A 283,514-nucleotide genomic window follows, 5' to 3' on the forward strand; every position below is an offset into this window, starting at 1 on the left:
AAATAACATTTTCTTGACTTGTTCAACATTCATTCATTTATTCAACATCTTTTTTCTTGAATTCTTCAACATTCATTCATTCATTCATTTTCTACCGCTTATCCTCACAAGGGTCGTGGGGGTGCTGGAGCCTATCCCAGCTGTCTTGGGGCGAGAGGCGGGGTCCACCCTGGACTGGTGGCCAGCCAATCCCAGGGCACATATAGACAAACAACCATTCACACTCACATTCATACCTATGGACAATTTGGAGTGGCTAATTAACCTAGCATGTTTTTGGAATGTGGGAGGAAACCGGAGTACCCGGAGAAAACCCACGCATGCACGGGGAGAACATGCAAACTCCACACAGAGATGGCAGAGAGTGGAATTGAAGCCTGGTCTCCTAGCTGTGAGGTCTGCGCGCTAACCACTTGTCCGCCGTGCAGCCCTTCTTCAACATTATGCGACTAAAATAATGTGATTTTTCCAAATAATATTACAACATTCTTGTAAAAATGTAGTTCATTCATTCATTCATTTTCTACCGCTTTTCCTCACGAGGGTCGCGGGGGGTGCTGGAGCCTATCCCATGTCTTCGGGCGTAAGGCGGGGTACACCCTAGACTGGTAGCCAGCCAATCACAGGGCACATATAGACAAACAACCATTCACACTCACATTCATACCTATGGACAATTTGGAGTCGCCAATTAACCTAGCATGTTTTTGGAATGTGGGAGGAAACCGGAGTACCCGAGGGTGGGATTGAACCCTGGTCTCCTAGCTGTGAGGTCTGCGCGCTAACCACCGTGCCGCCCTAAAAATGTAGTTCTGTATTTCAATTCTAAATTTAGATTGGGACAATATAAACAACAATCACCTGCCACTAATGGCCCCCGGGCCGCACTTTGGACATCCCTGGTTATGCAGCACTGCCCCTTGACAAGATAGAATAGAATTGTTGGTGAAATGCGAGGGCTGGATCACGTGCGGTACTTGTACCTGAGTGCACCTGTAGGTTCAAAGCAGACCCGGTCTCTGTCTGATCCGCCTCAGCAACATCAAATAGACGGGGCACCTGTCCGCCGTGACTGTGATCTCATATCCATGAATCCTCCATCATTAGTGTGTGCCAAGCCACCTGGCTGGTTCTTGTTGTCTGCGTATCATCTATTACCCCCCCCCCCCCCCCCCCCAAAAAAAAAAAAAAAAAAATCCCAATCCCTTCCTCCTGCATGAGCACGCCGGAAAACAAACAGACGCTCATTAGCATGTGTGACCCGTTGGTGGTAAACAGGCTTATTTCCACATGAGTGCTGCGCGAGAATGGATTCCAAGCGGGACAGTCGAGGTAGGTGGGCCCGCCGGCTTCCTTCATGGGGACTTTCAGGGGGGGACTTAACAAATGCAAGTAGACAGCCTCTTCATTCTCCAGCTAAAGCGGGTCATGTTGGTACAGTGAGCACTTGTTCCAGCGTGACTCACGGTATTTGGACTCTTGGGTGGCCACCGTATTCACGGCAATTTTTGTGTGCATTTTGGGTACCCCTCCAGCCCCAATGATTGTTGCATGGTCCTGTGTGCCGTCTGCCAGTGCTGAGGTCATGTACGCCGTTCCAATAATGCCTCTGTCAAGTGAAGAAAGAGGTCGCTAATTGCAGGGACAATCACAACGGTCAGGGAGAGGCCTCGCGCTTACGCTATCTGCACGGCTCATCACACGCTCCGCAGCTTTCCTACCCCACTCCTGCTACTGTACATCTCTGATCAAAACACCTGCGGTGTCTCCTCTAGGTGGCAGCGTTTCAGTGCTCAGTCTCAGACGACAGATTGAAAACCCTAAGGAGGCGCTCCAGGTGACTTCCCCACTGCATGCTTTATAATTCTCATTGAATTTTGGCAAAACAATATTCCTGAGAATTCACAGAAACCTCAGCATGCCTCACTCGACATCAGTTTAGAATCATTAACGCCACATTTTGCTTTTTCTTTGGCGTTTTGTGCAAAACAGTCAGACTCCCACATCGCTTCTTATCAAAAGTCATTTTACATTTTACCATTTTGTATATCACATTGACATTCAGCACATATGTCCCCATGTTATCGTAAATGCACCCAGTCAGGTTGTTAGCATGCTAGCTGTTAGCATGCAAAAACTGGGCCGAAGGTTTAAATATTTCTGTAGGAATTTTTGTAATGATAGTTTACTATGTTTTCATTTCTCTTAGACTTTTGTAAAAATACAAATAAATGATAAACAAAATTACAAACATAACATTATAAACAGTGGGCTTTTTATATTTAGCGCTATCTTGCTAGGAGCTAGCATGCTAACTGATATCATGGTGGTATTTTAGTCCATATCCTCATATTTGATTGTTTACGTTCATATTACATTATGCAAAAATCACAATATTACTTTTGTAACTTTTTTGATACTCGGCCCTCTCTTGCTACAAGCAAGCTTTAGCATTTTAGCATTTTGCATGTCACATTGATATTTAGCCAAGCAGTCAAATCAGACTCCCACATCGCTTCTTATCAAAAATCAACATACATTTCACCATTTTGCATATCACATTGATATTTAGCATATGTCCCCATGTTATCATAAATGCACCCAGTCAGGTTGTTAGCATGCTAGCTGTTAGCATGCAAAAGCTGGCCTGGAGGTTTAAATATTTCTGTAGGAATTTTTGTAATGATGGTTTACTATGTTTTCATTTCTCTGACACTTTTGTAAAAATACAAATAAATGATAAATAAAATTACAAACATAACATAACATGATAAACAGTGGCTTTTTATATTTAGCGCTATCTTGCTAGGAGCTAGCATGCTAACTGATATCATGGTGGTATTTTAGTCTATATCCTCATATTTGATTGTTTACGTTCATATTACATTATGCAAAAATCACAATATTACTTTTGTTACTTTTTTGATACTCAGCCCTCTCTTGCTACAAGCAAGCTTTAGCATTTTAGCATTTTGCATGTCACATTGATATTTAGCACTTTAGCAGCCATTGAAGCTATCGAAGCACGACATGATCCCATGTTATCACAATGCACCCAAGCATGTTGCTAGCATGCTAGCATGCTAGCTGTTAGCGTTTTCAATTAAAGATTGTTTAAAAAGGTCCAAGCCCAAACACCGTCAAGTCTCAAGGTCTCAAACAACTGGTAGCAGGCCCGTTGCAAATGTCAGCAGTATAGTAGCTTACTGTGCTTTAACTAGTAAGAACTAATAAAAATAAAATGTAAAAAACAAAATTAATTTTACATATTTTTCTTTTTCTTTGGAGTTTTGTGCAAAGCATTGCTTAACTTTTCTTTAAATGATGCACATTTTTTTATTTTTTGTGGCTTTTTCAGGAGAATGTGACCTCATCTGAGGTCACAAAAGACCCCACAACAACACCCAATGAACTGCAGGCCTCATTTGCCTCAATTAAAGTCCGTGTCAGTGACTGATCTTAGAGTCATGGACAAAGACACTGGGCAAAAACGGCCTGCATGGCAGAGTTCCAAGACCCAAACCCCGGCTGAACAAAAAAGAACATCAAGGCTCATCTCAATTTTGTCAGAAAACATCTTGATGATTCCCAACACTTTTGGGAAAATACTGTAATACTGTAAAAGTAACAAGGAGGACATCATGCCAACATCCATCCAATCTACAAGGCCTACATTCGACCCCTCGTGGAGTATGCATCACCCATTTGGAGTGGAGCTGGCAATACTGCTCTCAGTATTCTATGCAGACTTCAGCGGAAGGCCTTGCGTCTTCTGAACATTGAAGACCCAATCAATGCTGGTATTTACCCCTTGGAGCTTAGAAGAGATGTTGCTACTCTCTGCACATTTTACAGACATTTCTTCTTCAAGCCATCGTTGGAAATTGGTTCGATCATCCCCCCGGTGTTTGCTAGTTTGAGGACAACAAGATCCTCCTCTACTGCACATCCATACTGTGTGACTATCTCCAGGTCTCGCACACATCTTCACCAATCCTCTTACGTACCAAGGGCATGCCGTCTATGGAACTCGCTGCCAGCTCACACCTTTCCCACCTTACCAAATATGGATTTATTCAAGAAAAATATTAATCAGCATTTAGTTGCTATTTTGACTTAAAATAATCAGTATTATTTCGGTCCTTAAATGGAAATTAACTTTAGCTTAGTGGACCGCTTTTCATCAATTCTCTGATGGCAACACCAGGTCCCATAGTTATTGTAAAAAAAAACAAAACACAAAAAAAAAAAAACAGTAAAATACGGAGGTGGCAGTGTGGTGGTCTGCGGCTATCTTGCTGTTTTTCAGGATCTGGAAGACTTGCTGTGATAAATGGAACCAAAAATTCTGCCGAGTCAAAAGTCTGAGTCTGCTTGTCAAAGTCCTGACCCGACTCCTATTGAGATTCTGTAGCATCTTCATGCTAATAATGCCAGTTATCAGAAACGTTTGATTGCGCTTGTTGACGCTAAGGGTGGCACAAGCAGTTATTTACTATACTATACAGTTACTATACTATACTATACAGTTTACTACACAGTTATTTATTATTGGTTTGATGATCTCAAACATTTAAGTGTGATAAACATGCTAAAAAGTAAGAAAACAGGAAGTGTGAATGACCACAATAGCGTTGCTACTGCAGCTCACACTAATGAGTTGATATTCCTTGAGGGCATATTTTTGTTGCCAGCAGTTCAGACATGAATGAATGTTGAGATATTTTGAAAGGACAATAAATGAAAACGTTTGAGGCGCTGTACATACACCGACATGTTTTCTGGATCCGTGTGGACCCGGAGAGCATGGGAAGTACCTCTCTCCCACAAACGTCACCCATGTTGTTGACATGTGCAAAAATACCAGAATGTTTGTTTTGTATTGCTCAGTATCCTGCATTCGTAAGATTCCCGCCCTTTGAAAATCCTCCATATTTGTTATTGCGGTTTATGTAACCCTCATTTTACGACCTTTATTTAATGCCTCCAATTTGACTGCAAGAGCGGCATGTTGTTTTTTTTTTGGGAGTTGCAAAACAAGTCTGCTCCTGGATCAGCGCCCTGGATTTCCATCACACCGCTCGTAGACCAGAGAGCAAAGACCAAACGAGAGGGGAGATGTCTCACTCCCCTGCTTTTTGGGTGACTGTCGGCATTTTTGAGGCTGTCTGTTATTTAGCATATATGCTATTCAGCTGAACGCGGGTTTGCATTTTGTGGACTTCCAGCCTTTGTGATGTGACTGCGGTCACTATGGTAACAGCCCCATGTGCCATCATAACAAAATGCTAAATATCACATAAAAACACACAAAATCAAAATCAAATTACAAACCGCATTCTTAATATACTACAATAATATGGGGAATTTATATGTTTAATGAAAGAAAGTTTTTTCTCTTTACATTGTGTATTTTGTTGTAACTTTCTTCTTTTTTTAAAGAATTGAATTAATTTCTAAATAAAAACATCAGTGCACTTTGGACACTCCTGACATGCAGCAGTGGCCAACTTTGATCCAGAGATGACGTAATGTAACATATTGCTTGTTTAATATTGTTATTACAAGCATATTTTCAAAAGAAATACATTTAATTCGCAATGGTTGGGCTGAACTCAAGCGGGAAGAGGAGAGCGACGAGGTACGCGCGAAGGATGGAGTGAGGTTTCTTCGCGTACGGAGACGATCTTCACGAGCGGCGTTGTGTTTACAGGCAGACTGCAGACGGAGAGACGGAGACAGTGCGCCTACCTGTGCTGTGTATTCATCTCGTCTGGCTCCGCTAACGCAGTCTTGCTCGTCTGGGCAGTTAGATATCTCTCAGGGGGTGTTCAATCCTGCCGGGAGGCTTTTAATTTTAAAGATATTTAGCCTCCCGTTAGCGGTGGCGATGAATTGCAGCCACAACAACAACGCGGTGAGTCCGTGCATGATGAGGGGCTGAGGAGGAGGAGAAGAGGGAGGCTGCGGTTTGAAAACCACACTCTGAATATTTTTCACACAAACTCGGCTTCTTTTTCTTTTTTTGTATGCCACCAGTCAAGATTTAGGATTATTTTTCTCGCCGTTGTCGGCCTAAACCCATTCTGAGGCTCTTAAGGAGGATCGTCCACAGCAGCGTGGACGCTATGCGTTCCCCCCTCAGATATGGAGCGTGAAGATGCGGATTACAGAGGAATCCCCACCGATCGTTTAGCCGAATTGGTTCCACCGCCTCCATCTACACCGGCTCTTTTTCCCCAGAGCTGAAGAGGGGGGTGTGGGCACTTTTATCCCAGATTGGGTGTCAAAGCGCTGATTTTCCGAGCGCGGTTCCGGCGGCACTCGTGAGCGAGCTAACAGCGCTAGCTTGTTAGTGCTAACCATTAGCCCCATTAGCCGGCTAACGGCTAAAAGGCGCTGGCTCAAGCTTTAAAGGCTTTTTTTTTTTACTCCAACAAAGGAAAAACCCGAGTGGGTCTGCACGGACCATCACCCGTTCATTCACAGGTGTTGGGAGGATTTCACTTCCCCAGGAATGCGGGCTCGAATGGAAGGAAGGAGCCGCTTGACCTTGTTTTGGGGTCTGATGCTGGCTGTGTCGTCCTGCCTCCGGCCCGCCGCCGCAGAGAGTAAGTCAAGCTGCTGCTGCTCCACATGGGCAGACCTCCTTTTCATTTCACGTCCTTATTTTTGGAAAATTCCTCCTAAATACAAGCCCAACATGGGATAAAGGGGGATTTTGTGCATGACTAAACAGTAAAGTGGCTGCACCACATGACGAGAACAATGCTTTCGGCTATTGTGCTTTTATTCTGAGCAATCACATAATAATAACAGTATGTCGTATGTGTATATTTTGGAACTCTGTGATGCTTTTGCGGTCTCGTTTATGTAAGTCACAGGTACGGATCATTTAATAGTGCATATACTGTGTCTGATCAATGTGAAGATCATAACACTTACAGAAACATCCAATCGGCTTGCACTGAAGTCATGCAGTTCAGCCCACAGCCAATAGGGGGCGTATTTGTACGATATGGTGCAGGGCCCATCAACCACGGGACCCGATTAGGCCTCAGAAGTCATGGAAAAAACCCCACCTTTTGTTAACCGCATTTAAGCTTGTTAGCTGTCATTCAAGTGTCAAACAAGTTCAGCGGGGTAAATATGTCAAAATGGTTTAAATTTGGTGACAAAGGCGAGTGAAGGCAAAGATACACCTCATGCATCTCTTAACATTTTTAGTGGACGTGCAAATGTAAAAGGAAGTCATCCACTATTCCGTTCACAGACATTAGAGAGAGTATTTGTGTGACGCTACCGTTGGACGTTCAGTGTAAAAGTGTAAAAAGAAGTGAACCGCTGTTAAAGGTGACAATTCAGTATGAATTTTGTTCTTTATCCTGCCTTGTTATTCCTTGTTTAGGCTTCTTTTGGAACAAATGTCACATTTAAAAGGCCAAAGACAAAGCAAAACATGGCGTTAGCGCCTTCCGGCTAGCGATGATGCCCGACCAGGTGTCGCCCGTTAAATTTGAGGCCTGTAGCTCATGCCGATGTTTTGGGCGCAAACTCTCATGTAGATCTTCTATCACGTGGCTATAAAAGTTTTTCAAAGCGACTTGTCGGTGAGTCAACGGAGGAAGACGGTCAGGCTGCGTGGATTCAAACCACTTTTTTGTTGATTCTGACTCAGTGTGGTGAAAGGGGGGACCTGCAAGACGAGGAAAAAATGTGTAAGGTGTCAGTAATGGAGGGGAGGGGGGGGTGTAGAAAAGAAAAGGTAACAAATTGAGTCAACATGGCCTTGGCTTGCAATCTTTTATTGCTGCATTGAATGTGAATAGGATGCTGTATACCATAAATGATGTACACATAAATCAAACGTTACCGGATGTACCTGTTCCAGTAACCCTGCCATATTAGTATGTAATATTCAAATCAGCAGCATACTGACACATATTGACACAGCCGTGAACTAATGAAATGTTAGTGGAAGTTTGTAGAACATACCAGTAGTTGAAGCCACGGTCGCCATTATTTACTGTAATTAGCAGAGTTAGCAGCAGCAGTTGACAAAATAAGTCATGTCTGTAGATTGTTACAGTTTCTAAATGACACACCACTTTTGTAGTTATGTAAATATTGTTGTGTATTTCGTCAATTAGTGTCAGAAGTCCCACAGTAGTTTATTGGAAGCTGCTTGTCCAAAAATCGAGCTGGAAGTTTGACAGGCTTTAATACTAAAGAGCTGACTTTGTCCCTTTTTCTATTGTGTGCATATTTTGAAATAGTTTATAGGTGTTTTTTTTGATGTTGTGTAGTTTGATTGGTAAAAAACAATCCTGGGTTTACAGTGGTACCCTGGTTAATACTCGCCCCTGTGAGAGAGTTTTTTTTAAATTTTGCTAAAGTTTTGCCTGGTTTGCGTTGGTCTTTATTGCTCTCTGGTTCTACCATATCTTACTTATTGTGTGGAAATATGGGCTAATAACTATAAAAGCAATCTTCACTGGCTAAATGTACTGCAAAAAAGGCCAGTAAGGATAATTCATAATGCCGCCTACAGAGAACATACTAACTCCTTATTTGTAAAATGACAAATACTTCAACTTGTTGATATAGTTCATCTTCAAACAGCTAAAATAATGCATAAGGCTAAAAATAAGCAATGAGCTAAAAATGTCATCCAATACTTCTCTACAAGAGAGGAGAAATATGATCTCAGGGAAGAAGTACATTTGAAACACTTCTATGCTAGGACTACGTTATGCTAGCCATAGCATTTCAGTATGTGGAATCAAACTATGGAATGGATTGAGTAAGGAAATCAAACAATGCACAACGATGAGCCAATTCAAGAAACAATACAAGCAGTTGATGTTTGCTAAATCCAAGGATGAAGAGTCTTGAACCAGTCATGATGTGCTATATATATCACTATATTGACACGCACTATGGTACACATTATGGCATTGGATGCTCATATCACCCAGTACTTTGGTACGAGGTACATTATTAAAAAAAAACAAACAAAAAAAACCTTAAACTGTATTACGGAAAGCAGGAAGTGAACAAATGTAAGCGTTAGTGATTGTAAAAGTACCAGATGGAGGGGTAGGATTTAATAAGCTTTGCTTCTTCCTACTCCTTTTGGACATGTGGAACTGGGAACTGATTATGGGATGCACTCAATTGGAATCTGATGCATGTTCAAATGAAATTAAACCATTTCCATAAAGTAGCATCCGATTTTGCTTACGTTGCCATCTTGCCATGCATGCCTGTGAGCGTGCAATGCATTGTGGGCATTGTTAGGACAACAGAGTTTGTATCAGACTTGTAGTTACGTACACAATGTAACAAACACCCGAGCCGCACAAAAGAGAAAGGTGATGGACAGTACCGAGACAAGGGTGCAAGACCTCCGAATTTTCCGTCTTAAAGAGAAGAGCGTTGTCATTTCAGAGGTATGTAAATGTGACCTTGTGGCTCCGTCATCATACACGCCTACTCCGGTTCCCGCGTAACAGTCTATCAAACTGTGACATTCTGCCTTTCTCTTTACATCCACGAGACTAATTTCTGGTTCCAACAGAAAAACATTCAAACCGACTGTAGCATGTTGACGGCATCCGCAGTCAAACTTAGCACACGTCACCACACATAATTATTGTCTATAAAATATGTTTTCTGTTAACATTTTTGGATGTCTGGACAGGATTCATTGGATTTATTTATTATTTCCATGGGAAAATTTGCTTTGGTTAGAGTCCGTTTTGGTTTGAGTCCAATCTTCTGCAACCGATTGACGTTAACTAAGGCACCACTTTATGTTTGGTCTTTTCCTGACTGATGATTTGATGTTACTGGAATATCCTAATCTTATTGAGTAGCCCTGATATAAAGTGTCATTGCATCCTGTAAAAAGTCATTGTTGTAAATACACACACAATTTCATGTTGACAGAGTACAGGAACTTTGAAAGCCCAATAAAAATCGTTACCTTTGGTGTCGGCCACCGTCACGCTCGTGAATTAGCTTGGGAAGCACTTTGAGCACCTTCTGTTTTGCTTCTAACGTGCACACCTTAGCATGACAGGATTAGCGCTGTTGGAATATTTAGCATTTTCTTTGGCTTTTATTGCATGACACTGCATTGTCTGGTCTAGACGTGACTACTAAGGGACCGGTGTGTCTTCAGAATTTTACCCGGTACCTGTGATGGACGTTTAAGTGGGATGGTGAGGTCACATAGTCGGTCAGCTGATAAGACTGAAGAGGCGATGGAGTATTTGTCAGATTGTGTCCAGGTAGATGCTTCATAGACACGCAAGGAGGTTCTGCATGTTTTGCTGTTCCATGTTACCATCCATACTGTGAACCGGGCCTCTCTCAGTGACACGCTGGGGAGGGGCGGTCTGGTGGGGTTGAACCGGGGTCTGCGGGGTTTAAAATAGAACAAGCCAAAGTACATTCGCATGCAAACAGACCGAGTTCTGTTGATGGGAAAAGAGTGAGGAGCCTGTGAGACGTAGCGTTCCGGCCTCCGCTGTTAGCCCCAGCGGTCACAGGACAAACGGGGAGCGCTCCAGCAAAGGTTCCCCCTGTCGCTATCTTTCATTAATGACCTGCTCCCATCTAAAGCGTCCTTGTGTGGTTGAGCTCTTTAACGTTCCTGCTGTATTCCTTGGGGCCGTGAGGGGAATCTTGTCACTGTAGCTTGACCGGGTCCAGACTTGCTGTTGCCGCACATCCAGCTGATTACTGTTTAACCGTCCAGAAGTCTGCTCACACATTACTCCTGACCCTTGCCTGTCATTTGGAAAGGTATTTACCAGCGTGTTCCCTCTCTTGGCTGCTCTGACGGCAGCAGGACAAGCGTGAGGAGCAAAGACACTCACTGGATTGTTTTGTCAGAGACGAGAGCCTTTTGCATCCTTCTGGTCTTTACAGGCTTTCAAGTGGATTTCCTCTTGATGGCCTGTGGACAGTCGGAGCGTCCAGACCAGCTGGGAGAAGGTTATCAGGAGTAAATATGTGATGTGGCGGCCTGTCAAAGTTGACAAGATCAGCTTGTGTACGCAGCTGTTTAAAATGTGTTAGCACGGGGCGGGGACGAGAGGAGGTGCGATTAAGCTGTGACACCTGCCGTCATCGCTGCCTTTTCACTCTGGGGGCGTACTCGCACGAATCGTGGGGGTGCAGACCGCCAGTATGTAATGGAATTTAAAATCGATAGGGCTTAAAAACTGACAGAATTGACAGAAAATAATTGAGAATCACGGCACTGGGCCAGCCTTAACGTGCTTGGGCCCACTTCATGCTTAAAGTCCTGCACCTATGCACCTGCTCAGGTCTGGAACACTTCCCCTACGTTGGTACAAGTAGACTAGGTGGGCGAGGGCACGCACGGTTGCATAGATTGCGAATGCGATTGCTCCTCGCAAGGTGTTAAAGATTTCAGTTCAAATGACTCAAAATATAATCCAATAGTCAAAACCCACAGCTTGCTTATCACCCATAATATCTGGACTATGGAGTGCACCGACCTAGAAGCCCCACCCACTCAATTTAAATAGAAAAAAAATTGTATATGTATTCGCCAGTGTCCATGTTGTAACGTAAGATATTTAGTACACAGAAGGATGGGACACCGATCGTTTTGATGAAATGCTTTTGTCGGAACAGCGTGTTGTAAAATGGCTTACACAGTGCTGAAGAGCCAAGTTAAACAGTAGCCTCTTCCTCCTCCAGGCAGCTAAAACCACTCAGATTGTCTTGACAAGCATCCCGATTGAACAACTTCATCATTTCTTCGTCACACACTTTGTCAGCCTCTCTCTCGCTCCTTTGTTGTCGCTCTTCATTGTCTCCATTTGACTGGAGCTAATTCATTCAGTCCAGCCTTTGGAAACCCATTGGTGATAGTGGATGGTTGCCGGTCCGAGTAGTCCAAATATAAGATGTACAGTAAACCTCGGATATATCGGATTCAATTGTTCCCACTGGTTTTGTCCGATATAAGCGAAATCCGTTATATGCGTATACCGGAAAATGTCCGTTTTACGCATATATCGGATTTATATCCGGTATATGCGTAAATGGGATTTTATCCATTATAAAAAGGCACTTCCTTGACTATGTTTCCAATGTACCTGGACGCGCAGGCAACGCTGCAAACGCTGCAAATGACGTCGTATAGCGGCCTGTCACGATTCGGCGAATCGGAGCGCCACGATGCGGCCATCCGATATATGCCAGGGAAATTTCATGGAAATGCATTGGAACGGGACTGGAGATTTTGTCCGAAATAGGCGAAATCCGTTATAAAAAATCCGATATATGCAATGAATTTTTATTGGAAATGCATTACAGAAAAATTGGTTCTTTTTTATCTGTCCGTTGTGAGCGAATTTCCGATATATCCAAGTCCGCTATATCCGAGGTTTACTGTACAAACTTATGACTCATGACGCATTGCATAAGATTTCAAAGACTGCGTTCTAAGCATCGTGGGAACTGTATTGTTTAGCCATAAATTAGCCGCATCACTGCACCAAAAGCAGGATTCAAAGCATGGCAAAAAAGTAGCGGCTTATACACAAGAAGTTACGCTACGTTTGTTTATGTAATAAAGACACACCATTTAATGCGCAAGATTGATGCTTTTGAAAATAAGTAAGGACAACTTCTACGTTTCACCGTGGAAATAATCTGAATGACTCGTAATAAGACCGGAAATAATCCACAAAGGGAATCATGCCCAAGTCTAGCACACCACAAATGGCTTAAGCACGCATTTTGCCTCGTCGTTGTGCCGCAGTTAGCCGCGGCAATGCGTGTCATTGATATGTCATGCCTGAAAAAGTCGAAAAGTAGTTTACGAACTATTTGTGCACTCACTTTTACGCACTCACTATCAGACCGAAAAGGGTGCGCATTGGCACGAAATGCCACCCTCCTGCACTTATTTACACCAAAGACAAGTCCTGTTAAGTCGAGTGTACACATTTTGCCCGTAGGGTATACATTGTCACTACCACTTCCTGCTTTCGGAAAAATACTTGTGGGTAGTAGGCATGGGACGATAATGAATAAAAAACATTATTTACGCAATAAACGAAAATAGACTGGATAATTTGTCATGAGCATGCTTGTTGGTTTTCCTCAGGAAGAACAACCGTATGAACGGAGTGAGCCCTTTTGTCAGCCATATAGTCTTTGTCTCAGTGTGTGTAGGCGGGGCCGCTTCTACAATTCTATATGACTGCAATTTTCCTGACTTTGTGGATTATTATTCTTATTATTATTTCGAGTTATTTCGTCTCTAGATGGCGGAGGTGTTCATTCGCTACTCATGCTAGTGAAAGTTGCCCCAGGTGGGTTTGACACTTGTATTATTATTGAGTGTTTGTATGTAGTTCATCATTGCCATGAGTCCCGGTATTACAGGCATTCAATACTCCGGCTACATTGCGAGTGTTCTGGCCCCCCTCTTTCAATTGCAGGCAAAGTGTGCCAAATATAATCACAGATCAGAGCGCTCACACCGGCCAAACGCGCCAGATTTTACGGTGGTGTGAAGTGGGCCCGAGCACGGTACGAGCTTGAGCGTCCCCTCAGTTTGATCTGAAATTGTTGAGCATCCCCCGCCCCTTCCCAAGCGCAATGGGATTCAGTTCCCATGAAAGACGGCCCATGCCGGCGCCACAGCGAGGCCACAGAGGGCGAAGCTCGGGGGCGGCGCTGACGTAACCGTGCGTCTGTCATACACGTCGGCGTGTCTGGATTGTTTGAACAGGTATGCTCATTGCTGAGGGTTGTTGACTGTGAGCACTGACAAGTAGATTAGAGACATAACTGCCATACCAGCACACTGCCGGCCTTAAATCACACCCAAGGCTTTTTTAGAAGACACTCTTCTGTCCTTCTCCGCGGAGAAGACCCAAACTCTCAGTGGCGTATGTTTGGAGGAGAGGGAAAAAAAGGACTTCCCGCTCTTCAAACCTCGTCGTCCGTGAGAAGCCAGTTGGTCCCAATTAAAGAGCAAACACAAACAAAGAGCATACACATTAAGAGCATTTTAGCAGGGCACCGGCCCGCTGTGACTCACCATGCCTGGCGTCAGCAAGCTTTGACGTTGAAGTCACTCGCGAGGTTGAAAGAGGTCATTTTGTCTGCGTCGTTTATTTAGTGCGACAAAACATGCTTTTGTGCTTTCAACTATAGGACGCCGTAGAACCACTTAAATGGAGCTAGATTTCCCAAAGATTGGACGGGAAGCTGAGAGGCCTCGGCCACGTTGAAAGGCATTTTGGAACTTTCACAGCCAGTGAAGGGCACACTCGCATTGGGCCACCTGCGCTGGGCTTGGGTTACCAAGTGTGGTAGCCTTACCTGGCCCCGGCACCGAAGGGGTGGGCATGGTGTGGGTGGCCTCAAATGCAAAATGAATGACAACAACCACCTAGCATGGTGGAACAGCTGTAGACGTTGTTGTATGGCCTGAATAAGGGCGGTGCAAACCAATTTGGTTTGCCATGGTACGGTCTCTTTTCCACCGTAGTGTGAATGCACATTTACTTTAAATATTGTATCGCAATGTCAAACGGTTTAAGATGCCACTGACACGCCATGATACATGATGAGTTAATCCGTAAATACTAAGGGTGTCGTTAGACAGCCGACTAGCGAGACAAGACGATGCACGAGATTGGGTCCACGAGAACAAGATTTAACATTTATTCGAAGAAAAGTACAATGAAAAAATATGACTGGGATAGCAAACTTTTATTTAACTGAGTCACAAAACATTGCAGGTGCATTTTGAAATATTTATTGCCCCACAAATTGATGTTAAATGATATTATTATCAACATTTATTGAGTAATAGTAGTGTATAACGTGTCATATATTGTCTCGCAGGCAATTGTATTGTCTCTCAAACATATGCAGCATTTCTGGACTTGCTGGCTTTTCAATGAGCAGCATTTCTTGTGTGAGCGGTGTAGCAAAATAATACTCTGAAGTTCGCATTGTTAGAACTTCAATGCAGACTTCAGCTCATTTGCATAGTCACTTCCTTGATGCGATAGACCATTGGACAATTTTGCCGGAAGGTCAGCTACTCTAAACATTTCTACAAAATCCTCGTTAGAATGTCGTTAGAATGTCGTATTCTCGTGTTAAACCATGCCAAAGTTTCAGATAATGAGCTTTGCACATTTGGAAGTGAGCCCTGAAAGAAGTTTGGGATGGGTCAAAACGCTCGCTTTCAAAAGGCGTGGTAAAACTACCCCTTTGTGATGTCACAGAGAGGCGGACTTCCTGATATGAGCGTGGCTGTAAGCCATATCAATTTTCCGCCCTCCCCCAAACGCTGCTTTCGCTGTTTAATTGCTAGCAATGGCTCAAAAAGGAAAGTCACACTTGTTTACAATTCCGAAAGACGCCACCATCGGGCACAAGTGGTTGGAGTTCCTGATTCGCTACCCGCAAAAGAAATGCATTTGAATCTTTCAACGGCATTTCACACTGGACTGTTTAGTGAACATGGGCCAGTATGCAGCTGGACTAGCTGACAAACCTATCTGACCAACGTTACTTGATCGTGTGGAAGAGTCAGAAGGGCAAGCAGTGGTTATTTTGTAACTGTGGTTATTTTGTAAGTCATGGAGCAAAAGCGTTTGTCTGTGTAGCATTATAGAGTGTGCATACAGGAAGCGGTGGTTGCTAATAGCCTTTCCCACCCCAATTAGTGGCTTTACCCGAGTTTTTTTACATAGTGGTAGTCCATCAAAACACCTTCCACGTTACTGATGTTGTGTAAAACCTAACGCTAATATGCTAAAGCTACTCACCATTGAGAGACGCCTTGAAGTAAAATCATTTCTTGAGAAACTTCGGACTGTCCAGTCTCTACTTCCGGATCGGAAGCTGCTCTACAGGAGTCCACAACTCATTCCAAAGGGCGCAAAATGAGCATAATAGATCCCCTTCCAGGATGGAAATGTTGGCAAATGAAAAGTGACATCATACTTTTCATCTGTGACAATAGCAAGCGTTGGGTCGGGCTGTAAATGGTTATCAAAGCTCGCCATCTGAATATCGGATGGATCTTTTCCAACGGAGTCATTTGTGAAACCGTGTCGAGAAGATTGGGAATAGGTTCTCGCTGCCAGAAGGAAGGTTCAGCGTGTTCTTTTTTTCGACGGAGAAGAAAACCGTGTTCCCGCCTCCAGACGGAAAGAGAAACATTTCATGTTCCTGAAGAAAATCCAGCACATTAGAAGAAGAGCATATCATGTTGTCTTGGAACTCTCTCTCATCTTGTAAAATCTGCCATATTTACTTTCAACTGTTTATAATGTTTAAACAATTAATATTAACTTGAAATCTGCTCTGCATTATATTTTATAATGGTTTTCAACTATTTAGCATGCATTGCAGCATTCCTTTCATAAGGGTTGATCGGTTATGGGATGCAGGGGCTAGCCAGCCACATGGTCAAAACGTATTTTAGCGTTTCAGCCTCTCATCCACGTGGAAATGACCTTCCGGGTAAGCTAAAACGGGTTTCATAGTGGGAACATCTGGAAAAGCCCGGCTCCTTGTTCCCGTATAGACGTGAATTTGCTGTTTTTTTTTAAATGATGATGTGTCACTGTCACGTGACCGAAACCGAGCTTTGGCGACAAAATATATGAAACTTTGGAGCGCGATGCCGTCATGTTTTCTTTTCTTATACTCTGAAAATGGCTCGTAGAAGTAATTCAACATTGTCGTAAGTCTAGACGAGTCTTGGACCGGATGCAACGACAGTAAAACCTTGTACGCAAACCTCATTATACCAAAAATTCAGTATGGAGAAATTTCCGTCCCATTTCAAGAAAAAACTTTAAAAATACGAGAAATCCAAAATGCTGCCCCAAAACCGCAGCCGTCTTTCGCAGAATTCATTTGGTAGCATAAGATGAAGGCGTTGTTGTTTGTTGTGCCCTCCCATTGGCTGTCTCGGTTATCTACCGGGATCCTCAGTGATGCCACTCATCGGAGTGTTGTTCTAGAAGAGCGTACCGAGTTTTTGTGTTGTGAATTTTGAGTATTTTCTTTTTTTTTTAACATTTGTGTCCATGTAAATGATTATGTTGTCATGAAAGAACATATTTATCTGTTAAGTTAAGTTGTGGAATTGGATGATTCATTGTGGTTTTTTTCAAAGCCGAAAATGGATGCACTACTTGGCAGAAACCAGGAGAGGCGCTGATTTCGTCCCAACGACTTTATGGTCTTTAGCGAGACATAGCGTGACTTACTGTGCGATTCCCTGAGTCTTCCAGCTAGCGGCCAAGAATGCACACGACAACACTTTCAGCTTTGCTGATCGAATGCACACAATTGTTCAATAACAATTGGAGAGCTGCATGAACTCCAGAGCGGGACAGAGAACCTGCAAGCCGGCCGCTGTGACTTTCTTCATGACTCACCGGCTGGTGTTTTTCGCAGCCGCTACGGCCTCCGCGTTGCTGTGGGTGCCGCCAGCGCGTTGTTCATGGTGTGGCATAGGGGCGGGTGTAGAAGTCAGAAACGCTGCGTCTATCATCACACCACAGCAAACGGATGAGGGCGGCGCTGGTGATTCAAAGCCTCAGAGCGAGCGCATGTCCGTACTGTACAGGATCACCAGAGGATGAAAGAAACACTGTTTGATGCCTGCGTCACCTGTTTGATTTCAAAGTCCAGACTTGTCTTCTCTGCTCCGAGATTAACAATTGCATTCCTCTTTTGTGGCTGCTTTTGCTTCTCTCTAGCTAAGCCAGGCGTGCTCATTAAGTCGATCGCGATCTACCGGTCGATCGCGGAGGTGGTACTGGTCGATCGCTGGTCGATCGCAGCGTGACATTAAAAAAATATCATCCCAGCATCAATGCCGTCACTTGATTGACATACAGGGCAGCCATTCAGATGACAACTGAATGTTGCCCTTCGGGCGACCAATCAAATCAAACAACGTCTCTAAGTGCAGCAGAACTTACGATGTCAGCCTATCATCCATCCCCGTTACTTGATTGACATACAGGACAACCAGTCAGATGACAACTGAATTTTGACCTTTAGGTCACCGCTCATGCGTAAACAACGATGCAAAGTGCTAAGCTAGTCGGCGAATTGCGAGATTTTAAAGCCCTCGCTAAAGTTTATGGTCACTAAAATGAGTGAAGGAGCTGGACCAAGTAAAAAGGCAAAAAACATATCACTTCCATACGGATATGGAATATTATACGGATATTATGATACGGATATTATCCATGACTGATAAACATTTGGAAGTGTGCTTGAGGCTGGCTATCAGCAGCTACTGTCCGGACTATGCATCCCTGGCTGGTTCAATTCAGTGCAAGTCATCAAAGTAAACTCAGGTAATTACAAAAAATGTTAATAGTTAATTATGTGTGTTTTGCAATATTGGCTCATTTGGTTATGTAAGGTACATCAACATACATTGTACGTACAAATAATCCTCAATACATTTGAAAATAAATAGATGTTTTGCATTTTTGTAGTGGGTAGATCATTTTGACTCGGTCATTTTAAAAGTAGCTCGCATGCTGAAAAAGTGTGAGCACCCCTGAGCTAAGCCTATCAGGGACGGTGGCACAATGCTGGATTGACTCGGATCCAAGACAACGCTGTACAAGGGATGACGACCAATCTTTTAAACGATAGTTATTAGAGGACTTCATGGAGGACCATTACTTTAAAATTAGCATCATTTTATTTCTTCATATTTCAATCATATTTGGGCTGCACGGCGGTCGAGTGGTTAGCGTGCAGACCTCACAGCTAGGAGACCCGAGTTTAATTCCACCCTTTGCATGTTCTCCCTGTGCGTGCGTGTGTGGGTTTTAAATGGGGTTTTGAATGGGAATGTGGGTTTTCTCCGGGTATAAAAATCACATTATTTTAGTCGCATAATGTTGAAGAAGGGCTGCACGGCGGTCAAGTGGTTAGCGTGCAGACCTCACAGCTAGGAGACCAGGGTTCAATTCCACTCTCTGCCATCTCTGTGTGGAGTTTGCATGTTCTCCCCGTGCATGCGTGGGTTTTCTCCGGGTACTCCGGTTTCCTCCCACATTCCAAAAACATGCTAGGTTAATTAGCCACTCCAAATTGTCCATAGGTATGAATGTGAGTGTGAATGGTTGTTTGTCTATATGTGTCCTGTGATTGGCTGGCCACCAGTCCAGGGTGTACCCCGCCTGTCGCCCCACAGCTGGGATAGGCTCCAGCATCTCCCGTGACCCTTGTGAGGGTAAGCGGTAGAAAATGAATGAATGAATGATTTGGTTGAGCTGGTTTCATAATTATACCTCTTGAGTGTTAAGTTGGTGTGTGATGAAGAACACGAACACATTCCAAAAACATGCTAGGTTAATTGACTCCAAATTGTCCATAGGTATGAATGTGAGTGTGAATGGTTGTTTGTCTATACGTGCCCTGGGATTGGCTGGCCACCAGTCCAGGGTGTACCCCGCCTCTGGCCCGAAGACAGCTGGGATAGGCTCCAGCACACCCCGCGACCCTCGTGAGGATAAGCGGTAGAAAATGAATAAATGAATGAATCATATTTCATAGCTGCTCGCCACTTGTTTGATGGCATCAAAGTCAGGACAAACACAGGGAGGCGTTTTTTCAATATCATGGCCCCCATTTATGGAAGAGTCTGTCAGAGGACCTCAGGGCTGCAGAGAATCTGTAGGTCTTCATCTTTGATCCGGTTTATATTGATCCACCCATCCATCCATTTTCTGTGCCGCTTATTCTCACTATTCCACTGTCGTTCTGCTCAATACAACACTGGCTTTGAAGCAGGAGTTCAGAACATAGTTCAGAACAAGATAAACTCTCCCATGTCAATAAAGCGAGTGCAAACGCTCATCTTTGCTTCATATGCGCCAAATTCATGTATTAGCATGATGTCATGAGCAAAACACAACTAACCCTTTGAAGAATAAGGACATTGTGAAATGCTTTGGTGAATCATTTTTTTTGTACAGCGGCTTATTTGATCTCCTACGCAGTATTTGGCTTCACGCACGCATGGCCTTTCTTTAATGTGGTCACTCCTTGTTGACAGCTTAACAAGTCGGGCACAGTAAATCAACAGGCAGCGTGACTGGAGGTGGACATAATGGGAACAATGACCCCCCCCCCCCCCAGGCATGGCTTTAAAAAAAATTCCAAATAAATAAATGGCGCTGCAATTGAGCTTGACCCCAAGCTCGTGTTTGTTTTGTCGCACCGTGCAAACATATTCTGTCAACACTTGCGCAGGAGTGTGCTGTCAATATTTGGAGAATGTATTGGATAAACCTGCTGTTTATAAATAGTCCTTCACTTCAGGAATGAGCTTCATTGTTTTTGCTTGAAATAAACTCATTTATTTTGTAGCGCCGATACTATGTATTGTGGTACAATGTCGGGAAATTGTAATCCAATGTCCTTGCTAGATTCCATTGATTTGGTCAATTTTCACGTGTTTTCAAGTAACCTGCGTCACTGTTTGCTAGAGGTGTCACAAGAGTCCCGTTGGCACCAGGCCGGGGGCCATGGTAAATAAATGAATCGCACAATAAATTCAAATGCGGTAGTTAATATTATTTATTGCCATGTGCATCTGTTTTCTGCCATAGAACAACGGCATGGATGGAGTGAGCCCTTTTGCTAATCATGCGGTTTTGTCTCATGGGTGGAGGCAGGTCCGCTAGCATACACACAGCGTGCAGGAGAGTGTAACGTAACAGAAATGTACATGCATAGATTGCAGTATATTATACACATATATATAATTTTTTCATTGTGTCAGAGTGTCTCCTTCTGTTTCCATCCACTGAACACCTGACACAACCTGCATGTGCACGCAACCAAAACGCTCATAAACATGTGCACAGTTTGCACATGTCCCAAAGCTTTATTGTCTTTTGTAGCCAAGACATACAATGGAATTTGCCGCAGCAGCCCCGTTGAGCCTAGGTATTTTTTTTTTTATCGGTGGGGCATGACCATGAGTCAGATCTCGACATACGACATGTGCGGGGTGCACGTATTGCGCTCGACACACGCAGGAGTCTACAAATGCGACGTTGGAATATTTTTTTTGCCCAACCCCGATGCCAACAAAACGTAGAAAGTACCCATGTTGGCCGATAACGTAAATGTACGTAGAGTTGTTTTGATGGCCGGTCTACACTTCTAAAATGTGCACATCACGCCTGCGCCCTCCGTGTGCTTGTGGTGTTGTTTTTGCATGTAGACCAGCAAAGAATGGAAATATATGAAAGGATCATTTGGAAGCGGTAGGATCAATATAATCATATGCACAAATGGAGGCAAACCAAGTCTACAAGCTGGTGTTGATTGTCCCTACGTCTCTAGCTGGTTTTCTATTTTGGTTATGTTGACAACCTCTTGTGTTGATGCAAGTCGGAGAGGCACCAACCTAAATGACGTAATTATTTCCTCGTGTCCGCTAGGATCACCACTTTGTGACCGCTGTGTGAAACGCTGTGTGTCGCGGAGCCAAATCATAAAAAAGACTTTAATGTCATCACTTCTTGACACTTACACGTGATAAATGTCAGATTTTGTGAATGAATTCAGTAGAAAGACTGTAAAGTAATCCAAGAAGTCAAAAGCTGCGGTATGTAACTGTTGCTAGTTTGTTTCATAAAAGAGCAAGATGTAGAGCTGCTCTATAGGGAAACATATCCTTAAGTGACTTGTGTTGTGCTCTGGCACTTTAGAAAAAAAAAAGAACTGGACTGCCTGGAGGTGGGGGCGCCACCGTAACATAATGGTAGGGGAAACGCAGCATTGGGTTACCTTGAACGCTGCATTACTCCACTTGTAGCTATTGGCAGTTGTTTTCCTTATTTACTGGTGTGTTCAGGTCCCCTTTCCACCCTCGTGCTTTTGATTTACCTCATTCTCTGTGGGTGTGTTTTTTGCGGAGACTTATGTGTTTACGGATATTACGTTCATATCTGATTTTTATCCACATTCAGTATGTTCAGTAAGTTTGCAGCCTCTGATATATTTCATATCATGATATCCAATTTGTATCTACATTTAAGTAAGGCCGGAGTGTTATATCGGATTTTGTCAAGTTTATTCTAAATTATTTCAATTATTTGTACAAATTACATCGTACATTGTTCATATTTGATGCCATCTATTTATTCTCCACATTATAATTTATAATTTATAATTTATAATTTATAATTTATAATTTATAATTTATAATTTATAATTTATAATTTATAATTTATAATTTATAATTTATAATTTATAATTTATAATTTATAATTTATAATTTATAATTTAGGGCGGCACGGTGGTCTAGGGGTTAGCGCGCAGACCTCACAGCTAGGAGACCAGGGTTCAATCCCACCCTCGGGCATCTTTGTGTGGAGTTTGCATGTTCTCCCCGTGCATGCGTGGGTTTTCTCCGGGTACTCCGGTTTCCTCCCACATTCCAAAAACATGCTAGGTTAATTGGCGACTCCAAATTGTCCATAGGTATGAATGTGAGTGTGAGTGGTTGTTTGTCTATATGTGCCCTGGGATTGGCTGGCGACCAGTCTAGGGTGTACCCCGCCTTACGCCCGAAGACAGCTGGGATAGGCTCCAGCACCCCCGCGACCCTCGTGAGGAAAAGCGGTAGAAAATGAATGAATGAATGAATTTATAATTTATTATTTATAATTTATTATTTATTATTTATTATTTATTATTTATTATTTATTATTTATTATTTATTATTTATTATTTATTATTTATTATTTATTATTTATTATTTATTATTTCGTTGGCAATTTCACTGCTGTGTTATTGTGCAATGACAATAATGAAAGTCTATCTATCTAATGCTGCCGTGACCCAAAAACCTTGTTTTTTTCCCTCCCCACCTGCAGTTTGCGGTCCCAGCATCGACATCGGAAACGACATCAGCGAATTCCGGAGTTTGGAGAACTGTACAGTGGTGGAGGGCTACTTGCAGATTCTCCTCATCGGCGACAAGAACAACAACCAGGAAGTCTTCCGCTCGCTCAGCTTCCCCAAGCTCACCATGATCACCGACTACCTGCTCCTCTTCCGAGTGTCCGGCCTGGACAGCCTGAGCACGCTGTTCCCCAACCTCACGGTGATCCGCGGCCGCAACCTCTTCTACAACTACGCCCTGGTCATCTTCGAGATGACCAGCCTGAAGGACATCGGCCTGTACAACCTGCGGAACATCACCCGGGGCGCCATCCGTATCGAGAAGAACCCTGAGCTGTGCTACCTGGACTCCATCGACTGGTCGCTCATCATGGACGCCGAGTTCAACAACTTCATCACCGGAAACAAGCAGTCCAAGGAGTGCAGCGACGTGTGCCCGGGCATCATGCAGAACAACCCACAGTGCAGGAAGACCATGTTCAACAACAACTACAACTACCGCTGCTGGAACTCCAACCACTGCCAGAAAGGTAAGACCTTTATCGTAGAACTTGAGGCTAACGTCCGCACACCACGTCCCGATCGTGGTCCTCATTTCCTCCAAAAGTGGCCATAACTCCCCGCTTTATAGGCGCCTTGCTGCTGTTGTTTTGTTGCGCTGTTGTTCTCACCTGCACGGAACGCGGCAAGGAAAGCAGTAAATGGACCTTCATGTGAACACGCCCTTTCATTTACTTTTTATGGACGCCGCTTTTTCATTTTTAGATGACTCCTTTGTTGCTATATCGGTGGATGTGTTCTGTCGACTGACTCTCTGTGTGTGTGTGTGTGTGTTTGTGTGTGTGTTTGTGTGTGGGTCTGGCTCAAGCGTTTCCCCGGCGACCGGTGCCTCGCTGCGGACTCAGCATGTTGATGTTTTCGGTCTTGTGACAACATGGAACCGTCGCAGGAAAAGGCTGGGGTTTTGCTTAGGGTCCAGACACGTCCGAAGCAAGTCTGTGGGTTGGCGTTAAGACTGCCGGGGGCGGGGGGGGGGGGGGGTGCTGTTGGATGTGTGAGGTGTTGGATGGTTGATCTGCTACGGCAGGAAGCCTCATGAGAAGCTGATTTTTTCCAACTTTTTTCATCGGAACAATCCAAGGCTGATGAGATGGTTTTGATATTTTGGATTTTCGTGAACCTACCATAGATATGCTAATAAGTTATATGTATAAGTTATATTATGAGTTCAAAGATGTGCAGGTACTAGCTGCTCTATCAGAGTCCACAAGTCAATACAATGGTCATAAAATGAGCATGATCGGTCCCATTTAAAGTATGCTGCTTTTTAGAGCGTGTGTGCGGTCGTCTGGATTTGACAAGATTACAAAAAATGTCTCTAATCAGAGATAATTCAGTCAATTGTTGAAACCTACCCGGCAGTGTCGGCAGGATGTGAAATGTCCCCGTAGACGGCACATTTCTATGCTCCTTTCTGGACTGTACTTGATTAACATGCCGCTCACATGGACGTGCAGGTTAATAGTCCAGATGCATTATATGGCTCTAAATTGGCCCACTTTGCATAACGACTGCTTTTATTGTTCGTACTCCAAGTGCATTTTCCTGGCGGCGTACTTGACCACCTCGATCCTCACACTTGCTGGAGGGCTTAGTCCGAATGTCATTTCCACAAGCTGTCTTTTGTCAAAGTGTACATCACGTGCCAGGGCTCTACATTAAAACCAAAAACGACTTGCCCATGGGGAATCCTTAAGGTGAGAACTACTTGCCCCAACTTGCCCCATGTAAAATGAAAAGACTGCCATAATGATATCATCTCATTTTTAGTAAGCAGTGATATTTGTATGGGTGGCACGGCGGTCTCGTGGTTAGCGCGCAGACCTCACAGCTAGGAGACCAGGGTTCAATCCCCACCCTCGGCCATCTCTGTGTGGAGTTTGCATGTTCTCCCCGTGCATGCGTGGGTTTTCTCCGGGTACTCCGGTTTCCTCCCACATTCCAAAAACATGCTAGGTTAATTGGCCACTCCAAATTGTCCATAGGTATGAATGTGAGTGTGAATGGTTGTTTGTCTATATGTGCCCTGTGATTGGCTGGCGACCAGTCCAGGGTGTACCCCGCCTCTCGCCCGAAGACAGCTGGGATGGGCTCCAGCGCCCCCGCGACCCTCGTGAGGAAAAGCGGTAGAAAATGAATGAATGAATGAATGATATTTATATGTTGTGAACCACAATCAAACATTATTGAATAGACACATTTGTGTACTAGTAAAGTGTTTTCATCCAGAAAAAAATGCTCAATGGTCAAACAATAATTTGTGAAGCAAAGGTGATAAAAATCCACAGAGAAATGTAAGCGCTAGATTTTGTAGCTTGTGCAAAATCAGCACTTGGTATTGGATCTAATCGCTGGTGCTTCAAGCCATTTTTGTTTTTTAAGTAGAGCCCTGAGTGTCACTATCTAGTACAGAGGTAGGGAACCTATGGCTCGGGAGCCAGGTAGGGCTCTTTTGATGACTGTATCTGGCTCTCAAGCATTTCTTACCACAATAAAAATGCATTTTTGCTAACATTTTAAAGTAAACCATCACAGAAATGACTGTTAAAAATAATATTCAAAATCAACAACTTTCTTATGCATTTTAATTCGTCCATCTATATTCTGCTGCAATACGGCCAACTATATCTATCTTTCCTGATGATATTTTCCAGGTCAAACACCAAAACTTGATTATTATAATGCGGTAGTCTACCTCGGTCATTGAGATGTCAACATGTAAATATAAACTTTCCTCCTTTAGTCAAATAGCTAAAGCTGCAGAACCAAGCCTTCTGGTGAAGATGGCCAAAAGAATGAAATACGTGTACTGAATACGGTTCAAAACTATGCAGCAGCAAAAGTTGCATTAATGGCAGCAAGTATTAGATTTATTATTGGACACTGCGCTGCTCACGAAAGTATGCTGACCACACCCCATTGGCGTGGGGTAGTGTGCCTGGTCTACGTAATTAGAGCCCATTATATCTAAAACTGTTGGTCTTACATAAAAATGCACACATTTTATTGCATTCAAAATGTATATGGCTCTCACAGATACACATTTTAAAATATCTGGTCCTCATGGCTCTCTTAGCCAAAAAGGTTCCCGACCCCTGATCTAGTGTCACCACTGTTGTAATCTAGCACGGCCTTAATCCTCTTGGGAATAAAGAATACGGCACAGGTCGTTACTGGGATCCTTTTCCACTTCCATGATGACATCACTGGTGGAGCTGGTGGATGTTAAGACACCTTGTCATACATTCCGTCACCTACACGGCTTCCTCTGTCATTTCGGAGGTGTTTTTGGCCTCCTTATCGTGTTGGAAAAGTGCCCTGCGGCCCAGTTTATCCTTCAGAAGGTCAGAAGTACATGCTGGATTTCATTTTTCCCATCAGTGAACCGCAGCTCCTCCAGTGCCGGCAGCACTCGTATAGCCCTGGACCGTGTCGCGACCAGCATTATGGTATGCCTGACTGTTGGCAAGACGCGTGTTAACTTGTGTTGCTAGTTCCTCCCACAATGACCTGGACCACTTTGATATTTCTATATATAATATATATATAATATATATAATATCAGGACTTTTTGTCACTTTATTCTTGTCAATTTTTTATTTCTGCTGTTGTTTTTGTGTACTTTTCTATATTTAGACGTTATTCTCGTCACATAACTACACAACCGCACAGCCCTAGTGGACGCTTTGCCGCGTTACACCGCTCCACACCTGTTGCCTTGCGTGCAAACCTGCAGCCGGTCAAGCCGACGGCGCGTTCCGTCCAGCAGGCAGCCGTAGTCTCCAGGCCGCCATTTATCAAAACCCGACTCGAGTGAGCTCAGATGAGCCACTTTGAGGCATGACTGTGTTTTTGTGAGTCAGTCGCTGTGAAGTCAGCCAAACGTAGAGGAAGTGGAGCGGGACCCCGTGAAGACGCTGTCTGCCAGGCTCCAGAGGGAGTCTGTTAGCCCGGCAAATGGGCCATTGGTTGCAGCTTTAAAGAAGAAGTAGAAGAAGAAAGGGGGGGGGGGGGTGGAAACACACTTGATTTGATCACAAGCAGCACGAGCGCCGCCGCTCCCGCCAGCCGAGACGCCATTGTTGTGCCATTTATTAGGCGCCTAATAGGAGGCGGGTGAAGTCAGGAGAGAGTCATTGAGTTGTCCGCCGGCTGCCAAAGATCAGAGGCTACCTGCATGAGTGCCGTGTCTAATTGGACGCCATGAAAGCCTCGTTTGTCCGGACATGTCATTGTCTTTTTTTTTTTTTTATGGCGGCCATACTTCAAACGCAGCCAGCTCCTTGTGGATGGGCGCAATGGAGGGCCGTGTGACGGTGATAGCGAGTTGGCCCGTATCGAGCTTGGGTAATCTTATCTGAGATCTATTGTTTGAATGCGCCGCCGTCAGTTTCCAGACCAGGTCGTCCATTCATCAGCGCAATAAAAAGCCAGGACGGAAAAGAACAATTGGCATTTTGATTGAGTTCCAACATAAAGGATGTACTCATTCATAAAGCCGAGACAGAAGGATCTTCAAAGTCTGTTTGCTCTTCTGGGAAAGTCACTTTTTGTAATATTTGCGGTCAGGGCGGCATTCTTCTGTGTTTACGTCCCCTATTTGTCTTTTGCTGTTTTTCTCACGTTATCAACTCGCAGGTTCTCCTCTCATGACGGGGTCGTGTCCGCGCATGCGGGGGTAAACACGGCGTTTTCAACCTCACACGCTGGGAAAAAAAAATGTAGGGAGGTGTTTTTCCGGTGCTTTGTATCTCAGGAGGAGATGAAAGCACATCATTAAAGTACAAAGGAAGTCTTCTGGGATTTACTGGAAGGAATTTTTTGTATTTTTAACCTCTGCCCACAGGGAATACACATAAAACCAGAAGGATGGGGTTGTTGCTCAGCCTGCCATTAGCTTAATTTACCGTCTTTTGCATGTCAGGGTTGCTTGTTTAATTTGCTAGTGTTTTTCTTTACTACTGTCCTTATTTGTAGCCTGCACAACTGGATGAAATGATGCTTGACATCATTGGTTTTTATTGACGTCGAGGCTTCTGCTGTAGTTGTCTGAATGTAGCCTTGGTGCGAGAACACACCGTTTTATATGTCTGTAGCTTTAATGCTAAATAGCCGTGTTTCTCCACGCTAGTCTCCGACAAGAGAGTGTGCACTTACCCACTCCTTCCACGTAAAAGAGGCCATATATCGGATACAACAGCAAAGCGGTAAGGATCGAGACAAGCACCACTAGCATAGCTACGTGAGCTAAAGCGCTAACATTACACTCGTGCTTTAACAGCACCCTAATGCTAGGTTAGCCTGTTTGCGGAATTAAAAAAAACGTCAAACTACAATATACACGAATTGAGGGGGGGGCTGATATCGTGAGAGTGAAGCAAACAAGTGAGGGGATGATATACAGTAAACCTCGGATATATCGGAAATTCGCTCACAACGGACAGATAAAAAAGAACCGATTTTTCTGTAATGCATTTCCAATAAAAATTCATTGCATATATCGGATTTTTTATAACGGATTTCGCCTATTTCGGACAAAATCTCCAGTCCCGTTCCAATGCATTTCCATGAAATTTCCCTGGCATATATCGGATGGCCGCATCGTTATGCTAATCTTGTTGATGTCACTGGCTATTGTCTTTCTCCTGGCTCCAGATTTAGGACAAATATAAAAGTGAGTGACGTCAATAATACTAGCACAGCAGTGAATGAGATCTTAACCTCACTATTGGAAATAACGTAGGCCTGACGGGCGTAACAGGGCCTAGCTTAATTAACAATTTGTTATGCTCAGAGTCCAATAAAGTTCAATTCTCATTACCTTACGTCTCTTTTCATTGCCCAGTCCAGGTTCCACATTGGAAACATAGTCAAGGAAGTGCCTTTTTATAACGGATAAAATTCGATTAACGCATATATCGGATTTATATCCGGTATATGCAAAAACGGACATTTTCCGGTATACGCATATAACGGATTTCGCTTATATCGGACAAAACCAGTGGGAACAATTGAATCCGATATATCCGAGGTTTACTGTAGTATCTTTCTTAGGTTTGATGCTTAGGTTTGACCCATTCATGTCATCAAAGAGTCACTTTTGCACATTAGGGGACCTTTTAAGTGGCCTCAAAAGAGCCGTGCTTTTTAGAAGTGGCTTGCTTGGGTGGAGCTAAACACCGCCGACTGTCGATTGGCCAACAGAGAAGAGTTTTCTTTTAAAACAACCCCAAACAAAAACAAATGCCTTTTAAAGAAATACGGTGTGCAGCAGCGTCGGAAACATTGCCGGCAGTAAGTCGGACCTTTTTCCAGGCAGGTTTGGACTCCGCCAGGGCTGCCCTTTGTCACCGATTCCGTTCATGACTTTTATGTACAGAATGTCTCGGTGCAGCCAGGGTACTGATGGGATCCGGTTTGGTGGATGCGAATATCCGAATGTGAAGCGTCTGGGATGAGAATCTGCACCTTCCCAGTCTGAGTCTGTGTCGTGTCCGAGTCGCCTGGAAACGGAATTCTCCGATCCTGCCCCAAGTAGAGGAATTTAAGTACATCGGTGTCTTATTCACGAGTGAGTGAAGGATGGAACGCGAGATGGATTGGTGGTGCGTCTGGATCGGTGTTGACAAAAGCCAAAGCTCTAAATTTATCGGTCGAGTTTCTTTCTTCTAAGTTTCTAAATGAGATTTTCCCAAATTTCCTTTGTCGGGTGGCTTCTTGACCAGAATTCCACAAATTTTCTAAATGGTAAATATGCAGGGTTCCACTGTATTTATGTTTCTGACTTTGCTGCTGCCGTCCCACCTACACCCGTGTAATGGAAATGTAAGCCTGATCAGGGCCGGCCTGATTACTGTACTGAACTGTGCCCCTCGGTGGAAACGTGGTTTTAGAGACCAAAAGGGTTTGCGGTATGCTAGTAATGAACTTCTTTTCCTATACATGAAGAACATAACATACTGAAGAACCACACAGGACCTGGATTCACCCGTTGTATCACGCTCTGGCTCCATGCTACATGTCACCACCCATCAATGTTTACATTACAGCGGAAAGAGGACATGAAAACAGATTTCCAGTATATTTTCCCCCCCACAACTTCAAAATCTCGATCCCAAGCCATTGCAGACCACGTTTATTTGGTGTAAGGTCACGTGGAGACTGTCTGACTTGTACTGTCCAGCGCTTACGGCTTAAGGAAGCCCAGCGAGTACCAGTTCCTGCTGATGTCTGTCTAATCTCTGCTATGATTAGCTCTGTGCCACCATGTTCAGTACACACACACACACACACACACACACACTTGCTGATGCTTGATACACCTTGTAAGGCAGGGGTGCTCACACTTTTTCAGCATGCGAGCTACTTTTAAAATGACCGAGTCAAAATGATCTACCCACTACAAAAATACAAAACATCTATTTATTTTCAAATGTATTGAGGATTATTTGTACGTACAATGTATGTTGATGTACCTTACATAACCAAATGAGCCGATATTGCAAAACACACATAATTAACTATTAACATTTTTTGTAATTACCTGAGTTTACTTTGATGACTTGCACTGAATTGAACCAGCCAGGGATGCATAGTCCGGACAGTAGCTGCTGATAGCCAGCCTCAAGCACACTTCCAAATGTTTATCAGTCATGGATAATATCCGTATCACAATATCCGTATAATATTCCATATCCGTATGGAAGTGATATGTTTTTGCCTTTTTACTTGGTCCAGTTTTTGCCTTTTTACTTGGTCCAGCTCCTTCACTCATTTTAGTGACCATAAACTTTAGCGAGGGCTTAAAATCTAACGCAATTCGCCGACTAGCTTAGCACTTTGCATCGTTGTTTACGCATGAGCGGTGACCTAAAGGTTAAAATTCAGTTGTCATCTGACTGGTTGTCCTGTATGTCAATCAAGTAACGGGGATGGATGATAGGCTGACATCGTAAGTTCTGCTGCACTTAGAGACGTTGTTTGATTTGATTGGTCGCCCGAAGGGCAACATTCAGTTGTCATCTGAATGGCTGCCCTGTATGTCAATCAAGTGATGGCATTGATGCTGGGATGATATTTTTTTAATGTCACGCCGCGATCGACCAGCGATCGACCAGTACCACCTCCGTGATCGACCGGTAGCTCGCGATCGACTTAATGAGCACCCCTGTTGTAAGGAGACAAGAGTACAGACCACAGATGCTGTTTGCAATAATGACTGACCTCACCACTAATTTATGTTTTTGTTAATGAGGGCAATATACAGTAAATACAGCACATATGACACCATGTAATTCATATATTTTTGTCTGTCCAAGTATAAAATCATTTCTGTTTTTATTTCTGCATTTTCTGCCGCTAAATACATTTTTTTCTTTGTCAGCAAACATAAAAAAAAAAGCCTTTGGTATTGTCCCAGTATTTTAAGTCCACATCCCCGCGACCTGTTCACAGAGGCTGATTGGGCTGGTAATTACAGGGTCGGCTGTGTAAAGCAGGGACATTCATGGCTACTTTAATTGAACAGTCACACCCATCTGTGGAATGCCTGAAAGAGAACATTACTGGTTTGGTTGTGGTGACGGGCCCACTGTAATTATGTGGCCTTTGATTGGGATCTACGAACACCGTCTGATTGTGATGAGCTCTGACTGGGTCGAGTGTCTTGTCTGAGGTATGGTTAGTTTGTTTTCCTACCAGGGTCCGTTTCCTTCTCTGTTCGCTCCGCTGTGGTCACACACAACGTAAAATGAAAATGTTGAAAATGTAGAGCCGGGCCTAAATATGTTTTGCCTGTGGTCTCTACTTAGACACAAGTTTTAAGTTATTTTTGTGTAATGCTGCCTGATATAAAATAATGAAAGGTCCCGCATTCTACTGTTTTTCACCAATTTTAGATCCCAAATGCTGGAATTTTTACTACGTGAGCCCAATCGGGAACACGCCTTTTTGTGTGTCTGTAGCTTTAATGCTAATGAGCTACGTTTGTCCACGCCTGTGTGACACCACGAAGCACAATTGTGCGCTGCAGCTAACGAGCGACGCTGAGGACACCGAGTGGAGGTAGGATTGCAAGGTTTACAGTGTCTCCCTGTGTGTAAATATCCCATGTTACAACATGGACACTTGCGGCTTATAGACAAGTAAGTTTATTTATATATCCCTTAATCACAAAAGAGCCTCAAAGGGCTTAAAAGTGCGACCCACAGTATACACGTACGTGTGTACTAGGCTTGGGCAATATCATTGATATACGTAGATCCAATATAGATATTGTTAACTTGCTGTGGGTGTGTTTGTTGCACCGTGAGCAAGTATGTTGTTCTGCTTGATTCCCCCCTGTACTTTATACATAGACGGCCCCTCCGCCGAATTTTTTTAACCCAGTGTGGCCAACGAGTCGCAAAGTCTCCCCACCCCGGGCATTTTTTTTGCGACATCATGGAAAGCCGTAACTTTAAAAACGACATTTTGGAATCTCTTATGTCAAAAGCGGAGCAAACAAGTGAGGGGGAGAGATAGATTTTTCTCGCGTTTGGTGCTCAAATAGGCTCTCGTGACACACATTACTGTTCTTGGGTTGTTGCAAGAATCGATATGTCGATTCCATGTCGATATCATCACACAAAATATACATCGATACCTGCTTTGCTTTCCATACTTTCCATATTCCATATAATTTTGAGTGTAAAATAGTTGACTGTTATTCCTTCCAAGCACAGTATTGTTTGTTTTTATGTACTGGGAGGCTATAGGCCACTGCTAATGTATTTACTCTTGGCAGCTACTACTGCAATTTATACTCTGATTGGAAGCACAGTACTCCTAAGTACTTGACGTTTTGAAACAGCGTTCAGTAAAGTAGTGGGTTCTGTTCTTTTTTATTTTTGAGAATCTCGTAAATTCCTAGGTATTTATGGACTGCTGATATTGTGGTATTGTGACAACCCTATGCTGGACTGAACACCATTCAAAAGTGAAGTTTTTGTAAAAGAGGACCTTTGTTTTTTTTCACATGTTTTTGGATGCTTGACTTCCCTCCAAGTTTGTCATGTAGCATTGAGACTCCTTTATCGTAGCGAGCGAGGTTGACTGGATCCACTCCACGCAGGCCTTGGAGTCTAGTTGTGATAAGTCACACATGAGCGTGATTTTTAAGGCTGCCAGAGAAGCCCGCCACAGTCAACCAGCCGTCCCGCTGCTGTGAGGAGAATGGGAATCTTATGCTCCGGCTCCTCCGTACCTTTCCATTAAATTCCAAGCATATTTCAGTCGCCTTTAGCATGTAAACACACACAAAGTATGTGCTCCAGTGGGTTAGAAATCCGTATAACACGGGTTCATGGTGAGAAACGCCATTATTAGTGGCTTGGAACTTTGTCGTTTTTGTGCGGCCTTGAACACTTGCCGGACGCTTGTATGCGCAATGTATTGCAATTCTTGTCATTTTGACTATGCAAACAACAGATTGGGCGGGTCAGTAGATCAGCGTTCAGTTGCACACAGCCTGCTTTGTTGTTTGGGCATCTTTTGTTTGCTGCATCCTGATTCCGTGATAAAGATCCAGCAACACCCGAAGCCAACCGAGATCCCGGTATCTCTCCGCATCTTAAAACACAAAAGACTCACAGGTACCCGGAAAAGGATCGTGTGGTCGCTCCTCAAAAAACCTAACACGCCCTTTTTATTGTCCGGCCTCCCTATCAGCTCCAGGGAACAACACTTTTTTTTTTATTTGTCATGTCCCTTTTTTCCAGGGTAGTCAGTTGGGGGATGCCAGGAATGTCTTTTGTCTCCTGTTATCCAGTCGTGTCAGCTGATCTGACAAATGTGTTTTCCCAAACAAGTTCCACAAGGTGAACTGCTGGCTCTGTTTAGACCAGCCTAAATTGAATAGTTTAGCTTTGTTGCCTCCGATGCTTTGGCTACAAGGAATTAAGAGGGAAGATTTTGCCAACAAGCAGTGTCGCGACGCCAACGGGGACGCCTTCCGTCACCCTTTCATGGGGTGATTTCAAGGAGCCAATACTGGATTGGCATGGGCAGATCTCATCCGCTATCGGGTTCCGATACCGGCGTAATTCACGTTTCAGAAAGTGTGCCGACTGGTGGAGATTACTGACAATGGGCCACGTCTGTGTTTTCCTGTTGTCAGCAAACGTTGCACAGAGAGCACAGTAATCTTCGTGTTTCGCGGCTTCACTTGATCACGTTCTTTCAAAAATACGTGAATGAATAAAGCGTACTCTTTTATGGTTAAATGTGGCCTATTATGTCAACAAATAGGATGTTTTTTTGCCTAAATGAAGCATTTTCAAACATAAAAATGACTAAATTAACTAAAATACAAATACTAGGTATTCAAAAGACCCATTCAAAGACATCAGGGCTCGACAATAACGATGTACCGATGGCCCGGGGCAAGTTAATAATAATAATAATACATTTGATTTGTATAGCGCTTTTCAAAATACTCAAAGACACAGACGAATGGAGTTGAATAAAGCAAGTAAACAGAGTAGAAGACACCAAAATACAACATTAATTTGTTAATACACAGTTAAAACATGAGTAAAAGCGGGGCGGGGCACAGCAGTCAGATGTTAAAAGCAAGTTAAATCCAATCAGTGATATTCCCATCGGGCAAGTGTACTTTAGCATGCCATACTGCCAAGAGTTTTTTTAAAGCGGTTCTTGTTGGGTGTTGGTAAAACACGGACTGCGTAATTCCGCTGGTAATTTGTAAACCAATCCTTGCAAATCTTGAAAAGGACCAATCAGAATCGTTTATTTAGACCGCGGCCCATAGTCCGCAGTCTGCGTTTTTCCCACACCCGTTCTTGTTGGCGATCAACCAATCAGCGATGGTTTGACTAGGAAAACATCCATCATGGCGTCCCTGCCAACATGGTCTAATTCTTCAACAACTTGTGAAGGAAACCAGCAAAAAGTGATGAAGCAGTGCCTCCTAAACAAGTATTTTATTAGCGGTTAGCAAATCAAACGATGGCACAGGTGAGTGAATCACATTGCTGTGACAATTTGAAGTGGTCACAATGAAACACCACCCATTAGATCCAATACCAAGTGCTGATTTTGCACAAGATACAAAATCTAGCGCTTCCATTTCTCTGTGGATTTTTCTCACCTTTGCTTCGCAAATTATTGTTTGACCATTGAGCATTTTTTTCTGGATTAAAAACACTTTACTAGTACACACTTTTATTTCTCAAGGCAAAGTGCCTAGAAGTCTCTTGACAATCCAGATTTCCATGCAACGTCATGATCTATGGAGGAAAACAACCACAAGAAATGATCATCATTTCATCTTTATTTCAGATTCTCATGTGATGCCACAAAAATGACATGATATCATTATGGCAGTCTTTTCATTTTACATGGGGCAAGTTGGGGCAAGTAGTTCTCACCTTAAGGATTCCCCGTGGGCAAGTCGTTTTTGGTTTTTAATGTAGAGCCCTGTTAAATGTGGCCTATTATGTCAACAAATAGGATGTTTTTTTGCCTAAATGAAGCATTTTCAAACATAAAAATGACTAAATGAACTAAAATACAAATACTAGGTATTGTGCTGATATGTAATATTCTACATTGGTCACTAGTAACGTTACTGTAGTGTTCGCTTTGAATGATCTCACAACAGGCACAACAAACCCCAACACGGGCTACTGTTGCGGCCGTCACCCATGCCAAGCCAATTCTCAAAATCCGAACCCTTGACGTCACTTCCTGTTCGTTCCCACTCAGCTCCCGTAACAATGGAACACATCTATAGCAGGTACGAGTCTTATTTATGTCTGCAATGCCTTATTTGCTCTTTTTATGTCTACTATATTGGATAATACCAGAGTTAATGTGATTTTATGGGTGTTATTTCATGTTTATTTAATGTTAAAAAGCATACTTACAAGATCATAAACAGGTCTTTCATGCACTATGACAATATTTGATTTACAAATAGGGACTCCTACTTTGGCTCTAGGCCGCAGTCAACCAATTATTGGCCCAAAAGGAGGAATTACTATATCATGAATATCCACACATACACTGGAGTCTAACGCTTCCACAGGCTAGCGGACATCCGTCTGTGCACATCGCTTCGAGAGTGCAATAATGGAGAGAGTGAGCCCTCATCTCATTCAACTTCTTTGTGGAGGCGGGACTGCTAGCGATTGGATACAGAGAGTTAGCAGTTAGCATCACGAGACTGCATTCGCTCACGGTTTGGCACTATTTGGGTTTCAAACACAACCAGCAAGGTGCGTGCATGAACGCCGACCACAGACGCGGACAGTTTTCTCAACTGGAAAAAAAAAGTACCGCATACCGGTGCACGGACAAAACCTGTGTTTCTGTTATGTACATGAATGTATTGTCGAGTGAGCATGTCTCCATGTTGACTTTGTGGATTATTTAAGTTCATCTATCGGCCTCTCTTGCCAGGTTTTGGAGACCTGCAATTAGATTTCACACAGGTTTAGCCAGCTAAACATGACAAGGCCTCGGATTTCAATGGATTTTATATTGTAAAATTAGGAGCAAAAACCCTCACAGATCCTTTTATGTGAGGCTTCGGTGGATGCACACAAAACCCGGACGCACGCGTCTTTATTGTACCTTCATACCTCCACATTGGAACCACACATACATTTAAAGAAGTCATCACTTTATCCTCGTGGGACCACCATGCAGCCACTGAAGGCTTTTCATCCACCGTCTCCGTCTGGAAAAATCCCAGTCCAGCCGACGCGTCCGAATCCCCTCGCCGAGAGAGCTTGTCCATCACGTGGAAGTGTAATCTCAAGTCTCTGAGAGCGCTTCACATCTGTTTCCCTTTGACTGTAATTATCCAGAGGAAGCCTCAGACAACAGATCTCCTGTGGGAGGCCTCTCCACGCTGTGGGCGACCTAAAGGAGGCGGGTGTGGTGGGGGAGTTTTTTCCCCCCCTCCTCCTTGATAGTCTCGTCAACAACAGTGCAAATGCGAATCGACGCATTCTTCCTTTGTCTCATAGCGTCGCTATTCCTACTCGTACTTACTCTCCAAACCTTGGCAAAGTGGTGACTTATCCAAACGAGTCGTACTTGGACACGCTGTTTCATTCCAAGGTGATACCACCACCTACACCACCATCGTTGGCAGGCAAAGGCGCCAGTCCGTTGTACGCTGAATCTTTCTCAGAGTTCTCAGACTAGAGCCGTGACGATTGAACATTATATTTTACATATTTATTTAAAAAAGAGGGCTGCACGGTGGACGAGTGGTTAGCATGTAGGCCACACAGTCAGGAGATCGGGAAGACCTGGGGTCGATTCTGCACTTGGGCATCTGTGTGTGGAGTTTGCATGTTCTCTTTGTGCGTTTCATTGGCCACTCCAAATTGTCCATAGGTATGAATGTGAGTGTGAATGGTTGTTTGTCTATATGCGCCCTGTGATTGGCTGGCCACCAGTCCAGGGTGTACCCCGCCTCTCGCCCAAACACAGCTGGGATAGGCTATTTTTCTATAAGTTTGTTTACATTTCAAAAAGGCTTTGACTTTTGTCTAAATTCAGTTTATGGAAAAAATATCGAGATATATATTTATATATCGTATATCGATACTCTACCCAACTTCAGTATATCTGGATATTTGGTCCACATCACCCAGCCCTGTTTCCCAAACCGTTCCGCAAGCCGGATGAAATAGCAGGACGGAGCGGATTTCCTGTCGGTGACTGATTTAAACGATAGAATCCCAAATAAATAATTGGAGACGGTGGTGCAGAAAAGAAGCATTTTAGGCCCCAAATGAGGAAGACATTCAAGCCTATGATGACCGCCTCCAGTGTGTACCAACTCCCAGTGGAGGCTGAAGAAAAAAGCGTCCCCGAACCCGACACCCGAAACCAACCTTGACTTGGCTTTAAGCCACAGGCGGGGTTCAACTCTTCCCTAATTGAGAGCGGAGCTCGGCCATCTGATGCTTGTCAAGACAATTTGGGGAAAGCTTTGCTCTCTGTGAGATCACCGTAGTTTCAAATAAACTCCCAGTTGTCCCAGCGAGGTATCTGATTGGTTCCATTAGTACCAGTTTACATGAATATGTTCCATTGTCTTCAATGTGAAGCGCTGTGTAAATATTTGATGGAGGACTCCACAGCGTCTGTAAATTCGGCGGCGATGCTTTGTTGGAATCGGGCCGTCGGCGCTTGATGGATTCTGGCAGGCCAAACACAAACACGCATTCCACTCGACAGAGTGCTCGGGTCTTTGTTGTCGTCTTTGTTGCTCAGAGCACTTTGCTGCCGCTGTCTCATGGATGTGACCGGCTCACCCGGACAGCCAGATGTGTCGTCGCCAACGTGATGTCGACTCGACTCGCCGACGAGAAGCGCCGGGTCGCGCGGGGCCGCAAAATGCACTTTTAAATGGACATCCGGGCGCTAATGATGCCAGTCGGGGGCCGCAGTTAGACGACCCACTGCTGGCGGTCCGATTCACCGAGCGGCCTTGACACTGACAAACTGTCTGCCCCAAACAGAGCCAGCTTTGTGCGCGACTGGAAACAGTAATATTGGGCATATTGTGTTTTCTGTCCATCACCAACTTGTTGCTGTGTTTATGGAGACCCTGCCGGTGCTGTTTATTTTCCCAAATTTGCCTGATTACTGGAACTTGCCAGGAAGAAAGGGGAATGTGTGGAGATGTCCCAAACTGACCTCAAGGATTTTGTGTTTGGAGCCGTTTTATTCGCTCTACTCCGTTTGGTCCCTCGCTACGGCTGGGATAGAACGCCACTGTGTGAGAAAAGTCAAATTGCCGGTATTTAGAGTACCAGGGAATGACCACATGTAAGGTCAACAAAGAGCTTGGCAATTACCAGCCCATATAATTTGTCATAAAAGCCCGGCCACGAAAGCAGGGATTAGCATACCGTATGTATGCTACATTCATCATCCAAAACTCCGAGAGCCAGTGCGTCGGAAAACAGTGTTCCTGTGGCTTTTTGACAACGTTTGGAAAAGCCTTTATTGAAGTCGTGATAGGACAAGCTCATTCATGCAGGTATCCCATCACGCATCATGCACTTTCTAAAAAGTAATGCATTAACCTGCGTAACCAATTCGCTTAATTATGTTGAAATGTTTAGTGGCGTAAATGCATGGACGGCATGGACGGCAGGCGACGGGACTGTGTAGCGTCCTCACAGATTCCGACGCCCTTTTAGAACTTTGTTGCCTGACCCGAACGCACCAACAGCAGCAACACACATGTACAGTGAATCCATTTTGCGGCTTCACTCTATCAAAAATATATGAAGTCATGCTGTTTTTGGTGCTTAAATACAGCCTAGTGTTGGTCAAATCGTAGGCATCTTTAGGCAGTTGTAGTTTTTGCCTACATGAAGCATTTTCAAGCATAACGATGGCTAAATGAACTACAATATAAATTTACAGCGCGTACAACGCGTTGTAGGAGGTTCATGATATGTAGTACTCCACACTGGTCACCAGGGGTCAGTAATCACTGTACTGTTTGGTGAAACATGCAAGCGCCAGACTTGATCGATCGCCACAACAACAGACTTTTATTGCAGGTTTGAATTATCAGGCACAGTAATTCCTAATTTTCCTAACTTCTGTTGCGGCCACAGCCCATGCCAAGCTAAAACTCCTCGACTACACTCGATTGTCCGTTCCCCACTCAGACCCCCCCCCAAATTCATCACTGGAACACATACATAGCAACATGCACGGGTCTTATTTATGTCATAAATGGCTTATTCACTCTTATGTCTGCTATATTGGGTGACTATAGGGGTGTTATGACATGTCTCGAGGACTCTAATAATGTTTAAAACCTGATTTTGAAAGTGGTAAGAAAGGTTTTCTACGCTCCAGCTAGAGAAATAGTTGGCATGAATTAAATTGCATCTAACGTTAGCACTGTAGCTTACATAGCAATGCTATCCATTATGTTGGACAAACTCCGAGTTCGAGTGTAAAAAGTGGCACTTTTTGGAGCCAAGCACAGCTCATTAGCATGAAAGCTACACACACACCAAACGACGTGCTCCCAGCAGGGCTTACTAAAAGCACTTTTGAAAATTACATTCCGGCATCAAGGGTAGGTTTTGGACAAAACACTTCCAATTAGGGATGCATGCACCGGTGCCGACCGACGTTCACGGCAGGAAGCGGACGTAAAAACGATGTGGCTGTCTGTTTTCCAAGTAACGTCTGGTAAACGATGCTACCGGGTCTGACGCTCTTTTGAAACGTTCTTGCCCACCTTAACACGTCAACGGCGGTGCTCAATTCCAACACGATATACTCAACGCACTCCGAGGTGGCCGAGGTGTATTCACAAACACTGGAAATCTGAACACTCATCACCAACATTACATCACGGCATGCTTCTGCTCCGTGTATGCACTTTAAAGTACTTTTGTTTGTTGTGGTTTTATTTTATATTGGTGGTATATTGGAAGCGTGATGGTTTTTTTTTTCCGTCATCGTGAAATGTTTGCAGAGCATTTGGTGAAATATCCCACGTGATTGAAGGAGCGCTTGACTTTCCATCACCAACTCCTGGCATTGGGTTGTTTTTGTAGCTCCGTGTGCACAGTGGCCATTTTGTCAGCGCTGTCCTCCGTACTTTAACTCTTTTAGGTTCGTCAAGCTCTCTTGAACGCTTTCTGAACCGAGGGGGCGGGGCAGAGGAAATACACAACGCTTGTTAGTTATTTCGGTGTTTCAGACGCAGGAAATGATGCTTTGGCTGATTCAGCACCGGCGTCATGACACAGTCGATCCAGCAGAGCGTGCTCCAACTTGATTGTTTACAACGAAGATACGTAGATACGAGATCAGGGGTGCTCATTAAGTCGATCGCGATCTACCGGTCGATCGCGGAGGTGGTACTGGTCGATCGCTGGTCGATCACGGCGTGACATTAAAAAAATATCATCCCAGCATCAATGCCGTCACTTGATTGATATACAGGGCAGCCATTCAGATGACAACTGAATGTTGCCCTTCGGGCGACCAATCAAATCAAACAACGTCTCTAAGTGCAGCAGAACTTACGATGTCAGCCTATCATCCATCCCCGTTACTTGATTGACATACAGGACAACCAATCAGATGACAACTGAATTTTGACCTTTAGGTCACCGCTCATGCGTAAACAATGATGCAAAGTGCTAAGCTAGTCGCCGAATTGCGTCAGATTTTAAGCCCTCGCTAAAGTTTATGGTCACTAAAATGAGTGAAGGAGCTGGACCAAGTAAAAAGGCAAAAACATATCACTTCCATACGGAATGGGAGGTGGACTTTTTTTTCACAATGTCTTTTTCGAAGTGCGTTTGCCTCATATGCCATTCTACCATCGCAGTACCAAAGAAGGGAAATGGGGAGTAATGTGGAGGTAATTACAAAAAATGTTAACTGTTAATTATGTGTGTTTTGCAATATTGGCTCATTTGGTTATGTAAGGTACATCAACATACATTGTACGTACAAATAATCCTCAATACATTTGAAAATAAATAGATGTTTTGCATTTTTGTAGTGGGTAGATCATTTTGACTCGGTCATTTTAAAAGTAGCTCGCATGCTGAAAAAGTGTGAGCACCCCGTACTAGATAGATACGAGATACTGTCGAGACAAGCTGAGATGTTGCGATTTATTTCTAAAATACATCCACGCTTCCCTCCAGGATGATGGCAGACCCTGCAGCAGCCAAGTATTTCATTGTAAACCAACGTGTAATTAATACTTAACGGCTGTTAATGGAAGCTGAGGATATCAAAAACAGTACCTCTGTTGCAATTTTTAGCCGTAATAGTCTGGAGGTCGAAGGAGGGGGGCTGCTAATTGCAAAGCCAAGTCATACAGGAAGTTTAAGGATCCCCCAGGGCCTGTTGCTGCCAATGTTTGTCACCTGGGCAACGCAGTAAAGGGAACCACAACATTCCCGGTATTGACCACAGCCATTCCCATGTAACCGTCTCATCAGGGTGGGTTTGTTCAGGTTGGAATTCGAGCAACGCTAATCTAAAACAGTATTTCCTGGTGTCTTTCCCCCCCCCCCTAACATGAATAAAAGCATCGGTTGCATAACGAAGGGCTTGCTGAGCCTTAATGGTTCCTAAAAATAACTTGGTGTTGTGGCTCGAACCTGCACGTCTCTAAGACTGGCGTCCTTTGAACTTCTGGTTTGGACCGACCCGGATCGTCATCGGCCAAGACATCTGCGTCTTTGTTGTGGTCGCCTCGTCCCTCGCTGCTGACCGAGCGCACGGCCGCCACGGCCAAACCTTAGCGGACCGAAAGCGAGGATTAACAATTAGGTGCACTTTTTTTTTGCGACCAGGACACGGACCACCATCAACGAGGACCATGAATGATGTTGTGTTTATGTTTGTAACTTGCCGAAGGGGCAGGGGACAATAGAATGATTTGGATGCAACGGAGCGGAAACATTCCCACTGTTTTGGCCGGAGACTGGTGTGAATTTCCCAGAATACTTTCCTGCCGGGCTGGTATTTGTCAGTCCCTGGAAGCCGTCTAGCGGCTTTTTGACCCACAACATCCACGGAGTACGCCATGCGGATACGCTCTTTTCATACACGGGGAAAATAATCAATGGATTTTTATTTTTACGCTTTAAGAACTTTCTTAGTGAACTTCTGTTGCAATGCCATGATTGGCTTGATGGAAATACAGCGGTCTGACAGAACTGATGTAGTTTAAACTACAGACCGAATCAATAGCGCCTCTGCTGGTTTAGTCAAGTAGTGCACTCCATTTGACCTCAGTTGCTTGAAGAAGTAATTAGCAACTAATCGTCCTTGGTCGTCCCACACTTTGTTGTGGAATTAACTCATTTTCCGAAAGCCTTCCCTTTCGGTATCGGACATTTTTGATGATTTGAACTGATTTTTCAAGGTACTCGTGGTATCCTTGGGCTATAAATAGAAATAAGGCTTTTTGTGAAAAGACCATTTACAATTTGACTCAAATTTAGCCGTATATATTTAGCCTAAATGTCTAAACAATGATGTCAAACAATGATGCCACAACATAAACAACACAAAAAATGGTTGTTTTACATGAAAATAATTAATTTTTAGAAATATAACACCATGAACTATTTACTGGTGCGTTAAAATTCAGTTTCATCCTTCAGTTGATCGTAAATGGTGGGTTTACGTAAGTGTAACACACGTGCGACCAGCCGAGTTATGCAACTAACAGTTTAAAGCGCATGCAGAGGTAGATAAAACTGACTTCTCAGGGCTGTCTTGCAGAGACAATTAAAAAAAAATCATCAGGTTACGATTGTTCAAGCCCATTTCTTTTGCTCTGGCGCTAATTCGAGGCCCCCTCGGTTATTTACTGTTGTAGATTTATTTATGGTATTCATAGCTACCCTTTTATATATAGCAAACGGTTCCGTACCAGTTTTACATCAAGTCCAAACCAGGTCTTGCACCCCTCGAGCATCTCGCACGACTAGTCTACTCCACTTGGCGGCAGTCGTGCACATCGTCTCTGCTTTACGAGACGTTTTTACCTTGGTCTTGCACATCTCCACATGCTTCCCCCACGCTGGCACCCGCGGGTGGCCCAGCCCCCCCTGCTGGCGGTCCTATTAACAGGAAGGAAGCCGTGTCCAATTGCTTCGCACCCCCTACTTCCTTATCACCGTCTTCTTCTGTCCCACGGCGCAGCGGCTCTGCAACAAGTTAGCACAAAAGATGCTATTCATTATGTTGCAGACATCCATCTGAATGATTACGTATTGCACAAGTACCCATCACACCAGGGCGCCGCCCTTTCCCGACAAAGGAGCCTGGTGGATTTCACCTAACTTCCAAACACCACCTCCTTGTTCTCCACCCCAGATGTTTTTCTAGCACCTTTTCGGCACATTTGCTTACAGTAGGGGTCAAGCGGGTTGTCAAAGATGGTGTGAGGGTGGTTGTGGGTGGGGGCGGGGGCGGTGGGGAGTCGCAGTGCAGAGGAGGAACATTGTGTGCCCTGAGAGACGCACCATAACAGACCCACTCAATCGCTGGTGGGACCACACAGTGCGGAAGCTTCCGATTGGTGTTGGGGGAGGTCACCTCACGGTCACTGCATCATGATGATGATGATGATGATGATGATGACGTACTGTCGTCATACGGGAAAGACAGCAGGTCCATCTCCTGCTTTGTGGATGAAGAAAGGGATGTTGCTTGAGTTTTTTTTGGCCTCTAAAATAATTGAAAACATGCCATCATTAAGTAATTGGTTCCAGACCTGACTGGCAGCTCGCTAGTGAGCTAGCGAGCTAACCAGTTAGCCTGCAATCTATTTCTTCTAAACTTAAGACGCCATTAATGTACCACTTCCACACAGAATAGGAGAACCTTTTTTCACAATATCATGTCGGTCGTGCCTTGGCCGACTTCATGACCTTATGTTGTGTGTCGATATTTAGTGTCATTACTGCCACCTAGTGGCGCATGGCAAGAACACTACCCATCACTTGCATTTTCATATGCTTTGGATATTCATTGATATTCCGTATTGCTGGGGATGACTGTACTGTATTTCCACAATGTATTGCTTCAGTACCAGGCAGTGTCACTCGGTGGTATCCCATAATTATGGCTCCACCTGTGGTATCTGTAAAGCTGACACTGCAGAGGTTAAAGGGAAAGGGTCTCTCGCATAATACATTGTTGAGTAATTCATATATTAAGGTATAGTTTAATTGAATAAGACATTTATTACAGAGCTGCCTTCTAAATGAACATGCATCAGAACCAGGATGGTTTGTTGTTAGTGAAAGTGAAAGAAAGGGTGACGGTCTTTTATGATTGAAAGGGGCTTCGGCACGTTCTAAAAATATCGTTCAAAAGACAACCTGAATAAAAACCAGCAAAATTGTCAAATCAACAGTTATTGAACAAGAAAAAGTTGATGTATTAAAAATAAATAAATTTACTTTAAGGAGGAAAAAGTGCAAATTTTATGAGAAAAATGTAATAATGAGGAAAAATAATGTTGAAAGTAAAATCTGTTCTTTTATGAAGTCATAAAATTATGAGAAATAACCCAATGCCAAAATAAATAAAATTATAATTTTTGGAAAATACATTTTGGGAAATGTATAATATTATGCTAATAAGGTGTAAATGTGGAAATATTATATTAAGTCATAATATTACAAAAAGAAAGCAGAAATATTTGGAAAAAAATTCATTTGAGAAAAAAGTCAAAGGATTAAAGTCAAAATATTGAGAAAAAAGTAGCAGTTTTACAACCATAAACTTGTAATACTATGAGAAAACATAATGTCATTTTTGTAGAATATATTTTAAATATGAAAGAAAAATGTGTATTTTTTTTAAAGTCGTAATACAAAAACAAAAATTCCAAATTCTTACTTTTGTATTTGTTTTAAATGAATGTTGTTTTGAGTGACGGGTGGTCTAGCACCTTTGTTATGCACTGTAAATCATTTGAATTCAACTAATGACCAAATAATTATAACTCCTTTGACGTGCACATGCGTCATTGCCAATTATGCAAATTGAACAATGACGTAATCTGCCCCCAACGGTAGCCAAAACTATTTTTTTAGATGTAAAAATGATGGATCGGAATTGGTGTAAGGCAGCAATATGAATCTTTGTTGTTTTCCGGGGATCTAAAGACCAACCTCACTGCTTACTTAATTAAAAGAATCTTAGTCCAAGTCCCTGACATGAGCAGGCTGGGCCCCCAAAAGCTGAGCTGAGCTCTGATGGCGAAATATTCTGGGGAAAAAGAAAGCCAGCTGTGCACGCGGCGTGTGTTGTATCAATCAGCATCGCTTAGACGCCACATCATCATCATCATCATCATCATCATCATCATCTCCCATGACTTTAAACACGCTGGTGGCTGACATCATCTGCATTACGCATTTTTGTCCATTATTTTGGGTTTTGCTCTCAAAGGGGACACTCGGATGTGATTTGCCATGCGGCATACAATACTGGACTGTACTGGACTGTACTGTCGCTTCTTCCTGGGAGGGCCGCACCGTGCCCCCCTCCGCTGCAACAGATTGAGCTATTTGTGCTCTCAGCGGGGATGCTTGTCGTTCTATGGATCCGTGCCGATCTCAGGAAGTGCAGGAAGTGAAGCGCTCGCTCGGCAATGCAGACTCCCACCTTTGTTTTCCTCGTTGGTTAGGATTGTGCCGAAAAGGACTTTTCATTTGGTTTTGCGAAGGAAGTTCCGAACACGCGCGCCATTCCTTCTGACCGATATTACATGTGCACAAGCGTGGAACGATACTCACCCTTTCCCTTTCTTCTCACCGCCAGAGTGCCCGGAGAGGTGCGGGAGGCGAGCGTGCACGGCGAACGGCGAGTGCTGCCACCCTCAGTGCCTGGGCAGCTGCACCGCCCCCGGCAGCGACACGGCCTGCGCCGCGTGCGTGCACTACTACCACCAGGGGCGCTGCGTCGCCGACTGCCCCCCCGGCACCTACAAGTTTGAGGGCTGGCGATGCATCAGCGCCGAGCTCTGCTCCAAAGTCCACCTGCCCGACTACGACAGCTTCATCATCCACGAGGGCGAGTGCATGTCCGAGTGTCCCTCCGGGTACACGCGCACCTCGCCCGACAGGTGAGCCTGAAACGCCTTTGACGAGGGCGGAACCTCTAAAGTAGAACACGGTTCATTCACAGTTCAACGCCATCTTAAAAGCTACAGGCGATGTTTAAGTCACAGTTTTACATTTGTAACTGTCATAAACATGTCGTAAACACAAGCTGACTAATGTATGTATGTAATACTACATCTAACAAATACTACATCTAACTACATCATGAGAAACCAAAACCTGTCCTGAATATTCAATTCAATTTTTCGACGTGGAAGTCCATTAATCCCTCATTTATCACGCTTACTTGGTTCCATACCCAAGCGTGATAAGTGAATTTCCACATAATATTAAAATATTAAGTATTATTAATGAGAAATGTAATGTTTTTGTAATTAGAGCACAGACGTCTTAAATATGTTTTCCTCTCTAGACATGAAGTAGTCGACTTTACACAAAACTAGACATATGTACATATGTACTACAGGAAGTGACGTAGTAGGTTCAGAGTCGAGTTACGGCCGCAATAGTAGCTGTTAGTAGTGTTAGGGATTAGCGTGTCTGCTCTAAGATCCTTCAAACCGGCAATAAAAACCTGTTGTTTTGACGGTCAAGTCTGGTGCTTGTGTGTCTCGGCCAATGTTACGGTAACTGACCAGCAAGTGACCAATGTAGAATGCCACACGTCATCACCATGAATGAATGTGTCTTCTGAATGCCTCGTATTTGAATTATTCTGTCGTATATAGTTTATTTTGCCATTTTAATATTTGAAAAATGTATAATTTGCGGCACAAAGTGTGTTCAATTTGCTTAAATACACATTCAACCACAAGACGGCATCCGAGATTTATTCGATTTCTTTCCCAAATTCAACTTTTTCAAGCAGAAAAATGTCAAAATGTGTACAAGGTTTTAAGAGGCCACATTCAAATTGTGAATGTAGTACAGTACAGTGGTCACTAGGTGTCAGTAATGTCAATGGAGGGCCGGGAGAGACACGCAAGCATCAAACTTAATGGCTTTTATTGCAGGTTTGAATGATCTCACAACAGGCACTGTCATATAATATTAATAATCCTAATAATTACACAAGCTACTGTTAACCCATGCTAAGCTAAAACTCATCTCTGGACCCCCCATGTCACTTTCCGTCGTACACACACAAACATGAACTTAATTTATGCCTTCGATGGCTTATCTTCTCTTATGATGTCTACTTTATTGGGTGATACGAATGAAAACATGACTATAGGGGTGCTTCCAGAGGGCTCTAATAATGTTAAAAAACATATCGACAAGGTTTTCTGTGCTCTAAGTGCGAAAATATTCAATTTATAAAGAATCATATTTCGTCGAAATTCACTTATCACTGCGATGAATGAGGAATTACTGTACATCAGTTTTTTTCATTTGCATATTGACTTTGCTAACTTCTGTGTTGTACGTGTATGGGATATTGCAATATATGGACGCCCTCTCCTGTTTGCTGTTTCCAAGTCGTGAAACCTTCCCGTGCCTCCTTGGCTTCAAATAATCAGGAAGTCGAGCAACAAATATGTGATAGCGGGGACGGTACGTTTAGTCTCTCCTCCCTGTGTCTCGTCTCCAGCATGTCCTGCACGGCCTGCGACGGTCTGTGCGATAAAGTGTGCGAGGAGAAGGTCATCGACTCCATGCACGCCGCTCAGTCCCTGAAAGGCTGCACGGTTATCAAAGGCAACCTGCATATCAACATCCGCAGAGGCCGTGAGTATGCGGCGGCGCCGCAATGCACGCCAGACACTTACTCAATGACACGCCCCGTAGTAAAAACCATGCAGCATGCTTTTTTGAGAAGGGGTGCAGCGTGGGTAGGTGCAGCACAGGGACGCCATGCATGGGCAGACTGCACAGCCCAGTCGAAGAGGGAGCCTGGCTGTCACATATATACTCACGCTCTAAACACGGGAGACCAAAACACTTTTACAATCCACAGTGATGTCACTCGGGGCTCGTCTAGACCAGAGCCGTGGAAAGTCTGAGAACTGTGTCATTTCCTGCACCTGTGCAACAGTCAAACGCCATGAATGTGCAAAAATAGAAAGTCGGCATGAAGGGTTAACGTGGAAAGGATGTGAAGCCGTGTCGTGTCTGCCGTGTCGCCTTCAGATAACATGGTGGCGGAGCTGGAGAGTTTCACAGGCTTGATCCAGAGGGTGACGGGCTACGTGAGGATCAGACACTCGCACACCCTCAGCTCGCTCGCCTTCCTCCGCAGCCTCCGATACATCGACGGCGAAGAACTCTTGGAGGAGTAAGACCCCTTAATCCTCTGCTTTTTCAGATGCACAACAGGGGGTCCCCTGGGATTTTCTTAACCGTTTTTACATTTCAAAATAAAGCTAATTGTGGTCATTGTGTGTGCATGTAATTAGCTATGTATGTATATATTTACTGGAGCTATTTAGTGGTATATACAGTCATACTTTGAGATCATTTATTTGATGTAAATTGCATTATATATTACATTTGTTATTATTATTATACAATATATTACCTAACATGGTTTTCAAGTTAATATTTGAGGTGTGGGCTGAGGCGGACGAGTGGTTAGACCTCACAGCGAGGAGACCAGGGTTCAATTCCACCCTCGGCCATCTCTGTGTGGAGTTTGCATGTTCTCCCCGTGCATGCGTGGGTTTTCTCCGGGTACTCCGGTTTCCTCCCACATTCCAAAAACATGCTAGGTTAATTAGCCACTCCAAATTGTCCATAGGTATGAATGTGAGTGTGAATGGTTGTTTGTTTATATGTGCCCTGGGATTGGCTGACCACCAGTCCAGGGTGTACCCCGCCTCTCGCCCAAAGACAGCTGGGATAGGCTCCAGCACCCCCGCGATCCTCGTGAGAATAAGCGGTAGAAAATGAATGAATGAATGAATGATTTGGTTGAGCTGGTTTCATAATTATACCTTTTGAGTGTTAAGTTGGTGTGTGATGAGTTTAGTGTTCTTTGTAAGAACACTAACACATTCCCAAAAACATGCTAGGTTAATTGGCCACTCCAAATTGTCCATAGGTATGAATGTGAGTGTGAATGGTTGTTTGTCTATATGTGCCCTGGGATTGGCTGGCTACCAGTCCAGGGTGGACCCCGCCTCTCACCCCAAGACAGCTGGGATAGGCTCCAGCACCCCCGCGACCCTCGTGAGAATAAGCGGTAGAAAATGAATGAATGATTCGGTTGAGCTGGTTTCATAATTATACCTTTTGAGTGTTAATTTGGTGTGTGATGAGTTTAGTGTTCTTTGTAAGAACACTAACACATTCCAAAAACATGCTAGGTTAATTAGCCACTCCAAATTGTCCATAGGTATGAATGTGAGTGTGAATGGTTGTTTGTCTATATGTGCCCTGGGATTGGCTGGCTACCAGTCCAGGGTGGACCCCGCCTCTCACCCCAAGACAGCTGGGATAGGCTCCAGCACCCCCGCGACCCTCGTGAAAATAAGCGGTAGAAAATGAATGAATGAATGAATGAATGATTTGGTTGAGCTGGTTTCATAATTATACCTTTTGAGTGTTAAGTTGGTGTGTGATGAGTTTAGTGTTCTTTGTAAGAACACTAACACATTCCCAAAAACATGCTAGGTTAATTGGCCACTCCAAATTGTCCATAGGTATGAATGTGAGTGTGAATGGTTGTTTGTCTATATGTGCCCTGGGATTGGCTAGCCACCAGTCCAGGGTGGACCCCGCCTCTCACCCCAAGACAGCTGGGATAGGCTCCAGCACCCCCGCGACCCTCGTGAAAATAAGCGGTAGAAAATGAATGAATGAATGATTTGGTTGAGCTGGTTTCATAATTATATCTTTTGAGTGTTAAGTTGGTGTGTGATGAGTTTAGTGTTCTTTGTAAGAACACTAACACATTCCAAAAACATGCTAGGTTAATTAGCCACTCCAAATTGTCCATAGGTATGAATGTGAGTGTGAATGGTTGTTTGTCTATATGTGCCCTGGGATTGGCTGGCTACCAGTCCAGGGTGGACCCCGCCTCTCACCCCAAGACAGCTGGGATAGGCTCCAGCACCCCCGCGACCCTCGTGAAAATAAGCGGTAGAAAATGAATGAATGAATGAATGAATGATTTGGTTGAGCTGGTTTCATAATTATACCTTTTGAGTGTTAAGTTGGTGTGTGATGAGTTTAGTGTTCTTTGTAAGAACACTAACACATTCCCAAAAACATGCTAGGTTAATTGGCCACTCCAAATTGTCCATAGGTATGAATGTGAGTGTGAATGGTTGTTTGTCTATATGTGCCCTGGGATTGGCTAGCCACCAGTCCAGGGTGGACCCCGCCTCTCACCCCAAGACAGCTGGGATAGGCTCCAGCACCCCCGCGACCCTCGTGAAAATAAGCGGTAGAAAATGAATGAATGAATGATTTGGTTGAGCTGGTTTCATAATTATATCTTTTGAGTGTTAAGTTGGTGTGTGATGAGTTTAGTGTTCTTTGTAAGAACACTAACACATTCCAAAAACATGCTAGGTTAATTGGCCACTCCAAATTGTCCATAGGTATGAATGTGAGTGTGAATGGTTGTTTGTCTATATGTGCCCTGTGATTGGCTGGCCACCAGTCCAGGGTGGACCTCGCCTCTCGCCCAAAGACAGCTGGGATAGGCTCCAGCACCCCCGCGATCCTCGTGAGAATAAGCGGTAGAAAATGAATGAATGAATGAATGATTTGGTTGAGCTGGTTTCATAATTATACCTTTTGAGTGTTAAGTTGGTGTGTGATGAGTTTAGTGTTCTTTGTAAGAACACTAACACATTCCAAAAACATGCTAGGTTAATTAGCCACTCCAAATTGTCCATAGGTATGAATGTGAGTGTGAATGGTTGTTTGTCTATATGTGCCCTGGGATTGGCTGGCCACCAGTCCAGGGTGGACCCCGCCTCTCGCCCAAAGACAGCTGGGATAGGCTCCAGCACCCCCGCGATCCTCGTGAGAATAAGCGGTAGAAAATGAATGAATGAATGAATGATTTGGTTGAGCTGGTTTCATAATTATACCTTTTGAGTGTTAAGTTGGTGTGTGATGAGTTTAGTGTTCTTTGTAAGAACACTAACACATTCCAAAAACATGCTAGGTTAATTAGCCACTCCAAATTGTCCATAGGTATGAATGTGAGTGTGAATGGTTGTTTGTCTATATGTGCCCTGGGATTGGCTGGCCACCAGTCCAGGGTGTACCCCGCCTCTCGCCCCCAACACAGCTGGGATAGGCTCCAGCACCCCCGCGACCCTCGTGAGAATAAGCGGTAGAAAATGAATGAATGATTCGGTTGAGCTGGTTTCATAATTATACCTTTTGAGTGTTAAGTTGGTGTGTGATGAGTTTAGTGTTCTTTGTAAGAACACTAACACATTCCAAAAACATGCTAGGTTAATTGGCCACTCCAAATTGTCCATAGGTATGAATGTGAGTGTGAATGGTTGTTTGTCTATATGTGCCCTGGGATTGGCTGGCTACCAGTCCAGGGTGGACCCCGCCTCTCACCCCAAGACAGCTGGGATAGGCTCCAGCACCCCCGCGACCCTCGTGAGGATAAGCGGTAGAAAATGAATGAATGAATTTAAGGTGTGTCGGGACTGGCCCCCACTATGGGTTCCATGTAGCGGCAACCCTGCACAAGTAGAGTGGAACCTCTAAAAGGAATGTGAGCGTACTTTTGGCCCCAAAGTCGTGCCTGGCATTACCTGATCCCTGCTCATTATGTCTTTAGTGATGACAACCACGACCAAAGAACCGGGCAGATGATTTCTATTTCCATTGTTGGGAAATGTACAAAATTCGTTTTGCTCAAAAATGGTTAAAAAGTGGAATGTTAATTGGAAAAAGTAACCATAACGGCTAAAAGTAAATAAATAATTCATCAAGCTATCTAACAGTGGAGGAAAACAAAGTGTTTCTCCTCGAGTTCACAGGAATCTCGCCGTCCCCTGAACTCCACATTGCAGTCATTCCTGGATGTCTGGCTGGTACCCAGCGTACCATAAAAACACCACATCGCCCTTAGCGCTCCTCCTCGTCCTTCCTCCCGTCCTCACCCCCGTCCTCACCCCCGTCCTCACCCTTCTCTCAGGGTCGTGCAAGGATTGCATTCTTGTTGGACTGAGGTCCATTACCAATCAAGGCCCCCATTTAAAGGATCGAGATGATTCATGGAGTCATCTTTTTTCCTGATATTCCTTTGTGACTGATCTAATGCGACCAAGATGGAAGCTCCTCGCATATGCTCTCTATTACTTCTAGCTCAATTAGCATGGTATCCCCGGATAGAAGTGGCCCTTGCGACCGTGACTCACTCCCCCCTCTCTCCCCTTCTCTTCCCTGGCAGCATGTACGCCTTCTACGCCTTGGACAACCAGCAGCTCCAGTATCTCTGGGACTGGAAGCAGCACAACCTCACCATCAGGACCGGGAAGCTGTTCTTCCAGGCCAACCCCAAGCTGTGCATGTCCGAGATCCAGAAGATGTGGGAGAAGACGGGAATCCGGGGGCAGTTTGACCCGAGAGATTACCGCAACAACGGCGACAGAGCCAGCTGTACGGTTTAAAACGATTGCTTCATTTGTCGCTTCGTTGATTTGACTTTGCAGCCGCTGGAGATGCAGTAGCTGGCTTCTACGCGGCACGTCTATACGGCCATTTTAAAGTTCTAATATTCAACTTTTGACATTTTTTAAACCAATATTGAAACCAGGTAAGTCTCCGAGGTCCCACAGCAGTATATCGGAAGTGTGTTGTGCAAAATCGAATCTAAAAGTCGGGGTTTCACAAGCTCTTTTGAGATTTAAACATGACGCGAGACCAGGAAGAGGGTTCACTCCATGCATTTGTTCCATAGAACAACAGCATGAACGGAGTGAGTTTTGGGGCTGTTTTCAATCAGGTTTACCCCTGAAATGATATTTTCCATCTCCGTCTTTGAACAATTTGTGGATGTTGAGCGGTAGTAAATATTTGGGAGAGTAACTTTCATGTCCTTAGAATTAATTGTCCTTCTCCCGGCAGGCGAAAACACCATCCTGCAGTTCAAGTCCAACCTCACCAGCAGCACCAGGATCAAGCTGACCTGGCAGCGGTACCGCCCTCGAGACTACAGGGACCTCATCAGTTTTATCGTCTACTACAAAGAGGCGTAGGTTCCCACTGGGCGCCCGGGCGTCGCTACGCATGCGCGCCTCGCCGTTATTGGCGCTAACCCCGTGTTTCTCCCCAGGCCGTACCAGAACATCACAGAGTTTGAGGGCCAGGACGGCTGCGGCTCCAACAGCTGGAACTTGGTGGACGTGGAGCTGCACCAGGACAGGGATTCGGACCCCGGCGTGCTGCTGTCCGGCCTGAAGCCGTGGACGCAGTACGCCGTGTTCGTCAAGGCCATCACGCTCATGGTGGATGACAAGCAGATGCCCAGCGCCAAGAGCAAGGTGGCGTACATCCGCACCAGCCCTTCAGGTAAACATGCAAGGCCACGGAACATAAGAGCCGAGGCGGGTTTCCACATTCCAGCATTATTATTATTATTATTATTATTATTATTATTATTAGATTTATATGATTATTATTTGATTATTTTTTATTATATCTCCATAACGCCTCTGTTGTTTACCAACTTGCCAACATCCTGTCAGCACTGTTTTTCTGGGTTTAGGGACTAGTGACCCCCCCCCCCCCCCCCTCCACACACACACACACACACACACACACACACAATGATCTTGCTGCCCCCCCCCACCCCCCTCATTTATACTTAAATAAGAAAACCAAACCAAACAAAGAAACATTTGCAGTAATTTCACAAGAATAAAGTCAAAATATGAAGAGACAAGGGTTTCAATCTAATTTGAATAAAAGTTGTAGTTTAAAAGTGTTTTGTCATATTTTGAAAAACAAAACAAAAAAATCTGTAATTTTTGGAAAATTAGGTTGGGGGTAAAAATGTATATTATGGGAATAAAAGCATAAAATTACAACAATAACAATGTCTTGAATTATTTGTCAAAATGCGTTTAAAAACAAGCAGAAATGAAAAAAAATGAACATTTTATGAGAGTACAGTCAAAATATTACACAAATAAAGTTGTATTCTCTTTTGTCATATTGTTTTATTTAAAAAAAAGACATAAAATCAGAAACAAAACAAAAAATGAAGTTGTCAGTTTCAAGAAGTGATTTCAAGAGATCAAAATATTAAGATGAAAAAATTGCAATCAAATGAGAAAAAAGGGAAAAGATCTTAATATTATATCTATTATCGCTATGCGGGCCTTGCTGGAAAAAGTTTGGACACCCCCCCCCCCCCTGTCGCTGACAATGGAGTGTTATGAGCCAAGAAGCATCCATCAGGTGTTTCCATATTCAACTTGACTTCTCCAAAATAGGACCGTTATGTAGGACCGTTATGTAGGACCCTTATGTAGGACCGTTATGTAGGACCGTTATGTAGGACCATTAGGCCTCGGTGAAGGTCTATGCTCCTCTGGACTCCTTTAGTTGGAATAGACGAGCGTTAACGGGATTGTAAGCGAAGACCTGCTGGACTGGGAACCAACGTAGTCTAATGTGTGTCTCCCAGCGCCCTCCATGCCTCAGGACGTGCGAGCCTACTCCAACTCCTCCACCCAGCTGGTGGTGCGCTGGATGCCCCCCGTCTCCCACAACGGCAACCAGACCTACTACCTGGTCCGCTGGCAGCAGCAGGCGGAAGACCGAGAGCTTTACCAGCACAACTACTGCTCTAAAGGTATTGGATGGCAACACGCACGCTAACGCTTGACACCTGAACAACACTCCCCTCGCCCTCCGCAGAGCTGAAGATCCCAGTGAGGATCGCAGCCATCGGGGTGGGAGACCAGGAAGAAGACACAAAACCCACAAAGTCGGACACCGACGGCGCCGATAAAGGCCCCTGCTGCCCCTGCCCCATGTCGGTGCAAGACCTGGAGGCCAAGGATGCCGACGCCTCTTACCGAAAAGTCTTTGAGAACTTCCTGCACAACTCCATCTTCACGCCCAGGTGAGCTTTGTATTCATTTAGTGGGCATTTCAACACGCAACACACACACACACATCAGCTGCTGTGAGGTTCCGCATATCCTAACTGGTTGGCCCGGAGTCCAGTCCCCTCTTGGGTAAAACGGGTCTCCTTCCTGTGGGCAACTGGAGCCAAGTGGAGTATCTACCCAGATTAGGGATCCATGTTAAAAGCGGCCATCTTGCCTTTTTATTAACTCCTATAATCAGGTCCTATAAAGCTGGCTTTGCAGCTAGCGCAGGGGTGGGCAAACTACGGCCCGGGGCCCACATCCGGCCCGCCAAGTGTTTGAATACGGCTCGCCCGTTCTTTCCAAAGTATTTCATTTAAAGTCAACATACAAGCTGGCATCATGGCTTAAGCCAACATTTTCATGGTTTTATCAATTTCGTTATTTGATGCGATCTGTTTATATTATATTATTATTATTATTATATATTATTGTAAATGTATAACCCACTATACATCAAATAAATGATCTCAAAGTGCACATATAGCAGATTGCATAACACTTTTACAGATACAATAATTTCGTTATTTGATGCGGTCTGTTGTTTACTAAGTGCTCCTGAAAAAAGGGACACAGGCACATAATAATAATAATAATAATAATAATAATAATAATAATAACAAATATAATAATATAAAATAATAATAACAAATAATTTAAAATAATACTAAATTTATTCTTCTTATTATAAATGTATAATGCACTTCACATAATAATAATAATAATAATAAAAATAATAATATAAAATAATAATAAATAATATCAAATAATAATACATTTATTCTTCTTATTGTAAATTTATAACGCACTTTACATCAAATAAATTATCTTAAAGTGCACACATAGCAGATTGCATAACACTTTTACAGATACAATAATTTAGTTATTTGATGCGGTCTGTTATTTACAAAGTGCTCCTGAAAAAAGGGACACAAGCATATAATAATAATACAAATCATAATAATAACAAATAATAATAATATAAATAATAATACATTTATGATTATAAATTTAAGTGCTCCTGAAAAAAAGGACACAGGCGCATAATAATAATAATAATAATAATATAATAATACATTTATTCTTCTTATTATAAATTTATAACACCCTTTACATCACATAAATGATCTCAAAGTGCACATATAGCAGATTGCATGACACAGATTTAATAATTTCGTTATTTGATATGGTCTGTTATTTACAAAGTGCTCCTGAAAAAAGGGACACAAGCATATAATAATAATAATACAAATAATAATAACAAATAATAATAATATAAATAATAATACATTTATTATTATGAATTTATAACGCACTTTACATCAAATAAATGATCTCAAAGTGTCCATAAAGCAGATTGCATGACACTTTTACAGATACAATAATTCCAGGCGGACTGTTACGTGTAAAATATCGAGTCTGGCCCCCCCGTCAATTTTGTTAAATCAATGCGGCCCACCAGTCAAAAAGTTTGCCCACCCCTGAGCTAGCGGCACAACACCGGGCATCCTTCTAAGCACCCACGAGTGTGACCAACCACGTTGGAGTGGGCGTGCCTGGAGGCGGGCCATGGGTGGAATACATTAAAACAAACATTTTTTTTGGGGGAAGCACAAAATCCAAAGAAATACAGCCGAATAGGTGCAGATTCTGGAAGAACTAGAAAGCTTTCATGTGCAGCTGCTCAATCGGAGTCCAGAACTCAATACAAAGGGCCAAATAAAAAATCAGCATAGTAGATCAATTTTAAGAGCGTTTGGCAACAGGAAGGTAGTTTAGTGGGAAAATGGCTTTCAAGGCAAACGTGTTTTACATTTGTTGTTCAAAGTTCACTTTCCACAAAATCACTGGATCTGCTCAGTAATTCTATTTACAATATGCTCGCTAGTTGTACACCCCCCCCCCCCCCCCCCCAAGGCTGGAAGGGAGTCCAGAAAGCAATGAAAACAAGCAGATGACTCACACACACACACACACACACACACACACACTGAAAATCTTGAGTGAGCTTTCCAGCAGCCCTGACATCAACATGGATCCAAGAAAGCGAACAACAAAGCAAAAAGATGCCCCCCCCCCCTGAAAATAACCAGCAACAGACCCGAGACGGTCACATGACACACTTCTTCCCTCTCTTTCCTCCAGATCTGGAATAACCAAGAATAAAAGCAACTTTATTTCCCCCAACATCTTTCTAAATGCTTTGCACTCGTCCTTTTCTTTCAGGCCACCAGACCGTCGGCGGCGAGATCTGTTCAGCATCGCCAACGCCACCCACTCGCGGCGCCACCGACCACACGCCAACAGCAACAGTAGCACGACCCCTCCCCTGCAGGCCGCAGTCAACGTCAGCGTGGCCGACACGGAGCCGGTGGAGCGCGAGTTCGAGTTCATGGAGCAGGCGGTGACGGAGCGCGAGCTGCAGATCTTCGGCCTGCAGCCGTTCACCGTTTACCGCATCGACGTTCACGCCTGCAACAGCCAGGTGCAGCGCTGCAGCGCTGCCGAGTTTGTCTTTTCCAGGACAAAGCCCGCAGGTTGTTGGAACTGAGAACCTCACGTTTACTTCTTCAGCTCCACGCAGCTACCGTGGTCCTGATGCTCTCTCGCTCTCTTCATGGTTCTTCAGAAAAGGCGGATGACATTCCCGGCCCGGTCACCTGGGAGGGGCACGAGGACTTTGTGTTCCTGCGCTGGCCGGAACCGTCTCACCCCAACGGCCTCACCCTCATGTACGAGATCAAGTTCAAACTGGGTGCAGAGGTACGCATATTTCTCCATGACGTTCAACTCCAAAGCTAAAGTACACTGGAACCCAGAACACCGGCATGACTCCACCATGTACTTATCTTGTAAACAACTAGCATGCGCTGCACTATTTCCTCCCTTTTTAAAGCCTCCCAGTGACAACAAAGATGATGACGACCATAGCACCAGATATCACTAGCTGTGACACAGGAAAGCAGTACACACGTCTCTCTCCTGCTTCTCAGTAAAATGGAAAAATAGAAAGCGGAAGAAGCATTCTAATTGTGCATGTAGTATTCTATGCATCGGCCACAAGGTGTCAGTATTTGTTCAGTGGGACAAGCAACAGACATTATCGCCAGGACAGGCACAATCACAACAAAATAATTACACAACAAGCTCTAACTCTACCTCTGACATCACTTCCTGTCTTCCACGCGTCCGTCCGCCTGTCACTAAATTCCCCTAGGAAACATATTTACTGGCAGGAGTTTTATTTACATCTTAAATGGCTTATTTAGTCTTATTATGTCTACTGCATTGTAATATCAGTGTAAAGCCATTTAAAGCCGCCATTAAAATACATTGACGAGACGATAGCCACCACAGGAAGTACGCCATCCAGAAAAAAAACAAGGAATAATGCTAATAAGTCTTATGTTCTCTGATTGTATTCTACAATATTGGGTAATACTAATTATTACTAATAATTATTTCCTGTGGGGCGGCACGGCGGTCTGGTGGTTAGTGTGCAGACCTCACAGCTAGGAGACCAAGGTTCGGTCCCCGCCCTCGGCCATCTCTGTGTGGAGTTTGCATGTTCTCCCCGTGCATGCGTGGGTTTTCTCCGGGTACTCCGGTTTCCTCCCACATTCCAAAAACATGCTAGGTTAATTAGCCACTCCAAATTGTCCATAGGTATGAATGTGAGTGTGAATGGTTGTTTGTCTATATGTGCCCTGGGATTGGCTGGCGACCAGTCCAGGGTGTACCCCGCCTCTCGCCCGAAGAAAGCTGGGATAGGCTCCAGCACCCTCGTGAGGAAAAAGCGGTAGAAAATGAATGAATGAATGAATGAATGAATGATTTCCTGTCTTAGAGGGCTATTTCGAAGATCGTAACCCTAACAAGTGTATCAATGTGTGTGTCTTTGCGTGTGCCAGACTGAGAAGCACGAGTGCGTTTCGGGTCAAATGTACCAGGCCCAGCGGGGCGTCCGTCTGTCCAACCTGAGTCCAGGAAACTACTCGGTCAGGGTGCGAGCTACGTCGCTGGCTGGTAACGGATCGTGGACACAGCCAGTGAGCCTCTACGTGGCGGAACGTAAGACACACACACACACGCACACACACACACACATATTGTTTTTGCTGTGTGTTCACCAAGTATAAGCCGCGATGCCACTAATGATAATGTTTGCACACAACAGGATATGAAAATGTCCTCTACGCTGTCATATTCGCCCCCATCGCCATCATCCTGCTTATCTGCGTGGTGGTTGGAGCTCTCTTTGCGTTGAACAGGAAAAGGTGCGTTGTTGAATTTGGAACCGCTATTGCTGCATACATGAAATGAATCTTTTTCAGTACATTGGCGATGTGCTCGCTATCTACTGACCCTTTTTTTTTTTTTTTTTGCTAGGAACAGCGATCGGCTTGGAAACGGTGTCCTGTACGCTTCCGTCAACCCCGAATACTTCAGTGCGGCTGAAAGTGAGCATATTGGACGTTTGCGTACCTTTTTGTTCTTGTGCGACCCGGCCTGGTCCAGCCAGCCTCGCGTTTCCGCCTGATTGACAGATTGACAGTTGAGAACGCTAGCTGTCAACTCATTGTCCAGCGCGGCTCTTAAGGTGTCCGGGAATGAGCTTTACCAACCAGCCAAACTTTACTATAACAAGTACCCGGTTGGGGACGGGGTGGGCAATAGTGGCCTGAGGCTCAGAGCTAACCTTTGTTATATTCATACGCACAAAAGGAGTAACTTACTCCATCTTATTGATTGGAATTGACAATATTAGCACCCTTTCCAAAGTTGTATGGAGGTAGCCGTAATTGACATGCTAATCTTTCCAGCCTTGGGAACCTCACTCCATTCACTTGTCTTTTGTTGTTGATATATTTGATAAGCAAACTAGTTGGTCCTGAATGAAGTGATTCCCAAAATGGCAAAATGAGTTTATGGAGGCCATGTTTGGTTCATCGTTCTCGTCCTTCTGCGCAGTGTACGTGCCGGACGAGTGGGAGGTGGCGCGGGAGAAGATCTCTCTGAGCCGCGAGCTTGGCCAAGGCTCCTTCGGCATGGTCTACGAGGGCCTGGCCAAGGGGGTGGTCAAAGACGAACCAGAGACCCGCGTGGCCATCAAGACGGTCAACGAGTCCGCCAGCATGAGGGAGCGCATCGAGTTCCTCAACGAGGCCTCCGTCATGAAGGAGTTCAACTGTCACCATGTGGTATGTTCACGCACACAACGAATGGAATGAAACCTGGATACACTTTAGAGTAGTCTGTGTGTGGCTTGTACAGCAGTTTGGATTTCCCAGCCAGTTAAAGTGAGTCAACGTACGGCCGTTATAATGGAAATAGTACACCTCACAGGGAAAGTGTCAACTTTAGCTTCCTTGGCCAGGCACTTGTGATCCTAGTGGTGTGTACGAAAACCACCATGTGGCCCAGTTTCACAATAGAGGGCCTCATGCTCTGCTTTAGAAGGTCACAGTGCACAGTGGAATTCATCTTTCCCCTCGGTGAACCGCAGCTCCCTCAATGCCAGAAGCACTCGTGCAAACCACAGTCACACGCCTGAAGTGTAGGCAAGACAAGAATAAAGTCAAGATATGAAGAGAAAAGGGTTTCAATCTAATTTGAAAAAAAGTTGTAGTTTAAAAGTGTTTTGTCATATTTTGAGAAACAAATAAAATACAAAAAAACAACAAAAAAAAATCAGTAATTTTTGGAAAGTTAGGTTGGGGGATATATTTATTATATATTATATATTTATTGTATTATATTGAATTATCATATTTACTATATTTATATATATTTATGTACTATATTTATTATAATTAGTATATATTATTATATTATATAAATTATATTATATTTATATAAATATATGTATTAATAAAAGCATAAAATTACAACAAGAAAGTTGAATTTGTCAAAAGCAGAAATGAAAAAAATTGAAAATTTTATGAGAATACAGTCAAAATATTACACAAATAAAGTTGTATTCTCATTTGTCATATTTTTTTTATTTAGAAAAAAAAGACAATATCAGAAACAAAACAAAAAATGAAGTTGTCAGTTACAAGAGGAAAGTGATTTCAAGCGATGAAGATGAAAGAGGAAAGATGAAAAAAATTGAAATCAAATGAGAAAAAAGGGAAAAGATCTTATTATTATGGCTATTATTGCGATGTGGGCCTCGCTGGAAAAAGTTTGGACACCCCTCCCCCACCCCCTCGTCGCTGACGATGGAGTGTTATGAGCCAAGAAGCATCCATCAAGTGTTTGACTTCTCCAAAATAGGACCGTTATGTAGGACCCTTATGTAGGACCCTTATGTAGGACCCTTATGTAGGACCCTTATGTAGGACCGTTATGTAGGACCGTTAGGCCTCGGTGAAGGTCTATGCTCCTCTGGACTCCTTTAGTTGGAATAGACGAGCGTTAAAAGGATTGCAAGCAAAGACCTGCTGGACTGGGAACCAACGTAGTCTAATGTCTGTCAAGACACAATGATCTTGCCACACACTCCTTTGGAACCTCCCAGTAGACATCTCACCCCTCTAAAACTTTTGACATTAGTGTCCCATGTGTGCAGTTTTTTTCCTATAGTGCCGTCGTATATTTAATAATACTGTATATCAAAGATGTTTCATTGTGTGCTTCATGTTATGGAAGTGTGTGGGGGTACGGGGTACAGGGTACGGGGTACAGGGTACAGGGTACAGGGTACGGTACATGACTTCCTGTCAGATTTCTCACAGTTTGGGAACCACAGCTCTGAATTCTATCAAAGTACTGTCCCTTGAGAAGATGTACTGGATTCCACATTGTGAACATTCGTGTTGCATTTTTGTGATTGGTGCAGGTTCGTCTTTTGGGGGTGGTGTCCCAGGGCCAGCCCACTCTCGTCATCATGGAGCTGATGACGCAAGGGGACCTCAAGAGCTACTTGCGCTCCCTGCGGCCTAAAGAGGTAAGCAATGACACCAAAATAAAAGCATCTTCGTTCTTGAGTTGCATGTCCTTAGCTTGTGCCCGTGTCGCTAATGTCGTGGTCGGTCAGGGTGCTGTCGTGATTTATGGACGCTTCAACTTCCTGCCTCCCACCCATGTTGTGTTTGTGCAGCAACAGTGGTCCAGTTTGTCGCTCCCGCCCCTGAAGAAAATGCTCCAGATGGCGGGCCAGATTGCGGACGGCATGGCGTACCTCAACGCCAACAAGTTCGTGCACAGAGACCTGGCGGCCCGCAACTGCATGGTGGCGGAGGACTTCACCGTGAAGATAGGAGGTGAGGCGCGCCGACGAGCGGGAGGCGTGGCCGCGTCAACATGTTTATGTGCGCCTGCCGACGGCTGACCTCTCGTCTCGCCGGGGGCAATATCCGAGGAATGTCTGGAAGGAATTTCATGATGTCCTCCGCCGCTCAAGGTTGAAGCGATAAGAAGTTGACGGTCAAAGTCGTGGTGACCTCACGCGGCTCATTAGACAAACAACCATTCACACTCACATTCATACCTGTGGACAATTTGGAGTGGCCAATTAACCTAGCATGTTTTTGGAATGTGTTAGTGTTCTTACAAAGAACACTAAACTCACCACACACCAACTTAACACTCAAGAGGTATAATTATGAAACCAGCTCAACCAAATCATTCATTCATTCATTTTCTACCGCTTTTCCTCACGAGGGTCGTGGGGGGGTGCTGGAGCCTATCCTAGCTGTCTTGGGGCGAGAGGCGGGGTCCACCCTGGACTGGTGGCCAGCCAATCACATATAGACAAACAACCATTCACACTCACATTCATACCTATGGACAATTTGGAGTGGCTAATTAACCTAGCATGTTTTTGGATTGTGTTAGTGTTTTTACAAAGAACACTAAACTCACCACACACCAACTTAACACTCAAGAGGTATAATTATGAAACCAGCTCAACCAAATCATTCATTCATTCATTTTCTACCGCTTTTCCTCACGAGGGTCGTGGGGGGGGGGGTGCTGGAGCCTATCCCAGCTGTCTTGGGGCGAGAGGCGGGGTACACCCTGGACTGGTGGCCAGCCAATCCCAGGGCACATATAGACAAACAACCATTCACACTCACATTCATACCTATGGACAATTTGGAGTGGCTAATTAACCTAGCATGTTTTTGGAATGTGTTAGTGTTCTTACAAAGAACACTAAACTCACCACACACCAACTTAACACTCAAAAGGTATAATTATGAAACCAGCTCAACCAAATCATTCATTCATTCATTTTCTACCGCTTTTCCTCACGAGGGTCGGGGGTGCTGGAGCCTATCCCAGCTGTCTTGGGGCGAGAGAGGCGGGGTACACCCTGGACTGGTGGCCAGCCAATCACAGGGCACATATAGACAAACAACCATTCACACTCACATTCATACCTATGGACAATTTGGAGTGGCTAATTAACCTAGCATGTTTTTGGAATGTGGGAGGAAACCGGAGTACCCGGAGACAACATGCAAACGCCACACAGAGATGACCAAGCGGATAATCCGACGCAGGCTTTCCTGATCTCCTGACTGTGCGGCCTACACGCTAACCACTCTTCCACCGTGCGACCTTATCACGGAAAATCATACATTAAAAATAATGGAACTGTATCGTCCATGAACGCTTGACATTACGAGTAAATATCCCAACATTCCGAGATGCAAGCTATTGATTGGACAGCAGTGCTGGAGGTTTGATTGCGCAATGCAAGGCTCTTCCGATAATCCGATGTCATAATTTGTGCAGGATCTCGCCCTTCATTTTCATGTGGAAAAGTCCCCACGTTTCTTACCCGATTGACGCTTGTTAACGTTTGTGTGTTTTGTTTTGTTTTTCCGTAGACTTCGGCATGACCCGAGACATCTACGAGACCGACTACTACCGCAAAGGTGGCAAGGGTTTGCTTCCCGTCCGATGGATGTCACCCGAGTCTCTGAAGGACGGCGTGTTCACCACCAACTCGGACGTCTGGTGAGATGCTTTTTCACCCCACCCTGCGTCGGCTCTCGACAGAGCTGACGTGTAACCAGGCGTCCGTCTCGCCGTCTGCAGGTCGTTCGGGGTGGTCCTGTGGGAGATCGCCACGCTGGCCGAGCAGCCCTACCAGGGGCTCTCCAACGAGCAGGTGCTCCGCTTTGTTATGGAGGGGGGCTTGCTGGAGAAACCGCAGAACTGTCCCGACATGCTGTAAGTTGTCACGCCTCCTCTTTTGGTTTTCACTACCGGGCTCATAAAGGAATTCTGTGTCCGCACACGGGAAAGCTGCCTGTGTGAAAGGGAATAGCAGAAAGCCAGACAACGTTGTGAAGTTGTGTTGAAAGCCGTAGTTTTTGTCCGACAAGCAACTTATTAGCAGTTGATGTTTGCTAAATAAAGGATGAAGAGTCTTGAACCAGTCATGATGTGCTACAGTAAACCTCGGATATATCGGATTCAATTGTTCCCACTGGTTTAGTCCGATATAAGCGAAATCCGTTATATGCGTATACCGGAAAATGTCCGTTTTACGCATATATGGGATTTATATCCGGTATATGCGTAAATGGGATTTTATCCGTTATAAAAAGGCACTTCCTTGACTATGTTTCCAATGTACCTGGACGCGCAGGCAACGCTGCAAACGCTGCAAACGACGTCGTATAGCGGCCTGTCACGATTCGGCGAATCGGAGCGCCACGATGCGGCCATCCGATATATGCCAGGGAAATTTAATGGAAATGCATTGGAACGGGACTGGAGATTTTGTCCGAAATAGGCGAAATCCGTTATAAAAAATCCGATATATGCAATGAATTTTTATTGGAAATGCATTACAGAAAAATTGGTTCTTTTTTATCTGTCCGTTGTGAGCGAATTTCCGATATATCCGAGTCCGATATATCCGAGTTTTACTGTACATATATCACTATATTGACACTTACTATGCTACCCATTATGGCATTGGATGCTCATATCACCGAGTACTTCCGTACGGGACTAATTTAATTTAATTTAATTTAATTTAATTTAATTTAATTTAATTTAATTTAATTTAATTTAATTTAATTTAATTTAATTTAATTTAATTTAATTTAATTTAATTTAATTTAATTTAATTTAATTTAATTTAATTTAATTTAATTTAATTTAATTTAATTTAATTTAATTTAATTTAATTTAAACAAAACTTAAACTATATTAGGAAAGCAGGAAGTGAACAAATGTAACCGTTGGTGATTGTAAAAGTACCAGATGGAGGGGTAGGATTTAATAAGCTTTGCTTCTTCCTACTCCTTTTGGACATGTGGAACTGGGAACTGATTATGGGATGCACTCAATTGGAATCTGATGCATGTTCAAATGAAATTAAACCATTACCATTACCATCATGTGATTGGAGGATACCATGTTGCTGCCTATATAGCGCTTTGCCAGGTTCTGTGTAAAAGGCACAGGCCAATAAACGGCGCTTACGACTTGTGTGCGCCGCAGGTTCGAGCTGATGCGGATGTGCTGGCAGTACAACCCCAAGATGCGTCCGTCCTTCGTGGAGATCATCAGCAGCATCAAGGACGAGCTGGAGCCGAGCTTCTCCGAGGTCAGTTTCTTCTACAGCGCCGACAACAAGCCGGCCGACGCCCCGCCGCCTCACACGGACAACATGGACGACGTCCCCTTGGACACACCCTCCTCCGCGCCGCCGCAGCAGGCGCCCGGCACCCTGCCGACGCCCCCCTCCCCGAGCTCGCAGGCGCCACCGGGGCCCTCACTAGCCCCCGGCTCGCCCTCCTCCGCGCCCTGCACATCGACGGCCGTCGTGGACAAGGAGCCCGCCGGACATCAGGCGGCCAATGGCCTCACGGGGGCGGTCCTAGCCTCGACCGGGCCACCCAATGGGACGGGCTCCGTCGTCACAATGCAACAAACTCTGGACGAACTGCCGCCATACGCGCACATGAACGGGGGGCGTAAAAACGAGCGCGCCATGCCCCTCCCTCAGTCATCTGCCTGCTGATTGGACGTCACCAGACTGCCGAACCTCCTCCAGGAGAGTTTTTCCTGTTTTTAAGCCGGGTGTGGCTTCCCGGCGAGGAGCAAAGACTCATGGGAAGGAAAAACCAGTCAAGTGGTCCGTGTTCTTTCTGCTGTAACCTCCACAACTTTTCATTTCTACCAGCCGGCTGTCGAGACGCAACACTGCCCCCTGCTGCCCAGTCGGAAAGGAGGGACGTCGCCTCGCAACTTATTTGACAATAAACGCTTTGGTACTTTTTTTTTTTACGTGTTCAAAAACAAACAACGAAACAGGAGACGAGGCCTTTATCCGAGACCATTGTGGGCGGGCATTACGGCGCAAACGGATGCATATCTACGGAAAACTAGCACTTGAAGCAAAGCAGAGGGAGGGAAATCTTTCATTTTTCTACACCCAAAACGGCACTTTGGAATATTCTTGGCTGCGCTCTCCATTTTTATTCACTGCTACTTTCTACATTTAAACAAAAAAAAAAAACATTGAAAAAAGAACTTTATCTGAGCCACAATTCGTCACAAAGTGCTGTTTTATTTTTTAGTGGTTGAGTCGCCAAATGGAGCAGAAAAAAAAGGACTGAAGAGGGCCGAGCAGCTGAGTGTCATTGTTGGAATATTATTATTGTTTTGTTTTTTTTTTGTTTTTTTTTAAGATCAGTCATTAGACATTTACAACATCTCCGCACGAGCAAGAGCATTTACGCTAAGTTTGTCACTTTTTCTACTTTTTTATACGGTTGGAGATCTTGTACAGAAAAAGAAAAAAGCTGCTATTCCTTATTATTATTATTATTTCTCTTGTGGTTGTAATATAGATTATCTATCTATACAAATATATATAAATGAATATATATGTGTATATACAGTATATATACATATATATGTATATATATATAGAAAAGAAGAGACCTTCAGGTTGAATCCACAAGCGTTTTCACTGCAGTCTGTTTTTTTTTTAATTGTTATTTTTCATGCTGATTATTGTTGCCTGAGCTGGATTCAAAGAGGTACGACTTGCCTGTTTTTGTTGTTTGGAAACCCCCAACGTCACCATCTAGAGGTCAAAAGCCAGATGCCCCCCCCCCCCCTTCTCCCAATTAAGTCTCAGGTCAAAAGCGAAAAGTCGCGTTTATTTATTACCTTTATTTTGCTTTGCGCAACCGTCGGATTGTTAATTGCCGTCTAAATTATTCATGTTAAATATATCTTTGCTCAATTTGACAAGATTTGTCGATGATGATGATGATAACGCTCAGCTTTAATCCCTCGATTTCTTAAATCGCTCAAACACTGCGCCGTTTATTTGCCAATATACGCCAAAAACGGATCACTGCGATGCTTTTTTCCGCGAGTGACTGCGCTAGCCGCTTGCCTCGCTTTCCCCATTCTGTTCAAATGCCGTGATCATTTCTTACCAGTGACTTTAATGGTACTTTTTGTAGCGCTAAAAACACACTACATTTTTCAGCTATCATCACTAAATTAGCCGGTTGGCTAACGCCATGAAAGTGGTTAAGCCGAGAATAGCAGCGCAGCGAAAAACACTATTTTTTTGTATAGAGTACGGTAAATGTATGCTAATCATGCCCGCTAACTGACTTGGTGGTATTTTGCCACAAATGCGAGCCGCAGCTATATAGCTGAGTTAAGAATTTACTAATTAATTTATTAAAATTTCTACCCCGTCACCCGGAGATGTAAGACGTTTACTGAAGAAATGCTTTCATATTTTGCCTGGAAAAAAACGCCACATTTGGACTTAGCAGCCCAGTTGTTATTTGGTTATTTATGTTCAGTATTTTTTTTTGTGAAGTGTAAATCACTGTACAAAATATACCCTGATGAGTTTTTTTTTTTTTATATTTTTTGGTGCATTTCTAATGTTTTTTTTTTGCTACTTTGGCAAAAGGGAAGGTTTCAGTTGTCGGTTTGTTTTTTTGTTTGACCATCCATCTACCTCACTGTTTGTTTTCTTTTATTTATTTCTGTAATGATGCGTACTGGATTTGAAAAACAAGCATCATGGTTGAATGTGGAGCTGTCGAGGGCCAACATCAAACCAAAACCATCCTGCTCTTGAGCACAGAAACATGGGGCTAGTTTTTTATTCATGATTATCAACACTTTTTTCTATCTTTTTTGTCAAAATGTTGACGTGGGAATGTTTTTCTGATTCTTTACTCTCGGTGGCGCTGCTGTTGGAAATGAGGGACGATTACGCCTGACAACATCGCCAATTTCGCACAATTTCTCGCCTTCACCCGCTCTGTGACAGTTGCCAAATTTCCAATTACTACAAAGAAAAATGAGAAAAATAACGACTTTTTTGTAACACTTTTATTCTTGTAAGGTTATGTTTCTTCGGTTCAGGTTTTTCTTGTAACTTTTGGAAGACATTATTTTCATAACAACACGACTGTTTCCTTCCTTCTCGAAAAAGTAACTTTCAGACTTTCTTGCAAATTGAAGACATTATTTTCAGAACAACAAGACTTTTCCGGGAACATTACAACTTCCTTCTTTTGGTAGTTCAACTGTTTCTCGTAACTTTGTGATTTTTTTTGGTTGTATCAGTAAGACTTTTTCTTTCATATCAACTTGCCGTTATGACTTTCCTATAATATTTTGACTTTATTGTTGTGGTATTTAGGCCTTTTCTACTCATAATATTGCAATTTATTTCCCATATTTCCACTTTATCCTCACAAACTTTATAAACATTTTTTCATAACATTTCTATTTAATTCCCATAAAAATATGACTATATTCACCCAAAAAAAATCTGCTTTTTTCTACTCAATATTTTGACATTATTTTTGTAAAAATGCAACATTATTCCTGTAACATCTTGACATTTTCTTGCAATATTTCAACTTTATTCCTGATTGATTACCATGTTTTTCGTATAATACTTTAACTTTTCCCATAATTTTCAGTGCGGTCCTAATACAATTTTGCACATATTGACATATCAACATAAGGGGAGAAAAAAGAGTATCAGATTCTTTTATTTTTTAATAATGCAATCTATCTCAGATATGATTTTTTGCTGCCCATGTTTCTGTTGCTTGTCCCAAAGGAAAACATTACTTGGTACATTACGGTGAGCATCTGGAGGCACATTCATACATGGCTGTAACCCCCCCCCCCCCCCCAGCTCTTTTCCATACTTGTGTGTATTTTGGTCACCGTATCTGTTGGTCGTGTCTGAGGTGTTACGTTCATGTTCTGCCAGGTAGAAGGAGGTTTGTGCACCATCGGACGACATCTGCTTTCACTTGAAGGCAAAGCTGGCTAATGATGTGCTCTGGTTGCCATGGTAACACCTCCGGGAGCTGAGGGAATAGGCATGTTTTTGTTTTTTTTTTTCTTTTTCCACTTCCTTCCTACTCACAGGTTTGGAAAGCGAATACTCCTTTTCTGCCATTATTGGACTTGTTGCCATGGTGATAACCAGGTGACCCCCCCCACACCCCACCCCATCCATCCTGTTTCAGGAGCAAAGAGGTCCAGATTGTTCTTTGGTTCCTCTTCCCTGTAGAATAGAGATAAGGGATCAGGATGGGTTTGTTTTGAGTGTTTATGATCTGATTTACCCCCCGGGAAGGCTTGTTAAGAGTGGACAAAATGAAAAAAAATGTTTTTTAATCATTTTGTTGCTTCAATGGCCAATTTATCAGCAAACTTTTCACGTCTGTACATTTTTTCATAACCTTCCATTTTTTTTTCTTTTGAGTGTTTCTTTGAAATGACGAGTTTAGAATGAGGTTTCATTTTGGTTTCCTTTTTGTACATGCTGGGTATTTTTTCAATATATTCTGAATACTGGAGGGAAAATGTTTAGCTGAAGGAAAAGGAGAATGTTTGTTTCTCTGATTCTTTTTTTTCTACGTGAGATTTAAGATAAATAAAAATGTATGCAAATCACTGCTTGCTTTCTGGTGTTATTCTGCTGCAGATTTAATAGTACATATACATTAAATCTTATACACTATATACAAAAATACATTATACATAATTGACAGTACTATGAATGTAAGTAACTAATCTACAGTACAAATGCAAATGGCAATATTTGAATGGTAGCAGTCAACAAGAGCGTTTGTTAGTGTCTATTGCGCATGCGTAGTCGGCGTATGCACTGTTGTTTTAAAAAAGTGTAATTTAATTAAAAATTTATAAAATTGGCAGATTTTATCGACTCAGGTTTGAGCCAACAAAATCATCCGGAATACCTTTCGAGTCGAGCTTCCGCCCAGATCACTTTTTGAGCGGAAGTGACGTCACGCGTTGTGTGTACGACAGTTGCTTTTGACCGAGCGGTGGCGTTAGCTCTTTAGCTTAGCTTGATGTTCATACTCGTCTCTGAATATTTTCATCCTCGTCATGTTGGTTTGTGTAATTAAAGTGTGCCGGTCCTTCACGGTTAAACTTTAAGGTAAGGTCCTTTTTTAAAAAAAAAAAAATCTGCTGTTCTTGCTTAGGTTTGTTATTTTGGCATGGCTGCCGGCGCTTAGCTACCTAGCCAGCTAGCTGCGCTGGGAAGCTAATGCTAGTCAGCCTATGCTAACGCTACTAGCCTGTTGACAGTTTTTGTCTTCAGTCTGTAACTTTCTTCATCGTATGTTTGTATCACAGTAGCCCCGAATTGTGCTGTTTGTGGTCAAATTTATTATTGGTGTAATTTGTAGTCACGTATAGCCCCTGTAATGTTTATTAAAGTGAAAATTAGGATATGGCACCTGGAGTCGCATTCTCTCTCAATGTTGTTTTCTTCAGAGAGACAATGATGGCGTAGAGGCAAGGAAGGAAGGAAGGAAGGAGAGGACCCGTCAAGTCTCCACAGTGAAGGAGAGGAAAAGGTGTCCTTTAAGATGGCCACAGAACTCCATGAGACCATAGTCATGGCCAAGCAGGAGCGCCACAAAAATCTCTTTCTCAACTACAGGAATCTGAACAATTTCCCTGTCGAGCTGCTCAAAGATGAAGGCCTGCAGTTTCTGGAGAGGCTGTACATGAAAAGGAACTTGCTCACTACCTTGGTAAGCATTAAACACGCCACTAAGCAACCACAAGTCATTGAAGATGCGCTTCAATTCTTGTGAGGTTTGTTTTTGTGTTTGTGTGTCCAGCCTGACAACCTTGCACAGAAGTTACCGAATCTAATCGAACTGTGAGTATTCACAGTAGTATTACAATATTAGTTTAGTTAGCATTACTTTTTAGGGTTTAACCTTTATTTATTCTTTTGAGGTATTTGCACTCCAACAACATAGTGATTATTCCGGAAGGTGAGCCCCCCTCAATGTTCCTATTATGGCCATTGCATGGTCAATAGAATTTGAAAATCATTCATGTGCAGCTTACATACGCTACCAGTCAAAAGTTTGGAGACACTTTCTCATTCAATTGTATTAGAATGTGTCTCCAAACCTTTGGCTTTTGCCACTTAATCAATTTCATGGTGTGCGTGTGTGTTTTGGTTTGTCCCTCAGCCATTGGAAACCTAGCTCGGCTGCAGTCACTGGACCTGAGCAACAACGCCCTCCAGGTGCTGTGCCCAGAGGTGGGCCGACTGAGGTCACTACGCCACCTGAGGCTGTCCAACAACCAGCTCAAGTGTCTCCCACCAGGTAAAACGCTCCTTGTTGTCATTGCATACAAGCTAAGGCGTAGCCACGGCCGTTATTGGGCTTTAATTATGACGCCGTTTTTTTTTTTGTTTTTTGTCAAGTCTGCTCCACAATTTGACTCCCTTCCTAAAACGACAGCAACATTCCAACATTCTAAATGAATATAGGGGGTTATTTGCAGGTGCAGTAATCTCTCGGCCCAGCAGAGGGCAGCATTGTTTCTTTAGACTTGGGCCACTTTTACAGTCAACCACGCTAACAATACCACATCTATTACAAGCAAAGAAACTTATGAAATATGTTGAAAATATGCATATTGTTCAATTTATTTTTACCTCACCTAACTAATAAACTGTACAGAAGCCATACTATAGTCATTTATACTATAGTCATGTATATATCCACACTGTGTCATAGTCATAGCCAGTTATACTTTGTACATATATCTTCATTATTATATTATATATATTATATATATATATATATTTATATAATAATAATAATAAAATATTATTAAAATAATATATATATATAATTATATATATTAACATAATATATATAATATATTATATTTCTTCATTTATTTGCTAATAAGGTATTTATAAATCTGCACTGGATGCTAACTGCATTTTGTTGCCCTGTACCAGTGACACGAGCAATAACAGGAAAGTTTAATCTAATCTAATTCCAAGATCTAATCTAATTCCAGTGTATTTTATTGTTATTTTATTCACCAGGCACTTTATTAGGTACTATTTTGATTGATCCACAGAGGTGTTCATTCATTTAACTCAACATTAACATGTATTAGAGAGTCGGAATAAGAAAGGTCTTAATATTATGCAAACTACAACCACAATAATAAATGAAAAGGCAGTTTTTTTTAAATTCAAATAAAGCCTTTTATCAGATTTAATTGGATCCTGTAAGTACCTCATAAAGAGGCCAGAATATGGGTTCATGCTTTGCTACCAGTCTGGGAGTCCCAACTGGTTTGGTTGGGGGACCCAAATTGTGGAATTGTTTTCAACGGAAATATCTTACACTTAAATGGATTGTTTGCAACGTGTGAAGCGCAGCGGCGACGGCGGCGGAACGCGGTCTTCTCTTGACGGCTCGCCGTTCTCCGGCAGATATTTGCAGCTTTGTGTCAAATGGACGGCGGGTTGAATCCCGAATGACCGCTCCAGACAACTGCCGCTTTTTAAGTCCTGCCTTCCACCCCCGCAGAGATCGGAGACCTGCATGAACTGGAGACTTTGGACGTGTCCATGAACCAGCTCCTGTCCCTCCCCGACCGGCTGCACCGCTGCCTCTCTCTGCAGAACCTGAGCGCCGACCACAACCTGCTGAGCCACGTCCCCCGCCACCTCTGCTGGCTGCACCGCCTCAACCAGCTCTCCATGGCGGCCAACCGCCTCACCTTCCTGCCGCTCGGTCGGTGTCGGTTCCGCTCAAGCCTGTCACGTCTTTGCTTGCATGGAATTATTATTATTATTATTATTATCCAAATCCAAAGTGAGTCACTCTTGTTGTGTTTGTAGATCTGGGCCGATCACGGGAACTGCAGTTTGTATTTGTGGACAACAATTTGGACCTGACAGGCCTCCCGTCCTACTTGTACAACAAGGTCATCGGCTGCAGCGGGTAACGCCACTTCCTCGCTGCTCCTTCCGCTGAATAAGCAAAGTGCAAAGTGCCAAAGAAAAAGCAAAAACCTCTCCTCTGCGGGGTTAAATCCTGCTACGCAAAAGCTACTTGAAGGCATTGGGTCTTTTCACTTAGTAAATATGCTTTTAAGTATGGGATAACTGCAGCATATGAATAAAATGCTTAGTAATGATAATAAAATAATAATAAATAATTTATAAATAATAATAGAATATCAATAACAGTTCATTTGATTTGATTGAACATAATCCATCTGTACACCAGTCCTTTGGCGCCCTCTAGCGACCACGCGGCCTTACATGCTCTAAATTAGCTGCAGCCATCCAATTCATGTGCGTGTTATGCTTATGTATGACATATTTGGTCTTTTTAAATGTGTGACACATGGTCACAGGTGCGGCGTGTTGCCGCAGGTCCAAGCCGGCGAACCGGGCGACTTCCTGGGTGAGGCTCTGAGCCAGGCTCTGGTCGGGCTGCCCGCTGAGGTCAAGGTGGTCGCCTCGGAGGCGGACAGCGTAGTTCCTCTGGAGGAGCTCGCCATGAGAACGCTACACCGCCTCTACCACCACCACCACCATCATCATCATCAGCAGCAGCATCACCACCACCGACATCACACAGGTGACGTCCTGTTTACGTCTGCACCATATGGTCGAAAAACGTAAAGATGACTTATTCCCACCCGCCTCCCCCAAGATGTCAACCTCCTGCCTCCCATCGCTCTCCCAAAGAGTCTTCTGGACCTGCTGCAGTTTCCTCTGGGTCACTGTCACCGCTGCAGCCAAGCCATGTTCACCATCATTTACCCCAAACTCTTCCCGCTGCGGCACACCGCCCTGGCAGGCGTGCACCGCAGGTTTGATACGCTTTCTTTGTATTCCAACATCATATATATATATTTATATTTCTGTATGTATATACGTATATGTGTATAGTATTCAGATCAGTCCTTTGGCAGCCACTGACACATTTCATTTCACACGTCAGCTCTCTCCCTGTGCTTGTTTGTCTTGTCATTTATCGGGTTTTTTTTCCAAACGTGTTGCTGTGTCTGTGTGTGTGTGTGTGTCTGTGTGTGTGTGTGTGTGTGTGTCTAGGGCCACCGTCAGTTTCGTAGCCTACTGCTGCTCCAATCGCTGCCTTCGGACGTTTAACCTACAAGGATGACATCACTGCTTCGGTTGGGCTCCTCCCACTCCTGAGCCCCCGCCGACGAGCACGGGGGCGGCGACAGCCTCGACGACAGCGGACCGTGACGGTGTCCCTGCGTGCGTACGAACTCCCGAAGTGAACTTTGCACTCGGCTGTGCTGGTTGAAACGACGAACTGTCTGCGTTGCAGCTCTCGTAGAAGCAGACGTGAAGTAACCTATCCCGCCCCCGGCCCCCCTGGCCCCCGCCCCCGACTCACCTGAGAGCACTTTAACATGTTTGTTATTCCAGCCAGGACTTGATGTTGAAAGAATGTAGTTGACATCTTGGTCGCCGCCACACACACACACACACACACACACACACAAGGAGATTAATGCCAGTGAATTTAACAAAGCCGCAACCATAAACAAATGCTTTGTCCGTTTTTAAATACAAGCTTTTGTTTTACTTACACCCAAAGCCACGTGCGATGGTGTCACCTTTTGTCTACTCTTGTGTTCCTTGGACAGTAAACACTCGCTGACCTTTCACCCCCGCCCGGTGCGCTTTGGTTGTCTGGATTTGCAACTTGTTACTGTTTCCATGGAAACCTCACATCAGCAACGCATTACTCATGACTTTGTACTCGCCCGGTCACAAGTCTTTAGTGGGAAGTGCCCCCCCCCCCCACCAAACCATCCAGGGTCTTGGATCGCCCAGCATGATGATGCTAGTTAGACTCAGAGTATGTTGGCACTTTAGCATCATATGGCTAGCTACGCTACGATAAGATAACTTGGCATCACCGCTCCGTTTCTTATTTATTCCCTGTTATGTTTTTGAGCTGAATGTAGTCATGGAAGGTCATCACAAGATAAATACATAAATATATTGAGATAAATCCCAATAATTCCCCAATATTTCAGTTTTTTAAATACACAGTCTGATGTAATCATGGTCCATTTTTGGGTTTCTCCTGTTGAGTACAGATTACACGTTTGCCCTTTGGTGCAGGTTTTTGTTCCGAGTGTGTGTGTGTGTGTGTGTGTGTGTGTGTGTGTGTTAATACATCATGCAACAGCTGAGTAATTTCCTGCCTGTGGGTAGTAAGCAAGCAGGCAGGGCCCTGGCTTGGTAGTTGGGGGGGGCGGGGGGTCTGCAAGCTGTGAAATGTCAAGTCTTCACAGCACATCATCAACATTTAACCTGCTTGTCTTTTCTTTATTATTTATAGTAGCACATTCACCTTTGAACTTTGGCCCGATTTCCTTGCCAAAGTGTTGTGTGTCTTGTCTCGGCTTTTTTTGTTTTTGTTTTGTAATTTAATTTGAAAGGAGGCGGTGATGAAAAGGAAGGAGAAGATGAGCAGTCCGAACGTGTGAAGTGACAAGTGATGTGAGAAAGCGGCACAGGCGACAGCAGTAGGAAGAGGATGATTGACAGGTCTCTGCATCTCATCCTTCACACGAACCACGTGACATAGTCACAGTCGACATTTACCCCCTCCCACAAACTGCTGGTTTGGAAAAAAAGTAAGTTTTAACAAGTTTCAATGAAAGAAGATGGATTTCGTGGTTTTAAGGTTTTAACTAACCTTAAGGTCGCTAGCTTGACTTTTTTTGCCACAACATTCCGAATCTTTAATTTTAATTTCTTTAATTTTAAAAATGTTAAATATCCATCGATCAAGTCCATTCCTGAGCTGCCCAGGTTTTTACTGCGTGTTGTGTGTTGATGTAAACCGCTACGCTACGTCAGAGGGCGCGGCCATTTTGTCATTAACATCAAGCATAAAATAATGCCGGGCGGAAACTGTGTAACTGGACCATCAAAATAAAAGACGGTACCACAACCAAATGGCCGTTTGTTGTCTCTTAGGATTAAGGGTAGATGCAAATTGCTCCGAATTTTTTTTACAATAAATCACTTACGTTACATAACTTCCGACCCATATGACGTATCATTTTGTCTAAACTCATCTTTATACAATCGGCTTTAACAGCGACTTGATTCGTCAAAATAATTTCTTTAGAGATGATACATGACACTACGTGTCAGTTTTCAACACTGTCCCATACTACTAATATCAACTTAAACTGTACATTTCGAATCGAATTACTTTCTTGCTTTTGCTTGAGTAGATATTACTTTGATATCAAAATCTCAGAATAAATACTCGAACACATCTTTAATTTGAAAAGTAACATCTACGGTTTTCCATAGAATTGGTGTTATTTGTCGGTTTCAGCAGTATACTGTTGAAAAGTCACATAAGTGTCATATAACAGTACGTGAGTGACATACAAACACAACTCACGGTCGCTTTTGTTTTGTAGAACCTTAACCGGAAGCGTGGCGCCAGTACATCCGCTCTCTCCCGCGAGCGGAGGGAGGGCTCTACCTCCTTATCGCCGTCATTCGGGTGGAAGCGAGCGAGCGAGCGACGGAGCGTGCGGCGTGCGGACATCTCGAAGCGGAATCACGGCAGGTTGAAAGCAAGAGAAGAAGCAAGTCGAGCTTTACCAGGTTGGTCGGCTCATCTTTTTTTTTTTTTTTTTAATCAACTTTCTTTCACTTCCTGCTTGTTTGTTTGTTGCACGAGGCAACAACACAAATCCCAACCTCGCCCAGCGAATAAACAAGTACACAAGAGTATTGATTTATATCGGATGGTTCACTTTCAGGGTATTGACGAAATAACCCGTCATGGGGGGTGGGGGGGGGGTCATTTGATATGTGACCCAGTATTCGTAAATTAGATTTATCCTCCGTGTTACGAGTGAATTTTGACCTTTAAAGGACTCAAGCTCAATGGACACGTCACAGTTTGGAAACAAAACAAAAAAAAACAACAGGAAAATTACATTTTTTTGTGTGTTTGCCGTCGCTGTTCCCTTGACCTTTCACCCGGACCTCAGTTTTGTGCAAAACCCTGAAAGCAAAGTGGTGAACGGCACCTCTTGTATTACCATTACAATATTACCATTACTATTACTACAAGTGCTAGTATATTAATATACTATAATACAGAATAATACCAGCAGTGAGTAACAGGCATGGCTACAGTGGGCTCAGTGAGACTTTCAGCACCGAGGACAGCTCCAGTGCTGGTGCTGAAACCTTTTTGAACATCTTTGTTTCTCATCTTTGTTTCTCTTTTTTAGTCAAATAAAGTTAGGCAGAGTGCGTCACCTTCACAAAAAATATTATTAGCAGCTCTCGGCACCGTACACTATTGTAAATAACACACATATTGTTCAGTAATATGTCAAAACGCAGAACTATTGTCTTTGTTAAGGCACTGTTTTTGCTGTTTAGATAAACATAATGTCTCATTTCAAGGACATTTGCTGTATTGTTGGTGTTTCTAACACTTGTTTTCTAATGTCAGCAAGGACAAAGAGCTCAGGCCGTCCCCTTAAGTAGATCAGCACGTGTGTATTAAATTGCTATCCCGGTAAGAACCGCAAACGACCGCAAAGCAGCGAGTGTCTAACCCGACCGCAGAGCGTTTTTGCGGTGTAGCGTTTTAACCGACACCATTAAGCTGTCACACAAGTGTAAAAAGCGGTCTTAGCCACCATAAAACAACAAGTAAACACTCGGCCTTTGCTTTTAATGACGCATAACCGCGGCGTAGAGCGCCTTTCTCATCACTCACAATCGACAGGCAAGTGTAAAAAGAAGTTAGCCACCCGTCACACCTTCCGGGGCTGCTTGTTCTGATGTTGCTGTTATATAAGACGTAAAAAACAAAAGGATAACGTGCTTATGTAATGATTCACATCGTGCGTGACCACATTGTTTACGGCATTGTAAGCTAGCTTATATTAGCTAGCTCATATTAACTCATTTCCTCGTGTTTACTGCACAGCAAAGGGGAAGAAATATGTGTGCACGTTTCACATAAGGGTTGGATTTTTTTCAGATTTTGCTGTTGTAAAATGTCTGAAACATACAGGCAGCATTTTGGCATGTTTAAGCGTCATGCAAGTGTAAAAAGAAGCCAATCTCCGCTCAAATTAACTCATTCAATCCCACCCCACCCGTTAGATGATTTGGGCTGATCTTTCAAGACACGCAGAATATTGGAACCCACCAAAGGAAACATTAGACTCCCGTCTTTCATCAGGAAAAAAAATCTTCTTTCTACCTTTTTCCGTTCTTTAGTAATCAGCAGTCCAACATAGGGAAGTTTCAGGAAAATATCAGTTCCCGACTAATAAGGGAACTAATATTACAAGCATAGCTTTCATTCATACTAATACCAAGATGATATTAGTATGGCTTAAAATTGCTCAGAATAGCCACGTATACATGGACACAAATATTCCAATTACATTCGCTTTATTTGTCAAACGGAAAGAACTGAACCTTTGTATACACCTCATTCCCAAAGAAAAGTGTCAATCCCAATGAATACCGCATTTAACGGACTGTAATTCGCACTTTTTTATATAGGTTGGCTGTTCCTGTGACTTATACTCCAGAGCGACTTATAAATGAAAAAAGTGTTTATGTTCCATAAACACTGGACACCTTTTGTGTTCATGTTTATTTTTAGTGTAGCTGAATTAGCATTGTGTTAGCATATCTTACACCTATTCAGCCTGTTCTCTATTCTTTTATTATTCTTACAACTTGCCTTCCAAGAGGACCTAATGTCTGTTTTAGTTAAGTCGTTTGGAAATTAATTACCCGCAAAAAATGCCACTTATACTCCAGTGCGACTTATGTATGTTTTTTTTATACCTAATGATGCATTTTTGGTCTTGTGTGACTTATACTCCAGTGCGACTTATGTATGTTTTTTTATACCTAATGATGCATTTTTGGCCTTGTGCGACTTATAGTCCAGAAAATACAGTATTTATATAAAACATGTCCCGAGTTAAATGATAAAATATTAGCCAGATTGAATTGTATCTTTTCCTGTTTTAATGAATCCCGGGTGCGTTATGAGATATGACGTAACACGCAACTCGAGATGTTCTTCAGTTTTAAAAATGGAGGCCAGCAATCGGCACTGGACTGATAAGCAAAGTTTGTTTTTGATCCAAACTCAATTTCAAAACTGATCGAACGAATGACACTCGCAATTGGGAGTTATTCCAACAAGTGGAAAAAAAAAAACTCTGGGAAGTCGGTATCACGTGATGTTGATGTTTACGTTTTTCTGGGCATGCCCTATTGACTATTGTGTTGGATTATAGCGGCGCATGTAGACAGGAGATTGGAATATTCCTTTCCATGGTATAGCAGCCCATGTGAATATAGCTTGTGCTGCCGTAGCTGATTGTTTCCGACGCTGTTAAGCTAATGTGGTACCCGATGCTTTACGTGCCGTAATGAGCCCAAAGCTGGTCGTTGATGCAAGATCACCTGTTTTGATTGATTTTTATTCATCTTCACCCTGAAGCGTGCATTCAGTCCTTACATTACATTACAAACTTTTCCATTGGCACCACAGCAGTTTTCCACACAATTCCGTGTACAGCGGTCCAAACTTCCGGGTGGTGGTCAGCACATGGTCACCACCGGTGCTTTATGGGAATTATCCAGCCACACCCACGGAGCATACATTCACATATTTGGCTCTTAGACATGGATACTATTGTTTTTGGAAAAGTCATTCGGAAAGATTAAATTCGGAAAGAGGAAAAAGTCCTCATGTAAACGTGGCTAATGAGTGAATGCTGATAGCGGCGTTAAAAAGAAGCTAACTGCCGCTTACACGAGGACGTAAATGTGACCTAAAGAAAAGGGAGCGCATGTATGGCAAAAAGAAGGGAAAGTGGTGTGTGTGTTATGTAAGTTGTGTGTGTATAAATATATAAATATAAATATATATATATATATATCTCCATATACCCACACAGTATATGTGTGTGTAGGCTTGTGGATTAATCCAGCGGGTTTTATCCTCAGTGAATGGGACAGCGGGGCTTTGCAGTGATTATCCCTGCAGGCCTCAGATGATTGCTTTGAATCTGCTGCACTTCCCACTCTGTCGTGTCTCCTCGTCCCACGTGGGCTCTTTCACAGAGACGCTCAAAATGTCCAACAACACTGAAGTCATGAAATAAGATTTTTTTTTATTTTTTTATTCTACGCATCCTCCAACGTGCCTCCATTTTTGAACTATCACAGAAAAATGACATTTTTATCTTAGCTCCTTGCAGAAATCCACTTTCGTTTATTTTGTTCTCTCAGTGGGCGACTCGTCTCCGTCTCCACAGGCGCCATATTGAAATTCAGCCAGTCCTTCAACCACATTATGAATACTAAATACTTGTAATAAGTACATAATTGATATTTCAAAGGTTGATCATGATGTATGATTCATCCAAAGATGGCCGACATCCAACCCAAATACGGTAATGGTAATGGTAATGGTAATGGTAATGGTAATGGTAATGGTTTCATTTCATTTGAACATGCATCAGATTCCAATTGAGTGCATCCCATAATCAGTTCCCAGTTCCACATGTCCAAAAGGAGTAGGAAGAAGCAAAGCTTATTAAATCCTACCCCTCCATCTGGTACTTTTACAATCACTAACTGTTACATTTGTTCACTTCCTGCTTTCCATGATATAGTTTGTTTTTTTTATTATTATTTTTTTAATTATTATAAAAATGCATTATAAATTATTATAAAAAATCTAAATTTTTAAAAATAAAAAAAATATATTTTTTATTAATTAATTTTTTTTTATTTTGAGCTAATTGCTTGTTTTTAGCCTAATGCATTATTTTAGCTGTTTGAAGATGAACTATATCAGCAAGTTGAAGTATTTGTGATTTTACAAATAAGGAATTAGTATGTTCTCTGTAGGCGGCATTATGAATTATCCTTACTGGCCTTTTTTGCAGTACATTTAGCCAGTGAAGATTGCTTTTATATTTATTAGCCCATATTTCCATATATCCCATATCACATATATTGTTGGCGAAATATGTATGGCTAAATTAACATCAAAGTCATTGTTATACTTGAATTTTATGCTGTTATGCTAACAGTGATAAATGAGGGATGATTGGACAAAGAAAGAGCCAAAAGGGGCTGTAAAAACGGCACCAAAAAGCACCCAAACGTGCCAACGCACCACATGGAGTATTGGCCGTGTTACTTTGTGTTACGTTGTGTTACATTGTGTTACGTTGTGTTACGTTGTGTTACGTTGTGTTTCTTGGCAGCCAGGCGTGAAGCGGCCAAGGCGGAGTCTGAATACTTTGAGCCTCCAGGCTCCCATGATGCTCTGTGGCCCGCTTCCATCCTGGCGCATGTTTCTTGTTTATAGGTCAGCGTGCACGCGGGCGCTACGTACGCAGCATCTGTGTGGAAGCGTGCATTTAGCTTGTAGCGCTGCGAGCTAGGCTAAGCTAAGCTAAGTCACAGTTAGGATAGTTTGACCAAAAAGACGAGAAGGGGCTGCTTGCCGGTGGGGGTCCTGACGGAGACAAAGCAGTCAGGATGAAGTGAAGATCAGCTTATCTCATTTGGAGCCACAGCTTTACTACCTCTTTGTGACCTCCAACAAACCAGGAAGTAGTCTTTTCTTCTTCCTGCTTCTTCTTCCTTCTTCCGATGACACCATGATGGGATGTCACGGATGAGCCCTGCAGGCTGACTAAGCGAGGATACGATTGGTTAGCATGGTTAGCTTGTGAGCTAGCGGCCATCTGGAATCCCTGCTACATAAGAGCTGTGTTGTAAACACTGAATAAAAGGAGTGTAAAGGCGACTATAGGGGTGCTAGTTCATGTCTACAGCGCTCTAATAATGTTCTAAATGGGATTTTCAAAGTCATAAACATTCATAAACATTTACATTTATTCATATAGAATTTTATATCAGGGAAGTTCTTTTGTCGCTAACGGGTGTGGAGCCAATGAACCGCTGTAATTAACCGATATTCTTCATGTAACGAACACAGAAGGATGAACAACACAGTGTCTAGCTCCTTTCTTCAACGTCACCATTGATTATGCGGTCCTGTGGTGGTGAGTTCAAGTGCCCTGGGAATTTTCAGCGTCTGGTTCAGGCTGTCAGACATCAACCAATGCCAGACCTCAATGCAGGCTCGGTCCCGGTGGAGATGAGGTCCACGTAGGAGATGAGGTCCACGTTGGAGATGAGGTCCACGTTGGAGATGAGGTCCACGTTGGAGATGAGGTCCACGTTGGAGATGAGGTCCACGTTGGAGATGAGGTCCACGTTGGAGATGAGGTCCACGTAGGAGATGAGGTCCACGTAGGAGATGAGGTCCACGTAGGAGATGAGGTCCACGTAGGAGATGAGGTCCACGTTGGAGATGAGGTCCACGTAGGAGATGAGGTCCACGTAGGAGATGAGGTCCACGTAGGAGATGAGGTCCACGTAGGAGATGAGGTCCACGTAGGAGATGAGGTCCACGTAGGAGATGAGGTCCACGTTGGAGATGAGGTCCACGTAGGAGATGAGGTCCACGTAGGAGATGAGGTCCACGTATGAGATGAGGTCCACGTAGGAGATGAGGTCCACGTAGGAGATGAGGTCCACGTAGGAGATGAGGTCCACGTTGGAGATGAGGTCCACGTTGGAGATGAGGTCCACGTTGGAGATGAGGTCCACGTAGGAGATGAGGTCCACGTAGGAGATGAGGTCCACGTAGGAGATGAGGTCCACGTAGGAGATGAGGTCCACGTTGGAGATGAGGTCCACGTAGGAGATGAGGTCCACGTAGGAGATGAGGTCCACGTAGGAGATGAGGTCCACGTAGGAGATGAGGTCCACGTAGGAGATGAGGTCCACGTTGGAGATGAGGTCCACGTAGGAGATGAGGTCCACGTTGGAGATGAGGTCCACGTATGAGATGAGGTCCACGTTGGAGATGAGGTCCACGTTGGAGATGAGGTCCACGTATGAGATGAGGTCCACGTAGGAGATGAGGTCCACGTTGGAGATGAGGTCCACGTAGGAGATGAGGTCCACGTAGGAGATGAGGTCCACGTTGGAGATGAGGTCCACGTTGGAGATGAGGTCCACGTAGGAGATGAGGTCCACGTAGGAGATGAGGTCCACGTAGGAGATCAGGTCCACGTATGAGATGAGGTCCACGTATGAGATGAGGTCCACGTAGGAGATGAGGTCCACGTATGAGATGAGGTCCACGTAGGAGATGAGGTCCACGTTGGCGTATATCGCTGCAGGAAAGGAGGGGGGGGGGGGGTCCAGGCGGCCCCCAGAAAGGAAATGGAGTTGTAGAGGAGAGAGTGAGTAAATCCTCTTTCCCCTCTGACTTTAATCTGTCACGGCCTGAGCTGCTGTCCGTCAAATGGGCGGGGCGGGGGGGGGGGGGGGGTGTAATGGCGCTCGGGCCTTGACTTGCAATTGATGATGATGATGGATGAGGTGAATGGATGAAGGTCCGTCTGCTTGCTTCTTTCTTGTCTTACATTGGCTCAAAAAAGTGGGAGTCCACTAGACTGGGGGTGGGGGGGGGGGCGCTATCGGGGAACACCTCCCTGTCAATCACATGACTAAGTCCCGCCCTCAAGCTTGAAGTCCACCCTGAGAAATAGTTTTAGTTTAATTTGAGTTTGTGATTGGCTTAAAAAAACATGAAATATACCTCATATTCATTCATTCATATTCATTCATTCATATTCATTCATTCAAAATTATTTACATTATTTGTACAAATTAATGTTTACTCTATCTCTATCTCTTTCTATCTCTCTCATCTCTATATATCTCTATATATCTCTATATATCTCTATATATCTCTCTATCTCTATCTCTCTCTGTCTCTATCGCTATCTCTATCTCTATTGCTATCTCTATATATCTCTATCTATCTATCTCTATCTCTATTTATCTCTATCTATATATATATAAATCTCAATATATCTATATATCTATCTATCTCTATATATCTCTATCTATATAGCTCTATATATCTCGATCTCTATATATCTCTAATATCTCTATCTCTATATATCTCTATCTCTATATATCTCTAAATATCTCTATCTCTAAATATCTCTATACATCTCTATCTCTATATATCTCTATATCTCTATCTCTATATATCTCTATCTCTATATATCTCTAAATATCTCTATCTCTAAATATCTCTATACATCTCTATCTCTATATATCTCTATATCTCTATCTCTATATATCTCTATCTCTATATATCTCTATCTATATCTATCTCTATATCTATCTCTATATATCTCTATCTCTATATATCTCTATCTCTATATATCTCTATCTATCGCTATCTATCTCTACATATCTCTATCTCTCTATCTATATAGCTCTATATATCTCTATCTCTAGCTCTATATATCTCTCTCTATATATCTCTATCTCTAGCTCTATATATCTCTATCTCTATATATATCTATCTCTAAATATCTCTATACATCTCTATCTCTATATATCTATATATATCTCTATCTATATCTCTATCGCTATATATCTCTATCTCTATATATCTCTATATATCTCTTTTTCTCGATCTATCTCTATATATCTCTATGTCTCTAGAAATGTCACCATTTGAAGTACCATAATTTGTTTATTAGTTTTAAAAAGACGATATGTTGTTGACATCAAATTGTGTTCTAAGGATTGATTGTAATCAATGCCAAAGAAAAAGTGCAAATAGATCCATTAAATAAGTTTTTCCACCATGTATCTGCCTGGCCTCTTGTTGCTGGGCAGATTTCATAGGGCTCCGTCATCGCTGCCCCAAGCCACACCCACTAGGCTTGCTCAGTGCTAAGGAAGTTTATTCATACGGAACCGCTGCTCTGTATTAAATATGAAGCGCTGACAAGACGCGTGTCTTGAAGGAACGTAGGACAGGAAATGGGACAAAGACGCCTCGGCGGATGTTGGTCCGAGCAGGAAGCGGCTCGGCTGCAGTAAGATGAGCATCCCATCAATAAAGATGGCAGATGGAAGTTTGGCTTTTATGAAACGAGCACCGATAGCAGCTTTATGTAACGCTCGTTACGCTTCATCTCGTTACGCTAATCCTCCTGCTAGCTTATTGTGACGGCCAAATGCAAAATGCCAACATCAATATTTGAAAGCGGAACGGCGAGGGGGGGGGGCTCACAAAAGTAGCTTTCCGAGCTGGCGTTTATGAATTATTACGAGGCTGGGAGGAGGAGGATCAGGCAGGGTTGGAGATACTTCATCACACACGACTACAATACGTTTATGACATCATACCTTTAGATCATTCATATTCATGACATCTCATATGACATGGACTCATTCAACCTCAGCCATTTTGGCATCGAGCGGCCATTTTACACCATTTGGACTATTTCTTTCTACCTTTCTCCCTTCTTTAGTAATCATGAAAGTTAATCATAATCATCAAGCGTACTTATTTGTTGATATGATGCACCCGGAGCGGGGCTGCACGGTGGTCGAGTGGTTAGCTTGTAGACCTCACAGCTAGGCGACCCGGATTCAATTCCACCCTCGGCCATCTCTGTGCGGAGTTTGCATGTTCTCCCCGTGCATGTGTGGGTTTTCTCCGGGTACTCCGGTTTCCTCCCACATTCCAAAAACATGCTAGGTTAATTAGCCACTCCAAATTGTCCATAGGTATGAATGTGAGTGTGAATGGTTGTTTGTCTATATGTGTCCTGTGATTGGCTGGCCACCAGTCCAGGGTGGGCCCCGCCTCTCTCGCCCCAAGACAGCTGGGATAGGCTCCAGCACCCCCGCGACCCTCGTGAGAATAAGCGGTAGAAAATGAATGAATGAATGATTCGATTGAGCTGGTTTCATAATTATACCTTTTGAGTGTTAAGTTGGTGTGTGATGAGTTTAGTGTTCTTTGTAAGAACACTAACACATTCCAAAAACATGCTAGGTTAATTAGCGACTCCAAATTGTCCATAGGTATGAATGTGAGTGTGAATGGTTGTTTGTCTATATGTGCCCTGTGATTGGCTGGCCACCAGTCCAGGGTGGACCCCGCCTCTCGGCTGGGATAGGCTCCAGCACCCCCGCGACCCTGGTGAGGATAAGCGGTAGAAAATGAATGAATGCACCGTCTCCTTTCTACACTGTTCTCCTTGTACTGTGAGGCGTTCAGGTGCACTCGTAATTGGGAGTTAATTGTTTTTCATTTGCTACACTTTGGGAACCTCGGCTTGACAGCTTTACAGATGCCATGTACCCCCCCCCCCCCCCCAACACAGAATGTAAACGACATATTCTGAGCCTCCTCTGTCTCTCTCTCTCTCTCTCGGTGCAGTCATTCCAGTTGAGGTGAAAGGTCAACACCCATCATGGCGGACGACGCGGACATGCGCAACGAGCTGGCCGACCTGCAGACTCGTGCGGACGAGATAGCCGATGAGGTAAACGCGACGTGCTAACGCCAAATGTCACGCTTAGGACAATTTGTCTCCTGACATTTTAAGACGTCTTCTTCCTCCAGACTAGCGGACCATGTGACCCCCCCCCCCAACCCCCCCTCCCCCCTCCTCCCGCCATCCATCACTTCTTAAGTTTTTCTTTTTTAGGAGAACTTAGTTCTTCTAACGAGCTAAGAGGAAGCAGATCATTTGGTGCTGCAGCAGAATAATGGAGGATCTCTAATGGCCTCGTTAAATATTCATGCTGCATAATGCAGATGGGGGGGGGCAGATGGAGGGATGAATGCTTGTATTGATGGATGAACGCGTGAATGGGAATAAGGCTGGATGGATGAAAAGATGGTCATAAGGAGGATGGATGGATGGATGGATGAAAAGATGGTCATAAGGAGGATGGATGGATGGATGGATGAAAAGATGGTCATAAGGAGGATGGATGGATGGATGAATGAAAAGATGGTCATAAGGAGGATGGATGGATGGATGGATGAAAAGATGGTCATAAGGAGGATGGATAGATGGATGAAAAGATGGTCATAAGGAGGATGGATGGATGGATGGATGAAAAGATGGTCATAAGGAGGATGGATGGATGGATGGATGGATGGATGGATGAAAAGATGGTCATAAGGAGGATGGATGGATGGATGAAAAGATGGTCATAAGGAGGATGGATGGATGGATGGATGAAAAGATGGTCATAAGGAGGATGGATGGATGGATGGATGAAAAGATGGTCATAAGGAGGATGGATGGATGGATGGATGAATGAAAAGATGGTCATAAGGAGGATGGATGGATGGATGGATGAAAAGATGGTCATAAGGAGGATGGATGGATGGATGAAAAGATGGTCATAAGGAGGATGGATGGATGAAAAGATGGTCATAAGGAGGATGGATGGATGGATGAAAAGATGGTCATAAGGAGGATGGATGGATGAAAAGATGGTCATAAGGAGGATGGATGGATGGATGAAAAGATGGTCATAAGGAGGATGGATGGATGGATGGATGAAATATAGCCTAAAGAGGATGAATAAACGTGTCTGAAGATGGATGGATAAATGAACAGATGCCTACTTTGATGATCACTGATGGATGAATGGATGGATGGATGATCATTGCATGGATGGATGGATGGATGGATGGATGATCATTGCATGGATGAATGGATGGATGAATGGATGATCATTGCATGGAAGAAAAGATGGATGAATGAATGGATGTTCATTGCATGGAAGAAGAGATGGATGTATGGATGGATGAATGAATGGATGATCATTACATGGAAGAAAAGATGGATGGATGGATGAATGGATGATCATTGCATGGAAGAAAAGATGGATGGATGGATGAATGGATGGATGAATGGATGATCATTGCATGGAAGAAAAGATGGATGAATGGATGGATGAATGGATGATCACTGCATGGAAGAAAAGATGGATGAATGGATGGATGAATGGATGATCATTGCATGGACGAAAAGATGGATGGATGAATGGATGAGCATTGCATGGATGAATGGATGGATAGATGAATGGATGGATGGATGGATGATCATGCATGGAAGAAAAGATGGATGAATGGATGATCATTGCATGGATGAATGGATGGATGAATGAATGGATGGATGAATGGATGATCATTGCATGGATGAATGGATGGATGAATGAATGGATGGATGGATGGATGATCATTGCATGGATGAATGGATGGATGAATGAATGGATGGATGAATGGATGATCATTGCATGGAAGAAAAAGTGGATGAATGGATGATGATTGCATGGAAGAAAAGATGGATGAAGGGATGGATGAAGAAGTCAAGTAAAGACGCATGGATGGTTGACTGGATTGATGGATGAAGGGATGGATGAGTGGATGACTATCGTATGAAAGGATGGAAAAAGCAACGGATGAATGGAAAGAAGGGTAGATGGCGAGTGAACGAACGAACGGATGGATGAGCGGATGGATTGATAGACAGCCGTATTAATGAATGGGTGACATTGATGGACAGAGCGATTGACGGATGAATGAATGGAAAGATGGAAGTACGAATGGCTCGGTAGATGAATGGATGAATGGATAAAAGATGGATGAATGGCTGACTGATGAAGTGGTGAAATCCTGGATGGATGGATGGATGCTGCTTGTTGGATACTTGATGGACGGACAGAGGTAAATACGGTCTGTATGAAATGACGAGCGTATGGGCGTGGTCCACGGATGAACGAGTGAACGCATGCCAGTCCAGTGTGGATGGAGAACAGGAAGATGGAGGACAGGATGTTCTAACTGTCCTCTGGTCTTCTCTCCACAGTCGCTGGAGAGCACTCGCCGCATGATAGCTCTCGTGGAGGAGGTGAGTGATATCTTTATATATATACACATGACCTTTGACCCCGCCGTCATCCTCAAGTCCAAAGCCTCGGCCTCATTCCCGTAGACAAGCTTTGATAGCGACGTATGAAACCTCCCGTGGCAGGCTGCGCCGTGCTTCAAATGAAGCGCCCCACCTCCACTCAGCCTTCCACTGTGAAGTCATTCTTCCTAAGCTTCCACTTTTAGACTAAAGTGTCCTGGTTGTGTCTGCCACTGTTTGGGCTGCCTCACATCATCACGCTGGGGGGGCGTGACGAGGGGGGGGGCAACTTTTTGACAAAGTGAGCTCCTCTCCAGGGACAGGAGGGATAAATATAACCCAGCAATAACCCACACAGCGTGCATAATGGACGCTTTTCATAACACGCTGGAATATCAACACCAGCTGCCTTCATATGAAGCGCATCTGCTCACAGCTCAGCGGCTTCACCAGATTTCACTTCAACCATATTTCTATTATCATCTACATTTTTATGCTATGTTTTCAAAACTGTTAGTTGGTTCCTTCATATGAGTTCATCTTCTTATTTTCTTCTTAACATTACTTAGTAAGGGGCTGCACGGTAGTCAAGTGGTTAGACCTCACAGCTAGGAGACCAGGGTTCAATTCCACCCTCGGCCATCTCGTGGGTGGGTTTTCTCCGGGTACTCCGGTTTCCTCCCACATTCCAAAAACATGCTAGGTTAATTAGCCACTCCAAATTGTCCATAGGTATGAATGTGAGTGTGAATGGTTGTTTGTCTATATGTGCCCTGGGATTGGCTGGCCACCAGTCCAGGGTGGACCCCGCCTCTCTCGCCCCAAGACAGCTGGGATAGGCTCCAGCACCCCCGCGACCCTCGTGAGAATAAGCGGTAGAAAATGAATGAATGAATGATTCGGTTGAGCTGGTTTCATAATTATACCTTTTGAGTGTTAAGCTGGTGTGTGATGAGTTTAGTGTTCTTTGTAAGAACACTAACACATTCCAAAAACATGCTAGGTTAATTAGCCACTCCAAATTGTCCATAGGTATGAATGTGAGTGTGAATGGTTGTTTGTCTATATGTGCCCTGGGATTGGCTGGCCACCAGTCCAGGGTGGACCCCGCCTCTCTCGCCCCAAGACAGCTGGGATAGGCTCCAGCACCCCCGCGACCCTCCTGGGAATAAGCGGTAGAAAATGAATGAATGATTCGATTGAGCTGGTTTCATAATTATACCTTTTGAGTGTTAAGCTGGTGTGTGATGAGTTTAGTGTTCTTTGTAAGAACACTAACACATTCCAAAAACATGCTAGGTTAATTAGCGACTCCAAATTGTCCATAGGTATGAATGTGAGTGTGAATGGTTGTTTGTCTATATGTGCCCTGGGATTGGCTGGCCACCAGTCCAGGGTGGACCCCGCCTCTCTCGCCCCAAGATAGCTGGGATAGGCTCCAGCACCCCAGCGACCCTCGTGAGAATAAGCGGTAGAAAATGAATGAATGAATGATTCGATTGAGCTGGTTTCATAATTATACCTTTTGAGTGTTAAGTTGGTGTGTGATGAGTTTAGTGTTCATTGTAAGAACACTAACACATTCCAAAAACATGCTAGGTTAATTAGCCACTCCAAATTGTCCATAGGTATGAATGTGAGTGTGAATGGTTGTTTGTCTATATGTGTCCTGTGATTGGCTGGCCACCAGTCCAGGGTGGACCCCGCCTCTCTCGCCCCAAGACAGCTGGGATAGGCTCCAGCACCCCCGCGACCCTCGTGAGAATAAGCGGTAGAAAATGAATGAATGAATGATTCGGTTGAGCTGGTTTCATAATTATACCTTTTGAGTGTTAAGCTGGTGTGTGATGAGTTTAGTGTTCTTTGTAAGAACACTAACACATTCCAAAAACATGCTAGGTTAATTAGCGATTCCAAATTGTCCATAGGTATGAATGTGAGTGTGAATGGTTGTTTGTCTATATGTGTCCTGTGATTGGCTGGCCACCAGTCCAGGGTGGACCCCGCCTCTCTCGCCTGAAGACGGCTGGGATAGGCTCCAGCACCCCAATAAATGAATTACTTAGTAAGCTAGCTTGTTAGCTGGACTATGCTGACTATACTATGGTTATGTTTCAGGTTGGATATTAAAAAAATGTGTTATTGTTTTCATTACCTCTAGAAATCCCAAAAGTACGAGACATTATGTTTTGATAGCAGTTAGTTAATTAGTTCATGACTTCATTAGTTGGTAAACAGCAGAGGTGGGAGCAAGTCGTTGTTCCAGTCAATTCATGTTCAAGTCAAGTCAAGTCAAGTCAATTCAAAGTCATAGGCTTTAAAAAAAATAATAATAATAATAATTCCAAGAGTTAAATACTTTGAACATTTCACTCAAGTCATTCACCGGAAATCCCAAGTATTCCCAAGTCATGAGACTAACGTCCGAGTCGAGTCCCGAGTCAATCCCAAGTTGAGTTGCAAGCCTTGGATTATGTTGTTTAGTCCCAAATTATCAAAATTATGACTAGAGTCGGAATTTTATGACTCCGCTCCACATCTGGAGTTAACAGGAATGATGATTGAGGATTATGACCTCCTCCTAGCTTGACATCTGTTGGTCGGTTAGTAAACAGGAATACGGATCATTGTTGTTATCTCCCGCAAGCACAACAAAAGGTTAACACAATCATTAAGTGGTTAGCTAGTAGCTTTAGCCACTATTGTATTTACCTGTACCAGGGTCAGACGTGATGTTTTGTTGGCCGTTATTTAGCTAGTTAGCTTAGCTAGCGGAAGCTAGCGTTTTGGGTAAGTTGGTTAAGTTAGCATGTTAGCAGCATTGTTGTCATTAGCAATCACCGTTTGTACCGTTTGTGGTACTTGTACCGAGATTGGTCGTTAGTTCAGAGGACTCATTGTGTGAGCAGATACGTTATGATCAGCGTTTGGTGGTCGAGTGGACTTTTATTTGGGCGTGTCATGGCGGTCACATGTCGCCTTGGCTGGACGATGGCGTCCACCGTGAGATGGTTTTCATGGTTAGAAATCGATTTTCCGTGTATTAGTGCACAACTGCTACGAGCGTCCACGATTGGCGTCCAAGTGCACTCCGCTTCCCGTTCCCGTTCCTGTTCCTGCAGGCACGTGCCGGTGCAGGTGTCGTAAAGGCTTAGGGATCGGGGTCAAGATTACGCTAATTGAATAAGCACACGGCAGGCGGGGGGGGGGGGGGGGGGGGGGCAGGGCAGGGAGAACGCCGCTCGCCCTGCCTCGCCTCGCATCATCTGATAACGCGAACGCCATCAAAGACACGTTGAAATTGGAAGTCATTTAAAATTCATGAAGTTCCTTTGTAGAGCAACACGGGAAGCTAATCTCATCCGGCGAAATATGAAATATCATACATATCATATTGTTCATTATGAGACCATCTTATTACCCTGGGACATTACCATAAGGGACTGTGTCTATGACTCCGTCTATGACGTCGTCTATGACTCCGTCTATGACTCCGTCTATGACTCTGTTGACAGCCATAAAACCGCGGGCGACGCGTGGCTGTCACTTTGAGGTCAGCGTCCTTGCCTCATGCTAATGTGACCCCGAATTAATTCTTCTTGAACGTGCCCCCCCACGACCTTTCCTATATACACTCTATATGTATATTTACATATACGTATACCAAGGCGGGGCAGGAAGTCTGAGGGCGTTTCTCCTCGTTTGCAACCTCATAAAGGCCTGCTAAGTTACGAGCGCGGAGGAGATGGAAATGACAAAGGGAGAATAGGAGTTTATAGAAATATACGCAAGCTGTCATATTAGTAGTAGTAGTAGTAGTAGTAGTAGTAGTAGTAGTAGTAGTAGAAATAGCCCTTTATTCTTGTCACTTATACAGGAGTACAAGCGAAATTGTGCAATCATCCGTCCATACATATACATATACATATACATATACATATACACATACACATACACATACACATACACATACACATACACATACACATACACATACACATACACATACACATACACATACACATACACATACACATACACATACACATACACATACACATACACATACACATACATATACATATACATATACATATACATATAAATATACATATAAATATACACCATACGTATATACCTGGACGAGGGGAGTGGCGTACTTTAATAAATATATCTTAATTATATTCATTTCATAATACAACTTAGAATTATTATAACAAGTATATTATATTTTATTTTATTTTTAATAAAAAGGTATTTCTTAATTTAGTTATAAATTTATATATATGAACATTATTTTTATTATAACAAATAAACAATGTTACAATAACTAATATTTATAAATATAGCATTATTATGCAATTATATTATATATTATAAAAATATATATTAATATATTAAAAATATAAAATGTATTATATATTATGTTGTTATTGATATTTTAAATATTTACTTTAATGGTAAATATTTGATTGGGTGGATATTTTTTGTTTTTAATTTTTGTTTTGTTTTTAAAGCAGCTTTTGTCAAAATTCCATGGAAATTTTTGATTATTTTTGTGTGCCGTATTTAAGAAAAAATATGTCATACTTATACAAATAACAAATATAGGACAGATTGAAAAATATTCCCTCTGAGAGTAAGGGATAAGATGGAAAAATATACATAAACATACATATAAAGTTTTTTTTTTTTTAAATAAAAATATCACAAAAATCTAATACTTTTTTTTTTAATCCAAGATTACATTTTTTAACTTCAAAAAGAAACAATAAAAGAATGTAAAAAAATGTACAGTATATCCAGTATATCATATAAATACCCATTTATTCCTACTCATCTAAATAGCGCATTGTGTTACTTGTGTGTGTGTGTGTGTGTGTGTGTTACTTGTGTGTGTAACTCGTGTGTGTCATGGAGACTTGATGTCACCACAGTGTTTGATGCCAGTTGGCCCACTCAGACACATCCTGTCCTGGAGCTTTGGAGCCATAAAGTGATTCCTTGTGGATAAACAAGCATGTTGTCAGCGCCGGTCGGTAATCGCTACACCGTGACATCGTGCCCTGATTCCGTACCATACCATGATACCACCATACCATACCACCATACCATTATACCACACCACCATATCATACCACCATACCACCATACCATACCACCATACCACGATATCACACCATGACTCATCCACATTTCCGGTGAAAGCGATCCTTAGCCTCTGGCAGCGTGACAGAGCAGACAGTATCAGTGACACGACCGCCCGGGTCTTGCGGTTCTGGTCTCTGTGCGCCGCCCGGAGAAGGTCAAATCCCGCTGGCGTCCAAAATAGCTGATGCATGAAGCCGTGGCCCCTGGACTTGGATATCTGTGGGAGAGCTCATGGAGAGCCAGAAGCTGTTGTTGGCTTAATGAAGTGTGTCTTTGTGTGGTAGCCGTGAAGACGCACACGCTAATAATGCTACTCACACAAGACTGATGCTTCATCAACAAATACTGGATCTGGACCACTGAAGATCACATCTTCTGGCAGCGTTGTCAATAAAGTTATTGTAAGAATACGGAGGGAATATTAAAGCTACATCTTATGGAATTCATACACTTTGATCCATCCATTCATATTCTGGTCAAAGTCCAGACAAGGGTCATAGGTCATGGGTCATGCCCATAAAATTCACTCATCTATCAAGTTCTGCCTTTCCAGAACGTATATCCCAGAAGATTTAGCCAAAGATTTTCTCCTGAACATTTCTTTCAGAAAAGCTCTATCCAGATGTTTCAGACCAGAAGGCTTAGTCAACAAGGTTCTGTCCAGACAGGTTACTCAGAAGGTCAGTCCGTAGTCCTTAGTACGTAAGGTTTAATCCTGAAGATTCACGCTAGATGTTCAATTCAGTTCCCAGTCAACAAGGTTTGGCTGGAAGGTCAATTTCAGGCGCTTTACTCCTCAGGACTTGGACAGGACTCCAAAATATTCCGTTTGGATCCATTTCCATTCAGATTATTTAGTCCACAAAGGTTCGATCTTGAGCGTTCTGTCCATAAGGTTTCGTCTTTAAGGTTTTAGCCAATCCAGATGGTTTAGTCTGAAGTCCAGACGGTTTCATCCAGGTCCCATCAAGCAAATTCAGTCCATTGGTTTCAGGTTAACTGGTTCAGACCAGAGGATCATGTCCTAAAAAGTTCCTTCTAGAACCTTTAGTCCAGAATGTTTATGAAGGTTTCCTCTGGAAAGTTCAATCCAAAATGTTTACTGTGCAGGGTTCAGTCTTGAATGCTCAGTTCAGATAGTTCAGTCCAAAACGGCTCCGTCCAGAAGGTTTAGTCCAGAAGGTTTAGTCCAGAAGGTTTAGTCCAGACGGTTTAGTCCAGACGGTTTAGTCCAGAAGGTTTAGTCCAGAAGGTTTAGTCCAGAAGGTTTAGTCCAGACGGTTTAGTCCAGACGGTTTAGTCCAGACGGTTTTCATTCAGGTCCAATCGAGCCAAAGTCAGTCCAAATCCTACAGTCCTTTGGTTTCAGGTTAACTGGTTCAGACTAGAGGATCATGTCCTAAAAAGTTCCTTCTAGAACGTTTAGATGGTTCCAACCAGATCATTGAATCCAGAAAGATTGAGTGTAGAGGCTTCTTGGAGGTTTGACCAGTCCTCATGGTTGAGTCTGAAGGTCCAAGGTCCAAGGTCCAATCAGTTCAGTCCAGGTGGTTAGGTCCAGAAAGCTTAGTGCAAAAGGTTTCAATCTGGTCCAATCGAGCATATTCAGTCCAAATCCTACAGTCCATTGGTTTCAAGTTAACTGGTTCAGACCAGAGGATCATGTCCTAAAAAGTTCCTTCTAGAACGTTTAAATGGTTCTAACCAGATGATTTCATCCAGAAAAATTGAGTGTAGAGGCTTCTTGGATGTTTGACCAGTCCTCATGGGTGAGTCTGAAGGTTCTGATCCAATCAGTTCAGTCCAGGTGGTTAGGTCCAGAAAGCTTAGTCCAAAAGGTTTCAATCTGGTACAATCAAGCAAATCCAGTCCAAATCCTACAGTCTGTTGGTTTCAAGTTAACTGCTTCAGACCAGAGGATCATGTCCTAAAAAGTTCCTTCTAGAACGTTTAGATGGTTCCAACCAGATCGTTGAATCCAGAAAGATTGAGTTTAGAGGCTTCTTGGAGGTTTGACCAGTCCTCATGGTTGAGTCTGAAGGTCCAAGGTCCAATCAGTTCAGTCCAGGTGGTTACGTCCAGAAAGCTTAGTGCAAAAGGTTTCATCCCGGTCCAATCGAGCAAATTCAGTCCAAATCCTACAGTCCATTGGTTTCAAGTTAACTGGTTCAGACCAGAGGATCATGTCCTAAAAAGTTCCTTCTAGAACGTTTAGATGGTTCCAACCAGATCATTTCATCCAGAAAGAGTGAGGCTTCATGGAGGTTTGACCAGTCCTCATCCTGGTTTCATCCTGGTCCAATCCAGCAATGGTTTAGTCCAAGTGCTTCAAGTTAACTGGTCCTCATGTCTGGACGTTCATGTAACATCTTTCTCATCACGGCTTCTCCTCCCATATCTAAATGTAACTTTTCCCATCTTGTTGACCTTCTTCTTCCTTCTCTTTTTTCCCCTTCTTCTTCTTCTGGTCTTTTCCTCTCTGCGGCCTCCCAGAGTAAAGATGCCGGCATCAGGACTCTGGTCATGTTGGATGAGCAGGGAGGTGAGTTACCAATGGACACCTTCTGTCGTTTGCTTCTCCTGCTGCATTCAAGTAGTCAGCTTCATGCCCAAAAATGTTCTTCTCAAGGATTTATGGTTCTTTGAGGAGTTTAGACCATCCGGCTCATCCGGTCATCATGACAATTTAGTAGGACTTTGTACAAAAAGTAAGTAGCATCATTTTGACTTCCGTGAAGAACGTTATGGAACTTTGACCTCGTGGCTAAGTGTGTACTGGTGAAGCCGGATCGGATCAGAGCTGAAACCCTTGAAACTGAAAGACGACCAGAAACGGTTCCATTACGATGGCTTCAATGAAAGATGGCTTCCATTAAAAAGAGCAGAGCGCTCCTCTTAGGTAGAGGATCTTTGACTAGCATTTTTGTAGAATGTTCTTAAAAACTGCAACACGTTCCTGTCATGTAGGGGATCTTTGACTAGATTTTTTGTGGTAGCCCATTAAAAAGAGCAGAGCTCTCCTGTCATATCGAAGGTCTTTGATTAGCATGACAAGCACGCCTGTCCTATAGAGGATCTTTGACTAGTATTTTTGCAGTAGGTGATCAAAAACATAGGGGATCTTTGACTAGATCTTTTTGTGGTAGCCCATTAAAAGGAGCAGAGCGCTCCTGTTAGGTAGAGGATCTTTGACTAGCATTTTTGTTGAATGTTCTTAAAAACAGCAACACGTTCCTGTCATGTAGGGGATCTTTGACTAGATCTTTTTGTGAGAAATGAGAAAATCCATAGCCAACTTTTTGGTTAAGACTTAAGACCCGTTTGTCAAAATCCAACATTTTGGGACCAAATTGTAGCTTTTATTGGCCACATTTGCGGAGTGTGTCGTGGTTACGTTTAAAAGATTTAGCAAGATTTAGCATTTTAGCATGGGCGCCGTCCAAATACGAACATTTTGTAGTGCTTGAACTTTTTGTACAGTTCCTTACTAAATGTCTGTGGCTAGGCTGATGCAACTAGCATTCATTGCCCTTTGCTTAGCTTAGCTTAGCTTAGCTTAGCGCACAATCGTAATAATTCCTGAAACCGTGGCGACGACGTTAGCATGAATTCATGCGTCCCGTCCAATGCAAAAGTATTGGGTCACTCCTAGCTTGTGTTGTATTTCATGACACAGTTGGCAGGGTTATACGACAAACAGGAAGTAGCCTGCTGACAGGGTCATGACGACATTGCTAACGCAACACGTATGATAATGACCTTTGCCCCCGTGTGCTGCGCTAATGGCATACACACTTCATCATCGTCTTCCTCGCTTTTACCTCCCGATGTTTTGCCTCGTCTTCCATTGCTTGGAGAATCGTAACAATTCCAAGCTCTCGTCTTTATTCCATCGGTCGTCTCTTTAACCGCCCCCCCCCCCCAACCCCTCCCCCCACCAGTCCTTCTGCCGCCGTGGCATCAAGTGTGAGCGTTTGATGCTAAAAGTCGTTTTGGAATCTAGGTCAACCCCTCGTTATCACGACACGTCTAATACATCAAGTACAAGAATACATAAGTCATAGCTGGCCAAGCATGTGCTGATCTTTGACCATTACTTTGGGATGATCCTTAGTGCTCTTGTCACATCTAGGATCTTTGGCTAGAGCTTTAGCATTAGCTAAAGCTAACGTGCTTGTCATATAAGCATTTATTTCCGTAGCTCTTTAAAAATACTTATAGAAGATCCTTGAACATGGTCCTTTACCTTCTTACAGTGAGGATCTTTGCCTTGCATGTTTGCAGTATGTTTGCAGTATTTTTGTCTGGTTTTTTTTACTGTTTTTGCAGTAGCTCCCTAAAGACATTAGAGTACTCCTGTCGTATAGAGGATCTTTGACTGGTCTTTTTGGAGTACTTCTTTAGAATACCAAGGTCTTTGATTAGCATGACAAGTGTGCCTGTCCTATTGAGGATCTTTGACTAGTATTTTTGAATAGTATTTTTGGGTTTTTTTTCATGTAGGGGATCTTTGACTGGATTTTTTTGTGGTAGCTCATTAAAAAGAGCAGAGCGCTCCTGTTAGGTAGAGAATGTTTGAAAACCAAAACACAGTGCTTTTGTTAGGTAGATGATCTTTGACTAGATTTTTTTTTGTCATAGCCCATTAAAAAGAGCAGAGTGCTCCTGTCATATCGAAGGTCTTTGATTAGCATGACAAGCATGCCTGTCCTATAAAGGATCTTTGACTAGTATTTTTGCAGTAGGTGATCAAAAACAGCAGAGTGTTCCTGTCATATAGGGGATCTTTGACTAGATCTTTTTTTGTAGTAGCCCATTAAAAAGAGCAGAGCACTCCTGTTAGGTAGAGGATCTTTGACTAGCATTTTTGAAGAATATTCTTAAAAACAGCAACACGTCCCTGTCATGTAGGGGATCTTTGACTAGATTTTTTGTTGTAGCCCATTAAAAAGAGCAGAGCGCTCCTGTTAGGTAGAGGATCTTTGACTAGCATTTTTGTAGAATGTTCTTAAAAACAGCAACACGTTCCTGTCATGTAGGGGATCTTTGACTAGATTTTCTGTGGTAGCCCATTAAAAAGAGCAGAGCGCTCCTGTTAGGTAGAGGATCTTTGACTAGCATTTTTGAAGAATATTCTTAAAAACAGCAACATGTTCCTGTCATGTAGGGGATCTTTGACTAGATCTTTTTGTGGTAGCCCATTAAAAAGAGCAGAGCGCTCCTATTAGTTAGAGGATCTTTGACTAGCATTTTTGAAGAATATTCTTAAAAACAGCAACACGTCCCTGTCATGTAGGGGATCTTTGACTAGATTTTTTGTGGTAGCCCATTAAAAAGAGCAGAGTGCTCCTGTCATATCGAAGGTCTTTGATTAGCATGACAAGCATGCCTGTCCTATAAAGGATCTTTGACTAGTATTTTTGCAGTAGGTGATCAAAAACAGCAGAGTGTTCCTGTCATATAGGGGATCTTTGACTAGATCTTTTTTTGTAGTAGCCCATTAAAAAGAGCAGAGCACTCCTGTTAGGTAGAGGATCTTTGACTAGCATTTTTGAAGAATATTCTTAAAAACAGCAACACGTCCCTGTCATGTAGGGGATCTTTGACTAGATTTTTTGTTGTAGCCCATTAAAAAGAGCAGAGCGCTCCTGTTAGGTAGAGGATCTTTGACTAGCATTTTTGTAGAATGTTCTTAAAAACAGCAACACGTTCCTGTCATGTAGGGGATCTTTGACTAGATTTTCTGTGGTAGCCCATTAAAAAGAGCAGAGCGCTCCTGTTAGGTAGAGGATCTTTGACTAGCATTTTTGAAGAATATTCTTAAAAACAGCAACATGTTCCTGTCATGTAGGGGATCTTTGACTAGATCTTTTTGTGGTAGCCCATTAAAAAGAGCAGAGCGCTCCTATTAGTTAGAGGATCTTTGACTAGCATTTTTGAAGAATATTCTTAAAAACAGCAACACGTCCCTGTCATGTAGGGGATCTTTGACTAGATTTTTTGTGGTAGCCCATTAAAAAGAGCAGAGCGCTCCTGTCATATTGAAGGTCTTTGATTAGCATGACAAGCATGCCTGTCCTATAGAGGATCTTTGACTAGTATTTTTGCAGTAGGTGATCAAAAACAGCAGAGCGTTCCTGTCATGTAGGGGATCTTTGACTAGATTTTTTGTTGTAGCCCATTAAAAAGAGCAGAGCGCTCCTGTTAGGTAGAGGATCTTTGACTAGCATTTTTGTAGAATGTTCTTAAAAACAGCAACACGTCCCTGTCATGTAGGGGATCTTTGACTAGATTTTCTGTGGTAGCCCATTAAAAAGAGCAGAGCGCTCCTGTTAGGTAGAGGATCTTTGACTAGCATTTTTGAAGAATATTCTTAAAAACAGCAACATGTTCCTGTCATGTAGGGGATCTTTGACTAGATCTTTTTGTGGTAGCCCATTAAAAAGAGCAGAGCGCTCCTATTAGTTAGAGGATCTTTGATAGCATTTTTGAAGAATGTTCTTAAAAACAGCAACACGTCCCTGTCATGTAGGGGATCTTTGACTAGATTTTTTGTGGTAGCCCATTAAAAAGAGCAGAGCGCTCCTGTCATATCGAAGGTCTTTGATTAGCATGACAAGCACGCCTGTCCTATAAAGGACCTTTGACTAGTATTTTTGCAGTAGGTGATCAAAAACAGCAGAGCGTTCCTGTCATGTAGGGGATCTTTGGCTTGATTTTTTTTTGTGGTAGCCCATTAAAAAGAGCAGAGCGCTCCTGTTAGGTAGGGGATCTTTGACTAGATCTTTTTGTGGTAGCCCATTAAAAAGATCAGAGCGCTCTTGTTAGGTAGAGGATCTTTGACTAGCATTTTTATAGAATGTTCTTAAAAACAGCAACATGTCCCTGTCATGTAAGGGATCTTTGACTAGATCTTTTTGTGGTAACCCATTAAAAAGAGCAGAGCACTCCAGTTAGGTAGGGGATCTTTAACTAGATCTTTTTGTGGTAGCCCATTAAAAAGATCAAAGCGCTCTTGTTAGGTAGAGGATCTTTGACTAGCATTTTTGTAGAATGTTCTTAAAAACAGCAACACGTTCCTGTCATGTAGGAGATCTTTGACTAGATCTTTTTGTGGTAGCCCATTAAAAAGAGCAGAGCACTCCTGTCACGTAGAGGATCTTTGACTTTCAGATAGTCAAATATCAAATATGAGCGTACTCCTTTCATATCAAAGGTTTCCTAACGGAGGTGTAGCATCCGTGATGGTGTGCTAGCAGCTAAGGATGTCCTGCATGTCCCATATGAGTGGATGTAAAGTACCAGGATGGTGAATGATGAATGGCCCTCTGCCCCCCCCCCCCCCCCCCCAACGGCTGCATTAAAGCTGCCATAGTACATGACGTACGGGACATGTGGCTTTATGGGCTGAGAGCTCCATCTGCTTTCAGTGGTTCTTTTTTTTTCTCACCTTTGCAGCTCAGATGGGAACATTTTGCTCATCTTTAAGTGTTCGGTGGCATCGCAGGAAAAAAAAAAACCCGTAAAGAAAACATAAGAACACTTTAAATGCTGAATTAGAGAGAAGTTGAACTCACTGTGACCATTTAAGGAGGACAGAACGTTTCTTTGCACTAATGGACTTTGCTGCTATCACCATTAGAGGCTGAGTGAAGATCTGACCTTGGATGGTTTTAATGGCCATGTACTCCTTAGTACATCCGTGTATTGCTTCCTTGCCATCCCGTCATGTGTTCTATTTGTCTGATGTTAGGATCCTTGTCATGCTTTTAAGTGTAAATACACATGGTGGATCTCACAGCACGTGACTAAGGAACCAGGAGGCACCGAGCATCCTTTGGTCGCCGGGGGCGTCGTCCACAAATGCAAATAATTCAACATGATTTGAAATGTTAATTCATAAAGTACTGCACATTAGCGTCCGCATTACCGCATCAGCTAGCTGGAACCGACTGTGTTTAGCTGAGTGTTAGCGGTGTGGAGAGCCGCCGACAGCAGCTCCTGTGGGAAGGTTGACTGAATATACAGTATGTGATATTCCCATAAACCAAAGGGTTGGACTTATGTGTGCGTCGGTCAGGCTTCTAGTGCAATGGGATGTAAACAAAGCTAGCGCTATTGTGGGCGTGTACATCTGTGTAGGGCAGATTGATGTTAGACAGGCTGTCAATCAATCAGGTGATAAACGTCGTCGTGTTGAGAGACTGACGTCCGTCTCTCTTAATGCCACGCCATCCACCCAAATTACTAGCACAACAATGCTAATACGAGTACAAAGGTGACTATAGGGGTGTTGCACAAGAAAGGCCATTACATGAAACGTTGTAACATGAAACGTTGTAACATGAAATGTGGTAACATGAAATGTTATAATGCCAAGCATTGGGACACTAAGCGTTATTTTAACATGAAGCGTTGTAACATGAGAGGCCGTTACATGAAATGTTGTAACATGAAATGTTGTAACATGAAATGTTGTAACATGAAATGTTATAATGCGAAGCGTTGTGACACTAAGCGTTATTTTAACATGAAGCATCGTAACAAGAAAGGCCGTTACATGAAATGTTGTAACATGAAATGTTATAATGCCAAGCGTTGGGACACTAAGCGTTATTTTATCATGAAGCGTTGTAACATGAGAGGCCGTTACATGAAATGTTCTAATGCCAAGCGTTGTGACACTAAGCGTTATTTTAAAATTAAGCGTCGTAACATGAGAGGCCGTTACATGAAATGTTGTAACATGAAATGTTGTAACATGAAATGTGGTAACATGAAATGTTATAATGCCAAGCATTGGGACACTAAGCGTTATTTTAACATGAAGCGTTGTAACATGAGAGGCCGTTACATGAAATGTTGTAACATGAAATGTTGTAACATGAAATGTTCTAATGCCAAGCGTTGGGACACTAAGCGTTATTTTAACATGAAGCGTCGTAACATGAGAGGCCGTTACATGAAACGTTGTAACATGAAACGTTGTAAAATGAAATGTGGTAACATGAAATGTTATAATGCCAAGCGTTGGGACACTAAGCGTTATTTTAACATGAAGCGTCGTAACATGAGAGGCCGTTACATGAAATGTTGTAACATGAAATGTTGTAACATGAAATGTTATAATGCGAAGCGTTGTGACACTAAGCGTTATTTTAACATGAAGCATCGTAACAAGAAAGGCCGTTACATGAAATGTTGTAACATGAAATGTTATAATGCCAAGCGTTGGGACACTAAGCGTTATTTTATCATGAAGCGTCGTAACATGAGAGGCCGTTACATGAAATGTTATAATGCCAAGCGTTGTGACACTAAGCGTTATTTTAACATGAAGCGTCGTAACATGAGAGGCCGTTACATGAAATGTTGTAACATGAAATGTTGTAACATGAAATGTTGTAACATGAAATGTTATAATGCCAAGCTTTGTGACACTAAGCGTTATTTTAACATGAAGCGTCGTAACAAGAAAGGCCATTACATGAAACGTTGTAACATGAAATGTTGTAACATGAAATGTGATAATGCCAAGCGTTGTGACACTAAGTGTTATTTTAACATGAAGCATCGTAACATGAAAGGCCGTTACATGAAATGTTGTAACATGAAATGTTACAATGCCAAGCGTTGTGACACTAAGCGTTATTTCAACATGAAGCGTTGTAACATGAAAGGGCGCTACATGAAATGTTGTAACATGAAATGTTCTAATGGAAGCGTTGTGACACTAAGCGTTATTTTAACATGAAGCGTCGTAACATGAGAGGCCGTTACATGAAATGTTGTAACATGAAATGTTATAATGCCAAGCGTTGTGACACTAAGCGTTATTTCAACATGAAGCGTCATAACATGAAAGGGCGCTACATGAAATGTTGTAAAATGAAATGTTGTAACATGAAATGTTGTAACATGAAATGTTGTAACATGAAATGTTATAATGCGAAGCATTGTGACACTAAGCGTTATTTTAATATGAAGTGTCATAACATGAGAGGCCGTTACATGAAATGTTGTAACATGAAATGTTGTAACATGAAATGTTGTAACATGAAATGTTCTAATGCGAAGCGTTGTGACACTAAGCGTTATTTTAACATGAAGCGTTGTAACATGAGAGGCCGTTACATGAAATGTTATAATGCAAAGCGTTGTTACACAAAGCGTTATTTTAACATGAAGCGTCGTAACATGAGAGGCCGTTACATGAAATGTTGTAACATGAAATGTTCTAATGCGAAGTGTTGTGACACTAAGCGTTACTTTAACATGACGCGCCGTAACATGAAAGGCCGTTACATGAAGCGTCGTAACATGAAAGGTAACACAAACCGTTGTAACATGAAGTGTTAAGACATGAAACATCACAACGTGAAATGCCGTAAGATGAAATATGTAAAGCTGTAGCACAAAACGTAACACAAATGGTTGCAACGTGAAGCGGTGTAACGTGGAATGTTGTCGCAATAAAGGCCATAACATGAAACAGTATAATGTCAAAGGTACAAAGGTGACTATAGGGGTGTTACTCAATGTCTACAGGGCTCTTTTAATGTTAATAAGGGAAGGTTGTAGAAGTTTAGAAGTTCATGAACAGGTTTTCTACAAAAATTATTCCATATAAATATTCCATGAATGCTACTTTGCGGAAATTGCTATTTTGGAATAAATCTTAAAGGAGGCTTCAACTTGACCCGAGGTTGTTTAAATCCCGTAAGTGTGAAGTGGACCCCCTCGGTGGAAGGATGTCCACACGAGGAGCAACTTCTGGTGATGCCAGAACTTAACTGCTGACCGCAGATGCGTCTTTGGCCGGTTACCCAATTCCCAATGCTCCGTCCTGGTACAATAGCACCTTCAGGCCACTCTTGATGCCGAGTCTGCATTCCTTTAGCACCCAAAGGAGGCTCAGGTAGATGCTTGGTCGGCCATTAGGGCACCCGGTTTCAGTCCGCATCCCGACTGAGTAGAAAGCGGGGTTCCCTGAGGAGTCGGCGCTTCAGCTTCGCCTCCCGCTCATCCTCCAAGTGCCAAGCGGAGCGCCGCGAAGACTCAATGACTATGCTCTCATCTCCTCACCAGAGCAACTCGATCGCGTGGAGGAGGGCATGAACAAGGTCAACGCAGACCTGAAGGAGGCCGAGAAAGATTTAAAAGATATAGGACAGTGCTGTGGGCTCATATGTCCGTGTATTAAAAAGTAGGTACCGGCCAGGAGCCGCGAGCTCTTGCCTGTCCAGTGATGGTGGTGGTGGTGATGGTGGTGATGGTGGTGATGGTGGTGATGGTGATGGTGGTGATGTCTCATGTCTCTCTCTTGTCACAGTCTCTTTTTCTCTTTTGTCTCCTCTCCTTTTGTCGTCCCTCTCTGCCACCCACGACCTCCGACCCCCTCTCCCCCCGATCTCTTCTTCTTTTCTCATGTGCTGTCGTTCTTTTGCTGGAAAAATGTCAATGTGTTGGTAATCAGAGCAACTGGAGCGCATCGAGGAGGGGATGGACCAAATCAATAAGGACATGAAGGATGCAGAAAAGAATTTGAACAATCTAGGACAGTTCTGTGGTCTATGTTCATGTCCGTGTAACAAGTAGGTGCTGCATGTGTTTCCCCGCCTGCTTCTGGCCTGCTTCTGGCCTGTAGCGCATGGTGCACTGTGCTGTGAGACGCCCGGCCCGTTGCCACGACAACAAGTGCAGCATGCATGACTCTGTGTGTGTGTGTGTGTGTGTAATGCAACAGGGACAACTCTGATACTTTTCAACCTGAGCCGACAAAAACCACCAGGGTCGCTCCGTCTGGTTTTCACTTTCTAAAAATACAAAGAAGCAAAAAAACAACAAAAAACAGCAGAAAGGGGCAAGATGACAACGTTGTAAGTAGAGTTTTAGTGTAACTTGAACCTTCTACCTACAACACCTAAAGTCAGACACTTATTGTCATGTGACATGAAACATAAAACGTTGGAACATGAAACGTCGTAACATGAAATGTTGTAACATGAAGTGTTGCAACATGAAATGTGGTAACATGAAACATTATAATGCCAAGCGTTGTGACACTAAGCATTATTTTAACATGAAGCGCCGTAACATCAAACGTCGTAACATGAAATGTTGTAACATGAAGTGTTGCAACATGAAATGTGGTAACATGAAATATTATAATGCCAAGCGTTGTGACACTAAGCATTATTTTAACATGAAGCGCCGTAACATGAAACGTCGTAACATGAAACGTTGTAAAATGAAATGTTGTAACATGAAATGTTATAATGCCAAGCATTGTGACACTAAGCATTATTTTTACATGAAAGGCCGTTACATGAAACGTCATAACATGAAATGTTGTAACATGAAATATTATAAAGCCAAGCGTTGTTACACTAATCATTATTTTAACATGAAAGGCCGTTACATGAAACGTCATGTTGTAAAATGAAATGTTGTAACATGAAACGTTGTAAAATGAATTGTTATAATGCCAAGCGTTGTGACACTAAGTGTTATTTTAACATGAAAGGCCATTACATGAAACATCGTAACATTAAATGTTGTAAAATGAAACGTTGTAAAATGAAATTTTGTAACATGAAATGCGATAATGCCAAGTGTTGTGACACTAAGCGTTATTTTGACATGAGACGTCGTAACATGAAAGGCCGTTACATGAAGCATCGTAACTTGAAAGGTAACACAAACATGTAGCATTGTAGCATGAAGTGTTAAAACATGAAACATCACAACATGAAATGCCGTAAGATGAAATATGTAAAGCTGTAGCACAAAACGTAACACAAATGGTTGCAACATGAAGCGGTGTAACATGGAATGTTGTAGCAATAAAGGCCATAACATGAAACAGCATAATGCCATAACATGAAACATTGTAACATAAAATGTTTAAACATGAAAGGCCATAACAGGAAGTGTCATGACATGAAACATCATACACAAAGCGTTGTAACGTCAAATGTTGCAACATGAAAGGCCAAAACATGAAATAGTGTAATGTCACAACATTTAATGTTGTAACACAAAATGTTGTAACATGAAACACATGGAACGTAACTCGAAACATGAAAGACCGTAACAGGAAATGTCGTAACATGAAACATGTTGCAACATGAAACAATGTAATGTGACAACAGTTCCCGCTGTAACGTGAAATGTTGTAACCCAAAATGTTGTAACACGAAACAAGAACAAGAACATGTAACAAGAAGCTGTGTAACATGAAAGGTAACACAATGTGAAGTGTTGTAACACGAAGGCGGTACCAGGAAATGTCATAACATGAAATATCTCACAGGAAGCGTTGTAACGTGAAATGCCATAAGAGGAAACGTTGTAACACAGAAGGCCAGGCCAAAGTAAGTTAGCAAGACCTCCCATTTAGCACTTTTCATGTTTCATTTTAATAAATGTCCCCAAAAAAGTCCAAAGCGAAGCGACTAGACGCTGGCGGCTAGAACAGGGGTGGGCAAACTTTTTGACTTGCGGGCCGCATTGATATAACAAAATTTCCGGGGGGGGGGGGGGGGGGGAGACTATATATTTTAAACGTAACAGTCCATCTGGTATTATTGTATCTGTAAAATTGTCATGCAATCTGCTATTATTATTTATTATTTTATATTTATATTTAAATATTTTAAAAATAATAAAATATTATAATAATTAAAATAAAATAAAAATAATAATTATTATATTATTATTATGTAAAATATGCAAATATAACAATATTATTATATATAATTAATATAATAATTTGCATTAATATAATAAATATAATAATCATAATAGTTATAATAATATAATAATTATTATTTAAATTTTTATTATTATTATGTGCTTGTGTCTCTTTTTTCAGGAGCACTTTGTAAACAACAGACCATGTCAAAAAACGAAATTGATACAACCATCAAAAGGTTGGCTCAGGCCATGATGCCAGGTTGTATGTTGTACTTGGCGGGCCGGATGTGGCCCCCGGGCCGTAGTTTGCCCACCCCTGGGCTAGACGCTAGCAGTCCAGGATAGTGTAAAACAAAAACAAAAAGTCATTCCCTCCCAAAAAAGACTCGCTCTTGTGAAATATTAAAGGCGGGCAAATTAAGGCCAGGGTGAAAAATGTTGGAATTGTTCCTTCTCCACTAACTTGATGTGAAAGCCTGCGTGAATGAATGAATGAATGAATGAATGAATGCATGAATGAATGAATGAATGCATGCATGAATAACACCACAAACTAGAAACGCCACAACGCCTCTCATTTTGCCTTCATGGCTGCTTTCCTCCTCACACGCCCTTCATTGTTCATTGGATGAGAGGTTCTTTTCCCGCAGGTAGCGGCGTCGGCACGGACCACGGCGCCCTTCACCCCCCGCCCCCAAGACTAACCCTACACCCCCACAAGCCAACCCCACTCAACCCCTGAAAGGCACCCAGACTAGTTTTAGTGGCTTTGTGAAACATGGAACCTCCTCTGGCTGATTCTTCGCTCCATTTTTAAACATGACCACCGCTCCGATGATGATGGATATATTTTTTTTTACTTTAGAGGTTCCACTGTTCCACACTTAGCACCAGAACTACAGTAAACCTCGGATATATCGGATTCAATTGTTCCCACTGGTTTTGTCCGATATAAGCCAAATCCGTTATATGCGTATACCGGAAAATGTCCGTTTTAATCCCATTTACGCATATACCGGATATAAATCCGATATATGCGTAAATGGGATTTTATCCCTTATAAAAAGGCACTTCCTTGACTATGTTTCCAATGTACCTGGACGCGCAGGCAACGCTGCAAACGCTGCAAATGACGTCGTATAGCGGCCTGTCACGATTCGGCGAATCGGAGCGCCACGATGCGGCCATCCGATATATGCCAGGGAAATTTCATGGAAATGCATTGGAACGGGACTGGAGATTTTGTCCGAAATAGGCGAAATCCGTTATAAAAAATCCGATATATGCAATGAATTTTTATTGGAAATGCATTACAGAAAAATCGGTTCTTTTTTTATCTGTCCGTTGTGAGCGAATTTCCGATATATCCGAGTCCGATATATCCGAGGTTTACTGTACCATAATCCAGCAGGTTATTCCCGCCCCCTCGGGACTGTCCTTTGACAATAAAAGTCCATCCTGCCTGAGTTCTGACATGATGACAGCCAATGGCCGCCCAGTCGGCTACGCTACACAAGGCAAGGGTGGATGACAGGACGCAACATTAGGTACACCCACCTGGTGCTGAATCAGACACGCCGTCCCGCCGTCCCTTCGTCCCTTCGTCTTTTTATTATGCTAGTTTTGCCCTTTCAGTGATCTATTCAACCACTGACTAGCACGTCTCATTTTAGCATTAGCTCGACTTTTGGAAAAAGATATTTACCTAATTTTTTTCCCCAAAAGAAATTTTAATGTAATACTTTTTTAATGCAAGGAAAAAACTCTTGAAATATAAAAACGTGTGGATTTTTCAACTGGAAGGAAATAAAATACTCCAAAATCTTGGAGAGTAATTTGGATTCTCAGTATTTTTTTGCAATATAAAAATTACAAACAATATTTTGTTATTTATTTGGTAGCATTTTCACAATACTTTCACAATAAAATACTTTAATAAATATATTTATAATAAATACTTTATAATATTATATATACATATATTATTACTTTTATATATTATTATATTATATATAATATATTATATATATTATTCCTATATTATAAATATTTACATATTTTTAAATATATTTTTTATCATACTTTTAAATACAAATAAAATGTATGCTAGTTTAATAGTATTGTTATTGTCATCATCCACTGAAAATATTCATCTGCACATCTTAAAATTTCACATTTTCTGATTTTCTTTCTTCATTATCCATTTTTTAAAATAAATTTTAATAAATTACATTTTTTGTGTAAGGATTTTTTTTTTTTTTTTTTACATGGGTCCACATTTTTCTGAAGTCGTTCATACAGAAATTCGACATCCGCTGCTGTTCTGCTCCAGTCCTGTAGTTGGCGATAATGCGCATTGCAGTCGACGTCATGTGTTATGTCACTGCACTTTTATCTGAATTTGCACCAAAATATACTCAAGTCTTCTGACCGGAAAGTCCATTTTTTTGTGTTTTTATTATTCGGGGAGCTGATTACGCTACACGAGAGGGTGAAAGTGTACCTAATGAAGTGTCCAAGTGCTCCCTATTGCAACCTTGGCATCATGGCGACTAAAAGCAGCTTAATTGGGGTTGTTTTTAAGCACCAGCAGAACGTTCTGGCTTGTGCGGAGCATCCCGTGAGCGTCGTTCTTTTACATTTTTTTTCAACCAAAATCAGCTCACCGGCTTCTCCGCACGACGACGCCACCAATGGAAGTGTGTGTGTGATGTGTGTGTGTGATGTGTGTGTGTGTGTGCATCCACATGAAATGAAGGGCCCGTTGTCATCATCACTCATACACCATCTTATTATTTTCTTCTTTTCTGACTCTAACAATGTGGCTTCTCTTTTTATAGACACAGCTTGTTTTTTCCTCCCCCCCCCTCCCCCGTCGTCTTATATGTGCGTCTTTTGTCCGTGTCTCCCCCTTGTTGTGTCTCTTGTCAAATTGATCCGCACGTTTGGATCAATTATTGGGTGGTAATTGCACGTGTGCGATTGTGTCGCTGCCTGTCAGTGTAGGCCGTGCTGCTGACGTCTTATATGCATTTTGGACGGCTGCATAAGAGTCCTGTACATACGTGGACGCGCACGCCTCCTGTGCAAGCATGTGCTTTGTTTTAATACGACACACACGCCACTGACGGTGCATGTGTGTATGGTAGGATTAAGGGCGGGGGCCAGGCCTGGGGTGGCAACCAGGATGGAGTGGTGAACAGCCAGCCCGGCGCTCGAGTGGTGGACGAGCGCGAGCAGATGGCCATCAGCGGGGGCTTCATCCGCAGGTGAGAGTGTGTGTGTGTGTGTGTGTGTGTTGTTAACATGCTATTGTTAATCACTATTCACATTAATGCCATTTAGGTTCCATACCGACAAAACATAATTAACATTAAAATGAGTAATCATGAGGGATGATTACTATCGGTACCGATAATTATCGGCGTGATATCAGCATAAAAATCGGTTGATGTTGATATCAGATTTTTTACCCGATCATGAAAAGCGATATTCAAAACAACGTTACATATATCGGTATTAGCTGATATTGATATTGGAAATTAATAGTTGGACAATATCGACATATTGGCCAATTTGGGACATTTTTATCATTATTTTATTTATTTTATTATTTTTAAATTATTTATTATTATATTTTATTATTATATATTTATTATATATTTTTTTACATTTTGAACAACAATCCTGATGAAATAAAACCCCAATTAATTTGAAATACATTTTTTTTTAATTTATTGAATGTATTTTCATCTAGAAATGTACCTATTTTTAAAAGCAATATAGAGAATATATTAATCATCACAACATTATTTCCTCACAAACACTATCGTTATGATTATTTTTAAAATGAAAACATTAAAAATATTAAGACTTGATTATGCCAATCAGTCCAGGGTGTACCCTCCTCTCGCCCGAAGTCAGCTGGTATAGGTTCCAGCACTCCCCTCGACCCTTGTGAGGAAAAGCGGTAGAAAATGAATGAATGAATGAATGAATAGTTGGACAATATCCACATATCGGCCAATGTGGGACATTCCTAGTAATTATATAATTTTTTTTTTTACATTTTAAACAACAATCCTAATGAAATAAAACCCCAAATAATTTGAAATAATTAAAAAAAATGTATTTAATGTATTTTCATCTAGAAATGTACCTATTTTTTAAAGCAATATAGAGAATATATTCATCATCAGAACATTATTTCCTCACAAACGCTATCGTTATGATTATTTTTAAAATGAAAACATTACAAATATTAAGACTTGATTATGCCAACCAGTCCAGGGTGTACCCTCCTCTCGCCCGAAGTCAGCTGGGATAGGTTCCAGCATACCCCACCACCTCAATGAGGATACGCGGTACAGAAGATGGATGGATTTGTGTATGCTTATGCGTGTGTGTGTTCCAGGGTAACAAACGACGCCCGTGAGAACGAGATGGACGAGAACCTGGAGCAGGTGGGCGGCATCATTGGCAACCTGCGTCACATGGCCCTGGACATGGGCCAGGAGATCGACACCCAGAACCGCCAGATCGACCGGATCATGGAGAAGGTAAACAACAACACACACACACACACACACTTTTTATCCAAGCACAAGAGAGGCTTGGATGGCAATAGAAATAGTCTGTTCCAGGGTCAAACGCTGTCCATTATCAGACTGCAATAACAGTTTAACCTTCTTTACAGTCATACACATGTAAAAATAAGATACCAAAGATCCTCTATTTATGAAAGGAGTGCTCTGTTGTTCCTGAAAGACCTGCTACAAAGAGACTATCCAAAGATCATCTATACGTCAGAGGCACTCTGCTGTTTTTAAGCACCTACAACAAAAGTACAATCTCGGTAGTCAAAGATCCTCTATATGACATGAGAGCTCTGCTGTAAAAACGCTAGTTGATGTTTTATATATGACAGGAGCGTTTTTAACGACAGACTACAAAAACAGTCGTCAAAGATGCTCTGTATATGACAGGAGTGCTCTGCTGTTTTTAAAGACCTGTTGCAAAAAGGCTATTCAAAGATCCTCAATTTGACAGAGGCACTCTGTCTTTTAGGCCCGAGTATAAGTACAGTAGCCAAAGATCCTCTATGTGACATGAGAGACATTGAATATGTTTCATACATGACAGGGACGTTCTGCTGTTTTTAAGGACCGACTACAAAAACAGTCATCAAAGATCCTGTGTATATGACAGGAGAGCGCTGCTGTTTTTAAGGTCGTAGTGTAAATAGAGGTCAGAGATCCTCTATATGACAGAGGCACTATGTTGATTTTAAGTACTTAGAATAAAAAACAGTATTCAAAGATCCTCTATAAGACTGCTGTTTTTAAGTATCAACTGCAAAAACAGTCGTCAAAGATCCTCTATATCTGACAGGAGAGCTGTGCTGCTTTTAAGGAAATACTGCAAAACAGAGGCACTCTGCTGTTTGAAAGGACCTAGTATAAAAAGTAGTCAAAGATCCTCTATATGACAGAAGCATACTGCTGTTTTTAAGGATCAACTGCAAAAAGAGTCATCAAAGATCCTCTATATCTGACAGGAGAGCTGTGCTGTTTTTAAGGAAATACTGCAAAACAGAGGCACTTTGCTGTTTGAAAGGACCTAGTATAAAGAGTAGTCAAATATCCTCTATTTGACAGAAGCATACTGCTGTTTTTAAGGATCAACTGCAAAAAGAGTCGTCAAAGATCCTCTACATCTGACAGGAGAGCTCTGTTGTTTTAAGGACCTAGTATAAAAAGTAGTCAGAGATCCTCTATATCTGACAGGAGAGCTGTGCTGTTTTTAAGGAAATACTGCAAAACAGAGGCACGCTGCTGTTTGAAAGGACCTAGTATAAAGAGTAGTCAAAGATCCTCTATATGACAGAGGCACTGTTTTTACAGACCTGTTATAATAACAGTAGTCAAAGATCCTGTATATGACAGGAGCGCTAAGCTGCAAAAACAATAGCCAAAGATCTTTTCTATGTGACAGGAGCGTTGTGCGGTTTTTAAGGACCTACCACTCTGTTCCCTCTCCAGGCGGACTCCAACAAGACCAGGATCGACGAGGCCAACCAGCGTGCTACAAAGATGTTGGGCAGTGGCTAAACGGCATCAAAAAGTACCCCCCCCCCCCCCCGTTCCCCATCCCCTCTCCCTCACACAAATGGCCCCAGTCCACCTCCAAACCAAAAACCACAAGACACAAACACAAGAGAGAAACACAACCCAGTGTACCCGTGCCCTTGCGCTTGTTTTGTTGGCCCGCAGGCGCCCGAAAAAAAACCATGCTTTTATTGTGTAGGAGTCTGCACATATCATCATCACGTCAGCCCTCATCGTTGTGGTCGTCGTGTGTGTTGTTGTGAAATGATAGTTGTGTACATAGACACGTTTAGATTCCCCATTCTTTTGTGTGTTTTTTTTTTAATGTAACATAAAATGAATGATGCTTGTAGCCACCACTGTACCAGTGTAGTCTTCATAGAAATATGATGATCAAATGGAGGCCATGCCAGAGATTGTATATAAACTTCTTGTCCTCAGGGAGCCAAAAGCGACTGTTCCAAATCCAAAGTCTTGTGCATTTCACCGTAAAACGCGAGTTTGTCTCGACGAGAGACATAATAGCTTCAATCTGACGTTTTTATCGATGAGAAAAGATGTTTTTTTTCCCCACCTCCTCACATCACAGAAGTCATGCACGTCATCGGTCATTTATCAACATGGCCGCCACACGCTAAACACTGCACGTGTACAGTAGGTCACGAGCCTCTTTCCCCGCCCCCTGTCCGCAATAGTGCCACTCGTTTTTTTTTTTGTTTTTTTTTGTCTCTCATGTCCATTCCAGACTGTAACACATTTACCCTGGAAAATGCCAATAAAACCTTCAGAACTGTCGAAAAACACGTTAAATTATTTGTTTTTATTATTTATTACTGTAGTGGTTGAATCTCAGGACTCGGATATATATGTATACAGTTAGCTTGAATGCTAATCTTAGCATTAATGAACACAGGAGTTCACCGCGCTCTCACAGCTCTCATAATGGAATTAAAACATTACTCTTATGCATTCGCGCACCGAATTAACTTGTGGAAACAAGGATGAAACGTGGGGAAGGACAGAATCTGGAGGAAGGCACATCTGCCGAGTGTGTAAACAGAGTCGGAGAAGTCATAACAATAACTTTGCACTGACGTCACAGCACACTATTACGGTGCGTTCACTGATGGCCGAAGGCAGTGGGACAAAACATGGCCGAATCCAAACATTATCAGTGTCGCACAAACGACACAAAACATGTCCAATGATGGACTTTGTAACAAATAAGGTGAATAAAGTTTAAAAATGGACATGGGTTGAATAATAAATCATTTGGAGGTGACGAAGAACATTTTAAAAACTCAAATGTCTAATTTGCTCGTCCTCCACACTAACTGTGAACCCAATTAATGCCAGAAATGACATTCCAATCCGATTAAGTTAATTAAGACTTCAATTTAATGACATTTTTCTTTAAATTGAAGAAAGTGCATTAATTTACCCAACGGGAAGGTGAAAGGTGAAGGAACTTAACTTTTAATCATCCTAAGCACTCATTTCTAAGTCATATTCTTCAAAGATTTCAAGAGATGCAATCCTGGAGGAATGAAAAGAAAGGGATGTGCAGCGGCAGCGGCAGCGGCAGCAGGGCATTAAACTAATGGGCGTCTAGGATGGTGGCATAGAGCTTAGAGAGGATTAGTGTAGTACGTCACTAAGAACCCTAACACACACACACACACACATGAATCACACATAACGAATCTGCTAATCCGCTGCACCTCCATTTTGTGTTTTTTTATTGCGCACATATATGTTCATAAATAAGCACAATTAAACCTGATTGTGTTGTAATCGAGGCGACAATGGGAACAGAACACATGGCAGGCGCTACAGTATTTCCAAAACACCCTTTGCCGTCATTTCTATAAACCAAGGGCTCCCCCTAGTGACAAAAAAAAAGAGTGACACATTGGGGGTGACACGAAGAAGTTAAAAGAGACATGGAAAACAATTCATAATAAAACAATAACGTTATTCAGGTTAAAGCATTAGAAATGTGTTTGTTTAATGATAAATATTACTGTTTGGGTCAAACTTCCATGGAGATATCAATGCAATGAAATTAGCCTATCGCAACACGGCTTTTCCCACTTCGTCTATTTCCGTCGATCACGTGGCGCGACGTCGCCTCCACTTCGTGTCTGTCCGTCCAGTCCTTTAGCGTCCACGCTAACAGTTAGCACCCTCCTATCATCTCGCTATGCTCCGCGCTGTGTTCCGGTTCTCGGCTACAGGAGCCCGGACGTTGGCGCTGTCCCGACCAGGACACGCAGGTAGGTGTGCTGTCTTTACACCCGCAGAGGAAACAAGTAGCGTTGACTGTGAACAAATGAATGGAAATAGCACATAAAGGGCGAGTTAGCTGGTTAGCTTAGCTTCCTACTACCTGTCTGCATGCGAACGCTAGCTGAGGGTGACATTGGCGTCTCTGTCCAATAGTCGCCATTTAATAATGCTTAAAATTAAGATTGAACTTTACCCTCGCCTTGCGTTCAGTATTTAAATGAAGAAAAAGCGCGAAAAGGTAATTGATTGAAGGTGTCACGACCTTGTGTTGACCCTCCTTGTGTAGTTGGAGAGAGTCACCAGCCGCAGATGAAACGCAGCCCGGCTTTAAACGTATATTATATAATACTCATACATTATATTGAAATACCCGACATTTAAAGCGTTATATATTTAATTTTAGACACTATATTTGGTTTATAATGTGTATTAGTGCTTTTTTTAAATTATTAGTCGTCATATAGTGACGTTAATATTGTTTTGTTATTGTTGTGGGAAACCACACTGCATCATCCGGAGAGCTGTTTCGAATATTTTCTACCAGCTCAGAGGCCATAAAAATGTTATAAATGTGCCACACAATGATGCGGAAACACACAAATAAAATAAATCAATGTTTTACAGCTCCGTTAGCTTCCAGATGTTATTCCCATGGAAAAGTGGAGACGGATGAGGAGTTTGATGCCCGCTGGGTCACCTACTTCAACAAACCTGACATTGACGCCTGGGAGCTGAGGAAAGGTTGTTGTTGTTATTATTATTATTGTTGTTGTTATTATTAGTAGTACTATTACTATTATTATTATTATTATTAGTACTATTATTATTATTATACAATATTATTATATATATTATATATTATCTATATATTTATATTATATTATTATATATGTTATTATTATTAATATTAATACAGTCATCTACCCATTTGCGGTAACACTTGTCCTCATTAGAGTCACGGATACGGTGGCCAGTAAGTAAACGGTTCAAAGACAGAAATGATCCACAACTAAAAAGACGCTGCTTTATGTCTTTGTTAACACTTCATATTGTACATAGCTAATGTTAGCATAGCCTAAGTGTTTTGTTTTGTGAACTTGTGTGTGTTTCTGGCATTTGTACTCGTTCACCTTGCAGCCTTTATGTGATGTCAGCGTTTATAACTCGTTGCATTGCTTTCATGGTGTTTAGTTGTGGATCGTTTCTGTGTTAGGCCGCCATACACAAGTCAGCGGGAGCCTATCCCAGCTGACTTTGGGTGAGAGGTGAGGTTACACCGTGGACCGGGCACATATAACGTAGACAACAGGCCTTCTTCGTTCTCCCATCTACTCCAAGACACGAGCCGGTAACGGAATGCATCAGTCAGCCTATTTTGAAGTGTTCCTTGTGGTTGTTTACTTCTCCATCTAAAGGCATGAACACCCTGATTTGCTACGACCTCGTACCCGAGGCCAAGATCTTGGACTCTGCACTGAGGGCGTGCAGGAGACTCAATGACTTGGCCAGTGCCATTCGCATCCTGGAGGCTGTCAAAGTGAGTGTGCCGCTGAGAAGTTGTGATTCCATGCGTGTGTGCCGCTGGATGTCGGGACCTCAGGAAATGGTTGATGGGACGTTTAGCTTGGGAAGTACACAATTTCAAGATGTGTTGTTAGGTAGGTATTGCGCCGATCATGAAGGAAACGCTTAATTCCGTTGTGTTGCAGGACAAAGCCGGCCCCCACAAAGACATTTACCCGTACCTGATCCAGGAGCTGAAGCCCACGCTGTCAGAGCTGGGCATCTCCACACCGGAGGAACTCGGCATGGACAAGCTGTAAGATGTTAAGGTGCGCGACCAAACTTATTGTTGTGATAAGCATACAGTGAGCTCGCACTTGAGGATAATTATTTTGTTTGTGTGTTTCTTCTTAGGTGGACTCCTTAGCTCTCCTGATTTGTCTCCTGTCAAAAATGTCCATAGTGTTGATTGATCCAATACTGTCCTGTTATGTACAAAGTGGCGGACCTCAAATAAAGAAATTCTGTAAGCAGCTTGTCTGTGTGTTTTTATAAGGTAAATAACACTAAATAACACTGTCAAATATTGATTGAATTATTTAACTATACACAAGTAATTCAAATTTCCTTTAGCTTGATCAATCGATAATGGCATCACGTTTATTGACGATTTTTTAAACTGCCGCTGGAGGGCGACAAATCAAAGTGCCAAAATGCGTTACAATTATCTGGTCTCTAAAAGTCAAGCGTTAATGCGACTATATTTGACTTTGTATAGGAAATACAGCACGACAAGCGCATAAAAAATCAGATAAACTGGTTTTATTTTTGGAATAGGTTCAAGAGACAATGGGCATTTTTTTAATAACCATGTCATAGCACGCTTTAGTTAGTAAGCGTATTCAATTATTTGTATAATGTAATGTATTTAACCTATGCATCAATTTAATTAACCACCGTAACATTACAAAAACATCCACACGTCCCTCTCCGGTGTTATTTTGAAACCGGAAGTAGAACCAAACCTCGTCATCCGCTCCTAGCATACAAAGCTAACAAGTCAATACGCGGCCATCACCGGTGTGCCAAACAAACTGAAAGTAATCATGGCAGACTTCTGGCGTACGTTGTGACAACTCGACGAGATGATGAACGACATCTCCGAGGAACCGGAAAAGGACAGCTTGCTGGAAGCTACGGCGAGTCCGCAGAATTTGACGGTAAACGGGGGCGAGGCTCGTCCGGCTAGCTAGACGGCTAAGCTAGACGGCTAGCTAGCTTGTAGTGAACACCCCTGACTGTCGCTAGCTAGTTAGCAGCCATTAGAGTTTGACAGTAGTTTACGTTGAAACGACACGCATAAATATTGACGATATGTGCACATTTGTGACGGCGGTGGGTGTTGTTACATTGGTCAGCGCACATTAGCGACTAATCAGTGGCTTAAAACGGAGCTAACGGATAGAAAACAAGATGACAACTACCGCATTTCCTTAATTAGTGGCCGGTGGCACCGAAATACGTTTTGTTGAGGGTGGAGTCATTTTGAACGGTTGCCACTAATTGAGAAAATATGCTCGTCAATGGATTTTGTGATGCATGGGACTGAATGAAATGCATGACATTATGGTGTTTACTATGTATGACAGATAGCACATGATTGTCGGACACATGTCTTTGACTTAAAGGGGCCCGGCAGCGGCACAAGACCCAAAACCGGAGATGGAGTCATCAGGCCTTTGGAGAAAAGAGGACCTTACATCATGTCCAGAGCCCCAGCCATCCACCTCAAGCTGCGTAAGTGTTCAAATCCACGCCTGCCACATTAGGTTGGTCTTTTTTTGGCTTTCTAATCCTTACGGTTGTCTGTTGTTCTTTGCGACAAATGTGTTTAGGTCATTCATGTGACTTCTCAGACCCCTGTTTCCACAATACCCAACCAGCTTGTCAAAATGTCCGATCCATTTGTGATACTCTTCGTCATCTCTCACTCTGTTGTCACCACTTGCAGCAGGATCTTGAACGCCGTCTTCTCCGCTCTTAGTCTATTTCCTTCCCCGCATTCTCCCGTGACAGTCGCCATTTCCGCGTATTTTGACCACCCGTACTTGTCGCAATTTTGCCTCCTCTGTGCTTCAAGACACTTTTCATCTTGGAGTGTTTTGGTCTCCTTACCGTGTTGGAAAACTGCCTTCAGAAAGTCACATATGTGTTGGAATTCACGTTTCCCTTCAGTGAAGCACTGCTCTCCCAAGTGCAGGCAGCACTCGTGCGGCCCCACACTATGACAGCAAGACGCAATTATCTTGCTACCGACAGTCATGGCTGTGTTTTGACTCGTTTTAAGTGAATAGTAAAGCTATGCAAGCTTTACACTGACTACTCTAAGGCAGGGGTGCTCACACTTTTTCAGCATGCGAGCTACTTTTAAAATGACCGAGTCAAAATGATCTACCCACTACAAAAATGCAAAACATCTATTTATTTTCAAATGTATTGAGGATTATTTGTACGTACAATGTATGTTGATGTACCTTACATAACCAAATGAGCCAATATTGCAAAACACACATAATTAACTATTAACATTTTTTGTAATTACATCCACATTACTCCACATTTCCCTTCTTTGGTACTGCGATGGTAGAATGGCATATGAGGCAAACGCACTTCGAAAAAGACATTGTGAAAAAAAAGTCCACCTCCCATTCCGTATGGAAGTGATATGTTTTTGCCTTTTTACTTGGTCCAGCTCCTTCACTCATTTTAGTGACCATAAACTTTAGCGAGGGCTTCAAATCTGACGCAATTCGCCGACTAGCTTAGCACTTTGCATCGCTGTTTACGCATGAGCGGTGACCTAAAGGTCAAAATTCAGTTGTCATCTGACTGGTTGTCCTGTATGTCAATCAAGTAACGGGGATGGATGATAGGCTGACATCGTAAGTTCTGCTGCACTTAGAGACGTTGTTTGATTTGATTGGTCGCCCGAAGGGCAACATTCAGTTGTCATCTGAATGGCTGCCCTGTATGTCAATCAAGTGACGGCATTGATGCTGGGATGATATTTTTTTAATGTCACGCCGCGATCGACCAGCGATCGACCAGTACCACCTCCGCGATCGACTTAATGAGCACCCCTGCTCTAAGGTATATCCATGTTTACTTTCTACAGCATTGTCCCTTCACAGGATATACTGTCATCTCTATTGTCCGTCTTCATGGCTGTGGTTGCTCTTCTCCCTTAGAAAAGCACAGGGAGTTAGCCAGGAAGGCTCTGAAGAAGAAAGCTCTGGCACCGGGACCTCCTGTCATGCACCAGCCCAGACAAGGAGCCAAGAGGTAACAAGAGGCTACAACCGCCTGTCAATCTGTGTCACAACACGGAGAAATTCAATCTGCCATCTCTCCTTTGATCAGGAAAGTCAAGTATAACAAGGGCTACACGGCCTTGAGTCAGCATGCGGAGGAAACTTTGATTGCACTGGATTCGGACAGGTCAGGACACACTTAATCCCTCATAAAAAAAAAAACACAATAAGCCTTTAATAAGAACATCTTGTTTGTTTCCTGCTATAAATCTTTCACCGGAAGTGCATTTGACTGTGCCTCTTCATTCAATATCCTTGAAGGGACCGTATGAAATAATACGCAATACTGCGGTTTGATTATCGCCCCTTTGCTATATTCTGTTATATTATTACTATATAATTTTATATTCGCTGTTTTCAGAAATTACTTGAATTCAGTACAGTAGTCTCCTGGCTCCTAGGCAACAGTGATTCATTCATTCATTTTCTACCGCTTATCCTCACGAGGGTCGCGGGGGGTGCTGTTGCTGTTGTGGGGCGAGAGGCGGGGTACACCCTGAACTGGACTGGACTGGTGGCCAGCCAATCACAGGGCACATATAGACACAACGACAACAAACAACAACCATTCACACTCACATTCATACCTATGGATATAATTTGGAGTGGCCAGTTAACCTAGCATGTTTTTGGAATGTGTTAGTGTTCTTACAAAGAACACTAAACTCATCACACACCAACTTAACACTCAAAAGGTATAATTATGAAACCAGCTCAACCGAATCCTTCATTTATTGATTCATTTTCTACCGCTTATCCTCACGAGGGTCGTGGTGGTGCTGGAGCCTACCATAGCTGTCTTGGGGCGAGAGGCGGGGTACACCCTGGACTGGTGCCCAGTCAATCACAGGGCACATGTAGAGACAAACAACCATTCGCACTCACTGTGGGAGGAAACCGGAGTACCGCACAGAGATGGCAGAGAGTGGAATCGAACTTGGGGTCTCCTAGCTGTGTGGCCTGCGCGCTAACCACTCGTCCACCGTGCAGCCTCAAAATGCATTAATTGTCCAATTTAATAGTGTTACGTTGGTAACATGGCAATTTATTTGGTGGCGGTCTTGGTTTGTAAGCCTATGCCTTCGGACTTGACTCGACCCGTCTTGTCTTGACTTGACTTGAACTTGCAAAACCCTGACTTTCTCCCATATTAAGCTTTCAAACATGCAAATTCATGATTTTGCGGGCTAACGATCTTGACTAAAAAATACATTTTGTTGGTTGCCGTGGTAGAATCCAGCCAAGCTTACTTTGGCCTCCACATAGAGATGGCTGAGGGTGGGCTTGAACCCTAGCTGTGAGGTCTGCGCGCTAACCACTGGTTCGCCGCGCAGCCCCGGCAGCAGTGATGTTTATCCTTAATACATCACCCGACCTTGCACTCGATGTAGCCAGTCATGGATGCAAAGAGAAAAAAGGTTCTCCTCTCATTTCGTGTGGAAGTGGTACGTTTTTTTTTTTTTTTAAGAATAAATAAATTGGAGGTCAACTAGTTGATTTTCATAAAAGGTGAGGGAGTGATGTAGCGAGGGACGACTGTATTGTTGTCTGTTTTAGTATCACTTCGTCATGCCTTTTCTAATACTGTACGCTACTGAATAAGTAATACAAGAATGTGCGATTCAGTGCCAATTGCATTGATATCGGCTCACGCTGAAGACTGCAACATCGGCTTTGTATCGTGACGAACCAGTTTGTACGTGGGAATGTCGTCTCCCCTCGGCAGCTGGATGCGGTCCCTTTTTAAGGAAATCAAATATTCTTCCGTGTGAGTTTTGCCACGTTCAGCAGATGATTAAACCTGTTGAGTCTGCACGCACGATTCCACTCCACAACAACGCAGACTAAACCGGTCTTTCCTGTCGTTGCAGCGATGAAGAAATTGATTTCGAGCAGTGCTCCTCCGGCTACTCCTCGGCCGAGGTGAGTCACTGACTATTACAATGTTTTCACATGTAGTAGCAACTTTCCATAGTAGTAGTTCCAAGTCGCTTTCCATAAAGACACCACGCTCTTGGAGTTTAGGAAAATCATGTATGGTGATTCGGGTATTTATGGTAATAATGCTGTAATAAATAGTCAATCCTGAGTGACAATCTGGATGAAGTTGGCAGTGGTGAAGCAGGAAGTAGTAGCTGTGAGCGGCACTGTAGTTGATGGTAGCCGTACTAACACACGTACTAGCGTACTAGTACTAACACGTACTAGCTGACCCATGACTTGGCAAGAGGACAGCGAATCTAAGCAAACGTGCCCTGCAGGTCCACCCTGACTTAAGCAAGCAGCTGCTTCAGGATGGCTACCGTCTGGACGAGATCCCCGACGACGAGGACCTGGACCTGATCCCGCCCAAAGCCATGGGCTCCTCCATGTGCTGCTGCGCCGAGGGCCCGTCCTGCTGCACGCAGTGACACTCTTTGGACTTTGGAAAGCAGGTTTGGTATCAGGACGCCGGCACACGCTGCCTTTATACCGTTTCATCCGGCAACACCGTCTGCTTCCTGCTCCTGGGAACGCCAGAACCCACTCCTCTTTTTCTTCTTCTTGTTCCTCTGCATGAAGAAGAGTGGCATGACAGCACAGATGGACGACGACAAGGAAAAAAAAGCCTTATCCACTGTGACTCCAAAGCTATTTTTCTATGTTCATGTTTGTTTTTATACGTCAGACGCTAACTATGCTAGCACTGTAGGGGGACAAGAGTCATCATTTTGACTCGCTTGTTCCCCTTGGACGCCCCCACGGCGAGCCCATAATGCTCTGTGGCGGTCCACCAATGATGACATTCCCTGACTGCTGTTCCTGCTGTTCCAGCGACATGCCGCCTGTTCCAACAGTTCAGCCGCTTCAAGTATTTAAGTAGGACTCAGAAATGCACTTATGATGTTTGGGCTTCACGGAGACCTTTTTTTTACTGGCTATGGAATATTTGACTCCATGGTCACCCACACTCATTGGGACAGGAGTGTTAGGGCCACGCTGAACAGACAAAACGCTAACGCTACACAACCTTCCCGTGTCTACCGGCTCAGTGTCGGACATTACGGCGCCGTTCTCCAAACGTTACCACGTTTTCACTTTATTCTCATAAGTAACGTCATTCTTCAGATGTTTATAGCAATTGTTGTTGGGGATTTTATGGCTATTATTCCCAAAGTATTAGGACTTCATCGGACGTTATTGGAGCAGCTGTAACGTTGGTGCGACTGTAGCCAGCAGGAAGTACGCAGTCTACGCTAATGTGCCAGTTGATCTCAACTGTATTACCTCCGTGTTTTTTGTCTTCAAAATAATGTAACTTTTTCTGAAGGGATTTGGATGACATTTTCAGGAATGATTGGAAATGGGATATGGAAGAAGTGATTACATTTTGGGGGTGATCCGGATGACCGTCTGGATCCGGGATTCTTTTGACATTGCGAATTAGGACCATTTTCAGCATTTGTGCATATAACTGGGATTATTATCTTAGTGTGCGTCACAATATGGGGGGGGGGCTGTGGCGCTTGGCGGAGGTCTGTGTTCTCAGAGTGTTGTTTAGGTCTAGTTTAGTCTAGGTCTAAGATGGCCTCTTTTCTATTGGGTAAAATATTCCATTTATTCATATTCAATTCTGCTTGGCGGACGTTCACCTATCACGGTCGGGTCTTGACCCAAATGATACAAATGTTTCTGTATTAATAGACATTATTCTCAACATATTTCTATTCATTCTAACAATTTGACTTTAATTTCCAAAATATGAGGACTTCAGACAGTACGATGTTTGTATCGTTATTGTATCATTATCCTCACGCTCAGACTCTATGATTTGATTCTCATATTCCAGAACATGACGTTATTTTTCTTCATACTTGTACTTGACCTCTACGCTTTGAAATGTTTTCTCCTCAGCGAGGCCCTAATACTCGTCTGTATTGATCCACCAGAAGGAGACGGGGGTCTAAGGTTAAACGTGACTCGAGAAACACAACGCTACTTGAAGTAGAGGCACATAAGTGCGTCAAGTTTCAAAAGAAACACTACAGATCTCAGTCAAAACCTGCTCTATGTGGTAAATTACATTTGCAAGTGAATAGTTGTCTGCGGTGAAATATTTCAACACCTCAATTGGACTCCATGGCAAAACCCTCCAGCGTTTTCATATCACGCCAGAAAAGAAGCCATGTTGCGTCAAGAATGTGACCGTCGATGCTGTAGTAGTTATTTATTTGTAACCTTAAGATATTGAAAGAATCTGTTTATACTTTTTGTTTGTTTCCCCACACAATCAACTCTTGAATATACTGAATCTTTACTTTCTTTTCCAAACATTCCCATTCCCACATTAAGCTCCAGTCTGGGTTAAAACTGTATCAATGAATTACTATTACTGACTCTCTGAGGACGTTTACGTTTGTGGAATATAGAAACACATGAAAATGTATTTGTTTTCCAATAATGAGTGGTTTTGACGCTCAAATGAATACTTACTTTCAGACCGCACTAATATTTGTCCTCTTGCGGCGTAAACCACCCCATTGTCGGTGGGGGAGAAAATGACCTTTAATGCTTGAAAGTGTGTGTGCGTGCGTGCGTGCAAGGGAGGTAATTGACTATCAATGCAGGATTTTTTTTTTTTTGAAAATGCTAAAAGTGCACTCATTTTAAAACTCCGCAATGTGTGTTGTGTTGCACTTTCAGCACACCGGTGGTCAGTAGCAAGTACACGCACGTCAACCTGTGCTATGCAACTGCTGGACAATCCACTCATCCGTTACTGAGCATTATAATAAAGACAATATTTTATGATGGTTCACACTTTTAAGTTTATTTGTTTACATTAGTAAATAGTTATACTGTGTGTTTCCTCCCCAAACAAATTTGCAGTGGATCCTAATAACAGCATAAGAGTGCCGCTCTTGTATAGAGGATCTTTGACAGAACAAACTTTATTTTACAGAATGAGATCAATACATAGCCATGCACTGACATTAAATACAAAATAACAGTTAAGGCCTCTGCTCAGGATTTATTCATCCGGTATGTTTTTCCATACCACCACCAGGGGGCAGTGCAGAACTGTGGCGAGCTTCTCTGTGCAATTATTCACATGATTACAAATCTGAATTAGCACTGTTTGCTTTTCTAACGATATCTAAGGAGTGTCGTTTGGTGTACTTTAATTTAATTAATTTAACACTTATTTGACGAACAAGCGTTGTAATTAGCAAAACAAACTGTACCACATGGGTAAAATAATTTCCGAGTGTCTTTGAACCCAGCTGGCCACCTTGCCCGTCTGCCCCGTTAACGTCGCACCTCCATTCTTGAGTATGTGGCGACAAACGGCGATGAAATAAGCGAGGATCGGAATGGTGGGACTTGTTGCCGAGGACTGGGGCGGGTCTCGGGCTTGCTAGCACGCCGTGTGGGGGGTGTCAGTTGGAAAGGGAGGAAGCGACGCTTGCAATTGGAGTTACCGAAAAACTACTACCAAGTCGAAAAATAAGACTTTTGAGGAAAAATCCGTCCGTGGGGTGAGCCTGGGTGAAAAACCGACGAGGGAAATAACGGTTTAAAAATCTAAGAAGGGCTTGTCGTGCCTGGCTTTGAAAGCCTCCCTCCCCCCCTTCCGCCTCCCCCGGACGTGCGCGTCCACGCCTGGAGGCGTGCGCGCGCGTGTGTTTACAAGTGAGTTTTGAACGAGTGCCAGCAGCGAGGCAACAAGGAGGCATGGTGGACAACTCAGGCACTAGTAAGGCACAAATGGTGAGTACTCGTTCCTACCTTCCGTCTCCCCACCTACTTTCCTTTAAAATGCGTTTAAAACAAACTCAACGCGGATTTAAAAAAAAAAAACATTTTTTTCGTAATCTTTCGACGGAATTATAGCGCGCACGACCTCAGTGTGTGTATGATAAAAGAAAGGAGGTGGGGGGGAAAGTCGCTGAAAGCTAATTTAAACGTTACTTGTGCCTTATGACCTTGTAGAGCGTTATTAAAATCGTTTAAAATCATATATCCACACATGTCGAAGACGGCGTTTGAACCATTTTGACAGTTTTGACGCTCGTTCCTTGGGGTCTAATTAGCTCTATCTCCCACCATAAGCTACATTAGCCGGCACATCCGTAACTATTGGGACTACAGTTGAGTCTTTAGCAAGGCTGCGAGTGAAATATTAACTCCAGTCACCGATTTTTGATGCGGAGAGAGCACTCGATTGCAACGCGTACGTTCAGCAGCCTTTCTGCAATGATTGCCCATTAAAATGTGCACCAAATTCGGTAAAAAAAAAAAAAAAAAAGAAATCAGGTTACACGAGTTGGCGAATACTTGTGTAGCTAGTTTCCCCCTGACACATCCTCTTTTTGTGTGTGTGCACTTTAGCAAAACACTACAGCTCAGTGAGTACATTTCGGGAAAATACTCGCATTTTGAATGCGCTTTTGCTCCTTGTGGATTAAAGCACTGTGATCCAGTTAGTTTTATTCATGAGTTCTCATTTTAGAGGGATGTAACTTAGACTTCATTGCCTTGATTGACGAGCTGGTATGTAGTTCAACTTTCCACGGCTGATGTCATGTTCTTCTTTTCTGGCAAACTAGCAAACAATGAATCAACAGCGCCTCTGCTGGTCGCGACCGTGCAGTGCACTGCATTTTGCCTCAAAATGCAGTTAAAACGCCCGGCAACATTAGAACGCCGCCATGTAGCCTCTGTAAAAGTCAGTTCGAAAACGCGAATTGTTCCAGAAAATGAAACTTTGCTAAATAAAACTTTAAAAAAATGTGAGAATGAACTGACAACGTGTGAAAAATGACCTTTTGCTTGCAGCGCCGTGAATAAACTCAAGTGTATGAATGGGATTAATGTTGCACAAATGCCAAAACGAGGCCAGTGCCGCTCATGTGCTTCAGTTTATCCCCATGAATAAGCTATTTGATAACATGTTCATGCCCCCCCCCCCACCCCCCCGCAGCCCAGCATGTCTCAGGAGCCCGGTGTAGCCTTTCCACAGAGTACCTCTACGGGGGGGATGAAGCTGGAGGCGGTGATGGAGCAGCTCCAGCGGCAGCAGCAGGCCCGACTGGAAATGGAGCGCAAGGAGAGGAAGCTGCGTGAGGCCCACATCATGTACGCTCAGCAGGTGGCCGCCCAGCAGGCCATCCTGGCGGCCGCCCGGGCTTCCGGGGCCAACTTCATGGGCAAGGGCCTGGTCGGTGCGGTGCCCGGCGGCGGGCTACCTCCTCGCATGTCCAATCAGAGCAGCGTGGACTCTGAGAAGGAGGACGACGAGGACAGGGGTCGCGATTCCGCCGACGAGGAGGACGACAACGAGATGATGGACGGCGACGAGCGCAGCGACGAGGAAGAAGGCGGCGCAAGCGGCCTGGAGTTCCTCCGCAAGCAGACGCTGGCGTTGCAGCAGAGCGCTGCCCGCATCCAGCAGGCCCGCCCCTATGGCAGCTTCGCCGCGTCGGCCCCCCAGAGGGCGGCGTCCCCGCCCATCAGAGTCAAGCAGGAACCCGACGAGGGCCTGTCACCTGCGGGCGCTCACCCTGCTACCTCCCCAAATGGGCAGGCTGACTGGAGCTTTGACGACCACTTCAGACAGGTCAGTTTCCTTTCCGTGACATCACTTCCTGTCTGTATGCCTTTCACACTAAAGTCCACACCTGAATGAGGTTTCTTTTAAAAGCATTTTAAATATTCTTAGCGCTCACACGTTCAGTGCAGAAGGACGCTAACCACTGTGCAATAACACTAAACTAAAATAAACCAAAAGTACTCATTCTTTGACGTCATGCCTTCTGTTGCCAACAGGGCGATCAGCTTTGGCGTTAATAATCTCGTTGTTGTCGCCTTGAAAATCTATTCAAAAGTTTTGCCCAAATTTTGCTTAGGTTTTTCTACAACTTTGCTACGTCTCGCATCGTTTCAGAACTCAATTCATGAATGATCGCTGTTTTGTGGTTTACTATGGCCCGTTACGAGTCCAACAATATTGAAAGCCAAGTCGTATGTAGTATTCCGGTCAGTGATGACACGCGTTACATGACATTACATTACCTTCACACCGCATCGAGTCGGCCATAGATTGAACATTTCTCCCATTCTGTGTGGAAGTGGTAGCTTTTTGGTTTCCAATTTATTTTTAGTTACCAATTAACGGCGATCAGCGAGGTATAACTGTAGTCTGTTTGCCCCGTACTGTATCATTCTGCAAAATGGCGTACCCAAGCAAACGCGCCCTATGCGTTGCTGTGCATTTAAATAAAAAAAAAAAAAACAATGACTGTCAAATAACCCGCCATGGGGCCAAAGAAAGTTGCTAGTGCCAGCAATTGCATCAAAAAAGGTGAGAAATTATGAAAACCAAGGTTCCACTGTACACAAGTAATATAACTTTTCTTTGTTTTGGGAAAAAACTTCCCAATTGGGAATGTTCTTTCACCACGTGTGTATGAAGTTATGTCTTTTTCTTTTTTTTTTTCAACGCACCGAGGTAACACATGGCTGCCAATTAAAACATGTTCTAGCGAACTCGGGCGTTTTGTTTGATTTCACACTTCAGTTCGATTCCCCCCCCCCACTCTTAGCATGAGGAAGGGGTGGGGTGTCATCTCACACACTAATGGCATGTTTGCACGTTCTCTATTAGTCGTGCTGGGAGGTGCAGCTCTGCAGAAGTTGCAGTGACGTGAGCGCCGCCGCCGCTGACGGGCTGACGTCACGTGACGTTCAATTGTTGGGCCTTTTTTTTTTTTCTTTTTTTTTTCGGGTTGCTCATCACAGCGGAGGCACTTCCCAAAGTGTGTGTAGCTTTGACCCACAATTGGCTTTTGTGGGGGGAAAAAGCTGCTTAAGTGAGTGCTGGCAGTGGGCCAGGCTTGTGTGTGTGTGTGTGTGTGTGTGTGTGTGTGTGTGTGCGTGTGTGCGTGTGCGTGTCTCCCTCTCGGCGCTTGGCTCGAGCTCAGGTTTGGCTGGGATCCTGGTAGTCAAGTCAGCAGACGGGGCCCGCTGTGGGCGGTTGGCCCGGGTCAACGTGAGGATTTTGGGTGGGAAGGTAGCACAGTAGCTGCTCGTTCCGCTCCGAGCGCTACTCCTTTTCCGACTCTGACCCCCCCACCGCCCCCCAACCCCCAGTAGAGTTTGGGCTGTGTGCCAAGTGCACTTTCCCTTCAAGATAAATATTGCCTCAGCACAATGTTACAGAACGCTGGCTGGAATGCTAACTTGGATGAGGGCCGAGCTCCATGTGGTGCAGCGTGGTGGCGGTAGTAGTAGTATTAGCAGCAGCAGTAGTAGTAGTAGTAGTAGTAGTGTTGCAGGACTCGCTCACACAAGTATACGAGGAGTTGTATCCGAGTCTCGTGTCTGGCTTGTATTATTCTACGCTATATTTAAAGGCCAAGTCTTTGGGACGCTGCTGCCAAAGGCTAAATTTGGCATCAAGGACACGCGGCGATGACGTTGCCGAGCAGTCCTGGTCGTGTTACCTCTGCCAAGTGGGGTACATTTCTTTCAGTCACAGTTTGTTGTGTAGCAGCGTTATGCAACAGCTCGCTTCCAAAAAAAAAAAAAAAAAAAAAATCTTGCAGAGGAACTGTGCACGGGTCAAAGGTGAACATCAATGTTAGAACACGATTCTCCGAGAAATGTGCGTCGGGTTTATTCACACAATGCTCCCCAGAAAATATTGTCATGTCATTGATGCTTTTAGATGGGTACTTAGCAGGGGTGCAACGATACACTAAAGTCGGTTCGATACTTTATCGATACAAATAATAAATCACCTTCACGCAAATGCAGATAACAAAGGAGGAAGAGGAATATTTCAACATTTTCCTTCATTATTGTCATCATAGCCCGCCTCAGATTTTGGCTCAGGTCTAAATAAATGTTAACATTTTGACATTTCCCTTTGTTTTTGTTGTCAACTTGTGACGATAAAATTGCTACATTATTATTATTCGTCTTCACGTTCAACATTTAGAGATTGATACTTAGGCATTTTCCTTAAGGGGACTTAGTATGCTTATTGACTTGTAATGCTAATGGTTTAATTTTGAACATTGCATTTAAATTTGAACATGCATCCCATAATCAGTTCCCAGTTCCACATGTCCAAAAGGAGTAGGAAGAAGCAAATCTTATTAAATCCTACCCCTCCATCTGGTACTTTTACAATCACTAACTGTTACATTTGTTCACTTCCTGCTTTCCCAATATAATTTTTTTTTGTTTGTTTTTTTTTGTAATTTTTTGTCCTTGTACGGAAGTACTCGGTGATATGATCATCCAATGCCATAATGTGTACCATAGTGCGTGTCAATATAGTGATATATATAGCACATCATGACTGGTTCAAGACTCTTCATCCTTGGATTTAGCAAACATCAACTGCTTGTATTGTTTCTTGAATTGGCTCATCGTTGTGCATTGTTTGATTTCCTTACTCAATCCGTTCCATAGTTTGATTCCACATACTGAAATGCTATGGCTAACATAACGTAGTCCTAGCATAGAAGTGTTAGAGTAGCTACACAAGATAACCCGCACAGAAAGCTTTCTAGATCTTCCAGAATCTGCACTTATTCCATCTGAATATTTGTCAGTTTGAATTTATTCCACCCGCGGCCCGTTTCCGGGCGTGATTGGGTCCTACTTCGCACACCCATATAAAAACGTCAGGCTCACTGTGATGTCACAGGGATCCGGTGTTGGCCAAAACTCTCTGAAGCCGAGCGTCCGGCGCCATCCCAAACTTCTCTCAGGGCTCACCTCCAAATGCACAAACCTCCATCTGAAACCCTGGCATGATTGAACACCAGAACACAACATGCTAACTACATTTATAGGTCAGAAAAGTCGGAAAAAAGCAGGATCGGTCTTAAAGTACCCTGATCTGTAACTGAAGTTGCCATTCCAGGAGTTGACCTTTTATTTTTTTGCATTGGTTACCATTGGTTACCATTGGTTACCATATTAAGCGTGGTATCAAGACCATTTGCTTGTACTTTAACAGGTTAACTTCCTTTTAGATTTGGCGCAGGTGCGGATAAAGGAGGAGGAAGAGGATTATTTCAACATTTTCCTTCATTATTGTCACGCGAGTGTGGCGCCGGTATCGATAAAGTTACCACAATAAAGTAAACATTTTGACATTTCTGTTGTCAACATACGTAACTTGGATGACGCACGTTGAATGATGCACGTTGAAGTTGCTTATTTATGATTCTTTTTCGCTTTTGTTAACATTGCAGATTGATACGTAGACATTTTGCTTAAATGACCTTAAAATGCAGATAAAGTTCCAAATCCAGCATTTTGAATTTTTGTTTTTTTTTATTATTTAAGAAGAGGATTTAGACATTTAGCTTTATTTTTTAACACGTATAAAGGTCCCTCACATTAGCCACAAATACAGATTAAAGGAGGAAGATGAGTAATTGGCAATTTCATGTTAAAAAAACCTAAACTTCTGATGAAGAATAAAACACATTTTCACTTTTCTTACAATCTCTAAATTCGTCATTTGACATTTTTGTTAATATTTCAGTAAATAATGCACACTTTTTCCCCCCTTAAAGTGTTAGTGCTATCCTTGGTGTCATTTTGCTTCTGGTTTTTATCAGTATTATGCAAAAGATTTACATTTACATAATTTTTTTGTTCTGCAAGCTACGCAGCGTGCCTGTGTGTGAAGTGTGTCACGAAAGTGTGCGTCAGAGGCCACTTTATTGTCCTGGTGAGTTATATTATATTATATATATTCTGTAAGCTGACCTGGCTTTTGTGCGGTCGTTGTCAGAACAGAAGATCACAGCAAAGCAAAGTTATAGCCGGCCGGTGCCCCTATCAGTGGCCCGATGTCTTTTATTAGGAGGGGGGCGGTCCAACAAGCCTGGGGGGGGTGGGGGACTAGAATTGGTCTGGCTCTTTTATTTTTTTTTTTGTTTCCTCTCTTTTATCTTTCCTGTCATTATGTCAGCTCTGCAGTATTTAATGGCGGCTCATCTCTTCAGGCAGTGTCAGGTTGCACTGCTGCAGGGGGGAGGACGACAGTGGAGTGGATGCCGGGGGGGTGGGAGGTGGAGGGGGGTGGAGGCGTTTTTTTTTTTCCTTTTTTTCCTGTTATTTATTTATTTTTGATGTCATTGTCTTTTTGAGAGGCCAGAGATGAGCCTGACAAATGCCGCAAATACCTGCCCACCCCCCCCAACCCCGCCACCTCCCCTTTAATAATGGCGAGAGCTCGTTTATTACGTTCTAAAAGCAGCGACAAGAGACGACTCCTCCAAGAGAGCAAGGCACTGAAAGGCCCAGGCAGCATTTCATGTTGCTAAGGAGTCCCGTGCACTTAACATCTCACCGCCCCACTCTCCGGCCACACTGGTTGGGTCGAAGTGGCTTCGGGAGGAGCGTTTGCCGTCCACAGGAGACAACGCTGCGGCGGACAATCATTTAAAAAGGACAGGAAGTGTAGCGGCCTTTGGCTAGCGATGGTACCAAGGGGGAACCGGAACTTGAAAACCCTCTCCTGTTTGGGAACGCTTGGCCTTCCTGGGGCTGCACGGCGGACAAGTGGTTAGCGCGCAGACCTCACAGCTAGGAGACTCGGGTTCAATCCCACCCTCGGCCATCTCTGTGTGGAGTTTGCACTCCGGTTTCCTCCCACATTCCAAAAACATCCAAGGTGAATTGGCGACTCCAAAGTGATTCGGTTGAGCCGATTTCATAATTATACCTTTTTGAGTGTTAAGTTGGTGTGTGATGAGTTTAGTGCTCTTTGTAAGAACACTAACACGTTCCAAAAACATGCTAGGTTAATTGGCCACTCCAAATTGTCCATAGGTATGAATGTGAGTGTGAATGGTTGTTTGTCCATATGTGCCCTGGGATTGGCTGGCCACCAGTCCAGGGTGGACCCCGCCTCTCTCGCCCCAAGACAGCTGGGATAGGCTCCAGCACCCCCGCGACCCTCCTGGGAATAAGCGGTAGAAAATGAATGAATGATTCGATTGAGCTGGTTTCATAATTATACCTTTTGAGTGTTAAGCTGGTGTGTGATGAGTTTAGTGCTCTTTGTCAGAACACTAACACATTCCAAAAACATGCTAACAGGTTAATTGGCCACTCCAAATTGTCCATAGGTATGAATGTGAGTGTGAATGGTTGTTTGTCCATATGTGCCCTGGGATTGGCTGGCCACCAGTCCAGGGTGGACCCCGCCTCTCGCCCCAAGACAGCTGGGATAGGCTCCAGCACCCCCACGACCCTGGTGAGGAAAAGCAGTAGAAAATGAATGAATGGCCTTCCCGGTGAAGTACGTAAACGGACAAAGACGAGCGGATACAAGGAAAGCTTTCATTAGCTAAAATGTACTACTAACAATTCCTAGTTTTGGGTTAAAATTTTTTAGCGGAGCATCAAACAGACCGACATACCTTCTCATGGTGCAGCAAAACAAAAATCACAACACATCAACTGCAAGTTAGCGCATCACATGAATCAACAACTAAACACTCTTAGGCATGACTTGAAACTGTTAACTCCAAGTGCCCGCAAGGCATGCTGGGTAGTCTGCGATATCGCGAGGGACGACTGTAGCGGGAATTTGGTTATACGTCTTGACTGCAGTGACACGCGGAGTTGTGGACTTGAGTCACGCCACTTGGACTCGACTCGGCAATGTCGTCAAAGACTTCGACAGCCCGACGTCGACAACTGGGGACCAAAGTTTGGTCCGATGCCTCCAAAGTGCATGGGATTTTCAGCATGCGTGTTGAGCAAAATGTGTCTCCGTTCAAATTATTCAAATCATGCGATTGTCCGTGACAGAATCTGCCTCATTGAAAGCTTCTGTTAACATTCAGTCAGGTTTCAGAACAAACAAGGAGGGCGTGGATTACGTGTCTTTGTACTGACTAAATCCTGAACGCTACGTCTGCACTCCTTTGTTTTTTTATTTGACCGACTTTTGTCACACTGGTCCCTTTTTCAAAAACCACACAATTCAAAATACATTCATTCATTCATTCATTTTCTACCGCTTTTTCCTCACAAAGGTCACAGGGGTGCTGGAGCCTATCACAGCTGTCTTGGGGGGAGCGAGGCGGGGTACACCCTGGACTGGTGGCCAACCAACCACAGGGCACATATAGACAAACAAACATTCACATTCATACCTATTCATACCTAATTTGGAGTGGCCAATTAACCTAGCATGTTTTTGGAATGTGTTACTGTTCTTACAAAGAACACTAAACTCATCACACACCAACTTAACACTCAAAAGGTATAATTATGAAACCAGCTCAACCGAATCATTCATTTTCTACCGCTTATCCTCACGAGGGTCGCGGGGGGTGCAGGAGCCTATCCCAGCTGTCTTCGGGTGAGAGAGGCGGGGTACACCCTGGACTGGTGGCCAGCCAATCCCAGGGCACATATATAGACAAACAACCATTCACACTCACATTCATACCTATGGACAATTTGGAGTGGCCAATTAACCTAGCATGTTTTTGGAATGTGTTAGTGTTCTTACAAAGAACACTAAACTCATCACACACCAACTTAACACTCAAAAGGTATAATTATGAAACCAGCTCAACCGAATCATTCATTTTCTACCGCTTATCCTCACGAGGGTCGCGGGGGGTGCTGGAGCCTATCCCAGCTGTCTTCGGGTGAGAGAGGCGGGGTACACCCTGGACTGGTGGCCAGCCAATCCCAGGGCACATATAGACAAACAACCATTCACACTCACATTCATACCTATGGACAATTTGGAGTGGCTAATTAACCTAGCATGTTTTTGGAATGTGGGAGGAAACCGGAGTACCGCACAGAGATGTCTGAGGGTGGAATCGAACTCGGGGTCCCCTAGCTGTATGGCCTGCGTGCCAACCACTCATCCGCCGTGTAGCCTCAAAATGCATTAATTGTCAAATTTAATAGTGTTATGTTGGTAACATGTATGCAATGTATTTGGTAGCGGTCTTGGTTTGTAAGCCTATGCCTTTGGACTTGACTCGACCCGTCTTGAATTGACTTGACTTGAACTTGCAAAACCCTGACTTTCTCCCATATTAAGCTTTCAAACATGCAAATTCATGATTTTGCGGGCTAACGATCTTGACTAAAAAATACATTTTGTTGGTTGCCGTGGTAGAATCCAGCCAAGCTTACTTTGCCCTGAACAGGAAGTCGCTGTGCAGGTGTAACCTGACAGTAGTCCACAGTGTGTTGGTCCACAGACTCCCCACAGATGGGTTGTTTCCACTATATTACTGCGTTTTATACACTTAGTGTACCCAACCTGTCCTTAAACCCGAGGAACGCACAGAACCAGGATGAATGGCGTCGCCCCCCCCCTTATTGTTTAAATACATACTTTCCATGGGTTCTTGGGTTTACACCACTAGCGAGGATTTTTTTATGTATATGACAGATGGAGGAGGGGGGGGGGGGGGGGGGCAGAGACGGGTCGCCACTGTGTTTTTTTTTTGTGTGCGAGTGATGTATGCCTAGTGTCCTAAACAGCCCAGTAAATAATTGCCAAACAAGGGGAGGGGGGGACAATGGCGTCGCGTGGAGGGAGCACACGGGGGCGGGCAGCAGGCCAGCCTCAGCACTTTGGCCCCCAGCCGCCGTGGGACATGGGCTGCGTGACCCCTGTATTCCACCCCACCCCACCCCATCTCTCCACACACACACACACACACACAGCCTGTGATAATCCCTCTGTGATTAATGCAGTTTTAATCGTGCCTGCACAGCAGAGATTGGGGGTGGTTGGTGGGGGGCGGCGGGGGGGACGCTCCCGTGCATTGATGCTGACATTTGTGCTACAGGTGGCTGGCAGGGGCCTCCCTTCCCGGCGCTAACTATGTTGTTTTTGTGTGGATGGTTCCTGTTAATTCCTCATGGTTGAACTCCATCATCCTTTCCCTGCCACCATGTCACGTTTGCCACTTGGCGTTCAACAACCGTAATCTGTCGTACAGCATATTTTTATCATTTATATCCGATATCTGACTGTACTTGCCGACTGTACTGTGCTTGTTAAGCCCTTTCAGGCTCTTTGGTGATTAAGGGATATACAAATAGACTTGACTTGACAACCAGCACTGCTCCCAATAGACTTGTACACCACCATGTACATCTGTTCTAAGTGAAGTATTTCTCCGGGTACTCCGGTTTCCTCCCACATTCCAAAAACATGCTAGGTTAATTAGCCACTCCAAATTGTCCATAGGTATGAATGTGAGTGTGAATGGTTGTTTGTCTATATGTGCCCTGGGATTGGCTGGCCACCAGTCCAGGGTGTACCCCGCCTCTCTCACCCGAAGACAGCTGGGATAGGCTCCAGCACCCCCCGCAACCCTCGTGAGGATAAGCGGTAGAAAATGAATGATTCGGTTGAGCTGGTTTCATAATTATACCTTTTGAGTGTTAAGTTGGTGTGTGATGAGTTTAGTGTTCTTTGTAAGAACAGTAACACATTCCAAAAACATGCTAGGTTAATTGGCCACTCCAAATTAGGTATCAATAGGTATGAATGTGAATGTTTGTTTGTCTATATGTGCCCTGTGGTTGGTTGGCCACCAGTCCAGGGTGTACCCCGCCTCGCTCCCCCCAAGACAGCTGTGATAGGCTCCAGCACCCCTGTGACCCGCATTCCAAAAACATGCTAGGTTAATTAGCGACTCCAAATTGTCCATAGGTATGAATGTGAGTGTGAATGGTTGTTTGTCTATATATGTGCCCTGTGATTGGCTGGCCACCAGTCCAGGGTGGACCCCGCCTCTCGCCCCAAGACAGCTGGGATAGGCTCCAGTACCATCTCATAGTGTACAGACTGCTCGTATATTTCATCTCATTTCATATCATCTGCAAACTGTATTTGTATATAACTCTGGGTAAAATAGTTAATTTGTTAATACTTGGGTTGTTTATATTGTTTATTTTTTTTATATATTGTGTATTTTGTACTGCTTAACTGATTCTGTACTCTTGCTGCCATGCAATGCAAATTTCCCCACTGAGGGACGAATAAAGGCATATCTTATCTTATATTATCTTATCTTATCGCTCAACCCTACCTACAAAAGTGCCAGGTAGCATTCTGTGCCAAAACATAGACCCCCTGGGACGGGTGGAAAATTGGACAAAAGCAGCATGAAGAATGTATGCAGTATTTGTATTCATGCGGTTACGTTCATCCTCTGTTTCTTGACAAAAAGCCTTAACTAATCCCTCTAAAAGATGACATCAACTTATAAAAATATCATCTTATTCAATCCCAGACATTTTTTTTTAAAAGCCGTCCCTCTCGGTACCAGCCTCTTTTTGGTGGTTTGGACTGATTTATTTCAAGGCACACAGAATATTGTGTTCTCGCGCTAGCACGCCGCCAGCAGCGCCGCAGCTGCCCGTCCCTCGCCATCCCTCGCCATCCCTCGCTCCTCATCTGCTGTTGCATAATTTAGCTGTCGCCCCAGCAACACATCAGCCAGGAAGTGGAGAGCTGCACAGCTGCAGCCGGGGGAGATCGATAGAAAAGATTGCGCGTGAGCTTTTAGAGGCCGGAACGTTTGGCGCGGTTCATGGTTCATTCATGATGAACGGCGGGTCTTGGACAGATGGCGCGGAGGTTTCATTTTGACAGCGGAATGTGCCATGGAACCATCCTGGCGCATCAATCCTCTGTTGCCACGCCGCCCAACATGTGACAAATACGGTTGATGACAGCGACACCAGGAAACTGGCTGTTGGCCCGCATTACCAGGACTCGTACAAAGAGGAGAAAGGAAAAGCATCTAGACATGTTTTACGGCATGCCCCCCCCCCCCCCCCCCCCTTTGTCGTTTACTGAGACCAAAAGCTGTGGCGTCGACAGAAATCAAAACGCCTTGCACCGTAAACTGACTTGCTGAATAAAACATAATCTACACGAGCCTGGTGATTTAAATGTCAGCCATTTGTCCACTGACGTCATGATCACGGTAGGATGCAGTACAAGTCCATGTACAGGGTGACCCAAAAAGATGCGTACCCATGAAAATTTCAATTGTCAATTGTTTCAAATTACAACCACACATTATTCAGTTTATGGAAGACCATTCACCAGAGTTTCAGCTATTTCTGTCCATTTTTAGTTCCAAATGTCCACCATTCCGTTGCAAGCAAACCTGTACTCGTCTGACAAAGTTGTCAATCACTTTTACACACTCCTCTTTCGGGATGGCTCTTATTTTTGCTGTGATGGCAGTTTTCAGTTCCTCAATTGTTTGTGGATTTCCCTGGTATACATTGTCTTTGAGGAAACCCCACGGATAAAAATCTGGGGGGTTAAGATCTGGTGAGTGCGGGGCCCATTCCGCATCGCATCTTCTGCTTATGAGTCTCTCTTCGAACCTCTGCCTCAACCAAGCAAAAAAAAATAAGAGCCATCCCGAAAGAGGAGTGTGTAAAAGTGATTGACAACTTTGTCAGACGAGTACAACGAAATGGTGGACATTTGGAACACATCTTGGGAAAGCCATAAATTGACTAAAAATTGACAGAAATAGCTGAAACTCTGTTGAATGGTCTTCCATAAACTGAATAATGTGTGGTTGTAATTTGAAATAAATAGCTTTTTAATCAAAGTCACAATTGAAATTTTCATGGGTACGCATCTTTTTGGGTCACCCTGTACTTTACAAAACACAATATGTAGTAGGTCATTTTCACGCCATAACCTTCTTATGGCACAGATACCGATACTCCATATAAACAATACATTATACACCTGGCACTTGGGGGTGCTATTTCATATCTGCAGGACTCTAATTATGTTAAAACTTGTACTTACAAATTCCTAAACGGGTTTTTTTTATACTCTAACTATGAAAATATTCTGTTTATTAATATTGGAAGCCTGCTTTACGTACATTTCCTTGTGGTGGTCGGGTCTGGAACCAGTTACCTTGGATAAATGAGGGGCGCCTGTACAGGAAATGCTCATTTATCCTGCAGTGTAAATGGCTGCTACAATTACTGCTAAGAAAGCAGGAATCTTTCTTAGCGATATTCCATATAACATTGTCCCATTCCACAGTAAAGCTTTGGAATTGTATGAACATTAATATATAAGATATGCCTTTATTCGGCCTTCAGTGGGGAAATTTGTAAATTAACGTTTTAACATTATGAACTGTCAAGCAGAAAAATAACTTGTAAGTGTAAAAAGAAGTTATTTTGCATGAAAACAACAAAATACTCATGACACTCTGGTCTATCTGGGTATATTCTTTTTGTTTTAGGTTGTTTTTTTTATATCAAAAGCGCCTATGTTGCAGCAAAGCCAAAGAAAAAGTTGGAAAAAATGTTGTTTGACTTTAGTGGTTGCAGTGGGGGTGATATGCAGGGGGCACTACATTACTGCTTATATTATACTGTAGTATACTTACAATATACTTCTTCAAGGTTGCCAGGTCTGCGGGATAGTTGCATATTCTGTTATTTAAAAAAAAAAAAAAAAAAAAGAGTGATGGCATCCCGATGGCGTCTCAACCAGCTTGACTCACGGACTTGCGGCACTGATTTATTCCGCCCCCCGAGCAGGTTGGAGTTCAGTGCGGCCGTTGGCGCTCGTCAGCCGCCATTGTTTGTCACTGCAGGTTTTGGCTCCGCCCCCTCCTCCACTAACATTGGAGAGTAACAGGGTGGAAAGTTCACTGTGAAGACTTAATGTGTATGGAGATGACTGAGTGGTCTTTGTTGGTTTACCGTATTAGCGTTCTTCACATCGGGGGTGGGGGTTGGGGGATTTTTTTTTATTTTGCCATATTTGGGTTTGTCCCCGCTGGTGCACGACCCTGACTTTGCCTTAATAGTGGCCCACTTCCTCTGAATGGGGGCCACTGATCTCCAAATTGTGCTTTTATTTTTATTGCCATTTTTGTGTGAACGTTTCTTTGTGCTTCATAGCCGCCGGAGCCCTAATGGCCACACTTCAGTTTCTATCAGGACGCCAACTCTTCAGAGCTGCACCAATTAGCCTCGCTCTTTAATTCTATTTGGCTAGTCCAGTTTCCAGTAGACACGATCATGTCCAGTAGACATGATCGTTAAATGTCGTTTATTATGATGATTGCGTAAGCGGTCGATAAATGATTCTGCCGCTTTAAGGAAGTACAGTAAACCTCGGATATATCGGAAATTCGCTCACAACGAACAGATAAAAAAGAACCGATTTTTCTGTAATGCATTTCCAATAAAAATTCATTGCATATATTTTATAACGGATTTGGCCTATTTCGGACAAAATCTCCAGTCCCGTTCCAATGCATTTCCATGAAATTTCCCTGGCATATATCGGATGGCCGCATCGTTATGCTAATCTTGTTGATGTCACTGGCTATTGTCTTTCTCCTGGCTCCACATTTAGGACAAATATAAAAGTGAGTGACGTCAATAATACTAGCACAGCAGTGAATGAGATCTTAACCTCACTATTGGAAATAACGTAGGCCTGACGGGCGTAACGGGGCCTAGCTTAATTAACAATTTGTTATGCTCAGAGTCCAATAAAGTTCAATTCTCATGACCTTACGTCTCTTTTCATTGCCCAGTCCAGGTACATTGGAAACATAGTCAAGGAAGTGCCTTTTTATAACGGATAAAATCCCATTTACGCATATACTGGATATAAATCCGATATATGCGTAAAACGGACATTTTCAGGTATACGCATATAACGGATTTTGCTTATATCGGACAAAACCAGTGGGAACAATTGAATCCGATATATCCGAGGTTTACTGTAGTATGATGTTTCACATTCATTCCCTGCGCTAGGCTACCGATGCAAGTAACATTAGCATCCACGGCAATTTGTTTGTATTTGTGCAGTATCACATCTTTATTTTCTTATTTATTTTCTTTATTTTCTATTCTAATAGAATTTTCTATTATTCTCTTAATGTTATTTTATTCTTCTAACCTTACCACTTGATGTTTCCGTTGTCGTCTTCCTCTCGACTCATTAAATCTCAGACATTTTTCCAAAGCCGCCCCTCTGCGTATCGGCTAGTTTTGATGATTTTTGACAGATTTTTCAAGACACACAGCAGAATATTGTGTCCTCGGACTACATAGACATGGTACATACCGAAAGAAGGTATAAGAACGAAAAAAGTTTGTTTTGACCTTTTTTTGTTCTTTAGTAATCAGCAGTAAAATAGCATAAGCGAGTTTCAGCGAAATATGAGTTCTCAAGTTTTGTGACAAAACCACTTTCACTTTACCACGAATTTAGCCGAAATGATACCACAACATCATTGAAAATAAATCATGGAAATCAAAATGAAAATTGCAAAAACATTTTCACTTTTTCAACTTGTGCACCCGCGTCCATACGTTGAAAATTTCCTTTCGATACGTAACCTCATTTGCGCTACACGGCAAGATGCCTTTTCCACTTCCTGGTTGCTGCGGAGCAGGCAAAAACCCGAAAGCGGTACAAATATGTATTTGGGAGCTTGGGGTCGAGTTGGAAAAAAAAAACGTATGAATACGTCTTTGGTAACGATTGAGTTAATGTAGTTGTTCTACGTAATACACAGTAGTGACCCAACATCGTAGATAGAAGGGATCTTGTCGGACCTCCTAGGTTTCGCTGGACTGCATCAGCATTTTAACCTGAGTCTCCTCTGAGTTTGGGAATGTCGCTGTGGATACCTGACGTCTATAAAAAAAAATAAGGTGTAAATGTCATCGTGGGTGGTAAATGACTCCCCCCGCCCCCCACCCCCACCTAGCCTCCCATACTCTCATTTATGTGAATGAGTGTGTTGGGAGCAATCACGGACCATGCCTTATTTTGTGCTGACCTGCTCTTAACACCTAAGTGTAGAAGACCCGCCCCTCCCCGGGCCAGAAATAGAGGTATTGAATTTAGTAGGGAGATGAAGGGTGGGGGGGGGGGGGGGGGTGCCGTGGAAGGAGGAGGAGGAGGAGCAGGGTTAGTGGTCTGGCTCGGCACACCACACTGCCCCACCCAGAGGAAACATTCCAGACGGAATTAAAGAGTTAACTCTTCAAACAGTGAACATTCCCACCGGGGGGCTCCCAACAAGAGACACCGGGGGGGGGTGGTTGGCTGCTGGCCCGTGTTATAGTCCAGTCAGCCCCTGATTGGTGATCTTTCAATTTATCCCCCCACCCTTCCAGTGTTGCAGTAGCCGTAAAAGAAAGAAGCCAAAGGGTGGTGGTCGTGGGGGGGGGCTTTTTTTTTGTTGTTGTTGTTTTTTTTTTTTACAATTTGATTTGCCCAAGTCCCGAAGGACACATCTGCTGGAGGACGCTACATTATCATTATGATCTCTGTGGTGTAGTGACGGTGTAGTGATACCTCCACCTGCAATGTAATACATTTGTAACATACGCATACTATAGTACCATCGAACATGTACATGGATATACTATAAACGCCCATATTTTATTTACCACCTGTTGCTGAACTGGTGTCACACAGCCAGTCGCCAAGGAAAGGTTGGAAGAATTAGATGTAGTTGGAATCGGATTTCATTTGTGGCAAAATGAAATAAATACGTAACCAATGAAATAAATGAATGCATAGAAAAGTCAATTCATTCAATTACCCATTACATCATAATTGTTTTTTTTTTGAGAAATAAATGATGATGTACGGCTAATTTTGAAATAATTAAATAGGGAATAAATTACAAAATTCACGACCTAGCTATTTCACATCATTTGAAATATGAACATATGCTGTTTTTTTGTGCCAAAAATGAGAATGTATAAAACTTTATATTAGATGAAAACTTTTTAAATAGTAACCCAAAACCCCCTACGTCACATTAATGTTCAAATTTGCCCTACAAATCAGGTTAAGAAAACTAATTCGATTCAAATCCCGTTGGTTCATTTCCTGTTGTCGTTGGTGTTGCCATTCTCCTTCCCATGATGGCACGAGACGCGGCGGAGACAGTAACGATGGTGTGCACAGCTGCTGGCTTCCTTTGTGGTTTTGGTTGTGTGTGTGTGTGTGTGTGTGTGTGTGTGTACCTGCTGCTTGATTTGCATTGTGTGGATGTTTGCCCAACGCCTCGCTTCAAGCTTTTCTTTTTGCATCATATACTTTTTTGGGCGGGTCACTGTTAACTTTTCATTCTCCTTTCTCACGTTCACATACCCGACGGATGCTTTTGGCGCATTTTTGCTTTGCAAAAGTGTTTCCTCTCCGCGGGTTGTGACATCATCGCGCGCCGTCGCTGAGGAAACCACGCGTCTGTCCATTTTGGTAATGGTAATGGTTTAATTTCATTTGAACATGCATCAGATTCCAATTGAGTGCATCCCATAATCAGTTCCCAGTTCCACATGTCCAAAAGGAGTAGGAAGAAGCAAAGCTTATTAAATCCTAACCCTCCATCTGGTACTTTTACAATCACTAACTCTTACATTTGTTCACTTCCTGCTTTCCTAATATAGTTTTTTTGTTTTTGCTTTTTATTTTTTTATTATTATAAAAATGTATTATACATTATTATAAAAATATTAATTTTTAAAAATAAAAAAATATTTTATTTTAATTTTTTTTAATTTTTTTTTTTTGTCACGTACAGAAGTAGGTGATATGAGCATCCAACTGGTTCAAGACTCTTCATCCTTGGATTTAGCAAACATCAACTGCTTGTATTGTTTCTTGAATTGGCTCATCGTTGTGCATTGTTTGATTTCCTTACTCAATCCATTCCATAGTTTGATTCCACATACTGAAATGCTATGGCTAGCATAACGTAGTCCTAGCATAGAAGTGTTTCAAATTTCATTTTAACCGAATTGTAAGACCAAAAAAAAAAGTTACCTCATTAAATGCAAACGGCGTGTGTCCATTGGTTGTTGCTCTTTTTTTTTTTGCTGCCCCTCCCCCATCCCTAAATCGACCCCGGAGGATTAACTTCCTTGCCTCTAATGGAAACTGAGCCACTGTTGCCTGCTGTAATTTGATCAGTGGCCAACAAAAACCGCAAGACGACCCCCCCCCCACCTCCCCCTCCTCCCTGAAGCGTAAGCGTCTATTGGTTGTTTATATCCCCGCCCACTCGACATATCTCAACACCTGCTCTTTAACGGCGGCAAACGGCAAGAAGAAGAATGTATGTATGTATGTATGTATGTCGCTCGGCGAAACAAGCGCACCCGACAGCGGCGCTGCAGCATGCCAAGTTGACCAAAGTCTACTTCAGGTTTATGTAGGCAGACGTATGGTATAGTATCGACGTATGGTATAGTATAGTGTACACATGCATTACAGACCACTGTGACCTTCGCTCCAGTGTATGAAGGTTTGGGGTTTTATTTGCATTGCAAAAGCAGTGAAGTTAAAGTTTTGCTGCATATGTCATCTATACTGTACAGACGTTGGCTAATTATCGCCGTTCGACTATGGCCCTGGCATCGTTTTGCTGTTTTTCCAAGAAGTAATTAATAAATGATTGCTGTTTTTATGGTTGACCGTGACCTGTTGTTAGTCATCCAAAAATATTTGAAGACAAGTTAGATGTAGTGTTCTGGTCGCTAGGCATCAGTTATGTTCTGAGACCTTGCATGGAGACTGAAAAAAAAAAAGGTTCTCCTCTCATTCTGTGTGGAAGTGGTAAGTTTTTGCCATTGTTGTTCTTCTTCCGCTCTCCAATTGAAACACTAAGTTTAGAATAACTAATATAATACTAACTCATTATTTCTAAAATCCATAAGTGACCACAAGCCCCAAAAAGACATTTCTTTCATCTTTGTCGTAGTTCGGCATAATATAATATTATAATCCATATCTTACATATTGTGTGGAAATATGGGCTAATAACTATAAAAGCGATCTTCACTGGCTAAATGTACTGCAAAAAAGGCCAGTAAGGATAATTCATAATGCCGCCTACAGAGAACATACTAACTCCTTATTTGTAAAATGACAAATACTTCAACTTGCTGATATAGTTCATCTTCAAACAGCTAAAATAATGCATAAGGCTAAAAATAAGCAATGAGCTAAAAATGTCATCCAATACTTCTCTACAAGAGAGGAGAAATATGATCTCAGGGAAGAAGTACATTTGAAACACTTCTATGCTAGGACTACGTTATGCTAGCCATAGCATTTCAGTATGTGGAATCAAACTATGGAATGGATTGAGTAAGGAAATCAAACAATGCACAACGATGAGCCAATTCAAGAAACAATACAAGCAGTTGATGTTTGCTAAATACAAGGATGAAGAGTCTTGAACCAGTCATGATGTGCTATATATATCACTATATTGACACGCACTATGGTACACATTATGGCATTGGATGCTAGGTATGTGACAAAAAATTTAAAAAAATAAAAATAAACATTTTTTTATTTTTAAAAAATAATAATTTTTATAATAATTTATATTTTTTATAATAATTAAAAAAATAATTAAAAAAAACTGTATTATGGAAAGCAGGAAGTGAACAAATGTAACAGTTAGTGATTGTAAAAGTACCAGATGGAGGGGTAGGATTTAATAAGCTTTGCTTCTTCCTACTCCTTTTGGACATGTGGAACTGGGAACTGATTATGGGATGCACTCAATTGGAATCTGATGCATGTTCAAATGAAATTAAACCATTACCAAAAAGTAAATTGGAGAGGCTAACTATGCTAGCGGCGGCCGTCTCTTATGTAACAATGTGATGGGGAAAAAAGAATGTGTAAAAGTGACTATTGGGGTGCTATATCGTGTCTGCAGGGCTCTAATGTTATGCTGCTTCCCAATCAGAGGAAAAGAATGCTTTCATTTAGTAAATCAAACGTTGCTCGTTCCCTGCGTAACACACCGCCGCCATTCATTTTTGGAAAGAACCTGTTTTGAAACCAAAGAGTGGCGTGATTTTATGACGCTGGAAAGCCCAACGATGGCTCAATTTGGAATGTAGAGGAAAGGTCGGCCGCATCATTTGGTCTGCTCGTCACCAAAACGCCGTGGCTGTCATGCACAATTTGCAAGGAGGAAGAGGAGATGCGGCTCGTTTCATTTTAGCTTCTCGTGTTCTCGCACCCTGAGCGGAGCAGGAAGTGACCTCAGACGTCGAATCCACGTTCACATGTTCTCGCCTCGGGCTTGTACAGTTACCCAGTAAATGCGGTTTTGATTTCCTGTGGTTTGGGGGTTATTCAAGAGTCAAGTCGACAGAGTTATCTCCTGTTGGGGATTTTCTTTCGTGTTGCTACTGCCTTGGCTGGCTTCCAGGCTGGCGTCGGGGGGGGGGGCCTGCTAGGTGCTAACTGGGCCACCGTGTCAAGGCCCGAGGGTAAACACAGCAGCTGACTAGGAACTGGCTCCAAGCCACGAGGAGCAAAGAGGTGCGCCGGGGAGCCCCCCCTCCACAAAAGCCACCCACCCTCTCCCTTCACTCGTTCAGGCTGCACACTCATTATCCTGCTTGCCAAAATCCCATGTTTATAGTGTAGCGTGTGGCCCGGGTGTTTGCCAAGTCTTGGGCGTAATCGAGTGCTTGTTCGGAGGAGGAAGGAAGATGATGTCGAGAGGAGGAGGAGGAGGAGGTGGAGGAGGAGGAGGAGGAGGAGGGGTGGGGAGCTTGCTGGCTGCAGCCCAGGAAATGTCACATTACACTAAAAGGGATGTATCCACAGATCAGCTTCCAACACTCACACATTTTACCTCCGAGGCTCTTCCAACGCTGCATGCTCCCTCCGGAGCGCAATTATCACCAGAAACAAAAACAACCGGCACGCCGTTTCAGCCTGCGTAAACACTTTTTAGTATTACAAAGTTGGGCTTCATAATAAAAACTTTTTCAGGGCTCTACGTTAAAACCAAAAATGACTTGCCCATGGGGAATCCTTAAGGTGAGAACTACTTGCCCCAACTTGCCCCATGTAAAATGAAAAGACTGCCATAATGATATCATATATCAATATATGCTGATAATTCATCAGATAATAGTACTGATGCATTGTATTTGGAGGAATGTCTGAACATTTGTGGAGATGTATGTTAACATACATCTCCACAAATTTTCAGACATGCTACCTTACACATGGTAGTCGTAGTAAGCAGTGATATTTATAAGTTGTGCACCACAATGAAACATTATTGATTAGACACATTTGTGTACTAGTAAAGTGTTTTTAATCCAGAAAAAAATGCTCAATGGTCAAACAATAATTTGTGAAGCAAAGGTGATAAAAATCCACAGAGAAATGGAAGCGCTAGATTTTGTATCTTGTGCAAAATCAGCACTTGGTATTGGATCTAATGGGTGGTGTTTCATTGTGACCACTTCAAATTGTCACAGCAATGTGATTCACTCACCTGTGCCATCATTTGATTTGCTAACCGCTAATAAAATACTTGTTTAGGAGGCACTGCTTCATCACTTTTTGCTGGTTTCCTTCACAAGTTGGTGAAGAATTAGACCATGTTGGCAGGGACGCCATGATGGATGTTTTCCTAGTAAAACGATCGCTGATTGGTTGATCGCCAACAAGAACGGGTGTGGGTAAAACGCGGATTGTGGATTACGGACTGCGGTCTAAAAAAAACAATTCTGATTGGTCCATTTCAAGATTTGCAAGGATTGGTTTGCAAATTACCATCGGAATTACGCAGTCCGTGTTTTACCAACACCCAACAAGAACCGCTTTAAAAAAAAACTCTTGGCAGTATGGCATGCTAAAGTACACTTGCCCGACGGGGATATTAATGATTGGATTTACTTGCCCGAATTTTGTTTTAACTTGCCCCGGGCCATCGGTACAACGTTATTGTCGAGCCCTATTTTTGTAACATGACATCAACACTGCGTCAGCGTCGACCCAGTCAAGTACCGGCCCTCCGTGTTCTTCGTGTTACTGTTACTACATGCTTGAAACCTCGTAGGAGGTCTTTGGACGGGTTTTAATAGCGGGCTTTCTAAGCGGAATGGGTGTGTCCCGTTTCGTGAATGAATTAGATGCCTCTGGATTACTACATCATACCACAGGTGTAGGTACTCATTGCCAAAAGTGGAAATAATTCAAGTCTACAAGAGCAAGCTGAGCTGGTTATTCGCCCTGGCAGCCATGTCCACCACGGTCAATAATTTGAAAAATAAATAAATCATCAATGAGCCAAGCAGGGAATGGAATTATTAACAATAGACGGTATGTTTGTTATGGTAATGTAATGGAAATGGTTTAATTTCATTTTCATCAGTTCCCAGTTCCACATGTCCAAAAGGAGTAGGAAGAAGCAAAGCTTATTAAATCCTACCCCTCCATCTGGTACTTTTACAATCACTAACTGTTACATTTGTTCACTTCCTGCTTTCCATAATACAGTTTAAGGTTTTTTTGTTGAATTTGGATTCGTGTAAGAACAATATATGGGTGTTGTTTTTGCATTCCATAGACACATTGTATGCCCTAATGTGTCAACATATGGAATATGGTGGTCGGCAGCAGGTATGGAATGCCATTTCGGGAATTTGTGCGTCCTGTTTGAAACATTATCATATTAATACGTAATGCGCTTTGCTAATTTTGCTTGGCAGGTTCGAGGGTGGCCACCCGCCCCCGCTGAGCCCAGTCTTGATTAGTCCGCCATCTGGTCCTACCAAGACATCCCAGGCTTTTTCCTGCCCCAAATAAATATGATTAAAATGCTTAGATAATTCATTGGATGCCGGAAGATTTTCCTTGGAATCTTTTTGGCACCGAAGATCTTTTCTTTTCTTTTAAAATGTAGCGCAACCGCAGGCTAACCACAGGACAGGAATTGTCACTTTAATGGCACCGTTACCCCACACATAAACCCTACATGATTCACAGCGGCTAAGTGACTGAAAACCGCAAAAATGCGACTCTTTGTAGAGTCATGCCTCAAATTCTTGACATAATGTTTGGGTTCCTGACATTTATTAACATTCGCAAGCCAACACATACATCTGCACTTGTGCAGCTAGCAAGACCATGCAAAGATCTCCACAAGTGGTCGCGAGGCTTGCTTTTGTTTGTGAGTGCAGGTCAGTTAAATAGGCACCTTTGGTTCTGTATCTTGGGGCTGTTTATGTTAAAAACCTACTTTGACTACGCATACTAATTTGCCTGCCAAATGTCATTTCTTTCTAAAAACAACTCGTGCATAAGGGGTGGCTGGACAAAGCGCTTAATCTGATCCGTCACAAAAGAAAAACCTGGGAAGGACTGTTGCTCTTGTCCGCTTTGTGTCCTCACTTTAAGGCACTCGTTGACATTTAAATGCTTCTTATTTTAGATGGCGGGGAAAACACAGCTACTCTCGTCTACCTTTTATAAACCCTGCGTCCTTTTTAGGGAATAGAGGCCACATACCTACATAAGTGGACACAGGTATTTAAAAACGCATATGGGGTTTAAAAAAAACCCATACCGTAAAACGGGGTTATAAGGGACAATTTACTGGAAAATATTTAATTCTGACTTTTCATGATAAACAGGAAGCTACTTTGTGTTGTTTTTTTCAATCCATTTTCTATACCGCTTATCCTCACGAGGGTCGCGGGGGTGCTGGAGCCTATCCCAGCTGTCTTCGGGCGTGAGGCGGGGTCCACCCTGGACTGGTGGCCAGCCAATCACAGGGCACATATAGACAAACAACCATTCACACTCACATTCATACCTATGGACAATTTGGAGTGGCCAATTAACCTAGCATGTTTTTGGAATGTGTTAGTGTTCTTACAAAGAGCACTAAACTCATCACACACCAATTTAACACTCAGAAGGTATAATTATGAAACCAGCTCAACCGAGTCAATTTGGAGTCGCCAATTCACCTTGGATGTTTTTGGAATGTGGGAGGAAACCGGAGTGCAAACTCCACACAGAGATGGCCGAGGGTGAGATTGAACCCGGGTCTCCCTAGCTGTGAGGTCTGCGTGCTTAACCACTTAACCACCATGCAGCCTCGTTTTTTTTCAAAGAAGCATATATTCTTGAACAAAACGTTCAAAAAAAAATTTTCCCGAAAATTGTCCCTTATTACCCCGCCGTCCCTTATAACTCAGTTTTATGGTACTGTAGTGTTTTAACAAAATGTCTGCCCACATTATGGGCTAATCATGCAGTTTAGCCAGTTGCACAGTCCTACGCCTGTTACTGAATTTACTGAGTAATGTACTACTACTATGTATTCTACAAAAACTTCCTAGTATTTATAATCATCACAATCGGCTCTCATCTGCCTGTCTAATTTTTAGCTCAAAATTAAATCATCTTACTTAAGGACATACATTCCTATGTTAGGAATGGAATATTTTCCACTGACCGAGTACAGCAACGTCACCTCTGTCTGAAGAGCGATGAGCTGTCCAAACTGGGGCCGACTGGAGATTAAGCAATTGGATTATTACCGTACCCGCTAAGACCTGGACCATAAAATACAAGTTTTTCTCAGTGCCTACAAAGTGTAGATGTGTACACTGTACATGTTAGGCTACCGGATAAGAGTGAAGTATGGGGGGCACGGTGTAGGTGCCAGTTCGGAGGTACCTCGGGGTCTTAGTCACAACTAAGGGAAGGACGGAATGGCAAGATGGACAGGCGGATTGGTGCGGCGTCTGCATTGTAAAGGACTCTTGGTCCATTGTGGCCGAGACGGAGCGTACCAGCTGCCTGCGACGTTCCTACCTTCACCGACGGCTGTTAGCTTTGGCTAAAAACTGAAAGGACGGGATCAGGACGGGCACAAGCTGGGCTCTCCCTTAGACTTAAGGTGAGAAGCAAACCCCAACTGGAACCGCATTGAGAGGAGCCAGATGAGTAGGCTTTGGGATCTGGGCAGGGTGCCTTCCCAGACCCCTCCTCTCTGGGGAAGTGTAGTCATGGTGCATTGGACTGGTAGAAGGTCTCGGGGAAGACATGTTTGAGAACCAGTCTCGCAACCGGCCTCCATCGGGCGGAGCTGGATGAAGTAGCCGGAGTGAGGGAAGTCTGGCCTTCGCTACTTTAGGCTGCCGCCCCCGTGACCCGACCTCAGATAAGCGGAAGAAGATGGATGGGCGGCCAACCAACTGAACCAAACTTGTGCACCATTTGTTTTTTGTTTTTTTTTTAAAACTCTATTTAACGGCACTCCTAAAAATAGCATTTATAGCATAATAGCATAGTGGTGTCACAGATCACATTACAGATCCGAACATTAAAGGCCGGAGGAAGACTTGAAATAAAGACATAAATAAATGAGGGGTACCAAGGCTCTTACGGATGAGTTACGCTACACGCTATCGGGTTCTTTCCAAGCATGTGCTTTGCATTGTTTTGGTGCTTCTTTCAAGGTCTTGGTATCTTTTGACCGTTTGACCGTCCAGCGGAGATGCAATGGCTCGTCAGCCCCTGGAGATGAGCTCCAGATGCGTGACGGGCCCTCACCATCTCCGATCAGGGTCCCTGGGGTGTATTGGCCTGTCAGAGGTGGAATGCCCCCGCACACTTAACGCTGGCTGAGGGGAAACAGATACCTCCTGGCTCAGAGGAGCGAGGAATCGCTGGCCATCGATTAGCTTCCAGTGAAAGCTGTGAATTGTGCTTATGGTTTGAACATCCGACACCGCGGACTCCGACGGATAAGTCACAACACCGTCTTTCCTAATGGAGGAAGAGCCAACTGGTTTTGACCTCCCTCCATTTAGACGTCCTGACAAAGAAGTCATTTAGCCATCTGACGAGCGGGGGCGTCGCGTGACCTCTGTCGCTTCATGTGTAATTAGATGTGATGTGTCCTCATGCCGTTTGTTGATTGAGAAGGTATCGAGTTCGGCGAGCTGTCAGTGGAATGAGAATGTGTATAAATGGCTATCAGGTCGGTGCGATGTCTCTGGCTTGCCATTAGCGCGTGGGTGAAGTGGGTGCTTTCTCTTTAAAAGACGTGAGATATGCGTGGTATTTTTAGCCAAAGCTTTTGACCCAGAAGACGCTACTAATAGCTGCTTTGACCTAAATGCGAGAGCGTCGCCTCTCGCTCATGGCGAGGCCTTATTGGCATTCCAAATATTATTTTTATGTACGTCTTTTTGTTGATCTTTACCACCCGGGAGAACTTTTTGTTTAAATTGTCTTCCATTTTCCTAAAATTGGTTTGGATGTCCTTTTGGTTACATGGATATCGAGCATACTTTGTTTATATGAGTGTTGCGTAGCACAGACAACCTGGCTGCCCCCCTGTACCGGGGGCCGTTGGGTCTAAAAGGTTAAAGGTGACTAGCTCAAAAATGTATTTTTTTCCCTTTGTCGTTAAGTCTACAAATTTACTTCACCTGGGCAGCTCTCGTATTGAGACCAAAACTTTGAGGCGACTCTCGCACGATTGTGAAGTGTGAACGCCAACTCAACGGCACGAAAATGACCGCCTGGATCGGAGCGCAGGGCGGCGAGTGCGAGCACGCCCATGAAATGATGATCATTTCTCGTGGCTGTTTTCCTCCATAGACCATGACGTTGCATGGAAATCTGGATTTTCAAGAGACTTCTAGGCACTTTGCCTTGAGAAATAACAGTACATTCGTGATTGAATAAACATTGTGCTTATTAAATAATAAATGACAACACAAGTTATTGGGTAAACGCTCTTTACCCAATAAAGACCTGAGTCAGATCAAACTACCAGCTTTAATCTCGGACATAAAGTCAAATAAACATCACATGATCTTAAGTTGTGCATGCAGAACATTGACAACATTCCACCTTGGTGATGATATTCAGAAAAAGAAAGACTTAGAAAACACTTAACGGTCTTATTAGACTTGAAAAATAGACCATAGAAGTTCAAGTTGAGCCACAAACTGGAACATAAAGAATAACAACTAAAACATATCGTGAATCATTTTGTTGTTGAAGAATTAGACCATGTTGGCAGGGACGCCATGATAGATGTTTTCCTAGTCAAACCATCGCTGATTGGTTGATCGCCAACAAGAACGGGTGTGGGTCAAACGCGGACTGCGGACCGCGGTCTAAATAAACGATTCTGATTGGTTTGTTTCAAGATTTGCAAGGATCGGTTTGCAGATTACCAGCGGAATTACGCAGTCCGTGTTTTACCAACACCCAACAAGAACCGCTTTTAAAAAAAAAACTCTTGGCAGTATGGCATGCCAAAGTACACTTGCCCGACGGGAATATCACTGATTGGATTTACTTGCCCGAATTTTGTTTTAACTTGCCCCTTGCCATCGGTACATCGTTATTGTCGAGCCCTGCCCCCAGGCATCAAAAGCATGAAAGGAAGGTCCCTCAATGGCATCACTTTTTGCTGGTTTCCTTCACAAGTTGGTGAAGAATTAGACCATGTTGGCAGGGACGCCATGATGGATGTTTTCCTAGTCAAACCATCGCTGATTGGTTGATCGCCAACAAGAACGGGTGTGGGTAAAACGCGGACTGCGGACTGCGGACCGCGGTCTAAATAAACGATTCTGATTGGTTTGTTTCAAGATTTGCAAGGATCGGTTTGCAGATTACCAGCGGAATTACGCAGTCCGTGTTTTACCAACACCCAACAAGAACCGCTTTTAAAAAAAAACTCTTGGCAGTATGGCATGCCAAAGTACAATTGCCCGACGGGAATATCACTGATTGGATTTACTTGCCCGAATTTTGTTTTAACTTGCCCCGGGCCATCGGTACATCGTTATTGTCGAGCCCTGCCCCCAGTCAACCACATGTCAAATGTAGGCTGGCATCAAAAGCATGAAAGGAAGGTCCCTCAATGGCATCACCTTTTGCTGGTTTCCTTCACGAGTTGTTGAAGAATTAGACCATGTTGGCAGGGACGCCATGATAGATGTTTTCCTAGTCAAACCATCGCTGATTGGTTGATCGCCAACAAGAACGGGTGTGGGTAAAACGCGGACTGCGGACTGCGGACCGCGGTCTAAATAAACGATTCTGATTGGTTTGTTTCAAGATTTGCAAGGATCGGTTTGCAGATTACCAGCGGAATTACACAGTCCGTGTTTTACCAACACCCAACAAGAACCGCTTTTAAAAAAAAACTCTTGGCAGTATGGCATGCCAAAGTACACTTGCCCGACGGGAATATCACTGATTGGATTTACTTGCCCCCAATTTGGTTTTAACTTGCCCCGGTCCATCGGTACATTGTTATTGTCCAGCCCTGAATTTGAAGTGGTCACAATGAAACACCACCCATTAGATCCAATACCAAGTGTTGATTTTGCACAAGCTACAAAATCTAGCGCTTCCATTTCTCTGTGGATTTTTATCACCTTTGCTTCACAAATTATTGTTTGAGCATTGAGCGTTTTTTTCTGGATGAAAAACACTTTACTAGTACACAAATGTGTCTATTCAATAATGTTTGATTGTGGTGCGCAACTTGTAAAAGGCAAAGTGCCTAGAAGTCTCTTGACAATCCAGATTTCCATGCAACGTCATGATCTATGGAGGAAAACAACCACAAGAAATGATCATCATTTCATCTTTATTTCAGATTCTCATGTGATGCCACAAAAATGACATGATATCATTATGGCAGTCTTTTCATTTTACATGGGGCAAGTTGGGGCAAGTAGTTCTCACCTTAAGGATTCCCCGTGGGCAAGTCGTTTTTGGTTTTAATGTAGAGCCCTGATACTGTTTTGTATGGTGAGAACTGGCGTTTCTATGTTCTTGCGCTCACAAAGCCCCTTTCATGTGGGGGCTGCCCTAATATGTGTAACTGTACACTTTAACAGCACAAAACTAATAGCTTCAAATCAAATGATGTGCATTCAGGGCAGGGCAGGGCAGGGCAGGGCACCGACACGGGGGCTCCCACATAGCTTAGCTGGGAAACCGCGTCTCGGCGGTGTAGCTGCTCTGTGGGAAAAAGGGCTTAACTGGCGGAGCGCTGTATGCGGTGGCCCAGATGTGACTGACTAAAATGTTTGCCCCGCTCGTGAAAGGCTCTTTGAACCAACGAGTGTGAACTCCTGGCCACACCGGCCTATAAACGTAGCATTTGTGTGAGGCGGCGAAAGGGGCCTGCTAAGCGGAATGGTTGTTGGTGGACGGGGGTGGGGGTGGGATGGGGGCGGCCCGCCCGCTCCGCTCCGCCTGTGGAATGTGGTGTCTTGGTGAAAGGACTGAACAAATGCGCTCAGTTTATTTGGCAAACCAGACTTGCTAGTCACTAACAGACGTGTTTGCTCAGGAGCGGAATATGCAAATGCGCCTCTTTCTCCCGGACATTCGTCTCTCTTCATGGCTAAAGCTGCCTGTTGGCGCCGTCACAACTACACACAAACACACACACACACACACACACACACACACCTTTCCACCTCATAAAGCAGTTGTCCAGGCATACATGGTTGACAAAGGGTCAGCTTTCAATCTGGTTCTACTGTCACTTTTCACAATCCACCACCACAACGCTACCAGCAATTTCCAGTAGGGAAAAACCTTTAAGATTTATCCGTAAGTTTTAGCCGTGTGTCATACCCCCCCCCACCCCCACCCTCCCCTTTTAATGAAAACCAGCCTTCAGCTCTGTTTATGTTCAGACCAGACATATACACTTGATTTCCAATGTGGTCCAAAAACAAGTCCTTTTCCAGTCAAATGGTGTAGTCACACTAGAGCTGGGGGCGGGCTCCCGTGACGGGGGGGTGGGGTGGGGGCGCTGTCCTATATACGCTTCAATTTCTTCAAGGTTGGCAGGTCTGTTAGTGTCTTTATCCATGCTTGAACGATGTCGGCGCCAGCAGCTCAAACAGCGGTTGACGCCATCTTCTTAATTGTATTTCATATCAGAGCGTTAAACATTTATTAATAATTGAAGACCACACAAATAGGGCGGTCGTACCACGCTTGGGCCCACTTTACACCCAAAATTCCATCCCGGTTGGCTAGTTCTCGCTCCCTGGATGGTGCGTTTGTGTACCACCAATCACATCTCCTAAGCCCCTTCGACTTGTATTTGGTAATGGTAATGGTAATGGTAATGGTTTTATTTCATCAGATTCCAATTGAGTGCATCCCATAATCAGTTCCCAGTTCCACATGTCCAAAAGGAGTAGGAAGAAGCAAAGCTTATTAAATCCTACCCCTCCATCTGGTACTTTTACAATCATTAACTGTTACATTTGTTCACTTCCTGCTTTCATAATATAGTTTAAGTTTTTTTTAATTAAATCAAATAAAATTTTTGTCACATAGCGAAGTACTCGGTGATATGAGCATCCAATGCCATAATGTGTACCATAGTAAGTGTCAATATAGTGATATACAGTAAACCTCGGATATATCGGACTCGGATATATCGGAAATTCGGTCACAACGGACAGATAAAAAAAAAAAACGATTTTTCTGTAATGCATTTCCAATAAAAATATATGCATATATGGGATTTTTTATAACGGATTTCGCCTATTTCGGACAAAATCTCCAGTCCCGTTCCAATGCATTTCCATGAAATTTCCCTGGCATATATCGGATGGCCGCATCGTGGCGCTCCGATTCGCCGAATCGTGACAGGCCGCTATACGACGTCATTTGCAGCGTTTGCAGCGTTGCCTGCGCGTCCAGGTACATTGGAAACATAGTCAAGGAAGTGCCTTTTTATAACGGATAAAATCCCATTTACTCATATACCGGATATAAATCCGATATATGCGTAAAACGGACATTTTCCGCTATACGCATATAACGGATTTCGCTTATATCGGACAAAACCAGTGGGAACAATTGAATCCGATATATCCGAGGTTTACTGTATATAGCTAGCACATCATGACTGGTTCAAGACTCTTCATCCTTTATTTAGCAAACATCAACTGCAATCAACTACAGTCAGTAACTGTTACATTTGTTCACTTCCTGCTTTCCTAATATAGTTAAATTTTTTTTTTTGTTTTTGTATTTGGGGGGAAACTCGTACATGTTTTTGCCTTTTCCTTGTTTGACGGACCAAGAAGACCATTTGAGTCAACAAAAACGTTAGTCTTCCAGTCCAACGTCTTTATTGTCATACAACATAAACCAGTCGAGGTTATGATGACAGAACACGCCTTCCTTGACCGTGACACCGCCAACTACTAGTCTTGCATGTCGTCTTTACAAGAAGCAGTCGAAAAATCGCAAAGAGAAATGATTTCTGTCTTAAAATAGCCAAGAAGTTCGTTTGTTGGTGTGCCATCCGCTCCAATACAGAGCATTCATCAGTGTTGAATATCGTTATGTTGTCTACCTATTCAGCTCTTCCAACCAGCCCCCCCTCCCCCAACGCCCCTTCTATTCCGTCCCCTCTGTTTCTCTTTCTGGAGAGCTTTGTAATTGGAGTGATAAATGTAGGGGAGGGGGTGGTCTCAGACGCCCGAAGGCCTGTTTTTCAGTGGTCTGTTTCAGAAGTGGCCCACTACTAGTGGGGCCGGGGCAGGTAGAAACACGCCCTGCCCCTGGACGTTTCAGACCCCTTTGCTCCCCACCACTTTGTCTGTTTCCCCCAAAAGCCAGAAATCCCTTTCAGCCGCAAACAGGATTGGATTGGGGGGGGGTGACCTGTTGTTGATATATTTCTTAATGAGGGAGCAGAAAGAGTCCAGTTTGTGAGTAAAGGCTGCACCATATGGTCCACAGTGACGGTGGGATTTACACCCCTGGTCACCATTAGGGGGGGGGGGGGGGGCGCATAGCCGCCCCACCATGAGATCCTTTACAGTAGTTCAGCGCAGATGAAGGACGCCGTCCGCTCGCCCCCGTGCACCACCCCGCCCCTTAGCCATTACCCCCGCCCGTGCCTCGAGAGGCCCTATAAATGATTCCTGGCGCCCCGCCGAGGGATCAAGGCCCCAATTATTCGATTTGGATTAGAGATCACGGCCCCCGCAGCGCTCGTTTTTACAGTCCTGCTGAGAGGAGGCACGTTCGCTTTTACACTGAAGGCATCTTGTTCCAGGAAGCAGGCTTGGTGTACAATACCCCCGACGCCACCCTCAGGCCCCCCAACACGGGTCAAGGCCACTTTTTTATGTAGCACCACAGCAGCAGAAGTCATTTAAGGCTACATTTCTTATTAAAGATGATGAAGATAGACGATCATTGATGTGTGAGAGCGGCTGATACAGATACAATTTATAGAATTTATTCACGATGAGTACTGTTGGCAGGACACCAAAGGCCACTAATAGTTTAGCATTAAATAATAATGGCATGGCACATATAGAACATCAACCATTCATACGTACCTGCGGACAATTTAAGGCCAAAGTAAGACAGCTAGTCAAAGCGTGTAAACAAAGCTGGCTTCTCCGTCGCACGGCTAGCAGTTTTTGTGATGGACTTTGAAAGGCATTTATCGGCATATGTCGACTTTTTTGTCAAAATTGCATCCTCCCTCACACTCCCCCAGTAAACCTAGACGAAACACTGAATACATGAATACATGAAGTCATCTACAAATCAAATACATGAAAAGCTGTCTAAAATTAAAACTACAAAAGCAGTCTTCACTGGCTAAATGTACTGCAAAAAAGGTCAGTAAGGATAATTCATAATGTCGCCTACAGAGAACATACTAACTTCTTATTTCTAAAAATGACAAATACTTCAACTTGCTGATATAGTTCATCTTCAAACAGCTAAAATAATGCATAAGGCTAAAAATAAGCAATGAGCTAAAAATGTCATCCAATACTTCTCTACAAGAGAGGAGAAATATGATCTCAGGGAAGAAGTACATTTGAAACACTTCTATGCTAGGACTACGTTATGCTAGCCATAGCATTTCAGTATGTGGAATCAAACTATGGAATGGATTGAGTAAGGAAATCAAACAATGCACAACGATGAGCCAATTCAAGAAACAATACAAGCAGTTGATGTTTGCTAAATCCAAGGATGAAGAGTCTTGAACCAGTCATGATGTGCTATATATATCACTATATTGACACGCACTATGGTACACGTTATGGTATTGGATGCTCATATCACCTCCAAAAAAAAAAAATTATTAGAATTTTTTATTTGTAAAAAAATATTTTTTAATAATAATTTATAATACATTTTTAATAATAATAAAAAAAAATAGTAAGAAAAACCTTAAACTGTATTATGGAAAGCAGGAAGTGAACAAATGTAACAGTTACTGATTGTAAAAGTACCAGATGGAGGGGTAGGCTTTGCTTAACAACAACCATACAATTAAATATCTAACCACAGTTGATTGATTTTCAGTTCATCTCAAATTAAACATACACACATAATGTTATTATATGGTCATATCACCTCGTACTTCGGTACGGGACAAAAAAATTAAAAATAAATATATAAATAAATAAATAAAAATTAAATTGTATTATGGAAAGCAGGAAGTGAACAAATGTAACAGTTAGTGATTGTAAAAGTACCAGATGGAGGGGTAGGATTTAATAAGCTTTGCTTCTTCCTACTCCTTTCGGACATGTGGAACTGGGAACTGATTATGGGATGCACTCAATTGGAATCTGATGCATGTTCAAATGAAATAAAAGCATTACCAAAATAATCATCTTCTACTTTGTGCAGCAAATTCCTGTAATTCACGCGTCATATATGACTTCACCTTGACAAATTGCAGCGGTCCCTGAGCTGCTTGGCCCGGCACGGGGCCAAATACTTAGCACGGAACTGGCATTGCATTACATTCCACGTCAAACATACTGCAGGCTAACAAGAGGTGCCTTTTAATTAGAACGTGTCATTACACATGTCTATATTGGCTTTTTTTATGGCCACTTGCCATACATCACCTATTTTTGGCCGTGATCCAGATTGCTGCGGGAGCGCCTCGATTTGTTATTAAATTACTGCGGCGGCGCCTGCTTAAACCATTTCCCCCCGCATCGCTGCACTGTTGTTTTGACAGGCTAAAAACGAAACGGGAATGAGACGTTAAGAGGAGCCGTGGGACGGCTCCCTTGTTATTGTGGGGCGCTACAGGAATGTTGATGATTTTTTTTTTTTTTTAAAGATATCGGCACAGTGACGTTGTAGTTCTGCTGGGATGTTGCTTGAACGCGCACGTAGATAAGGTGGCGATACTTACGTGGTTTTTATTGAAACATAACAAGGCTTCTCCCTGGGAAACCGTCTCCGTGCTCGTCAAACGACGCTTTCAACGGCCAGTGTGCTGACAAACTTAATTGGTCGCTTTCACACCGTGGCATTTCCAACTCATGTATTTCGGGTATTTATGTGAACCCCGCCTTTCTGTTTCTATCCCATAATGAACCATTCTCAGTCAGCTCCCTTTTTACTAACTTGTATGGCGTGTTTTATTTGGCCATGTGTGCACACATTCGCCAACGTCTGCCAGCTGCTTTTTAAGTTGCGGGGATGTTGCAGATAAGGCGACCCTGTTTTTGACCACGGTTCTCCTCGGAAGCCGCCACCAATACCAATGTGACCGCTCGACTTTAGAGTATACGGATGAAGTTCATCGGTCGCATTCACACCGTGGAATTTACAACCAAAAACACCTAAAACAAACTTGTGGTTTTAATTAAATGTGGTCTCGGTTTTCATAATGAGCACGAGCACCCTCCGTTGTCCGACTCATCCGTTTTATCGATCAAACATCCTAAACAAACATTCCATTCCGAGTCGACCCGCTTCAATTCTGGCGAGAAAGCAACGGGCAAAAGGAGCCGATCCGGTTTGACTCTAAATTGAAGCGGGTGACGTAACTTCCAGGTGGTAAACAGATGACTTTGGTTTACATGCCTTTGGTTTAGCATGTGTGCGGTTAGCTGGTCATCGTAAATGCTCAAAGCAGAAGGCCTGCTAACACCATATGAAAACGGCTCATTTCTTCCACCCCCCCCCCCCCCCCCCCCGGGCTCAGTTTGCGCGAGACCGTTTTGGACTCAGAAACTGATCAACTCGTTGCTTTTGCGCGCTCGTTTGTGTCCTGATGTCGTCGTCGTACAAGCAAAGGTCTCAAGTGGAAGTTGACATTATATGTAATGGTAATGCTAATGGTAATGGTAATGGTTTAATTTCATTTGAACATGCATCAGATTCCAATTGAGTGCATCCCATAATCAGTTCCCAGTTCCACATGTCCAAAAGGAGTAGGAAGAAGCAAAGCTTATTAAATCCTACCCCTCCATTTGGTTCTTTTACAATCAGTAACTGTTACATTTGTTCACTTCCTGCTTTCCATAATACAATTTAAGGTTTTTTTTTTGTCCCATACCGAAGTACGAGGTGCTATGACCATACAATAACATTATGTGTGTATGTTTAATTTGATGAGATGAACTGAAAATCAATCAACTGTGCTGGTTAGGTATTTAATCGTATGGTTGTTGTTGCAATAGATTTAGGATCATATTTGCATGAAAAAAAAATAGTTATAAAGTTGGGCTTCTTTATCTGTCAAGAAATAGATTGGCAATATCTTCATACATCAGGTGATTGAATATCTTGCGGAAAAACAAGCTAAACTTGCAGCACTGGAAGCAACAAAGTCCCCTTTATTCAGTACCCGAAAGACACTTTTTGGCTTGTCTTGTAAGCAGCAGCTTATCCCTGACCACATTCCAATAGTAGTCGGCAAAAATGGATGGATTCCACTTTCCCTGATAGCTTTTTTCCATAGCTGCAACATCCGGGAGGAATCCTTCCCCGTGCTCATCGCTTATTTCTCCACTGTTCAATGGAAAGAAATTTAGATAGGAATGCCAAACGGGTATCTTCCGTGACGTACTGCAGCCAAGGGCTTCAGGAAGTTTGCCACCAGCTGCTTATTATGATCTACCTTGTCATTTCCAAGAATCACTTTTCCATATTTCTCCACACTTCAATGGAAAGGAATCGAGATAGGAATGCCAAACGGGTATCTTCCGTGACGTACTGCAGCCAAGGGCTTCAGGAAGTTTGCCACCAGCTGCTTATTATGATCTGCCTTGTCATTTCCAAGAAACTCTGATGCAAAAGTCAATTTTTTTGCTATCACTCATGCTATACACGATATTGGTTTCAGATTTAACAAACGTTTAGAAAACTGCCATGGCAAACTATCGGGCTTAGCGACTGACATGTACGTATGTAGTATTCTGGTCATGACACAAAACTTTGAGACATTAGCTTATTACATTAGCCTATTACATCACCTAAACTCTGCATGAAGTCATGAAGTTAGCCATAGCATGTCTGACCTGGTAGTGAATAAAGTCCCGCGTGGAAGTGGTAAGTATAGAAGAAGACATTTGAGGCTAACTAGTTAGCTAGCTCACTAGCTTGCTAGCCTAAGAGGTACATTGTAGTGTAAACAACAAAACAGTAAACGGTGTAAAGTTGACTATAGGCGTGCTATTTCATGTCTTACGGGGATGAAATAGTGCTAAACATTTTTAGAACGTCACAAACCGCTATGAAAATATAAATATTCAATCCTGTTTTGTGGAAATTCATTTAACACAGTCGTGTCTGGAACCGGTATGTAATTGTATTTACTTTAGATACTTACTTAAAACATTGCTAGTTCCATAGCTATGGTAACTTTGTCAAAGTATCGGCTTGGGACTTGGGATCGGATCAGATCAAAATTGATGACGGTGACGTTCGCCGTCCTTGTCGTAGTCGTACGAGTAGGAGGAGGAGTAGTCACATCTCGGCGTTGGAGTCTCGATGCTGCCATCACACATCCGTGTCGGAATGTCGGGACCCTTTGTAAAAATCGCACGCTGGGCCGGCGTTGTTAAACGGGCGCACACAAGATGACTTTCATGCTTTGAGGGAGGGAGTGCCGAATGTGTTGCAGCAGCTTGGGAGCATGGGAAAGGAGAACGTCACGATGGTCGAGCTCGCCGCCGCCGCCACCGCCACAGAGTAGCGAGCATGGCGCTACAGTATATGACAGAGGATGATGATTATCGACATGGAGGGGGAGGCTCAGGGACCTCCCTGTGCTGGCTGTGTTTGCAGGGTTATTGATCCTGACCAGCTTCCCCCTCCCCACATTCAATGGCCATGGCCCCAGGAGGCTTGGTCTGTAGTGGGTTGCTGTGGGACTCCACGTGGGAAGACACTTTTAGGGATTGGCCCTTTGGCTAACTGGGCTCTAATTTGTCACAGACACAATTGTCTTTATTGGGATTTGTGCGGTCGAGCCCCCACGCCCCCAACCCCCAACCCCCGTTCTCTGTCTGGTCTTTTAGCCTGCTGCCACCCCTTGTCAAACAGAGTCTTATCTGGACCATGCGAACGACCTGCTTGGCAAAGGTTCACCTCAGCCTGTACATCATACGTTTGTTTAAACTCTGCAATGTGAACGCACTCTTCTCCATATATGGAGCGCCTCACGCAAACTCAAACCGCTTCCACTTCAGACCTGCAAATCGCATGTCGCTATCAGGGACACGCCTCTTCATCTAATAATGGCGCCGCTATCAAATCGGAGAAGGGCTGTCGACATCCCGCGTAATCAATGCCGTTCATCCATCCCATCAATCCATCCATCCACCCATCCACCCATCCATCCATCCCCCACGTCCCCAAGCAGCAGCCATTAACTCTTCTTGTTCCGGCATGCCCTCACTAAAATGGAGCCTCTACTTCTCAGACGTCCTTTTGGATAATGGCCGTGTTAGAATTAGCCCCCAGCTAAGCATCCACCTTTTAAGTCGGCAGGGTTTTGTGCTCTGCGGACGGTCGGCGATGCAGGAAATCTCAACTTGGACGCTCGATGCGTACGCGATTCACAAGGGCTAATAACAAACAATAAATTAGCTTTTAATTTCTACGTGAATAGAGTTGCACCCTTTGCACCAGCGCTACCAATAATAGCAAACTCTAAGCTCTTAGTAGACGCCACAAGGGGACTTTGGACCCTTTTATTTCACCTCCTCCTCCTCCTCCTCCTCCGTGCGGCCATCAGCTACTGCTCTCTTCTCATTTGCGTTATTCTGATCCCTGATTTGGCCCTGCGCCAGTCAGTCACGTATGTCCATAATGTGATTAGGCCACCCACAGCCTGGCCTGTAAACCTGCTAACTGCATGTCGAGGGGCCGAAAGGAAACATTGACTGATAAAACAGGCACCCCCACCCCACCCAACCCCCCCAACCCCCCCTCTACCTCACACTAAAGCCAGGAAATACAAAGCATGCTCAGCTTTTACAATGCACACACTTTACCGAAGTGACATACTTAGCGACATAGCTTGTAGTGTTGCTGTAAATATGCTCCATAACGACGTCTTCAGTGACATTGTGTACTCGGGTATGGAAAATACTTCCTTTTTAATCTACTTTTAATCCAACAGGAACAAACAACTGGGAACTTTTCCCAACAGCAAACACTCATTTGCTGTATTAGCATACCTGGAAGCAACCAAACCACATTCAAAGTAGCTGCTGTCATCATTTGGGTAACATTCATTGTCTTCCTGTTTCGAGGTTGCGCTCCAACGCTCATTGAAGCGTAGGGCTGCTATCACGCCGCCATGTTTACAACAAGGGAGCGCAACAGACGTACCAAACGGAAATACTAGCATCGTTTCTCTTTCCGAATGACATTTCCGGAAACAATGGTAACCATGGAAAGGAATATTCCTATCTCTTGTCTACATGCACCGCTATGATCAACCAGAATAGTCAATGGGGCATGCCCAGTAAAACGTAAACACCAACATCACGTGATACCGACTTTTTTTTTCGAGTTTTTCTTTCACTTGTTGGAATAACTCCGCATTGCCAGTTTTTCCTTCGTCCAATCGGAATGGGGAAGGCAATGTTCCACCCCTGGGAATCCCATTATATATTCATTGGGATTGGCACTTTTCTTTGGGAATGAGGTGTATACAAAGGTTACATTTTTTCCATTTGAGCAAATAAAGCGAATGCAATTGGAATATTTGTGTCCATGTATACGTGGCTAATGTTTTTATTTGGACTCTGGATTCTTCTTTTTGACTTTAATGAAAAATTACGGAACAACAAACTTGACTTGCAACACACAAAGAATTGGGTGGAAGCCATGCAACCGTATCTGACGTAGCCGCGCCCATAATTTGGCTTGGATTGTGCTTTCTTATATGTTTTGTCATCAGTACCAGTAGAGAAAAAATGGTTAGTGTAGTTTGTTTCGCCATCATATACGCATGTACTGATTATTATTGAATAAAAGTATGTAGCAACGCTATTTTCCAGAGCTGATCCTATACATTGGGACCTCGGTTAGCGTCCACCCTGGTTGGGGTGGAAAATTTCCGCCGCAATTTGGCTTGGCTTTGCGTGCATTCTCTGGTTAGCGTACAATATGGCGCACGTCTTGTCGTGTTGATATATACTGCATATACTTTTTAATCAGAAAAGCTACTTCCTTGTTAGCAACTCGAATGCCAGCCAGAACCGGAAGTCACGTCGCCTGTTTGTGATGCGGTGGACTCTCAAAAATCTCAAGTCCCAAGACCTTTAGCTCTGTGGCTTATTGGGAGGAGGAAGTCAAGCAGGAGGACAAATAGAATAACAAAAATACTTCTGCCTTTAGTTATCACTTTCTTATGCTCTTTATCCTTTTATAGTCGAATGTTTAATACCAATAGTGCTGATAAAATTGGTGTTAGAGTTAGCTAACCCGAACACCGATTTTGTTGTTTAGTTATCATTTTCCCTTTCATAGGAGCAGATGGTTTAGCATGCTGAAGGATATGCTCTTTATCCTTTTATAGTCCAACGTTTAATACCAATAGTGCTGCCAAAATAGGTTTTTTTTTCCCGATGGTCATTTTCACTTCCACTTTTTTCATGAGCCTGCCTCATGTTGGGAGATATAATGAAGGTCATGAAAAAGCGATGTATACACATACTACACAGTGCATACTACCTGCAGTGCATATTCACCCCCCACACGTGCTGAGACTAGTCCTCGGGTGTGTCCGGTGTTTACGGACCAAAATGAAATTTTAAATTAATTTATGGGAGCACATACGTAACCCCGGAACGCTGTAACCCGAGGACCACCGATGGTTGGGGACCCCCGATGTAAAGCCTAAACATTACCAGGCAAGACGAGCTTTGTGCTTTGTGTGAGCGTTGAGGCGTAATTTGAGACTTGGAGGTTCTGAGGTGACTGATCATGACGAGTGAAAACATCAGGAGCCACCTTAACCTGACAAAAAAAAAAAAAAGGATGACACGGCGTTAACATTCCTGTTTCCTGACCAAAGTCTGGCTTCAAGAGCCAACATGTCTGCTCATGGTCGACAGGTTTCATGTTCCCATGTACCTCTAAGGTCAAACACATCTGTTCCGGAGTGCTGCTGGACCCTTTGAAACGTTTTTTTCCTATAAGAAATAATTGAATGTCCGACATTGGTGATTTATTCCAACAATACCAAGTCCACAAGTGTTGACTTGCAATCATACAAATATACATAAGGTGGCCAGAAATATTGCAATATTGAACAAACACTCTTTATTGCTCTGTGGTTCTACCATATCTTACTTATTGTGTGGAAATATGGGCTAATAACTATAAAAGCAATCTTCACCGGCTAAATGTACTGCAAAAAAGGTCAGTAAGGATAATTCATAATGCCGCCTACAGAGAACATACTAACTTCTTATTTGTAAAATGACAAATACTTCAACTTGCTGATATAGTTCATCTTCAAACAGCTAAAATAATGCATAAGGCTAAAAATAAGCAATGAGCTAAAAATGTCATCCAATACTTCTCTACAAGAGAGGAGAAATATGATCTCTGGGAAGAAGTACATTTGAAACACTTCTATGCTAGGACTACGTTATGCTAGCCATAGCATTTCAGTATGTGGAATCAAACTATGGAATGGATTGAGTAAGGAAATCAAACAATGCACAACGATGAGCCAATTCAAGAAACAATACAAGCAGTTGATGTTTGCTAAATCCAAGGATGAAGAGTCTTGAACCAGTCATGATGTGCTATATATATCACTATATTGACACGCACTATGGTACACATTATGGCATTGGATGCTCGTATCACCCAGTACTTCGCTACGTGACAAAAAATTTAAATAAACAATAAAAAAAAAATTCCATTTGGCATTTTTAAAAAATAATATTTTTTATAATTTATAATAACATTTTTTTAATAATATTTACAATACATTTTTATAATAATTAAAAAATAATAATTAAAAACAAAAACAAAAAAAACCTTTAACTGTATTATGGAAAGCAGGAAGTGAACAAATGTAACAGTTAGTGATTGTAAAAGTACCAGATGGAGGGGTAGGATTTAATAAGCTTTGCTTCTTCCTACTCCTTTTGGACATGTGGAACTGGGAACTGATTATGGGATGCACTCAATTGGAATCTGATGCATGTTGAAATGAAATTAAACCATTACCATTACCATTACCATTATCATATCATACTCGACAGCTTGGTGGTTGTACTTTACCATCTAAAAGGTATATAACCGGACACGGAGTGGCCAGCAACGTTGTGTCATGTTTAGACCGTTGTCCTGGCTTAATGTCAGGCACACCTTGACCCCTCGCCCCCTATGCTCCCATGACACATGCTTGTGTTTTTTATGTCAACACGTTTGTGTTCCCCTAACAGATCCAAACCCACTAACCCGCCCACCTTACACTGCTGCTGAGCTCTCATTTTGGATTGCTGCAAAACGTGGCTCGGTGAATAACATGACGGTAAATGGCCTTTGTGGCGCCCCCCCATGGGTTGTGATCAAAACGCTTTGGAGGACATGCTAGCAAACTTTAAAAAAACCCAAAAAGGACTCAGAAGTGCCTCAAGCCAAGACCTGGACAGACATAGTTTTTAATGATTATATTTTTAATTTAGGTGTGTTCCAAATTTTGTAGTGATCGGACTACCACTCTAAAGTTAGAGTGCGTCGAGCCGCCTTGAGAAATGTCATTATCGGGTCAAACTTTGGAGTTTAATAACAGCGCCACCGTGCGGTGTATTTGTCAGAAACATAGTATACAAAAGTATACACAGTAGGGGTACGTGCTTTGACAAATTTTGTGTGCAGCGGTTCAGGCCGAGAAGACATCTTAGACCAGAGGTAGGGAACCTATGGCTCGGGAGCCAGGTAGGGCTCTTTTGATGACTGTATCTGGCTCTCAAGCATTTCTTACCACAATAAAAATGTATTTTTGCTAACATTTTAAAGTAAACATCACAGAAATGACTGTTAAAAATAATCAACAACTTTCTTATGCATTTTAATCCGTCCATCTATTTTCTACTGCAGGGGTGCTCATTAAGTCGATCGCGAGCTACCGGTCGATCGCGGAGGTGGTACTGGTCGATCGCTGGTCGATCGCGGCGTGACATTAAAAAAATATCATCCCAGCATCAATGCCGTCACTTGATTGACATACAGGGCAGCCATTCAGATGACAACTGAATGTTGCCCTTCGGGCGACCAATCAAATCAAACAACGTCTCTAAGTGCAGCAGAACTTACGATGTCAGCCTATCATCCATCCCCGTTACTTGATTGACATACAGGACAACCAGTCAGATGACAACTGAATTTTGACCTTTAGGTCACCGCTCATGCGTAAACAACGATGCAAAGTGCTAAGCTAGTCGGCGAATTGCGTCAGATTTTAAGCCCTCGCTAAAGTTTATGGTCACTAAAATGAGTGAAGGAGCTGGACCAAGTAAAAAGGCAAAACCTGGACCAAGTAAAAAGGCAAAAAACATATGACTTCCATACGGATATGGAATATGATACGGATATTATGATACGGATATTATCCATGACTGATAAACATTTGGAAGTGTGCTTGAGGCTGGCTATCAGCAGCTACTGTCCGGACTATGCATCCCTGGCTGGTTCAATTCAGTGCAAGTCATCAAAGTAAACTCAGGTAATTACAAAAAATGTTAATAGTTAATTATGTGTGTTTTGCAATATTGGCTCATTTGGTTATGTAAGGTACATCAACATACATTGTACGTACAAATAATCCTCAATACATTTGAAAATAAATAGATGTTTTGCATTTTTGTAGTGGGTAGATCATTTTGACTTGGTCGTTTTAAAAGTAGCTCGCATGCTGAAAAAGTGTGAGCACCCCTGTTCTACTGCAATACGGCCGACCATATCTATCTTTCCTGATGATATTTTCCAGGTCAAACACCAAAACTCGATTATTACTGAGTAATGCGGTAGTGTACCTCGGTCATTGAGATGTCAACATTTAAATGCAAACTTTCCTCCTTTAGTCAAATAGTCGCCTAGCTAAAGCTGCAGAACCAAGCCTTCTGACGAAGATGACCAAAAGAATGAAATATGTGTACGGAGTATGGTGCAAAACCGAGTTCTGCAGAAGTTGCATTAATGGCAGCAAGTATTTGATTTATTATTAGACACTGCGCTGCTCACGAAAGTGTGCTGGCCACACCCCATTGGCGTGGGGTAGTGTGCCTGGTCTACGTAATTAGAGCCCATTATATCTAAAACTGTTGGTCTTACATAAAAATGCACACATTTTATTGCATTCAATGTTTAAAAAAATGTATATGGCTCTCACAGATACACATTTTAAAATATCTGGTCTTCATGGCTCTTGTAGCCAAAAAGGTTCCCGACCCCTGTCTTAGACAATTACAACGTTCCGTTTGAGCGGGTACAAGATACCTCAATCGGATTGGGGAAAGGAATATTCCACCCCTGGGAATCCCATTTATATATTCATTGGGATTGGCACTTTTCTTTGGGAATGAGGTGTATACAAAGGTTCCATTCTTTCCGTTTGAGCAAATAAAGCGAATGCAATTGGAATATTTGTGTCCATGTATACGTTGCTAATGTCTTTTATTGCCAAGTTGTGGCAACTTCTGAATTCTTCTTTTTGACTTTAATGAAAAATGACGGAACAACAAATTTGACTTGCAACACACAAAGAATTGGGTGCATGGGGCAACGTGCCTGCAAGCCATGCAACCGTATCTGACGTAGCCGCGCCCATAATTTGGCTTGGATTGTGCTTTCTTATACGTTTTGTCATCAGTACCAGTAGAAAAAAAATGGTTAGTGTAGTTTGCTTCGCCATCATATACGCATGTACTGATTATTATTGAATAAAAGTATGTAGCAACCAGAGCTGATCGCATCCATTAGGACCTCGGTTAGCGTCCACCCTGGTTGGGGTGGAAAATTTCCGCCGCAATTTTGCTTCGCTTTGCGTGCATTCTCTGGTTAGCGTACAATACGGCGCACGTCTTGTCGTGTTGATATATACTGCATATACTTTTTAATCAGAAAAGCTACTTCCTTGTTAGCAACCCGAATGCCAGCCAGAACCGGAGGTGCAGCGTTTCAGGCCCAGAAGAGTTACACAACATCTCGGACAATTCCACACAGCCATGTTTGATTTGCGAATTTTCTATTTGACGTAGCACAGGTACTAAACGTGTCTGGGTACTAAGGTTGTATGTACGTAGAATGTGCAGTCCAAGCGCTTTAAGTGTTTATAGCCGCCTTAAACGGCTGCCCGATGCCGGGATGACAAGATGGAGCTCAGGGGGAGAGGGAAGTTGTGTCGGAAACTTTTTATATTTAATATTTAATGAGTATAGTATTTGTACTACATTTATATTTGTTAAACTTCATGGCCCTTTAAGTAGATTTGCCCCCCCCCCCTCCCCCCCACCCATGGACGTATGTGAGCTTATACATACCAGCAGGCTGATTTATCTGAAGTTATAGTGGTTTATAATGGCTAAAGGTTAACACAAGTGGACAAATAGTGTACAAAGGTCCAAATGTACTATTTACCCTCACATGATGGATACTATAGATAATGTAGAAAGCCAAATATGCCATAATACTGATACTGCGCTGATTGCGATAAATGTCCCCATTTGGACACCATTGGACTTTTTTATTATGATGTTCTAACAGTAATATGTACTTTTTTAGAGCAGGGGTGGGCGAATATTTGGACTTGTGGGCCGCATTGAGTTAACAAAATTGTGTGTGGGGGGGGCAGAACATATATTTAACACACACTATTTTATGCTTATAATTTTCCTTGAATTATTTGTCTATTTTTTAATTTAAATTATTATTATTTATTCTAAATTATTTAAATTATTTGTGCAATTTATCGTTTACGCTGTACATTGTTGTTCATATTTGATGTCATATATTTATTCTCCACATTATTATTATTATTATTATTATTATTATTATTATTATTATTATTATTATTTGTTATTATTATTATTATTATACGGGAGCCTGCAACGACATTTTGTTGGCAATTTCACTGCTGTGTTATTGTGCAATGGCAATAAAGGAAGGAAATCTTTTTTCAGGAGCACTTTAAATATCAGACCACATCAAATGTCATTTAATTTTACAGTATTTTTTTTTAAAAATTTTTATTTATTTATTTATTTTTTACTAAATAAGACATCCGACTTGCAAGTCATGTTGCCAGTTTGTATGTTAAAAGTTGAAATACTTTTACTAAAGCAACATGCGGGCCGGATTCAAATGCTTGGTGGGCCGTATGCGGCCCCCGGGTCGTAGTTTGCTCACCCCTGTTTTTAGAGATTGTTGATGTTGAATTTTTTTTTTTTTTTTGCATAAAAGGCGCTGAAAGTGTGGCTTTTTCTTTTTCAAGACATGAAGGAAAAAGCCTCCTTCGTCATGGACAATGAGACCGCCCCCGGGTCCACTTGACTTCATGGGGCACAACAAACAGAAAAACCCAAAGCAGGCTTTGCTACACATCTTAAACGAAAGCACTGCCGACCATTTGTAGGACTGGAAAGTTTATCATGGAACCATCTGACCTGTTTTGAGAAGATAACACGGCAGGAAGTGGTCCTTGCGTGTTGTAAATATCAGAACTGTGTGTGTGTGCGTGTGTGTGTGTGTCCCATCTGGCTTGTAAAAGCTTGCAGAAGGGGGCGGGGCCCAACAAGTTGCTGTCCGATGACTATTTGTTTAGGCCACATGAATGTTTACAAGCGTGGAGCATCCAGCCGGCGAGAGGTGGAAAATGTCTTACTCTCAGGAGCCCCCGGCGACCTTTGGCCCGCGGGGGCTCTCGTTTCAGACCCTGTAATTGCCGCTGACCAATGGGCTCCTGCTTGAAACCGGACCCCCGAGCTGGAGCTATTAACGTGCCCCCCCCGCCCCTCCCCCCTCCTTCTCCAAACGGATCTTGTTGTGATTCCTGATGCTTTTATAGGGTTTGTCTTTAAGGAGACATTCCTGCTCGGCACATACCGTGCGGCCATCTTGCTGCCCCTATTTTCCTTCCTTCCCGTCTTGTGGGGCCGTTGCAACCCCCCCCCACCCCCACCCCCCAGTCACAAACATCCACACAGCCATGATTCTGTGTGTGTGTGTGTGAGCCAAGGCTGCTGACCAGCCCGCCTTCACCCCCCCCCCACCCCTGACAGCCCGGCTACACTCCATGAACTTGGCCACCCGTCACAGCTGCATTAAGATTGAAGGATGGGGGGGGGGGGGGCTTGTATCCAGCTGGGTCGGAAGACACGGGGGGGTGGGGGGGGCGATCAGGGCCACAGATGCAGATGGTTTAGGTCAAATGGAGATGTTTGAGGATGAAGAGTTGCGTGGGGGAGGGGGGGACACAGAAGCTCAGGGGTGCAATAACTCCAGAGGTTACTCCTCCAACCCCCCCCCCCCCCACCAAAAAAAATGCAGTCCCAGAGTTCGAGTACACATTAGTTTTTCATGTGTTGCTTGTTGTGGCAGCTTTATTTGGAGTTTACTCATTTGATTAACCCGGGCTCTTCGTCACACCCACGGCTCCTTTGTCAGGGAGCATTCTGGAGGAAAACAGTGGGGGGGGGGGGGGGGGGGGTCAAGGTTCTCAAGAAGAACTGCTAAAAGATGCATCTGGAACGCAAACGCTTGGGTCCACCACAACGTCACGCTAGGTTAGCCTAGCATGAGAACAAAATGACCAAGCCTACACGTCTCAAACCCGTCGCTGCATCGTTAGCATTATTTTAAGACGTGTAGCAAAGCCTTCGTGCGAGATCGGTCAAGGCATTGTTAGTTAGCACAAGAGTAGCACACTTCACATTCCTCAGAAACGTGATGTGTAACATTAGTTCCCCTAAGGGTCGTGATGACAACAAAGTGGGAAATCGGATCACAAGGCATAATGTATATTACGTAACACATAACAGAATTGTCTGTATATTGAGCCAAAAAAATTGAAATAATGTAATGGTAATGGTTTAATTTCATTTGAACATGCATCAGATTCCAATTGAGTGCATCCCATAATCAGTTCCCAGTTCCACATGTCCAAAAGGAGTAGGAAGAAGCAAAGCTAATTAAATCCTACCCCTCCATCTGGTACTTTTACAATCACTAACTGTTACATTTGTTCACTTCCTGCTTTCCAATTTTCCATTAAATAAAATAAAATGAAATAAAATTAAATGAAATAAAATTAAATGAAATTAAATTAAATTAAATTGAATTGAATTGAATTGAATTGAATTGAATTGAATTAAAATAAATTAAAATAAATTAAAATAAAATAAATTGAATTAAATTGAAATAAATTGAATTAAATTGAATTAAATTAAATTTAATTAAATTAAATTAAATTAAATTAAATTAAATTAAATTAAATTAAATTAAATTAAATTAAATTAAATTAAATTATTGTCCCGTACAGAAGTACTCGGTGATATGAGCATCCAATGCCATAATGTGTACCATAGTAAGTGTCAATATAGTGTGCCAATGCAGACGTCAGCTCATTCGCATATCGACTTCCTTAATTGACTTTTCGCCGTTTACTTTGAACGAGGTGTGACATTTTGTCCGTCTTTGGTCAAAGTACATATTTTGGATGCAGCCGGCTGAAATCCAGGTTCCACCGTTGTGTGTGTGATTTATTTCATCCTCTTGACTCCTCAGACTTTTCCATATCATGAAATGGACGTCAAAATGTGTTTTACATATGGAAAATATTCCACGCTGTTTAGATAAGATATGCCTTTATTCGTCCCACAAGGAGGGACATTTGCAGAAATTTCTGTGTGTCATGGCACCCTCCCTGGCACCCTCCCTGGCACCCTGCAGGAGAGTCACCCCTATATCTTGTGGAAGTCTCTTTAAGAGAAATGATGGCTGACGTTTCCGTTTTCTTACCTGTATTGTTTGTTTTTCCTGTCCTAGAATGGAAGTGCAAGCTGGGCGGACGAGGCTGACAGTAGCAGAGGAAGAGGGGAAGCCTCCAGAGATTTTGCCAAGGTGAGCGGTTCTAATCCCGGACTTGAAATCAAGTCATTAGTTGGGCAGATTCTGCTGTTTAACACGCTTAATGAACCCCAAATGTCTCCAACCAACGGCGCTTGGAGACGCTTAAGGTGGGTTAAGGGCAACAACTTCTGTGTTGGGTGTTGAACCCATGCCCTGCAGTTCCCAGCCGAAACACTGGGGGCGGTGTTCTCCATTGAGACACCCAAGCCAAGAGTCTAGCTTGTTAGCTTCCTTCATCCCTGGTGAGCAACAGCAGTTAAAAGAGACAGGAAGCGTTACCGGAACTGCAACTAATCGATGTTACAGCATCTATTTTATTGCAAAGGTTGATCCAAAACGTAAGAGAAGGTGTTAGCATAGGCAGGCTGTACACTAGTAGACTAAAAGCCGACCAGTCACAGTTCTATTGTTGCTGTTTGTTTGTTTTCTTTGCTACTGATGGTTTGAAGAGGCTGCACGGCGGTCGAGTGGTTAGCACGCAGGCCTAACAGCTAGGAGAGCCGAGTTCAATTCCACCCTCGGCCATCTCTGTGTGGAGTTTGCATGTTCTCCCCGTGCATGCGTGGCTTTTCTCCGGGTACTCCGGTTTCCTCCCACATTCCAAAAACATGCTAGGTTAATTAGCCACTCCAAATTGTCCATAGGTATGAATGTGAGTGTGAATGGTTGTTTGTCTATATGTGCCCTGGGATTGGCTGGCCACCAGTCCAGGGTGTACTCCACCTCTTGCCCGAAGACAGCTGGGATAGGCTCCAGCAACCCCACGACCTTATCCTTCGGATACTGTGAACATCCAGCGGCAACGCAACACTTTAGCATGACTACTATTTTGATGAAAAATATACCGAACCAGAGCTGCACAGCGGACAGGTGTTTAGCACACAGGCTTCACAGCTAGGAGACCCGAGTTCAATTCCACCCTCGGCCATCTCTGTGTGGAGTTTGCATGCGTGGCTTTCCTCCCACATTCCAAAAACATGCTAGGTTAATTAGCCACTCCAAATTGTCCATAGGTATGAATGTGAGTGTGAATGGTTGTTTGTCTATATGTGCCCTGGGATTGGCCGGCCACCAGTCCAGGGTGTACCCCGCCTCTTGCCCGTAGACAGCTGGGATAGGCTCCAGCAACCCCACGACCGTATCCTTAGGATACTGTGAACATCCAGCGGCAACGCAACATTTTGGCATGACTACTATTTTGATGAAAAATATACCGAACGAGGGCTGCACAGCGGACAGGTGGTTAGCACACAGGCTTCACAGCTAGGAGACCCGAGTTCAATTCCACCCTCGGCCATCTCTGTGTGGAGTTTGCATGCGTGGCTTTCCTCCCACATTCCAAAAACATGCTAGGTTAATTAGCCACTCCAAATTGTCCATAGGTATGAATGTGAGTGTGAATGGTTGTTTGTCTATATGTGCCCTGGGATTGGCTGGCCACCAGTCCAGGGTGTACCCCGCCTCTCGCCCGAAGGCAGCTGGGTTAGGCTCCAGCAACCCCACGACCGTATCCTTCGGATACTGTGAACATCCAGCGGCAACGCAACATTTTAGCATGACTACTATTTTGATGAAAAATATACTGAACCAGAGCTGCACAGCGACCAGGTGGTTCGCACACAGGCTTCACAGCTAGGAGACCCGAGTTCAATTCCACCCTCGGCCATCTCTGTGTGGAGTTTGCATGCGTGGGTTTCCTTCCACATTCCAAAAACATGCTAGGTTAATTAGCCACTCCAAATTGTAACCCCCAAACCATAGGTATGAATGTGAGTGTGAATGGTTGTTGGCCACCAGTCCATGGTGGACTCCGCCTCTCGCCCCAAGACAGCTGGGATAGGCTCCAGCACCCCCAGAGACCCTTGTGAGGATAAGCGGTAGAAAATGAATGAATGAATGTTTTGAAGAGGGACGCAGGGTCTTAACGAAGCAGCAGCGTAACGCAACCTGTAGTGTGACCAAGGTACTGACTGCTGGATGTTGTCTTCTTCAGTTGTACGAGCTGGACAATGACCCCAAGAGGAAGGAGTTCTTGGACGACCTCTTCACCTTCATGCAGAAAAGAGGTACATTTCTACTGTGCAGACGCCTGCTTTTGCCCCCCCCAAAAAAGCTGGCGTTGTTGGTTGTATTTTTCACTCCCAAATCCTTCGCTGATTCCCTTCAGTGGATCTAAAAGGGTGATCAGGTGAGATGCGTCCATGTTGATCCCGTGAGAGGATCACTCGCCTGTAGTCGGGGGGGGGGGGTCAATCTGGCTGCTTGGCTGCATGTCCGCATTCCGCAGTAATGTGTTTCGCAGGTCTGGAAATTGCACCACACAATTTGCCCCACCCCCCCACTATCGACATGCATTAATGTGCAACATGAACGGTTATTGTACGTAACACTGCATATTGCGTCATAGCTCACCTAACTGCATCCGTGTTATTACAATGGCGATGCTGTCAGCATGCTATATGATATATATATGATATATATATATACAGTGAAGAAAATAAGTATTTGAACACCCTGCTATTTTGCTATTTCTCCCACTTAGAAATCATGGAGGGGTCTGAAATTTTCATCGTAGGTGCATGTCCACTGTGAGAGAGATAAACTAAAAAGAAAAATCCAGAAATCACAATGCATGATTTTTTTAACAATTTATTTGTGTGATACAGCTGCAAATAAGTATTTGAACACCTGAGAAAATGAATGTTAATATTTGGTACAGTAGCCTTTGTTTGCTATTACAGAGGTCAAACGTTTCCTGTAGTTTTTCACCAGGTTTGCACACACTGCAGGAGGGATCTTGGCCCACTCCTCCACACAGATCTTCTCTAGATCAGTCAGGTTTCTGGGCTGTCGCTGAGAAACACGGAGTTTGAGCTCCCTCCAAAGATTTTCGATTGGGTTCAGGTCTGGAGACTGGCTGGGCCATGCTAGAACCTTGATATGCTTCTTACGGAGCCACTCCTTGGTTTTCCTGGCTGTGTGCTTCGGGTCGTTGTCGTGTTGGAAGACCCAGCCACGACCCATCTTCAATGCTCTGACAGAGGGAAGGAGGTTGTTCCCCAAAATCTCACAATACACGGCCCCAGTCATCCTCTCTTTAATGCAGTGCACTCGTCCTGTCCCATGTGCAGAAAAACACCCCCAAAGCATGATGCTACCACCCCCATGCTTCACAGTAGGGATGGTGTTCTTCGGATTGTACTCTTCATTCTTCTTCCTCCAAACACGCTTATTGGAATTATGACCAAAAAGTTCTATTTTGGTCTCATCTGACCATAAAACTTTCTCCCATGACTCCTCTGTATCATCCAAATGGTCATATGCAAACTTAAGACGGGCCTTGACATGTGCTGGTTTAAGCAGGGGAACCTTTCGTGCCATGCATGATTTCACATCATGACGTCTTAGTGTATTACCTACAGTAACCTTGGAAACGGTGGTCCCAGCTCTTTTCAGGTCATTGACCAAGTCCTGTCGTGTAGTTCTGGGCTGATTCCTCACCTTTCTTAGAATCATTGAGACCCCACGAGGTGATATCTTGCATGGGGCTCCACTCCGATTGAGATTGACCGTCATGTTTAGCTTCTTCCATTTTCTAATGATAGCTCCAACAGTGGACCTTTTTTCACCAAGCTGCTTGGTAATTGCTCCGTAGCCCTTTCCAGCCTTGTGGAGGTGTACAATTTTGTCTCTGGTGTCTTTGGACAGCTCTTTGGTCTTCGCCATGTTACAAGTTAAAGTCTTACTGATTGTATGGGGTGGACAGGTGTCTTTATGCAGCTAACGACCTCAAACAGGTGCATCTGATTCAGGATGATACATGGAGTGCAGGTGGACTTCTAATGGGCAGACTAACAGGTCTTTCAGGGTCAGAATTCTAGATGATACACAGGTGTTCAAATACTTATTTGCAGCTGTATCACACAAATAAATTGTTAAAAAATCATGCATTGTGATTTCTGGATTTTTCTTTTTAGTTTATCTCTCTCACAGTGGACATGCACCTACGATGAAAATTTCAGACCCCTCCATGATTTCTAAGTGGGAGAAATAGCAAAATAGCAGGGTGTTCAAATACTTATTTTCTTCACTGTATATGATATGGACGTGCATCAGCGGTTAAGTCACATGCTTCATTTTTTTTTGCCATGACTTCATGGCCGTTTGCACATCGGCGGTCTTTAAAGACCTTGTTTGGCGGCGTGATGAATTAAGAGAGGGACAGAATCTGTCATGGCCCCCGTTAGCGTCTGGGAGTCGTTGCCTGCTGACCCTTCACAGGCTCTGGTCAGACGCCGTTATCCATCAAGCCGGCTAAAATGCCACGCGGCAACAACGGGGGTCTTGATCATGGTAGCCATTTTAAAACCGGGCCAAACTGTGACACCCTTTCCTTTTTTAAAGGCTATGAAATGATACACACTTGGGGGAATTCTGGAATTTGACGCCCGCAAAGTCGCACAAAATGTAAGACGTCTCCATACGACGCGCATGCAGCACTGCTGGCGTCAAGGGGTACGCTGCTTTGCTTTTTCCTTGGCTTATCGTGCCACTTCCAAAAGACGCACAAACCTCAAGAAGAGAAGAAGAAGACAATACACAGGAAGTTCCCCCAAGGTGGGAATTTCTTAGCTTTTTCTTTGGCTTTATGTAACACATCAGTGTACCTCGCAGTGATCAGAAGACAAACTCCACGGTTGTGCTTTTTCTTTGGCTTTATGCAACCCTTACTACATCACACGAACCACTGTCATTGTGCACAATGACAGCCAAAATGCTCAGTTTTAGCAAAGTTTTTGCTTTTTCTTTGGCTTTTTGCAACACATCAGTGTACCTCGCGGAGATCAGAAGACGAACTCCACGGTTGTGCTTTTTCTTTGGCTTTATGCAACCCTTACTACAACACACAAAACCACTGTCCACAATGACAAACAGAATGCTCAGTTTTAGCAAGGTTTTGCTTTTTCTTTGGCTTTTTGCAACACCCGTGGCACAATATGAAATGTCGTCGTCATTATGCGAGACCATCTCAGTCCGTCTCAAAATGGCTGAGGATCGACCGTGCATCCCAACAATGCTGTCTTATGCAAGAGCAAAGGGTGGAAGGAATATTAAAACAAATCCTGGGAGGGCATCGATTCCCGTTGTAGAATTCCCATTTTCTAACCGAGGTAAGGAAGTATAATCGGAGCTCCTGGCGTGGATCAAGTTCTCTCGGAGCGGAGATGCAGTGTAGGGGTCAGTGGCAGACATCAGCACTAACAAACTGAGTGCTCATCCATAATGGACAAAGGAAAAGATTATGGGAGCCCCCCCCCCCCCACTCCACCCCTCCCCTCCCTGAGAGTACTGACAGTAATAACGCTCATCATTATTACTGGGAAGGGCGGCATTAAACAGCTGGAGGCGGGATGAGAGCAAACAGTGCCGGCTAAGTGGTTTGCCAGGGGAGACCTTTAATGTGGCCGCGCCGCGCACCGCGCCGCGCCGCGCACCGCGCCGCGCACCGCGCAGCGCAAGGTGTAATTTCAGCGAGCCGCTTGAAGACGAGACACTTGGCCCAACGTCTGCCGTCTCTCAAATCGCTCGGCTCGCAATTTGCCGATTTTTAAGAGTAGTGTACGGCAGAGCTTCTCGTGACCCCCCCCCCCCCCCCCCCCCCCCTTCATTATCAGAATGAAAGAGCACTTAGGCGCCCTTTATTCTTATTATTATGGCGGGTTTGTAAACGCTGCTGGCATGAGTGAGGGGGAATATGTCCCATTGTCCTTAAGCAAGAAATTCCTGATTCTTTTTTGTTAAGCGAGATGCCGGGAATAATGTGTGTGTGTGTGTGTGTGTGTGTGTGTGTTTGTGTGATGTGTGTGTGTGTGTGTGTGTGTGTGTGTGTTTGTGTGACGGTTGGAGACAAATGGTGAAGCACTTTTCCCACCTCGTCGAGGGGCCCTCCGGGCTTTAAGAGGAAAGCAGCAGCGGAAGGAAAACTTACGAGGGATTCCCATTTCCTGCCTCTGCGCTTAAAAACAGGCATTTGCTTGTGTGTGTGTGTGTGTGTGTGTGTGTGTGTGTGTGTGTGTGTGTGTGTGTGTGTGTGTGTGTATGTGTGCGTTAACGGCCGAGGAATTTTAGCAGCTGCCCTCAATCCCGTCTTTGGGGCCCATTGATGTATCTCACAAGCGAAGGAAGACGCACGCCAACACTGACTGTTACTTTGTCGGCTCTTCTTTCTTTGCCACTGAACATTACACGCCATTGCCGCTGGACGTTTTTTAAGTACTTCAAGTACTTTACGCTTGCGTACTTCAACAGCGGTACCTCCTACGGGATACAATTAAATACCATTTTCCTCATAGGAAATAATAAACAGTCAAAATCATAAAAAATGGCTTAGACTGAGAGGGACTCTACATTAAAACCAAAAACGACTTTCCCATGGGGAATCCTTAAGGTGAGAACTACTTGCCCCAACTTGCCCCATGTAAAATGAAAAGACCGCCATAATGATATCATCTCATAGACACATTTGTGTACTAGTAAAGTGTTTTTCATCCAGAAAAAAATGTTCAATGGTCAAACAATCATTTGTGAAGCAAAGGTGATAAAAATCCACAGAGAAATGGAAGTGCTAGATTTTGTAGTTTGTGCAAAATCAGCACTTGGTATTGGATCTAATGGGTGGTGTTTCATTGTGACCACTTCAAATTGTCACAGCAATGTGATTCACTCACCTGTGCCATCATTTGATTTGCTAACCGCTAATAAAATACTTGTTTAGGAGGCACTGCTTCATCACTTTTTGCTGGTTTCCTTCACAAGTTGGTGAAGAATTAGACCATGTTGGCAGGGACGCCATGATGGATGTTTTCCTAGTCAAACCATCGCTGATTGGTTGATCGCCAACAAGAACGGGTGTGGGTAAAACGCGGACTGTGGATTACGGACCGCGGTCTAAATAAACGATTCTGATTGGTCCATTTCAAGATTTGCAAGGATTGGTTTGCAGATTACCATCGGAATTACGCAGTCCGTGTTTTACCAACACCCAACAAGAACCGCTTTAAAAAAAACTCTTGGCAGTATGGCATGCCAAAGTACACTTGCCCGACGGGAATATCACTGATTGGATTTACTTGCCCCAATTTTGTTTTAACTTGCCCCGGGCCATCGGTACAACGTTATTGTCCAGCCCTGTTTCATTTAAACTCAACATACAACCTGGTATCATGGCTTGAGCCAACATTTTAGTTATTTGATGTTGTGTGTTGTTTATAAAGTGCTCCTGAAAAAAGGGACACAAGCATATAATATAATAATAATAGGGATGCACGGCGGTTGAGTGGTTAGCGTGCAGACCTCACAGCTAGGAAACCAGGGTTTAATTCCACCCTCGGCCATCTCTGTGTGGAGTTTGCATGTTCTCCCCATGCATGCGTGGGTTTTCTCCGGGTACTCCGGTTTCCTCCCACATTCCAAAAACATGCTAGGTTAATTGGCGACTCCAAATTGTCCATAGGTATGAATGTGAGTGTGAATGGTTGTTTGTCTATATGTGCCCTGTGATTGGCTGGCCACCAGTCCAGGATGGACCCCGCCTCTGGCCCAAAGACAGCTGGGATAGGCTCCAGCACCCCCACGACCCTCGTGTTGATAAGCGGTAGAAAATGAATGAATAATAATAGTAATAATAAATATATATATAACATATTTAAATATAAAATAATAAATAATAATATCAGATTGCATGACACTTTTACAGATACAATAATACCAGGCAGACTGTTCCGTGTAAAATGTATAGCCCCGTCAATTTTGTTAAATCAATGCGGCCCGCGAGTCAAAAAGTTTGCCCACCCCTGAATTAGACCATGTTGGCAGGGACGCCATGATGGATGTTTTCCTCGTCAAACCATCGCTGATTGGTTGATTGCGGAAAAAAAACAGGTGTGGGTAAAACACAGACTGTGGACTGCGGACCGCGGTCTAAATAAAGGACTCTGATTGGTCCTTTTCAAGATTTGCAAGGATCGGTTTGAAAATTACCAGCGGAATTACGCAGTCCGTGTTTTACCAACACCCAACAAGAACCGCTTTAAAAAAAACTCTTGGCAGTATGGCATGCCAAAGTACACTTGCCCGACGGGAATATCACTGATTGGATTTATTTGCCCCCAATTTTGTTTTAACTTGCCCCGGTCCATCGGTACATCGTTATTGTCCAGCCCTGCTGAGAGGGACTGTTGAACAATGGCTGGGATTGAATGAGTTAATAAAGAACGTTTATTCAGTCTTCATAAGGGACAATATGGATTATGTCCCACAGAGGACTTGATGATGTTTTTACGGACTAATGTCCATTTAGCATTTTTAGCATCATATCCATTGCACTGTAGCGTTTTATATACACTGATACGTTCTCATTTGGCAGATAGACGATTGTTTGTTCTAGTTTGACGCGCAGGATCTGGCGAGACGCATGTACTGGAGACATGTTGGGGGGGGTCGATGCAGTAAATGAGACTGAGTGCTACGGATGTGCGTGGACGAGGGAAGGGGGGGGGGGCAAAACAACTGGAGCAGGAAAACGAAAGAGCGATGCGGCCAACTGCCTGTCAGCGCCGTCCACTTGAGATGATTAATGGCCGCCGACTGTGATGGACAGACGCGGAGCGGGAGGCTCCTGCCTGCTCAGGCCAATCAGCAGTGGAGGAGGGCGGGGGTAACGGTCGGAAAGGCCACATGTTGCTCCCCCTGCTCGGCCGCATCCGCCCCAGCGTTGCGCTCCTAATCGGACGTGTGGTCTCAGCTTAGGAGGGACCACATGGTGAGTTATCTCTACTTTAGGAGTTATTTTAGGAGGAGATACTTTCATAGAGGATTTGGCTCTGTGAATAAAGAGGTAAGCTGGACTTGCCCGTGCCATTAAGTCATCTTAGAAGGTGGAGGAATTAGAGCAGGGAGGAGGAGGAGGAGGAAGGAGGGAGGATAGGGTGGCGATGGCGCCTGATCTCTGGCTTTGCTCTTGTTTGTTTGTTGACGAGGAGTTGAGCCTAATAGAGCATCGGATGGCCTTCTGTTTGCTCGGCTTTCCTGCAACACTCCATTTATTGTTTACCGCAGTCGTAGAACCTTCACATTTCACACCGCAAACATCTCAAGAGCCTATAGAAAGTAAACTGGACATACTTTAGAGCTGGGGTGCTCATTAAGTCGATCGCGAGCTACCGGTCGATCGCGGAGGTGGTACTGGTCGATCGCTGGTCGATCGCAGCGTGACATTAAAAAAATATCATCCCAGCATCAATGCCGTCACTTGATTGACATACAGGGCAGCCATTCAGATGACAACTGAATGTTGCCCTTCGGGCGACCAATCAAATCAAACAACGTCTCTAAGTGCAGCAGAACTTACGATGTCAGCCTATCATCCATCCCCGTTACTTGATTGACATACAGGACAACCAGTCAGATGACAACTGAATTTTGACCTTTAGGTCACCGCTCATGCGTAAACAACGATGCAAAGTGCTAAGCTAGTCGGCGAATTGCGTTAGATTTTAAAGCCCTCGCTAAAGTTTATGGTCACTAAAATGAGTGAAGGAGCTGGACCAAGTAAAAAGGCAAAAACTGCACCAAGTAAAAAGGCAAAAAACATATCACTTCCATACGGATATGGAATATTATACGGATATTATGATACGGATATTATCCATGACTGATAAACATTTGGAAGTGTGCTTGAGGCTGGCTATCAGCAGCTACTGTCCGGACTATGCATCCCTGGCTGGTTCAATTCAGTGCAAGTCATCAAAGTAAACTCAGGTAATTACAAAAAATGTTAATAGTTAATTATGTGTGTTTTGCAATATTGGCTCATTTGGTTATGTAAGGTACATCAACATACATTGTACGTACAAATAATCCTCAATACATTTGAAAATAAATAGATGTTTTGCATTTTTGTAGTGGGTAGATCATTTTGACTCGATCATTTTAAAAGTAGCTCGCATGCTGAAAAAGTGTGAGCACCCCTGCTTTAGAGTAGTCGCTTTGCACTTTGCATACCAGCTTTCATTCGTTATCCACTGAATATTTGTCGTTATTGTCTAAATTCCCAGTGTCACTCGGCTCCGATGAGTGAGAAGTGAGACTCTCTTCCATCAAAGTCCTGTTGGAATTCTCTGCCTGATCAAACTTACTTAGGATTTTTAGGATTCAAGTTTGTACATTGAAAAATGAAGAAACATTCACCTTCACTTGACATCCAGGAAGTGGCTTTGGCCTTCTTCTCGTGTTGCCTTATGATGTCACAGTACTATGCTGGGATTCATGTTTCCGCTTTATGAACCGTAGCGCCCGCTAGTGTTGGCAGCACTCGTGCAATCCCAGACCGTATATACTACCATGTTTTTTTTGTCATGTACCAAAGTACGAGGGGGTGGTGATATGACCTTACAATGTAACAATTTATATAACAAAAGTTTTTTCATTTTTTTCGATTTTTTAAAAATATATTCTTTATATATCACTATGTTACTATTTAAAAAAAAAACAACCTTAAACTGCATTATGGAAAGCAGGAAGTGAACAAATGTAACAGTTAGTGATTGTAAAAGTACCAGATGGAGGGGTAGGATTTAATAAGCTTTGCTTCTTCCTACTCCTTTTGGACATGTGGAACTGGGAACTGATTATGGGATGCACTCAATTGGAATCTGATGCATGTTCAAATGAAATTAAACCATTACCATTATTACCATTACCATTATTACCATTACCATTAAAAGAGATACGAAGACATTCCACCTTCTGAAAGAATTTTTTTTTTTTTTTCTTTTCCAGTTTTTTTTTCATTTATAAGTCACTCTGGAGTACAAGTCGCAGGAACAGCCAACCTATGAAAAAAAAGCGTGACTTATAGTCCGGAAAATACGGAATATAAGGTCCTGATCAGGAAGACTATGCATGATATGCTGGATGCTTTTATACCATCAACGCAAGAAGGAAAAGCAAGGGCATGGTCATCTGCGTCAGAATGTCACAGAATTCATCTGGCCCGGTCAGTGAACCGCAGCTCCCTCCCAGTGAAGCACTCGTGTAGCACCATGCTAGGACGCACCCCCCACAATGTACGTAGCCAACATTGTAGTACATCTACGCCGCTGGCCGACATACGACGCTCCATCTATTCCGCATTCCCAGCTCCTGGTCCCGGGTTTGTGTTTGTGTCGTTTGGTGGGAAGAGTGCCCCCCCCCCCCCCCAGCAGGACACCAGAGGAGGTTTCCTCACTGTAAACCTGCGACCATGTGCTCTGTCCACACCAATTACGGCTTGAATGGGCTCTGGCGGGGGTGGGATCCGTGTATGCATTATATTACTCACCCGGGTGGCTTCCACACCGGCCCTGGTGGCAGGCGGGGGGCGGGGGCCGGGGGGGCCGGGTCCCTTTTACACAAACACAGGGCGACAATAGGAACATTCTCTCTGACTCTTTGATATGGCCTCCATTTTTTTTTTTTTCAAGTCACCCCCCCCCCCCCCCACCCCCACCCCCCTTCCTGGAATGTGGTAATGCACTGCTGCTTGAATAACACATACATGAGATATTTGGGGCTAAATTCAACATTGTTTCCAATAAAAGGAGTGAACTCATTGAGAATTTACCTTCTTGTCCTTCTGTCTTCGACCCCCCCCCCCCCCCCCCCCCCCGCACCCGAATGCTCCCCCCACTGTTTATTGCGCTACAGTTACAACCACTGAAACTTGATAACACCATGGGGGATAGGGGTGGAGGGTTGCGTTGTGGGCCCGCATGGTCAGAGGGGGTGGTGTGTTTTGTTGGATCTTGTTGGGGGGGGGGGGGGGGTGGATTAAGAGGGCCTCCTGTCCTACACAAAATGATTAATGATCTCCAAACAAGTTGGGGGGGTTAACCTTTTTTTTTGATGGACAGCAGACAAGGGGCAGACCGTCGTACGTCGGGGCGGCGTGAAAAGACAGGATGAAGAGGGGACAGACGGCGACTGCGGCGGTGGTGGTCGGACGGGGGTGGGGGGGGGCAGACGGGGTGCCAAGGTGACAAAAGAGGGAGGTCAACGGAAGGCTTGTCGACTCGGAGCTCCTTTGAAAGCTGGTCGTAAGGCCGCGACCGAGCAAGCGTGCCGAGCAGACAGAGATAATCAAGCGTCCATATTGGGGGGCCCCCGCTCCTCAAAAAGGGCGGATACCCAAATGACACAAGAGCTACTTTTTCATCATGGCGCCCACTCCCAACTGTTCTCTGGAAGACATTTTGTGGCTTGGGTGTTGATGTATTTGAGAGAATAGTTAGTCTTTCGGTAAACTCCACCCTTTGGTGCACAAATTACAAGCCAGCCGTGGAGGGCGGGAACATGGCCGATACGTCGTCTTTGTTCCGAGCCAAGGGAAATGGTCTTTCATGATGTTTGTTGTTATATTCAGGGGAATGCCAGATACAAATCTATATATATATATATTTTTTTTTTGTTGTTGTTGTTGCTGCCAACCAAGGCTGCTCTTTGTGTCTCTTCCTCCCCCAACCTTCAACCTTGCCACCCCGCCCCACCTCCGTTGTTCCCTTTGTTTGGACCCTTCCGATGCCCCTCTGTGCTGTCCATCTTTAATTACGACCATACTGTAAAGGGATTTAACTCTCTAAGCCGCCCAGCCGCATGGATTCTTAATCACCCAGCGCGTAAGTAACTGAGCGGTGACGCCGCCCTCCGACAGACGGATTCGTGCGTCCAACGGGGCGAGGTCATCGGTCAGGGTAAAAATAACAGCGGCTGCCTCGTCGCTCGTCTCATGCATCTTGTTTGGTCTTCAGCGGGAGACAATTGGAAAAAATATTACACCGCGCAAACGGGGCAATCATACGCTCCAATCTAATTAGCGGGGAAATGAGCCCAGGCAAGACCAGGGTGATGCGTCCGAGCGCGATGGAAACCACTTGCATCAGGAGGGACGTGCGGTGGTTCAAGTGGCGGCCACGGTGCCTTTTTTTGTCAGTTGACATTGTTGACATTAAAAACATTTAGTTTGTATTTTAAACATGTGGCAATACTTCAGGTTTTTTAAGAGGTTTAAGACGGACTGGACGCTAGTTAGCATTCGAGTTCATAAAAAACATTTGAAGGCTCATGTTTGATTTGAACCGCATTAACCTGCAACCACACCAAACTCCTGGGATTCATACTGTAGAAATCGTCCCCCTGAGGACTCTAAGTGGGTTTCGAATCGAGGATAAGGGAATCTTAAAGAACCAAATCATAGAATGAGAACCAGATCGTTTATTCCTGACAACAATACCTAATACAGACATCCGGGCTTATCTGCAGTCCCTGTATGCCTACAAGTAAGCGGGTCTTATTACATCGCAGCTGCAAAAAAAAAACGGCCTTTTATACACTTCAGACTGGAGTCCTATAGAGCAGCTACACACAATAACCTGCACAGAAAACTTTTGAGATCTTCCTCCTTCGGATTGGTTACACTCCCAAGCGCTCTCGAGGACTTCCGGATACATAGGTCCGCATTTCCGGAGTGCAGACGATCTGCAGTCCACAGTCCAGATCGCTTTGACGTCAGTAGAACTCCTTGTTAGAAAAACAAACTCTGTAAAACCGAGTTTTATTTTTACGTTTCGCATTACACGTGGTGGTTTTGCAAACAAAATGGTCGCCTCAGAGTCACTTTCTACGCCTTCAGTCACGGTGTCGAATACCGCAGAACCTCTAAAGTCAGACAGCCCTGAAGTGGCACAAGAACTCAACCGAAATATTTGAAAATACTCAAGTATGCGGATCAAAAAAAAGATCCGTTGTGGCTAGTCCGAAAACAGGAAATCTGCGAAAGAAACAACAACAACAACAACTCCTTTTTAAAGTCGCACCAAAGTTGAAAGTTGGGTCCACCGTCTTTGATGAGGTCACGCGAGACCGCAACATACCTCACGAAACCTCAGTTGAGCAGACATCAAAGGATCAACTTCCATGTGTGTTTTTACATTTCTTGCAAAGGTACCAAGAGAAAATGAATGTCAAATATGCTAATTCCTTTGATTGAAGACAATTTTTGGTCCAGTTAATAAAAGTTTTTAGCGCGTTTTAGCGCTTTTACTTGTTGACATTTAAAAACATTTAGTTAGTATTTTAAACATGTGGCAATACTTCAGGTTTTTTAAGAGGTTTAAGACGGACTTGACGCTAGTTAGCAATCGAGTTCATAAAGAACATTTATTACTCTAAGTGGGTTTCGAATCGAGGATAAGGGAATCTTACAGAACCAAATCGTTTATTCCTGGCAACCATACCTAATACAGACATCCGGGCTTATCTGCAGTCCCTGTATGCCTACAAGTAAGCGTGTCTTATTACAGCGCAGCTGCAAAAAAAAAGCACTCTTCCTTTTTCCCTGCCCGGCCTTTTATACACTGGAGGCTGGAGTCCTGGACCAATCAGCTTTCGCCACTGCCCTTGCTTGAACCGCTTCGTTTGTTGGCTGGGGCATGAAGGCATCTTTTCCTTTGTAGGGGCGTCAAGGCGTCTGGAACATTCTGCTTTTCCTTTGTTGTCATATGCGTACTCCATGTTTCCACCTTTACTGTCAGTCGTCACGTTAGTCCCTTTTTTGTGTGGGTGCGTGTATAGTAGTGTAGTATAGTAGTATAGTAGTATAGTATATTTTGTCTGTATTTGTGAGACTATGTTTTATGTTTTAGCTTGTATCTTTAGCTAGCAAAATTGAGCAAATACCTTCAATACTCATGCTATCTCTGCACGTCTCGGCCGTCGACCCCCCCCCCCCCCCCCCAACCCGCCCACCCAGTCTCGCTCCTCCATCTGCGTCCTGTGTGTGCTCTTAAAGCAACGCTTCCTGGCCCCCACACCCCTGTGATAGATGGCATGAAATGCATTACGGCCCCCAGAGGGGCCCTCCAGCAGCACAATAGCCCTGAGCTCACTTCCAGTGCAACTTGGCAGCAGCGCTGCGTACAAACAACGCCGGCAACACATCCAGCCCTGAGTGCAAAGGGGGCCTAATGGAACACAAGGTGCTTGATTTGGGTGGGGGGGTAAATTTGGTGATGTCGTTTGTTGTTTGGGGGATTGAGGCGATTAACAGGTTATGGCGGGACAGTTAACATACTCTTTCTTTTCTCTTTCAAGTTAGAAAATCCAAAATACAGTAAACCTCGGATATATCGGACTCGGATATATCGGAAATTCGCTCACAACGGACAGATAAAAAAGAACCGATTTTTCTGTAATGCATTTCCAATAAAAATTCATTGCATATATCGGATTTTTTATAACGGATTTCGCCTATTTCGGACAAAATCTCCAGTCCCGTTCCAATGCATTTCCATGAAATTTCCCTGGCATATATCGGATGGCCGCATCGTGGCGCTCCGATTCGCCGAATGGTGACAGGCCGCTATACGACGTCATTTGCAGCGTTTGCAGCGTTGCCTGCGCGTCCAGGTACATTGGAAACATAGTCAAGGAAGTGCCTTTTTATAACGGATAAAATCCCATTTACGCATATACCGGATATAAATCCCATATATGCGTAAAACGGACATTTTCCGGTATACGCATATAACGGATTTCGCTTATATCGGACAAAACCAGTGGGAACAATTGAATCCGATATATCGGATGAATCGTCATTAACCCTTAAATGCATAAAAATATCTTTGTAATAACATTTTTTTAATCATCTCATATTCCAGGTATTCCTCAAAAAACATGTTTTTGATATCATGCCATTTTTAACTTACGTTTTATACATTTTAAGAAATTTTAGTTTTTGTGTTACTACCCCAACCTTCCATAAGTGGGTCAAAAATGACCCGGTCAGGTTGTTTTCTTGAAATATCTTTGTAATGAAATTTTTTTATCATTTCATATTCCAGGTATTCCTCAAAAAACATGTTTTTGATATCATGCCATTCACATCTTCAACGTACTTTTTATACATTTTAAGAAATTTTTGTTTTTGTGTTACTACCCCAACCTTCCGTACGTGGCTAATTTTAATTTTAATTTTAATTTTAATTTTAATTTTAATTTTAATTTTAATTTTAATTTTAATTTTAATTTTAATTTTAATTTTAATTTTAATTTTAAATTAAATTAAAGCCACGTACGGAAGGTTGGGGTAGTAACACAAAAACAAAAAAATTCTTATGTATAAAAAGTAAGTTGAAGATGTGAATGGCATGATATCAAAAACATGTTTTTTGAGGAATACCTGGAATATAAAATGATAAAATAATTTCGAGGTTTACTGTAGAATAAATATATGCAGTTATTTTAAAACAGGCTAAAATGTTACCCTGCCTTTGACATTTTTTATTTTATTACATTTATTTTTTTTAATAATATAATAATGCCTTGGTTTTTACCATGTATATCATTTATTTTATTTTTCATAATCCATGGATTTTACTTTATAAAGTACATTTGTAGATATTGAAAGACATTTTGCAGGAAGAAGTAAAAAAATATCAATACTAATATATCAATAAGATGTATAATATCAATATGATGCTTTACAGGAAGAAATGACAAAAGAAAAAGTTATTTATTAATAGTAATTCACAAATGGTGGTAGGTTTCTTTTTTATATCTATATTTGTAAGTACAGTATATTTCTCTGATAAAAAAAAATATTTATTTTTGTGATTTATTATGGTCCAACAGCAACAATTTTAGATTTGTCATAATTAGCTTTGCTTTCTTTTGTCGTGTTCCTGATATATTACTATATCCATGCGGCGTTTTGCATCTGTATTTTTCTCCGAACTCACCACAAAAAATCCAAAATGTCATTTGAAGCTACTTTGCATAATAGCATCGGCTAAATGCCGGAAGGGCAAATGAATGACCGACTGTCATGGCTCCCAGAAGCCAAAAGTAATTACCATTGATGGCAGTTAAAATTTGGATGAGTTCACTTCTCCTCCCCCATTCCGGCAATCTTGATTCCTTGATTTTTTTTTTTTTTTTTTAACCGAACAAAACCCAGGAGCCTTTCCTTCTCCTGGCGTTGTACAGCAGCTGATGTCTGCGGTATTGAGCGTTTCTTCGCGGGACTCAATGGAGGCCCTTCAGCTGATGGCTTCATCCGTCAGACCCTTGATTGAAGCTTCTCGTTTCGATAAAAGCAGAACCGTGAAGTCCAGTCGGACCGGTATGACGAGCCCCAGCGGCGGCGGCGGCGTCCTCGGATTACGTGGGTTTATATCCCAGTTTGCATTTTTTCTTCAACCTTTAAAGTGTACACTGAAGGTGTACATTCTTGTCGGAGATACTTACCAGTTTTTCTACCTTGCAGTAAGAAACTGACAGCAAAGCTCCGTAGCCCCGCCCTCTATTGTGAGTCAAACATACCACCGTCATGTCGGCGTGACGTAAACATTCTTGACATTTTTCCGTGTATCACAGATGGCTTTTTACAAGGCCGAGCTATTGGGTTACTTTGCCTCGCTCCATGTAAATATAGAGCGGCGTCGCTGGGATACGTGTGTAGTATCCTTGCTAGCTACGTTTGCGTACCGTATTCAAAGTCAAAAATGATGAGTTACAACTCAACTCATTTGCTCTCGGGAGAAAATGGGTCTTGTAGCGTTGAAGAAATGATGCTTGGAGGGGAAATTTGAATGCATTGACGGGCGTACACCATCGCCAGCATGCAAAAGTGGTATTTATTTGGAAATAAACGCTCATGGTAATGGTTTCATTTCATTTGAACATGCATCAGATTCCAATTGAGTGCATCCCATAATCAGTTCCCAGTTCCACATGTCCAAAAGGAGTAGGAAGAAGCAAAGCTTATTAAATCCTACCCCTCCATCTGGTACTTTTACAATCACTAACTCTTACATTTGTTCACTTCCTGCTTTCCTAATATAGTTTTAGGTTATTTTAAGTTATTTGTAAATTATTATTTAATTTTAATTTAAACATGTTTTTGATATTATGCCATTCACATTTTTAACTTATGTTTTATACATTTTAAGAAATTTTAGTTTTTTTGTTACTACCCCAACCTTCCATAAGTGGGTCAAAAATGACCCGGTCAGGTTGTTTTCTTGAAATATCTTTGTAATGAAAATTTTTTTATCATTTCATATTCCAGGTATTCCTCAAAAAACATGTTTTTGATATCACGACATTCACATTTTCAACTTACTTTTTATACATTTTAAGAAATTTTTGTTTTTGTGTTACTACCCCACCCCAAGGTGTCTAAATGTAGCTGTCAAATTCATGATTAATCAGTTTTTTAATTAATCGTCATTAACCCTTAAATGCATAAAAATATCTTTGTAATGACATTTTTTTAATCATCTCATATTCCAGGTATTCCTCAAAAAACATGTTTTTGATATCATGCCATTTTTAGCTTATGTTTTATACATTTTAAGAAATTTTAGTTTTTGTGTTACTACCCCAACCTTCCATAAGTGGGTCAAAAATGACCCGGTCAGGTTGATTTCTTGAAATATCTTTGTAATGAAAATTTTTTATCATTTCATATTCCAGGTATTCCTCAAAAAACATGTTTTTGATATCATGCCATTCACATCTTCAACGTACTTTTTATACATTTTAAGAAATTTTTGTTTTTGTGTTACTACCCCAACCTTCCGTACGTGGCTTTAATTTTAATTTTAATTTTAATTTTAAATTACATTTTTTTTAATGTGGCTTTAATTTTAAATTAAATTAAAGCCACCTACGGAAGGTTGGGGTAGTAACACAAAAACAAAAAATTCTTATGTATAAAAAGTAAGTTGAAGATGTGAATGGCATGATATCAAAAACATGTTTTTTGAGGAATACCTGGAATATAAAATGATAAAAAATTTTCATTACAAAGATATTTCAAGAAAACAACCTGACCGGGTCATTTTTGACCCACTTATGGAAGGTTGGGGTAGTAAGACAAAAACTAAAATTTCTTAAAATGTATAAAACATAAGTTAAAAATGGCATGATATCAAAAACATGTTTTTTGAGGAATACCTGGAATATGAGATTTCAAAAATTTTCATTACAAAGATATTTTTATGCATTTAAGGGTTAATGACAATTAATTAAAAAAGTGATTAATCATGAATTTGACAACTACATTTAGACAGAGTTCGTACGGATTGTGCGTTCCCCGTGTTGGCACACATCTTGCACACCAGGCTGTTTCTGGGCAATTTCATGCATAACCGACCACAAGCACAAACGGCCTTGGTTGCCTTCCATCATGGCTGCCGGCTTGAGGAACAGAATTTCCTGAAGGGCTGATGTATGTAAGCAGTAAATGACACGGCGTTCCCGGTCGGGAATGCTGGCCTTTTCTCCTCCTCCAACAGCACAAAAAGGCTGGCTCGCCATGTAACGGCGTTCATAGCGTATCTGCGAAACGGCGAGTCCGCATGTTTTTGATATCATGCCATTCACATTTTTAACTTATCTTTTATACATTTTAAGAAATTTTAGTTTTTGTCTTACTACCCCAACCTTCCATAAGTGGGTCAAAAATCTTTGCAATGAAATTTTTTTTATCATTTCATATTCCAGGTATTTCTCAAAAAACATGTTTTTGATATCATGCCATTCACATTTTTAACTTATCTTTTATACATTTTAAGAAATTTTAGTTTTTGTCTTACTACCCCAACCTTCCATAAGTGGGTCAAAAATCTTTGCAATTAATTTTTTTTTATCATTTCATATTCCAGGTATTCCTCAAAAAACATGTTTTTGATATCATGCCATTCACATCTTCAACGTACTTTTTATACATTTTAAGAAATTTTTGTTTTTGTGTTACTACCCCAACCTTCCGTACATGGCTTTAATTTTAAATTTTAAATTTTAAATTTTAAATTTTAAATTTTAAATTTTAAATTTTAATTTTAATTTTAATTTTAATTTTAATTTTTAATTTGAACCACGATAGTTGAACCACGATAGAGCGACGGAACATTGTGTTTAAATATTCAGTTCAATTGGCTTCGGACAAAGTTTGTATTGTTTTAGGTTTCGGTTTTTAAGCCAAGCCACCGTTTCAAAAGTACTAATTTGTCATCGGAATCGGATAATAAGTCAACTACACCCAACCCTATTCAGTGCTAGTTGTCCGTGTAGTGTTTTTTGGGGATTGTGGTTGTCCAATCATCTTCCCGTGCGTCCATAAATCATGGGAAGGGCTCCATATCCGCCACTCTTGCTTGATGGGGGTCCGGTCAGTTGATCCCGCCGGCTCTCCGGGGATGAGTTGTAGGGGTGGGTGGCGGTTGGGTTACACTCAAAGAGAGAGGCCATCTCACTTTTCGCGCCATGCGACCTTTTTCAATCCCCTTCCTCCTTCTCCTCCGCCTCTATTTGGCCAGGTGAGCCATCTTCATGACCCGTGGAGGAGGAGTCATGTTTCTCTTTCTTTCAGCATCGACGCTATTGAACAGGAACCACGTGTGGATGCGGTCTTAGTAGGGGTGTCAACCGTACGTGTGTTTGTGGTCGGATTTCTCGGTGCGGTGCAGAGGTGTACCGAGTTACACACGACGGTACACGCTAAGCGAGGGACAGGAAGTGGAACTACTTTGTTTACTAGATTTATTATGGTATTATTAAAGCAGCACAAAGTGCCCCAGATGACTGGAAGGCTAAAGTCATCTGTGATTTCATCATGAAAATGGCGGTGCTGGATGACTAGCCCTTTGGCGTAGATGACATAGATACTGTATTTACACCCCATGGAACCACCGTTTGTACTTCTGAGCCGCCAGTATTTTAAAAAAAATGTTTTGTTAATAGTGATGTCACGATATTTGGCAAAGACAAATGTACATAAAGTTTGTCAACTCCAACGTTCTCACCTCCAGGTGTAAATGTAGAACATAATACAGGGTCAGGCAAAATGATCACATTTGTACGTTAAGTAAAAGGCAAATAAAGTAAAGAAACAAAAAAAAATGTTTTTATTTTGGAAAAAAAATTTAAAATGAAATTAAAAAAAAATTCTAAATTAAAATTAAAAATTTCTAAATTAAAATTAAAAATTTCTAAATTAAAAATTTCTAAATTAAAAATTTCTAAATTAAAAATTTCTAAATTAAAATTTAAAAATTTCTAAATTAAAATTTAAAAATTTAAAAATTAAAATTAAAAATTTCTAAATTAAAAATTTCTAAATTTAAAAATTTAAAAATTTAAAAATTTAAAAATTTAAAAATTTAAAAATTTAAAAATTTAAAAATTTAAAAATTTAAAAATTTAAAAATTCTAAAATTCGAAAATTTCTAAAATTCGAAAATTTAAAAATTTAAACATTTAAAAATTCTAAAATTTAAAATTAAATCAGTTCTGGCGGTGCGAGGTCGGCCGGTCCATTTTGGTTTCGATGCAGATCCAGTAGTTGGTAACCCATAACAAGATGGCGTTTCCAGCTGCTACGGGATCATGTCTACCAAGATTACAAATGGTACGCTTGTTGTGTTGCAGTTTCAGATTCCTGCCAACAAACATGGCATTATATGTACTTTTCGAAAATAAAAACACTTTGTTGTTGCTTTACTTTATTTAACTTTTATTTAACCTACAAATGTGTCAGATATCATTTTGCCGGACTCTGTAGATATAAAACGTTCTTGGTTATCGGTATGAGAAGCTGAAAGTTAGCAGGATCATGCTTTGATGAAAATCTATTGTGCATGCCTATGGATTAATCATGATTAATTGGATGACAAATGTCAGTTGACACAAGTTCATGTTTTACATTTCCAACCAACCCGTGACCTTAGCATACCAAAGCGCCATTTTGGCGTACCGCTGCACCTCTTCTGTGTTTGGCTCATAACGTTCCTGCAATTTGGGCAGGTCAAAAAAACGTTTTTTTTTTTGCCGGACCATCACGCGTGTTACATCACACGCCCGCTCGCAAGCTTCTGACACCCAATCCTAATAAAGCAAAGGCCGGGCGTAACAACGCATAACACTTGTCAAGCGGATGGACGCGGCCCAGGAGCCCAGGCCGCCCTCACGCCCGGCGAAGACAGTTTTATGATACAGTGGAAGCTTTGTGCCGTTGGAGCCGCTCACTGTGTACGCTAACGTTTGAAGTCGCTGTACAAATATGGCCGATGTGTGCGGCCCCGCATCCTGATTTATTGCCTTATTGCACTTGACAATATTCTAATCGTGCACGTGGAGCAATAACAGTGTCATTATTAGCCATCTGACAACCTCCCCGGCTTGTGAACATGCCCCCCCCCCATCCACCCCCACTCTGTGGTGAAATTTACAACTTGTGACTTTTGTTTGGTGCCGCGCCAGTATCTTTTCCACCACGGGCCGCAGGAGTCGTTGACAGCGAGCGGAATACAGCTCCTTTAATGTATCGGCTGTCTTCCTCGGGGTAATAACTCTTGCTCTCGCGGGGGGTAAAAAAGTGGCTTCTGCCGACTTATCTACCGCTGAATGTTTGCCTTTCCCCTCAGCCCCCCCTTTAGGTATTTACTCTTTAAATTGAGACCAAAGGAAAGGGACAAAGAACCAGATCGACGTCTCTCTGTGGTAAATGATCCTCCATGATGAACCGTCTCCGTCAGCCCTGTTCTTATATCAGCCGTCTTTAAATGGCGACAGGTTGAAAATCCTTCACGTTAACAGCTGTGGCTGTAGGCAACCTCCCGGTGAACTCCCCAAGACCCGGTGGAGTTCAATCCGCCGCTCCTCATGACGGCAGATTGTTGCGACTCGGCGTCGCACTTGCCGTGGTGTTTTCCAATCCACCCATCTGCGCTCTCTCAGCGTTGGCCGTGCAGCTTGCAACCTCGCCGCTTGCAACCTCGCCGCTTGCAACCTCGCCGCTTGCAACCTCGCCGCTTGCAACCTCGCCGCTTGCAACCTCGCCGCTTGCAACCTCGCCGCTTGCAACCTCGCCGCTTGCAACCTCGCCGCTTGCAACCTCGCCGCTTGCAACCTCGCCGCTTGCAACCTCGCCGCTTGCAACCTCGCCGCTTGCAACCTCGCCGCTTGAAACCTCCCCGCTTGCAACCGTGCAGCTTGCAACCTCGCCGCTTGCAACCTCGCCGCTTGCAACCTCGCCGCTTGCAACCTCGCCGCTTGCAACCTCGCCGCTTGCAACCGTGCAGCTTGCAACCTCGCCGCTTGCAACCTCGCCGCTTGCAACCTCGCCGCTTGCAACCTCGCAGCTTGCAACCTCGCAGCTTGCAACCGTGCAGCTTGCAACCTCGCCGCTTGCAACCTCGCCGCTTGCAACCTCGCCGCTTGCAACCTCGCCGCTTGCAACCTCGCCGCTTGCAACCTCGCCGCTTGCAACCTCGCCGCTTGCAACCGTGCAGCTTGCAACCGTGCAGCTTGCAACCGTGCAGCTTGCAACCTCGCAGCTCGCAACCTCGCAGCTCGCAACCGTGCAGCTCGCGACCTCGCCGCTTGCGACCTCGCCGCTTGCGACCTCGCCGCTTGCGACCTCGCCGCTTGCGACCTCGCCGCTTGCAACCTCGCAGCTTGCAACCTCGCCGCTTGCAACCTCGCCGCTTGCAACCTCGCCGCTTGCAACCTCGCCGCGATTACAACACGACTTCTGTCGCTGCTGCGTTGTGCAATGTGTACATTGTGTCCCAAAACATGTCGACATCGTTTCAAACATGAATATCTGAGTCATCACATGTCCGAGGCCAGGGGTGGTCAAAGTGCGGCCTTTATTGGACCGTGGCGCATTCTGAAATAATCATTTAAGAGGAAATAAAACTTTAGCCGCAGCAAAAATGGGAAAAAAAATGATTTTACAAGAATAAAGTCCAAATATTAGAAGGGAACTTAAATTCTGGCCATCAATCACAATCCTTATTTGACACATGAACCCATATTTATTTCCCACTTTTTGTGCATTCTAGCGAGAGAAAACAAGTTAATATGAGCTAGCTAACAATGGGCGTTGTGGAAAATGTTGACGCTAAAGCCCTCACACAAAAAAACTCAAAACAGTGTTCCATTTATTTATAACGGGACTTGCATATTAACTTAGCTACATCTGTATTATTATTGTAGCAGCTAGCATGAAAAACATTTTATCTGGCGGACTAACACAACGCCTCGCTAAGCTCTCGTTTGCCGTCAGCATTTTTTTACCCGAGGACTGGAGCACGCGTCTTGTGCTGGAAGATACAGCCATCTCAAGGAGAGCGGAGAGCATCGTAAGTGTTGTCGCTGCTGTTGTTGTTGATGGAACTAGCATAAATATGCGTAGCAACGCGCCTCGAAAAGAAGTTTAGGTAGTAGTTTTAAATCGTCAAAATAGGGCAAGATACGGCAACTATTACACGTTATCATCAGTGTACGTGTTAATGCATGATCACAGCATGGATATCATACGTACCATGCAACCTTGTTAGTTTTATTTATTTATTAAAAATTTTTTAAATATATTTTTTTAATTTTTAAAGAATGTGTGTAAAGCCAACACACATTTATTTGTTGGTACATTAATGTGACACTTACATATTAACAAGAATTTAAAATAAATAAATTCATTAATTAATTTTAACAAAATTATTTACATTTTTTTCACTTTTTAATTTTTTTTTTAATTTTTAAATTTTTTTAAAAAATGAATTTTTTTTAATTTTTAAAGGGCTTCATTTTTTAAATAGGTGTGTTCCAATGACATGCATTGTTAGCTAGCTCATATTAACACCTTTCCACGTGTTTTCACGTATTTTCCCCGTCTAGGAGAAAGTTTTGGTAATCTAACAAGAAAAAAGTTGTCATTTTTATTTATTTATTAAAAATTTAAAAAATATATTTTTTTAATTTTTAAAGAATGTGTGTAAAGCCAACACACATTTATTTGTTGGTACATTAATGTGACACTTACATATAAACAAGAATTTAAAATAAATAAATTCATTAATTAATTTAAAAAAATTATTTACATTTTTTTTCACTTTTTACATTTTTTTTTAATTTTTAAATTTTTTAAAAAAATTTATTTTTTTTTTATTTTTAAAGGGCTTCATCTTTGAAATAGGTGTGTTCCAATGACATGCATTGTTAGCTAGCTCATATTAACACCTTTCCACGTGTTTTCACGTATTTTCCCCGTCTAGGAGAAAGTTTTGGTAATCTAACAAGAAAAAAAGTTGTCATTTTATGAGAATAGAATAACATTGTAACGTTATACGTACTACCTAGCGCTTAAATCCACTTCTGCCACCTTGTGGCCATTTTTTACGACCTGAAACGGCACTAAACATGATCTCTTCTTTTGTGCTTTGGGATCGGGCGTTAGGGTTGGAAAAAAAAAAAACCTATGAATACGTCTTTGGTAGCAAATGTGCTAAAAGAGAGCTACCTTTTCCTTCCCACTTTCTCATGCACCCTGAATTATAAGTGAAGAAAATAACGTGCGTGTATAATAGCGTTTATAATATAATATAAGAGCATTTTTTTTTCTTGCTGGTTTTCTGCCCTGGTTTTCCACCTCTCCCTTTGTCCCTTTGTCACGTCACACGAATTGCATTATTGACATGAAACGTATGGAGCCAAGGCTACACTGCATATCGACCCACATAATATGGACTTAATTAGATGAACGTCCCCTCGCTGTGTGTGTGTGTGTACGTGTACATGCACCCCCCCACCCCCCCAGCCACCAGCTGTGGCTTTGGCAACATGCTTAGAATAGCAATGTATCTATAGAGTAATGTTACATTGAAGTTACCTTATGTGGAGGCTGCGTATCTTAACACTTGATATGAATCGGTGCGCCAAGTGGTGCGCCAAGTGGTGGCCTGCACTATACATAGCAAATTCCGTGCAGCCGAGGTTGCTTCTTTTTTACCTTTTATGTCCCTGAGCGTGCATTAAAAATAAAGCAAACATGCCCCCCCCCCACCACCACCACCACCACCCCGACGTACAGCAGGGTCCTGACAATCAATATGCTGCCCCGATGTTTAAACTTAAACAGCCAGGCTCTGCCCGGCTGAACGTAAACCTGTAGCATGTTCAGTCCAGACCCGGACTCGTCTCTGATGCCAATGTATGTTTGGCACCAAGGAAGACTGGACCAAATGGCCGCAAGATGACATTGAAAAAGACCGACAGACTTACGAGTACCATCACGTGTTAAAGTGCCAGCGGAAACATGCTAGTTTTGCATGCTAACCCTAATTTTACAAGAATAAAGTCCAAATATTAAAAGGGAACTTAAATTCCGGCCATCATTCATAATCCTTATTTGAAACATGAACACATATTTATGTATTCTAGCGAGAGAAAACAAGTTAATATGAGCTAGCTAACAATGGGCGTTGTGGAAAATGTTGATGCTAAAGCCCTCACACAAAAAAACTCTAAAGTGTTCAATTTATTTATAACGGGACTTGCATATTAACTTAGCTACAGCCGTATTATTATTATTGTAGCAGCTAGCATGAAAACATTTTATCTGGCGGACTAACACGACGCCTCGCTAAGCTCTCGTCTCAGCGTCATTCACAGACAGAAGAGTGGATACCTAGCGCTCAATTTTGCTACAAAGACTCGGAAACATGCTAGTTTTGCATGCAGGTATCATTTGTCAGCGTAAACAAGAGGTTAAAAAACACTAAATAATAATCATAAATGTCACCTACATGCTGACATAGCCTCTTTGGCGTTCTGTTTTCATGACGTCGGGAAGGAAAAATGGCCATATCATCGCCTCCGAGCCAGCAGGCTTCGCCGCACATCTTAAAAGAAAGCTCAATAAGTTTCATCATTTTTCTTCCATCCAATGGGCTAACCTAGCAAGATGTTGCTAGATGTTTCCAAGTCGACGCCCAAGACTGGTCAGTCCCACATCATAAAATTTGTGTAATCCTGGACTTTGACCAGGAAGAAGAACACAACTGGCAACTTTCCGATTGAGCGGGTACAAGATACCTCAATCGGATTGGGGAAAGGGATATTCCACCCCTGGGAATCCCATTATATATTCATTGGGATTGGCACTTTTCTTTGGGAATGAGGTGTATACAAAGGTTACATTCGTCATACATTTCAGCAAATAACCCCAATGGAATCGGAATATTTGGGTCCATGTAAACGTGGCTACTGATTTGTTCCCGACTTGACGCAACTATTTCTTAGTTTTCTATTTTTAATAAATTCAAAAAAAGTCAAAAAAAAACTTTTTCACATTGTCATAATGGAGTATTTTGTGTAGAATTTTGAGGTAAGAGATTAAATTAATACAATTTGGAATGAGGCTGTGACATGACAAAATGTGGAATAAGTGAAGCGCTGTGAATACTTTCCGGATGCACTGTATTATTAGCTTTGCACTTTCATGCGCTCCAAAAAGTGACAAAAAATAAGCATGTCATTTTTCATATAATAACAGCCTCTCCGTTTATGGCCTACTTTCAATTAACGCCCTGTAATCTTTGCGGTTGAAGCAAGTAAACGCCCCTCCGTAATTGTAGCACTTGTTGTAGTAGTAGTAGTAGTAGTAGTAGTAGTAGTAGTAGTTCCATTCCCTGATCTGCCTGGGTTTGGGTGAGGTGTCGAGGCTGCCTGGCTGCTCCGAAAAAGACCTCAGACTCGAGTCCACAAGGCCGGGGGCTGTTTGCGTTGGGTGGCTGACACCTTCCTAACAGCGCTAATCCAGTCTTTCTCCAGTCGGCAGCCCCACCCACCCCCCCTTTCTTTCCCCGCTTCGCATCCTTCCTTGCTTTCTTCTTTCCTCCGAGCTGTAACGCCCGCCACAGATTGTATACCCCTTCGCATTTAACATGGCCGACCCCGCAGGATTGTCCCGCCACAGATTGTATACCCCTTCGCATTTAACACGGCCAACCCGTAGTATGGTCCCGCCACAGATTGTATACCCCTTCGCATTTAACACGGCCGACCCGTAGGATTGTCCCGCCACAGATTGTATACCCCTTCGCATTTAAGACGGCCGACCCCGCAGGATTGTCCCGCCACATCTCAAAAAACAAAGAATGTCGGTTAAGGTGTGATCCTTCCCCCCCTCGTTCCTTCTGTTTTTGTTTCCGTGGCAGCCTGCCTCAGTGAAACAGTCATTTCCTGTACGTTGGACAGCTGTCGCTCTGTTGATGAATTAATTTTTTTTTTTATTATTTTTTTTTATATACTTTATTTTTATTTATTTTTATATTTTTTGAAACAACACGTCAACAGCAATACAAACACACTCAAAACCAAAAGGGGGCCCTGGACATGCACAGTCGCTAAATCATTTTTTTCACTTGAGATACTTGATTCACCATCGCTGGCGTCAGGGGGCGACCAATTGATTTAGTACGGACGGCCATTTTAATGCCAACAGCTGTTTCCTGCTAGAAATAGGTGAAAGGTCATATGAAATGACCTTGTTACGTATTTTTGTGTGTGTCCACAAATTGAGATGGAAGGCCGGGACTGCAGTGTCGGTCCGTGTTTGATTATGGTCTGCCAAATGAGAGCACAATTGATGATTATTGCAAATGCTGTCGGGGGGGGGGGGGAAGGTGGTTGGGGGGACGAGGACGAGTCAATCTGGCCCGCATGGAAGATGATGATCACATGGGTCATCACTGCATTGATAGTCATTGTGGGAACGTGCTGCAGGAACATGTCTGGTCATCGTTCCCGCTGTCGGGCAGGGATGTTCAAAAATGGTTTGGGGGGGGGGGGTATATTTTCTCTTTTTTTTCTCTTTTTTCCTTTTGTCTTTTCTTTCTTTTTATTTTTTGTTTTTTTTTTCTTTTTTTTCTTTAGGGGACATATTTTCTTTTTTCCCTCATTTGTTCTCTTTTTTTCTTTTTTTTTCTTTAGGGGGGCATATTTTCTTTTTTTCCCTCATTTGTTCTTGTTTTCTTTTTTTCTTTTTTTTTCTTTAGGGGGGCATATTTTCTTTTTTCCCCTCATTTTTTCCCTTTTTTTTCTTTTATTCTTTTTTTTCTTTAGGGGGGCATATTTTCTTTTTTTCCCTCATTTGTTCTCTTTTTTTCTTTTTTTTTCTTTAGGGGGGCATATTTTCTTTTTTTCCCTAATTTTTTCCCTTTTTTTCTTTTATTCTTTTTTTTTTCTTTGGGGGGCATATTTTCTTTTTTTCACTCATTTTTTCTTTTACTCTTTTTTTTTCTTTGGGGGGGCATATTTTCTTTTTTTCACAGACGAAATAGCTTGAAAAAAAAAAAATTTCTCCCCCAGGGTCCCACTTTGGACACCCCGTCTTAAAACAGTCCTGTTTAGTTGCATCGCCATTTTTACCCCCCCCCCCCCCCACCTGATTGTACCTCCACTGCTTACTGTATCATTAGCAGCCTAGCCAGTCGCCGTGTGGCGCTTGTGTCTTGTGTTCGCAGCGGGAGCCTAAGGAAGGACTGAGGGAGTGGTCCGGGGGCCCTCGGCCGCGCCACTTCCCACCAAAGCGACCTCTGACCCCCGGTACCATTAATCACTAGGCTCCTGATGGCCCTGTCCCTGGGGGGAAATCAGCGCGGGGCAAAGGATGATGGGAGGTGAAGCCTGCAGCCAATTAGAGCTGGGATGAGAGCGGCCGAGGGGACGAGTCCCGGCTTCATAGAGAGATGGACTAGCCAGTAGCTAGTAGCTAGTAGCCAATAGCCAATAGCCGATCGCCGATCGCCGATAGCCAATGGCTCGCCGTGTGAGGCCTGCGCGGCCTTGGACAGGCGCTGCCACGTCACGGCGTCCTCCTCTAGAAGTTGAAAGAAGTCCACCAGCCTGAGATGAAGGAGCCGCTGTGATCAAAAGCTGTGTTCCTCTTTCTTCTTTTGTTTTGCCGTGCTCTAATTAAGCTCGTTAGACCTAAACGTCTCCAGGGCTGGGAGCTGTGCAGATGTTGGGGACGCCAAAGCCAAAGGAGGACATCTGTTGCACGCTTTTATTTGGGTTTTTTTTTTTGGGACGGAATTAGGAAAGGAGCACATTGAGACGGCAACGCGCTGAAATGTGAAACCTTGCTGTCATGTGTTGACTAATTGATGATGTCTTCAGTTTCAAACATGGCGGCGCCCCACTTAGGATGTACTGTACATAATATATACACTATCTGACAACATGGACCACAGCCCTCACATGGCAGCAGGCTTTTATTACAGCTTCTCAAGATGCAAAACTATACACATGTACTTTAGTCTGTACGGCCAACTTAGGCTCACCAGTGGCGGCAGCACTCGTGCAGCCAAAGACCATGATTGTGAGCGAGAAGCTGTCAAAAGACTACAAAAACTAGTTCTATTGACACTTTTGGATTTCATCTTTCTCCTTGGTGAACCACGGCTTCCCCAATGGCGGCAGCACTCGTGCAGCCAAAGACCATGATTGTAGACGAGAAGCTATCAAAAGACTACAAAAGCTAGTTTTGACACTTTTAGACTTCATCTTTCTCCTTGGTGAACCACGGCTTCCCCAGTGGCGGCAGCACTCATGCAGCCAAAGACCGGGATTGTGAACGAGAAGCTATGAAAAGACTACAAAAGCTAGTTCTATTGACACTTTTGGACTTCATCTTTCTCCTTGGTGAACCACGGCTTCCCCAGTGGCGGCAGCACTCGTGCAGCCAAAGACCATGATTGTAGACGAGAAGCTATCAAAAGACTACAAAAGCTAGTTTTGACACTTTTGGACTTCATCTTTCTCCTTGGTGAACCACGGCTTCCCCAATGGCGGCAGCACTCGTGCAGCCAAAGACCATGATTGTGGGCGAGAATCTATCAAAAGACTACAAAAGCTAGTTCTATTGACACTTTTGGACTTCATCTTTCTCCTTGGTGAACCACGGCTTCCCCAATGGCGGCAGCACTCGTGCAGCCAAAGACCATGATTGTAGACGAGAAGCTATCAAAAGACTACAAAAGCTAGTTTTGACACTTTTAGACTTCATCTTTCTCCTTGGTGAACCACGGCTTCCCCAGTGGCGGCAGCACTCGTGCAGCCAAAGACCATGATTGTAGACGAGAAGCTATCAAAAGATTACAAAAGCTAGTTTTGACACTTTTAGACTTCATCTTTCTCCTTGGTGAACCACGGCTTCCCCAGTGGCGGCAGCACTCATGCAGCCAAAGACCGGGATTGTGAACGAGAAGCTATGAAAAGACTACAAAAGCTAGTTCTATTGACACTTTTGGACTTCATCTTTCTCCTTGGTGAACCACGGCTTCCCCAGTGGCGGCAGCACTCGTGCAGCCAAAGACCATGATTGTAGACGAGAAGCTATCAAAAGACTACAAAAGCTAGTTTTGACACTTTTAGACTTCATCTTTCTCCTTGGTGAACCACGGCTTCCCCAGTGGCGGCAGCACTCGTGCAGCCAAAGACCATGATTGTGGGCGAGAATCTATCAAAAGACTACAAAAGCTAGTTCTATTGACACTTTTGGACTTCATCTTTCTCCTTGGTGAACCACGGCTTCCCCAGTGGCGGCAGCACTCGTGCAGCCAAAGACCATGATTGTGGGCGAGAATCTATCAAAAGACTACAAAAGCTAGTTTTGACACTTTTAGACTTCATCTTTCTCCTTGGTGAACCACGGCTTCCCCAGTGGCGGCAGCACTCGTGCAGCCAAAGACCATGATTGCGGGCGAGAATCTGTCAAAAGACTACAAAAGCTAGTTCTATTGACACTTTTGGACTTCATCTTTCTCCTTGGTGAACCACGGCTTCCCCAATGGCGGCAGCACTCGTGCAGCCAAAGACCATGATTGTGGGTGAGAAGCTATCAAAAGACTACAAAAGCTAGTTTTGACACTTTTGGACTTCATCTTTCTCCTTGGTGAACCATGGCTTCCCCATTGGCGGCAGCACTCATTTAGCCAAAGACTGGGATTGTGAACGAGAAGCTATCAAAAGACTATAAAAGTTAGTTTTATTGACACTTTAAATCAGCAAGTATATGTTGGACTTCATCTTTCTCCTTGGTGAACCATGGCTTCCCCAGTGGCAGCAGCACTCATGCAGCCAAAGACCGGGATTGTGAACGAGAAGCTATGAAAAGACTACAAAAACTAGTTTTTTGACACTTTAAATCAGCAAGTATATGTTGGACTTCATCTTTCTACTTGGTGAACCATGGCTTCCCCAGTGGCGGCAGCACTCATGTAGCCAAAGACCGGGATAGTGAACGAGAAGCTATCAACAGACTACAAAAGCTAGTTTTATTGACACTTTTGGACTTCATCTTTCTCCTTGGTGAACCGTGGCTTCCCCTGTGGCGGCAGCACTCGTAACCACCCGACCAACACTGGCTGTGTGTTGATAGTCAGTCCATGCTGCTATACAAGCTGCACACTGACTACTCTAAAGTGAATGCCTTTTTCCCTTTTGATGTCATGTGTCTACGACATGTGATCTTTTTTTAGGTGCGTAGCGATGTGAATAAAAGCCTTGCTGTGGTGATGGTAGCGTGTTGGGGGGGCTGGGGTGGAGGAGTTGGGACGGGGTGGGGTGGGGGGGGGGGTGGCCCGCACTCTCGTGTGTCATTTGTTGTCCCCTCATTGTTCACGGGTTCGGGGTGGGCATGAAAAACATGGCTTCCTGCTGACCTGCACTTTTAATTCACACATCAATAATCCCCCCCCCCCCCTCCACCCTCGCCCCCACCCCCCCTCTCCGGCTGATCTCTGACCCCTCCAGTTGTGCTAATTGTTTGATGCGGGGTTGATGTGCCGGCGCGGCATCAAATAACTGACAGCCAAGCACGCCCGATGCTTTTGATCGGCGCCGGCCGCGCGTGTTCTGGAACGGCCGCAAACAACGACGACGACAGCTCTTTTTCCGTCTGACGGGGACGTTTGCATTCATCGCTGGAGCCGCATGATGCAACGTTTAGCGCTCGCTCTGCCGTCGCTCTACCGCTACTCTTCATGATTACGTTTCACGTCATTGTACGTTTCATTGTATGTTTCATTGTACTTCCTGTCCATGAGACTGACTTTTTTTTTTCCTCCCAAGGACGCCGAGTCCTGGCAACAGGGCCGCGTTGTTTAGCCTCGTGTTAACTAGCTTGGCGGATTAGACGCATGTTGTCCTGCCGGGGCTTTAACAAGCTAAACCGTGTCATCTACACGACGCCGTGCTTCTGGGGAAATATTCATATCTTTATATTAATCTCATTAATATATCTTGCCACCATCTTTACCTTTTTTAGTAACTATTAACTATTAACTTGTGTGACAAGACAGCTGGGATAGGCTCCAGCACCCCCGTGACCCTCGTGAGAATAAGCGATAGAAAATTGAGTATTAACTCATTAATAACATTCTTCCATTTTTACCTGCCGTACACGCGTATTAATAAGGAACTGAGCAAATGCATAATGTATATGTTGCGGCCTCACATCCACTTTCCACAATACCGGCCTCATATTCACATGTATGGACGCCTCCACAATAACAACAACAACAACAATGCAGGCTCTTGCTGTGTTTAGCTTGTGTCCTCTCCAGCCTGCTGTGCAATCCTATTGTTGTCACCTCCGCATACACAATGAGGAGGAAAGCGCGTCGGGCAAACAATGTGTTTTTATTGCCATCGCCACACATGGCATGCGTGCGAACGGGCCAGCCCACTTCCCACCGAGCCCCACGGACAAAGAAAAACATCATTTGTAACTTGCCTGCCAAGCCAGCAGATGGCGACGTCGCGCTAAATGACTCCGCCCACCCACTGCTTGCTCTCTGGTTTGCTTTAAAAAAAAAAGCGTCTTTCAAGTCAAAGCAATTCACTGTTTTGGTCTTTGTAGTAGATTAGTTGTGGGCGGGACCGGGATTTTAGGGCACCCAACAATGGGGCCGTCACCGAAATACCTTCTTTAATGGCGCCCGTGTCTTTGAAGTAGCTTAAAAACTGTTGAGTACACAGTCGAGTACTAGCGTGGCCAGAAAACACTGAAGAACAGTCAGGGGAACCTTAACCAGACCCCACAACTGCTGTTTTGGTTAGCAACCGTTTAACAAGAGTGTGCGTCAACCCGAGTGTCTTTGAACTAATACTGTCTTTGAAGTAGCTTAAAAACTGTCGAGTACACAGTCGAGTACAAGCGTGGCTAGAAAATATTGAAGAATAGTCTGGGGGAACCTTAACCAGACCCTACAACTGTTGTTTTGGTTAGCAACCGTTTAACATGTGCGTCAACCTGAGTGTCTTTGAACTAATACTGTCTTTGAAATAGCTTAAAAACTGTCGTGTACACAGTCGAGTACTAGCGTGGCCAGAAAACATTGAAGAATAGTTTGGGGGAACCTTAACCAGACCCCACAACTGTTGTTTTGGTTAGCAACCGTTTAACATGTGCGTCAACCCGAGTGTCTTTGAACTCGTACTGTCTTTGAAGTAGCTTAAAAACTGTAGAGTACACAGTCGAGTACAAGCGTGGCTAGAAAACATTGAAGAATAGTTTGGGGGAACCTTAACCAGACCCCACAACTACTGTTTTGGTTAGCAACCGTTTAACATGTGTGCGTCAGCTCGAGTGTCTTTGAACTAATACTGTCTTTTGAAGTAGCTTAAACTGTCGAGTACTAGCATGGCCAGAAAACATTGAGGAATAGTCGGGGGAACCTTAACCAAACCCTACAACTGCTGTTTTGGTTAGCAACCGTTTAACATGTGCGTCAACCCGAGTGTCTTTGAACTAATACTGTCTTTGAAGTAGCTTAAAAACTGTCGAGTACACAGTCGAGTACTAGCGTGGCCAGAAAACATTGAAGAATAGTCGGGGGGAACCTTAACCAGACCCCACAACTGCTGTTTTGGTTAGCAACCGTTTAACAAGAGTGTGCGTCAACCCGAGTGTCTTTGAACTAATACTGTCTTTGAAGTAGCTTAAATTGTTGAGTACTAGCATGGCCAGAAAATATTGAAGAATAGTTTGGGGGAACCTTAACCAGACCCCACAACCGCTGTTTTGGTTAGCAACCGTTTAACAAGAGTGTGCGTCAACCCGAGTGTCTTTGAACTAATACTGTCTTTTGAAGTAGCTTAAACTGTCGAGTACTAGCATGGCCAGAAAACATTGAGGAATAGTCGGGGGAACCTTAACCAAACCCTACAACTGCTGTTTTGGTTAGCAACCGTTTAACATGTGCGTCAACCCGAGTGTCTTTGAACTAATACTGTCTTTGAAGTAGCTTAAAAACTGTCGAGTACACAGTCGAGTACTAGCGTGGCTAGAAAACATTGAAGAATAGTTTGGAGCACCTTAACCAGACCCCACAACTACTGTTTTGGTTAGCAACTGTTTAACAAGAGTGTGCGTCAACCCGAGTGTCTTTGAACTCGTACTGTCTTTGAAGTAGCTTAAAAACTGTCGTGTACACAGTCGAGTACTAGCGTGGCCAGAAAACATTGAAGAATAGTCAGGGGGAACCTTAACCAGACCCTACAACTACTGTTTTGGTTAGCAACCGTTTAACATGTGCGTCAACCCGAGTGTCTTTGAACTAATACTGTCTTTGAAGTAGTAAAAACTGTCGAGTACACAGTCGAGTACAAGCGTGGCTAGAAAACATTGAAGAATAGTTTGGGGGAACCTTAACCAGACCCCACAACTGCTGTTTTGGTTAGCAACCGTTTAACATGAGTGTGCGTCAACCTGAGTGTCTTTGAACTAATACTGTCTTTTGAAGTAGCTTAAACTGTCGAGTACTAGCATGGCCAGAAAACATTGAGGAATAGTCGGGGGAACCTTAACCAAACCCTACAACCGCTGTTTTGGTTAGCAACCGTTTAACATGAGTGTGCGTCAACCCGAGTGTCTTTGAACTAATACTGTCTTTGAAGTAGCTTAAATTGTTGAGTACTAGCATGGCCAGAAAATATTGAAGAATAGTTTGGGGGAACCTTAACCAGACCCCGCAACCGCTGTTTTGGTTAGCAACCGTTTAACATGAGTGTGCGTCAACCCGAGTGTTCCAAGTAGGGCTCTAAGTGGGTTTCGAATCGAGGATAAGGGAATCTTAAAGAACCAAATCATAGAATTGAGAACCAGATCGTTTATTCCTGACAACAATACCTAATACAGACATCCGGGCTTATCTGCAGTCCCTGTATGCCTACAAGTAAGCGGGTCTTATTACAGCGTAGCTGCAAAAAAAGCACCCTTCCTTTGTTGGCTGGGGCATCAAGGCATCTTTTTCCTTTGTAGGGGCATCAAGGCGTCTGGAACATTGTGTTTTTCCTTTGTTGTCATATGCATACTCCATGTTTCCACCTTTACTGTCAGTCGTCACGTTAGTCCTTTTTTTGCGTGGGTGCGTGTATAAAGTATCTTTAGTCTGTATTTGTGAGACTATATTTTAGCTTTTATCTTTAGCTAGCAAAATTGAGCAAATACCTAAATGTCCCAACATACAATCATTTGTAAAAATGATGAGACCACCCTTCTGAAGTTTATTCCGTTTTCACGTGAAAAGCAAAAAGTCAAACAATTTTTGTTGGCATCGTAATATTTGTCCAAATAAAATTACCTTTAGCTGTAAAAGGAACAAAACATTGCAGCTTATGTTCAGGTGTACGTCGGGATTTACGTTCATGAGTTGTTTTTTTTATGCTAACGTGAGTGGCTTCGATGGCGCTATCCGCAGAGGGCGCCGTCTCTTTGAGTGTGTTGTTGTTATGTACTGTATGGACGTGCTTCTTTCTGTGTGAAAGTGAATAAAAAATGCGTTTAATAAGTTTAATAAGTTTATTAACTGTGACAGGTTATTTGTAACCGTAGAGTTGGAGTTGCTTTATCGCCATTAAGAATTAGCGTGGAGGTCAGCGGCGTGTCCACGCAGGCCACCGGTCGGTGCACGTGGCTTAGAAGACGTGTTGCTAACTTAAGAAAATGAATCAGGGCTAATCTTCATTCTCCAAAGTCATTAATGAGTCCAATTCCAGGTTAAGGGGCTGAAGGATTGACTGGCATTAACCGTGTGGGCAAATCTGCGCAAGTCGCCTGTGGGGGGCGGGGGTGGATTTAGTGGCGCAATCCTCTAAATGAGCTTCATTACATTGGACTAGCCAGGAGGGGTGGAAGCCCACCGTCACCCCCCCCCACACCCGCTGCTGCCAGTGGATTAGCAGGTCGCCACAGTCCCAGGCCCCTCCTCCTCCTGCTTCACGCCGTACACTGTTGCACTTTTTGCTTCGGCTTCCCCCCAACCACCCCCACCCCCCCGCCCTCTTTGGAGTGCAGATAAGCCGTTGACAAGATGAATGCATCTGTATCAAAAGTGCGGAGCCGCTTTGCTTTGTGTGGTTTGTCCGATCCCCTTTTCCAGGTCAGGCCAGATCGCCTCAACCGGGCTAATGTCTTTTCAAGGCAAATTTAACGGGACACGGGCCTGTCAACGGGGGTCCCGCGCGCTCTTAAAACTCTATCGAGTGCTTCACCAGTTGGCATCATCATCATCATCATCATCATCATCCGGCTGACATTCCGCTCCTTTTCCCCACACAGGCACTCCGGTCAACCGTATTCCCATCATGGCCAAGCAGGTCCTGGACCTGTACATGCTCTACAAGCTGGTGACGGAGAAGGGAGGCCTGGTGGAGGTCATCAACAAGAAGATCTGGAGAGAAATCACCAAGGGACTCAACCTGCCAACCTCCATCACCAGCGCAGCCTTCACCCTCCGTACTCAGTGGGTTTTATTCACACCGCCAATACGCCTCCACCCCACTCTGGAGTTTACATAGAAATAGAACAATAGAAATATATCATATTAAAAAAAATAATAATAATTTATTTGAAGTTGGATGTGTTTTAGTTTGAACAGATTTAATAAATAATAAATAATAAATAAATAATAAAAATAATAAAAAATAATAATAATATTAATAATAATAATAATAATATTAATATTAATAATAATAATAATAATAATAACATTGTTATGTGAAGTCGTGATACGGGAGATATCGCCATAACGATACAATACATGATAAATCCAGAACATACATCATCAATAATATTTCTTTCTAATTATTAATTATTTCTAATTATTTAAAAAAATAGAAATGAAGAAATAAAACCATACAATAATACGTCAAATGTAAACTGTAACAACTACTTATTGTATAGATTTTGTATTTATTTTATTGTCAAATGATTTTATTTGACATTATTATTGACATTTAATGATTTGATTTGGTTCATTTAATGAATATATTGTTATAAATAAATGAATATATAAAAATAAAATGATAAAATCTGCTGTATGTAATGTATATATTATTTTATTGTGAGGTCAAATCAACATTAAATAATATAAATAATTTATTTGAAGTTGTATGTGTTTTAGTTTGAACAGATTTAATGATAATAATAATAATAATAATAATAATAATAATAATAATAATAATAATAATAATAATAATAATAATAATAATAATAATAATAATAATAATAATATATTGTAGATGTAGTCATGATACGGGAGATATCGCCATAACGATACAATACAAGATAAATCCAGAACATACATCATCAATAATATTTCTTTCTAATTATTTGTTTTTATTTTGAGGTTTAAAAAAAAAAAAAAAATAGAAATGAAGAAATAAAAGCAAACAATAATACGTCAAATGTAAACTGTAACAACTACTTATTGTATAGATTTTGTATTTATTTTATTGTCAAATTAGTTAATTCTTTGATTTGGTTCATTTAATGAATATATTGGTACAAATAAATGAATATATAAAAATAAAATGTTAAAATCTACTGTATGTAAAGTATATATTATTTTATTGTGAGGCCAAATCAACATTAAATAATATAAATAATTTATTTGAAGTTGTATGTTTTAGTTTGAACAGATATAATAATAATAATAATAATAATAATAATAATAATAATATATTGTAGATGTAGTCATGATACGGGAGATATCGCCATAACGATACAGTACAAGATAAATCCAGAACATACATCATCAATAATATTTCTTTCTAATTATTTGTTTTTATTTTGAGGTTTTTAAAAATGAAAAAAAAAAATAGAAATGAAGAAATAAAACCAAACAATAATACGTCAAATGTAAACTGTAATAACTACTTATTGTATAGATTTTGTATTTATTTTATTGTCAAATTAGTTAATTCTTTGATTTGGTTCATTTAATGAATATATTGTTATAAATAAATGAATATAGAAAAATAAAATGTTAAAATTTACAGTATGTATATATTTTATTGTGAGGTCAAATCAATATGAAATAATATGAATCATTTATTTGAAATTAGTTGTATGTGTTTTAGTTTGAACATATTTAATAATAGATTTATTGATTTGCTATTTTTATGAATTGTCTAAAAGACATTTTTATATCCAATTAGAATAAATAATAGAGCTGAAATGTCAATAAATAATATACATTGAATATTAAGATATATATTGTATACATACAGTGTAGAAATGGCTGACTGCATCGATTGTTCCACATTGTGTAGATTGCGTGGAATTGATTGTTAATTGATCGTATGGTGAAGCGATGGAGACAAAAGGAGTGCACTACTCGGCTGCAACCAGCAGAGGCGCTGTTGACATTTTGAGGTGTTTGTGTTTGTACGCAAATGTTGACATCCGGTGCCTGCCTCCATGACATCACGCCTCCGTCCCATTGATGGCCATTGGTTTATTGATGTGATCTGGGTCAGAGTTCACCGTGACTAAGATGGACTGTTTGACTGACAGCTCCGGGGGAAACAAACCTTGAGTGTATTGTCGCACCTCGTCGGCCGGCCGGCGTCCACTATAGCGAGGACGCCTTAATGAAGCCTCATGTATTTTTAATGCTGCATAGCCAAGCTCTATCTAATGGACTCCGGCTCTTTGCGTCTTATTGATTCTCCAGCGCCGCCGCCGCCGCCGCCATTATGCAGTCAGCATACATAACACTGCACGTTCATTTTACCGTAATGGTATGGAAAACGCCGCAGCCGTGACGCTGCATATTCGTTGCACGTTGTTTCCATGCATTTAATACTGCGTGTTATATCTTCCAGGTACATGAAGTATCTGTACCCCTACGAATGCGAGCGGAAGGGCCTCAGCTCCCCCGGCGAGCTCCAGGCGGCCATCGACAGCAACCGGCGCGAGGGCCGCCGTCCCAGCTACAGCAGCAGCCTCTTCCGCTTCTCGCCCTCGCCCAGCACGGCCCCGCACATCCTCTCGCCTCCCAAGATGCACCTCTCCGCCCTGGCCGCCGGCACCTCGGGGGCCCTCAACGGCCTGCAGGCCTCGCCGGGATCCTCCCTGAAGAAAGGTAGCCATAACATCAAGTTGCGTACTTGATAATAGATCATCATGCTCAGGGAGCTGTTCATTGAACAAAATATTCATTTTTCTGCTTGTAGTTATTCCTAATATATTGTCTTACAACTTATATCATAGAAAAAGAGGGCCCATGTCCACGAGAAACACGATAGAGGTCTTATGCAATAGTAGGACTCCACTGTAGCTATTCCAGTGAGCTTCCACTCTGCGTTTGTATGGGGAAATGTCGCCCTCTGCTGCCTGTAGAAAGAACTGCAGATAATCTCTAACCTTACGTATATGTTGGATAAAAAATTGAGAAAAAATATAGATTATATAATATTTAATATTATAACATATTTTTAAATATAATATACATTCTATACAATGTATTAACACAGTAATACATTAAATTATTTGAAATTCAATACCAATAGGTAGAGAAATAATCATTTATTTATAATAGATAGATTATGACACGAGTGTTTTTGTAGCTTTTGTAGGGAATCGAACATCGCGTAGCGTTCTCGTCTTTGGGGGAATATACGAGGAGGTGTTTCAGTGTGGGGGGAGTGAGCGTGGGATGTCCAGGTGTGGGCCTGGGGGGGCTGCCGAGAGGAGCGACTGATTAATAACACGGTTCCCACGCTGCATTAACTTTGAAGACCCCCCTCCCCCCCCCCGTTGACCCCGTTGATAACCGTCATTAGCTCGCCGATGTGACTGCCGACGTGCCAGGAATGTTGAAATTGTTGAGGCGAACATCTGCCGAGATGGAAGCCGTTGTCCTCAAATTGTCCTCCCCTCCACTCCCAGACGACCTGACTCCCTCCATCATGGCGGCCAGGCCCTCCATGGCGCTGGCCCTGGGGCAGCAGCAGGTGGCGGGCTTGGCGCGCGCCGCCACGCTGGAGCAGCTGAGGGAGAAGCTGGAGACCGGCGTGGGCGTGGTCTCGGGGGAGGGCCCCGAGCGGAAGATGGCGCGCCTGGCCGAGGAGCAGCAGCGCCTCATGCAGCAGGCCTTCCAGCACAACCTGCTGGCCATGGCGTCCCAGATGCCCATGAACCTGCGCCTGGGCGCCCCCGCCGTCACGCCCAGAGGTCCGTACACGCCCGAAGCGGCGCACCGAGGCGTCGTGGTGGCTCCTCATCAAAGCAACTTTTTTTTTCTCCCATAGATGAGAAGCAGCAGGACATGTCTCTGAGCATCTCGACCAACGGCAACGCCAGCATCACCGTCTCCGTGGAGGTCAATGGGACAATGTACTCAGGTACGTCTGTGCACTTAACATGTGCACTTAAGTGCACTTAATTCCACCCTGGTGTACAACACTGCACTTTTCTTTCTCAAATATGTTTGTTTAGGAACAGTTTACATATTTCATCTACCCAGTACGGCTGCACGGTGGTCGAGTGGTTAGCGCACAGACCTAGCTAGGAGACCCGAGTTCAATCCCACCCTCGGCCATCTCTGTGTGTTCCAAAAAAAAAAAAAAACATGCTAGGTTAATTAGCCACTCCAAATTGTCCATAGGTATGAATGTGAGTGTGAATGGTTGTTTGCCTATATGTGCCCTGTGATTGGCTGGCCACCAGTCCAGGGTGTACCCCGCCTCTCACCCTGGGATAGGCTCCAGCACCCCGCGACCCTCGTGAGGTTAAGCGGTAGAAAATGAATGAATGAATGAATGTCTACCATATTAAGTCATTTATGTCTTTTTTTCTTATTTATGTATTCACTGGCTTATTTTCTCTTATGTTTTAAATATTATATATGTGTATATATTTATATACAAACACACACACACACACACACATATATATATAAACACGCATGAGCACTTATTTATCTTATTTATGTCTTTTTTTCTAATTGATGTATTCATTGGCTTATTTTCTCTCATGTTTTAAATATTAAATATGTGTATATATTTATACACACACACACACACACACATATAATATATATATATATATATATATATATATATATATATATATATATATATATATATATATATAGCATATAATATATATATATAGCAACACGCATGAGGACTTATTTATCTTATTTGTCTTTTTTCTTATTTATGTATTCAATCGCTTATTTTCTCTTATGTTTTAAATATATATATATATATATATACATATATAAAATTAATATATATATATTTTTTTAATATATGTGTGTATATTTATATATATATTATATATGAGTGTAAAAATGACTATAGGGGTGTTACATCATGCCTAGAGGGCTTCTTCATCTTTCCATCCATTTTCAATGCGGCTTATCCTCATCAGGGTTGCAGCGCTATGCTGGAGCCTATCCCAGCTGACATTTAAAAGGAGTGTAAAAATGACTATAGGGGTGTTATGTCATGCCTAGAGGGCTTCTTCAGCCATCCATCCATTTTCAATGCGGCTTATCCTCATCAGGGTTGCATGCTATGCTGGAGCCTATCCCAGCTGACATTTAGGCCAAGCATTAGTACAATTTGCTTAAATTATGCTTTTTAATTTTTTTTTACTAATCATAGGCACCACAAAATGCCAATTTTTTTTTTTTTTACCCTAGACCGAGGGATGACTGTCCAAGTGTAAAGCTGTAGGGGTGTTAGAACATGTGTCAAGGTCTCTATCAGGTTTTTAGAAGCTCATGAACCGTTTTTCTATACTCTAAATCTATTTTACGTAAATGGACTCATGGCGGTCGGGACTAGAACTCGTTAACCGTGACGACCGTGTTGCCAGGCGGCAAAGCGGCGCCGCCCCCCAAGTATGATGTCACGATAAAAACGCCACGTTGTTGACAGGACGATGTCATTGCTCACAGGAACACTCTTCGCCCAGAAGGCCGCAGGGGTCCTGGGAGCCGCCGCCGCCGCCGCCACGGCCCCCGCTCCTGGATCCAGCGCCGGCTTTGCCTTCTCCGCACCCCCGACCCAGACCCTCAGCCCGGCGTCCACTTCCTCTTCCTCCTCCTCCTCCTCCTCCTCTAAGGGCCCCGGTTCGGCTGAGCTGGCCCCCAACGGGTCACCCTAATTGCGAGCAACCCCCACACCCCTGACCGCCCCTTCCAACGGGCCCCCCCTTTCCCCCCTCCCCGCATGAATATTCAGTACAGTGAGAAAGATTACAAACTCTTGCACAACAAATACCTCATCAAACCTGTCGACTTGTTGGCTGTCCGATGGTGAAGAGAATCGTACTACACCGCACGACTATGCATTTTACACACACACACACACACACACACACACGCTAAACACACGCTAAACACACGCTAAACACAATCAGCGCAGCCAAAACCCACTGACAGGTGTCGTCACGATTGAACTTGAAAATCTTTTTAGCGCATTTTCTTTAGTTTGTTGCCATTTGTTGTCTTTTTTTTTTTGCGTCTTTGGAATGTTTCCTCTCTTCACTTACCTCAAATTACGAAACCTGCAGTGGCGTCTTCTTACCTCAGGAGTAGAACATGGAACCTCAATCCGCTTCTCATTTCTCCTCTCGTTTTTGGTCTTTGATTTTGACTTTGCCACCTCGCCGCAATCAGGGTCAATCAAGTCGGGTATTTAGCGGCGCCGGCGGCGGCGAGCGAGCGAGCGCGGCATGAAATCGGAATATACCTCATCGTTCTCTCGTCATGGACGCCTCACGACGTGGACCAGCCTTGTCCCAACGGAACCGCAGCACCTCTCTGCACGAGTGCTCTTTCAAGCGAAAAAAGAAAAAGGAAAAAAAAGCATTTGGGGGGGGGAGGCGGGTGGTTGATTTTCTTTTGACCTCTTTGGGCGTGGGTGGGCGTCCCCTCTCAGGAAGCTGGGAATCACTGGCTTGGCGTGCCCCCCCCCCCCCCCCCCCTCCCTCCATGGAAGCATGAACTTAAAAGAATACCTCATGAGACTCTCTGTGTGCGAGGAGAGCGACATTACATATACCTCATAGGGCGGCCATGATGGAAGCCGCCCCCAACCCCCCCCCGACTGCTGCTGGACTCTCTCTCTCTTGCTCTGCATTGGACTGTACAAAGCGCCGTCACCTCTGCCCCCCCACCCCCCCTCCCCCAAGGGGGGGTAGCACTGTCGGCGGCCTGGTTACGAGCGATGCATGCGTACAATCGCGTCACCTCCAAGTCCTCCCCCCCCCCCCAACGTTGTTGCACAGCTAGAGTACCAAAAAATAACCACAAGGCGGCGCACCGGAAGCGTCTGGTACTGCGTCCGGTACGGGGGTGTCCAAAGCGCCGCTACGTCCTCATGAAAGACGCTACGACCGAGCCAGCGTAGGTCAACATATGCAAGTCATCATTAGCAAAATATCCCATAATATAAATCAGTCATTTTCTTTGGTCATATGCTAAGGGCCGACAAATTTAAAAAAACGGGTCAAAAATGGCCCCCGAGTCGCACTTTGGACACCCCTGACTGAGCAAGTCAGGAAGGATGTACATGGTATTACTTGACGAGTCTAATGTACGTCTTTAATGCAATCCGGAGCCCCCTTCACACAGAAAAGCCCCGCCTTTCATCACCCCCGCCCCCTCTCCCGCCCCCCCGTGTCGCCCTTCTGTATACACGGCACCGACACGGAATTGGGGGCACAAAGGCAACCTGCACGTTTTCCGTCTTTGGATGCGGTATCACAGTTGTACGGTGGGACGCCGCCTGTGTGAAAGGGTGCGCCGCAATGCCTGATTGACACCCGTCGCTCGATTCCCCCGGCGGTGTTGTTGTGTAAAAGCAAACTAAAGTTAAGGCTTCTGTGTGAAAAGCACAGGTGGACAAAATCCCAGGTTTAATGTTCAGTCGCTGATGCAGCAGTTTTGCGGCATCCCTGTGTGAAAGGGCCCCCGTCTCAACAAGAGCAACAGGGGACAAAGTCGACCCGACTGTTGACAGGTTGACTTTGGCCATTCATACAGGACAACAACACAGAGACAATGCAGGGAAAAGAAAGCAAGCTCTTCCACACAGAGACGCCAGCAAATGGCGGCATCAGAGGCGCACCTTTCACACAGTGACACACAGCACGCCAGAATCAGATTCGATGATGTCAGCGTCTGACGCGACAAACAAAATAAAACAACACAACAAGGCGGGATTTCAACTTCTCGCAACCCCTTTCACACAGGCGTCATCCCGGCTCCGATACCAAACTGTTTTTTTTTTTTTTTTTACAATGTTCTGTGTGAAAAGGGGCGATGGACTTTCTTCCCAGTTCAATCCCGATATGATCCCGAGGCCACTACGGGTTCTGAGTAATTAAGAATGAATTCTCATGTCCGGCTTCAATCTGTGTGAAAGGCGCGAGTGGCGTAGATGTCCCGCAGAGGGCGGCATTGTCACACAGACAGGCGAGGCTCTGTTTGCCGCGTAGTGAGGACAGTCGGCCGCTGCCTTAAAGATAGTCTGTCTCTCTCCAAGCTTAATCCTTCGGAGAGAACTCGTCACTTTTTATTTCATTTGTAAAGGCGGCAGGGGGGCGCCTTTCATGCAGACCTCACGTTTATTTTCTTTCTTTTGATATTTATTTTTTCGTCTCCATTTGATTCTTCTTTTTCTTTAGCGGCAGGCTATTTTTCTTTTTTAAAACGTTGACTGGTGCACGTCGAGTTTGGCGACTGGGAATCAAATCAAGCGCAATCCGACAACGGTGACAATCCTATGAAGAAGAAGAAAAAAAAAAAACGCTCGCGTGTCCTTTTTACGATTTCTGCTGGGATTCAAACAACTAGCTTCCTGCTAGCTGACCTGCTGCATAGAAGTGTGCATGGTGTGCGAGTGTGTGTGTGTGTGTGTGTGTGCGCGCGTGCGTGCAAGTGTGAGACTGGTTGACCCTTGTCGCATGTCGTCGGACTACTTCCTGGAGTTCACCTTGAAAATCCGGCTACTATGTATAAACGCCACAGAATGAAGGTGATGAAACTGTTCCGGCAATTTTCCGGCTGCTGAGGTGATATCGGAGCGGCACGGAAGCCGACACCTGAAGCTCGCGACGCAGTTGTCGCTGTCCGGCTCAGCGGAGACTGGCGCCATCTGACTTTCTGTGTGAAAGGACACGGGATCTTTTGATGCTGATGCAAAGCGGCAATTTTGCGGGATCTTCTGTGTGAAAGAGGCTTTTTAGGTTTTTGTTTTCTGTAATTGCCGCTTTCACACGGCATCCCGCGATCGGTGAACGAGATGCCAGCGAGGATTCACGCTCCTGATCTCCTCACAGCCGGAAAATAGCCAGGTCAACTTTATCACCAACACGGGGAAAAATGCCGGATTTAAACGCCAAAAGCGCTCCTTTTGGTCGCTCTGCTTGGCTAAGTAGCGAGGATAAATGCTAACCCCCCCCCCCCCAAGTGCGATAAAGAAAAGGGTCCACTGTCTTACACCCCCCCTTCCCCCCCTCACACCATAATACCTCAGTGCGGCTGGCGCAGATGCTAACGCTAATTAGCAAGGAGCTCTGCCGCTGCCGCTTGGCTGAATGCTACTTTAGACTGACTTTTGGTGTTGCATTTTGGGATTTTTCTTTTTTTGGCATCAGTACCTGCAACCCAGGTGTCGTCGTCACTCGGGAAGCTGTGAAGTTCTGCAGTTTATTCTTTTTTTTTTTTTTCTCTGGCTCGGATATATTGTTTTTGAGTTAATTCAGCTTTAAGATTGTTTAAGAACTAACCTAATCTTTGTAAAAAATGAAAAAAAAAAACCAAAAAAAGAAGCAGGCGCATTATGCAAATGGTTATCACATACCTCATTTATCCATTTTCTTTTATGTGGTCTTTGGCTTGTACAATGCTCCGTATATTCATTCGACTGTGGGGTTTGTGCATATTTTTGTACTGTTGTTATTGTTATGATGGACATTATGATGATAATGATATGACTTCTATATTAGTTTTTTTTTTCTCCTTTTGATTCAAAGCAAACAACGACAAGAAAAGACAAAGTAGGACAAGATGTGGTGAATGTGGTGAAAAAAGACCCAAAGCGGTTTGTGCTGATTGTATTTAAGAGGAGCACTTTCCCTACGTGGTTTTTTTTTCCTCCCACACATTCACGTTTGTTCATATTATTAGTAATATAAAGATATGGTTCTCAGGGCTTTAAACTTGTATGTCATGATAAAGTTTTACTTTATATCTTACTTCCACCTGACTCCTCTTTATTTCTGCTTTTGTGTGCTTTTGTGGGGGGGGGGTCAGGGCCGGTAGGAGGCCTTGAGAAGACCTAGGGCACATTGGATTTGTACTATTATTATATATAGTATATATAATACTGTATGTATTATATACAGTATGTTTAAGACTGTAAAGCATCTCACCACTTTTCTAAGACAGCCATTCACATTTTATCACATTTCTAATTTCTCTCAAAGTTGACATTTATTTAATTTTAATTAAATTATTATTTTTGATAATATTTTTGATTTTTTTTATAATTTTTAAAATAATTGTAATAATTATTTTTAATCATTAATATTATATTATTATTTTTGATATTTTTTATAATTTTTAAAATATTTTCAATAATTATTTTTAATAATTATTTTTAATAATTAATATTAGATTATTATTATTTTAATGATCAACTGACTGATTGAACACAAGAAATGAAATGACTACGATTACTTTACAGTCGAGTAACTTCTGCCTTCACTCAGCATGTCATACAACAGGAAACTGGCAGTGCTCCACGGAGATTGATTGACAATCGTCTACAGCGAATCAGAACCAGAACACAATGGGCGGGTTCTCTCTTATAGCCAATCAATCAGGGCTTGTTGTGGCTCGATATTTAGCCTGCTAGCAGACTTGAGAAGCTGAACGTCTTCATCTCGCACATGAGCATACCCTTTTTTGTGGTTAATTGCAGGCTATTATTGGTCAAAAATATACATATTCAAGTACACATTGTATGGAGTCTTCATTTAAATAAAGTACACGTTCAATACAGTACAGGAAGTTATTGTTCAGTATCCCCGGCACTGATTGGCTCAGCCTCATGCAACACCCACCCACGTGTTATGTCTGTCAAGTGGATTTAGACGGTTTGAAACAGGTTTTCTATGCTAAGTACAAAGACATTTCATTTATTAACATTAATAAATCACAGTGTACCACAGTACAAGCCAAAATAAGCATCGTAATTTTGACAGTAGTACGGTATTGTACATTGGCCGCTAGGTGTCAGTATTCGGTGAGACGGCCACTAGTGTCATCACTAAGGTTTCCAGGGGAGCACATTTACTGTGACACCACTCGAGCATGACTTTTATTTACTATCGTTTTGGGTAAAACGTGTCAAAATGCAAAGAAGTACGCTGTCCAGAAAACAAACAACGAGGAACTGCTAACTTGTGAGTTTGTGTTTTTATATTTATGTCGAATAGGTGTTATTTTCTCGGATTATATGTGCTTTGTTAGCTAATGTAAATTTAAAGGTGACAATAGGAGTGTTATTTCATGTCTCGAGGGTTCGATTAATGTTCAAAAATAATTTGTATATATTTTATATATATATATATATTATAAATTTTTATTAAGTTCTGATTTGTATTCACATTGAATCCTAATTCGCGGAAATTCACTTATCAGCATCGGGTCTAGTGCCGCGAAAAACGAGGGCTAACTGTAATCAGGATTTTTTGAAATACTTAATATATTATTTTCAATTCAGTATTGTGTTATTATTATTCGTTATGTATTTTCGGTGCTATTTTTTTCATCAGTTAACATGAATTTCATTGTGAATCTGCAAAGAATGGCAAATGGCAACGGTGAAGTGGGTTTGGTGTGGATGCGGCCTGAGAGTCACGCATCACTTAAAGGTCAGACGGACGTAAATAATCGTCTCCATGCAGTTTTACTTTGCATAAATGTCACAGTTTCATCGTGCAAGCGTGTTGCTTTGCTGATGTGATGCGACATAATACGCCTTTGGGACGCGGATTACATCACATGTTGGTGTGGAGCCTTCTATTTTTAAACTCTCTCTGGACGGCAAAATTAATTTGCGGCGAAGCAGGACATATAAACGTACAAACGTGTGTATCGCAGTACGTGTGTATCCCTCCGACAAATACATATTTTATTACGTGGAACATGCTTGACAGATGACGTCAAAGTACATCACATGTTGACACTCGATATTCACTTATATGCCAAGGATTCATGAGGAGGAAGGAAAGTGACTCATGTACAAAATAAATACAGAAAATATGACTAATACATTTCATTCATGTCTGAAATAATCACCTTGCACAACAAGCGATATCGCACTCTGGTTCTCCTGAAACAATCATCAATACGGTACATCTATTCTGGACGATATCAGACACTGGTTATCAATAAAAAAACAAGAATTGAACACATTCAGGATCAACGATATCAGACAACGTGGTTGTTGTTAATAATAATAGTAATAATTTAGGATGACTGATATCAGACACTATGGACTTCATTAAATAATAAATTCATATATTCGGCATTAATGATATCAGACACTATGGACGTCATTAAATAATACTAAATGAATATATTTGGCATTAATGATATCAGACAGATTGTTGTTAAGACATGAATGACTGATATCAGACTTGGGTTTTTATGAATTAATAATACATTTATTTAATCCAGGTGACTGATATCAGACATTATGGACTTCATTAAATAATACTAAATGAATATATTCAGCATTAATGATATCAGACACAGATTGTTGTTAATCAAGACATGAATGGCTGATATCAGACTTGGGTTTTCATTAAATAATACATTAATTAAATCCGGATGGCTGATATCAGGCACTGTGGACTTTATTACATAATAAATCAATATATTCGGGATTAATGATATCAGACGTAAGTAGTTGTTAATCAGGAAATGAATACTGATATCAGACATGAATTCAGTATTAATGATATCAGAAATCGGGATTACTGTTAATCAATGAATTAATTCAGGGTGACTGATATCAGACACTGGGGATTTAATGACATAATAATAAATGAATTACTTAAGGAAAAGTCATATAAATAAATGAAGAAATTCAGGATGACTGATATCAGGCACTGTGTTTTTTTTTCATGAAATAATATGGAATGAATCAAGTCAGATGAACGATCTCAAGATAACAACAATGAACAAATTCAGTAGGACTGATATCAGACACTTGGTTTTTTTTATGAAATCATAGCAAATGAATAAATTCAGGATTACTGATATCATAAACTAGTTTTCATGAAATAATAAAACATAAATCAACTGTGAATTTGGTTATGTTGATGCATTCCATTGTAACCTGATGTATGTTCAAATAAAATGAAACCATTACCAATTCAGGATGAATGATATCAGTTCTCAAACAAAGAAATAATGAAGCCAGGACATGATGCCAGATACCGTGGTCCTTGTTAAACAATAATAACTAAAACAAATCAATCCAGAATAAATGATATCAGACACTGTAGATGGTTTTCATGAAATAACAGCAAATGAATGAACTCCTGATGAGTGATATCAGACACCGGATTGAATAAGAGTAGTACATATGCTGTATCAGCAAGTACTGCGAATGGCTGCCATTTGTCGTTGCTGTAGCTTTAAGATGAAATAAACACCGGAACCTTAAAATGATATCAGAATATTCTAGGAGGCATTAGTCCTTGGCTGGCAACTACATCCGTCAATCAAAGCCTACTGCGCATCTGATTGGATGTCGTGCCAGCGGGCGGTCTCCGCCGGCCCTCGTCCGCACATGTCCTCCCAGTGTCCTTTCCCCGCCTCCGAAACCCGGCTGCCAATCAGCACGCGACCCAAAACGCTGCTCTTGGTGTAGAGGCGACCCTGCGGGGAAAGATCACTTGAGTGTTCCGGCATCGCAGCGTTCCGGCATCGTGGCGTTCCGGCATCATGGCGTCCTACCTGCATGACGATGAACTCCAGCAGCAACGGCAGCCGAGTGACGTCACCGGCCGGCAGGTCGAATAAGAAGGGAGCGTTCCAAACCGGGTCGGAACCGCCGGCTCCTTTGGTCTCCTTGGTGCCGATCACTTTGCCGGCGTGGTGCAGATTGATGATGACGTAATGGTCTGACCAAGGGGGACAAAGCTTAGTCGGGGTAGCGGTACCCAAGCCAGGAAGTAGTTGTTCATCAGGAATGAATGACTGATATCAGACTTGGGTTTTCATGAAATAATAATACATTCATTAAGTCTGGATGACTGATATCAGACACTATGGACTTCATTAAATAATACTAAATGAATATACGTATTCGGGATTAATGATATCAGATGCAGGTTGTTGATAATCAAGACCTGAATGACTGATATCAGACTTGGGTTTTCATAAAATAATAATACATTAATTAAATCCAGATGACTTGATATCAGACACTATGGACTTCATTAAATAATACTAAATGAATATATTTGGGATTAATGATATCAGACGCAGGTTGTTGTTAATCAAGACATGAATGACTGATATCAGACTTGGGTTTTCATGAAATAATAATACATTCATTAAATCTGGACGTCTGATATCAGACACTATGGATTTCATTAAATAAGAAATTCATATATTTGGGATTAATGATATCAGACACAGGTTGTTGATAATCAAGACCTAAATGGCTGATATCAGACTTGGATATTTATGAAATAATAATACATTCATTAAATCCAGATGACTGATATCAGACACTATGGACTTCATTAAATAATACTAAATGAATATATTTGGCATTAATGATATCAGACAAAGGTTGTTGATTATCAAGACCTTAATGACTGATATCAGACTTGGGTTTTCATAAAATAATAATACATTCATTAAATCCAGATGACTGATATCGGACACTTTGGACTTCATTAAATAATACTAAATGAATATATTCGGGATTAATGATATCAGACACAAATTGTTGTTAAGACATGAATGACTGATATCAGACTTGGGTTTTCATGAAATAATAATACATTAATTAAATCCAGATGACTGATATCAGAGACTATGGACTTCATTAAATAATACTATATGAATATATTCGGCATTAATGATATCAGACACAGGTTGTTGTTAATCAAGACATGAATGACTGATATCAGACTTGGGTTTTCATGAAATAATAATACATTCATTAAATCTGGACGGCTATGGACTTCATTAAATAATAAATTCATATATTCGGGATTAATGATATCAGACCCAGGTTGTTGATAATCAAGACCTGAATGACTGATATCAGACTTGGGTTTTCATGAAGTAATAATACATTAATTAAATCTGGACGTCTGATATCAGACACTATGGACTTCATTAAATAATAAATTCATATATTCGGGATTAATGATATCAGACGCAGGTAGTTGTTAATCAGGAAATGAATGACTGATATCAGACTTGGGTTTTCATGAAATAATAATACATGAATTAAATCCAGATGACTGATATCAGACACTATAGACTTCATTAAATAAGAAATTAATATATTCGGGATTAATGATATCAGACACAGATTGTTGATAATCAAGACCTGAATGACTGATATCAGACTTGGATATTTATGAAATAATAATACATGAATTAAATCCAGATGACTGATATCAGACACTATGGACTTCATTAAATAAGAAATTAATATATTCGGGATTAATGATATCAGACACAGATTGTTGATAATCAAGACCTGAATGACTGATATCAGACTTGGGTTTTCATGAAATAATAATACATGAATTAAATCTGGACGGCTGATATCAGACACTATGGACTTGGTTAAATATCCAATAAGCCAATATTGGGCACGGCTTCCCCTCCTAATCCACTCCAGTTGGGCTAATGGGATTGGCCAATAATTCATAAGCAGCATCATGAATTGTTTTGACACATTCCTGGAACAACAAGTGGAATCAATCTGTTGCGCTGACAGAAACCCAACACCGCCATCGCTTGTTTTGTTGCGGCGGCTCCTCGCCGCTTCTGCGCCAGTGGAGCGAGGATGACAACGAGATACGCGGCAGACGATGCCAAGGGGAAATGACACGGGGGGGGGGGGGGGGGGGGCGATGGCTTCCTAATGTGGTTACACAACACAGTCGTGTCGCCATGAGTCAGCGAAAGGGGGAATCAAAGACGATAAAACGGGATCCTGACCGTGGTTGTCTCCACCGTTTATGGCTTATATTCGTGTCCATACAGCAATATTCTAAATAAGCTAAATGTGCCAAAATGCGTGCATAATTAAATCATTTGATTTTTCACCATAAATGAAATGCCGTACTGAGCAGAATATAAGACAACCCTGAATATAAGACGAGTGATGAACATGTCTTCCCCATACTCTAACTGCTGCTTTGCATGTTTACATCTATAGCCCCCCAAATATTAGGGATGGCTTATATTTTTTTACAGGTGAAAAAATAACGTCTTATATTATTAATCTAGTGTTCTATTATATTCCATTTATTCCTCTTTATTTTTCTATTATGCATTATCTCCGCGTTATAGTCATAATTGTAAACAAATATATATTGATGTGTACAATTATCATTTTTAACATTTGATATATTTTTTATATATTCTTATTTTTATTTATATAGTTATAAATATAAATATAATATTTTGATATATATATTTCATACAATTATATATTTATATATTCTTATTTTTATTTATGTATTTATTAATATAATATTTTGATATATATTTTATATAATTATTATATATTTATATATTCTTATTTTTATTTATATATTTATTAATATCATATTTTGATATATATTTTATATAATTATTATATATTTATATATTCTTATTTTTATTTATATATTTATTAATATCATATTTTGATATATATTTTATATAATTGTTATATATTTATATATTCTTATTTTTATTTATATATTTATTAATATCATATTTTGATATATATTTTATATAATTATTATATATTATATATTCTTATTTTTATTTATATATTTATTAATATCATATTTTGATATATATTTTATATCATTGTTATATATTTATATATTCTTATTTTTATTTATATATTTATTAATATAATATTTTGATACATATTTTATATAATTATTATATATTATATATATTATATATTCTTATTTTTATTTATATATTTATTAATATCATATTTTGATATATATTTTATATCATTGTTATATATTTATATATTCTTATTTTTATTTATATATTTATTAATATCATATTTTGATATATATCTTATATAATTATTATATATGTATATATTCTTATTTTTATTTATATATTTATTAATATCATATTTTAATATATATTTGATATTATATATTTTTGTATAAATAATTAGTAATATTTGAATAATGGTAAATGGTAATGAATGTATAACAGTGCTACATTTGAGTAATAATGGACGTTTGCGATGTACCTGGAGCTCCAGGGATGCGCGTCAGCTTGGTCAGGTTCCCCGCCTTGCGAACCATCACCTTGACGCGGTGAGCCAGCGACTGGTACTGAAGCAGGACAAAGAGTTGGCCCAAAGGTCGCGGCGTGCAAAGGGAACTCTTCCTCCGAGATGATGACGTGTCCTGAGAGCTCACACTCTGAGGAGGAGGAAGACAGGAAGCCACCTTCAGATGTGATATCACTTTCTGGGTGGATGGATGGGTAGATGGATGGATGGGTGGGTCGGGTGGGTTTCTCCCGCTGTGTGTTTTGCGTCACGAACCAGAGCGCATCACACTTGAAAAGACTGACTTGTGCAATAAATGGAGGCCGCGTGGGCGGGGGCGAGTAAGGAACGTCATCAGTCAACGGGTCTGAGCACATCCGTCAAAGTGGGCCCGTCGGGCCGATGGTGATGGATGGAGGGATGGAGGTCCAGCTTTCACTGAAATTACACTTCAAGCTGAGTCCAGCACCCTGGAAGACCTCCAGCCTGCATCTGCTGCCAACTTCACTTGTGCAGCCGCAAACACCAGCAAACACCAGCAGAAGGCACCGTGTAGGCTTGGCTTTAAGGACAAAAGTATTGGGACAGGAAGTGACAATAGTATGACGGGACCTATGACATAATATGTATTATATAAGGTCTGCTTCCTGGGGGGAGGTCAGAGATCACAGATGCTCAGGGCTGTTCAACCGCTGGAGCTAAAAACAGCAGAGAGCTCCTGTCATATCAAGGATTCCTAAAAACAGCATTTCTGTCATACACAGAACTTTTGGCTAGCATTTTTCCAACATCCAATTCTGTCAGATGGAAGATCTTTGAGTAGAGTTTTTGCAACAGATTCCTAAAAACAGCAGATCGTTCCTGTCATATAGATATTTTTTGTCGCAGAATGATGCAGAAGATCTTGAAGAACAGCAAATTGTTTCTGTAATATAAAAAAACAGGAGAGCATTTTTGCCATTGAGAGGATGTTTGACGGCTGTTTTTGCAGCAGATTCCTAAAAGCAGCAAAATAATTCTGTCATATGGAAGATCTTTGAGTAGAGCTTTTGCAACAGATTCCTAAAAACAGCAAAATAATTCTGTCATATGGAAGATCTTTGAGTAGAGTTTTTGCAGCAGATTCCTAAAAACAGCAGATCGTCCCTGTCGTATAGATATTTTTTGTCACATTTTTGTAGTCTGTCTTTAAAAACAGGACAGCATTTTTGCCATCTAGAGGATGTTTGACGGCTGTTTTTGCAGCAGATTCCTAAAAGCAGCAAAATAATTCTGTCATATGGAAGATCTTTGAGTAGAGTTTTTGCAACAGATTCCTAAAAACAGATCGTTCCTGTCTGTCATATAGATATTTTTTGTCGAAAATGATGAAGATTTTGAAGAACAGCAAATTGTTTCTGTAATATAGAGGATCTTTGACTTGTATTTTTGTGGCGGATTTAAAAAAACAGCAGAACAATTCTGTCACACGGAGGATCTTTGACTCGCATTTTTGTAGTCAGTCTTTAAAAACAGGACAGCATTTTTGCTATTTAGAGGGTGTTTGACTGCTGTTTTTGCAGCAGATTCCTAAAAACAGCAAAATAATTCTGTCTTATGGAAGATCTTTGAGTAGAGCTTTTGCAGCATATTCCTAAAAACAGCAGATCGCTCCTGTCATGTAGATATTTTTTGTCGAAAATGATGCAGAAGATTTTGAAGAACGGCAAATTGTTTCTGTAATATAGAGGATCTTTGACTTGCCTTTTTGTGGCAGATTTAAAAAAACAGCAGAACAATTCTGTCACACGGAGGATCTTTGACTCGCATTTTTGTCGTCGGTCCTTAAATACAGGAGAGCATTTCTGCCATTTAGAGGATGTTTGACGGCTGTTTTTGCAGCAGATTCCTAAAAACAGCAAAAATTCTGTCATATGGAAGATCTTTGAGTAGAGTTTTTGCAACAGATTCCTAAAAACAGCAGATCGTTCCTGTCATATTGATATTTTTTGTCGCAGAATGATGCCGAAGATTTTGAAGAACAGCAAATTGTTTCTGTAATATAAAAAAACAGGACAGCATCTTTGCTATCTAGAGGATATTTGACGGCTGTTTTTGCAGCAGATTCCCAAAAACAGCAAAATAATTCTGTCATATGGAAGACCTTTGAGTCGAGTTTTTGCAACAGATTCCTAAAAACAGCAGATCGTCCCCGTCGTTAGATATTTTTTGTCGCATTTTTGTCGCATTTTTGTAGTCTGTCTTTAAAAACAGGACAGCATTTTTGCCATCTATAGGATGTTTGACGGCTGTTTTTGCAGCAGATTCCTAAAAACATCAAAATAATTCTGTCATATGGAAGATCTTTGACTCGAGTTTTTGCAACAGATCGCTCCTGTCATATAGATATTTTTTGTCGAAAATGATGCAGAAGATTTTGAAGAACGGCAAATTGTTTCTGTAATATAGAGGATCTTTGACTTGCATTTTTGTGGCAGATTTAAAAAAAACAGCAGAACAATTCTGTCACACGGAGGATCTTTGACTCGCATTTTTGTCGTCGGTCCTTAAATACAGGAGAGCATTTCTGCCATTTAGAGGATGTTTGACGGCTGTTTTTGCAGCAGATTCCTAAAAACAGCAAAAATTCTGTCATATGGAAGATCTTTGAGTAGAGTTTTTGCAACAGATTCCTAAAAACAGCAGATCGTTCCTGTCATATTGATATTTTTTGTCGCAGAATGATGCCGAAGATTTTGAAGAACAGCAAATTGTTTCTGTAATATAAAAAAACAGGACAGCATCTTTGCTATCTAGAGGATATTTGACGGCTGTTTTTGCAGCAGATTCCCAAAAACAGCAAAATAATTCTGTCATATGGAAGACCTTTGAGTCGAGTTTTTGCAACAGATTCCTAAAAACAGCAGATCGTCCCCGTCGTTAGATATTTTTTGTCGCATTTTTGTCGCATTTTTGTAGTCTGTCTTTAAAAACAGGACAGCATTTTTGCCATCTATAGGATGTTTGACGGCTGTTTTTGCAGCAGATTCCTAAAAACATCAAAATAATTCTGTCATATGGAAGATCTTTGACTCGAGTTTTTGCAACAGATCGCTCCTGTCATATAGATATTTTTTGTCGAAAATGATGCAGAAGATTTTGAAGAACGGCAAATTGTTTCTGTAATATAGAGGATCTTTGACTTGCATTTTTGTGGCAGATTTAAAAAAAACAGCAGAACAATTCTGTCACACGGAGGATCTTTGACTCGCATTTTTGTCGTCGGTCCTTAAATACAGGAGAGCATTTCTGCCATTTAGAGGATGTTTGACGGCTGTTTTTGCAACAGATTCCTAAAAACAGCAGATTGTTCCTGTCATATTGATATTTTTTGTCGCAGAATGATGCCGAAGATTTTGAAGAACAGCAAACTGTTTCTGTAATATACAGGATCTTTGACTCGCATTTTTGTCTACATCTATATGTTTGACGGCTGTTTTTGCAGCAGATTCCTAAAAACAGCGTATAGTTTCTGTCATTCATTGGAGTTTTTGCGTGTTTTGGGACACAAGAAGACATGAGAAGACAGACGTTACCTTCTTGAGTTTGCTTTTAGTCGGGCTGAGCTGGCGGGTGCAGGTCGCCGTGGTGTCGGGCTGCCAGTCCACGTGCCGACAGGGCAGCTCGGCCACCCCCACGGCCACCTCCCTCAGGCCGGAGAAGTCGCGGCTGTAGACCTCCAGTCTCAATGTGCACCCCCGCAGCTCATCCACCGAGCCCACCTGCAGCTCCAAGCTCTGGCTCTGCAGCTCCGGGCTGAGGCTGTGGCGTCGGGAGGCAACCTCCTGGGGTTCGGGGCACAGGGGCGGCAGGCTGGCTCGCACCGACACTCTTCTGCTGCGCCTTCGACCGGCCCCCGACAGTCCCAAGATGCTGACCAGGAGGGTGCCGGATGTCGAGTAAAGTAGGGAGAAGTGCAGCGAGGGGCTGGCCTTGGCGGGGGCGGAAGACGCCGTGGAGCCGTACCGTAATGGAGAGGGCGCCCCCTTCTGGCAGGGTGTAAGCGTTTCACCGCTCACGGTGCTGCGGCGCCCCTTCGCCCAGCGAGATTTCGGAACCAGCTTAGTGAGGGAGGGCAGGGACGCCCTGGAACCTTTCCGGGACGGCGCTGGAACAACCGGAGAGCTGAGGCGGCGCTGCGGCGACGAGCTACAAGGGGACAGGCTCACCGACCTGGTGGGGCTGGGCTCAAAGGGCAGATCGCTCAGGTCGTCCTCAGAGGGGGAGGAGCTGCTTTTCGAGGACGTGAAGTCCAGAACGTCGCCGTCCAGCTCTTCGTACTGCTGCCTGACGGGCCTGGTGCACAACGCCGGGGTTAAGGTCACGGTGACCCGCTCGCTGGGACGGGGACCAGACACGGACGCCTCCTTGTCCTCCGAGGGCTTGGCCTTCTTTCGCCGGCAGCAGAGAATGACGGCGAGCACCACGCAGTAGCAGAAGACGGCCAGAAGCACGGCCAGCAGGACCTGCAGGTGGACTAGACATGGCCGCCATCAGCGCCAGAGATGGCTTTGAAGATGCTTTTAATTACACGACGTTAATCATCTAAACGAGATCACACAGGAAATAACCTCACATTCATCAAGGCTTCGACGCCACATGAATGTGGCAAATTTCCTGCCCGTCTTCTCGGGACTGCAGACGCGTAAACATCACGCTAGCAGCACGTGGCCACCTGATTGGCTCTTCATGGATCACCTGACCAACAAAACCTTCAATGAACCACCAATTAAAACCGGCTCATACCTAAAGCAGCACTAGCTAACAGTTGTTGTTGCTAAGATGCTGGAGTCTATTTTATCTTTACTCCACTCAACGCTAGCACCGATGCTAACGCTAACGCAACCTAAGAGCCATCCATTGGAGGCGTGTCCTGGCTGGTCCACCAATTCCTAAAAACAGCAGAGTGCTTTCGTCATATAGAACTAACGTTTTTGCAGAATTACAGAGTCGAGGAGCTTTGAGTTGCGTTTTTGCAGTGGGTCCCTAAAAACAGCATAGCACTCTTAACATATAGAGGATCTTTGACCAGAGATTCCTAAAAACAGCAGAGCATTCCTCTCATATATAATCCTTGGCTAGCATTTTTGTATTCAGCAAAGCGGTAACTTCCTTCATGACATAAGAGCGCTCCTGTGCAATGGAGAATCTTTGAGTTGTGTTTTTGCCGTGGGTCCATGAAAGCAGCAGGGTGCTCCTGTCATACAGAGGATCTTTGACTTCCGTTTTTGCAGTAAATACTTGAAAACAGCGGGACAAATTAAGGTCAGATTATCACGTAATGTGTCTTTATTGAATTAGTGTTTGTATTATTGTTGTTGTGCTGCACGGCGTGAGGATAAGCGGTAGAAAATGAATGAATAAATGAATGATTCGGTTGAGCTGGTTTCATAATTATACCTCTTGAGTGTTAAGTTGGTGTGTGATGAGTTTAGTGTGCTTAGTAAGAACACTAACACATTCCAAAAACATTCATCCAAATTGTCCATAGGTATGAATGTGAGTGTGAATGGTTGTTTGTCTATATGTGCCCTGGGATTGGCTGGCCACCAGTCCAGGGTGTACCCTGCCTCTCGCCCGAAGACAGCTGGGATAGGCTCCAGCACCCCCGCGACCCTCGTGAGGATAAGCGGTAGAAAATGAATGAGTTAATGAATGTCTACTATATCAAGTAATAGTATAAAGTATAAATGTAACTATAGGGGTGTTATTTTATGTGTATGGGGCTCTAATAATGGGAAAAAAATATTAAATTTATTTTTTACCAATTTTTTTTAATCCCAAAAGATGCATATTTTACATCTTTCACATTTTGTTTCGCCAGAGGCACAAAGAGGTGATGATGCAACTCTACAATCGAGGATGAACTCTACATAGGTATGAATGTGAGTGTGAATGGTTGTTTGTCTATATGTGCTCTGTGATTGGCTGGCCTAAGACAGCTGGGATAGGCTCCAGCACCCCCGCGACCCTCATGAGGATAAGCAAATAAGAAAATGAATAAATTACTGTTGTTCTTAGTAGTAGTAGTAGTAGTAGTTTGTACTACATGTTCTTCTTTTCTCATCTTAACTGTGACACAAAGTGATGATAAGAAGGCATGCAGGGCTGCATGGATGACTCAGCCAGAGGAACAAGTATAAGACAATGACTTCATCATGCAGTCTTTTCATAGTCTTTGGTGCAAAAACTGAATCCTGCGTGAGCAAAATGTGGAGAAAATGCGAAAAGTAGACCTGCTCCTACCTGCCAGGATGTGCTGCGACATGTTTGCAGTGGGCTTCCTTGCGGCGCGAGGAGTCAGTGTGAGCGCACGAGGAGTCGGTGTGAGCGCACCATGCCCACTAGTGTGCTCACACCGGCTCACTGAGCTTTTATCCCTTCCGCTCTTGTGCACTGCAGCCTGACTAAACTCTGCTCAGCATCCGCACTTCCTGCGTGGAATTCATGCATTTATCCATCTCAGTCATTCCCAAGCGTTGTCACATAACACATTCATCATGTCGCTCATGTCGCGGAGCCCACATCACCGACCGTCCTGTCCCTTTAAGAGCGTACTCCTAATATGTACTCATTATGTCGATTGAAGACACGTGCCACACAAACGCTCTTGGGGACAGGATTGTAGACCGGAACAAGACCACTATCTGCACAATAACTCATAATAACAGTCCTGTGGAGTTCCACGCAAGAATTGAGTAGGAAGCGTCCCAGAACCACAAGTGAGGAGCTGGGTAGGGATGTCAAGGGAGTTGGGAGCACTGTCAGTAAGAAAACTATTAGTAACACACTTTGTTGTGGCGTATGAAAAATACATCTGAGATTATGAAAATACAGTAAACCTCGGATATATCGGACTCGGATATATCGGAAATTCGCTCACAACGGACAGATAAAAAAGAACCGATTTTTATGTAATGCATTTCCAATAAAAATTCATTGCATATATCAGATTTTTTATAACGGATTTCGCCTATTCCGGACAAAATCTCCAGTCCCGTTCCAATGCATTTCCATGAAATTTCCCTGGCATATATCGGATTTGCCGCATCGTGGCGCTCCGATTCGCCGAATCGTGACAGGCCGCTATATGACGTCATTTGCAGCGTTTGCAGCGTTGCCTGCGCGTCCAGGTACATTGGAAACATAGTCAAGGAAGTGCCTTTTTATAACGGATAAAATCCCATTTACGCATATACCGGATATAAATCCCATATATGCGTAAAACGGACATTTTCCGGTAACGGATTTCGCTTATATCGGACAAAACCAGTGGGAACAATTGAATCCGATATATCCGAGGTTTACTGTACACTCATAAACATTTATTACTTTTGACCAAGGCCAAAGGTCACATAATCCCCCCTTTTCATAGCTGTCTCAGGCAGTGCCTGTAACATAAAGTTATGATTTTTTTTTCTGCTAAATTGAGGACTTTATTTTGTGAATGCTTGCGTGATTCCAACATGTTTTATGAGAGAATGTCACGTGGTCACACGAAACCACAATTGGATATATACAGTACTTGCTTAACTGTACATGTTTATACTGTATACATGTTTCTTTTTTGTTCTCTGCTCCAGATCCTTGACTGCGTTCCAATCGTCGTTACATGTCGTTACATTTCTCTGAGAAGCTGAAGTGAACTAGGTGCGAGGAGAGGTCGCTTGGGAGTTGTGTTTTACCCACAGCGGTGCAAGAACAATACATCCATGAGGTGGCAGTCATGAACATCAAATGTTTACCACCTGGGAAGAAGAGCATTTATGAAATGAGCAAGGTAACTATTCAATTTGACATCTTATTTTTTAACAATGTACAAACAAAAACCCTGAAACGGTTCAGTGAAAAATCCATCTTTTGAACAAGAGCAGGTGCGTTCCATTTATAACTTCCACTCCTCCCACACCCACTTCCGTATACGTCAGCGTCGGCTATATTTCAGCAAGAGTAAATTAAACCGCTATTGGAGCGCAGCCCTTGTTTAAACGCTAATGAGCGTCATGGCTAGCTTTTTGTGGTCGGATTTTTATTTCAATTTCTTCCTTTTATTCCTCTTCTCCAGCGCGACTCTACTGGACTCAACGCTTCCACCCAGGATGACTTTTAGTCACGAAGGTAGGTGACTTTCTAAAGGAAGTAAACAAAACAAAAAGTCGTCGAACTCTTTTGCATTTGTCCATCAAATGTACTGTTACACTGATACCAATCAATAAGTAAGCTGTGTAGCTTACTAATGCTAACACGAAGGTAGTATTAAACATAAATATTACGTATCAGTAAGCTTTATTGCACTTGTTGTCAAAATTTTATTAAATTGGGGAACTATGGAGGGGGCAATTTAATCCCTTAGACGAGGGGTGTTTAACTGGTGGCCCGGGGCCAAATGATAGACGGTAGAGCTCCTGTTATATAGATGATCTTTGACTAGCATTAACTGTGTTTAATGTGTGTTTTTATTTATAACTTTATTGGGTATTTAGAATAGAAATGAAGCTATGGTAGAGCTTTGCATTATATACAAAATAATACTGTAAAGTAAAGTGCTACCTTTTGTGTACTTGTATGATTTCTATGTACTTCTATGACGATGCACGCCAGTAGCAGAACAAGACCTTCCAGTCATGTGATTTTGGACTCCGTGATTGAAATCTCATGATCCAAATCACACTGTTTTTAACGTGTCTCCCAGAGACTTGGACTCAAAGTGTGACGTTGCCCGGTGTCCTCCAACCGCTTGTACGGATTCTTCTGGAAAGGGATCCTGACCAGCTCACGGCTGTTGGGAAAAGACACCTGCTTTCCGTCAACTTCCGACATCCTTCCAAGGTAAACACATTGTCTGATTTATTCCTTCATAATATCAATAATAATCACGATGTGTTCAGGGTCCGCTTGTTTTGTGTCAACAGAACATGGACAAAAGATATGAACCGGTGTTAAAATGACAAATATGTCAGAGAAAAGTACGTCTTCCATCTTTAGAAGTATATTTTAGAAGCTTTTTGTGAAACCTAAGCCGGTGAATATATTAAAACCTAGGTATTCAACTCTATTTTCAACTCTATTATTCAAACCGTTACGTTAAATAAAAGGCAAATAAAGTAAAGAAACAAAAAAGTGTTTTTATTTTGGAAAAGTACATATAATGCCATTCTGTTTCATTATGTTTTAAAAATTAAATTAATCACTTCTGGTGATGCGAGGTCAGCCGGTTGATTTTGGTTTCAATGCAGATCCAGTATCTCTGAAGTTGGTAACCCATAACAAGATGGCGTTTCCAGCTGGCACGGGATCCTGTCATACATCATACAGATTCCTTTGTTTTGGTAAAGAAAGTGCCATGCTCACCGGTCCAATTCATGGCAGCAATTGAAAAAGAAACGAAAAACAATGGAGTTATAAAGAAACAAAGCAAAATGGCATTATATGTACTTTTCCAAAATAAAAACACTTTTTTGTTACTTTACTTTATTTGCCTTTTATTTAACCTACAAATGTGTCAGATCATTTTGCCTGACGCAGTAGTAGCAGCAGAACCACACTTTAACCACCTGTTATTATTCATAATGGCATGTTGCATTCAAAGACATCACGTAATGTAGGGTATTATTTATCCCGTCATACTTAAATGTAGCACGATGTACATCCAAAGTAAGAGTTGCAAAGTGAGTGATATCCTCCTGTTTATTTACACACAAAGCCGTTTTTGTGATGTTCCCTGAATGCATCTGGCGTTCTTGTCATGAGAATGATGAAGGGACGGGAGACGTTCGTGAGTTCCCAGAAGAACCAGTTTTTGCTGCCTAGTCAAGTCCTGACTTTGTGCACCAGCACTTGACTTTGGTCCTGTCGAGCTTGAGTTACAAACTGGGTCATCTGGTCCATTGCAGACCGTGGAAAGGAAGTTGACGTGGGCCGACTGCGGCGCCATCGGAGCATCGCCAAGCGTGAGACGCATACAAACACACGAAGCCCCTCGGTTGGTTCCTGACGTCATCTTGTCGCTTTTTAGCTTTGCGACTACGATGTGGCGGTGGCCCTGGAGAGGGAGGATGCCGGCCGTCTGCTTCTGTGCGGGACAGACCGGCGAGAGACGATATGCTGCGACACGGTGAGAGACGCTGATCCCCGCGGCGGACGAGCAGAACTTGTGGATGCTGGATGTTGACACGTTGTGTGCTGGTAGAACCTGTCAGACGATGCTCCCGCTTGCAGACCTGCTGACGACCTGGAGAGCATACGAGGGAGCATCAGGAGCTTTATTGTGAAAGATGGTGAACATTCTGCTCTGGTTGGTGAGTTTGCTCTTACACCCTTGACGTTATTATGGAAGCCGATGCTTGTACGACACATACTGCATCCTCTAGGGGGGTCATGGTATCTGGGGGTCATGTCAGCCAGGAGACAGGAAAGCCTTTTCTGGCTTCAAACTGCTCACCTCTTTTTGCTTGTTGAATGAGTTAAAAAGAACAGAGTGTGATTGTTCCATGTGAAAGGCGATGGAATGTCAACTGGAATGTCAAATGGAATGGCAAATGGAATATTATTTTTATTTCAGGTTGTAATTTGAGAAACAAAACATCATAAATGGATAAAAAGATAAAAGATTCTAACCAGAAAAAAGTCACTTGTTTTCCAAGAATAAACCTGTATATTATGAGGGGAAAAATATCATTTTAGTAGCATAGAATTTAAATATTATAAAATAATAATAATAAAAAAAATTATATATATATATATATATATATATATATATATATATATATATATATAAAATTAAAAAAATGGGGAAAATATTCTAATATGAGAATAAAGTCATAATTATTAATTATATATTATAATTATAAATATTATTAATTATAATTTAATTTAATACAGGAAGAAAAGTGAAGTAGTTGGAAAAATATATAAAAAAACACCTGCAGAAATGGATAAAAATTTTACATGAATTTACAGAGTCAAATTATTAAGACAAAAAAAATCACAATTTTACGAGAATAAACTCGTTCGGATGAAAAATAATGTCATTTTAGTAGCATACAGTTGAAATATTAAAGAGAAAAAAGTTGCAGTACTAAAATAGAGTGGGAAAATATTCCATTCCTAACAGTAGCCGCATTGACGCAAACCGGGATCATGGCGTACCGTTACACCCCTAGCATAAAGTATCATAAGAAACTGGACGATGCCTCCTCTGCTACGTTGTGGTCGTCCAGCACCGTTCCGTTTTAGTCATCTTGTGTCACATATCGTTCACAGGGATATAATTCTCGGTTAGGTCACAGCCTGTTCTTGCTAGCCCCCCCCCCCCACTAGGATGCATTGTTCCCTCCCAGTAGGATACATTGTTTCAGCCATGCCCAAAGACAACAAAGTCTTCCTGCGCTAAGGAAAGCAGCATTTTTGAAGGTTCAATGCTCCAAACAAAAACATTCTTTTTGTTTCCCCACCCCAGAATCGGCAGAAGGTTCCTCCTCGCTGTATGTCACGTACTCGGGCTCCAAGGAGTACGTCGGCATTCACAGGTTCGGCCAAAACCGAGTCGGACCCGCCAACCACGATAAAGGTACAAACATAAAGACACTTCATTAGGAACACCTCCTATTGGAAACGCTCAAGGATTTGTAACATCAATTTATGATAAATGCATCCACCTTATAGAGGATCTTTGACTTTTTTTTTTTTTTGCGGTAGAACCTTAAAAACAGCAGCGCATTCCTGTCGTATTGAGGATCTTTGACTAGCATTTTCAGGGCAGAACATTTAAACAAACTGAGCTCTTGTCATATAGAGGATCTTTGAGTTGTGTTTTTTTTATTTCAGCAAATCAACAGAGGATCTTTGGCAAGCATTTTTTTCAGTTCTTTAAAACAGCAGAGCACTCCTGTAACATAGAAGATCTTTTTGCAGTAAGTCCTGAAGAACCGCATATCACTCCTGTCATATAGAGAGGATCTTTGAAAAGCTTTTTTGCAGTAGGTTCTTTTTTTTCCCCTCAAAACAGAAAAGCGCTCCTGTCTTTATAGAGAATCTGTGACTTTCTTTCTTGGAGAAGAAATATTATAAACAGCAGCAAAACACTCCTGTCATGTACAGGATCTTTGACTGGCCTGTTTGCAGCAGTTCCTGAAACACAGAGCACTGATGTCATATAGAGGATCTTTGAGTTGTGTGCTTTTTTTTCCCCAGCAAATCAACAGAGGATCTTTGGCATGCATTTTTTTCAGTTGGTTCTATAAAACAGCAGAACAGTCCTGTAACATAGAAGATCTTTTTGCAGTAAGTCCTGAAGAACCGCATATCACTCCTGTCATATAGAGAGGATCTTTGAAAAGCTTTTTTGCAGTAGGTTCTTTTTTTTCCCTCAAAACAGAAAAGCGCTCCTGTCTTTATAGAGAATCTGTGACTTTCTTGGAGAAGAAATATTATAAACAACAACAAAATACTCCTGTCATATACAGGATCTTTGACTGGCCTGTTTGCAGCAGTTCCTGAAACACAGAGCACTGATGTCATATAGAGGATCTTTGAGTTGTGTGCTTTTTTTTCCCAGCAAATCAACAGAGGATCTTTGGCATGCATTTTTTTCAGTTGGTTCTATAAAACAGCAGAACAGTCCTGTAACATAGAAGATCTTTTTGCAGTAAGTCCTGAAGAACCGCATAGCACTCCTGTCATAGAGAGAGGATCTTTGAAAAGCTTTTTTTGCAGTAGGTTTTTTTTTTTTCTCAAAACAGAAAAGCGCTCCTGTCTTTATAGAGAATCTGTGACTTTCTTTCTTGGAGAAGAAATATTATAAACAACAACAAAATACTCCTGTCATGTACAGGATCTTTGACTGGCCTGTTTGCAGCAGTTCCTGAAACACAGAGCACTGATGTCATATAGAGGATCTTTGACTAGAGTTTTTGGAGTTGGTCCTTTTTTAGATGTTAGGTGTGGTGCTCCCCGATCGCCAGAGGCAACGAGGCACACAAATGAGATGTAGATGTAGATGATGCGGCGTGTCATGAGAATCCGCTTTGCAAGCAGGTGATGTTTGCGTTGCTAAATGAGCTTTGGTGTATTTTGATATTTCAGAGCAGCACTACTTGGGTTTGTTCCTCAGCAGACGGCCAGAAGACCCTTTGCAGGACCAAGTGTACGCCTTCTACAAGGAGAGAAGCAAAGACGCAAGCTTGTCCGGCGGCACGTGGATTCCATACGTCACACGGGTCTGCGTGGTAAGCGTTGGCTTTAGCTGGCATCGATGACAAAAAAAAACAAAAAAAAACGGACATCTAAACGGTCTAATGTGGCTTCCAGGCAGACGTGGGCGGGCCCAAGAACAACATGCAGTTCACATGGACGTCCCAGATGAGCGCCAGGCTCTTGTGTGGCCACCGGGACAGCAGACAGACCTTCTTCGAGTTGGTGGATGTGGCGACCGTGCACGCAGACCGCTGGCAGGACACCCGCGTTTATGCCCTCTTTCGGAATGAGTGGTGCGAACTCAACGTCATTCAGTTGGCAATGCCATTAGCAAACACAGGGGGCGCTCACACTGCGTGATTGATGTGCTATTGATCTGGTGGAAGTGCAAATGAATGCCATCGCTTCGTCAGACGACACTATTCATTTGTAGAAGACACAAAGATTTTGATTCCCCTGGAAAACAATCTGAAAGAGGGGTCGTCTTATATTCATTCATTCATTCATTTTCTACCGCTTTTCCTCACGAGGGTCGCTGGAGCCTATCCCAGCTGTCTTGGGGCGAGAGGCGGGGTACACCCTATGGACAATTTGGAGTGGCCAATTAACCTAGCATGTTTTTGGAATGTGTTAGTGTTCTTACAAAGAACACTAAACTCATCACACACCAACTTAACACTCAAAAGGTATAATTATGAAACCAGCTCAACCAAATCATTCATTCATTTTCTACCGCTTATTCTCACGAGGGTCGTGGGGGGTGCTGGAGCCTATCCCAGCTGTCTTCGGGTGAGAGGCGGGGTCCACCATCACAGGGCACATATAGACAAACAACCATTCACACTCAGATTCATATCTATGGACAATTTGGAGTCGCTAATTAGCTTAGCATGTTTTTGGAATGTGGGAGGAAACCGGAGTACCCGGAGAAAACCCACGGGGAGAACATGCAAACTCCACACAGAGATGGCCGAGGGTGGAATTGAACCCTGGTCTCCTAGCTGTAAGGTCTGCGCGCTAACCACTTGACCACCATGCAGCCTGTCTTATATTCCTTACAGTCCTGTTTATTCCAAGAACCACATACAGAAACTCAAAGTTTTGGAATCAACATTTCAGCTTTTTCTTCTGCAAAGAGGTAAAGATCCAGGCCTTAAATGGCCCCCAGGCCACCCTTTGGACACCCCTGTTGTATTTGGGTCATGTTTTTATTATCATTAAGTGGAGAGCAACTGGCGGAGCGATGGCATGCGTTGTGTGTCGGACAAGCGTCAGTCATTCTGTTGACATCAAATATGCAAAGCGGTGGTTATCATTAATAACCAGCAGGAGAAGCCATCACGCTCGGCTTGCATCAGCGCCCCTGAACCTTCACACCAAGGTTCTACCTCTTTATCGTCTCCTTCCCCTTTTTGGCGGTTGTTCTTCTTTCTAAATATAGCGCATCTTTTGCAACATGCTGATGGTGCTCGTTGGCCCCTCGTGTCTGCAGGAACATGAGCGCCGTGTGCGTCTACGCCATGCACGACATCCACGACGTCTTCGCCAGCTCGCCGTTTAAAGGCTCGGACCAACAGGCACGCCGGCCAAGGAGGGTGCGTTAACTCGTTCCTGTTGCTCGTATGGTACTTGCATATGATATAAAACTACAAGCCTGCCAAAAAAAATTCTAAAAAGCATCTTTCCATGAAACTTGGTGGTGGGGGGTATCTGACCGATATCTGTGGTGCACATATGTAGTATTTTCTACTTCTGCTTCCTATAAAAACGTACATGCAAATTCAGGATGCGCAATACTGTTGCGTCAAAATAAAAACCCTGTCTTAGTACAGTTTTGTCAAAAGATAGGAATGCCCGCTTGCGTAATCCCAAGCGTACGCTCCTTGCACATTGTTGGCCATTTTGCAATACTGTGAGGCCATATTTGTTACAACAGTGGATGCTCCCTCTTTTGAAAGTGGTTTTTGTCTCGTCTAATCCGCCTCCTCAGTGTGGTTCAGACAGCACAGCGCTCCCTCTGGACGTCCTCAAGATGATCCAGATGACCTCTGAGATGGAGCAGTGGGTGTGGCCTGTGAATAAGTCTGGTCCACTTCTGCTCAGTCATCACGTGTACACTCGCATCCACGCCGATGTTGCCGACTCGGAGGAAAAGACGCTTCTCTTTTTGTCTCTCGGTGAGTTACTACCGGAACCCGTCTCGTTGCCTCCCCATCCACACCAATATACACTCTCTGGTCATAACATTAGGAACAGAGCATACAAACTGGACACTGGAGTCCAATTTACTTCAACCAGTGTGAGTGTACTTTCCACAGTCATGACTGTGCATCAATACACTCCGTCCTAGCGAACCTGCTGTATCCGTTTCATTGGAAGGTGTGGGTTGAGACACGCTGGTGTCACGCAGGTTTCACCTTTCTTGCGAAAGCCCCCCCCTCCCCCCTCCTAAACACCCACACACCTCATTTCCTCATTTGTGTATAAAAGTCTTTTTGTTCCCCCCCCCCCCTTTGTTCCGTGAACAAAAGGCTCATTGGAAAAGTGTGTGGAGATGACCTTCACCTGGTGACACACACCATACATGGAAAATGAAGATTGTCTTATTTCTGTTATGGGACACCGAGGATAACTAAGTGCCGGGGGGGGCATTTACGGTCCGCGGCACATTCAGAAACTAGAACTTAACAAGAAAACTGAAAGAAATAAGCAGGATTTTTGACAAGAATAAAGTCCAAATATATATAGAGAAATAAAAGAATAACATCATAACATAATGAGGACAAATTTTAGTAGCATAAAGTTGAAATGCTAAAGAACAAAGATGTTATGTTATTTTTATTTCAGGTTGTAATTTGAGAAACATAAACAAAACATCAGAAATGGGTTAAGACAAATTAACAAGATTCTATGAGGGGGGAAATATCATTTTAGTAGCATAGAATTTAAATATTAAAAGAAAATTTAAAAAATTTGATTGGGGAAAATATTCTGATATGAGAATAAAGACATAATTACAGGAAGAAAAGTGAAGTAGTTGGAAAAATAAAAATAAAAAAACACCAGAAACCACCAGAAATTGATATGAACAAAGTCAAATTATTAAGACAAAAAAATGTCACAATTTTAAGAGAATAAACTCGTTCGGAGGAAAAATAATGTAATTTTAGTAGCATACAGTTTGAAATATCAAAGGGAAAAAAGTGATAATATTATGAGAAACTAAACAAAATAAAGTTATAAAAGTAATAAATAAAGTAATAAAGTCATTTTTTGAAAATTTGCACCCAGCGAGTGGAGGAGTTCACAAGGTGGTCCAGACCAGGAGCCAGGCCTTGGTCATTGCTGAATACAGACCTTTCAAGCACCACGCCCACATCGGCAGCCTCAGCCTCCATCCTTCCTCTGTGAGTACACGGCCTCAGCATCCCGCCCTGCCATTGGCTGGCTGCATCTCAGCTCCACGCCTGTCTTTGCAGAAGAACCTCTACCTGTCCTCCACCAGCCAGCTGCTCCGGGTGGATGCGGCCGACTGCGCCCGCTACGGAGAAACGTGCGAGGAGTGCGTGTTGGCCCGAGACCCGTACTGCAGCTGGGACGGCGCCTCTTGCAACAGCGACACCAGGTAGGACCCATACAATCACAGCAGGAACTCAGAACGAGAACGCCGTCTCGTACGTGAGATGCTGCAGTTGTGTTTTCATGTGAAGTCAACCAAACGGCAGGTTCTTAGTTATATTATATTATTATTATTATACTATTGTAGAGTTGCATCATCACCTCTTTGTGGCTCTGGCGCAACCAAACGTAAAAGATGTAAAATATACATCTTTTGGGATGAAAAAAAATGTGTAAAAAAATTAATGGACTATTTTTTTTTCCAGGGGTGGCACAGCGGTCTAGTGGTTAGCACGCAGACCTCACAGCTACGAGACCAGGGTTCAATTCCACCCTCGGCCATCTCTGTGTGGAGTTTGCATGTTCTCCCAGTGCATGCGTGGCTTTTCTCCGGGTACTCCGGTTTCCTCCCACATTCCAAAAACATGCCACTCCATATTCCATAGGTATGAATGTGAGTGTGAATGGTTGTTTGTCAATATGTGCCCTGTGATTGGCTGGCCACCAGTCCAGGGTGTACCCCGCCTCTCGCCCAAAGACAGCTGGGATAGGCTCCAGCACCCCCGCGACCCTCGTGAGGAAAAAGCGGTAGAAAATGAATTAATTTTTTTTCCCCTATTGGCCGTCTAAAAACATTTTTGACATTATTAGAGCCTCATACACGTGAAATAACACCCCTATAGTCACATTTATACTCCTATTACTTAATATAGTAGACATTCATTCATTCATTTTCTATCTCTTATCCTCACGAGGGTCGTGGTGGGGGTGCTGGAGCCTATCCCAGCTGTCTTGGGGCGAGAGGCGGGGTCCACCCTGGACTGGTGGCCAGCCAATCACAGGGCACATATAGACAAACAACCATTCACACTCACATTCATACCTATGGACAATTTGGAGTCCAATTAATGTTTTTGGAATGTGGGAGGAAACCGGAGTACCTGGAGAAAACCCACGCATGCACGGGGAGAACATGCAAACTCCACATAGAGATGGCCGAGGGTGGAATTGAACCCTGGTCTCCTAGCTGTGAGGCCTGCGCTATAGTAGACATGATAATCAATAATAAGACACACTAAGTCACCGTTAGCACTGGGAAAGTTCCTTTTTGTTTTATTATCTTCTTGGTAATTTGTGTTTTTTTTTTGGGGGGGGGGGGGGGGGCATTGTACAGGAAGCTGAGCCTCCCTTGCGGTCTTAGACCAATGGCCACTTGTCCTTTAATACAACTTGGTGATATTTTTTAAAGGTGTACATAGTTTTAATGCAACTTTTAACAAGTGTCATCTTCTTACAAACGACCTTCCTAGAAGGGGGGCTCTCCCTTCTCAAGGTTTCTTTTTCCATTTTTCCTTGCCCTGATGGGGGTTCAGATCAGGGATGGCGTCTATTGTCTACCATCTATCATCTACTGCAGGGGTGCTCATTAAGTCGATCGCGATCTACCGGTCGATCGCGGCGTGACATTAAAAAAATATCATCCTAGCATCAATGCCGTCACTTGATTGACATACAGGGCAGCCATTCAGATGACAACTGAATGTTGCCCTTCGGGCGACCAATCAAATCAAACAACGTCTCTAAGTGCAGTAGAACTTACGATGTCAGCCTATCATCCATCCCCGTTACTTGATTGACATACAGGACAACCAGTCAGATGACAACTGAATTTTGACCTTTAGGTCACCGCTCATGCGTAAACAACGATGCAAAGTGCTAAGCTAGTCGGCGAATTGCGTCAGATTTGAAGCCCTCGCTAAAGTTTATGGTCACTAAAATGAGTGAAGGAGCTGGACCAAGTAAAAAGGCAAAAACATATCACTTCCATACGGAATGGGAGGTGGACTTTTTTTTTTTCACATGTCTTTTTCGAAGTGCGTTTGCCTCATATGCCATTCTACCATCGCAGTACCAAAGAAGGGAAATGTGGAGTAATGTGGAGGTAATTACAAAAAATGTTAATAGTTAATTATGTGTGTTTTGCAATATTGGCTCATTTGGTTATGTAAGGTACATCAACATACATTGTACGTACAAATAATCCTCAATACATTTGAAAATAAATAGATGTTTTGCATTTTTGTAGTGGGTAGATCATTTTGACTCGGTCATTTTAAAAGTAGCTCGCATGCTGAAAAAGTGTGAGCACCCCTGATCTACTGTATCTTCTGTAGCCTGCTTGTTACGCCCTTTGAGGCTCTTTTGTGATTAAGGGCTATACAAATAGACTTGACTTGTTCTGTGGTGAATACAAGACCAAAATAGACAGATTTGCTGAGCGTCTTTGCTGCGATCATATTGTTTGGCAGCAGGTACGCCCCCGATTATCAACGCCGTCTTTCCCCAGCGGGTTGCGGAAGTGGCTTTTTAAAAGTCACGTGATGCAAATGAGGATGACACATTTAAAAGTGAGGAAAGGTTGGACATGGTCATATTTTTATAGTCACTTTTGCGGCTTTGTGATGAGTACTAAATGTCTTAGTGTTGAGTGGCGTGGGCAGACTCACACTGTGTGTGTGTCATGTGTGTGTGTCATGTGTGTGTGTGTCACGTGTGTACTGTAACTGCCTTCATCAGTCGCTGTAATGTTTGCTTTCACAGCGGCGCCGTCAGCATCCAGGATGTGACCTCAGGAAATTACACCATCTGCACAACCTCACCTCAACTTCATCTCAGTAAAGGTTTGTCGTCTTCAAGCTGAAGTGGATGCTGGGAATGGGTGGTACCCTTAGAACCCCGCGTGGGTGACAGAAATACAATACATCTATCTATTCAATTTAAAAACTGAAACTTGGAAAAACTTTAAAGGGCGGCCCTCTGTCTCGACCGGGTGGGTTGGGATAGTAAAAACGGAGTGGAGGGGTAACTGGGAGATCAAACATGACGCACTCCTCGCATCCAGCGTGACGCCAGAATAGAATAATTTGCATAAATTTGACTTCCTGAGAAGCTCCACTAAGTCGCTGACATTGGAATACATTTGCATATTCATTTCATATTTCAACAAAAATGTATATTCTTACAAAATTTACTCCCTTTACAATAAAGGGAGTCTATCTATCTATCTAAAAGAATTTCCATTTATCAGCCTGGCGTCTAGTTTATGCTGACAATAACACCTCCAAATGTCATGTGACCAGCTGTGTGTGTGTGTGTGTCTAGGTGTCATGTGACAAGCTGTGTGTAGTGTAGTGTAGTGCATGACTGTCAGCATGTTAATATAAAACATGTGATGTCAGTCTTCAACGGACCTTGAAACACACTTGTGGGTTTTGCCAAGTTAAGGATGGTTATTGACCGTAGGGCTCCCCCTACTGGCAAAATATGGGAATACAGTCATAATCACAGGAAAAAAGCACATTTATCATTCATTCATTTTCTACCGCTTTTCCCCACGAGGGTCGCGGAGGGTGCTGGAGCCTATCCTAGCCATCTTCGGGCAAGAAGCGGGGTCCACCTTGGACCGGTGGCCAGCCAATCACAGGGCACATATAGACAAACAACCATTCACACTCACATTCATACCTATGGACAATTTGCCAATTAGCCAATTAACCTAGCATGTTTTTGGAATGTGGGAGGAAACCGGAGTACCCGGAGAAAACCCACGCATGCACGGGGAGAACATGCAAACTCCACACAGAGATGGCCGAGGGTGGAATTGAACCCTGGTCTCCTAGCTGTGAGGTCTGTGCGCTAACCACACGACCGCCGCTGTGCAGCCGAAAGCAAATTTAAATATTTGGAAAATTAAAAAAACAAAATGGCAGAATTTTTTGGGGGAAAAAGCTGTAAGTTATGAGAATAAAACAAAATATTAAAACAAAAAGACTTAAAAGAATAAACCTGCGATATCATGAGGAAAAATAACATTTTTAGTAGCATAGAGTTGGAATATGAAGGAAAAAAATCAGTTGTAATATTATGTGACACTAAACAAAATGAAGTTAAAGAAAGTTAATAAATTTAGGCTGTTATGATATGATATTATGGAAATAAAGTTGCAATATTACACAAAGGAAATATACAAAAGTTATGTGGAAGAAAGTTTGAATATTTGGAAAAAATGTAAAATGAGAGACATTCATAGTAATAAATAATAACGATATACTTTTTAACCTATACCACATAGCTGATATGTCGTTTTTTCTTGAACTACACACAGTATGGAACCTCTTTACAAAATATGAATGTGGGCCTCGGACATCCCTGGACTCCATTGGCCAGCTTTTGTGACCAGCAAGGTTTTCTTTGGGTTCAGTTCCGTCCTCATCACCTGGTCTTTGCAGTGATCAGACCCTCGCGTGCGGGCGAAGTGGTGGTGCCGCTACCTCCCGAGTCCAAGTACTTCCTGCGGTGCCCGACGTCGTCCCGCCATGCCCTCTACGCCTGGCGTCACCGTGACGAGCACTCGTCCTGCGACTGGAGCCAACACGGCTGCCTCCTCCTGATTGACAGCATGGGCCCCCGGCAGGAGGGGGGGTACGACTGCGTCTCCGAGGAGCGGGGCCACCGCCGCGTCCTGGCCCGCTACCGGCTGCTCCTCGCCGGAAGCTCGCCGCGTCACTCGGTGAGTCCGCTCCTTCCGCTTTGTCTCCTGGCGGCTGTCACGTGGGCCTACTCCTGAATATTGGAATAATCATAGTTCATAACTTATGCATAAATGTTTTTTTTTTATTGGGGCGGGGCCTTATTCTTTAATGTCAACTCAAAAAATATATAGTATTTCCATTTCAAATCTAAGAATATTACCTTAAATGAGCCCTGGAAGGCTTTGAAGAAGTGAATTTATGTTTACAGAAATAACTTATTATATAATGTGTTGTAATACCACACTTTGGCCACTAGGACTATTTGCCGTTTGTGTTAGCATGCTATTTATTATCATTGTTTGTTATTGCTGTTGCAATATGTTAAGTCCATTCAATGCAAGTATTTTTGATGACTTTGCTACTTTTTCGTGGAATAGAATGTCACATTTTCTGTTTAAATTGTAATAATTTGGGGTATTGAAGAAAAAATAGTAAGATGGCTGTCCAATGAAAAGCATGCATCTTGTATCTCTTTTTGGGGAATGAAAAAAAACAAAACCCAAAACGAACCAGATAAGGAAATGTATGCAATAAAATGCAATAAAACACGCATCCCATCCACGGAAGCTGTCGCTGGCGCGTCTGTTACTTTGACATGGTCTTTGCTTCCGCCATTCATATGCAACGTCCAATCCAAATGAATGGCAAAGTAACTGTGGAGACATGTTTGCAATTGTTACAGTATATATTTTTTTTAAAAATTAATGTAAAAAAAAATGAATACATAATACATTTTTCAATAAAATGTTACTAAATTCTATTAAACTTTATTCATTGCTTACATTTGGGTTTCATACGTATGCCTATTTCAAATTAATTAAAAAATTAATACTAAATGTATCTTGATATATATTTTTCATTCATTAATTTTCTACCACTTTTCCTAAAAATTAACATTTTTGTAAAATCCCTAAAAAAAATTATTTTTCTTAAATTTCTTACATTTGTGTTATTTTGTACTATCCAAATCAATAAATAAAATGAACGTGTGTGTGTAACACACAGGAGCATTTAGGTTTGTATAATAAAAAAATTTAAATTTTAAAAAATGAAAAATTATTAATATATATTTATATATATTATATAATATTTATTATTAATATATAATTATATTATTATTATTATTATATATATAATATTTATAGCAATATTTGACAGGCTTAATTCTGCTTCAACACGATGATTCCCATGGAATCCAAATACTGTATGAAGACAAATATGGCGTAACAATAACAAGCCTCAGTATCTCTGGTGCCATGCCACAAAACAAATCAACAAGAGCAAAAAAAAAAAAAAAAAGCGTATTGTAGTCTGACAACCCCACCAATGTGGGATCAATTATCCATCTTGACGTCCCTTGACAGGCTCTCACATTAAAGCAGCTCCAGCGCCGCCCCCTTGTGGTGGCCTGTGGCTAAACAATGTCAGCCCGCATAACAAGACACGGGCGTGAACTTGTATTACGTTTAACATTTCTAATGCCGCGTATTGCAAAAACAAACCCACCATCCTGTCTGCAACTTCCTGTACATGTCCTGTGTGTGTGTGTGTGTGTGTGTGTGTGTGTGTGTGTGCACAGATGTGCAGTCAACGTGCAACATCTGGAGGCCACAGATCAGAGAAGTAAATCTGAGATGGGATCTGACTCTTCTATCAGAGCTCAGGCCATCTATGATTAATGAAGCCCCCGTCACGGTCCGACTGCCTTTTTCACGCCCGATGGGGGCGGGTGGGGGGGGCCCGGGGGGGTCGTCGAGGGTCAGGTTGCAACAATCTCGCTTTGCGTCCCTTCCGAGCTCCACAATAAGCAGCGAAATCAACACGACATCAACCGGCACCGCATCGTCGTCGTTCTTCTCCTTGGCGGCTGAAGCGTTCCTAATAAAGCGTCCAGCGCGAGTCCACCAATAAGCCGTCCCAGCGTGGCGTGGAGCTGTGCGGCGGGAGCGTGTTCCAAATATTCCGGAGCAGCTGGCCTCAGTGTGCCTCTCTCCTGGCCGAGTAAACAAAGCACCAGGCGACGTTAAGCAAAAACACATGAGCGCCTTTTTTTGGCCAACAGGACCAGCTACATTGTTGTGTTTTTACTCACACGACCAGGCTGCGCTGACCGCTTTCACCTCAGACTTCATCATCATCATCATCATCATCGTCATGGCGAGGCCGCGTCCTTGAAAAGATGAAGCCAATCCAGTTGAAAGCATAAGACGGCCAACAGTCATGTGTTTTGCATGGAAAAAGACAAAAGGCGTACGCTAACAAGTGCGGGAATATGGAATATGCTGCACTGGAATTACTTTCAAACAAGATGAAAACAACTGAGACACTTGATTGGCTGATGGCTGATAAATAAACGGGACCAGTCGTTTTGAGAGGTAATGACAGGTAGAATGGAATAAAACCTGACCACTCAAATTTCGTATGCAAAATAAGACAAATAAAGGCAATTCGGATTCTGACCAATCGATGCAACCTGAATGGCTCAAGTACTGTAACACCCCCCCCCCCCCCCCCGACAACAGACTTAAATTTGAATGCCGACCTACCAACATGTACCAATGTATATACGCTTGTATGCAGATTGAATGAGTTCAGCATCAAAGTTGCAAAATTATGACAAAGAACGTTGCTGAATTTAATGAGCCATTTCGCCAAATGTGGTGCCAATATGGCGGCCATACGCATACGCTTATATTTATTTTAACAACTCCGTACGGTGACCTTGAGTGTCCTGAAAGGAGCCTATAAATACAATGTATTATTATTCTTTTTTCTTTTGTTTTTTCTATTTGTTTTTTTTCATTTTCTTTTTCTTCTTTTTTTTTTTTTACTTTTTCTCTTTCTTTTGTTTTTTGTTTTTTTCTTTTTCTTCTTTTTTGTTTTTTTCTTTTTCTCTTTCTATGTTTTTGTTTTTCTTCTTTTGGTTTTGTTTTTGTTTTTTTCTTTTTCTTCTTTTTCTTCTTTTTCTTCTTTTTTTCTTTTTTTCTTTTGTTTTTCTTTTTCTTCTTTTGGTTTTTGTTTTTTCTTTTTCTTCTTTTTTTCATTTTCCTTTTCTTTTTTGTTTTTTTCTTTTTCTTTTTCTCTTTGTTTTTGTTTTTCTTCTTTTGGTTTTTGTTTTTTTCTTTTTCTTTTTTTTCGTTTTGTCTTTCTTTTGGTTTTTGTTTTTTTCTTTTTCTTTTTTTTCGTTTTGTCTTTCTTTTGTTTTTCTTTTTCTTCTTTTGGTTTTTGTTTTTTCTTTTTCTTCTTTTTTCATTTTCCTTTTCTTTTTTGTTTTTTTCTTTTTCTTTTTCTCTTTCTTTGTTTTTGTTTTTCTTCTTTTGGTTTTGTTTTTGTTTTTTTCTTTTTCTTCTTTTTCTTCTTTTTCTTCTTTTTTTCTTTTTTTTTGTTTTTCTTTTTCTTCTTTTGGTTTTTGTTTTTTCTTTTTCTTCTTTTTTTCCTTTTCTTTTTTGTTTTTTTCTTTTTCTTTTTCTCTTTCTTTGTTTTTGTTTTTCTTCTTTTGGTTTTTGTTTTTTTCTTTTTCTTTTTTTTCGTTTTGTCTTTCTTTTGTTTTTCTTTTTCTTCTTTTGGTTTTTGTTTTTTCTTTTTCTTCTTTTTTTCATTTTCCTTTTCTTTTTTGTTTTTTTCTTTTTCTTTTTCTCTTTCTTTGTTTTTGTTTTTCTTCTTTTGGTTTTTGTTTTTTTCTTTTTCTTTTTTTTCGTTTTGTCTTTCTTTTGGTTTTTGTTTTTTTCTTTTTCTTTTTTTTCGTTTTGTCTTTCTTTTGTTTTTCTTTTTCTTCTTTTGGTTTTTGTTTTTTCTTTTTCTTCTTTTTTTCATTTTCCTTTTCTTTTTTGTTTTTTTCTTTTTCTTTTTCTCTTTCTTTGTTTTTGTTTTTCTTCTTTTTGTTTTTTTCTTTTTCTTTTTTTTCGTTTTGTCTTTCTTTTGTTTTTCTTTTTCTTCTTTTGGTTTTTGTTTTTTTCTTTTTCTTCTTTTTTTCCTTTTCTTTTTTGTTTTTTTTCTTTTTCTCTTTCTTTGTTGTTGTTTTTGTTTTTCTTCTTTTGGTTTTTGTTTTTTTCATTTTCTTTTTCTTCTTTTTTGTTTTTTCCTTTTCTCCTTTTGGTTTTTGTTCTTTTTCTTTTTCCTTTTCTTTTTCTTTTTCTTTTTCTTTTTCTTTTTTCATTTTCCTTTTCTTTTTCTTCTTTTTTGTTTTCTTTTTCTTTCTTTTTTTTCTTCTTGACAAACGAAATCAGGAAGGGGGCAAACACTTTAAAACTATATCATAACGTCAAACACAATAACAGACATGAAACATTTCTCAAGTGGAATATGAAAGCATATTGTAGGCCCAACAGATGCATGATGGTCATACATATATGATAGCTATGATAGGTATGATAGGTCATAACCAGTAGATGATGAGATGATTGGGATTCCCGGTCCAACAGATGCAGATGTAGTGCGTGCCCGGTGCATTTTAATGAGCTGTTGCGGTGCTGCCGCATGTACAACACAGCCAAACTCCGCCAGCAGACTCTGCGTCACCTCGCCTGTGTTGGCCTGCCAGAGGAAATAAATAAACAATAATGGATGGCAGATGATGATAATGTGACACCGGATGATGTTACGGGAAACGTTGCGAGGCCTCGTCATGTGATGCCCGCTTGGATGCAGGGGAAGTAGAGATTTCGGCAGGAAATGACTGATTTGGCTACTTTACTTTTCAATGGCGTGTTGGAGTGACAGCCTGGACGCCCTATTCTTGTTGTCACCGCGTATCTCTTTCCATTAGCTTAGCTCGCGCTGCCTTGATTTCATGGCTGCTTTGTATCACGGCGGGATGCGGACCTCACAGATGTGCACACGCCCTCTCACTGGCAACACGCTTTGATTTAAAAAAGGAGCAGATGTAGACGCAGCAACGTCGGAGTCACATCGCCAATACTTTCCTTTTACGTTGCTGAATTTAACGAGCCATTTCGCCAAACGTGGTGCTGATATGGCGGACATACGCATACGCTTAGATTTATTTTAACAACTCCGTACGGTGACCTTGAGTGTCCTGAAAGGAGCCTATAAATACAATGTATTATTATTCTTTTTTCTTCTTTTTGTTTTTCTTTTTGTTTTTTTCATTTTCTTTTTCTTCTTTTTTTTTTTACTTTTTCTCTTTCTTTTGTTTTTCTTTTTCTTTTTGTTTTTTGTTTTTTTCTTTTTTTTCTTTTTTGTTTTTTTCTTTTTCTCTTTCTCTTTCTTTGTTTTTGTTTTTCTTCTTTTGGTTTTGTTTTTGTTTTTTTCTTCTTTTTCTTTTTCTTCTTTTTTTTCTCTTTCTTTTGTTTTTCTTTTTCTTTTGTTTTTTGTTTTTTCTTTTTCTTCTTTTTTTCATTTTCCTTTTCTTTTTTTTTTTTTTTTTTTCTTTTTCTCTTTCTTTGTTTTTGTTTTTCTTCTTTTGGTTTTTGTTTTTTTTCTTTTTCTTTTTCTCTTTCTTTTGTTTTTCTTTTTCTTCTTTTGTTTTTTTTTCTTTTTCTTCTTTTTTTCCTTTTCTTTTTTTTTCTTTTTCTCTTTCTTTGTTGTCTTTGTTTGTCTTTCTATTGTGCGTCAGTCTTTACTGTTTCTTGAAATGTGACTGCTTGGGGTTTAAAAAAAAAATACAAAATTTAGCATCAATAAAGTTTCAATAATCAGTCAAGAAAAAGTGTGAGAGACTGCAGCCTTTTATTGTGGTCCCTTCCTGTTTCCAATGTTAAAAAAAACAAAACAATAACGATAACAATACCATGAGGCGCAATTGGGATGCAAATTTTATTGTTTGTACCTTTGTACCTGTAAATTATTTTTATACTTGTGCCACCATTTTACTCAGAAAAGAAGTGAAAAAATATTTTTTTAAATGTAGGAGATGAAAATGTGTAGAACTATTTTTAAAAATAAACAAATAAATAAAATGTCAGATTTTTTCTATTTCATTTCTAGATATACTATAATATTCTTTAGGCTCTTCCCACAACAGATCTTTTTGGTCTGCATACTTTTTTTTTTTTTAAATACTTTTTTCATACTTTTTGTTTCTGGCTCATGCCCTTTATATTCCGGGTGCTCTTCCTGACGAATACCGATGATGCTTACTAGTGGAGATTCCAACCCGAGGCATTCACTCCAAAGTCCAGAACGCTAACCACTACACCACAGCAGGCTCAATGAATAAAAATTTACATAAAAATAATAATTAAAAGTACATTAAGATATTGTTTTGTACATAAAAAAATTATAAAAACAAATATTAAAAAACAAAAAAAATCTTTTCTATAAAGTGTATTTTTCTTTTAATAAAAATATTAAAAAACAACAAATTAATTTTTTTATAAAGTGTATTTTTATTAAATAAATAGATGACTTTTTGATTATTTCCGGACTTTTGCAGGCCACATAAAACGATATTCGGGGCCCAATCTGATACTTGGCCCCTGAGTTTAGCTTATTGGCCCAGTTTAGCTTAACGTCTCCAGTGTTGGGAACCTCACTCCATTGGCTTTCACTGTTGTACTTCTAAAGAGTAATGGACAGTCTAATATTCCAGTATTACCATATACAGATATTTTCTAGTTCTAATCCCCACCAAACAATAATAAGATATCAATGTAGCTGGGAATTGATCTATCAAAAGCTTTGAAGTTTGCATCAAAGCTTCCAGGTGGTTCCCATTAACAAGAAGCCATTTTTGCCTAATGACACCACTTCCTTGTGCACTACGGCGTTCAGGCAGTCCCATTTACAAGAAACAGTAAAGACTGACGCACAATAAAAGGAAAGTATTGGCTAAGTGACGACTCCAACCGTTGCTGCGTCCCCATCTGCTCCTGCTTATTGCAAAGCTTTACAGTTTCAAACTCGTTGCCTCAAAAACAAAAACAGGGGCCACCTTGTTAAAGCCTGCAGAGTTTATTTGCTGCCTCGAGTTGTCCAATTTGTCGCATCTCGCATATCCAAGCTGGGCCTCCGTCGGGTCGCTGAGTGTTGGGCTTAGCATCTGCAGGGACACGTAACGTAGCGCTAACCCGTAAAGATGATTTTATATGGGTCTGCGACCATGGGGGCACCGCAGGCCGGCCTTATGGACCATTTAGGTGTATTATTCTACTGAGGCGAGGCAGAGGACATCGTAAAACAGGTAGTCCAATGATCAGGACTTGGTTGGTCAAAGAAGTTACACTTGAGGAAGGAAGTTAAAAACCCAATGGAAGACAATGGAGCATTAAGCAATGATATCAAGGTTCTGCAGGATGATATCAAATTATTTACGAAAGACAATGCTGCCTTGTGTGTTGCTCTTAAGGAAATTAAAAACCCAATGGAAGACAATGGAGCACCAAGCAATGATATCAAGGTTCCACAGGATGATATCAAGGCATTATTGGAAGACAATGCTACCTTGTGTGTTGCTCTTAAGGAAGTTAAAATCCCAATGGAAGAAAAAAGAGCATTAAGCAATGATATCAAGGTTCTGCAGGATGATATCAAGGCATTATTGGAAGACAATGCTGCCTTTCGAGCTGCTCTTAAGGAAGTTAAAACCCCAATGGAAGACAATGGAGCACTATGCAATGATATCAAGGTTCTGCAGGATGATATCCAAGTATTTACGAAAGACAATGCTGCCTTGTGTGTTGCTCTTAAGGAAGTTAAAATCCCAATGGAAGACAATGTAGCATTAAGCAATGATATCAAGGTTCTGCAGGATGATACCAAGGCATTATTGGAAGACAATGATGCCTTTCGAGCTGTTCCTAAGGAAGTTAAAAACCCAATAGAAGACAATGGAGCACCAAGCAATGATATCAAGGTTCCACAGGATGATATCAAGGCATTATTGGAAGACAATGCTACCTTGTGTGTTGCTCTTAAGGAAGTTAAAATCCCAATGGAAGACAATGGGGCACTAAGCAATGATATCAAGGTTCTGCAGGATGATATCAAAGTATTTACGAAAGACAATGCTGCCTTTCGAGCTGCTCTTAAGGAAGTTAAAATACCAATGTCAGAAAATGGAGCACTATGCAATGATATCAAGGTTCCACAGGATGATATCAAGGCATTATTGGAAGACAATGCTACCTTGTGTGTTGCTCTTAAGGAAGTTAAAAACCCAATGGAAGACAATGGAGCATTTTGCAATGATATCAAGGTTCTGCAGGATGATATCAAAGTATTTACGGAAGACAATGCTGCCTTGTGTGTTGCTCTTAAAGAAGTTAAAACCCCATTGAAGACAATGGGGCACTAAGCAATGATATCAAGGTTCTGCAGGATGATATCCAAGTATTTACGAAAGACAATGCTGCCTTTTGAGTTGCTCTTAAGGAAGTTAAAAACCCAATGGAAGACAATGGAGCACTATGCAATGATATCAAGGTTCTGCAGGATGATATCAAGGCATTATTGGAAGACAATGCTGCCTTTCGAGCTGCTCTTAAGGAAGTTAAAACCCCAATGGAAGACAATGGAGCACTATGCAATGATATCAAGGTACTGCAGGATGATATCAAGGCATTATTGGAAGACAATGCTACCTTGTGTGTTGCTCTTAAGGAAGTTAAAAACCTAATTGAAGACAATGGAGCACTAAGCAATGATATCAAGGTTCTGCAGGATGATATCGAGGCATTATTGGAAGACAATGATGCCTTTCAAGCTGCTCTTAAAGAAGTTAAAAACCCCATGGAAGACAATGGAGCATTATGCAATGATATCAAGGTTCTGCAGGATGATATCAAAGTATTTATGGAAGACAATGCTGCCTTTCGAGCTGTTCCTAAGGAAGTTAAAAACCCAATGGAAGACAATGGAGCATTAAGCAATGATATCAAGGTTCTGCAGGATGATATCAAGGCATTATTGGAAGACAATGCTGCGTTTCGAGCTGCTCTTAAGGAAGTTAAACCCCATTGAAGAAAATGGAGCACTATGCAATGATATCAAGGTTCTGCAGGATGATATCAAGGCATTATTGGAAGACAATGCTACCTTGTGTGTTGCTCTTAAGGAAGTTAAAAACCCAATGGAAGACAATGGAGCACTATGCAATGATATCAAGGTTCTACAGGATGATATCAAGGCATTATTGGAAGACAATGCTGCGTTTCAAGCTGCTCTTAAGGAAGTTAAAACCCCCATTGAAGAAAATGGAGCACTATGCAAAAATATATCAAGGTTCTACAGGACGATATCAAGGTATTTACGGAAGACAATGCTGCCTTTTGAGCTTTTCTTAAGGAAGTTAAAAATCCCATGGAAGAAAATCCATCATTTTGCAATATCAAGGTTCTTCAGGATGATATCAAGGAACTATTGGTGGATAATGTTGGATTAAGACAAGGAAGCAAAGGAAAATATGAAAAATGTAGTTTTTGAGCTGAATCAGAATGCATGAATGAATGAATGACGTCATCAAATTATTAGTATTAAATCTAAATTTTGTTGTTTCACCACACAACAGAGCCCCAGTTATTCATCCACATGTGAAACACGTTTTCTAAATACATCTAGAAGACATCAAAACCAGAAGAGACCTGACACATAAAAGAATTACTACACAATTACTGCAATTAGAAATCCCTGCCATCATTTTGTTTGATTCATGAAGAGAAGCCCGGTGCTGCTGTGCGGACAGGAAGCAGACTTCAGCAGTTGGATTCGAACCTGTGTTCCCTTTGGGTCCGCAGCACCTTTAAAAGTCAGTTGAGACGTTGAACATGAGCATAAAGGCGCTGATTTATACACTTGCATGGTGTGTGTGTTCATCCAGCATCTTGGTGGGATCTCCAGCCAGCAGGAATGCTTGTACTGGACCGCACATCTGGACTGGTGCTGCCTGGTTCAGGAGCGCGGTCTCACCGCACACTGTACCTAATTAGATGACTTCAATGGGGTTTTTCCACTCCGCAACCATTGGATATTAGATGCGTTCATATGGACTATGAAAGGTTGACTCCCGCTGTGATTTACCAATATGATTATTATTGTGGTCTCAGTTTGCACCGCGTCGAGAGATTTCTTATTTTGCTCCACGAGAGAAGCAATAAAAGCTGAGCATTATTCAAAAATCCATTTTTGAGCAGACTAACCTGGACCCACTCCCGCCGGGTCCGTCTGAACGCCGTTGGCCTGGCTGGGCTGCGGTTCGGATCCGTCCCCCGTGCGGGAATAAACGGATCGGATGGGAGTCAAGGAAAATAGAAAGTGATTGGCGTAGAAATGAAGTGTAAATTTGTCTTAGTGTAGAATAAACACGAGTGGTCCCGGTACGGATCCCAGGGGCACACCTTTAGAAAAGACTAAGGGAGTTCATGCGATCTCACTGTACTTTTGGTGGACTTTTTCCTTGTTCTGTGTGAACGCATTTCCAGATTCATAGCTAGCATCAAAGTCACGGTTACATTTGCAAGCCAAGTCACATTTTTCTACCCTTTTGTGTACTTTATACTTCACACCAGGTACAAATTGAATCTATATCTAAATCTATTTCATTTCTAGATATAGTACTATAAAATATATTTACAAATGTACATTGTTTCTTTAGGCTTTTCCCACAACGGATCTTTTTGGTCCGCATACTTTTTCTCTCTGGCTTGAGCCCTTAAAATTCCGAATGCACTTCCCGACGAATACCGATGATGCTTACTAGTGGAGATTCCAACCCGAGGCATCCGCTCCAAAGTCCAGAACGCTAACCAACCGCTACAACACGGCGGGCTCAAATGAATAAAAATGTACATACAAAAGAATAATTAAAAGTACATTAAGATATTGTTTTGTACGTAAAATATTTGTAAAAAAATATTTAAAAACAACAAATTAATTTTTTTTATTTTTTTTGAAAAACTATATTTTTCATAAAAATAAATAAATAAATAGATGACTTTTTGATTATTTCCGGAATTTTGCAGCCACATAAAACGATATTCGGGGCCCAATCTGGCACTTGGCAGTTTAGCTAACGTCTCCAGTGTTGGGAACCTCACTCCATTGACTTTTACTGTTGTACTTCTAAAGAGTAATGGACAGTTTAATGTTCCAGTATTACAATATACAGATATTTTATTATAAACAATAATAAGATATCAATGTAGCTGGGAATTGATCTATCGAAAGCTTCGAAGTTTACATCAAAGCTTCCAGGTGGTTCCCATTAACAACAAACAAGTACTTTATACTTCACACCAGGTACAAATGTAATTATCGGAACACGTACACAGTAGCAAGTAGTAGGAACAGTAGTAGTACTGTAAATAATATGGAGCACATCAACCACTTGGTAGTTTCACTTCCTGTATGATGGGCGTCAGAACTTGGTCCGCATATCCCACAAAAAAAAAACCCCGACTCCTTTCCAGTGAGATTTGGACTTGAAGGGATCCAGTTTGGTGGATGCAGGATTAGGTCTGCGCTCTTTGAGGCCGATGTGGTCCAGCCGGCTTCATCGGTCCGGATCTTCAGCTGTCGTTGGATCGGTTGGAAGCGGCCGGAATGCCAATCAACGCCTCCATGCTTCTTACCGGGAAAAGGGCTTGAGTGCCATCCTCCGGTCCGGGATGACATCCTCGGGGAAGACCCAGGTCTATGGCTTGGAATCCTGGATGGGGCTTGATGCGGTAGTCGCCGAGAGGGAAGTCTGGGCTTCTCTGGACCTCAGGAAGATGGAGAGACCACATGAGGGTCTCCAGGAAGTGAAGATACGTTTCTACGGAGACAAACATCTTGGTAAGTGCTGCTGTTTTGGCTAGCAATAAATGTCTGTTGTTACAGCTGCTACCTGTTATTTTTCCCAAGTGGATGACACCTATAATATAATCCCCCCCCCGCCCCCCCGGGCCCCCCAGAGTCCATTAAGAGTGAAGGCCACCATTGGAGGCTAATTTCCAACGTTTGTGTTGCGCATTGAACCATTCCAAGCCGCTTGGCTTTACATGAGTGGTTCGCTTTGTCGGGGGTTTGGGGTACCCCCTTTTTAATCAAACCCCGATAATCCAGACCGCCAGGATTTGTAATTCCTCCTTTCCGAGGTCACCGCCGTGGAAAGACGCATTCCAGGCACGACCGCAGTTTCTCGCTCATTAAACGTATCGTTGAACGCACGCATTCATGCCGGGGGGGGGGGGGGGTTGGCTGCATGGATGAGTGTCGGTGGTGGTGCTACTGAAGCATCGACACCCCACCTCGCCCCCCCCCACAAATCTCGAACGCAAGAAGTCAGTTATTAGGAAAAAAGTTGCAAAGAGAAAAAAGTCGCAAATCTATGTTATTACAAAAAAGTTGCCAAACTACGAGAAACAAATCTCGAACATTCGAGAAACAAGTCGCAAAGCTACGATAAACAAGCAGTAAAGTTATAAAAAAAAGTTGCAAAGTACAAGAAATAAATCGCAAAGTTATGAGAAACAAGTCACAAAGGTACGATAAACAAGCAGTAAAGTTATTAAAAAGTTGCAAAACTACGAGAAACAAATCGCAAGGCTACCACGAAAAAGTCAGTTACCAAAAAAAAGTGGGCAAAGCTACGATAAAAAAAAGTCGCAAGGCTAAAAGACGCAAGAAGTCAGTTATTAGGAAAAAAGTTGCAAAGAGAAAAAAGTCGCAAATCTATGTTATTACAAAAAAGTTGCCAAACTACGAGAAACAAATCTCGAACATTCGAGAAACAAGTCGCAAAGGTACGATAAACAAGCAGTAAAGTTATTAAAAAGTTGCAAAACTACGAGAAACAAATCGCAAGGCTACCACGAAAAAGTCAGTTTCCAAAAAAAAAGTGGGCGAAGCTACGATAAAAAAAAGTTGCAAGGCTAAAAGACACAAGAAGTCAGTTATTAGGAAAAAAGTTGCAAAGAGAAAAAAGTCGCAAATCTATGTTATTACAAAAAAAGTTGCCAAACTACGAGAAACAAATCTCAAAGTTACGAGAAACAAGTCGCAAAGATACGATAAACAAACAGTAAAGTTATTAAAAAATTGCAAAACTACGAGAAACAAATCGCAAGGCTACCACGAAAAAGTCAGTTACCAAAAAAACGCGGGCAAAGCTACGATAAAAAAAAGTCGCAAGGCTAAAAGACGCAAGAAGTCAGTTATTAGGAAAAAAGTTGCAAAGAGAAAAAAGTCGCAAATCTATGTTATTACAAAAAAGTTGCCAAACTACGAGAAACAAATCTCGAACATTCGAGAAACAAGTCGCAAAGGTACGATAAACAAGCAGTAAAGTTATGAAAAAAGTTGCAAAACTATGAGAAACAAGTCGCAAGGCCACCACGAAAAAGTCAGTTACCAAAAAAACGTGGTCAAAGCTACGATAAAAAAAAAAGTCCAGACCACGCCAAACTTTGACCCGAGTGTAGTTAAGGCAGGGGGGGGGGGGGTCCAAGTGTTTCCACTGAGGGCTTCATACGGAAAAGACAATGGATGCAGGGGCCATTTTGAACATATTCATTTTGTAAAAACTGAAATATTTCCATAAAAAAATAATACTGCATTTCAGTTTAGTCTCATCGATGACGCGGCATATTATTTTTGGCTGTTCTTATTAGCTTTCTTTTTTTAACTGTATATTTAGGAATGATGGAAGAGACCTGCAGGGAGAACACAAACATAAATACATTTTTTTTCTCATCTTTTTTTACCACGGTGTTGTTTTTATTTAACCATATTTCATCTCCAGAGAGATTCCGAGTGTCGGGGAAGCTGGAGTGGGAAGACGGGATTTGTCCGTCTGCTTGGAAGCCACGTGCATGGGAATCCATCAGCGTCAAAGCTAAGTGTTTTTACTCTTCCTTCGTCGCTCCAATCGTATTCTCTTTGGGTCTTTCCTCTTTTAACTTGTTCTGCATGACAGTTACTAGAAATCATTTTATCATTTTCTTTATTTAATATGCATACACACCAGACTCAGTAAGTAGCTTCTGGAGAAAAAAAAATATATTAAAAAAAAAAAAACTGAAGTTGATCACTGGGACGACGAAAAAAGTTGTAAAGTTGCGAGAAACGAGTCGTAAAATTACTAGGAAAAAAAGAAAGAAGTCATAAAGATATGAGCAATAAATGGTGAAGTTATGAGAAAAACGTTGTAAAACTACCAGGAACAATTGGTAAAGCTATGAGGGAAAAGTGGCAGTTACGAGAAACAAGCCGCACGGCTACGAGAAACCGGTGGCAAAGCTACAAGAAACGGTTCACAGAACAGAAGAAAAGTCGTGAAGCTACGAGAAAAACATGTCAAAGTTATGTCAATCAACTACAAGAAACATTTTGCAAATCTGCCAGAAAAAAAGTGGTAAAGTTACGAGAAAAAAGTGGTAAAGTTACGAGAAATGAGATACAAAGTTGGGACAAACAAAGTTACGAGAAAAACGTTGCAAGAAACAAATCATTAAGTTACGAGAAGAAACTTTCTAAGACAAAAAGCTGAAGCTCTGCCAAGAAGTCGTAAAGCTACAAGAAGCTGTGAGAACCAAATGGCAAAGTTAAAAAAAAAAAAAAGTAAGTTGCAAGGTACCTCGAGAAAAAGTCTCAAAACTACAAGAAAGTCACAAAGTTACGAGAAAAAGTTTCAAAGAAAGCTATGATAAACAAGCAGTAAAATTATGAAAAAAGTTGCAAAACTACGAGAAACAAATCGCAAGGCTACCACAAAAAAGTCAGTTACGAAAAAAAAGTGGTCAAAGCTACGATAAAAAAGTGGCAAGACTAAAAGACGCAAGAAGTCAGTTATTAAGAAAAAAGTTGCAAAGAGAAAAAAGTCGCAAATCTATGTTATTACAAAAAAGTTGCCAAACTACGAGAAACAAATCTCGAACTTTCGAGAAACAAGTCGCAAAGGTACGAGAAACAAGCAGTAAAGTTAGGAAAAAAGTTGCAAAGTACAAGAAATAAATCACAAAGTTACGAGAAACAAGTCGCAAAGGTACCACGAAAAAGTCAGTTACCAAAAAAAAATGTGGGCAAAGCTATGATTAAAAAAAGTCGCAAGAAGTCAATTAGGAAAAAAGTTGCAAAGAGAAAAAAGTCGCAAATCTATGTTATTACAAAAAAGTTGCCAAACTACGAGAAACAGATCTTGAACGTTCGAGAAACAAGTTGCAAAGCTACGATAAACAAGCAGTAAAGTTATGAAAAAAAGTTGCAAAACTACGAGAAACAAATCGCAAGGCTACCATGAAAAGTCAGTTACCAAAAAAAAGTGGACGAAGCTACGATAAAAAAAAGTCGCAAAGCTAAAAGACGCAAGAAGTCAGTTATTAGGAAAAAAGTTGCAAAGAGAAAAACTTTGCCAAACTACGAGAAACAAATCTCAAAGTTTCGAGAAACAAGTCGCAAAGCTACGATAAACAAGCAGTAAAGTTAGGAAAAAAGTTGCAAAGTACAAGAAATAAATCGCAAAGTTACGAGAAACAAGTTGCAAAGGTACGATAAACAAGCAGTAAAATTATGAAAAAAGTTGCAAAACTACGAGAAACAAATCGCAAGGCTACCACAAAAAAGTCAGTTACGAAAAAAAAGGTGGCAAAGCTACGATAAAAAAGTTGCAAGGCTAAAAGACGCAAGAAGTCAGTTATTAGGAAAAAAGTTGCAAGGAGAAAAAAGTCACAAATCTATGTTATTACAAAAAAGTTGCCAAACTACTATGAGAAACAGATCTCGAACGCTCGAGAAACAAGTCGTAAAGGTACGATAAACAAGCAGTAAAGTTATGAAAAAAGTTGCAAAACTACGAGAAACAAATCGCAAGGCTACCATGAAAAGTCAGTTACCGAAAAAAAGTGGGCGAAGCTACGATAAAAAAAAGTCGCAAGGCTAAAAGACGCAAGAAGTCAGTTATTAGGAAAAAAGTTGCAAAAAGAAAAACTTGGCCAAACTACGAGAAACAAATCTCAAAGTTACGAGAAACAAGTCGCAAAGGTACGACAAACAAACAGTAAAATTATAAAAAAAAGTTGCAAAAACTACGAGAAACAAATCGCAAGGCTACCATGAAAAAGTCAGTTACCCAAAAAAAATGTGGGCGAAGCTACGATAAAAAAAAGTTGCAAGGCTAAAAGATGTCAGTTATTAGGAAAAAAGTTGCAAAGAGAAAAAAATCGCAAATCTATGTTATTACAAAAAAGTTGCCAAACTACGAGAAACACATCTCGAACTTTCGAGAAACAAGTCGCAAAGGTACGATAAACAAAGCAGTAAAGTTATGAAAAAAGTTGCAAAACTACGAGAAACAAATCGCAAGGCTACCACAAAAAAGTCAGTTACCAAAAAAACGTGGGCAAAGCTACGATAAAAAAAAGTCACTAGGCTAAGAGACGCAAAAAGTCAGTTATTAGGAAAAAAGTTGCAAAGAGAAAAAAGTCGCAAATCTGTTATTACAAAAAAGAAACAAATCTCGAAGTTTCGATAAACAAGCAGTAAAATTATGGAAAAAAAATTCAAAATTACGAGAAACAAGTCGCAAAGCTACCACAGAAAAGTCAGTTACCAAAAAAAATTGGTCAAAGCTACGATAATAACATTTGCAAGGCTAAAAGAAGCAAGAAGTCAGTTATTAGGAAAAAAAGCGGCAAAGTTATGTTATTCCGAAAAAGTGTCAAATTACAAGAAAAAAATAGCAAAGTTACGAGAAACAAGTCACAAAGCTACTTAAAAAAAAAAGTTGTAAAACTACAGAAAAGAAGTCTCAAAGCTAAGACATAAAAGTCGTTTCGTAGCAAAACGTCCTCATCACAAACGTCTTTTGTTGTCGTTTGTTTTGCTGAGCACCAGATTGCTTTTATCACGTTTAATAAACAAGAAAAAAAAGCTAAACATGGAAGTGGACCTGCCCTTTGTTTGTTTGTTTTGTGTTTTGAAATGAAGACTTCAGTTTGTTGCGTCACGTCTGCCTCCCAGTCAGCAACGCCAGGGAAGCAACTGGTCAAGTTGGCGCCACTAAAATAAACACATTTAGCCAACATCGCATGTCAAAGGTCATTAAACACAACAAGTTATTGGCATCATGATTTGGAGTGCATGGGAAAGTGGACATCGGGTAATGGCCTCCATATGTCCTCGTCTTCAATGCTTACTTGCCAGTATGACCTTACAGTAGGGGTGTCCAAAGTGCAACCTGCTGTCCATTTTTGGCCCTCAGCTTGTTTTGTTTTTTTAATTATTGTCCCTTAAGTTACTCATTATTCATGAGTGAAGTAGTTAGCTTAGTCGCCTTTAACACAACAATGATTACCTTTAGCATCATCAATGCACAAACTACACCTTTGCGATGCCCCCCCCCCCAGTAGTGAATAATGAGTATGTATGTTTGTCCACTTAAGTACTAATACGTGTTAGAGGTGACGGATGGAATGTTTTTTCTGCACTTGATGTTTTATAGCATCAGACAGAAATGGATTGATTACCAACGTCTACGTTTAATTGGCTCCCATTGTTCAGACTCTGACAAGACGGGGGCTCATGGGGGGGGGGTTGAGGTCAAGGGTTCTTGTTTCATGGCCTCACACACGCACTCGCCAGCCCCCGGGGGCTTGGCATCAATCCGCCATGACCAGCCAGCAGCTTCTATACCAGGGGTGGGCAAACTTTTTGACTCGCGGGCCGCATCGATATAACAAAATTTCCGGGGCGGGGGGGGGGCAGACTATATATTTTACACATAACAGTCCACCTAGTATTATTGTATCTGTAAAATTGTCATGCAATCTGCTATTATTATTTATTATTTTATATTTATATTTAAATATTTTAAAAATAATAAAATATTATAATAATTAAAACAAAATAAAAATAATAATTATTATATTATTATTATGTAAAATATGCAAATATAACATTATTATATATAATTAATATAATAATTAGCATTAATATAATAAATATAATAATCATAATAGTTATAATAATAATATAATAATTATTATTTTAATTTTTATTATTATTATGTGCTTGTGTCTCTTTTTTCAGGAGCACTTTGTAAACAACAGACCATGTCAAACAACGAAATTGATACAAGCATCAAAAGGTTGGCTCAGGCCATGATGCCAGGTTGTATGTTGACTTTAAATGAAATACTTTGGAAAGATTGGGCGGGCCGTATTCAAACACTTGGCGGGCCGGATGTGGCCCCCGGGCCGTAGTTTGCCCACCCCTGTTCTAGCCCAACACGGAACCCTGGCTTTGTCGTCCTCATCCAAAACTAAAAAGGTCCTGATGAGAGGCGGCTGTCTGGTACTCATCATCCCTCAGAGCTGACCACGCTAGTTTTTACACTTCATACATACTTCTGGGTTTATTATTCAAGCTTGTATTATTCAAGTATTATGAATTATGACATATGAAGTCAAACTTATGAGATGGAAAGTCAAAATACTGAGATGAAGTCAGAATTGTTGGATAAATAGTAAAGATTATCAGATAAAAAGTCGAAATTAAAAGTTAAAAAGTATAATTATGAGATACAGAAGTCATAATTAGGAGAAATACAAATTTTGAGAGTCAAAATTATGAGATAAAAAGTCAAAATTACGAGATGAGTAAAAATTGTAGGTTAAAAAATTCCAAATTATGAGAAAGTTATACTTAGGAGCAAAAAAGTAAAAATTGAGATAAAAAAATAATAAAAATTACGAGATGAAGAGTAAAAATTCCAAATTATGAGAAAGTTATACTTTGGAGCGAAAAAGTCAAAATTGAGGTAAAAAGTAAAAATTACGAGATGAAGAGTAAAATTTCCTAATTATAAGAAAGTCAAAATTATGAGCTAAAAAGTCAAACGTACCCAAAAAAGTCAGGAAAATTTGTGAGGAAAAAAAGTCAATCATGAAAAGTCTAAATTATGAGTTAAATATTCCTAATTATGAGATAAAATGTCAAGATATTATAAGAAATTACAAGATAAAAAGTCATGACAAAAAAGTCAAATTGTTTCTAGCTAATAAAAGTAGCTCCAACCTTCTTCAGTGTAGCCTTCGTCACATGACACATGACACAGATGAGTAAAAATTGTAGGTAAAAAATTCCAAATAATGAGAAAGTTATACTTAGGAGCTAAAAAGTCAAAATTGAGATGAAAAATAAAAATTACGAGATGAAGAGTAAAAATTCCTAATCATAAGAAAGTTATACTTGGGAGCTAAAAAGTCAAAATTATGAGCTAAAAAGTCAAACGTACCCAAAAAAGTCAGGAAAAATTGTGAGGAAAAAAGTCAATTATGAGAAGTCAAAATTATGAGTTAAATATTCCTAATTATGAGATAAAATGTCATAATTATGACATAAAAAGTAGAAATTACAAGATAAAAAGTCATGACAAAAAAGTCAAATTGTTTCTAGCTAATAAAAGTAGCTCCAACCTTCTTCAGTGTAGCCTTCGTCACATGACACAGATGAGTAAAAATTGTAGGTAAAAAATTCCAAATTGAGAAAGTTATACTTAGGAGCTAAAAAGTCAAAATTGAGATAAAAAAAAAAAAATTACAAGATGAAGAATAAAAATTCCTAATCATAAGAAAGTTATACTTGGGAGCTAAAAAGTCAAATGTACCAAAAAAAAGTCAGGAAAAATTGTGAGGAAAAAAGTCAATTATGAGGAATCAAACTTATGAGTTAAATATTCCTAATTATGAGATAAAATGTCATGTCAACAGTAAAATTGTTTCTAGCTAATAAAAGTAGCTACAACCTTCTTCGGTGTAGCCTTCGTCACATGACACAGATGAGTAAAAATTGTAGGTAAAAAATTCCAAATAATGAGAAAGTTATACTTAGGAGCTAAAAAGTCAAAATTGAGATGAAAAATAAAAATTACGAGATGAAGAGTAAAAATTCCTAATCATAAGAAAGTTATACTTGGGAGCTAAAAAGTCAAACGTACCCAAAAAAGTCAGGAAAAATTGTGAGGAAAAAAGTAAATTATGAGAAGTCAAAATTACGAGTTAAATCTTCCTAATTATGAGATAAAATGTAATAATTATGACATAAAAAGTAGAAATTACAAGATAAAAAGTCATGACAAAAAATTGTTTCTAGCTAATAAAAGTAGCTACAACCTTCTTCAGTGTAGCCTTCGTCACATGACACAGATGAGTAAAAATTGTAGGTAAAAAATTCCAAATAATGAGAAAGTTATACTTAGGAGCTAAAAAGTCAAAATTGAGATGAAAAATAAAAATTACGAGATGAAGAGTAAAAATTCCTAATCATAAGAAAGTTATACTCGGGAGCTAAAAAGTCAAACGTACCAAAAACAGTCAGGAAAAATTGTTAGGAAAAAAGTAAATTATGAGAAGTCAAAATTACGAGTTAAATCTTCCTAATTATGAGATAAAATGTAATAATTATGACATAAAAAGTAGAAATTACAAGATAAAAAGTCATGACAAAAAATTGTTTCTAGCTAATAAAAGTAGCTACAACCTTCTTCAGTGTAGCCTTCGTCACATGACACTCGCCCCATGTGCAATTTATATCCCATAATTTAGACTTTTTACTTCATAATTTCACGTGTATGAATACACTGCATGAGTCCGAACGTGTTTTTGTCACATCTAAAAATACGATTGCCTCATCAATGTAACGTTACTGACACCTAGTGACCAGTGGAGAATACTACACATGCTCCATATAGGTAACATGCTTAAATAAACATATTTTAATAACTAATAATGGCTTGCATTCAAGCAGGAAACAGCAGCATTTATTTATGATGTTTGTCAAAGTGTGTCTTTGCGTCCTTTGGCCACTTGATGGCACTGTTGGCTCATCTTTTCCTTTTCCACGTCTGCAACCAAATGGCTGTAAATGCTTTGATTGATTGATGACAAGCTTTCCTCCCCCCCCCCCCTGCCCCCCCCACCACCCACGGGGAGGTGCTGTGGCGTTTCATGACGTGTTTACTTTCGCTTTACAACGTCTGCCCTAAAAATGAGACGCGACACGACGACAAATAGTGAACATCACTGATCATAAATCAGGTTTCACCTGACCGATTTTCCCCTTTTTTAAGACTAGTAGGTGCTTTTTGTTAGCTTTTTTTTCCTGCGAGTAGCACATCTCTGCAGCTTGGCCAACTTTTATGCTGCGTCCGCACTTTCGGTCTCTGCGTTGACGACGATTTTGTATGATTTACGACGCCAAGCGGCTAAAGCCAATGTAACAGCGTGCACTTGAATGCGTCACGTATTGATGTATGTAGTGAGTGTGAGGGAGTGCACGTGTGGACTGATTGCTTTGCGTCGGCCTGAATGAAAGCATGTGTTTGCATTGAGCGCCCGCCAAGACAGACGGAATGGACGACGTTACCCAACGTGGCCTGACCCGCCGCTGACCACATGGAAATGGAGGTTGGAATGGGAGTTTATCGTTTATCGTTTATCGTACGGACGCACATTTTTCATCGATGTCACCTTGTCTCAGCCACTGAGACAAGAACCCTGTTGGTTTTGACTGATTCCCGACCAAAGAAAGCGCAAGTTGAAGGTCGGTCGAGCATCGTCACGTTTTTCAGCATCAAAACACGTCATTTCAGACCCGCGCTAGCCCGGTTCAGTCTGCTTTTTGGTGGCCTCGAAACTCGACTGATTCTTGGATTCCTGATGGATAGCAAACTCTGGTTGTTCCGTGTAGCAGAAAGTTAGCAGTAAAATTATGAAAAAAAGTTGCAAAACTACGAGAAACAAGTCGCAAAGGTACGATAAACAAACAGTAAAGTTATGAAAAAAAATTGCAAAACTACGAGAAACAAATCGCAAGGCTACCATGAAAAGTCAGTTACCAAAAAAAAAGTGGACAAAGCTACGATAAAAAAAAAGTTGCAAGGAGAAAAAAGTCGCAAATCTGTTATTACAAAAAACTACGAGAAACAAATCTCGAACTTTCGAGAAAAAAGTCGTACAGGTACGATAAACAAGCAGTAAAATTTTGAAAAAAGTTGCAAAACTACGAGAAACAAATCGCAAGGCTTGACACAAAAAAGTCAGTTACCAAAAAAAAGTGGGCAAAGCTACGATAAAAAAAAGTCGCTAGAAGTCAGTTATTAGGAAAATGTCGCAAAGAGAAAAAAGTCGCAAAGGTACGATAAACAAGCAGTAAAGTTATGAAAAATTTGCGAAACTACGAGAAACAAATCGCAAGGCTACCATGAAAAGTCAGTTACCAAAAAAACGTGGGCAAAGCTACGATAAAAAAGAGTCGCAAGGCTAAAAGACGCAAGAAGTCAGTTATTAGGAAAAAGTTGCAAAGAGAAAAAAGTCGCAAATCTATGTTATTACAAAAAAGTTGTAAAACTATGAGTAACAAATCTCAAAACTACGAGAAACAAGTCGCAAAGGTACGATAAACAAGCAGTAAAGTTATGAAAAAAGTTGCAAAACTACGAGAAACAAATCGCAAGGCTTGACACAAAAAAGTCAGTTACCAAAAAACGTGGGCAAAGCTACGATAAAAAAAGACGCAAGAAGTCAGTTATTAGGAAAAAGTTGCAAAGAGAAAAAAGTCCCAAATCTGTTATTACAAAAAAATTGCCAAACTACGAGAAACAAATCTCAAAGTTACGAGAAACAAGTCGCAAAGGTACGATAAACAAACAGTAAAGTTGTGAAAAAATTGCAAAATTACGAGAAACAAATCGCAAGGCTACCATTAAAAGTCAGTTACCAAAAAAAAGTGGGCGAAGCTACTATTAAAAAAAAGTCGCCAGACTAAAAGACGCAAGAAGTCAGTTATTAGGAAAAAGTTGCAAAGAGAAAAAAGTCACAAATCTATGTTATTACAAAAAAGTTGCCAAACTACGAGAAACAAATCTCAAAGTTTCGAGAAACAAGTCGCAAAGCTACGATAAACAAGCAGTAACGTTGTGAAAAAAGTTGCAAAGTACAAGACACAAATCGCAAAGTTACGAGAAGCAAGTCCCAAAGGTACGATAAACAAGCAGTAAAGTTATTAAAAAATTGCAAAATTACGAGAAACAAATCGCAAGGCTACTATGAAAAGTCAGTTACCAAAAAAAAAGTGGGCAAAGCTACGATAAAAAAAATTTGCAAGGCTAAAAGACGCAAGAAGTCAGTTATTAGGAAAAAAGTTGCAAGGAGAAAAAAGTCGCAAATCTATGTTATTACAAAAAAGTTGCCAAACTACGAGAAACAAATCTTGAACGTTCGAGAAACAAGTCGCAAAGGTACGATAAACAAGCAGTAAAGTTATGAAAAAAGTTGCAAAACTATGAGAAACAAGTCGCAAGGCTACCATGAAAAGTCAGTTACCAAAAAAAAGTGGTCAAAGCTACGATAAAAAAAAGTTGCAAGGCTAAAAGACGCAAGAAGTCAGTTATTAGGAAAAAGTTGCAAAGAGAAAAAAGTCGCAAATCTGTTATTACAAAAAAGTTGCAAAACTACGAGAAACAAGTCGCAAAGGTACGATAAACAAGCAGTAAAGTTATGCAAAAAGTTGCAAAACTACGAGAAACAAATCACAAGGCTACAACAAAAAAGTCAGTTACCAAAAAAAGTGGGCGAAGCTACGATAAAAAAGTTGCAAGGCTAAAAGACGCAAGAAGTCAGTTATTAGGAAAAAAGTTGCAAAGAGAAAAAAGTCGCAAATCTATGTTATTACAAAAAAGTTGCCAAACTACGAGAAACAAATCTTGAACGTTCGAGAAACAAGTCGCAAAGGTACGATAAACAAGCAGTAAAGTTATAAAAAATTGCAAAATTACGAGAAACAAATCGCAAGGCTACCATGAAAAGTCGGTTATCAAAAAAAAGTGGGCAAAGCTACGATGAAAAAAAGTTGCAAGGCTAAAAGACGCAAGAAGTCAGTTATTAGGAAAAAGTTGCGAAGAGAAAAAAGTCGCAAATCTGTTATTACAAAAAAGTTGTAAAACTACGAGAAACAAATCTCAAAGTTTCGAGAAACAAGTCGCAAAGGTACGATAAACAAGCAGTAAAGTTATTTAAAAAATTGCAAAATTACGAGAAACAAATTGCAAGGCTACCATGAAAAAGTCAGTTACCAAAAAAAGTGGGCAAAGCTACGATAAAAAAAAGACGCAAGAAGTCAGTTATTAGGAAAAAGTTGCAAAGAGAAAAAAGTCCCAAATCTGTTATTACAAAAAAATTGCCAAACTACGAGAAACAAATCTCAAAGTTACGAGAAACAAGTCGCAAAGGTACGATAAACAAACAGTAAAGTTGTGAAAAAATTGCAAAATTACGAGAAACAAATCGCAAGGCTACCATTAAAAGTCAGTTACCAAAAAAAAGTGGGCGAAGCTACTATTAAAAAAAAGTCGCCAGACTAAAAGACGCAAGAAGTCAGTTATTAGGAAAAAGTTGCAAAGAGAAAAAAGTCGCAAATCTATGTTATTACAAAAAAGTTGCCAAACTACGAGAAACAAATCTCAAAGTTACGAGAAACAAGTCGCAAAGGTACGATAAACAAACAGTAACGTTATGAAAAAAGTTGCAAAGTATAAGACACAAATCGCAAAGTTACGAGAAGCAAGTCGCAAAGGTACGATAAACAAGCAGTAAAGTTATTAAAAAATTGCAAAATTACGAGAAACAAATCGCAAGGCTACTATGAAAAAAAAACGCGGGCAAAGTACGATAAAAAAAATTTGCAAGGCTAAAAGACGCAAGAAGTCAGTTATTAGGAAAAAGTTGCAAGGAGAAAAAAGTCGCAAATCTATGTTATTACAAAAAAAGTTGCCAAACTACGAGAAACAAATCTCAAAGTTTCGAGAAACAAGTCGCAAAGGTACGATAAACAAGCAGTAAAGTTATAAAAAATTGCAAAATTACGAGAAACAAATCGCAAGGCTACCATGAAAAGTCGGTTACCAAAAAAAAGTGGGCAAAGCTACGATTAAAAAAAGTTTCAAGGCTAAAAGACGCAAGAAGTCAGTTATTAGGAAAAAGTTGCGAAGAGAAAAAAGTCGCAAATCTATGTTATTACAAAAAAGTTGTAAAACTACGAGAAACAAATCTCAAAGTTTCGAGAAACAAGTCGCAAAGCTACGATAAACAAGCAGTAAAGTTATAAAAAAAAGTTGCAAAACTACGAGAAACAAATCGCAAGGCTACCACAAAAAAGTCAGTTACCAAAAAAAAGTGGGCAAAGCTACGATTAAAAAAAAGTGGCAAGGCTAAAAGACGCAAGAAGTCAGTTATTAGGAAAAAAGTTGCAAAGAGAAAAAAGTCGCAAATCTATGTTATTACAAAAAAGTTGTAAAACTACGAGAAACAAATCTCAAAGTTACGAGAAACAAGTCGCAAAGGTACGATAAACAAGCAGTAAAGTTATGAAAAAAGTTGCAAAACTATGAGAAACAAATCGCAAGGCTTGACACAAAAAAGTCAGTTACCAAAAAAAAAGTGGGCAAAGCTACGATAAAAAAAAGACGCAAGAAGTCAGTTATTAGGAAACAGTTGCAAAGAGAAAAAAGTCGCAAATCTGTTATTACAAAAAAATTGCCAAACTACGAGTAACAAATCTCAAAGTTTCGAGAAACAAGTCGCAAAGGTACGATAAACAAGCAGTAAAGTTATAAAAAATTGCAAAACTACGAGAAACAAATCGCAAGGCTACCATGAAAAGTCGGTTACCAAAAAAAAGTGTGCAAAACTACGATTAAAAAAAGTTGCAAGGCTAAAAGACGCAAGAAGTCAGTTATTAGGAAAAAGTTGCAAAGGGAAAAAAGTCGCAAATCTATGTTATTACAAAAAAAATAAAAAAATGCGACACAACAGTGCATCTTTTTTCTTTCTTTTCATTTAATCACGAAAAAAAATAACCAATCCGGGTCGCGACAAAGTGAAAAATAATGTGTACTTTCAGTGTAATAAAAAGCGTTGAAGGCTCAGCAGATTGAATAAGTTTCGGCTTTTGCGGCGTTGAAGAATGATGCAATAATTGTGCATATTTTATTGAGGGGCTTACAAGCCATCCGTCTGTGTAAACGCTCCCATGCATTACTGCTGCCATATTTCATTCCTACATCATACGTATATCATTATATACATCAAACGTTGCTCGTGTGAGCCAAGTCAAGCTTTTGTGGCGCGTGTGCTACATGTTCTACTTGGAAAATAATCATAATCATAATAATAATAATAAATCACCTGGTTGGATTGTTTACATGGATGGATGGATGGGTGGGTGGATGGGTGGGTGGATGGATGGGTGGGTGGATGGGTGGATGGATGGATGGGTGGGTGGATGGATGGGTGGATGGATGGGTGGATGGATGGTTGGGTGGATGGATGGGTGGATGGATGGGTGGATGGGTGGGTGGATGGTTGGGTGGATGGGTGGATGGATGGGTGGATGGATGGATGGGTCGATGGGTGGATGGTTGGGTGGTTGGGTGGATGGGTGGGTGGATGGGTGGGTGGATGGATGGATGGATGGATGGATGGATGGATGGATGGATGGATGGATGGATGGATGGATGGGTGGATGGATGGATGGATGGATGGGTGGGTGGATGGATGGATGTTCATCACGTAGGTGCTCTACTGCTTCTTAATACCAAGTACTATTTGTCACTGGCTAACAACCCTCTGTTTGTGTTTAATAGCCTTTTATGCAGCACAGTCATTGGTCAGTCTACATATCAATTATTATGTGCTGTAAGGTGATTAGTTAGAATTTCTCTACCTACTTAATGCAGTCATTGATCAGTCCCTAAGTCAGTGATTGCATAGTATATACTGTAATTGCCAGTCAGTCAGTCAGTCATTGGTCAGTCTTCAATATGATTCTCAACACAGTGACTAGTTTGAATTTCTCTACTTAATGCAGTCATTGATCAGTCCCTATGTCAGCGATTGCATAGTATATACTGTGATGGCCAGTCAGTCAGTCATTGGCCAGTCTTCAATATGATTCTCAACACAGTGATTAGTTAGAATTTCTCTACCGACTTAATGCAGTCATTGATCAGTCCCTAAGTCAGCGATTACATAGTGTTTACCGTGATGGCCAGTCAGTCAGTCAGTCATTGGTCAGTCTTCAACTATGATGCTAAGCACAGTGATTAGTTAGAATTTCTCTACCTACTTTATACAGTCATTGATCAGTATAAAATGTCATTCATTACGCAGTGCAGTCATTGGTTCATTATCCAGTCACTGGTCGGTCTGCATGTCAATTCTTATGCTCAGCACAGTGATGTGTTGGGATGTCTCTTCATACTTCATACAGTCATTGGGCAGTCTAAGTGGTTCATTATGCAAAGTAAAATTATTTATTTATGTAGTCGTTGGTCAGTCTTCATGTCCACGATTACGCAATATCCTTTGACAGGCATGTTTCTTCTGCTTCATGCAGTCATTGATCAGTCCCTAAGTCAGTGATTGCAGAGTATACACTGTGATGGCCAGTCAGTCAGTCATTGGTCAGTCTTCAATTATGATGCTAAGCACAGTGATTAGTTTGAATTTCTCTACCTCCTTAATACAGTCATTGGTCAGTATAAAATATGTCATTCATTACGCAGTGCAGTCATTGGTTCATCATCCAGTCACTGGTCGGTCTGCATTTCAATTCCTATGCTCAGCACAGTGATGTGTTGGGATGTCTCTTCCTACTTCATACAGTCATTGGGCAGTCTAAGTGGTTCATTACGCAAAGTAAAATTATTTATTTATGTAGTCGTTGGTCAGTCTTCATATCCACGATTACACAATATCCTTTGACAGGCATGTCTCTTCTGATTCATGCAGTCATTGGTCAGTCAACATGTCAAGGATGACACTGTACAGTGAATGGCAGGTATGTTTCTGCCACTCAGTCAGTCATTGGTCAGTCTACATGTCTATTAATATGCTCGTCACAGTGATTAGGTTGATAGGCTTAGTTCATTTTATTCAGTCATTAGTCAGCCTATAATTCATTCATTATTGTGATTGGCTCATGCGGTCATAGGTCGGTCTACATTTCAGAGTACAGAGTGGTTGGCAGTCATTGGTCAGTCTACATGTCAGGTGTTATGCTCAGCACAGGTGATGATTTGGGATGTCGCTTCCTATTTTACACAGTCATTGGTTAGCCATACACAGTCGTGCAATGATTGATTCATGCATTCATTGGTCGGTCTACATTTCAGTGATTATACCGTGCAGAGTGGTTGGCAGTCATTGGTCAGTCTACATGTCAAACATTCTCTTTCCACTGTATGCAGGCAATGAGCAGCCAAAAAGTCATTGGTCGGTCTCCATTTCAGTGATTATACCGTACAAAGTGGTTGGCAGTCATTGGTCAGTCTACATGTCACACGTTATGCTCAGCACAGGTGATGATTTGGGACGTCGCTTCCTATTTTACACAGTCATTGGTTAGCCATACACAGTCGGGCAATGATTGATTCATGCAGTCATTGGTCGGTCTACATTTCAGTGATTATACCGTGCAGAGTGGTTGGCAGTCATTGGTCAGTCTACATGTCACACGTTATGCTCAGCACAGCGATCTTTCCACTGTACGCAGGCAATGAGCAGCCAAAAAGTCATTGGTCGGTCTACATATGAATTATTATGCTCGGCAAAGTGATGAGTTTGAACGTCTCTTCCCACTTCATGCAGTCATTGAACCTAAAGTTGTTTGGCCAGTGGTTTATGAGTTAGTAATATTCACGCCATATTTACAGCCATTTTTATTCCCCTGTAAGACTTTCAAAGCTGGAAAAGTTGAGCAATATGTTGGGCTGAACTTTGGCTCCCATTCCATATTCCATATTCCATATTCCATATTCCATATTCACTTACTCACGTTAGATGACTGATACTTCCAATCTTCTTCCATCACTTCTCCCTTCCTTTTGGCATTCATTCCACAGGAAGTGTCCACTAGACAAATAAGCATGAAGAAAGTGTGGTCATTAGCAAGCAAGAAAAGTCCATTTCTCCTACGTTCTCCGACGTTCCATGTGATGCTTCCAGTAAGCCAGCCTCCCACCACCTTTTTCCAAATCAACCAAGTATTTCCTTATTTCCTACATCCTTTCTTTGCGTGTGTTGGTGAGGATGCCTCATCATATTTCGCATTCATACCTATGGACAATTTGGAGTGGCTAATTAACCTAGCATGTTTTTGGAATGTGTTAGTGTTCTTACAAAGAACACTAAACTCATCACACACCAACTTAACACTCAAAAGGTATAATTATGAAACCAGCTCAACCGAATCATTCATTTATTCATTCATTTTCTACCGCTTTTCTTAACGAGGGTGGCGGGGGTGCTGGAGCCTATCCCAGCTGTCTTGGGGCGAGAGGCAGGGTACACCCTGGACTGGTGGCCAGCCAATCACAGGGCACATATAGACAAACAACCATTCACACTCACATTCATACCTATGGACAATTTGGAGTGGCTAATTAACCTAGCATGTTTTTGGAATGTGTTAGTGTTCTTACAAAGAACACTAAACTCATCACACACCAACTTAACACTCAAAAGGTATAATTATGAAACCAGCTCAACCAAATCATTCATTTATTCATTCATTTTCTACCGCTTTTCCTCACGAGGGTGGCGGGGGTGCTGGAGCCTATCCCAGCTGTCTTCGGGCGAGAGGCGGGGTCGACCCTGGACTGGTGGCCAGCCAATCCCAGGGCGCATATAGACAAACAACCATTCACACTCACATTCATACCTATGGACAATTTGGAGTGGCTAATTAACCTAGCATGTTTTTGGAATGTGTTAGTGTTCTTATAAAGAACACTAAACTCATCACACACCAACTTAACACTCAAAAGGTATAATTATGAAACCAGCTCAACCAAATCATTCATTTATTCATTCATTTTCTACCGCTTTTCCTCACTAGGGTCGAGGGGTGCTGGAGCCTATCCCAGCTGTCTTGGTGGAAAGAGGCGGGGTCCACCCTGGACTGGTCGGCTGACAATGAACGATACTAAAACATGACTGAGCTTAGCCGGATTACATTGCTTTCACAGACAGCGGCTCATGGGGCACTGCCCCTTTCAAACAGCCTGTTTTAAGCCGGGATTCATTTTTAATGTTCCTGGGAAAAGTCATATGTAGATATGCAAGAAATGACTACTTTCGCTTATGTCGACAACCGCTGACGTCGACATGAGGGATGTTGGCATAAACTATTTCCACTGGAAACGGCAAAATTGCTGATTTTTGATAACGTTTATTTTTGTGTGTGAAAACCCGCCCATTTGTGTTTGTGCTTATTTTCTTCAAAAAATGGGATTTAACAAATTCACAATTTTTTTTTTATTTTGTGGGGAAACCTGCCAATTTGCACTTATTCTCAATTCAGCTAATTCACAAATTTGTGATAATTTTTTTTTTTTAGTGGGAAAAATCTGGTCATTTGAGGTTTTTTCTCTTGGAAAATTGTGATTCCGGAAACTCACAGATGTTTGATAACATGTTTTTTTGTGGGGGAAAAAATCTGGCCATTTGTTCTTTTTTTCTCCAAGAATTGTGATTCAGAAAATTAGCAGATTTTTTTACAACACTTGTATTTTTTGTGGGAAAAATCTGGCTATTTGTTCTTTTTCTCTCCAAAAATTGTGATTCGGGAAATTCATTTGTTTTGTTTTTTTGTGGGAAAAATCTGGCCATTTGTTATTTTTCTCTCCAACAATTGTGACTCTGGAAATTTGCAGATTTTTTTACAACACTTTTTTTTGGTGGGAAAAATCTGGCTATTTGTTCTTTTTCTCTCCAAAAATTGCGATTCGGGAAATTCACTTGTTTTGTTTTTTTGTGGGAAAAATCTGGCCTTTTGAGCTTTTTTCTCTTGGAAAATTGTGATTCCGGAAATTCCCAGATATTTGATAACATGTTGGTTTTTTTTGTGGGGGAAAAAAATCTGTCCATTTGTTCATTTTCT

The 283,514-nt window shown here is 42.2% G+C and overlaps 8 protein-coding genes across 17 annotated transcripts; 7 read left to right on the plus strand and 1 right to left on the minus strand.

Moving 5' to 3' along the window:
* The first annotated feature begins 5,684 nt into the window (after positions 1-5,684).
* On the plus strand, positions 5,685-70,733 carry LOC131139161 (insulin-like growth factor 1 receptor). The gene is made up of 21 exons (XM_058088476.1): positions 5,685-6,611; positions 22,959-23,516; positions 46,420-46,723; positions 48,313-48,449; positions 48,852-48,996; positions 53,092-53,300; positions 53,769-53,895; positions 53,977-54,212; positions 55,333-55,500; positions 55,566-55,773; positions 58,028-58,338; positions 58,431-58,564; positions 59,713-59,872; positions 59,979-60,078; positions 60,191-60,261; positions 60,773-61,002; positions 62,646-62,753; positions 62,907-63,069; positions 64,645-64,774; positions 64,856-64,990; positions 66,275-70,733. Exons 1-21 carry the CDS (start codon positions 6,518-6,520, stop codon positions 66,795-66,797), a joined length of 4,251 nt encoding a protein of 1,416 aa, XP_057944459.1. The 5' UTR covers positions 5,685-6,517; the 3' UTR covers positions 66,798-70,733.
* Positions 70,734-71,077: 344 nt separating this feature from the next.
* Positions 71,078-77,737, plus strand: lrrc28 (leucine rich repeat containing 28). Of its 5 annotated transcripts, XR_009132297.1 has the most exons (12): positions 71,078-71,252; positions 71,594-71,676; positions 71,763-71,856; positions 71,947-71,987; positions 72,068-72,105; positions 72,310-72,447; positions 73,678-73,884; positions 73,992-74,094; positions 74,513-74,739; positions 74,815-74,974; positions 75,216-76,783; positions 77,588-77,721. XR_009132297.1 is itself a non-coding variant. In XM_058089664.1 (10 exons), the coding sequence occupies exons 2-10, from the start codon at positions 71,689-71,691 to the stop codon at positions 75,283-75,285; spliced, it is 1,152 nt and encodes a 383-aa protein (XP_057945647.1). In that variant the 5' UTR covers positions 71,078-71,252; positions 71,594-71,688; the 3' UTR covers positions 75,286-77,089. The 5 variants fall into 5 exon arrangements, 1 of the variants encoding a protein (XP_057945647.1); XR_009132296.1 differs by having other exon boundaries at positions 71,594-71,856; positions 75,216-76,694; positions 77,588-77,737; XR_009132295.1 differs by having other exon boundaries at positions 71,594-71,856.
* Positions 77,632-115,776, plus strand: LOC131139780 (synaptosomal-associated protein 25-A-like). 2 transcript variants are annotated; one of them, XM_058089666.1, is made up of 8 exons: positions 77,632-77,777; positions 87,526-87,631; positions 89,978-90,019; positions 97,664-97,712; positions 106,259-106,376; positions 112,018-112,137; positions 113,283-113,427; positions 114,910-115,776. In XM_058089666.1, the coding sequence occupies exons 2-8, from the start codon at positions 87,560-87,562 to the stop codon at positions 114,976-114,978; spliced, it is 615 nt and encodes a 204-aa protein (XP_057945649.1). In that variant the 5' UTR covers positions 77,632-77,777; positions 87,526-87,559; the 3' UTR covers positions 114,979-115,776. The 2 variants fall into 2 exon arrangements, with proteins under 2 accessions (XP_057945649.1, XP_057945648.1); XM_058089665.1 differs by lacking the exon at positions 106,259-106,376 and adding an exon at positions 106,647-106,764 and having other exon boundaries at positions 77,635-77,777.
* Positions 115,777-117,086: 1,310 nt separating this feature from the next.
* Positions 117,087-119,300, plus strand: LOC131139782 (cytochrome c oxidase subunit 5A, mitochondrial-like). The gene is made up of 5 exons (XM_058089668.1): positions 117,087-117,251; positions 117,889-118,005; positions 118,680-118,801; positions 118,974-119,096; positions 119,182-119,300. Exons 1-4 carry the CDS (start codon positions 117,179-117,181, stop codon positions 119,085-119,087), a joined length of 426 nt encoding a protein of 141 aa, XP_057945651.1. The 5' UTR covers positions 117,087-117,178; the 3' UTR covers positions 119,088-119,096; positions 119,182-119,300.
* Positions 119,301-119,759: 459 nt separating this feature from the next.
* On the plus strand, positions 119,760-127,055 carry fam219b (family with sequence similarity 219 member B). The gene is made up of 6 exons (XM_058089667.1): positions 119,760-119,987; positions 120,456-120,564; positions 122,016-122,109; positions 122,188-122,265; positions 124,010-124,061; positions 124,400-127,055. Exons 1-6 carry the CDS (start codon positions 119,913-119,915, stop codon positions 124,547-124,549), a joined length of 558 nt encoding a protein of 185 aa, XP_057945650.1. The 5' UTR covers positions 119,760-119,912; the 3' UTR covers positions 124,550-127,055.
* Positions 127,056-127,320: 265 nt separating this feature from the next.
* LOC131139777 (AT-rich interactive domain-containing protein 3B-like) lies at positions 127,321-220,550 on the plus strand. Its single transcript, XM_058089663.1, has 9 exons — positions 127,321-127,889; positions 129,103-129,738; positions 176,359-176,433; positions 178,436-178,508; positions 213,953-214,136; positions 216,502-216,761; positions 217,568-217,852; positions 217,930-218,022; positions 219,588-220,550. The coding sequence occupies exons 1-9, from the start codon at positions 127,854-127,856 to the stop codon at positions 219,794-219,796; spliced, it is 1,851 nt and encodes a 616-aa protein (XP_057945646.1). The 5' UTR covers positions 127,321-127,853; the 3' UTR covers positions 219,797-220,550.
* A 4,424-nt stretch (positions 220,551-224,974) lies between these two features.
* Positions 224,975-270,120, plus strand: LOC131139598 (semaphorin-7A). Of its 5 annotated transcripts, XM_058089340.1 has the most exons (17): positions 224,975-225,106; positions 238,824-239,020; positions 239,306-239,358; positions 239,933-240,069; positions 241,134-241,190; positions 241,256-241,354; positions 241,430-241,538; positions 242,699-242,809; positions 244,324-244,466; positions 244,549-244,727; positions 245,927-246,029; positions 246,425-246,611; positions 247,726-247,841; positions 247,914-248,059; positions 250,654-250,733; positions 252,342-252,622; positions 266,323-270,120. In XM_058089340.1, the coding sequence occupies exons 3-17, from the start codon at positions 239,340-239,342 to the stop codon at positions 266,491-266,493; spliced, it is 1,938 nt and encodes a 645-aa protein (XP_057945323.1). In that variant the 5' UTR covers positions 224,975-225,106; positions 238,824-239,020; positions 239,306-239,339; the 3' UTR covers positions 266,494-270,120. The 5 variants fall into 5 exon arrangements, with proteins under 5 accessions (XP_057945323.1, XP_057945324.1, XP_057945321.1 ...); XM_058089341.1 differs by lacking the exon at positions 238,824-239,020 and having other exon boundaries at positions 225,004-225,106; XM_058089338.1 differs by lacking the exons at positions 224,975-225,106; positions 238,824-239,020 and having other exon boundaries at positions 239,180-239,358; positions 266,323-270,119.
* On the minus strand, positions 225,210-237,568 carry LOC131139600 (synaptotagmin-5). Its single transcript, XM_058089343.1, has 5 exons — positions 237,487-237,568; positions 234,777-235,717; positions 231,178-231,352; positions 227,673-227,839; positions 225,210-227,594 (listed from the first exon to the last, which is right to left on the minus strand). The coding sequence occupies exons 1-5, from the start codon at positions 237,506-237,508 to the stop codon at positions 227,445-227,447; spliced, it is 1,455 nt and encodes a 484-aa protein (XP_057945326.1). The 5' UTR covers positions 237,509-237,568; the 3' UTR covers positions 225,210-227,444.
* Positions 270,121-283,514: the final 13,394 nt, after the last annotated feature.

Source organism: Doryrhamphus excisus, chromosome 12 (genome assembly GCF_030265055.1).
Source record: "Doryrhamphus excisus isolate RoL2022-K1 chromosome 12, RoL_Dexc_1.0, whole genome shotgun sequence".
In the NCBI taxonomy this organism is placed as follows: domain Eukaryota; kingdom Metazoa; phylum Chordata; class Actinopteri; order Syngnathiformes; family Syngnathidae; genus Doryrhamphus; species Doryrhamphus excisus.

What these genes read in the sequence shown, in the direction of transcription:
- LOC131139161 (XM_058088476.1), top strand. Translation starts at nt 6,518, where the DNA reads ATGCGGGCTCGAATGGAAGGAAGGAGCCGCTTGACCTTGTTTTGGGGT. An exon ending in CAACGGCGACAGAGCCAGCT is followed by an intron (nt 53,301 to 53,768) that starts GTACGGTTTAAA and finishes TTCTCCCGGCAG; the next exon opens with GCGAAAACACCATCCTGCAG. An exon ending in CTTCACCGTGAAGATAGGAG is followed by an intron (nt 63,070 to 64,644) that starts GTGAGGCGCGCC and finishes GTTTTTCCGTAG; the next exon opens with ACTTCGGCATGACCCGAGAC.
- lrrc28 (XM_058089664.1), top strand. Translation starts at nt 71,689, where the DNA reads ATGGCCACAGAACTCCATGAGACCATAGTCATGGCCAAGCAGGAGCGC. An exon ending in TTACCGAATCTAATCGAACT is followed by an intron (nt 71,988 to 72,067) that starts GTGAGTATTCAC and finishes TATTCTTTTGAG; the next exon opens with GTATTTGCACTCCAACAACA. An exon ending in CCACCACCGACATCACACAG is followed by an intron (nt 74,740 to 74,814) that starts GTGACGTCCTGT and finishes GCCTCCCCCAAG; the next exon opens with ATGTCAACCTCCTGCCTCCC.
- LOC131139780 (XM_058089666.1), top strand. Translation starts at nt 87,560, where the DNA reads ATGGCGGACGACGCGGACATGCGCAACGAGCTGGCCGACCTGCAGACT. An exon ending in CGGACGAGATAGCCGATGAG is followed by an intron (nt 87,632 to 89,977) that starts GTAAACGCGACG and finishes TTCTCTCCACAG; the next exon opens with TCGCTGGAGAGCACTCGCCG. An exon ending in TGATAGCTCTCGTGGAGGAG is followed by an intron (nt 90,020 to 97,663) that starts GTGAGTGATATC and finishes GCGGCCTCCCAG; the next exon opens with AGTAAAGATGCCGGCATCAG.
- LOC131139782 (XM_058089668.1), top strand. Translation starts at nt 117,179, where the DNA reads ATGCTCCGCGCTGTGTTCCGGTTCTCGGCTACAGGAGCCCGGACGTTG. An exon ending in GTCCCGACCAGGACACGCAG is followed by an intron (nt 117,252 to 117,888) that starts GTAGGTGTGCTG and finishes AATGTTTTACAG; the next exon opens with CTCCGTTAGCTTCCAGATGT. An exon ending in GCATCCTGGAGGCTGTCAAA is followed by an intron (nt 118,802 to 118,973) that starts GTGAGTGTGCCG and finishes GTTGTGTTGCAG; the next exon opens with GACAAAGCCGGCCCCCACAA.
- fam219b (XM_058089667.1), top strand. Translation starts at nt 119,913, where the DNA reads ATGATGAACGACATCTCCGAGGAACCGGAAAAGGACAGCTTGCTGGAA. An exon ending in CGAGTCCGCAGAATTTGACG is followed by an intron (nt 119,988 to 120,455) that starts GTAAACGGGGGC and finishes TTTGACTTAAAG; the next exon opens with GGGCCCGGCAGCGGCACAAG. An exon ending in CCGGCTACTCCTCGGCCGAG is followed by an intron (nt 124,062 to 124,399) that starts GTGAGTCACTGA and finishes CGTGCCCTGCAG; the next exon opens with GTCCACCCTGACTTAAGCAA.
- LOC131139777 (XM_058089663.1), top strand. Translation starts at nt 127,854, where the DNA reads ATGGTGGACAACTCAGGCACTAGTAAGGCACAAATG. An exon ending in TTGACGACCACTTCAGACAG is followed by an intron (nt 129,739 to 176,358) that starts GTCAGTTTCCTT and finishes TTCCTGTCCTAG; the next exon opens with AATGGAAGTGCAAGCTGGGC. An exon ending in GCCTTCACCCTCCGTACTCA is followed by an intron (nt 214,137 to 216,501) that starts GTGGGTTTTATT and finishes TATATCTTCCAG; the next exon opens with GTACATGAAGTATCTGTACC.
- LOC131139600 (XM_058089343.1), bottom strand. Translation starts at nt 237,508, where the DNA reads ATGTCGCAGCACATCCTGGCAG. An exon ending in GTCGCAGCACATCCTGGCAG is followed by an intron (nt 235,718 to 237,486) that starts GTAGGAGCAGGT and finishes GGCCATGTCTAG; the next exon opens with TCCACCTGCAGGTCCTGCTG. An exon ending in CTAAAAGCAAACTCAAGAAG is followed by an intron (nt 231,353 to 234,776) that starts GTAACGTCTGTC and finishes CCTCCTCCTCAG; the next exon opens with AGTGTGAGCTCTCAGGACAC.
- LOC131139598 (XM_058089338.1), top strand. Translation starts at nt 239,235, where the DNA reads ATGAGCGTCATGGCTAGCTTTTTGTGGTCGGATTTTTATTTCAATTTC. An exon ending in ACTTCCGACATCCTTCCAAG is followed by an intron (nt 240,070 to 241,133) that starts GTAAACACATTG and finishes GGTCCATTGCAG; the next exon opens with ACCGTGGAAAGGAAGTTGAC. An exon ending in TCAGCCTCCATCCTTCCTCT is followed by an intron (nt 247,842 to 247,913) that starts GTGAGTACACGG and finishes CTGTCTTTGCAG; the next exon opens with AAGAACCTCTACCTGTCCTC.